General features: G+C 43.1%; 1 protein-coding gene across 1 annotated transcript; it reads right to left on the bottom strand.

Moving 5' to 3' along the window:
• Positions 1-69,854: 69,854 nt before the first annotated feature.
• LOC144828843 (desmocollin-2-like) lies at positions 69,855-214,719 on the bottom strand. Its single transcript, XM_078687380.1, has 16 exons — positions 214,144-214,719; positions 195,304-195,388; positions 168,045-168,247; positions 164,749-164,877; positions 155,903-156,058; positions 152,395-152,539; positions 146,390-146,556; positions 144,466-144,600; positions 144,091-144,276; positions 142,045-142,304; positions 141,783-141,922; positions 139,982-140,209; positions 117,334-117,576; positions 113,210-113,340; positions 79,416-79,709; positions 69,855-71,774 (listed from the first exon to the last, which is right to left on the bottom strand). Exons 1-16 carry the CDS (start codon positions 214,195-214,197, stop codon positions 71,574-71,576), a joined length of 2,757 nt encoding a protein of 918 aa, XP_078543506.1. The 5' UTR covers positions 214,198-214,719; the 3' UTR covers positions 69,855-71,573.
• Positions 214,720-288,358: the final 73,639 nt, after the last annotated feature.

Below are 288,358 nucleotides of genomic sequence, written 5' to 3'. Positions count from 1 at the left end.
CGAGTCCACTGAACTAAAGAGGACCCAATATAGGGACCCGATTTATAAACCAATAGGTGAGTGGGAACAACGTCAAAACCCCTCCCAGTATGTTAATGAATGTAAAAGGAAAACTGGAGTTTAAACACTTTGTTTCCTTTTTAGCAATATGGTTCCAAATGGAATTATGAAAAATATGGCCAATTAAGAAGGTCCACGAATACACCGACGCATATCTGACTATAAGTATTCACAGGTGTGTTCTCCATTTCAATACATATGTATAGTTCTTCCTTTTTTCTAGATCATAAAAAACTAACGAAGTGTTTACCTATAGGTCCAAATTGACTGAAAGTGACCAAAAGAATTGCTTCTGTCAAGAATCACCAAGTATTCCAATTAATTAACGAATACTTTTAAGATCTTCTTAAGGTATGAACTACGATAAATAATGAATAGAAGGAACAGTATGAATGTGTAAAGGAAGGATGTGCCCCCCTTTTTTTCTAAAATTAAATCTTTTAATAAAATGTTTTATATAAACCTGAGAGACAAACAGTGGATGTATGAATGAGATAAACCCCCTGGTGGGATGAGGACCAACACTGATAAGAATTCGATAGTATAACCACAAATAGCAAAAGAAGCAGGGATGTAAAAAATAATCAATAAAAATGAAATAAGCTATGTAAATGTTGAAACAGCATTATCGAATGCTTTCTTACATGGGATTCTTTCATTCACAGATCCTTGATCTATAAATTGTCCTGGAGAAGGTGGGGCCTAGCGCCTTATCCACCGAAATGCGTCGACAACCCTAAGGGGATTATTTAATTGATTTTTAATTGTTTTAAATTGTGTATTAAAATTGCATTAAAATTGTTTACATATGTTTTTAACTTTGAATTACAGCCATAATTTTGCACATATATGACCATTTACTGACGAGCATTAGGCACTGTATTAAATAGAAAAAACACCGATGGTCACCTGGCCCTTGTATGAATTTATGTGTGTTTTTGATGCAATACTTTTAATTTAATAAATATCCTTCTGTTGATTTATGTAGCTTTTGTGGTTCTACTATTACAAGGGGTTAAGAATAAACACAAGATGTGGAGATTGAATGTTGCTACATGAAGCCTGAGTGGTTTGGATGGTGATTATTAATTTTCCCCAATCAATGAACAAAACCCAAGGAACACTTTCCATTTTTTGAATTTACTCTACCCAGTTCCTGTGGGTTCAGAGGGTACTCTCTTTCCTTTGTTGTTGTCAGCTTTGTAACATATGCCAGTTGTTTTCTGAGCTTTTCCGTCTTTCTTAACATAAAAAACTATCTACAGTATTATATAAATAATTGACGAGGTTTGAATTATTTTCAACATGGCAGTCATAAACTGCAATATAAGGAATGCACATTCGTAATTTCAAGTTCATCTAACCACAAACATTTACTTTCCACATAAGTTGACAACCCAATGCTATATTCGTTTCTCTAAGATGTTTTCTCAAAGTCTGTGTTAAAATGAGGATCATTGCCATTCATCTCGTGAAGACAACAGGAGCAGAGATAAGCATTCATTGCTCTCAGTAGATGACTCTTGAAAACTGTATTCAAATATACGTTGAAGTCTCTAAACACAGGTGTGGTCTGGTATACCTCTCTGTATCAAGTTTCGTCTTTCATTGCCTTTACAAAGATACTGATAGTCTACAAAATGTTCATACTATAATGACAAGGTACCAGATGCATCATCTGTGAATTGTGAATGCCTAGCAATGACGGTGTTGACCATGAGGAACTTATATTCTAGAAGCCCTTTTCACATAGTTAAATCTATATGTATAGAATAACTACAAGCACTTTTACTCTTACACTTTTGAGTAAATTATCGGGATGTGTGAAATTGACGTAATTTTCTTTCCAGTTATTGCACATAATTTCGGTACAATTGTGCAAAATTATGCGTAACTACACAAAATGTACATCCATGATTTTACACTATACTTTAATGCAGAATGCTCCATTGTGTCAAGTTCTGATGTGAGGATGCTCTTCTTGCTAAGAAAAGTGCAAACAACACAGAAGGACTGCAAGCATTCTGTTGTTCCCATGTGCTGGCTGTTAATTTGCACTGCAAACGATGCACTTAAGGTGGATATTTTCTGCAAATGGTGCATAATTATGCAAGATTGTGTCTTTCGGGGAATTTCGATTAATGAGCATAATGTGAAATTCTCACCCAGGGCTAGTAACTTTAATACTTTTGGCTATTCATCATTTATCAGTGAAAAGCTACTCTAAAGTGAGAAGTTTCGTAATGTAGATCAATATAAAACGGTAGCAGCATTAATAATCTAATTTTAAATGTCAAATGTAATTATTTTAAATGAATTAGATTTTATTAAAATAATTTTAAATTCTACATTTTTTTAAATCTCACTAAAGTAAACTAGTTATATTATGTATTAGATATTTTAAAATTAATGTACTAAATCAATTACAAGTCATTTAAATTCATTTAGTAAATAGTATTATTACATACATTTTTAAATAGAAAAAGGTTAATAAAATATTTAAAATGTAATAATTAGTATGTTTTATTTATAGAAAACATTGCAAAATTAAGTAAAATGTATTTATAGTTTTAAATAGTTTAAAAAATTTGAATAATTTCAACAATAGTTTCTATGGGGATTTATTTTAAGTCTCTACCTCCAACTATTTTCTAGCGGATTGTGTTGCAGTAACAGTCCTTGGCAATGTGTGGTGCTGGACTAACTATTTCTGGGCTAGCGTATATTTACAACTGTTTTGGGTACTTATTGGTGGCAGTAATTATGGAAGACAGTTTGTTAAAAGCAATGGGCTTATGGTTTTTTAGGTGGAAGGCTGTCCCTCCTCAGATTCCCTCGCGAACCTACCGTAAACCTCTCCTTATTCCTCCTAATTCCTCCCTAAACCCCACCCCTCTAGTTCGAAATATTCCCCATTTTCCAGTCTCTCCCCTCTGTCCAAACCAGATTTACTACTAAAACATATACACACATGTGTGGAGATCTCTGAAGTCAGTGCAAAGTTCTGCACACAGAAAATAAATGAATCATGGAGGCATGGACCTCTGCATGTAGGTATGTGAAAAGCCTTATGCAGTAACCCAGTAGTACTATTGGAGTATTTCTAAACTTACTACGAAATGTAGTTTGTGAATAGTCCCCTAAGGGCCTGGTTACGAGTTTGGAGGTGCGGCAATGGGACCGCCCTGCTGCCGCACCGCAAAACACGTGTGCGCAACACCCGCCATATTATGACTTTTTTAGCCGCTGGTGAGAGGTTCTTTCCCACATGCCTCTGCATCAGGCCAGCACAAAGAGGTAAGCAGAGCCTCCGATTCATGGTGAGGGCCCTCAGTACAACCCATGAGATCTAAGAAGCCTCGATAGAGACTGCAAAACTATAGCAAGCCTCATGGCCAGGAACCATGAATCTAAATCAGACTCATTCTAAGAGACTGCAAATCCACAGCAAGCTTCATTACCAACAATTGTAAACCCAAGGCAAGTTTAATGAGCATGTGCTGGACCATTCATGAGATTGTGGCCTTAGGACCAGGTCAACAGACCCTATGAAAAGTCCACCAGTCAGTAAGGATTTGCAAGCCCTACTAAAGGGTCTGCAAAAACAAAGCAATAAAAACAAAAAAAATTAAACATGGCCCAGCCAAATACAATGCTTTGTGTCAAAACCCACAGTGCAGTGAGGGTTGAACACCTGCGGTACATTTGACAAAGGGAACTGTTGGATGTGGTACATGGTAAGATAAAGGTTAAAGTGTAGTTACTGTTAGTTTTGACTCCCACCTTTCCTCTCACTAATTGGTTATAGAGTAAACAGTGACAAAAGTTGTAGGAATCATGAGTGCTTCTTGGGTTCCTTGCAACTAGTTCAGTGATGAGGCATGCAGCAATGCATACCACCTGTATATTCAGGGAGAGTGGCTCTTCCTATTTCAGTATAGGTACTTATTTCATGACATGGGTCCCATCTGCACATTCAATGACTTGTGGGAATTGTGCAATGGCATAGAATTGCACCTTTTTGCCTGTAACTCAGCAGGGCTGCTATGGAAGGCGATATGTGTGTGAATCCATCCCACCGTGAAATCCAGGAAGTACCAGAAAACCCATGATAGGGCACTCGGTGAACTGCTACTGTATGTTGGTACTGGTAGCTTCCAGAGGGTAGAAGGACACAAAACCTGCATGCGTATAGAGGTTGCCTACCTGCGTTTGGTGAGCCTGCCCAGAGCAGGCTGCAAGTTTTTCAATTAAGTTTAGGATCACCTGCTTACTTACCCTATATTTTGCTAAAACCTCTTTTTCAGTCTCCTCAGACAGTGTTACCCTATCTCTGAAGATTCTCTCTTCGCTCCTCTTCCTCCTCTGCTTGGCTCCCAGGATGTGCCTTTTCTTTCCTAAAGCACTGAGTGCTTACCACCTGTTTCCACTTGGTAGTCAATTGCATATGTAATTTGCAGTTCTGCAACAATTTTCAATGTGCAAATTTAAAGTACATACTGCAAATGAGAAATTTGTGTTTTCAATTTTAGAATTGCTTTTTGGAGTTTCATTTCAAAGAATCATTAATAAGTAGAAACACAGTGCTGTTTTTAGGAATCATTGTTTTGTGGCCTTTGATTCCTTGCAATTGGCCTATTTTCTGATCTTAAACCATTTGGAACTAGGTTGCCACATGCAAAGGATGTATTAGTACCTCAGCCTCCTAAATCCCTGTTATTTCCAAGTTGCGCCAGATATATTTATTTAAACTGTTGTTGCACTATAATAACTACTTTTAAGCTTTTCATTTTTGCATTTTTGTATTATATTAAATGGCAACTTTTCAATGATGAACGCTTTGTTCTTGTTGCTGTTAGGAAAAATGGCATGGAGGTGTGAAAGTCAGACAACAAGGGATAGATTTATTAAGGTTGTGCATCATCTTGCGCCATGAACAGGGGCGACGCAAAACCTCAGAGGGATTTAACAAGTCACGCAAGGCCACCTTGCGTGGCCCTGCAAGGCTTGATAAATCACAAGTAACATAAGGCAGCGCAAATAGATGCCTTGCATTACTCAGCACCATGAAGGCGTTCCATGGGTGGAGTGTGTGTGTGTTCCCACGCATCCACCCATGGATTTTGGTGTCGTCCCAGATTTTCCATTAGTTGTAGACCTAGGATGCGTCAAAATGCTTCCCAGAAGAGGAGTAACGAGGAAAAATATATTTATTCTGCCTTGATTTTTCATTTTTCTATGTGTGCTGCAGAAAAATGCCTCTGAGGATTGTGTTTCTGTTGGAAAGTGTCCCTTCCTGCCCAAAAACTCTCCTGGCTACAATTTAGGTACCCTTGTATTATGATGCAAGGGTGCCTGCATTGAAGTTATGCAGCCAAAAGTGCGCCAGCAGTAGGAAAGGACAGGAATGCACCAAATAATGTGAAATACGGCACATTCACGCAGCACAGCAAGGTGGCTGGCTGCATGAAAGATTGATAAATCTGCCCCCACAGGGCCGGATTAAGATTTATTTGCATTAAGATATGTTACAGTAAAGCAGGCTGTACAAAATAACTGTTCTTATAGATAAAAATAGAGAAAGTGCAGCAGACCATCGCAAAACACAATGAAGTTAGATAAACAAAAAAGAAACAGAGGGGCATGTTTATGAAACCCTTGCGACGCTGAAGCATCACTATTTGTGGCCACAAACCTTGAAATTACATGCTTTGAATGACCTCATAGATATGGATCAAAGCAGCACAAATCGCTGCGTTGCCTGACTCTGCAGCGTTCCATGGGCGTTGCAGTGGGTTCCCCCTCATGTAGACCATGGATTTTGACTCTACCTCAGATTTACAATACCATGTAAACCTGAGGATGGTCAAAACGTTACGCCTCCTGAGGTGAGGTGTAACAAGGAGAAATAACTTTATTTTCTCTTTGTTTATTCCTCATTCCATGTGTGCTGTAGAGTAAAAAGCCTCACAGGATTGTTTTTGTGCAGAAAGGTGCCCCCCTTCCTGCAGAAGAATACATACTGCTGACAACACAGGCACCTTTGCACCTTGATGCAAAAGTGCCCGTGTTGGCACGAGGCTGACGAAAAGGCGCCAGAAAGGACAGGAATGCATCGTATTGGATAAATACGGTGCATTCCTGCCCTTTCACCTTGATGTAGGGCAGCGAAGCAAGGTGACTTGCTGCGCTGCCCTACACCAAAACCCCATAAAATAGGGCCAAAGGGTAAAACAACTGGTTTATCTTTAGGCTGCATTACATCCTGCACTCAAACATGAGGAATCGAAAGCGAGATTTTTGCTATGAATTAATTAGCTACCCGTCCGTACACTACAAAGTATTCCTGTATTGTAAGCATTTGGCCACTAGATGGAGATGTTTCCCTTTAAATATATTTTTTACTACACATCCATTTCTTTTTTAAGTCTGGCATAAAAGCATATATATTCACAGAGAGAAACCGTGTCAACCCCCTCAACCATTTGATATTTTGAGTCCACTCCCTCGGATACGGAAAGATTCCTGCTTGTTCTAATTTATAATGAGTGATTTCCACTTCATGCCTCTGTTGCACCGAGTGATTTTACATTCCAATGTGCGGCCAACCATATGTGCTATTATATAGATGAAGGTCGTTTACCACTTTCAGAATTTTACTTCTTCTCCTTAGTACTGCATTTTGTCTCCGTAGTGAGCTATTTTGGACCTCGATGTGATACAATGACCCTGCTGACTTTGCATGAAGAGAGATTTTGCACTTAACTTTGTGTACTGTTTTTTTTAACCTAATTCGCCACCTAAATCTCTGCCTCCTTTTGCACTAGCGACAATTCCCAGAGGATTCATAAAAAGTTGAAACTAACAAAGAATTAGGATGATCCTGCACTTGTCATTAGCAAAGAAGACTTCCACATCTAGGAAACTATCTGATTCAATATAAGCACAAGCCCCTTTCAACTACCGGTACACATTTTTCCTGGAGACTTTAAAGACCAGGCAAATAACGACCAATTGGAAAAATCATTTCTCAATTAACTCTATAGAGTGTCTAACTTACCTTGGCTAAGCAACACAATGTTGTGTAGCAAACTAGCTCAGTGGCTACATTTGCAAGGACTATTCACTATCAACTCATCAATCCGGCTCGGCTAGGACATAATATTAGAACAAGAACCCCCAAGTGGAACATGAATATAAATAAGTAGGCTACAGCATTATCCATAAGAGATAGCACTATGTGAAGTAAATTCAATACACTTGTAGTATTCTATTCAATTAATCACTAATAAAATCCATGTAAAAGCAACACGAATGACCTTGTAGAAATGTAAAGGGAATTCTTCTTTCTAACGAATTATAACTGAGCTCATAGACAAATATAAATACATTAAAACAAAAAAGATTCTGGGGCAGATCTACAAGAAAGTGCCGCAGCGTGGCACCTCAAGCCCTTTGGCTGCGCCACGCTGCGGCACTTTCAGAGCACAGGAATGCGACATATTTACAAGAATATGTCGTATTCCTGTGCTCTCCCCTGCGCTGGCGCACAAACAGCTGCCAAGCGCCGGCGCAGGCACCCTTGCATCATGGTGCAAGGATGCCTGCGCCATGGGAAGATTGTTTTTGTGCCGGAAGGTGCACCTTCCTGCACAAAAACATTCACTAAAGACTTTTTCCTCTTTTAATGCATGCTGTAGAATGCAGCACGCATTGAAAGTGGAAAAAACAAGGAGAAATGAAAACATTTCTCCTCGTTGCGCCTCTCTACGCCACTTCTAGGGTGGCGTAGCAGTCAGACACATCCCCAGATTTACGATTCCTCGTAAATCTGGAAATGTGTCAGGTTCCTTTGGTGTAAATAGCGCCTGCGTTCAAGAGAGAGAAAATGGGGACAGGCTTTGCATATAAAATAGCAGAGTATTTAATTACATATGTCCATTGTTGTACAGTTCATATCGCATACTAAGCTTGGGCCATATTATCAAGAACGGCGTTAAAATGATCGCCGCTTTAGCGGCAGGAAACTGCCACTAAAGCGGCAATCATTTTAATGACGTTCTTGATAATATGCCCCCTTGGGGCATATTAGCAAGGGCAGTTACGCCGCTTTAGATGCACCTTCTGCCTCTAAAGCGGCGATATTATAATCGTCAAAGAGCTCTCCAACCCCAGTGCCGGAAACAACTACATCACTCCCTCGCAAGACCTCTGCGACTCACTCGCCTCGTTCTTCCACCGCAAGATCGCCGACATACACAACAGCTTCGACGCACCAACCACGCACCCAACCGCTGAACTAACGCCCCCCACCACCACCCTCTGCAACTGGACCCCGGTCAGCATCGAAGACGCCACCTGCACAATGAACACCATCCACTCCGGATCACCAACCGACCCCTGCCCCCACCACGTCTTCAACAAGGCCGACTCCATCATCGCACCCCGACTCCGGGACATCATCAACACCTCCTTCCACACCGCCACCTTCCCGGAGAGCTGGAAGCACGCCGAGCTCAGCGCCCTCCTGAAGAAACCAACAGCGGACCCCACCGACCTCAAGAACTTCCGCCCCATCTCGCTCCTCCCTTTTCCTGCCAAAGTCATCGAGAAGACCGTCAACAGACAGCTCGCCGCCTTCCTCGAGACGAATGGACCCCTCGACCCCTCACAGTCCGGTTTTCCGAGCCAACCACAGCACCGAGACCGCCCTGATCGCAGCCACTGATGACATCAGATCCCTGCTCGACAACGGGGAAACAACGGCCCTCATCCTCCTGGACCTCTCCGCAGCGTTCAACACTGTCTGCCACCGCACCCTAGTACAGTGCCTCAGCAACATCGGAATCCAAGAGAAGGCACTGGAGTGGATCATCTCATTCCTCGTCGGAAGAACCCAGAGAGTCCGCCTCCCCCCGTCAGATCCGAGGCCACCGAAGTCATTTGCGGCGTACCACAAGTATCATCACTCAGCCCAACCCTCTTCAACGTCTACATGAGCCCCCTCGCAGCCATCGCACGCCAACACAACCTCAACATCATCTCCTACGCCGACGATACCCAGCTGATCCTCTCCCTCACCAACGACCCCGCCACCGCCAGAACCAGCCTACACGAAGGGATGAAAGACGTCGCCGAGTGGATGAAGAACAGCCGCCTGAAACTGAACAAGACGGAAGTCCTCATCCTGGGATCATCACCCTCCGCCTGGGACAACTCCTGGTGGCCCCCTGCCCTGGGCACCACTCCCAAGCCAACGGACCACGCACGCAACCTGGGCTTCATCCTGGACTCCTCCCTCTCGATGACAAGACAAGTCAACGCCATCTCCTCATCATGCTTCAACACCCTGCGCATGCTCCGTAAGATCTTCCGTTGGATCCCCACCGAGACCAGGAATACTGTCACCCAGGCTCTCGTCACCAGCCGACTGGACTACGGGAACACCCTCTACGCCGGAACCACAGCCAGACTTCAGAAAAGACTCCAACGCATCCAGAACGCCTCCGCACGACTCGTCCTGGACATCCCCCGACACAGCCACATCTCCGGCCACCTGAGAGACCTGCACTGGCTCCCCGTCAGCAAGAGGATCACGTTCAGGCTCCTCACCCACGCACACAAGGCTCTCCACGACCTGGGCCCAAAGTACCTCAACGACCGCCTGACCTTCTACACGCCCACCCGCCAGCTACGATCGACCAGCCTCGCCCTCGCCGCCGTACCACGCATCTGCAGAGCCACCGCCGGAGGAAGATCCTTCTCCTACCTGGCAGCCAAGACTTGGAACTCCATCCACCTTCGGCTGACCCAGGACCATCTTTCCTTCAGGAAGCAACTCAAGGCCTGGCTGTTCGAGCAGTAACGGACCCCTCTCCCCCAGCGCCTTGAGACCCTTCCGGGTGAGTAGCGCGCTATACAAATGTTATGATTGATTGATTGATTGATTGATTGACCCAAAGAACAAGCTGTCGCTGTTAGCGACAGCTTTCCGGTGACAGCAACCGTTTCCCTTGCCACTTTGCATGTCAGCGATATGTATCGCTAATGACATGCAAAGTAGGCATTCCCCATGAAAACAACCGGAATCCACTTGCAAACATCACTAACTCCTATCAGCAATGCGACTCTGGGACACAGTTAGCAATGATGAAAGTCACGCTAACCACAGTTATCACAGGTTTTTTACACCTGCTCAAAACCTGACTTGTCCATTCAACTCAATCGGGGGTGGATTGTGTGGCAGAGACCACCATGGCCTATCAGCAACCACCCCCTTAACGCTGGGTCATTATCACTGTAATTCATGCGATAATCCCGCTTTTTGCCTCTATCGCTGGGTTTTCCATCGCCGTGGAGATAGCTGTTGCTAATAACGTGCTATCTCGGCGATGGAACCAGCGATAGCCGGCGATGTAAAAATACTCGCTAAGCACACTTTGCGATATTTATCGCAAAGCGTTGCTAATATGCCCCCATGTTTTTATTAGGTTCGACTTTGTACCTGTATACTCAATTGTGTTTTGACCCAGACAGTGATTGGGTGGGGATCATCAGGACGAAGGAAGTGATTGTTGAGTACAGAGGTATCTAAGAAGCTGAAGAATGCAAAAAAGTCCCTTTAATCCTAATCATATAGGTCATGGTCAAAAAAGGAAAGGAACAATGTTATAGATAAATTTGAACCGGATCCAGGAAAATTGCTAATCTGAAAGAAGGAGTTAGCTCAGTTTTAAAAAAAGAACATTGAAAAAACTAAAACTATTGTAAAAAGTGGAGCACATTTAAAGTGTCAATTATGTGGCAATGAATTTAATTCAGGTAAGGGTAATGGTGCCCAAATGTTTAGAGTCAATGAATGGGCATCTGGAGCAGAGGAAGAAATAAAAATTAAATGCATCAAGAATAAAACAAATCATAGATAATATAGGAATGATTAAAAGATGGCGGCAGGTGGCATTTAACTAAGAATGGCCCGATACCTCCAAGGTGAATGAATTTACTTTACATGGTAATACCTCCTGTGAACATTGTTGTAGTATACATTGTTCTTGGACTTGGCCCTTCTGGCAGGTTCACCCCTGAACTTTTTGCATTGAATTCTGAGATAAGTATAGTGATTTCTGGTCTTTGCGCACTTTAGCACTGTGGCGCAATGTAAAGTACGTGCACTCTCTGATTGGGTGTGTGAGATTAGCCTGCCCTCCCATAGGAATGCATGGGGAATGTGTGTGTCCATGGTAATTCCTGATGCGAGGGGAGTGCAAGGTCGAGTTTGGTGTGTGCTTTCTCATGAGATTGAATGCTGCGCGATGATGTGTGCGGCGTTCATGTGTCTATTGTGGAAGTGCCACTTCTAGAAGTTGGCCTGTCTGTGCAGTGACTGTCTGGCTTGTGATTGGCTGGAGCTGGCTGGTGTGCCTGGCTCCAGGAGTCAGGATGGGTCTACCCCGGTGGTGAATGGGGAGATCTGCATGTTGATGGCAGGGAGGGGCTGCACCTGGGACCTGAATAGGGCTAGGCTTTGCCTCCACAATGCTGGCTCCGCCCCCTGTGGTGCGACTGATGTCCCTAGCCTGTCCTGTGAATGGGAAGAGGGGCTGAGCAAAACAAAGTGCTCCAGAACCAGCTGCGTCTGGTTTTCCCCCACCCTGCACCCTAGAGACAAAAGGATTTTGTGTATAAAATGAGGCTGTGACCTCATGTTCAATGTTCTTGTTTCCTGACTTGAATCTACCAGGGGCGTGATGCTTCTGGGGCCCAGGGGAAGGCTTGCCTCCCTGGGCCCTGCCCAGCCCCTGGATTGCTGATGGACTTGGATGCTGGAGGACTTTCCTTTTTCTTGGGAGCTGCTTGCTCCATCTTTTGGTGTCCAGTACTTTGTGGGACCCTCCTGTCCTCTTCACCTATGGGGGCTGTGTTCCTGGGACCCTCCTAGTTGTAGGGGTCATTTTCTGGGGCCTTTGGTGCTTTCTACGCCCCCCCCCGGCGCCTGGGAGCGCTGTGCTCCTTTTCCTGGTGGCCCCTTCATCGCAGGTGCCCACCCTGCATTATGCCCGCATATGATATTGCTAATTATGGGAGCCTACCCCGTTTATGCCGATGTAATTATTTTTACTGCGGGTGCCCACCCCGCTTAGTAGTGTCCTTAACGGGTGCCCACCCCGTGTCTACTTTTATTTGATATCTCTAGGGTGCCCACCCCTCGTTATGCCCCCCCCCCCCCGGGAAAAGGTGCCGCTGCCGCCGCGGCGAAGCAGGAAGTCAGGCAACCGGTGCCTGAAGCGGGGCAGGACTTCCGCTTGCCGACAGGAAGTCCCACTCACCGCCCTGGAGTTGCCCCGGAGCCTCGCCGGCTCCATGGAGAAGGGCCCGGGTGAGGAGGTGAGGCTGATAAAAAGTCCCAGGTCCCGAGAGCAGGCCCGGGTGAAGCAAAGCTGAGGCCGCCATCGGAGGTGCGAGGCTCCCTGGAGTCGAGGGAAGCCCCGCGCCACAAGCGAAGTATGGCCGCCGGTCCAGGAGCCGAGGAGGCCGGTGAGTAGGACTGAGCAGGGGGGGGGCAATGGTAACCTTCCCGCTCCCCCAAGGGAGCAAATGGTGGTGGTGGTGCCAGTGCAGGCACCGAGTCAGAGCGGCCCCATTTGCCCAGTGGGCCGCTCCAACGTGCAGGGGCATTTCTTTGCAAGTGAGAGCCCCGTGGCTCCAACGTCGGGCCATACCTGTCTACTTGGGCCCAGAGGGGCCAATGCTTGTTATTTAGGGAGCCCGAGTGCTCCAGGGGGCCATGTGTGTTATTAGTGATGTGCTGAGCCCCGTGGCTCCAACAAAGCCCCCCCCCCATTATTTGCAGAGCCTAGATGGCTCCTGGGGACACCGTATTTCTAGAGCCAGATGGCTCAGTGTGGCACAGTTTGTCCTATGGGGCCCATGTTTCCCCCGCAGTTCTTCCCAGGGGCAGAGCTGATTCCCAGAGCCCATGTGAGGCTCCAACGCGGGGCACCTTTGTTTATTTCCAGAGCCTACAAGGCTCCCACGTGTGCACTCTTGTCCCAGGGCCAGTTAGAGCCCATGCCTCAGTTTGTCCTCAGCTGCCCAGCAAGTAGTCGGCAGCTGCTACGTTTAGGTTCTTCTTTCTAGGGACATGTACTTTGGACTGAGGAGTGAGTCGCACTCCTTCATCCCTACTTTGGCCTTCCCCAGCTGCGTAGCACTCAGTGCCAGATGCAGCGTTTAGGCCCTGTTCTGTTCCTCAGCTGCCCAGCAAGTAGTGGGCAGCTGCTACGTTTAGGTTTTGGTGCAGTGGCGCAACCTGGACTATGATGTGAGTTATGTGCTAAATGTGATTTCTGCGCTAAATGTGATATATGTGCTTCTTAGGGTGCTAGGAAATGTACTGTGTGTAAAATGTTTTGCGCACCTGGTTCTGATACCTCTAGACAGATGTTTATGCTTAGGAGGTTGTTTTATCTAGTATGGGTTATACTAGTGTGTTCATTGTTCCCTGCGTGATATATGCCTAAGGTGGTTAGGATTGCGTAGGAGGTACTTACCTGTTACCAGTGGTCACTGGTTGTGTGCTACTTTTGCTATTTTTTACTACAATTGTTCTATGTTCTAAGTGCTAGTTCTAAAAGTGCTTATTCCTGACAGTGGCCCACGTGGCCTTGTCCCATGTACATAATCCCCTATAAATTCTTCCCGTGCCTATGGCACATTGTAAATTGTGAGTTTATTATCTAATGTGTTTGGTATAATACAAAGGCTATTCTTATATATAACCTTGTGTGGAGTTCCTTTTGTGGGGGGCCTGGGATGTTGTTGCTGGTAGGTGCGTGCGCAAATACTTAACTTACATTGCCTCCGGGGTAGGCCTTACTGCTTGTGTCACGCTACTAAGGGGGTGAGCAGGGGTTATCTTGGCGTGTAACTCCCTTGCCCAGACTAGAGTGGTGGTTTCTGCCTGGTTTTGGCGCCAGCCTTAGCCAACCAGAAATCCCATTTCTAACAATTGTCATCCTACTATATCAGTTGCTATTAATATACTTGACCATAAGATGCTTCTTCATAATTTGGATCAGTGTATGGGCAACAGTGTCTCGTGCTCTGCTGGTTCTTATCATGTGAATGTGCACTATGAAGACATGCACATCACTTCTGTGTTTTGGTCCTTTGAGATCCTGTTGTATATTTGATCATTTAAAGGCATATATATGATAGCTAAAGGAATGGCTGTGACCGATCATTACTAGAAGGCTACGTGGGTTGAAAAAGGAATAAACCTTGAGAATCACCACTGGCCATATGCGTAATTTTAGATAAGAAAGGATTGAGTAGTATCTGATTGATGTAGTGTATGAGGAAGGTTGTGAACCATGGGAGAATACCAACTCCCTGACCAAATGTTATCTTCTTTCTGGAAAAGAAAATGCTGTTGTCAACAGTTTGAAAATCAGACAATAGGCCTAGGACAATTAAAATGCGTTTTTGACCGCTATCTCTTGAGATAGAAGTTCTTCCATAAAAGTTATTAAGACAATGCCTTTATGGTTCATAAGAAATACAAAAAAATTGATGGAGCTCAGCCACTGGTAATTACGGGGAACATCCTTTACAAGGCAGCTTTTACCACGCAGTGCCTTTACGACGCAACTATTACAACGCATGTCATTACAACGCATTGCGCTGGGGGGCGCTCTAAGCTAGGGAATGGATTTAATTTACTATCCAACACCTTCCCTACTATCCACGGGGACTGGAGTTGGAATAGTAAATTAAACTATTCACTATCCAGCACCCCTTAACGCTATGCGTTGTAACGGCATGCTTTGTAAAAACTGCGATGTAAAGGCATGCGTGGTAAAAGCATGCATTGTAATGTCATACATCCGGTAATTACTCAAGCCACATCTCAGTCTATCATGTTTTTGCCCACCATGCCACCTTACAGAGAAAGCGGCCATTTGCAAATCAGCCTTGGTCAAGCATTCCATTATCACTTTGTTGCTTACTTCAGTGTGACGTCCTTTAAGACCCCTGGACGTGGGTCCCATGCTCCATCTACACCTTCCTTAAAAGGCTCATGTAGGGTGAAATCAGCCTGGAAGTTGCTTGAATTCCCGTTCAGAGAGGATCTTGTGTGGCTCAACATCAGACTGAAGTTTGTCAGTGCATTGGGTTATCTGTATGTTTCTCAAGAAATAATGTGTTGATATTAGTGATGTTTGAAATATGTGTAATGTTCTTTTGCCTTATTATGTAACATTACTGCAAAATTACACATAATTACGGGTAGGCATGCAAAATGTGAATCGGTCATTTACCATATATTTTAGTGCAACATGAATCCTCGTCAATTTTTGAAACAAGAATGCATTTTGTGCTAAATAATAGTGCAAATTCTTAGAGAGAAATAATGCTGGACATACAAAAATTAATAATATCTCCGTATTTAGAGTAACAAATCAACTTTAGTTAAAGATTTGTTTGGTATTATTTATTTATACCCTTTTAGTTCATTTGTTTTTTAGGTAGAAATTAGTTTTAGACAAAAAGACATACCTTATACATACAATTATTCAAAACAGCAACATTTACATGACACATAATTTCACAATATTCAGAACAACATTTACATAAGACAGAAATTCACCACATCTCAAATATACATTTGCACAATTATTTGTGTACCAACACAAATATTCATTAACAGTTGATTACCAATCAAAAACAGTTAATTTCCAATCAAAAGAATCAAGAAAAATCAAGAAGAAATCAGATGGAGAAAAGATAAATCAATATCATGCACAGTATAAATAAGACTGAAATGCTTAATCAAACTTTCAATCATTAAAGGGGCAATTTATTCCCAGATCTTTAAACGGTGCTTGTCTCCATTTGGCCGACGCGTTTCGAACTCGCTATGTAAATTTGCGTGTTCTCATCAGGGCTTTTTAATTGTCCTGCATGTTTTTGTGCAAAAAATAAAATAAATAAAAAATGAAAAGACAAGAGTTTGTGTCAATTCCTCTAAATTAGTAAATAGCCTCTTTTTATCGCTCAGATATATGCGTTGAGAGCAAGGAAATTACCTTACTGAGGTGGTCGCAGTTTGTTGGAGTTCAATTATTTTATAATGTTCCTGCTGGGGTGTCTGGAAGAGGAAAAACCTCATTAATATAATGTTTCCAAAAGAAAGCGGATTGTCTGGTGCCATCATGATAAGCACCCCTACCTTGAGTCTTGTCTGTGTGTTCCCTTTTTACAACCCCAAAATCGGTAGACATTCGATGTAATTTAGGTTTCCCCCCCCCCGCCTCCTTCCAACATGGCGCTTTGATGTCACAGCCAAGTACGTGATCTGTTTTAGACCCCATGCTGATAATAAATCATGTTTGGGTTTCTCAATCATTACATCAGCACGAACAATTTGTTAGCCTATGCTTCTGTTTTTTTTAAAAGCAAAAATAGGTTTTGGAAATGGGCATTCAAGTTCTTCTAACAGATGCCAATTTTTAAGAATAGTTTGTCGTATCTGATGGGCATGGGGGCCAAATGTTGTGACACAAACCATTTTTTCTAGTTCCTGTTTGTTTTTCCGTTCAAGAAGACACTCACGTGGAGTGTGGCGTGCCCTCTTACAAGCATGTTTTAACAATTTTTTGGGGTATCCTCTGGTGATCATTTCTTCACAAAATTTCTTTGAGTGCACATCATAGTCTTTCATATCTGAGCAATTTCTCCTGATTAGGAGTAGCGAATCGGTAGACATTCGATGTAATTTAGGTTTTCCCCCCCGCCTCCTTCCAACATGGCGCTTTGATGCCAGGTCGCCAGGAGTGTGAGTCACAGCCAAGTACTGAAGACAACGGGTAAGTGATTACTGCCCGGTCGCGCTGAAATTTGAACTCTGTCTCAGATGGCAAGCCGCTAGTAATTGAGCGCTTGTCTTTGTTGCAGATCACGGACCGCTCTAACTTGTATTGAGCCGTCGCTGCTTGACGTCGCCTGCAGCAGGGAGAACATTTCCGCTGAGCCCCGGAGCACAGGTACACATGATTGCCAGTTAAGGATGCTAGCAGCACCTTACCATGCAACGAGGACGAGTTACAGCTCTCCTTTACCAATTCTTTTAGGCTCACAAACGGGACCCTTGGGTGTTTGGGAAAACCTAAATTACATCGAATGTCTACCGATTTTGGAGTTGTAAAAAGGGAACACACAGACAAGACTCAAGGTAGGGGTGCTTATCATGATGGCACCAGACAATCCGCTTTCTTTTGGAAACATTATATTGATGAGGTTTTTCCTCTTCCAGACACCCCGGCAGGAGCATTATAAAATAATTGAACTCCAACAAACTGCGACCACCTCAGTAAGGTAATTTCCTTGCTCTCAACGCATATATCTGAGCGATAAAAAGAGGCTATTTACTCATTTAGAGGAATTGACACAAACTCTTGTTTTTTCATTTTTTATTTATTTAATTTTTTGCACAAAAACATGCAGGAAAATTAAAAAGCCCTGATGAGAACACGCAAATTAACATAGCGAGTTCGAAACGCGTCGGCCAAATGGAGACAAGCACCGTTTAAAGATCTGGGAATAAATTGCCCCTTTAATGATTGAAAGTTTAATTAAGCATTTCAGTCTTATTTATACTGTGCATGATATTGATTTATCTTTTCTCCATCTGATTTCTTCTTGATTTTTCTTGATTCTTTTGATTGGAAATTAACTGTTTTTGATTGGTAATCAACTGTTAATGAATATTTGTGTTGGTACACAAATAATTGTGCAAATGTATATTTGAGATGTGGTGAATTTCTGTCTTATGTAAATGTTGTTCTGAATATTGTGAAATTATGTGTCATTTAATTGTTGCTGTTTTGAATAATTGTATGTATAAGGTATGTCTTTTTGTCTAAAACTAATTTCTACCTAAAAAACAAATGAACTAAAAGGGTATAAATAAATAATACCAAACAAATCTTTTACTAAAGTTGATTTGTTACTCTAAATACGGAGATATTATTAATTTTTGTATGGCCAGCATTATTTCTCTCTAAGAATTTACATAGGGTCCAGCTGTCCTTACCCCCTAGGACCTATCTCCTTGTATACAAAAATAATAGTGCAAAAGCACCATGAACAGCTGCTCACATTCTGTTGTTCTCGTGCATTTGTCATAACGTTTTACCCCAATTTACAGTAAATTCACAAATGGTGCCAAATTACCTGGCATGGCATAATGGTGTCATTTTGGGAATCTTGTGTAATAAGTATGCTGGGGCAAAGTGTTCATAATTTTAATGATTTTGCGTTACTCATGTGTCATGAAATTACCAAAAATTATGCGATTACTCCAGTCTGTGTAATGTAGAGTAGGTTGGGGCTAAAAGGCCTACCATGACAGAAGAAGATCAGAGGGCGAGTGGTTGTAGCCTGCTGCTGTTCTGTGCTTCTGTTGCATTTATCACTACTTTCTTACCTCAAACTGCTTCCTCGGGTCCATATTGGATGCAAGAGTGCATTTTGCACTAAGAAATGACCACTAAATGCAGGGTTATGAACCTCACATAACTCTGTGTAATCTAATGTAATTTTGCTTTAATTTCACTGAATAATAATGCAGCAAACTACGCAAATTACACCCAGCCCTAGTTATTACCGCTACATGAAATCCCCCAAATCATTCAAATTACTCCTGCGTAAATACAATTTTGCCCCGGCTTAGTTGAAACCCTGTTGGAATGTGATGGGTATGATTTGTGCCAGCAAGGAAGCATTGACCAATATGGTGATGATCAGAATTAAGACAGATTGTCAACGTTTAATGGGTTTTATGTTGTCGGGATCTAAAAGACACGAAAGCTTGAGTTTCTTGATCATTTGGATACTGTTTTCAGTTATGAAAGTTAATAAATCTTAATAGGCACTTGGATCTGTGAAGATATTAGAGTTTTCCAGTGATGAACAGGAGGAGTTTTTTTTGGATCTGAGTTTCATAGTTTTGTTGTTCAAGAAAGACTTAAGGTCCTCGCAGCGACATCTGTGGCCACATGCATCAATGTTGCCGTTTGCGAATCCTTAATTGCGAAAATTAAGGAATCGCAATTAAGGATTCGCAAACGGCAATGCATGATTAATTGGCATTTTTTTTTGCGATTCGGTAATTTTCCTTAATTGCGATTCACATTTTGCGAATCGCAATTAAGGAAAACCTTCCCATTGATTCCTATGGGCCAAAAGGCCCATAGGAATCAATGGGAAGGCATTAACATTTTGCCAATTTCATTTTGAGAATCGCAATTTGTTAATGCATTTCAAGGGTGCTGAGGGGGGTCCAAAGGACCCCCCCCTGCACCCTTGAAATGTTTTTGTAAATGCAAGTTTCACACGCACATGTCCAAAGGACATGTGTGTGTTTAACATGACACTTTCAGAAATGCATTTTTGAGCATTTTTGAAAGATTTCGCAAATTAACACGAGGTTCAACCTCGTGTTAATTTGCTCCCCCTATTTGCGAATTCGCAATTTTTAAAACATTCATGCATTGCATTTAAGGAATCGCAAAAATGCGATTCCTTAAATGCAACCGCATTTTTTTTTGCGATTTTCACACAATTGTTTCATGCATCCCAAAAAGTGATTTTGGAATCGCAAACGGCCGAATTTTGCGATTCGCACCGTTTGCGACTCCAAAATCGCTTGATGCATGTGGCCGGTAGAGTGGTGGGCTTGAGGGCTTTGCTTCAGGATTGTGATCTTTTGCTGATAAACCTAATAGAGTTTTTTGAGAACTTATTCACTTCCGAAATACAGGAATGAAATTAGACTTTTTGCTTTCAGAAGAGGTGATTTGTGATCTCTCTTTTAGGTTTGACTCATATTAACAGAAGGGAGGAGAGACGTTTTACTGCCTTTCTGTAGATCTACTTTTTTGTTTTAAGAGTCGGGCTCTTCAGAGAATTGGTTATTGTGTTTTGGTCTGGGATTTGAACTTCATGTTGGTGCTGGGGTCCACCTTGTCCTGTGCAGCCATTGTGATTTGGATTAGGTGATTAAGGATGGCAGTAGGGTCTTCTACAGTGAGCTCATGACATGGAGGAAGTCATGGATGAATAGCTGAAAAGGAATTTAGGTAGTACGTGTTTGAGGACTCATAGTGCTGTTTTTTCTGTTAATGACAGATAATGTTGAAGTGGATGAGGGTCACTTCTCCACCATGGCCAGTTTCTCAGTGCTTGCCAAATATATTCTATGAAAATAAAGTACAGCTTCTGGATCTGGGCATCTAGGTTTCACTAAGAGAGAGGATATGGGGGGAAGGTTGGTGAAAGTGTCAGGAATGTGGTTGACAACTTTGATGGAGATTAAGCATGCAGAAGAATGTAGAGTACAGTACGTTAAATGAGAAGATTATGAATGAGGTGATGTTGAGAATGATACGGGAGAGTAGCGTAGCAGATGGAACAAGAGCTGAATAGGGTAAAGGCAGTTAGGAACACTGGGCAGGGACAGGGTCTTTATAAAATAAGAGGGGTGGGTAGTTAATGGTTAGAGGGGCGCTGTGGTTTTAGGAGTTGTCAACCAGGTTTCTGAGTTGGGCTAGAGTTAGGTTGGTAACATGATGTAAGAGGGTTAGCATGGCTACTTATGATAGTCAAATCTGGTAAAATCGGGTGAGTTTGATTAACTTGAACTATCACCAAGACAGCACTGAACAGGCTGAGGGTAATGAAAGGGGCAAGGGGCAAGAGCTGAAAAGCTGAGGTGGTGGACTCCTGGTGTCCCCAAAGCACACAGAAGAAGATAATGGGATAACCTGTGGATCTTGGGACATATGTTCAAACCCCTGTCACCACCACAATGTCACTTTTTCCAACAGTGTGGTGGCGATAGGGGCTTAGCCTTCTTTACAAGGTAGCATTAAGCCACTTAACATGGCTTAACGCTGCCTTATAAATAAGGCTCCCCTGCACGCTATGGTTAGCGTGAAAGGGGTGGGCAGTGGGTGTTGCGGTGGACATTCCACTGCAACACCTATTGATTTTGACTCTGCCCCTATGTACAAGGGCAGCGTACATAGGAGGCAGTGCCAAATTTAAGACCAGGGAAAACCTTGTCTTATCTTGGAGAAACGAGGAGAAATGCATTATTTCTCCTCGTTATTGATTTTTTCCATGTGTGCTGATAACCAGGCATAATTTCATCCTCTGTTTGCTCTAATAATAATTTTGAAACGATTAAGACAGCCCTCTAATATTTTACTGCTTTTCCCAATATTTTAACCAGCCTGGACTTAAAAATACAGTCCAATCTGGTAAAAAAGCACCCAGGTGGCAACCTAAAGGAAGCAATAGCCCGGTTAGCTGGTCAGGCCATTGACGCAGAGAGGGGCTATTTTATGGTTATTTTTCTTTTCTTGGCTTCTCATATTTATGACAGAACCAGTCTCCAAATGATTACATTTAAATGCAGTCCACCAAGATGGTTCGTTTAAATGACTATTAGCTGTAAGGGTTGGGGCTAAAAGTAGCACGAAACCTATCCCTTTTCTGCTTATTCTGCTGTGAGACACACAGAGCGGTGTGCTCGACTCTCTGGTGAAAAGGTATATGGCTAAATAAGAGGAATGTTTGACGTTCCCCCCAGGATGAGTGGCGAGGAGATTGCTTCCTTGTCTTACACAGATAGCCATTGTATTCATAGATACGATTCCAATATGTCTACAGTGGGGTTTGAACGTCCTGTAGTGTTATGACAGAAGAAACAATCGAAACGCCAACGTGGGAAATACCAACGCTACTTAATTTGAGCTGATCCTGCCAATGATTGCCAGAATTTGGATTCGAGTAAGTTAGGGGTATTTCTATGCCTAGATCTAGATCAAAGCTTGCACCAGGGGCTGCTGCTTGATGCCAAGAAGCACAGCGTTGTAGCTTTGTCCAAGAGGCTTTCTAGATTGAATTACAACTCGGACGGTTATTCCACTCGGGCCATAGAAAGGTAGATTTGACATCAATGTTGCTTGTTTTTATGTGTGGTGCAGCTGTTTGACATTTGCGTTGCGACCATGAATTGGACACGTTCAATGGTTTGGATGCGCGTGGAGGGTGTGCGTGGGTCATTGCCTTTCGAAGCAGGTATAGTTTAGTTATCCCCGAGGTATTTCCTAGGGTTTAGCAAACAAAACAAAACAATGATTTTGAGCGCTGGAGGCTTGGTGAGTTTAATCTCTTTCGAGAGTTTCTGTGCATTTGGGATCTATTCAATAGTCAAAGCTCTGTTTAATGCACAAAATGCATTGATTGTTGCACCAGATATGCCGACTGACTTCTCTGCTGAGTGATCGCATGTTACTTAAGAATGCCTTCTGCCTAAAAATTGCTCATATTCAATCTTTTCTCTACATATGATAAGCCCCCAAAATGAGACATATTGACATACAAAGATTCCCCCAGGGATGGATAAAAATCAACACCTAATAGGCCTCAATGAACCATATAATGTGTGTTGTGTACTAAATAGATGTCCATAATTAGTGCAAGTATTAATTTATTTCTACGACGCATTAAATATAGGACAGATTTACAGGTGCCTTGCGCCACTTTTGTGTAATTTTAACGTAGAAAAAGTGACGCAAAAGTGGCGCACGGGCCTTGTAAATCTGCCCCAGAGTGTCATTTGTCTTCCCTAACCTGAGCACAGAGTGTAGCATCTTGTTCAGCAATTATGTATTCTTTTACTGATCAATTCACATTTTATTTCAAGGTGATCTTAACCCATACTATATAAAGAGTTAGAACAAATTAAACACACACACACGAACTCTCTCTCTCACACACAGAGCCCTAAACAAAAGCTTCAGTAATACACTTTTGACAGACATTAGCAGAAACACATACTTCAACTGAATAACACAGTACTATATGAGGTACTTGGTGTTATTGCAACACGAGGTCTTGGATGAAATGACGGCCCTCAACTTAGAAGAAAGCATTTGCTCATGCAGAATTACAGAGAGCTTTTGGCTAGTTGCCTTTCCTTCTTCGACCCAATCCGGGTGTTTTTCCCATAATTTGGGCTGATCCTATCTTAATCAAAGCTAACTCAAGTTTTGTCAACAAAGCCAACTGTGTCCTAAACTTCTATTAACCTCTTCCATGCTCATGACGGCTCCCGGCCGTCATGAGTCGCGGTGGGCGTGTGCTAATGACGGCCGGGAGCCGTCATGACCACGCCCGCGATCGGAATGGTTAGCACTGCGGCGGTATTCGCGCTGCAGTGATGAGGTTAAAAGTTCGATGGAGGAATCAAGAAAGCACTCAAACAAAAGTACATGGCTCGCATAACCAGGTGTTTCACCCATTTAGTGCGCCCTGTGTTTTTTTGCTTTTTTGATCACCTAATTTGGACTTTTTACTGTGGGTGAGAATAAGAAATTGGGTTACTGGTTGGGAAGGGTGAAACACCTCTGAAGCAGTGACCACAATTCTTCTCAGGGTGAAGTCAAAAGGAAATCCTAAATTAACCTGGCCTCAACCCTCGGGTAGCTTGGCACTGAGCAGTCATTATTAACTTACAGGCGATGTGTAAAGTATTTGTGCAACACTTCAAACAGTAACACAGTGAAAACACACCACAAAATCATCCCACAATAGATTTAGAAAAAATAGAGGATTTTTTTTATAAATAGAACAGGACCAAAACAACCAAAATTCAATCAGTAGAACCAGAGACTCGCAGGTTGAAAGATTTTTGTAAAAATAGCACCAAAAGGCACAAAGTACCAACTGTGGATATCTTGTTGTGCTGCACCGAGACAAAGTCACAAGTTCAGACCGATCACAATGGAGTGCAGCTCGGCTACAGGGGACCAGTTAGGTCAGCTGAGCAAAGTACCATAAATCCTGGTTTGCGGAGCATTGTGAGGATCCATGCCAAAGATGCATTGTGCAGATGAAGCGGTTGGTCGGTTATGAGATGCACAGAGGCTGTGATGCGAGGCCCTGCATCATGGTCAAGGATCTCGTCGACAAAGGCTTGTGATGCAAAGTCCGGTGTCGATGATGCATCGGTCAGTTGTGCGATGCTTCGGTTCTAATTAGGTGATGGGCTGCAACATGATGTGGGTCTTTACAGTGATACCGATTCACGCAGCAGCAGCGATACATCGGTTCTGCTCTGGAATATGCAGCGCAGAAGAGAAGATGCATCGGTTCCACTGGGTCAAAAGAAGCTGGCAGGAAACCTTCGAACCATCTCCAAGGGTCTTAAACTGGGGTGGCGCCACTTGGCAGAGTAAACTTACAGATGGCAGAGTCCTGGTGCAGATGCAAGGTTGTTGGTAGCCTATTATGTGCTTGAGGCTTCAGATCAAGAGGCCAGCCAACTAGCCCTTGGAGTCATTCTGGGATCTGGCTTTAAGAGCTTTAGGTCCAGTCCTTCTCACCCAGGCAAGAGGGCAGCATGCAGCAGGTTAGAACTGCAGGGCAGCAGTTCCTTTGCAGCAGCTGTCCAGCAAAGTGTCAGTCCTTTCAACAGCAAAACCGTCCCTGGCAAGGTATTCACAGGCCTAGAAGTGTACTGAAGAGTTGGTTTCTGATGTCCAAAATGTATACTTAGTTGTGCCTTTGAAGTGGGGAGAGGGTTCTAGACATTTTCCTTTTGAAGTACCCAGGTATCCTCCTTCACTGCCCTGGCTCCAACCTAACTACAGGGGGTATGCAGTACTCAGTGTGGAGGCGGGAAACAGCCTATTCAAGTGTAAATAGGGCTAGGTCTAGCTCCACCCTCCCATCCTGCAGTGTTGGTCCATCCAGGTACTCCTAAGCTTTCTATTGTGTGCGGCTGTCTAGAAAGAAAACACAAATCCCAATGTCAGCTACGCCCAGTCATGTGACCCAGGGACAGGCTACAGGCACTAAATGACTAAGCCAGGAAAATACCAACTTTCTCAAAGTGCCATTTTCAAAATTGTAATTTAAAATCTCATGTTACCACAAGTTAGGATTTTTCACTACAATTTCAAAGATATCAAACATGAACTGGTTTTCTGCTCTCATCTAGAAATCACAGCCTACTAAATGTAATGCAGTAACTCGAAAGTTAGTCTGTGGGGGATGTAGGCCTTGCAGAAGTGAAAAACAAATGTAAGAGTTTGTACACTACCAGGACTTGTAAAACCTAAAATTACATGTCTCACGTTTTAAATACTATGCACCCTGCCCTGTGGGCTGTCCAGTGCTTATCTTAGGGGTGACTTATATATATTAAAAACGAAGGTTTGGGCCTGGCAAAAAGGTTTACTTTGCCAGGTTGAAATGGCAGCTTAAAAACTACACACACAGGGTGTGATAGCAGGCCTGAGGCATGTTTAAAGGGGCCACTCAAAGTGGTGGCACAAGCACTGCTCATGGCCCACTAGTTGCAATTAAGTTACAGGCCCTGGGTACAGAGGGCACAATTTATTAGGAACTTATAAGTAAATGAAATATGCCAATTGGGGATAAGCCAATGTTACCATGTTTTGAGAAGTCAGAACATGCACTTTAGCACTGGGCAGCAGTGGTAAAGTACGCAGAGTCCCAAGGCCAGCAAAAGCAAAGTCAGCAAAAATGAGGAGGGAGGAGAAAGGCAAATGTTTGGAGAAAGACCACCCTAAGGCTGACAAGTCTAACAGTGAGTCTCACTACCATCACATTTTAAATGGACTGCACATGTTTATCACCAGTGAAAGTCTCTGAAGATAAGGCAGCAGTGATGCAGCTAGTGTAAGGGACACTTGGCTGGTTACATGTGAACATGTTTGCACAAAACGGTGCACACATACAGGCTGCACATAGAAGACTACCAAAGTGCATAGCTTGTTAGCAGCTCACTGGTAGCCTGGCGCAGAGGGAACACTGCAAGTTTAGATCTTGACCTGAGAAAGGCTTTATAATATATGTGGGAATTCATAGGTAAAGTCACTAGGATTTACTGTTTTGCCTGCAGTGACATTGTATTATGCTTATAGGGGGAATCTACCTTAAAGCTGGGGTGGGTGGTAAACTCTGCTCCGCCGGCAACCTCAGCCTACAACCTATTCAAGGAGTTTTGCCAGAGACAAACATTCTGTGACCCACGGGGCAGAGTTTTTCTCTCACACTGCTTGCCAAATTTAGATTGGCGAGTGAGAAAAATTGAGTGCTAAGACGAGACCCGGAGTGATTTCTTAATGTGGGCGGTGGCAGCAAGTTGCAACAGTTTGCGTTTAGAAAGCTGCCACTCGAGTAGAAAATCTACTCGAGCGGCAGCCAGAAGCAGCACCCTCTGGCACAGCATGTGGTGCTGTTCACACATTTTACAGCACAGAACAAGCTCCTGGTGTAAAAATGCATGAGTAGTGTGACGTGCTGAAATTCCGCAGCTCGCAGAAAACCACGGAATCTCACTGATATTTTATGTAACTCCGCCTACCTCTGTGGAGTAAAACTCAGAATTTTTCACATACCCCTACCATAGAGTACAGTTTTGCCATTTTCCTCAGCCCTATAACATCCTGTGGGGTATGAAAATTGGGTGAAACATGTGCATCCCGCTTGCCTACGCTTGTCCCTAGATCATACATGTGCACCTTATGTTTCATTCAGAATTTTTATATTTCTATGGCTCAGCTCAGGATCAGAGACCATGATTTTTGACACACTGCAGGGTCAAGTTAATTACTTTGCTCCCAATCCGTTGGAACAAAGGTCTTCCCACACAAAAGGAGTAATTAACAGTGCTTCCCTCAGCTCATGAGGAGGAAGGCGTGGGGAGCAAAATCTGCATCTGTTAATTAGATGTACCAGTGTTGAGACAGCACAAGCTCACTGAACAAAGGAGGAATGCCAAATAACTAGAGTCAACACAGGAGGAGGCTCCCCTTTAAAGTTTTGGTGGGAAATATCCTGGCAGTGATGTCCGCTAGGGGCAGAGATGAAGCTCCCAAAGGAGATGTGAACATTGACTTCTTGACGGCGCAAACTTGAATTGTCCCAGCATGCTTAGAAATAAGGTTCATGACTGGGGTGGCCAGGTGATGTGGCATCCTAGGTTTGGCTAAGTGTGCCTGGCTTCTAGAACTTTCCAATCAATGTATATATTGGAAGTATACAACCTATGTATATGTGCACTGCTAACTTGAGCCAGTGCAGAAAATTCTAAACGTCCATATGTGTACATCATTAAAGTCAGTGTACATAATATAGGTATAAAATCAATACATGTACAGAAGATCACAACAGTTCTCAAAATACGAGCAATTACAGAAGCAGCCATAGATGCTTATCTTGCTGATGCAACTGGGCCGAATTTTTCCATGGTATTAAGCCCCTTGATAATGTTATTGCATTTGAAGTTCCACCTGTATTCTGTTCTACTCCGCAAGGTATATTCTTCACCGCCTCATGTTGATTTTTTCACTGTCTCCACCACTTGCCAATGAATATATTTTTTCTGTGTGACCCAGTTCCACAAAAGGACTTACACGTGGAGCTGTGAGATTCTTACATCAGATACGGCTCCAGTGTTGTCATAGTCTGACCGTGACTGTTTGATTGGTCTGCCCTATATAGAGAAAATTACTGGGACACAAGGTTGCATAGATGACATTGTTCATATTGCAATTAGAATATTCCCTTAATGTCTGTGTGATGTTAATAATGAAGATACACATAATACAACTTCCACACCAAATATGAATGTCCTGTCGATCTGATACCAAATAGGGGCCTATGTCCATGCGGTTCTGTTCAGATTCAACAATGGCATGAACTAAAGTTCCCTTAAGTTCCTATTCTTGCAAAAGGAAAACACTGGTATCTGGTCAGTGAGGCCTAAGGAGGTGAATAAAGATCATGGGCCTGATTCACAAAGGACCTCTATACTCGTAGTGGAGGCCCGCAGTCGTGGGGGAGACTCCGCACTCAGGGCATAATCTACACAATGAGAATTCTTATTGCGGAGATTCTACCCGAGTGTGGAAAGTTTTGCACTGCTGATGCGTCACTTTTTGTGACGCATCGGCATGCTCGTCATGAGCATGCAAGAGGTTAATAGGTGCGCCCGGCGCAAACAATGAAAAAGCATGATTAGGCCTCTGGTGTGCATGTAATATGGAACTAAAGGTACACCTTGCTATCATTGTGGACTTATATGGCACTCCCCTGCAATTAAAGAGCCATAGCAGTACTGATGATGAATACTATCTAGGGTGTAGTCTGCTGCTTTGAATTGTTATACATTTCATGTACAATTAATAAATACATTTGGTTGACTTCGCTGTCAACTGATGCTGAGTAGGCAATCCTGGGTGCTGCTTGATTCATCCTGAAGGATTAGTCAGTCACCACATTCGCAGGGAAGCATTGTAATTCCAGATGTCTCATGGGTTACACCCAGATTTCCTAAGCTCATGTCCAGAGGCATTGGGTGAGTCCTTTCTTTATCTGAAACACCATTAACGCCATAATTTCCAGTGGGAGAGCGAAAACAGACATATCACAGTAGCAGAATGGTACTGGAAATGATCACATCCTCCCCCTTCCTTATGATAACTTCTAAATAAAAAAATAATTAACAGTGGAATCAAGGTGACAATGTTGACATTGGCATAAATAAATACTGATAATTATTTACACAAATAACTCTCCTCCCAATGATGCATGATCAAACATGGATACAGGACGTAGGCATGCCAGAGCTCATTGTTTGATAGGAGCAAACCTCCTTCTATGTGACACTGTCCCTGATACTGTGTGGCCACCCATTGACTGATAAAAACATGAATGCATTTTTGTATGGAGGTCCACATGACAGGTTACTGGCTTTGCATTTGGTGCCATAGTCATAATTCTCCTAAGACAAAGTCTCCGAGCATGGCCTAAACTGAGGAATTTGTTTGGACTATATGTGATGCAGTGGTCTCCCACATGCTCTGTGAACCAATAGATTCAAAGATCAGATGGAACGGGCTCTATGGCCCATATAAATAGTTCACTGGTTACAAATAGAGCCAGTGCAACAAATTGCAAGTGATGCACAGCCCCAAGGGCAGCCTCGAACTCCAACTCCCCCGAGCAGATCAAATTCAAATTCAAATTCAAAAAGCTTTATTCGATACATTTTCCATGACCATAAAAGCATACTATAAAAACATAGTATCCAAAGTATAATTAACAATCATTATCAGTATACAAATACAGTCCACATTAATTAATACCAAAACATAATTCAATAAATATTATTAAAAGCTCATTAATACACAATTTGTATGAAGTATCTAAGGATCATTAGTTTTCATAATTTTCATACATTAAAATCTCTAAATACGAATAGGTCTTTCTTTTCTTAATTGCCATTTGGACAAATTTGAAAGGGCATTCATAATTCTCTCATTCTCCAAGCTACAAATGATATTAAAATCTTGCCTATAATGATAATATACATTTGTTTTAAAAAGAGGTTTCAGAATAAGCTTACGAATATCCCTATAAAAAGCACAAAATAAAATAAACTGCAACGTTGATTGTGGGGATTTACCGTCGAATGGGCAGTTCGGTAGTAAATGGTACATTTTGCTTTTAGCAGGGAATGCAACTAGATAATGTAAACTGCCTAGTCTCAATCTAGTAAGATAGAACCTTAGCTGGACATTTCTTATAGTAACCAGGTAGGGTTGTATACACATGAAGAAGGGGCGTTCATAGTAAGATATAACACTTACAGCCTGATTCATGTACAATCCGTTTTGCGTGGCCCTAATAGCGAATCATAGCGACTCGCTATTGAGGACACGCAAAACGGCATTCATGTAGGAATTGTTAATGAAATAGCGATTCCTACATGTTCTTTATTTGCGAGTAGCAATTTGCTACTCGCAAAAACTCCCCATTCATTCCTATGGGCCAAGAGGCCCATAGGAATGAATGGGGAGTATCCCTTATTTGCGAGTAGCAATTTGCTACTCGCAAATAAGATAGCGATTTTAAGGGTGCCAGGGGTGTCCAAAGGACACCCTGTTGCACCCCTAAAAAGCACATTTGAACAGGTGTTGCGCACACACATGTCCAAAGGACATGTGTGTGTGCAACATGCAACTTAGAAAAATGCTTTTAAAAGCATTTCTCTGAGTTTTTGCTATTTACCGAGAGGTCTGACCTCTCGGTAAATAGCGGCCCCAAAAGTGCTAAATCGCAATTTCTGGATGTGTCATGAATAGCATTTGAGGAATCTCTAATAGAGATTCCTTAAATGCTATTCCTCGCATATTTGCGACTTCTTAAATAGCGATTTTTGCATTTGGTATCATGAATACCAAATGCAAAAATCGCACTCGCAAAGGGCCAGATTCTCAGAATCTGGCCCTTTTGCGCCCGCAATTGGCTACATGAATCAGGCTGTATGTTTTTTGGTTTCATCTCCCTCCCTCGCTAAATCCATAGCAGCAGTAAGTCTTCTTTTCAGTTCTTTCTTACTGTGTTCTGTGATTAGCATTGGTTCTTTACAATCTACCTTGATATTACAACTTTCTAAGAGTGATTGTATATATTCCAGCCATGCTATATCCCCCCCCCCCCCGAGCAGATCATTAGTAAATTACTGAGCGACTATGTAACCAGCCACTGTCTTTCTCTGTGCAGGCGGCACACGCCTGCCGTGTAAAAGGGGACAGATATAGCCCTGCAGGCATGCTCGGTGAGTGATTGCACCCACCTGCAAGGAGATACCACGGGACCGCCCACCCCCTCTTGCAGGGGTCCCACTCAGGGAGTGCACGGACTCTGAACAAACTTTCTGTAATGCACAGTAATGGTGCCTCCTGACGTCTCCTTTGCCTCTGCACCTGCATCCATAATAGGGCGCAGGAGCAAAGTTTGTCATAAGCATTGGTCCACACCTCCATGCCAATGAGTAACGGCCCATGAAGGCAGTGCTGGCACTCTATGTGCACTAGTGCTATCTGGAGTACAGAAGAGGGTGCCCAGAAGTCTGCACCTTCTTCTATGTTACTACAGTGCCCCGGGGCACAGAAAACAGGTGCACTGTCGGTAGTCTTTTTTGAGAAAGTTTCACACAAACCACACCAAAACAGAGAATCAGGATAAAAAGCCACCCATGTCCATCCTCCTTACTACTAGGCCTGGGCAAAAAGGTAAATACCCCAGAGTAATCAGAGTAATTTGAGTAAATTCATGTCACCACCTTATCATGCATAATTACCAAAAATGAAATGATTACGCCTGTTTGCGTGAACATGAGTAATTTGGCACAGAAACCCTATTGAAGAAGTAGAGGTACAACAAACTTATCAAGCTCGAGCCGCAGCTGGCTGCTGCTGTTTGTGTTCTGTTGCATGTAGCACTATATTCTTAGCACAAAGTGCATCCTCAGGCACATTTTTCACCACAAAAATGGCAGTAAATGCTGGATTACCTTCCTCGTGGAATTCCACACACTCGTTCGTAATTTTACTGTAGTTTTGCCCAAATGTGCAATAGCAAATCACTCGAGTTATGCCCACTCCTAATTAGGAGTCTCCTACTAGTGTTCCACATGTTAAAGACATTCATTCAACGCACTCCAGAAAAATCAAGGCAGCACATCAGACAACAGGTGACTGAGAAAAGGAGTGACTCCTCACTATCAAGGCCTAGGCCGGATATATAGGCCATTCACGAAACAGGTTTACTGAAGTCAATGACATCGAGGTCATATAATACATGGTCCGTCATCACTCCATTGAAACCTCGCCTGCACTGTTCTTCGTCATAAAGCAATCATGTACAGCGACCTTTACCACACCTGATCCTTTAATTTTAACCTGCCACTATGTGTGCTTAGTTCCTATTCCGGGAGATACCCTACCACGAAAATGTGTCATTCCTTGCCCAACAAATCTTCCTGCTTCCTGATTCTGTGCCACCCGCTCTCAGTTTCACAATCATTTCCAGAAATATCACTCCATGCAATTATTCTGCCAGTCTGCGCCCCTTACTTCCGTCTGACCTCTGGCCCTGCACTGTTTATTGTCACGTACTGCAAACTGGTCCTTCAATACAGATGGACCAGCACCATTCCATACAGCCCAGTACTTCACCTTTCCTCCTTTTACGCTGCTGTTTGCTGCAGAGATTGCACCTCTCCCTACCCAGCATCGGTGCCAGCGCTTTTACATGCACCTACCTCTCCTTGGCACCCCAGTCATGTGACACTCCTCTTTCAACAGCAGCACCCCTTACTAGACGGCACCCCTTACTAGACGCTAGCTATGGTCACACTTAGCTCCTATCCAGTCGGACCTGGTAAATTCCCCATCCCATTAAGACCAAAATTTAAAAAAAACAATAAGTAGAACTAGGTATATGAATTTTTAAATTTGAAATCCAAAAACACTGCTTTAGAGTCAATAGTGCTTAGAGGTTACTTGGAGATGCGCTAGACCGAGGTAAAGCCAAAGGTCAGGCTGACTGCGATGTAGGGCAGGCCGGCTACAGGACCTGTTGTAAAAGTACCTTAGATGGAGCAAGTTTCGGCGTTGCATACTCAATGCATTGGTTCCAGTTCACTCAGTCAGGTCGATGCGTCAAAATCATGCCTCGCAGTCGGGTCACATGTCATTGTTGAACCCTTTATGATGCAGGCGCTGCATAGCCACCAAGCCTTGCAGCGGTGACTTCGGATAGGCGCTGCATCGTCATCAAACCTTGCAGTCGGGACCTCAGATCAGTGCTGCGTCGTCGTTGAAACTCCTAGTCAGGTCCCGCGTCATCGTCGAGCCGCTTAGGGGTGTCTTTGGATCGGCTGTGTCACCTTGAAGGGCACAGAGGTGATGATGCATCAATTTTGGAGAAAAACAGCTGCAGAACCCACTTCTGGGACCCAGGACTTGAGGGGCACCTCAAGCAAGGGAGGACTCACAGATGGCAGTGTCCAGCAGCTGAAGCAGAGTTGAAGGACGTTTTTGATGTCCCAGAGACTTCAAGACCACGGTGCAAGCCTCCAAACCCTTGGAAAAACTTGGGTTCAAGGATGCAGAGAGTAGGGCCAGTCCTTCTCACTCATAGGCAGGAAGCAGCAGGCAGCAGGCCAACAAAGCAAAGTAGTTAGCAAAGTAGCAGTCCCTACTGCAGCACAGCAGCAGCTCTTCTTCCGAGGAGAATGTCCTTGGTTCAAACAAAATTTTGATTTGCTGGTGTCATGGTCCAGTACTAATGCACAGGTGTGCCTTTGAAGTTGGGGAGACTTCAAAGAGGCATTTGAAGATTACAGTGTCACTGCCTTTCCTGCCCTGGCTCCAGACTTACTACAGGGCAGTATGTAGCACTTTGTGTGCAAACAGGCACAGCCCTATTCAGGTGCAAGTGTTCGATCCTCCCTCCCTTACAGCCCAGGATGACCCATCAAGAAGTTAATGGCCCATCCGGATGTGAATGCCTCATCAGGCACAGCTAAGCTCCCTTCAATAACTGGAAAACTGGATGAGCCCTGTAAATGTTGGAGATTAGCCAACATTATTTTCAGATGTTCACCTAAGGTAAAAACAATTGTCGGACATTGTACTCAGTTTGAAGGTTCCAAGTCAACAATTTGTCAGAGATATGTTGTCGCTGTGTTTGACTATTCTAGGTATTACAGGCCTACCTCTCACACATTTCTTCAGAACAAGTCCACTCTTCACTGGAGGTTTTGAGTGTTTTTATAAGGCAGGCAGTTCTCCCACGTTTCTGGAGTCACAGCTGCAGAATGAGTCAGCTTTGGTGCCGTTTTTCGACAAGGAATGCAGACAGGCCAGCAGGGTTGATACCAGGCCAGCTCCTGCTCATCTCTTCTTGGCTTTTGTGGCTCTTTGGTGTCCTCTCTCTTCTTAGGTTGTCAGAATCTGCTTCTCTGGTGCCAAGGACTCCCCTAAATACTGAATTTAGGAGAGTGTAAGGTAGTAGCCAATGGTCTACTGACCTTTGGGGTCACTGCGTCCCCTATATGACCACTTTCTGTGGGAAGTGGGCATAACTGTGTCCCATAATTCCTAAGTATGCCATCACAAAGGTGGCTACTTCTGAAAAATCATGTCCACCTCACAGTAACCCTCCTTAGGAGTGGCACTAGCCTAGAGGTGACACTCCTACCTGATTAGCAAATTGTCCCACCTGTCCAGGGGCCAAGGGGGCTTTGGATAGGGGAGGTGGCTTCCTCTCCTTTGAGGGGAGCCAGATTCACAATCCAAAGGTGGCAGTTTCTTTGAAGCTCGCCAGTCCAAGGAGGCTAATCAGCAGGTCATCCTGTGGGAGGGGGTGTTACACCCTCTTCCCGGACAGGCTTAGGTTCTCGGTCCCCAGAGAGTGAAGGCTCTCACCCTAGGAGCTCAGAATAGCATCTCGGGTGGCAAGCTGGCAGAAACCAATCAGCAAGCCCACCGGAGGCTGATGGATTTTCAGGGGGCACCTCTAAAGGGCCCTCTGGGATCATGTATTGGTAAATCCAACACTTGCATCAGTGTAGGTTTCCCAATACGAGATGTTTGATACGAAGCATCCCTATTTTCAGTGAAACCATCATTTAGATGGGGACCTCGTTTTCACCAGTGTTAATGTAAAAATGTAAATTTATACTTGTATAGCACACTACTCACCTGCAAAGGTCTCAAGGTGCTTGTACGAATACCGCTGTGGAACCCACACTGGCTTTCCCTGTGAGGTGTCCACTCCTGGGCACCCCCAAGGTGGAGGCCAGGCATCCTTAGTGTTGTGGGGGCCGTTGTGGAGATTAAGCAAGCTATTGCCCAGAGTTGCAGAGTGGGACTCCATGATTGGAATAGGCAACGAGGCAAGAATTATCAGGTCCGTGGAATTTTTGAGCCCAAGACCCGCCGAGGTGGGGAATTGAACCCTGGTCCCGGGCTAGACCTCTGCATCAGGGTCTGCCGCTCTAACCATTGAGCCACACTTCTCCACAGTGTTTAGCACTGGTCCCTTGCACTGACAGTTTTTGGGCTGACCAGCACAGGGGTATATCTGCTCATGCAGGTGTGCTCACATGTAATACTCAGCACCTTGCCTTAGGGCTGTTAGGCCTGCTGTAGGGGTGAATTACAAATATTAATACAGTGGTTGGGGACATGGCACACAGGGATGTGTGACATGTCGTGTTTTCACTTTTGTCTGCACCAAGACACACAGCCTGCAATGGCAGTCTTGCATGTGCTTGGTGAGGGGTCCCTTAGGATGGCATAATTCATGCTGCAGCCCTTAGGGGCCTCTTTAATACCTCAGACCATAGGTACCAGGGTACCATTTACTAGGGACTTACAGAGGGTGCTAAAGGTTTTGCCAATTGGGGATAACAATTGTACAGTTTTTAGGGAAAGAACACTGGTACTAGGGACCTGGTTTGCCGGAACCCACTACACTTCAGTCAAAGGTGCATCAAAATACCAGGCAAAAAAGTGGGGAGGTACTGCCACAAGTACTCAGCTTCCTACACAAGCACCCCCTCCAGCCAACAGACCAGGGAACTCAGCCACAATCTGGGAGAATACACCTAGTTTGTCAGCTAGTAAGAGTGAGGAATCATGTTGGATTGCTGCAGGACTTGCCCTGCCCTATAACCTCCTGTCATTCCCTTTGGGGAGCTGACCTACCTCAACAGTGTGAGGGCCCAATTCGAAATGTGCGTTGTCTGCCTCTGTAGATTCCTTGCCCATTCTTTTTGGCTTGGGATCAGAGATGTCTACCTCTGCTAACTCTAACTTAGCCAGGGTAACCCCCAGCTTACCTGAAGAGGTTACGCACAACTTGAGTAACCCCACCATGACCAACAGGGTCAGGTGGCCTAACTTACTATTTGACATGGGGTCACACCACCATGCCAAGAAAAGTGCAGCCATAAAGACCAGCTCCCTGCAGAGGCCACTGACAGCTGTCAGTCCCCAGAATCACACCTTTAGCTCTTCATTGACAGGTGAAGGTGCTAACTTATAGGTTTCTTTGGGTTTGGGTAGCCGGTCTGCTGCATTAGAGGGGGTGCTACTACTTCCTATAGCAAACACCCCTCTTCCACTCTTGTTTCTGTTAGCTGAGGAGCCACCACCTCAATCTTAACAGCTGTCTGACTAGTCAGAACTACTTGAGGGTCAGAAGGGGCTGCACCAGTGCCAACTTTGGAGTTCTCCCCTACTGCTGAAGAATCTTCTTGGCTCACTGGAACTTTGGCTAAACCTTGCCCGCCTTTCCTACACTTTCTCTTGTTTCTCTTCTTCTGAGACTTACCTGCACTAGCTGCAGGTTCACCCCCCCCCCCCAGAATCCTTGGGTGAGGACTGGCACTGGACCAGTACCTCTCTTTGGCTCAGACCAACCTCTAGTTGGTCATTTCCAAGGAGACAGTCAAGATGGAGGTCTTTACTAACTACCACTCTACTCCAGCTAAGGGACCCAGGCATTTCTAGAGGTACTAAAGTCGCAGGCCTAACAGGAACCTCCCCTGGGATAGCCCTTGCTCTTCCCGTCTCACCAGGGATATACTGGTTTGAGAGAGCCAGCCTGTCATTCACAACAGTGTGACTGGCACAGGTATCTCTCATGGCAGTATATGGGATTTCATTCACCAATGGGTGGTGGAAGTGTTTTCTCCCTTTTGGAATCTCTAACTCACCTTTTGGGCCCAGGGTCCTGTTAGCTAGTATTCTTTGCTAGGAGGACCTCCTCATCTGAGGAATCCCCCTCAGCGGCTAAACTGGCACTCCCTGGAGGTAGACTAGTAGGTTTGTTTTTAGGACAGGAAGGGTCCTTGGCTAGGTGACCTGTTTGTTTACAGTTAAGGCACCAAGGCTTCTTGGGGTCCCAGGTCTTACTCTGGTACCCACTTTTGTTTTGTGCGGTGTCTCAGGGCCCTCCCTCCTGGGCAGCTTTTTGGGGGCCTACAGAGGACGTATTACTCTTATCTTTGTCTTTAGAGTGGTCCACCTTCTTCTCTTGGGGGGGGGGGGGGTGCTTTTTGGTCTTACCATGTCTAGATTTGGACACTCAAAGATCAGCCTTCTTCTGCAACCCTTGGGGAGAGAATGCCCCAGGTCCACCAGGCAATGTTTTATTGAACAACATTACTTAACAGGATTGAATCTGGGTTTTCTGAAACCCCTGAACCTGATCATGTATTCCTCTGTGGTGAGCCCAAAGCCCTCCCTCAGGGCATCCTTCATGAGGTCATATGACTCAGCATCTGTCTCATTCAGTGTCCAGAGCCTATCTCTACACTTAGCTGAGAACAGCTCCCAAAAAAGACAGACCCAATATTACTTGCTTAGCTGTCTCAGTTTACAGACCCTGGATATAAACCATTTGGTGATATCATCACCCTCTGAGTATTTTTGGACAATCACTGTGGGGACTTTAGGTCAAAATCTTCTTCCCTAGTTATAATTTTGCTGCCACCAGAGATAGGTCCTATAGACAGGAGTGTAGCCTCAAATGCTATCTTCTTGGATAGTTTCTGAAGATCTGCATCTTCGGAATCTATTTCTTCTGAGACACTGCCAGCAGTGCTATCAGTGGTATTGTCTTTAGTATGATTGCTGCTGCAATCATCATCTATTTTATCCTCTTCATAATCTACCTCCCCTTCTCCAAGGGGGACGTCTTCCTCAGCCTTGGCCCTAAGATTATCTGTAAGCAACTTTTGCAGAAGTGCTTTTGTAGGTCTAGACACCATAGTATGGTTCCATGCTTTGCAAAGTGCCCTACGTCTATCCAACATAAGGCTTTAGAAGGGCCCCAGGTTGTGCTCCTGGAAACAACCTGCTGCATCAGTCATGGTTTTAATTTAGTTGAGACAAATTTAGAAAAGTGTACAAAATGCTAATTACTCTCTAAAAGGCCTACCTTACTCAAAGACTTACATTCTAAACAGTTTTACTGGGGGGCTTGACTAAGGCACTAACAGTTATTTTTAAACAATTTGTAAAAATCAAAAATCAGCAAATATGCATTCACCTAAAGACAATTTTGGATTCCATAGTGAAAACCCTTATCCACCAAGTAGTGCAGCAAATGTTGAGTCTTCTTTCCCACCTCTTGCCCCACCAATGTAGCAAGCTTGCTCTTTATCTGACATATCAAAAAGTTGATATATCGTGCAAAGAGTCCAGGGGCTCTCTTATGAGTGGACAGCGGCCTACTATGCAATACCAAATTGCTCTAATAGGGAATGGTGTGCTTGAGCAGCTTTCTTTGTGCTTAACACAGAGGATTCCAATATATTTGTAAATACACACAATAATTAATAAATGACACACACACGACTCGATGGGGATCGGTCCCTGTAAAAAGAGGCTGCAGGCTCTGGCTAAGAAGGCAATCGGGCTAAACCAGCAGGTGGGCTCAGACCTTGAGATGCTCGGGAAGAGGGGAATGCCTTGGGTCCTCTCCTCCAAGACCCAAGGGAGACGGATGCAGGGGTGTCCTTAGGCATCATGGTTTTCCTTACCAGAGCAGTCTCAATTGAGGAGGCCTTCGTGCAGAGGCTGCAGGTGACATCGGTGAGTCCAGGAGGGGTGAAACCACAATGAACTCAAACTCTGGAGGGCTGGAAAAACCTTGATGGCATCGGTGTCCCACTTCTACTCGGGTCAGAGGCGATGGGTGCAATGGTGGCTGCAGGTGTCGGGTTTTGACTGTCCGGAGGCCTCAGAGTCTTCTCCTTTGGAATTTCTTCAGAACAGGTCAGCTGATCACAGGAGGTCTTGAGTTTTTTTTCTCAAGGTATGCAGTCCTCCCAAGTTTCTGGAGAAGCAGCTGCAGGACGAGGGATGCAGACAGGCCAGCAGGGTTGGTACCACATCAGCTGCTTCTTCTCTCTTCTCGACTTTTGTGGCTCTTCAGAGTCCTCTCTCTTCTTAGGGCATCAGGATCTGCTTCTCTGATGGAGGTGATGCATTGGTTCAGATCTGCGGAGCCAGAGATGGGTTGTCGGCGAACACTTTATGATGAAGGCGATGCATCGTTGTTGAGTCGTGCAGCTGGCCATGAAATGTCCTTGTTATTATTATTATTATTATTAATACATTTCTAAGGCGTGCAGCTACCCGGAGGTTTCCCGGCGCCAGCAGGACCCACGCAAGAAGAAGGAGCTACCCTATTGGTTGAATAACCATGTTTTTAGGTCTTTGCGAAATTTGTGATAAGAAGTTTCATGCCGAAGTTGTGAGGGGAGAGTATTCCAAAATGTTGATGCTAAGCAGGCAAAAGAACGACCGCCCATGCGTGCTTGTTTAATCCTGGGTACTTGAAACTTCGCCTGAGTAGAAAATCTAAGAAGGCTCAAGGGGAGATAAGGGTGTACCAAAGTACTAAGATACTGTGGTGCTGTGCCTAATTTAATCCTATGCATATAGCATAGGGCTGTACATTTTGTGCGGTTCTGCATCCTAAGCTAATGAAGTTCACAGAGAAAACCTGAAACGGGGGGTTTACTAGGAATCTGGCAAAGTATTCTGGCTGCAGAATTCTGGACTCCTTGCAGCTTGCGAACCACCTCCTTGTTGGCTCCAAGATACAGGACATTGCCATAGTCCCGTCTGGACATGATTAGGGCCTCGATGACTGTCCTTTGAGTAGACTTAGGCAGCATCCAAAGTATTTTTTTGAGCCATCTGAGGATGGTAAAACAGGTTGAGGCGACCTTAAACGCTTGCTGCTTCATAGAGAGTTGATCATCTATGATTATGCCGAGATTGCGGACTGACTGAGATGTTTGGGGGAGATCGCCTATTTGAGGCTGCCAATGTTGTCCTCAATGGCAGCTGCTATGCGTCAGCATTGAGGAGAGATGCATTGGTTTCAACCAGTGCAGCACTGGTCATGCATGGATTATGCAGGAAATCAGACAGAAAGCCCATTTCCAAGGGCCCAGGACTGGGTTGGCACCACTTGACAGGGAAGCACTCACAATTGGCAGAGTCCATGAGGCTGCAGAAGGGTTGTTGGAAGTCTTTCAAGTCCCTGAGACTTCAGAACAGGAGGCAAGTCAGCACACCCTTGTAATCACTTTGGTTCTGGGGATATGGAGATGCGAGTCCAGTCCTTCTCACTCCCAGGCAAGGAAGGCAGCAGGCAGCAAGGCAGGCACAGCTAAGCAGGAGTCCAGAAAGGCCCAGTAGAGTGACAGTCCTTTCAGCAGCACAGCAGTCCTTCATTCTGGCAGAATGTCCTCAGGTCTATAAGTATACTGAGTTGGTGGAGTCTGAGGTCAAGTGCTTATACCCAGTTGTGCCTTTGAAGTTGGGGCAAATTAAAAGAGAAGACTTTGAAGTGCACATATTCCCTGCTCTTCCTGCCCTGGCTCCAGACACACTACAGGGGGATATGGATCCCTTTGTGTGTGAACAGGACACAGTCTATCCAGTGTAAGTGAGGCAGGGTTCAGTTCCACCCCTATCAAGCCAGTTAATGGCACATTAGGGCTCATCAAGTCACACCTAAGCTCCCATTGTATGTGACTGTCTAGAGGGAATGCACAAAGCCCAGGTTTCACTCACCCCAGGCCTGTATTTAGATACAGGTAGCAGGTACCAACTGGCTACAGTAAGAAAATGGCAACTTTCTGATAGTCACCTACAACAGGGGTGGGCCCTTTCTTTCAACAAGGCTAGGCACTGAAAATTCAAAACAATGCCAATACAGACTATTCTTCTACACACACTTTCTTTCATGATCACTATATTCAATAGCAGCGATCACCATTGTTTTTAAATTTCATTAGTCATGTAACTTATTTTAGAAATTTGTCATACACAGAAGCACAAATTCAATACATTAAACCCACCGAGATACATTATACAAACATATTAAATACAAACACCATTTCATGAAAATTAGACTAACAAAAAAACAAAGAAATTAATAAACAAATGAATGAAACAACAAATATATGTTCTGAATTTTGATTTCACAAACAGGAACTGTGAATTACCTTCACACAACACTAGAATTTGCTTATTCACTCCTTTAACAATAGGCAATACAACCAAGCAATACTGGGCTACTGTAACCAGGAAAGATATTGTCTCATTGTTCAATCCCTTCTGCTCTGAATTGAAGTGTCACTTCTTGATGCTTGTTGGTTGGGCAGGTCACGCATTTCGAACCCGTAACTTTATTTTTGGGTTCTCCTCAGAACTACAACCAACTAGGAGAAAAAAACACTGAATGTGTATCACTACATTGTAACTCATCTGAATGGTCTAAAAATTATTTGTCTACACTTGCGGCCACAAATGAATTGACTTCATATTCACTTGGCTTGTGTATACAAGTACTGGAAAGGAACACTGTTCTCACTCTTCTAGCTATGTTCTACTGGTAAATCTGTCTTAACCTCAACGGTATATCTTTAAATATTCATGCACGGGTCGATGGGAGCACAATACAATATAAGATAAGCTTCTTTTTGTTTCAATTTCATTTCAACATCTCCTCCCGGAGGATCGGGTCTTATAGCTGATAACACTGTCCAGTGCATGTCAGCTTCACTATGTTGTTTTACCATCCAATGGTTAACTAATAGAGCCATCAACACCTTGTGTCTTATTCTGGATTTATGCTGAATAATCCTTTGCCTTTTCAGTACTTGGATGACTAATAATATACAAAAATAAGTGGCGATCGCTGCTATGGAATATAGTAATCATGAAAGAAACTGTGTGTAGAAGAATAGTCAATAGGGGGCATTGTTTTGTTGGTTTGAACTTTCTAAAAGTGGCATTTTCAACTGACTTCACCATAAGTTTTGATTTAAAATTCTGAGTCCAGAGACACCAAACTTAAAAAGTCCATCGCTTCACAATTGGGAATTACACTTGTAAAATGTAATGAAGTAATCTCAATGTTATCCTATGGGAGAGAAAGGTCTTGCAGTAGTGTAAAACGTAGTTAACAGTTTTTCACTACCAGGGCATGTAACACTTTAAGGAGGTTGTCCTACTTTTTAAATACACTGCAACCTTTCCTTGGACTGCCAGGGGCTACCTTAGTGGTGACTTGTATGTATTACAAAGGAAGGTTTAGGCCTGGTGTAATATTCCTTCATAGTTCTCTATGACACTTTTCTAGTTAGTACTCTATGGTACTGTATCTTGTCAATTCTAGAGCTTCATTATGTCATATTGGACTGTGGCATTTGTCAGTTGCTAGTTGCTATGAACATGGTTGGGTGAGGTCCATTACTTCAATAAACTTACTCTGAAGATCATCATATTATGCCTTAGAACCTTCTTGAATTTCACACTGGCGTAGTTGGCATTTTTCTGCAGAGGACCTCAACACCTTGTGGTTTGTTTACTCTACTTGCGGTGAGGAAGATTTGTTATCGTTCTTCTTGATCAATGTTTACAGACTATATTCTATGTGATGTGAGTTAAAGCTACATCGGCGCATGCTCATCAGTGTAATTAGACTTAAGCCATATATCTTTATTTTGCCTATTTTGAACTTCATTTACATAATTGGGAGCTTCGATGCGCAGGCTTTGTGAATCTCACTTTGGGATATAAAAAGAAACCGGCTCACAACTTTATGTTTTAATTGCTAACTCATCGCAAGCACTTCGAGACATTTTTCCATGTTCTACATGTTAAAGTTAAGCTGAGCGCGCTTTGAACTGTATTCAACCATTTATTCAGCGTTGCTTTACTTGAAAGTTAACATTCTGCGCACCGCATTGTGCTAGAATCTCGTCTTTCCAGGAACAGGAGCACGTATCTTCTGTGAAGCGCACTCGTGACGTGCCCATTCATTACGAGTCACATGACTCCATGCTCCACATCGGAATAAGCAGTGACATCAGAGCGTCATTACGGACCGGCCATCTTGACTTCTTCACTACGTGCTACTTCAATTCAATTCAATTCAGTTAATTTATATAGCGCGCTACATACCCAGAGGGTCTCAAGGCGCTTGGAGAAGGGTGGGGAATTACTTGTCGAATATCCAGGTTTTAAGTTGCTTTCTGAATGTTAGGTGGTTCTGAGTGAGGCGAAGGTGAATGGGAAGTGAGTTCCAGGTTTTTGCCGCCAGGTAGGAGAAGGATCTTCCTCCCATGGTGGTTTTGTTGATGCGAGGTACAGCAGCAAGGGCTTGGTGGGAGGAGCGTAGCTGGCGGGAGGGGGTGTAGAAGGAAAGTCGTGTGTTGAGGCATTCGGGTCCAAGTTCGTAAAGTGCTTTGTGTGCGTGCGTTAGAAGGCGGAATGTTATCCTCTTATTGACGGGGAGCCAGTGGAGGTTTTTCAGGTGACCAGAAATGTGGTCTTTACGCGGGATGTCTAGTATGAGTCTGGCTGATGCGTTCTGGATGCGTTGGAGTTTTTTCTGAAGTTTTGCGGTGGTACCGCCATATAGGGTGTTTCCGTAGTCCAGGCGGCTTGTCACCAGTGCGTGGGTGACCGTTTTTCTAGTTTCGGTGGGGATCCAGCTAAATGTTTTTTTGAGCATGCGCAGAATGTTGAAGCAGGATGATGAAACGGTGTTGACTTGTCTGGTCATCGAGAGTGAGGAGTCCAGAATGACGGCCAGGTTCCGTGCGTGGTCTGTCGGGATGGGTGCTTTTCCAAGGGACTCTGGCCACCACGAGTCGTCCCAGGCGAGATGGGGCGGTAGTTTTTGAGTTCGGTGGGGTCAGCTGTGGTTTTTTTTAGAAGGGCGCTGAGTTCGGCGTGTTTCCAGCTGTCCGGGAAGGTGGCGGAGTTGAGGGAGCAGTTGATGACATCTCGGAGGTGTGGTGCAATGATGGAGTCTGCTTTGTTGAAGATGTGGTGAGGGCATGCGTCTGTGGGGGATCCTGAGTGGATGGAGTTCATCAGGCGGATGGTGTCCTCAGTGGAGATTGTGTTCCAGTCATTAAGGATGCTCAGGGGGGGTGACGGTACGGCAGAAGGTTGGGTGGGTTGGTCTCCGGGTTGGTTGTTGAAGCTGTTGTGGATGTCTGCGATTTTGTTGTGGAAGAACGAAGCTAGGGAGTCACAAAGGGCTTGAGAGGGGGTGATGTCGTTGGAGTTGGCATTGGGGTTGGTAAACTCTTTGACGATGTTGAATAATTCTTTGCTGTTGTGGGCGTTGGTGTCAAGTCGGTCTTTGAAAGCGGCTTTCTTGGCAGTCCGGATCAGTTGGTGGTGAATGCGGATGGCGTTTTTGAAGGCGTCCTTGGTGCTGGTGTTTGGGTCTTTTTTCCAGGCCTTCTCAAGGGAGCGACAGAGTTTCTTGGATTTCTTAAGATCATCGTTGAACCAGGGGGCGTTTTTGCTGCCTATTTTGATTTGACGTTTTTTCAGGGGAGCTAGGTTGTCGGCGCTGTTGGTTAGCCATTGAGTGAGGTTAATGGCTGCTTGGTTGGGGTTCGAAGAATGGGCAGGGGGGTTTTGAAGAAGCGATGAGGAGATCTGGTCGAAGGTGATTTTGTTCCAATTTCTTCGCAGAATAGGTTGAGGATGGTTGTGGGTTGTGGTCTTTTGTAGATAAAGTGAATGCAACTGTGGTCCGTCCAATGGAGAGCTGTGGTGTGACTGAAGGAGATATGTTTGCTGGAGGTGAAGATAGGGTCGAGTGTGTGGCCTGCGTGGTGAGTGGGGGAGTTGACAAGTTGTTTGAGGCCGAGGTTGGCGAGATTGTCCAGAAGGGCGGTGGTGTTGCTGTCGTTGCTTTTTTTCAGGTGAAAATTGAGGTCTCCCAATAGAATGTAGTCCTCGGAAGGGAGGGCGTGTGGGGTGATAAAGTCAGTGATGTCTTCACTGAATTGTGCACGGGGTCCTGGTGGCCTGTAGAGGAGGGTGCCTCTGAGTGTGGTCTTGGGGTCGGTGTGGATCTGGAAGTGAAGGTGCTCGGCGCTAGCGAGGTTGACGTCTGAGCTGGTTGAGATGCGGATGGAGTTCTTATGGACGATGGCGATGCCTCCTCCTGTTTGCTTGGCGCGGTCTTTCTGGATGATCTTGTAGCCTTCCGGGATGGCAATGGTGATGTCTGGGGCTGAGGAGGCGTTCATCCATGTTTCTGTTAGGAAGGCGACGTCCGGAGAGATGGTGTCTAGTAGGTTCCAGAGGTCGATGGCGTGTCTGTGGACTGAGCGGGTGTTGAGCAGGATGCATTTAAGGTGGTTGGTGTCAGGTCTCTGTTTGGTGTTAGTGGATGGGGAGTTGGTCTTGGTGCCGTCATACTTGCAGGAGTTGCATGTGAAGGGTCCATGGGTGTGTCCAGGAGCGGCTTGGGCGCAGTTGGGGAGTCGGCCGGGGTTAAGGGCTAAGAGGGTGGAGGCGGTGTAGGTAATGCGGGTGGGGTGGGTAGTACGGGGTCCAGGGGGTCTGGCGCTGGGCGCGGTCTTGGCGCGGACGGGCATAGACGGGCTTACCTTTGGCGCACCTTCGACGCACCTTCGGCGTGGCCGCAGCGCGTGGACGCTGCACGTTGGGACATCTGACTTGGAGCGTGGGAGGGTCAGGTGGGAGGCAGTCGCGGGGAGGCGGGCCAGGGGAAAGCACAACAACAAAATGGTGGGAGGGATTGAAAACGAAACTTAGCACAAAGCCCAAAATGAATAAATGCACCAAACAGTGAGAGCGCTATTCAGTCAACACTGCTGCAATTCCACAGTATAATTCCCAATGCAATGCTATTTAATGAAAGCGCTACCCAATCTCAATGCTGCACAAAGCGCTATGAATTTTACAGCAATAACACGCACGAGTTTTAGCAGCAGCAGAGCAGCAGAGCTACGATACCAATGACGAGTGCTCCAATGAAGTGAATTCAGCTGTGAGCGCTGTAGCAGTGATAGCGAGCTGGAGCCAGGGAGCGTGGGGGAGCGACCGTTCGGGACGAGGTCCAGGCGGTCACAGATTAGCCAGGGAGGTGTAGAGCCCTGTGCCTGTGTTCGTGGGTGGGAGGGTCAGGTGGGAGGCGGTCGCGGGGAGGCTGGCCAGGGGAAAGCACAACAACAAAATGGTGGGAGGGATTGAAAACGAAACTTAGCACAAAGCCCAAAATGAATAAATGCACCAAACAGTGAGAGCGCTATTCAGTCAACACTGCTGCAATTCCACAGTATAATTCCCCAATGCAATGCTATTTAATGAAAGCGCTACCCAATCTCAATGCTGCACAAAGCGCTATGAATTTTACAGCAATAACACGCACGAGTTTTAGCAGCAGCAGAGCAGCAGAGCTACGATACCAATCACGAGTGCTCCAATGAAGTGAATTCAGCTGTGAGCGCTGTAGCAGTGATAGCGAGCTGGAGCCAGGGAGCGTGGGGGAGCGACCGTTCGGGACGAGGTCCAGGCGGTCACAGATTAGCCAGGGAGGTGTAGAGCCCTGTGCCTGTGTTCGTGGGTGGGAGGGTCAGGTGGGAGGCGGTCGCGGGGAGGCGGGCCAGGGGAAAGCACAACAACAAAATGGTGGGAGGGATTGAAAACGAAACTTAGCACAAAGCCCAAAATTAATAAATGCACCAAACAGTGAGAGCGCTATTCAGTCAACACTGCTGCAATTCCACAGTATAATTCCCAATGCAATGCTATTTAATGAAAGCGCTACCCAATCTCAATGCTGCACAAAGCGCTATGAATTTTACAGCAATAACACGCACGAGTTTTAGCAGCAGCAGAGCAGCAGAGCTACGATACCAATCACGAGTGCTCCAATGAAGTGAATTCAGCTGTGAGCGCTGTAGCGGTGATAGCGAGCTGGAGCCAGGGAGCGTGGGGGAGCGACCGTTCGGGACGAGGTCCAGGCGGTGTTACGACGTGAATACGTGTGATGTCAGTGCGTCACTGCGGATCCGGCATCTTCGATCTGAAGTTTTCAAGTGTTTGAAGACTTTCGGCATAGACACGATAGCGCACTGAACTTTGACGTACCTTCTCTTCAACGTTTTGAAGAATTCTATATATTTACAGCGATTCGCACGCTAGCCATATTCTTTGCGAGTCAAGTTTGTAGGTCATTGCAAGTTGACTTTTGTTGAATTTCTGCGACTCGCACGCTGCTTCTTGAACATTTTAAGGATTGGTGTTATTTATTCACAGCAACTTGCACGCTATTTTATGAAGGCTTTTGGTACAGGAGTTTTATTTTCACAGCGATTCACATGTGATTTTAAATTAATTTAAATTAATGGCGAGTCTTACATCTTGCTACTACTTCTTGCATGTTACTTATTAAGCCCTTTTAATCTTTTATTTGTTCTATGCAATTCAAAAGACTGGATTTCTTTTAAATATGTTTTGAAGAATTTGTTTTTCAGGTTGGTGTGATTAACTCACTCACTGGTTCCACACATTGGACATCTCTCCATTTCATATGGCTTAGTTGTGATATTTTTTTTTTGTGTGTGTGTGTGAGTATATATGTTTGAATAAGCTTACGAATATTAGATTGCTTGCATAAACTTTAGAGATATTTTGTAACACTTGGTTTTATTTTCCTTTTGAACATTACTTATGCTCAGTTAAATCATTGTCATTGAATTTCTAGTGAGTAAGGGTGTGACATAATGCAGAATGTGACTTCAGCACCGTTCTTCTTAGAAAATCTAGGGGATCCACCCAGTAAGTGGAAAAAAGCGTATTTGAACGTTATGCCAAAGTATGTGGTACATCTTTGAACGCAGAAATGAAAACTGCTTTGTTGTTACATTGTCTTGGCTCCAAGGGGCAAGATGTGTTTGATCATCTTCCAGACTTACCCTCCTCTGAGTAAAATGGCTTAAATGAATATAAAGTTAGTATACGCAAATTAGATTTGCATTATCTTCCCAAGATAAGTACCATTTTAGAAAGGTAAATTTGGAAAAAGGGTTCAGAAAGATGAGGAATCCATAGAAACGTATTTAACTGATTTGAGAAAACTAGCCTCTTCATGCAAGTTTCATGGTTTAACTGACGAGCATATTCATGACCAGTTCATGTTAGGGTGTAACATGGATAAGGTAAGGGAAGAACTCTGGTTACGTGATGAGCCTGATCTTGATGAAGTGATATCTGTTGCAAAAAGAATTGAACATTCGTTGAAATGTGTTATTAAGAAAAATATTGGAAAGTAGAATTGTGTTCAAAAAGTCAAGGTGAAAGAGCAAACTAGCAGTATGGGAAAGTTTCACGATGTTAAAAGGAAAGTTTATCTTGGTGATGCTACAAAAAAAGATAAGCGTAATAATGAGAATGTGGTTTTGAAATGTTTCAGGTGTGACAAGGCTGGGCATTTAGTTAATGATAAAAAATGCCCTGCTCTTGGCAACACCTGTAGCAAATGCAAAAAGAAAGGGCACTTCTCATCTGTTTGTAGAACCAAATTGAACCCGAGGGTTAAAATAATGATGATGATAGTTATTCGAGTCATGATGAGTATGAATGCAAACTAATAGTTTCTGTGGTAAGCACTGCAGTTTCAAGAAAATCCTGTCCTGTGGATGAAATTAAGGTTGATGGTTTTAACACGCAGGTTTTGTTTGATTCTGGTGCGAAGATAACCATCATTTCAAATGATTTTTATGTCAACAAATTGAAAGGCGAGATAAAAATGTTCAAACCTAATATCCTTCCGTTGGCTTGTGGTGGTGAGCCCATCAAACTACATGGCTATTTTCTAGGTTTGATAAATTATAAAGATAGGATGATTTCTGGTAAAGTTTATGTTTCTAAAAAGGGTGACAGCATTTTAAGCTGGATCCATCAAGGAGAGATGGGGGTATATTTAAATCCGAATTCTGATCCCCATATTTTGTTAAGAGATGTTGATCATAGAGTAGATAGGGTCATGAATGTTGAATTAGCCAATTCTCTTAAGAATGAATTTCCTAGGGTTTTTAGAGAGGGTCTAGGATGTCTTAAAGGATACCAACACAAAATTAGACTTAAGGATAATTCCATTCCAGTAACTTGCAAAGTGAGAGGTGTACCAATTGCAGTGAGGGAGGACATGGAAAAGTAAATTATTAAATTGAAAGATAATGGGATCATTGAGGAGGTAGAAGGCATGGAATGCCTTGCTCCGGTGGTTGCTGCACGCAAACCTAATGGCGATCTTTGTTTATGTATAGATTTGCGCCAGTTAAATAAATGTGTGGTTGTGGATAGGTATCCCTCACCCAACATTAATGAATTGCTGACTTTAATGGGTGGTGCTAGAGTATTTAGCACCATAGATTTGACTTCGGCTTATCACCAGGTCGAATTAGACGCATCATGTAGGGATTTTACAGCGTTTATCACTCCATTTGGGACTTATAGATTTAAAAGAATGCCCTTTGGGTTGATATCCGTGTCATCTGTTTACCAGCGTGTTATGGAAGGGGTTTTGAAGGGTTTGGAAGGTGTTTGCATGTATCAAGACGATGTGCTCTTATATGGAAACGATGACATTCAACATAGTGATAGCCTTAGATCGGTGCTAGAAAGATTGAGCGATAGCAATTTGACTATTAAGATGGAAAAATGCAAGTTTGGAACTGATTGACTCAATTATTTGGGGCATAAAATTACAGGCAATGGTATTAGGCCAAAGGAAGATTTGATAGAGGCAATTAAGAATATGTCTTCTCCCACATGTAAAGAAGAACTTATGAGTTTTTTGGGCATGGTCGAATATTATGCCAAATTTGTAAAAGGTTTTGCAGACATGTCCTCTAATATGAGATTATTATTGAAGAAAGGGAAAAGCTTTGTGTGGTCCAAAGAGTGTCAAGAGGAATTTTTAGTGATTAAGGAGATACTTAGTTGTGCACATTGTTTGAAAAGTTTTGATCCTACTTGGAAATCTATCGTGACTACGGATGCGAGTGAAAGAGGTTTGGGTGCTGTGCTACAACAAGTGGGTCCAGATGGAGAAAGAACTATTATGTTTCTGTCAAGAAGTTTGAAAGATACTGAAAGTCGGTATTCAGTTGTGGAGCGTGAGTCTTTAGCTGTTTATTGGGCTGTTAAAAAACTCAGAAAATAATCCCTGTGGGGTTTTGATTTTGAAATCAGGACAGATTATAAACCTTTAGTTGAGATTTTTGAAAAAAAAGTTTTAGATTTAATCTCTAGTCAAATCACCAAATGGATTATTAGTCTGCATGAATTTTCATTTAAATTCAAATACATTCCTGGGGTGAACAATAAGATTGCTGACACCTTGTCTCGATTAATTACTCAAGATTGTGAGGTTATAGATGAGAGTGAGGAGGAATATGAGTGAGTCTGTGCTATTGATTTTGATCATATATCCAAGCAGAAGTGGATAGAGGAAGTTGAGTCAGATCTTATTATTAAAGAAGTGATGGATTTGGTAAGAGAAAAATGGGAACATTTTAAGAAAGGCTCTGAAGACACCAAACCTTTTTGGTGTGTGAGAGATGAATTGAGTGTTGATGATAACATTTTATTTAGGGGTACCAAACTTGTGCCTCCTTTTAATATCAGAATGGATATCATTCGTTTAGCTCAGAAGAGTCATCCTGTTATTTGTAAAACTAAGGAGAGAGTACGTTCTGCGTATTGGTGGCCAGGAATGGATAAAATGGTGGAGAGAGTTATGAGAGAATGTGATTAGCGCAATATGTCTGACAAAGCTAGAATTACGAGAGTACAATCAATGGTAATAAGACATAGACCAAAACACCCCTGGGAGGATGTTGCACTTGATATTGTGGGTCCTTTACATTTCAAAGAATCTCAAACATTTATTTTATTTGTTATTGATATGTTTTCGCGTTGGCCAGAGGTTTTCTTTTTGTCTGTCATAGAATCTAAAAACATTATTAAATGTCTTAGATCACTATTTGCAAGAGAAGGAATTCCTAAGACAATTTTATCTGATAATGGTGTACAATTATTTTCAAAGGAGATGGAGGATTTCTTTAGTTCATGTGGTATAATTCATAAGAAAAGCTCCCTCTATCATCCCGAGGGAAATGGAATGGTTGAGAGATTCAACAGAGTAATTAAAGAATCCATAAGTCTAGCTAAATCTCATGCTTTGGATTGAAAGAGTGAAGTGATCAAAAAAATTTAAGAATATAGGTTAACTCCACATTCTACAACTGGGTCAACTCCTTTTCTGTTGTATAGGGGTAGAGTACCAAATACTCTTTTGGAGCCTTTTTGGGTACATGAATACTCTTTTGCAAGAGGCAAGGAAGAAAAATATGATTACGAGGAAGTTATGGCAAAGGAGAAAGTAAAAGCAATGCAGAGAAAACATTATTTTGACAAAAGAAATGCTGTTAAACCTACTTTGGTAAGTGTCGGGGATCTTGTTGCTATTAGGCGTCCTGGTATCATCACTGGTGGTACATCTAAATACTTGGATCCCATGACTGTGAAAAAAGTTTTTTCGAATGCAATCAAAACTCATGACCATCGAGTTTGGAATCTTAAAAGAGTTGTGTTAGTAAAGAAAAGAAATGACATGAACATTTTCTAAGATCTGAATGTCTCTATTGAGCGAAGTAAAAAGTCTTGTGTGTCGGATGGGGGTTTAGAAGAACCGAGAAGATCCTTTAGATCAGAGGTCTTCAAACTTTTTTGCTCTGAGCCCCCTAAAAAAAATGTTTTAAAGTCTGGCCCCCCCTTCAAAACTTTACGGCAATGATTGGGTGAGCGGGAGGGAGTAGGCTGAGTGCAGGGTTGCATGGCATATGATCATGACCACACTAAGAGCCCGATTGTGACTTTTGGCGGTGCGGCACCGGTTCCGTCCCGCCAAAGTCATAGTCAGGCCGCCCGGCAGATTACAAGTGTAACTCGTACCTGGTGAGCTTTTATTTTGATGTTCCAACGAGGTGCCCTGATAATGGGCACCTCAATAGGAACGCCAAAAACAGTTCCTGCATGGCATGGAATGAAAAGTTCATGCTGTGCTGGAACCAGGATGCATGCATACGGGGGCACATGTTATGACCCCCTGCATGCACTCCGGGGTGCAGAGGCACAAGGGGGGCCCTGTAGAGCCCTCTTTGTTACCTCTCCACCAGGGTTTTCATGGAGGAGGAACTGCCATTAAAACCATGGCTGAGCGGAAACTCTTGATATGTTCGGCGGGACTGTGGCGGTACCGCCAAGTATATTGATGCCTCCTAACCACTGCACCACTGCCAGGGAATGGCAGTTCCCTGGCAGTTGTCGCGGGGCAATGGCAGTCTGACTGCTCTAATCGTAATAGGGCGGTCGGGAGACCACTACCGCATTGCCACCAAGAGTCCCGCCAGATGCTTAATTGGCCCCTAAATTGCTTATTTTGGGTGCTAAACTGGTACTAATGTAGTATAATACTTCCCCTGACAGTGTTACCATGAGTAAAAATGAAAAAAAAATGTAGTTTAGCTAACCACAAAATGTGCTGGAATTCGCTGCATAATTTACCTTTTCTTGCATAATTGAGTTAACAGAGTTGCATAATTTGGTCCTCTCTTGTCACATAATTCCAGTGGCCCTGCTTAATGCTTCATTGTGCAAAGATTTTTTTTTTTTAGAGTGAATATAGGGGTGTTGTCAGCTGAGTTCTGGACTAATGGAGATACTTATAAAAAAATTGCACTAGGTGCAGTGTGATTACTTTAGTAAAAACTATATTTTGTAGGAACGTGTTTTTACCTCGAACCCTGCATAATTTTGCAGTATCCTACGCTACACTGTGTGTAATGCAAGGTTAAAATAATAACATATCCACAGTGCTTTCTGTCACAGGCTGAGACCTCGCAGCACTATCAGTACAAAAGTAACTGTTCCTTAAAGTGTCAGCTAGGGTTCAATAATGTGTTGCTCAGGTTTCAGACTCACAGACATCTGCAGAGGTATTTGCTAACTACAAAATACTTAGACTATTTTCTAATTAGTCAACTTCTTGACACTTGGTGACCTCTCTTCAGGGAACTACGAATCTTTTTATAGTCCCAGTTTGAAGGGCTGCGTGTAAATAAAGATAGCCTGGAAATGCTGCAAATGAACAAGGCCGCAGTTCCAGGCCATCTTCATTTGCATGTAATTGCAGAGGCATTCGCGCCCCCCTTGGAAACCATTCACGGACCCCCAGGGGGGCGCGCCCCACAGTTTGAAGACCTCTCCTTTAGATCAACCAGATGTCCAGGTCATTTGAAGGAATTTGTTTGATAAATGATACTTTAATATTGTGTTTCTGCGTAGTATTGTATTAAGTAAGACATTTTTTATTTTTGTTGTTGTTTTTTTTTTCTTTTTATAAGGAAGGGAGATGTGTAATATTCCTCCATAGTTCTCTATGACACTTTTCTAGTTAGTACTCTATGGTACTGTATCTTGTCAATTCTAGAGCTTCATTATGTCATATTGGACTGTGGCATTTGTCAGTTGCCAGTTGCTGTGAACATGGTTGGATGAGGTCCATTACTTCAATAAACTTACTCTGAAGATCATCATATTATGCCTGAGAACCTTCTTGAATTTCACAACTGGTCAGAGATTTAACTTGACAGGTCGACCTGGCAGTGTAAACTGCACACACAGGCTCTGTAGTGGCAGGCCTGAAACATGGGTAAGGGGCTATTTAAGTGGGTGGCACAATCAAAGCTGCAGGCCCACTAGTAGCATTTAATTAACAGGCCCGGGCACATGTAGTGCACTTTACTAGGGACTTATGAGTAAATTAAATATGCCAATTGGGTATAGGCCAATGTTACCATGTTTAGAGGAGAGCTCATGCACTTTAGCACTGATTAGGAGTGGTAAAGTGCTCAGAGTTCTAAGGCCATCACAAACAATGTCAGACAAAGTGGAGGAGGAAGGCAAATGGGTTTGGGCTAACCCTCCGAGAGGGCAATTTCCAACATCTCCCAAAATGTTGGGAAGCAACTCACATCATGAAAGGAGAGAGACAATGTGCATACCTATAAAGCACCCCCAATTTGAGGGTTACAAACCCAGATATATATGATGATGGAAATTCCAACCTCAAATATGGTCTGTGGGCAGCAGAATAGGGCACATAAGTTTGTGCCTCTGGCTTAGACCCCACAAAAAGCATGACTTGGCAAGCCCCAACTTTATTATTGGTAGCCCTTGCCAGCAATCTATATGAACTATGTCAGCCACAGATAATTGGAGCAATGCCTACAATGTCACCCGCCACAAGAATGCAAACTTGTGAACCAATTTCAACATGTTACTGCAACACTCACCAAAGCAGTGGGAAACTTTTACCTTGTTAAGCTTCTTCTATTTTGACATATGTCTTCTTGCATTTGTGGTTTGGTAGGAGTTGAGACCCCCTGTCAATTGCAATGCCTGAGCTTGTACCTTGCTCGACTTCCTCCATTTTTACATGTGTCCTCTTGGATTTGTGGTTTGGGAGGAGTTGAGATCCCTCACTTGCAATGTCTGAAGCTGCAGTTAGAGACTCCAAATCTTCTGTGGGTAGCATTTGAGCAGTCATGACAGTGAGGCCATGTCGTTAGAACTCAGATGACCAATGGTCCTCAGTAACAAGAAGCCATTATGTGTCAGAGATGGGAGCACTGGAGCTTGAGGAACCATTTAGGTTCTCCTGTGCCTTTGCTGGTGAAACCCAGGTCCACAAAGGTCAAGCTGGGCTTCTTGCCATGCATGTCCAACTATATCATGGCAATCACTAAAGGGCTTGGCCAGTCAGTATACACAATGGAAAAAGATGGTGGTTTCCATTTCTTTTGGTCAGCCCAGGCATAGATGCTACCTACAAATGTGCCATGGTTGGTGTGGTAAAGGACTCCAGCTGCATCTTACTTATAGATAACCATAGATGGAAATTCCATGGGGTTGTTGTGTTCCAATTCAGAAAGAATGTGGCTGGCATTTCTAGCTGGAGTGTTCCTATTGAGACAGGATCAAAGACAACCTTTTCCAGACTAAAATAGACAAAATAATGATGGATGAAATGCTTGATTTAATCTCAGTCACTGGTAATCACTCAAGCCACATCCCAGTCCATCATTATTTTGCACACCATATCACCTCAGTTTGGACCCAGCCATATGCAAATCAACACTGACTCATTCCAAAGGGAACAATCCAGCACAAACTGCCAGGTCAGTTACCACTGAACCGGAACACAAGCAGTAACAGTTTCAGCCTAGTTATGTCTCATAAGCCAGATTTGGCTTGGTTCCAGTGACACAGTGCCCACATTTGGGCATACCCGTCGCACTTAGGGTGAAGACATCTAAATGGGCTTCGATTGGAATTCTATAGAGCATATTATCAAGCCCATTATCGCCGCTTTATCGGCAGTTTCCTGCCGATAAAAGCAGCGATAATGTAACGCCCTTTCTTGATAATATGCCCCCAAATTTTGACTCTGAAACATGTTACCAATTACAATTTTGTTTTGTGCGTAACAAAAGGCCTCTTTTGTGTGGTCACAAACAGCAGGATGCAGCAAATCGGGATCCCTTGCAGCCAAATAAAAAGCTAAGTATATCCGGCCCACATTTTTGTAGTCAATCAAAATGAGTGCCTATCCATGTACATATGCATAGACACTCTAGCTCATCATGGGTCAGATTTACAAAGTGATCATGCAATGCAGGACAGCAAGTAAAGTTGCTGCACTGCATTCTGTGGATGGGAGACAGCAGAACTGCTCTTTCTTTAACTACTCTATCTACTGTGGTGCTGTTCTGCTGTCTCCCAGTGCTGGTGCACTTTTTGCAGCCATGCTCCAACACAGGCACCCTTGCACCATAGTGTAAGGGTGTTGGCATAGTAGTCTGCATAGTTTCTGTGCAGGAAGGGGTCCCTTCCTGTACAAATACATTGCTTTAAGGCATTTTTGTGTGCGTGTGTGCGTGTGTGTGTGCTCTGTGGGAAGCATCACGCATGCAAAGAGTGAGAAACAAGAAAAAATGGAAGCATTTCTCCTCGTTATGCCAGCCTCAGGGAGGTGCAAGGTTTCGATGCAAATTGCTCACTGCAATTTTCTGTTGCTAGGTATTTGCATCAAAACCTATGAGCTGTTGCATGGGAATGCCCATGCACCACCTATGGTATGCTCCCTTGACACAAAGTAATGCAAGGCAGGTCCCTGGGCTGTGTTGTGTTACACTGGATTGATTTGCAAATACCAACCAAATACTTTGCACCAGATCTGCGTTAACAAAGTAATGCAACTTTGATGAAAAATTGTTGTAAATCTGTCTCCAAATTTTTACTAGTGTCAGCAGGTCGGGTCTTCTTTGTTAAGGAACTGTACTTGTGATGAATAAAAGTCCCCGTGGAGGGAAGTAATACTGACACGGAGTTCCCGCCACGCTGCTAAGCTACGGCTGGTATAACTGCCTCAACCTGCTTTTAAAATCGTCGCTTTCTGTGTGATTTGAATACTACTTTGCACAGTTCATTGTTTTAATATCGCCATTTTTTGTGTAAATGATTACTATTTTGCACAGTTCATTCGTTTTAAATTGAAACTTATGTTTGGAGGCACAAGCTAGGAAAACTCACTTTTGGGGGACTTACTGCCTCTTAGACACCTCCTCTCTCCCCGGTCCACCGCAGCCTGTGCTGTTTGTTGTTTAGGGAGCCTGGTAGCGTGGCAGCAGAGTGAAACACACTCACTTCCGGGGGCCATCTTGGAGGAGGTGACGGTCCGTGCCGCGGCCGGGCCAAGGGCCTTACATGCTGCACATTTACCCCCGAATCAACCCCTGACCAGGGAAGACATACTTTCCTTGAATAGAGGATTAACTCCTTGCCATGAGACTCTGAAGCCTGATAAATGGGAAGGCTCAGTGAGATGCAGGCATTGTAAAGTAACTCTCACCTCTGAGCCTGCCATTATTAGGAATACGGGGCCCAATGTTATCCGAGGAGGACTCATGAATGTAAGGTCATTGTGTAAGAATGCATTACACATTTTTGACCTCATTACAGAGGCCGACCTGGATTGGCTCCTGCTCACAGAGACCTGGCTAAAAGCCTGGTGTAACCCCGATATAGCAATAGCTCTCCCGAGAGGCTACTTAATTCAAAGATTAGACAGGCAGGAGCAACGCGGGGGAAGGCTTGCAATTATTTGTCGGGACACCATGAAGTGTGCCATTCAGGCAATACTAGACATAAAAGGGGCAGAAAGTATAGCCTTTTGTTTGCAGATTCCCGACTCTTTTACCTTTTCAGGAGCCTTGATATATCGCCCACCTGGGCAGACTAAAGAGTTTTTTTAGAACATCGGGGAAGCAATTAGCGATCTTACTCTTAGATTTTCCAACTTCACCCTGCTAGGCGATCTTAACCTCCATTTAGACTCTCCTAGTGACCCAGAGGTGACTCGCTTTATGGATATAATTAATGTTCTTGGATTAACTTTGTTGACTCAGGACCCTACACATATAGCGGGTCATATGCTTGATTGCATCTGCTCCAACCTTGATACTCTTAAGGTCAAAGCCACTTGGTTTCAAACTTGGTCAGACCATAAATTCATCCCATTTGACTTTGCAGTCAAATGCGATGCTTTAAGAAAAGGTGCGGGCAAAGTAGTCGGCCGGGTCAAGCCAGGATGGAAAAAGATACTTGCCAATCCTGATCTCTTAGAGAAAGTAAAACAGAGTAAGCCCATCTTGACTGGCTACACCTCAACAGATAATAACCGCTTCTGAGACTGGATCACCACACTTAGGGGCCGATTATGATAGAGGATTTTCCGCCTCCTCCGGGGCGGCGGAAGCCACCTCCGGCCCGGAGGAGGCGGAAAATCCTCTGCGGAGTCACCAAAGACCCACCGCCGCATTACGATGGCTGGTGGGTCTTGGATTCTGTCCGCTGCTTTTCCGCCGCGGTCGGATTACAACCGCGGCGGAAAAGCTCTCCTTTGGCTGGCAGTGTCTATCAGACACCGTCAGCCAAATTAGGAAGCATTAGTAAACATGCTTTTCCGCGGCGGTTTTTCCGCCGTGGAAAAGCATGTGTACTTTTGCTTTTGGGGGCCCGTTGCGGGCCCCCAGGGCATAGGCGGGTGGGGGGTGCACATGGGGGGTACCTATGGTACCCCCCAGCATTTACATGCAGAAAGCGGCAGGCACCGCACGGTGCCTGCCGCTTTGTGCATGTAAATGTTACACATGCACTTTTAACATTGCGGCGGGTGCTGCTTGAAGCAGCAACCGCCGCAATGTTAAATATCCAGGATGTGACCGCCAGGGTGGCGGTCACATCCTGATTTGCATGGAGGGACCTCCGCAGTCCATGCGGACGGTCCCTCCACCTCTGGGATGGCGGACGGACGCAAGTCCGTCCGCCATCCTAATCGGACCCTTAGTGGGAAAATGGACCCTATAAGCCCAGCGAACTTACATGATACCAAAAAGAAAAGAACATCTACCCCATGGTTCTCACTCGCCTTAAAAGAGGAACTAGGCGGGTTTAGAACGTTGGAACGGAGGTGGCGCCGAAATTCTGACAGTACTGACCTAAACATCTATAAAACAGCTCGGAGGTGGTATCATGCCTCCATTAAACTTGCCAAAAAACACTATTATTCGGAGGCTATATCCTCCGCCAATAATAGGCAGAAGGAGATCTTCAGGATTGTAAATAGTTTTAGTAATCCCAGATCGCTTTTGCAGGAAATTCCGCCCTCCCTGACCCTTTGTGATTGTATAGCTAACTACTTTGAGCAAAAAATTCTACACATTACCAAAGATTTTCCCCAACCGGGGCCTCTCCTCATGGATGAGTTGTCTGGGGAGAACTCCGAGACTGCCTATTTTAAAACGTTTTGTCCCATCAGCTTAGAAGAGTCCCGTCTTGCTATTTTATCAAGCCGGTCTGGATCTCCTTTTGATCCCTGCCCCCCGTTGGTTCTACGAGCCTTGGTGGACGAGGTAAATCCCATTATCAATGGGATTATTAATCCGTCACTGTCCTCCGCTGTAATCCCTATGGAGTGGAAACTGGCAGCCATTAAGCCCCTACAGAAAAAAACACTAGCTGACCCGACAACCCTCTCGAACCTACGTCCCATCTCATTACTTCCAGTACTGTCTAAAATGACAGAAGGGTTCGTAAATAAACAGCTCACCAAGTTCTTAGAAGACAATGATATCATGCATACCAACCAGACTGGCTTCAGGGCTAAGCACTCGACAGAATCTGCCCTCCTGTTTACGGCTTAGACCCTGCGGGCCGCTATCGATCAGGGGAAGAAAGCGTCCTGATTTTACTAGATTTATCGGCGGCTTTTGATTCGGTTTCGCACCCTATATTAATCGACCGCCTGGTAAAATCTGGTTTAGGGGGAGCAGTGTTGGCGTGGCTTAAGAATTTTCTTAGTCAAAGGCGCCAAGTCACCGTACTGGGAGAGTTTCGCTCTGAGGAGAAGGTTATTACGACAGGGGTGCCGCAGGGCTGTAGCTTGAGCCCGGTACTTTTTAACTTATACATGGTCCCTCTGATCGAACTAATCTCATCTTTTCAGATCAGCACAATATCATATGCTGATGATACTCAGCTCATCCTAGTACTGGACAGAGAGTCATCTGGAGCGGAGGAAAATCTTAAAAACTGTCTGGCCGCCACATTTGATTGGATGAGGAGTAACCATCTCAAATGCAATTCGGGTAAAACCAAAATTTTGCCTTTTGGTCATCAAAATCTGTTCTCTCCAAAGCAATGGTGGCCGGAAGACCCTGAAGCCCCCCCTAACACCATCTCCAGCGCCCGTAATCTGGGCATCAAGTTTGATGACTCCCTGTCATTTAAACAACAGGCGGTGACTGTGGCTGGTACCTGTTTTAACATCATCAGAGGCCTCAGAAAATTCTTCGACCTTCTCCCCCTGGCATCAAGTAAAACGGTGGCGGTTGCACTTATAACATCAAGATAGGATTACTGCAACAGCCTGTATGCGGGAGCAAATAAATCTGTACTCCACAAGTTGCAGATGGTCCAACATGGAGCCGCCCGCCTTGTCCTTGGTTGGCCGAGGAAGTCATCCGCCTCGGCAGCACTCAATGCCCTCCACTGGCTGCCAATACATAAGCGTATTTTGTTTAAAATACTGGTCATCACGTTCAGGGCTTTCCATCTACAAGGACCTAAGTATCTGTCAAACGGCTTTAGGCGCTATTTACCAGTTCGGAGCCTTAGGTCATCAAATCAGAACTTATTGCGGATCCCAAGCTTTAGGCTTACCACCAAGGGAGGAAAATCCCTTGTTGTACTGGGTTCCAGGGCATGGAATCAGCTCCCTCTGCAGCTTCGTCAAATCCCCTCAGAGAGTCAGTTTAGGAAAGCCTTGAAAACTTGGATTTTCAGACTTACTGATACCGCCAGTAAAGCCTTGGTGTAAATGTACAGGATCTCCCAAATACCCAACAGTCAGCCGGCCTCCTTCCAACTGGCAACGGTACCAGTGCCAAGATGCTCCCTGGAGTGATAGTCGCGCTTTAAAAATGTTCCATTACATTACATTACAAGTACAGAGGGAGTCTTCTGTAGTCATACAGACATCAAGACAGCATCCAGCCCAAATACATATTCAGTATATTGTCTCCGAATCTTAACATGGTTTCCTTACTTTGGAAAGTTAAGTGGCATCTTTTCTGAATCTGATTTTTTATTTATAGGATCTTTGTATTTGTTTGTGAAATGTTGTGGAATTAAATACATGCTATCTGCACTTGAGCTTTGGGATGGTTTTGGTAAACTTTCTTTTGAACAGTCTGCGTACTATAGTAAGGTCCTTGAAATATTAATTGCTATAAGATTACAATATATCTTGGGAAACATTCTTCAAAGATTTTGTCCGTGGCAGACTCACTGGTATTATTTTGCACTCACCAGACCAAAGTAGGCTACATACTGTATATGTTGCTCGTATAGGTATGTGATACACATTTTCTGTTTCATTTTCATCTTCTCCGGCGTGTGACTGTTGGAATACCCTGTCTTTTCTTTTGCCAACCAGATGGGTTGCTTTGTCTACTCAATAGCACATTGTGGTTGATTGGTGGTCATTGCTCTATACATATGGGCAATACTTAATGTGTGTGTGCCTTTGTTAGCAGGTGGTGGGAACCATCACTCATGCTTGAAGTGGGGACTTATCTGTCTTCATGCCTTAGCAAAGAAAAGGTAGAAAGGGGAGAAAGAAAGAGACAAACACATTTAGAATAACAATGACTAACTAAGAAAACATAGATGAAAAATAACTCTCAAAAGTGAGATGAAGAGACCGAAATGATATGGTGAAGGCAGAAAGTGGCATGCATTTTAACAAGACTAAACAGCCTTGGTATCCTTCAACTGTGGATTCTGCAATGCTGGCAGTGAACTCTCAAAAATATTTTGGCATCTGCACTTCTTTTCTTCACTCTTTTTAAACAATTTAAGCACTGCTTAATGGGCAAACAGAATGCAGGAGTCCGTTGTTGAGCATGATGAAGTGAAAATCGTATAGATACAAGGGAAAGGCAACTGAAACGCACTAGAAAGCCCAACTGTCTTAGATAGTTCACAAATTATGTCATCCATGATGTTTCTAAGCATTAGCTTCATAAACATCACTGTAAAATACTGCTGTGAAGCTTGGAGTACCAGGAATCATGTGCCTGCAAAAAGGATGTGCTGCAATGAAAAAGAGTAACCATTAATTCAATGAAGAAGCAGTCAAAATCTCTGAGGGATCAAGGGACAGCTATTTCTGGGATGTAGAGAGGGAAGCTTCAGACTCTGAGGAGTACCACTGACACAATTACTTTTGATTGAAAGATAGTACATTGAGCTTTGTAAAACTATAAGACATCTTTATTGCAGCCACAATTCGATAGTGCCCTATCATACGAAGTGACGAAAGTGACGAAAGCTTGTTATAAGTATTCGAGGCTAACTATGCACTCCCTTCGGGGCACCTCTTCACATTCTGAATTCATATTGCTGAAATGTGTTGAAATGTATGACTTAATTAAATACATAATCCTTGAATGTTCCTTTTTTTGGAAAAAGAACATACTTATGGGTAAGGAGTCTAACTAAAGGGCTTTCATTCCTTTAACACCACGCGTGCGGCGCATTTTCCCGCTGTGCGCTGACTTTTGCGAAAACCGGCGGTTCATGACGAGCTCAGCTCGTCATGAGCGTACGAGAGGCGTAACTTATGACGAGCTGAGCTCGTCATGAGCGTCGAAGGGGTTAAGCAACTAAAAGCAAGATCTTTTGGTTTTCTTTGGCCTGATGTTTGTTTAGATACAAATGTAAGTCGTTTGGTCATATAACTGTGCCAGACACTATACAAGGCTTAGTAACTGTCAAGTCAAGTCAAGTCAAAATGTATTTATTGCACAGTTACTTAAAACCATTTGCAATGTATCACACTTTAAGAACACGAGAATTATTAAATGACAGTTATAACTCTTTTCTTGCTGTAGCAAAACTTAAAACAGTATAAAAATTAGGTGATTAATGAATTTAAAAACAGTATCGCTGAGTTGTCACTTCTTATGTACATATCAAATGTGTTTTTGTGCAATTGTCTGATTCATTAGCTTTGTCCAGTCTGGAGCGAACTTCCTGCATGTATCTCCCAATTCTAGCCAGATCAGTTGTTAATGTGCAATCGAATATAGCTGTAACTGCCTCTATTGTACTTCGAACACCTTTGCGTAGCCATGTGGGTTTTAATAGCTTTATCCGGGATTGTAAGAGCCCCGTACAACCACACATTAGATGTAGCAGAGATTCTGTTTTGAAGTCGCATATTCTGCATCGGTTTTCTTTCCCCAAGGTTTTCCAACTCGGGTTTAGTTCTTTTATAGGGAGAGGTACAAGCCTAGCCCACTGGATGTTTTTTAGGGCCTTTCTTCCAATTGCTTGATCAAGATAAGGCTGGAGTTTGTATTCCTTGTAGGTTGCTATCACCCCAGATTGGCCTCTTCCTTCTTCAAGATTTCTTAAGTCGATTTCTCTTGACAATCGATAGCAATGTTTGTTTATTGCGTTTTTGATAATCAGATCGGTTATGCCTCTCTGGCTCCAGTTTTGAGTTGCCAAGCCTAAAACTCCTACTGCTTCCTGCAGATAAGCTTGCCATGGGCTGGTTGGGCCATCATAGATGGGTTTTAGCCTGCTCTTCAAACTCCTGTCTGGCGCATTAAGTACAGAGTAATAATATTTTGCATGCACGCCTAGGCATTCTTTGCTCTGCTTCACCAGGCCAGATTCTAGGTGAATCCCGCTGTTGCGTGTGTATTTTGGTAATTTGAAAATACGTTTGTACGCACTACACTGTGCTTTGTCCATCATTGTGCTAATTTTGCCTGGGAAAGCCTGCTTGGCGTATCCCGAAACTGCCCTTATTTTTGCTTGTACTACCTTTCTAATTGGAATGGTGGTGGGGCTCTGCAATTTTTCCTGTAGTTTGCACAAAGCGTGTATTGTTGCTTCAACCTTAGATTCCATTTTGTGTATGTGCATATTAGCTTTTCCTGAGTCGCTCAACCAGCACCCAAGGAAGTTGTAGCACTTTGATACGGTTATTGTCTCCTTTCCCAGGTGCCATTTTAGGAATGTTTTTCTTTTACACTTACCGAAGATAAGAACTTTGTTTTTTCTGGATTTATCTTTAATTCATGGCTCAAATTGTAGGCATTTAGGGCACTGAGGGCCTTTTGTAAGCCTATTTTCATATGATCCGACACTACAAGGTCATCAGCATATTGTAAAATTTGAATTTTGCTGACACCTATTTTCGGGTCTGCTAGGTTTGCACTTTGTATCATCTTACCCAGGTCCGCAGTATATAAATTAAAAAGTGTTGCGGCGAGTACACAGCCCTGTTTTAAGCCCCAATTTGTGAAAGAATTTTTTGTTGTGATGTTATTTGCCAGTTTGACGCTGCTCCAAGTACTACTGTATAGTGAAATAATTGCATTAAGAAGGCCAGAAGGAATTTGCCAATTGTGCAATTTGGACCAAAGCTTTTCACGTGGCACCCCATCAAACGCTGCAGAATAATCAATGAAGCAAGCATAGACTGGTTCGTTTTCCCTGCAATTGGCTTGCTGACCTAAATAGGATATTGCAGTGATATTGTCAATAGTCGAACAACCTTTGCGGAACCCTGTTTGATAGAATGGGAGAATTTCATAGTCTTCAACCCATCTGGTTAATTCTGTCAGCAAGGTGTTTGCGTAGGCTTTACCTTCAATATCCAGCAGGGCTATTAATCTGTAGTTTTTTCGTTCTGTGTTTTTGCCCTTCTTAAATATGGGCTGTAGGATTGACCCGCGCCACGAGTCTGGCACTTTGCCCTGTGATCGGCATTCGGTGAATAGGCCAGATAGGATTATCCACCAGTATTTCGGATCTTCCTTAAACATCGCAGCCAGGAGACTGTTGGGTCCTGGTGCCCCATCTTTCCTTATCTTTTTAATCACTTTTTTGACGGCTATCACGTCCTAGTCTTTAAGCATGGCTGTGTTTGTGGGATTTGTGGGTTCCGCATCGTTGTGTATGTTCTCTGTCTACACCATGGCGCTTGCAATTTTAGTGCTTTTTTCCTTGTCTGCATTTGTTGTGTCCACGTGTCTCGCCCATGCATCGGCGTGGACGGCGTTACTCCGTGCTGCTCTATTATTGTCTAGCTTAGCTTTGTATTGCCAGAGTTGGCGTTGTTTGTGAGGTTTCGTTAATTCGTGGATTTTGATCCACTCTTCTTCGAGCCTATTTTGCTTGATTGTCCAGAGCAGGTGTATCTGTTCTTTGTGTAATTCTTTATACTTGTCCCGCGTATTTTTCGAGCTCACAATTTTATAAGCTCTTTTTGCCCTTCTTAAATTTCGAGTTATATCAGACAACTTTTCGTTTGTGGCCGTGGATTGTGAAATGGTCTTCTCCTTAGGGTTGGGCTCAGCTTTCTTCAGGCCTGTTTTCAGGTCATTAGTCCACCTGTCCCTGACCAATTTTCCCTGTTTGGTACTACGCCTGAATTGTACACTATGTGCTCTTGTTTTTCTTTCCAATGTTTTAACGCCGTCACCTGATTGGTGTTCCATTTTATTCTTCTCGCCAGGCCATGTTCTTCAGCTCCTGTAGATTGAGAGACCGTTGTAATTTTTCCTCGATCTTTGATAGTAACCTTGAGCTCTATCTGGAGTAATGCATGATCACTTGTGTCGTCTGTCTTCATTTCAAATTCCTCCATTTTGGGGACTAGCTGGTCACATAGAAAGATATAATCAATTGTGGAGCTGTTCTTAAATGTAGTTCTCATTTGAGTTTTTAGTTCTGACCTTTTGTGTAAGTGCTCAGCTGAAGTAAGTTCGTAATCTAATAAAAAGTTATTAAAAATTATTTTGTCGTTAGTTATAAAGTTCCTTTCCGACTGGTTTGTTCCTAAATGATGCAAGTTGAAGTTCCCCGCAAGCAGTTTCGCCGGAGACTGATGTGTGCATAGAATTTCCTGCATTATTGTAATCATTAGTTGTGTAGCCGTTAGTTTCCATTGGGATGATGTATTTAAATATACATTGATTATAAGCAAAGAGACAAGGTTTTCCTTGTCGCTTTTTCCTTCAATAAAAGCGCTTGTAACATATTAGATTTGGTGTTTATATTCCTGACAGTTAGTTGTTTAGCTTGTTTGACATAAATCGAGATCCCACCTGATGGTCTTCCATGGCGCTTATGTTTGGTGGCCAGTTGATGGAAACCTGCATACCCTTCCAAGTGTACCTGTTCAATGGCCCAGGTTTCTTGTAGGCATAAGATGTCCCCCTCTAGCAATTTGTTTTTTGCTGTCACTTGTTTAAGGGTATTCTGTAGACCAGCCACATTCCAGGAGACAAGTTTGAGACTTTGGTGTGTTTTTTGACCTTGTTTGCTAATGTTACCCTCTGTAGACAGGTTTATTCTGGACTTAGCTTTAAAATCCTCCGAAGCGTCCACCTTGTACTCTTTGGGGTCAGGTATAGTGAGTGGCACTCTGAGTGTCACTGGGATTCCCGTTGTGATTCTCCCTCCATTGGGTTGTTTGGGGTGCCTGTTCTTTTATTGTTCTATGTGCAATTGCTTCCCCCTGGGTACTTACAATAATGCTTAAATTACTATAATTCTGTTCTAGTTGTTTTGTTCGAGGTGCCTATCAATATACTGCGCTGGTGTGGCTTTGCTTTCTTTATATCATTGGACATATTTGATAATTCGAGTAAGATTTGCAGGTATTTTTCTCGCTCTGGTATCTTGACTGATATACCCCAATTTTTGAAGGTTTCTATTTCCAAGAGGACGGTTTCAGCGATGTGATGATTTACCCACGTCACTACCGTATTTTCCTGGTTGGGATTTTCACACCTTGATTCGAAGTGAACACTCTCCATATCAGTACTTGTTATGTTTGACAGCAAGGGAATATGTTGTAGGAGCCTTAGTAGGTTGCTCCTTTTAATGATGTTGTGTCTGCCCTTTGATTTATAAGATGGCTGGAAGACGCTTTGTCGTGCGTCTCTTCTGTCCACCGGGTGTGATTTATTGAAAGTTGTGTTATACAGGGATTTAGTTACATTGAGCTTAGTCTCAAGTGAAGGCTTAGATATAGCCACTTGCAGTTGGGTATTTCCTTCCCCCATTCTATTTTTGGGATATTCTTTTAGTGTTTTATCCCGGCTGATTGTTATTGTTCTTGAGATCCCTTTTTGTTGCCTCTTCTTGCTCGGATTTCTTCTGAGTTTCCCTAATGGCCAGATGTTCTACTTTCTTCTGATTTTCTCTAGTGGCTGATTCAGTTGAACTATTCACCATCACCTGTTCATTATCTGATTGTTTATTTGTTTTTATCTGTTTGGAGAAAATTGGGTATAGTTTTTTATTTTGTTGCTGGTCCTGTTTCTGATTGAATGTTGTTACTGGTTCGTTTGAGCCATGTGTAATCTGTCCCCAGCTTCTCTTTAGTTTGGTTGTCTTCTCCGTTTTTTTTTGTTTCTTTAGTTTTTTTTCATACGTCTGGTCATGTTTGATTGTGGTAGTTGAGCTAGTGCTCCTTCTTTTTCCTCCATATTTAAATTTTCAATGGTAACTGTCGATTTATTGGCCTGGACTGAATCAGAAATTATGCTTACTTTGTTTGCTTCATCTTCTCTATCTGTTTTCTGAGGCCATACTAAAATGTTGTCGGGCTTATTATCTTTGATTGCCCTGGTTTTTAGGTCCTCGATGAGGGTAGTCAGAACTTCCAGAATTGTTGCCAGTTTGTCAATTGTTGGGCAACAGGCACATTCCACGTTTAATGTGGTCGCGTAGGCCTGCGCTCGCTTGATTAAAGAGTTGAGATCAGCCAGTTTTTGGTCAATTCCTGAGATTGCGTTGGCCATGATGTTTAGCAGATTCACTTGCACAGCCATCTTATTTGAATGGTAGTTTAGTGCCTCCAAGGAGAGTTGTGATGTTTTGAAGAAGATATCCCATATTGTCCCCGAGTTGGTGGATGAGGCAATTTTTGCTGTTGATGCTGGCTCGTGGATGTCAAAGATATGGTTGATATTTGCTCCCTCAGACGTTCTTATAAATGGAGGTGATTTTACATATTGTGAGGTTTCTTCTAGTGCTTTGATGTTCTGATCTGCTTCCTCCTGGTATGCTTGCTAAGGTGTTTGGTTAAGAATTTTTACCTGAACCTCTATTGGTTGTTGAGCCTGGGTGCTGGTACCATGTTCTTGTCCTTTTTGCCCAAAAACTTTATTGTGCTGATCTGCTTCCTCATTGTGTACTTGCTTTGCTGTATGATTACAAGTTTGGTTAAAGGTTTTTGCCTGTTCCTCTATTGGTTGTTGAGCCTTGGTGCTGGTGCAATGTACTTGCGCTTTAAGCCGGGGTGAACTGTTAGGCACCTCATGTGGGCATTCTGACGCATGCGGCGATTGGTCTCTAGATGTAATTAGCTCCAGGTCTGTTATGGACCCCCATGAATTATCATGGTGTTCCATTGGTTCCTGATGTGAGATATGCTTAGTTGGGCCCATAGCAGTACTTGTGTCTTTTACGTTGTCCAGGGCCTTTATAACATATAAGCTGTTTGTAACTTTTGGTTGTGTGTCCCTAGCCTTATTGTTTGTTGGTGTGATCGGTGGGGGTAATTGGTTATCTCCCTCTTGGATGGGGAGCAATGTACCTGCTGGATCTTTTAAGAATTCAATCTTACTTGGTCCATTGTTTGATCTTATAACGGGGTGAAAGATTGGCAGGATTAGTGTTTGTGCCTCCCATTCAGTTTTAGCTTTGTTGTTGCGCGCCGATATTCCTTCCGCCTTTCTTTTCCTTTTTGTTGCCATGCATGGCGCTCTATGTCTTCCAGACCTCATATTTTTATTGTATTGTGTTGTGTTAGGTTGTGTTATAAACACACGGCACCCCAAACTGGGGCTGAGAGCCTTGTAGACAAAGAGCTGCAGTCCTCGCCCCTGACTCTCAGCTGTATCTCCCTCGCCTGGTCTGGTCTGGGCCAGGCTGGCCGGGCGGGGCTGGTATGGGTGCTGTGATCCAAAAAACAAAAGCTAAGAACCGGTGGGGCGCAAACAGTGATTCAAGCAGCACTTCAAACTGCCCAGTCAGCTGCAGTAAAGCCTCCTTGCTCCACTCCGTTCAAATACTCTGCATAGTCTACCGTAGTGCTAGAGCAGTGACCAAACATAGGATACCCAAGATCACCTGTCTGTCCAATAAATGAGACCCCCAAACACCGTGGGTGTTCCCCTCCTAGAATGCCAGATACAGAGCTGAAATGTTTAAGCCGTTTGTGTTTTTTAATTATTGGGCCATGCCAGACACGGAGCTAGCTATGGTTATCCCTTTTCAAGTGACAACAGGCAGGAGTGTGCGGCTTCACAGTTTTATGATCCCTTCTGTGTCAGCCCGGTACCTTCAGTGCCTTCAATGTCAGTGTCAGTCTACGCCCAGTTTCTGCCCAGTTTCAGCTCATCCAAGGTAAGAACTGCTCTCCCCGTTCTCACCTCCAGCCGTCTAATCCGGGCTTGCTGAGCAGCGCACTCCCTCTCTTTTGGTGCTCCACTCCGCTCCGTGGCTTTCCTCGCAATGGAGGGGGTGAAGGCTCTCCTGCTTTGGCTCCCCCTTGCACTGCTCTCGCTGACCCGCACTCTGGCGATGTTCGGCTACGTCCTGCTGTTCCTGGCGCTCTGTCTTCCCAAACAGGCTGGATAGCGCAGGGGGAAAGTTCCGAAACGTCGTCCCAACCCCCGAGCCTAAAATGGCGGCCTGCGGAGTATGGCTGACAGATGGGCCCCCACTGACCCCCGCTGTTTGCCAACATGTGCTATCCGGGGCTCCTCTGGTTCCTCTGGCACCTGGGGGGTCCTGGGGCCGATGGGTAGAACGGGAGGTAGGAGGCGTCCTCGCTGTGATGCTGCATCCTCGCTCCGAGCACCTCCGTGCACCTCGCCCTCCTCTCAGTTTCACTCTCTGCTTCGGCAGTCGGCAACCGTGAAAACCAGCGCTGGACTGCGAAAGATGACGCCGCCCATAGACTCACTCACCTCTTAGTAACTGTGAAAATGTGGGCTTCTGATTCTCCAACTGGAAAATTAGCTACTAGATAATATCTCCTCCCGCACCTTGAACAATTGTCATTTACTTATTAGAAAAATCAATGGCTCCTGGACCCTGGCTAAACTTAGCATTACACAGTGGCTAATAAAGGAGTTAGAACATTTCCCGAAGGCCACATCATTGAAGATATGAAGAGAAACTACCGGAGACTGTAAAAATGGTGAATAATAAGTCAATGAGGCAAGAAAGTAATGGTATTGATCATTTTAATTGTTCTTAGAAATCGTAATTTACAAAATAAGTCTTTTGGAGCACTTGAAAGTAGAGCTTACATGTAAACCAGAGCTTTGCAAATTAAATTAAACATTATTTAACATGTTAGCTGTTAGCTTTCTAAATGCATTGACTCGCATTCATTTATTGTAAACTTTTCTGTCATTACTGTACACGGACTGGACGTTATGGAACTCTCTCTATAGGTCATATGTTTCTGTGTAAAAGGCTAAGCTTGGAGAAGAGTGCAATTGTTTAAAAAAGTAACTTTACCTAAATAAACTGTTCATAAAAATATATACATACCGCATTGAAAAGCCTAAGGGTAATGCTGTACAAAAATATGCCAAATATTGCAATCACTGTACAATTTGAAAAATATGGCATAATATATTAAGGCAAACCTGAATCGAAGTTTAGTTTTCACCAAGTGACAGCACTAAAAGGTAGAAGACGTGTTCTTAACATATAATGTATGACAACATTCAATTTGAAACTACACTCAAAACAATTTGAACTATTATAGGCCCACATTCTGAATTGAGTTCAGTTCCACTTTGGCCCATTTTCCAGTACTGAATACAAGTTGCGCATTTAATGAGGCACATACCACCAACACCTGGAACTTGGACATCTATATTTACAGAGTAAGCAAAGTTTGTACCTCTCTTATCTGAAGCAAATAGATGGTTAGAAAATGATTTTCTGCCATCCATTAATTATTTGCAACATACCATAAGTTTTTTTGTACTTTATTTTACTCTACTGAATGTGTATGGCAATCTCACATCCAACACCAATTTGTGAGATATGAGATTAATGTGGAAAATGACAATGAAATCAACAGAAATCAAACACCATTATGTTTTATTACAAAATTAAAGAAGAAAAGCTTTGGAAGTTTTAGGTTGAGCATGGAAGCTAGCAAAGGCAGCAGGTAACTTGATGAATAGCACAAACATTTTTAAATATATTTAAAAAATAAAACCACAGTCGTAATGTCATCCATTTAAAAACCTTTGTACACTACTCTTGCTCCTTCAATTAAAAATGTGGTGCTAAATGTCAACGTTCGAAAGAACCTAAATGCAGAGGTACAAAGAATTAAAGCCCAAGTGTGAACTACTGTGCAGAATATCGTTGTTTTTAAAAGAGATCAGAAAAAAATAAACTTTTCTAATGCAGTTACAAATATGAGCATAACATTATACAACCCTTTTCAGTGCATGAGTTTCAACCATTCATTTATAGATTGTCTCAAAAGTAGAAAAATATTATGCTATACAACTCCAATTTATACAATAAGCTGGCTTGGCTGATGTGGCTTCTAATACTATAAGTTGCTAGTACATTCTGTAACGTGCTACTCTGGAAGAATTTTGTAGAGGCGCCTTAATAGCTTTTCCCACAGTCCCTGCTCCTGGCATTATAATTTTTAGAATCGTATGCCTCCGATTTCTACTCAATTGATCAAGTCTAAACTTGACGATGTAAACCTGTTATCCTTTCCCCAAGGTAACTTTTGTTAACAGTTTACATTATAGTGTCAATGCAGGGAACAGCACATCAGATGTGCACCAAAGAGTCGCAAAATGATGTCCTGGATATCATAATGTCATCAGATGACCACCTAATACCGTTTTAAACATCTGGTGGCAGAGGAAAAAGTCATTTTCAATGATCCAGCAGGTGCCTTTATTTCTTTGTGCAAATATCTGCTAATGTCCTGAATTTTGGTTCCAGTGTTTTTGAAAACTCAATCCTCTCATCTTCTCCTTGGATGTCGCTGCAGCAGCCTACTGAGCCGGCAGCAGATCCTCTTCCTTCATAATTGTAAGGCAGAATATAATCATCAGTACGTTGAAGTTCTTCATCCTGGCCACAATGGTACACCTTCTGTTCAGATAAACAACAAACAGATACGTCACTTAACAATTTTACAAACATGTATCATTGACAAAGGCAATGTTTGTTACTGCAACTCTTACACTGTTTATTTCCAAAAACGAAAGCACAGTTTGATGAAGAAAGTTTACCAAAAATTGCTTTTCAGGGTTAAATCACGGTGACTGTATTTCTAGTTATGTTGGCAATACAGTATTTCCAGGGAAAGCATAGTCTTGCTTCAAAAAAACTTTACAAAGCATGTAGATAATCCTCTAAATAACACTTTATTACTGAAATAGGTTTAAAGTATGTCACCTCCTTGGGGATAAATCCAGTTATGAATGGATTCTTATGTTGGAAAAATTTGGACCAAAAAATGTAAACAAAAAAATACACATCACAGTCTTTATTGTGAGTGTCTTTGATTTCTACAGTAACGTTGGTGGAAAAGTGTTGACAGGACAATCATCAGATTTTAACTTTAAGATATCTCCTTTTCTAGAAAATACATCAGGTGAAAATAAATTTCAGTTGGAGGTGCCTTTAAATTCTCCCAATTTCTGAACACAGAATACAGTGTGAAATTGTGATTGAGATTTACAATTGTTTATTAAATGAATAAATCAAAATTGTAAGTCCTCATTTGAGTGCACGATTTCTTCTATTTTGAGTCTTTTTAAAGGACTTAATACATTAAGTGATTTACATAGTTTCAAAAACAGACCTGAACCAAATGAGCATGTTTCGTCACTGTTTGTGTTAAAGTGGTGGAGCATTTCAACAAAATTGCTACTTTTATGTACAGAAAGCAGAATGTTCTGATGACGATAATAGTTACAAACTTATTCAGGAAGCTGCATCCCAATGAAATGCATTTTAAAATAAAGATTCGTATTAAACCGGGTTTCAAGTACCTCAACCACCCAAGATATATCAGAAATGATGTCAAGTTTGTTGTAGTTTGTGGTCAGAACGACCCACATGTCTATCTGATGTGAAACATCAAAGCATCAATTTACGTAAAATACAATTCTGGCATGGTAAATGGTACGTATCCTATTAAGGGAGTGATCAATGGTTCCTCTAAAAACATGTATTATAACTTGTGTTTTGGTGGGGACCTATCTATTTCCTGAAGATTAGTATAAACTTAGGGGCAGATTTATGAAGGCCTTGCGCCGCCGGTGCGTCACTTTTTCCCATGTTAAAAATGACGCACCGGCGGCGCAAGGCCTTCATAAATCTGCCCCTTAGGGTTTCTCTTCCCCTGTCCCCTCTCCTCTCCGTGGTCTGATCTTGATTTCTTAGCTGTGTTGGAACGCATCCTAGCGCGGAGACGCACTGTTTTTAGTGTATTCGGGCGCTTAATAAATGTTTTTATTATTATTATTGAGGAACACCTGTGCAGTTGAAATTCCTGTGGATGAATTTGTAACCTTTGAATCTCTTCTAGGGCTTGTGATTGCTATTTCAGTTACAGCAAAAGCTGCTAAGAGGTAGCTCTGTCAAGAGGTAGCTATGTCAGAAATAGTGTGACCTTGAAAAAAAAGAATACTTGTAACACTCGTACAGGTTATTAATAGGTGTATGCATGTGACCTACATTAAAAAGTGTTTTCATAACCCAATAACTTAGTGGTGGATCTGAAAAAAGCTTCAGAATATCTCCCCAGTGGGTTGGCTCCTAAAGAGCAAGCTAGCAATCCGACCCTTTGTGAGGTGTACTAGAACTCCACTCTGTTCTGTGATTCATTGCTATTGTCAGATGGGTTACAAGTATTTAATATGAGCATCCTTTGTATTCTTCTAATTTTTTTTTTACAACATTTCTTTTTGCAGCAAAATAATACAAATTAAGAAAATAACATATGAAGGGTGATGGATAGCCCACATGGAAAGGGGACACCACTTTCCTGAGTAACGTGAATGACTCCTAAGCACCAATTAGGAAGGACAATTGTAGCATTTGTTACATGAGCTGGCAAGGTATGAAAGAAAGGACAGGGGTACCCCCGACTAGAGTTCCTAATTTCGGGATATGTGGCCGTGTGTCAATACAATAATTAGGAACAGGGTAAAAGGGTGGATATTTACTGACAAGAAAATAGGAACACTAAATCATCAGAAGAGTGCACGGTACAAATAGGGTTTGTGTATTTTTATTGAACAATAATATATCAAAAGGGGGGGAAAAAACAATATCTTTTATACATTTATTATATTTTGGTCTCCGTTATATTTATACATTCTACAACAGCATGAAATTGTGCATATTTGTTTCTCTATGCAGATTATTTGCGATTTACATTTGTGATACTGTCTAGATGATTATATTAAAAAACATGGCTAAAGATTTGATTACTACTACATGAGCTGGCAAGGCCTAGAGCTTGGAGACACGGCGCAGAAGTGATGACAATGAGAAACATGTTCTGCAGGGTTAAGACCATCTGAGCACAACCATCAGGAGTCTCTAATGGAGCACATACTACAGATTTTAGAACCAAATTAAGGCCTAAATGAGGCATCTTGAAGGGGGCATGAAGGAAGTCATTCAAGAAACCGTATCAACCTGCCACTTCTTCATCGGGAGACATACTTGGACTTCAGGTCCAAAAAATAGATTTGGTGGAAGGCCGGATGAGCAACCTCATGACATCCACCAGCTAAGACAGCAGAACAAAGCCCCTCAGTTGATCCCAATTAATGTCCAGATGTTGGCAGTTTTGGTGCAGCACCCTCTCTTTTGCTGCTGGGACAGAATGTCCAACTGAAGAGGAAGACAAAGCTGATGGTAGATGCCAGACCAGCAGTTCAGAGTAGCAAAGCCTCCTGGCATATTTGGGGCTAGGAGAATCAGCTGTGCCCAGCCCTGCTTGACTTTCTTCTCAACCAGCTGGATCTGTGGCAGAAGCAGGAACACCTATAGCAGACCTATAGCAGAGGTGAGATCCACAGAAGGGGTAAAGCATACCCTGTAGACCCCTGAGGAAACCTCATAGCACACAAGGCTGAAAATTAAGTATTTTCAGATGTAGCAAATCTATTTACAAAGGGCACACCTCTCTGGGCAAAGACACCCCTGCCACTTCTGGGTGCAGACACCACTCATGACATGCATGATGACTCCTGTTGAGTCATCAGCCAATGATGTTGAGGAAGCCCACTAGTTGATTAGCCAATGGGTAACTCCAGTCAGCCAGCCATCAACAAAGCCTCCTTTCCTATAGACAATGTTCATCAACCCCCACTCTGCCCTTTTGTTGCAGTACCAGATAGTGGTCATGTTGTCCTTGAACACTTGTATCGAACTGCCTCTGATGGAAGGCTAAAAGGCCTTAAAGGTAAACCAGATGGGTCGCTGTCCCAGAAGATTTATGTGGTGGCAAAGCTCCATCCGACCCCAGAGGTTTCTGATCACCATGTAGTTCAAGTGACTTCCCAGCCAGTAATGATGCACCCATCCCTACTGTGAGCTATACAGGCTGCAAGAAAAATGGCTTGCCAGACAACATTGTAGTATCTGTCATCTACCATCAAAGGTGCTGAACTTCAACGTAAAAAATGAATATTCTGTACAAAGGATGTCTCCAGTGCTTAGCCCAGTGCAGACACAGATTTCACTGAGGGGCCCACACAGGCCGACACAGGAAAACAGGCATGAAACATCAGCAAGAGGCCCAATTCCACAAGCTAAAACAGCCTCACAATCATTGAGGCAGAACAGGAGTCCTCACCTGAAACACTGAGATCATAGCCTGAATGTCCCAAAATCATTGTATAAAGGATTTCAAGTCCATTTCCAGAAACACCCCGGTAAAGGGAATCCTCAGCTCTGTCTGTTGATGAGATCTGGAACTGCTGATGGAGAACCACAGGGTGGGCAGCAACAACAACATTGTCTGCAGATGAACCAAACTCCACAGCAGTGAGCCAATCTTTAGTAGTCATTCGTTCAGTTACAGGAAAACATGTATTCCTGACCAGTGAAGATTAGTCAACCACCAACATGATCTTTGTGAAGGCTCAAGAGGTTGATGCAAGTCTGAAGGGCAGTACGATCAACTGGAAATTGAATGACACTGTTGCAATGCAGAGGTACTTCTTATGTGACTACGAGACTGGTACTTGAAATGCAAGCTGCATGTCCAAAGTCACCATTCAGTCCTTGGGTACCAAGGCCTACAGAACATGAGTGACGAGATTTTGAACGTTTCTTTCTTGAGGCAGGAGTACATGAGTCTGAAGTTTAGAATCAGTCACGGACCCTATCCATTTTCGGGATCAGAGTATTGTGAGTAGCACTCCATTCCTCTCTCTGTCTCTGGTTTCAATTTAAACACTCCTTTGGTTAGCAAAACCATGATTTATTTTGATGGGGTCAAACATGATCTGCAGGGGTGTGACAGTAAACTGTGGAACTGTGGGGAGGTGCATCCAGAAATGGAAGGGCATAACCAACTTGGATAATTTGAAGGACCTAATGGTCTAAAGCGATGGGGCACCAGTAAAGCAGGCAGTGTTGGATACTGTCATCCACCAGTCTCAACATTACACTGGGGACAAGCCAAAGAGGCTTGGCAATGGTGCCAGGTGAAGAGAAGGATGAAGAATGTTGCTGCTGTTAATGAACGTATAATTTAGATGCGCCCATCTCTACCACCATGAAAGAAAGTTGTTACATTTGCTGAGAGAGTTGTTGATGAGTTATAAGCGAGACCCCTTGAGTATCGTCGGAAGTTCCTGTGCTGTGGCTAGCAGGAGAAAGTGCCCTAGTGAGCAGGCCATATGTCTCCTGCCTTTGAATTACTCCAAGGCCATATTAGCCTTTTCAGCAAACAGTCTGCAGCTATTAAAGGGCACTTCCGTTAGAAAAGCCTGCACATTCACTAAGAAGCCAAAGGAATGTATTCAAACAAGGCACAGAAGTATGATGCTGGTGCTCAAAGAACAGGAAGTAAGATTTCTTAGTGTCTCACCCAGAACGTAAAACATACTTTGCAGCATCTTAACCATCCTTTACTCTCTGAGTCAAAGTGCTATGCATGTTCTCTGCCAAGGATGGCAAGAGCTTGCATGCATAAATTCCACAATGAATGAGTATAATAGCTTAGGAGACAAATTGCATTCAGGGAGCGTAATCCCAAACTGGCAGAAGAAAATACTTCCTGTACCTGAGCACAAATTTTTTTTATTCTCTCTCCAATAATAGTTGTGGGTTCCTTTGCTCATGGAGGCCTGTACTACAAGGCTATCTAGGGATTTCTACTTCATAATCAAAAATCTGGATCACGTTGCACTGACCTGTAACACTTCACAATGGCACAACTGGGGCAAAAAATGGTTAGAACATGCAGCCTGGGCTGAGAGAGTCAGGGCATTACTGAAAGGCAAAAAGGCAACAGGTTGTACATTTTCCATGGGGAGGTTACCACCAGCTCTCATCAGTGAGACCCAGCAATTCCAGAACTTCCACAGCCCTTCAAACCACAACCAAAAAGGATGTACTTTTCTCCATAGGAAGCCTCTAAAGGGAAATCCAAGATAGATTCTGAAGAGGTATCTAAGCCACTGGCTTTATGCAAATCAAGACATGGACAACTTCTCCATTATAGTTTGGAAGCATATTATTTGCCTTTTCCTCATCATTCTCATGATATGGAACATGTTGCTGGCTACGAACGGTGTATGAATCTGACCTAAAAGTGTCTTCTATTCATTCAAAGTAATGTTGCCAACGCAAAGGAACTGGAGCAGAGCCCTCATGCCTCCTGCATCTGTTTTCGTAATTGGGTACCACAACAGTGAGTGGCCTCTAGCTAAAGACGGTTCCAGATCCAGGAGCCGGTGACAGATCCAGATCTGGTACTGTAGGAATTATAGCTGACACCAACAGAAGATCTGAAGGAGAGGTGCAATACAGAACTGAAGACATGGTCTAGAATTATTTGTGGGGCAGGCTGACTTAAACCAGAATCAGTCAGAGGAAGGGAAAGCAACCAGGCAGAATTCTGTCTGGAGTTGCAGACAGATCCTGCTACGGAATTGAGGAACTGGGGATCTTTGGAGCACTGTCTCTAGAGTTGGTACTGTATTGAAGTAAGAGACTAAATTTAGAATCAGGTGATGCAACTGCTTACTACACACTCAATCTCTGGATCGGAAGCACCTGCCCATATGAGAGCTTTGGTCACACTCTTAGTGTGTCATCCTCAACTCTCCTTCTCAAATGTGATTTTGGACTCAGATCAACCTCTCTTTTTGTTTTCCGTAACACAGAGTTTGGCCTCTCTTATCCTGATGGTATTCAGGTCCATCAAGAAGCACTTGTCACACAAATTGGATTTATGTTTGGCGGAGATGCACGCAAAGCAAATTGACATCACCAACATCTACTCCTAACATGGGCAGCACATCTTGAAACCCTTTGTCTTCTTGGTGACATCCCTGCACACGGCCAAAGTGTGTTTTTGTTGAATTTAAAAATGTGGTGATAAACTAAGTCAGACTAAGCAATGCTCCTAATCTGCAAGCTGGGTGTGGAAAAAAGAAACTGACATTAGTACGCAAGGGGATGCCTCTATGTGGCTCCTTGTCATCATGTCCGAAGGTGAGATGGATCTGCAATGGAAGTTGATGGCATCACCTGTCGGCTTTACAGGAGCTATTGAAAGAGGTTCTGAGGCCACTCTGGGACCTGGGAAGAGTTACAACGCCAGTTGTCTGCTGGTAGAATGATCCATAGGAACATAAGTGACTAGAATAGATTAAATAAATATCTGAATTAAATTTAGTACCATTAGAAAAACAGACAAATGATTTGAGAGAAGAAAAAAGAGAAATGCGTGTAGGATATCTGCATGGGTGACTTTATCAGCAAAACAGTGCTGAGTTAATGTAATTTAAGACCTTTTAACTGTGTTTTTCCTGGTAGCAATCTGCTAGTAGAAATTTAATTCCAACTCTGAATCTTGTGGGGCATAGTGTACTTTATGTTCAAATACAATTAATGTGCAACTTCATGTTGTTAAAACCCAAATGATCTTGTCTCTGCCAATCGAATGAATATCAAACGTCTTCTGTATTCGGTAATTCCTGGAATGGTTTATTTCCTCAGCACATAAAAACAAAGTTAGAAGGGCTGTAGATCTCTTCTCTTCCTTTGGCAGAGTGCAACTGTGTTGACCTAGCTGCATGTAATGATGCATGCCCATTTCCTTCATTTTAAGTCTGGCTTGCAAAACTATGTGAAGTTTGAATATGACTATATCATGTCATTCTCCATCAGGCCAACTCACACAGAAAGTCCGAAGCTTTGTTATGAGGGGTTTGCCAAACTGGAAGTATTAAGAGACTTACAAGTCCAACACATTTACATTTTTTTTTTTACAGAATGGTGTTTACTCATATAGTCAACATATATGTCCCGATAAACATTTTTGGGCATTTAAACTGAATTTGATTGTGTTTGTCACCTTTAGTTGGGGATGGATGGTTGCAATGTAAACCAAGTGGAACAAGAGTGATTTCCATTACGCATGTGATTTGTTCTGGGGCAGGTCTGCAACTAAACGTTAATAGAAAGCCCTACTACAGTTTCATTCACATAACTACATGCAGTAAAATAAAACCGACATTGAAAACTGCTTACCTCTCCCAGATGAGCCTGCATGAAATTCTGCCATTCTGCATATGAATATTTCCCTGGGTCCAACAAGTAGTGCCCTCCTCGAGTTGAGCCCGTTGACTGGTGTCCACTTCGAAGCATTTCCATTGTTTGATGCCCTGTTCGAATGGTTTCCATATTTTGCTGCCCATTCATAAGTAATCCTGTTGTTTGTTGTCCTCCTGTTTTTACTCCATGTCCAAACGTACCAGAACCAGATGGTGCCTGCCCACTTACATTAGCATTTGTGATATGGATGGGAACTTTAAAATTTGCATCCTACAAAATAAAATGGAATCTTAGTTATTTATTTAAAGATAGTTAAGAAGCAAGGTGCTATTGTGAGCAATATGCAAACAACTTACAAACTTAACGTCTGATTAGCAAAGAAATGTGAAGATTTACACTTGGAGTTTTACGGCTACATTTGGGTAACCATTTATGAATTTCAAAGGTTACCAGGAGTGGAAACATGCGATAGTTGCAGGTTCCATTGAGTACTACTGGAAACATTTTTGTAATTCTAGTTTGGAGCAATGCAATAGCATTTCACCTGTGTAATTGTACATAGTATTCAATGATGGCTGCCAAAATGTCTCTCATGAGTGTATTGAACTTTGTAACTTTATATTCTTGATGTGAAGAAATTCTTTCCCTATTGCAAATTGGAATTCAGGAGTATTCCCTTGCATGTCTTGCCTAATATACAGACTTGCGCTTCTTCTTGACAGGAGAAAATATTCCACTATTTGTAGGCAGAGAATGGGTAAAGAAAAATTTGGTAAGCACCCAAAAAACTCAAGATTTTGGAATGTGTATACATTCAGGACTTGGAATGGCCGACCAATACCCACAAAGGCACATTCACTACTGTGCTATAATACGTAATATTGGACCAATTTGAAAAAAAGGTTGGTAAAACGATTTGGGGCAGAGACCTCTGGTCAACCAAGGAAGAAGTGTCTTTTGGAACACAACATACCTGTTGGATCACCCCACTGGCTTGTACGTTTGTCCTGGACTATAGAGCTCACTGCAATAGTTTAGTTGAGAAGACTGATTTGGAGAAGCACACAGCTGACCCCCTAATGTTAGAGACACCCAACTGCTGCATGCTGAATGGACTTTGTTGTGAAGAGAATGCTATCCCCTATCTGGAATGATGGATGGAGACCTCAGACCAAGCCTCTACAAGGATTAGAGAAGATTTCAGGCACATGAAGTCTAAGCTAGGTGGAACCTTTGGGCTTGTCCCCTACACTGCACCATTCAGACTACTCTGGGAGTATAATTTAGGAGGGAAGGGAGTGTAAAACTATGCTACGTGAATACAAAACATAAATTTGCACTTGTATATCATGTTTTTACACAATTCATTTGAACGTAGATGTTCAAATGGTTTTGTAAACTGATGTCAAAGTTAGTATAATGGATGTATTTTAATGCTGACAAAACAGCCATGAATGACTTCAATGATAATATATCAATGGCAAAAATAATTATTTATGAAAGCAAGGTCAGTAAAGTCCAAACCACATCTCTAGATAAAGCAAGGAAGAGTTCTACCTCTAGTATTCAAAACGAGTAGAAACACTGCTAAAGTGTGAAGGAAATTAATAAGAAATACAAGAGCTAACAGCAGAAAAGGCTATGCTCTGACATTGACATTAACATTATTTAATCGAGTTTCAAGATACACCAGAGTGGAAATCATGGAAAGGAAAGTCACTAGAGGCAGAGGAATAAGTTCAGTTCTAACTACAAAAACTGAAGGTGGGTTTACCTTCGTGATAATCCCAGTGGTGCACAGACATAATATCGACTCCAAAATATCGACTGGAAAGAATATCGAGTTTTAAATATCGTTTGGAGAAAATATCGACTAGACAGAATATCGACAGTCAAAATATCGTTTTTAAGGTAAGTGAAGTAATATCGACTGTAAATAATATAGACAGTGAAAATATCCAAGTATATAATCTAGATAGTAAAAAATATAATTTTTTAAATAATATTTAACTATTTATAGTGTTTTTATGTTATAATATATGTGAAAAGTGTCATTTTTTTAATAATTATTTTTAATTAATAATTTTGTTTAATTATTGTGTAATTTTATTCTGTAGCGGGTTGTGGGTTTATAGGGGAATAGGGTGGGAAGTAATTTAATTATAATAAATTAAATATGTAAATTTATTAATTGGTAGTAATAATTAATTAATTGGTAATTAAATAATATATGTTAATTATTTACAATTTAATTGGTAATTAATTTAATTTAATTGATTAATTGCTAATTATGTAAATTAAAATAATGTATTTTCTGTAGCGGGTTGTGGGTTTATAGGGGAATAGGGTGGGAAGTAATTTAATTATAATTAATTAAATATGTAAATTTAATAATTGGTAGTAATATTTAAATAATTGTTAATTAAAAAATATTTTTTAATTAATTAAAATGTAATTGGTAATTACTTTAATTTAATTGATTAATTGCTAATTATGTTAAATTAAAGGGGTATTTTTAGGGTTCAGGGTCAGTTTTCAGTTTTTGGGCAAAGGGGTATTTTTAGGGTTCAGGGTCAGTTTTCAGTTTTTGGGTAAAGGGGTATTTTTAGGGTTCAGGGTCAGTTTTCAGATTGTGGGTAAAGGGGTATTTTTAGGGTTCAGGGTCAGTTTTCAGTTTTTGGGCAAAGGGGTATTTTTAGGGTTCAGGGTCAGTTTTCAGTTTTTGGGCAAAGGGGTATTTTTAGGGTTCAGGGTCAGTTTTCAGTTTTTGGGCAAAGGGGTATTTTTAGGGTTCAGGGTCAGTTTTCAGTTTTTGGGCAAAGGGGTATTTTTAGGGTTCAGGGTCAGTTTTCAGTTTTTGGGCAAAGGGGTATTTTTAGGGTTCAGGGTCAGTTTTCAGTTTTTGGGTAAAGGGGTATTTTTAGGGTTCAGGGTCAGTTTTCAGTTTTTGGGTAAAGGGGTATTTTTAGGGTTCAGGGTCAGTTTTGGGTTTTTGGGGTACATATACAATATTGCCTATTATTTAATTAAATTTTGTTACTATATATATATGTTTTAAGAAATATGATGAAAAAAAATAATTTTTTTACTTTCATTAATTATTTAATTATTAAAAGTTATTTTAAGTATTGTTAATTATATTTTAGTAATTAATGTTTTATATTAATGTAATTAAACATTGTTTTTAGTAAAGTCGATATTTTTTACAACGATATTTTTGGAAACGATATTTTGTACTCGATATTTTTGTACTTACCTGTTTGTAGATAGAAACTCGATATTTTGACTGTCGATATTTTCTCAACGATATTTTGGGTAGTCGATATTCTTTCAGTAGATATTCTTTCAGTGATCCAATCCCAGTGAATGGTGGACTCGTTGTACTATTTTATATGATTTCCTGTAAGTTGATTCCAAGGCATTTTGCTCCAACAATGAAATGAAAAGCTTTCAATTGCACTCACAAAATAAAACATGACCACACCTTTCCTAAACCCACATATCTATGTGATTAAGCCCTGATGTAACAATTCCAAATCTGTACAGCCCAAATTCAAAGTTCGGCAGCCTAATCTCAATATAGGATAATCCATTTATTTAGGACTTCTCAATGTGTATATAAGTAATTCAGCAAGTAATGGAGAGGCAATAGGGACGTGCATGTGTGTCTGTGTGTGTGCGCTTAACATATTTATATCCGACTTTGCAGTTGGGTCTAAATCAATAGCTTTATATGTAAACTAGCAGCCCGGCCCGACGTTGTCGGGGTATGAATTGCTGCCGGCCAGTAGTATATTGTTTTGAAGGATTTCGTTTTGATAGCATTTCTTATCTGTGACAGCCCTGTCAAACGCTCCGATTCACAGTGCACTGCTGATGCACTTAAGAGTGCGCGTTCAGTAGTGTGTGCACACGAGTTTCCCTACTTCATTTTTCCTTGCAATATTATATAGCGCGAACTCGACAACATGGCATGAGCAAAATTTACATTCCAGAAGAACACATTCATTTGTGGTAGGCACGGGGAGATAAAGCTATTTGCCTGGTATCACAGGACGTTGAGCTGATGCCGAGATTCGAACATAGCTCCCCAGCTCGAAAGTTCGCAATTCTAGAACTTGTGGCGGGAGGTGTGTCTAAAAGTGTATGTTGGTACCGGACATCAATGAGAGAGACCTGTGCATTTTTCAAATCGGTGGTGAAAAAATAGTATGTTGCTGGAGATGTGGGCCGCCGTGCCACCAATGTACTTACCGGGGGAGGGTAGACACCCATTATTCCGCAACTTTCTTTCCGCATACCATCACTCCGCATACTTTCATTACGGAAGTACCATGACTCCGCAATGGCATTATAACGCATGGCATTACAATTTATATGCTTTTACCACGCATACATTTACAACGAAATTCGTTGTAAATGCATGAATGGTAAAAGCATGCTTTTTTTTAAGGTTTGGATAAGGTAAGTATGGGTATAGGGGTATATGTTTTGGGGTACTGAGGTATATGTTTTGGGGTGTTTGGGTATTTTAAGGGATCAGATATAGTTTTGGGTTAAGGGGTACAGGGGTAGTTTTAGGGTTTAGGGATAGGTATGGGTTTTGGGGTACAGAAGTATTTTTAGGGTTCAGAGCTAGGTTTGGGTTTTGGGGTATTTTTAGGGTTCAGGGGTAGGTTTGGGTTTTGGGGTACAGGGGTATTTTAAGGGTTCAGGGCTAGGTTTGGGTTTTGGGGTACAGGAGTATTTTTAGGGTTCAGGGCTAGGTTTGGGGGTACAGGGGTATTTTAGGGTTCAGGGGTAGGTTTGGGTTTTGGGGTACAGGGTTATTTTTATGGTTCAGGGCTAGGTTTGGGTTTTGGGGTACAGGGGTATTTTTAGGGTTCAGGGGTAGGTTTGGGTTTTGGAGTACAGGTGTATTTTAAGGGTTCAGGGCTAGGTTTGGGTTTTGGGGTACAGGGCTATTTTAGGGTTCAAGGGTAGGTTTGGGTTTTGGGGTACAGGGGTATTTTTAGGGTTCAGGGCTAGGTTTGGGTTTTGGGGTACAGGGGTATTTTTAGGGTTCAGGGGTAGGTTTGGGTTTTGAGGTACAGGGGTATTTATAGGGTTCACGGCTAGGTTTTGGGGTACAGGGGTATTTTTAGGGTTTAGGGATAGGTTTGGGTTTTGGGTTACAGGGTATATTTATAGGATTAAGATTGGTTAGTGTTTAAGGGTGTTGGGGTATTTTAAGGAGTAAGGGTGGGTTATGATTATGGGGTGCAGGGGTATTTAAAGGGAGCAGGGTGGACACCCGGAGCTGGAATGTACAGAACCTGGGAAGAAAAAACTATGAAATATTGGGCACAACGACGCTTTTTTCCCCCGTAATCCCGCACCCCGCACACGCCCACGCCCCCAGCACACGCCCACAGCACACGATATGAGACATGGCATGAAGGGCGGAACGTACCACACGCCCCCAGTGTTTGTCACGCCCCCAGCACACGCCCACAGCACAACGCAGACACGCCCACAAGACTTTGCTGGCACAGTTCTTTTACCTTTTAAATGTATACGGTGGGCGTCTGCATAGTCTATGTCCTTCTGCTGCAACTGCCCTTTCAAACGCTGTGTTGGGTGTTGTGATTGGTGCTGTCGTTCCTGAGATTACCCGCCTCAAAGGTTTGGGCTCTCTCTTTATTATATTAGTATAGATATAGATATATATGTGCATACATACAAAGTTAAATATAAACATTGTAAGCAAACAATACTGCTTTGCAGTGTTAGGTATTTGAACAAGTTAATGTGTGTAGGAAGGTGTAGTGTGTTTCTTTTTCTGTACTGCCTCCTGGAACCATCTGTCCAGCCCTGCTCCCCGAGAGATGTTCCTGAAGTTTACAGTTTAGTGGTTGAATTGTAAGCCTCAAAACGGGACATAAAATACCTCCATTCAGACATCGAGAGGTGCTTAGAGACGGTAGACCAACAGGACTGCATTCTACAAACAATGACGAATAACACTCACATGCTCGGAGTTAAAAAATATCCATGTGGAAGCATATTTCACATTACTGTGTTCTCGAGCTGGAAAATGGTGTTCCACATTGTGAGAAAATTGTTCCCTTTGATCATCTCTGTGTCATTTAAATCATCTGAATGAACATTTAAATAATTAAATACCCTGCCTTCAAATTTCACCATCTCATGGACCGGAAAATCAGCTTATATTTTTCCCCACAAAAAGTTCTTCTTTGCCCTCTATGAGAGGACAAGAATGGCAGATTCTTTTTAGGTCTCGCCTAGACAGAGCATACGCGGTCTCTTTGAGGCATGCTGTATCTACTCTGTGGGCTTCAAGCACGTCCATCAATTTTTCGCTCAATCATTTGTGTGCTATTCTGAAATGCTGGCTTTTCAGTGGTGCATTGGATGTATTTGTCCCTCCGTTTGGTGCCTGGTTCCCTCCCATGGCGACTGGCCCTATTACATGTACTAGTTCCCACCCGTCTATTTATGCTAGTTTTTAGGCACTATTTATTTTTTCTTCTCTGCTTGTGTTTTCGGCATGTGGTGTTTCTGTGCTATTCAAGTGAAACATACCCAGCTGGCGGCATTTGCATTTAGCTCATGAGGCTTTTGTTCGATCTTCCGGAAGGCTTTTGTGTGATCAGCATGTTACTTTGACTGCCTTGTTTTTTCCCCTATGTTACTGCTTTTCCCTCCCTTGCCTGCCACCCACCATTTCTCCATGTGCTGTCGCCTTCGCCCCACCCCCATACCTGTCCTTGCTTGTTTTAAGAGCCACTGGCACTTGTTATTATTAGCTAGTTTGTGCTTGTCAATCAAATGTGTATCCTGGCAATGGGTCCCCGTGCACGCTTGAAGTCTGCCCCTGGCTTCGAAGGGTTAGTCTCCTTCAAGTGATGTTGGCACGCTGCCCCCTCTCAATTACCCCTGATGCTCTCCCTCAGTCCTGTATTAGCAGTTTTGAAAATGGACGCCCCGCCAAACAGAGAAAGCGACTGAGTGGAGGACTAAAAGCCCACTTTGCATACTGAGGAGAACTTTTATTAAATTAAAAATGCTAACTGTGATTGGGTGGCAATGGAAGCATTAGATAATGAAGGGGACGTGTGTTGGGGGTCTGGGTTGTTTTACCACCCCCCAGCAGCGCATTTCAGTGGCTGGGGTATTTCCTCAGTGCTACACCCACCCACCAGAGTGGCAGCTGGGAGAAGTGACGTGACCTGCAGCAGCCTGCACTTGCTGTATTGTTGTGCGAGGGGGTGGGGCAGGTACTGCGCTACACTGTCCAGTTTTCGTTAGGGAAAGCAACAGCTGTAACCATGGGCCAAGGACTGCTTTCCAGGAGAAGCTAGAGCCAGGCACTTTGTAGTGCTTTTATTTAGGACAAACAGCTAAGACCAGGCATGCTATACTAGAGGCTGTACTCTATCTGGTCTTTAAATAGGCAAAGCAACCCACATATAAACGAAGACTATTAGTAAAAGTGTTAGGTAGGCCCAGAGATAGTAACCCATGAGTAATTAATTATGCTTGGTTACTTTTTTATATTCTGGACTGCATACCATGTTATCAATACATACATGAATACTCCTCCTGGAACCAGTAGCTCGGCCTTAAGGTGTCACTTGAGAGGCAGTGGCAAGGTTACCTTAGCCAGAGATTACTGGGAAAATGATATATCTTTCCAAATGACAAGCACTTTAAAGCTATACAAGTAGATTAATGAGTCTAGGTATGGACTAAGTTTCAACCAGAGCCTAGAACCGGAGACTGTCTGTGCAACAAACTGCTCGGTAAACTATGGTCAGAACTGAGCCCTGACTATTGCTCTAGTCTCTCACATATCCTGATTGTATGCCTGCTACCGTAGGCATAGCAACCAGTAAAAATTTGAAAACAACACTTTTGACTGAATTCTATCTCCTACCATTTAGTTGTTTTGTTGCATCCGCTAGCATGTGCCGTTAACTGGACAGCCTTGAATGTTTCCTTAAATATAGCATTAGCTAACACCTCTGAGCTTTGTCTCACATTTTTTACTCCCACTTTAGAATTTCTCAAAACTTCCAGTGTTAATACTCCTATTTCATTCCCACAAACCTCTCAAGTTTTCACCTCTCCCTCCCATATAGTTCATTGCTTAAGCATTGTCCTAGTTGTTCTCGTGGATTGTACGACTTATTATGCACCCCTAGAATATCGTGGTACAAGAATATCGAGGACAGACGATTTAGGGACAAAATATCAAAAAGCAAGTGTCTGTAGAGAAGTATAGATTACCTATTTCTACCTACACATCTACGTACCTTAAAGGTTTATGTGGTGCATAGGTATATAAGTGTAGAGTGAGGTATAGACAATCAAGACTTATTTACCTCTCAATATTTTTGGGGGATATTTTGGACTCGATTTTGTGTCCCATCTATTTTCTGTGAAAGATGTGCAGGGTGCACACCATTCTCATGGAGAAACATTGGCCCTTAGTAGTGTTCTTATCAATGCATGAACAGCATTGAGGTATTGAACCTAATTTTCAGCAATGACCAGCTTTTAGCCTTCATAACTGAAACAGGAATCAGGTTCCAGTACTTCACTGGCCATCCATCTCTCCAGGTTATTATATGAAGCAGATGTATCACTTTTAGGGCTTGTGGTAGACTTGTAGTCATTTGTAAATCTACTACAACTATATCCATCCTTTTTTAGATCACATCAAGGATTCAGAAATGTTAAGTTAACTGTTAGATAAAGACCGCCTGGTCTCGTCAACAGTTCTCTTACTTGCCTGCTTGCGTCGATTTCTGCTATTTGATGGGAAATCAACAATATAATTGTTCTTGGAGATTTTAACTTACATGTCAATCATGAAACAGATATGGCTTCCGAACAGCTAATTAGTTCTTGTGCTGCTCTTAAACACCCTAAATAAGTGTCTGGACCCACGTATTTGGCAGGATACACTATTGGTCCTATTCTGGCTCCACAATCTTTAATTTAGTCTATGAACTCTTTGGACAATGAGGTCTGATCATAAGGGTATCTACTTTACTATTAGCAGACCTATCTCTCGTACATAGTGCCCCCTTATCCAGTCAAGGCTGTTCTACCATTCTTGTTCCAAATTAGACATTCTGCACTTTGCTTCTATTTTATAATCTACTATGATGACCTTTTCTTCTGCTGTCAAAATAAATTCTGCTCTATTCAATAGTTGGGTGAATATGGCACTGGCTAGATGCCACCATCCACCTAATACCAAGAAAGTTCCATCGGATAATGCTGTCTGCTCCTTGGTTTACCGAAGAACTCCTGCTTAGAGATGGTGGAAAAAAAATTGAAAGAATATAAAGATGCTCCTATAACATGTCAATAAAGATACTTATAAAAATTAGCTGCACACAAACAAAAAGCTTTTACAGAAGACTACATCCAAGTACGACCATGAGTGTATTTCACCTGCAAACATTTACACAGGGAGATTTTTACTACATTTAATACTCTTGCTTGCCATGAGGCAGTCGCTACCTCTGTGGCACAATCTCAGGAGTTTTGACTGCAACTTTGCGATTTGTTTTTTAGAAGAAGATTTTTTAGTTAAGTTCCTTTATCACTTGTGCCTAACAGCTAAATGTATATGTGGACTGCTTTCATGCCAGTTAGTCAAACTGACACTATCTGTAAGCTCAAGATCATCTCGTCAAGCTTACTTGTTCATACTTGCCCGGCCAAAGTAGCCAAGGTAGTAGTTCTGTCTCTAGCATAATTTCCTACAATGCTCTGCAATTCTTTTCCGAGTTTTGGCATTGTGTCTGACTGTTGGAAAAAGGATCTTTTGTTCCCTTTGCTTAAAACACCATTCGTAGACCTGTCAGACATGTCCAACTATTGCCCCATTTTGCTTCTGCCTCTGGTTGCAAAGTCCCTCTGATAGCTTTGTTAATCAATAACTGTCCACGTGTATTAAAGATCATAATCTACTGAATGACTGTAAATCAGGGTTTCGTTCCAACATAAGGACTGAGTCTGAATTAGTCTCTCTTAGAAATGATATTAGAATAACAGATGCAGGAGAATCAACTGCTCTCATTTTATTAAACATTTCAGCAGCCTTTGACAAAGTACTCCAAAACATTCTGTTAGATTGGCTTAAAGATACTGGTATCAAGCACACAATCAACAACTGGTTCTCTACTTTGTTTACAGATCGCTTCCATGCAGTACCTTTTTGCCCCTTTCACTCAACATTCATGACTAACAAATGCAGGGTTCTTTAAGGTTCCTGCTGGAACCAAAAACTTATCGACATCTACGTTACCCCATTGGCGGCTATCATCAGATTTTTTACCTCCAATTTTATGCCTAGGTGGATGATACCTAGATTGTTCTCAAACTTGGTGGATATTGGGCTTATTTTGTAGGACCAAATCAAAAGAGGTCTATGCTTAGTGGCTAATTGGATGAATTCCAATTCTTTTTAACCCAATACCAACAAAACAGGGATGTTTGTTGTTGGAAACCTCCTTCTCTTTGTTTCTTGAATTGGTAGTCTAATCCTATGTGTCCTCCTCCTACTCTTGCCCCCAGGACATGTAATCTCAGTATCATCTTAGACTATACATTTATATTTGAGGGATAAATTGGTAAGTTTTTTTCAATTTATTTTTTTATGATCAACTTTATAAGGAAAATCATTCCTTTATTGCCCAGTTTTGCCCGGAAACCACTAGTTAAATCACGTATCACTTCTTTGTTAGTTTATTGAAATTTGCTCTATGTTTGAGCCTGGTTATCTTTTCAACAGATTCCAACTGGTTCAAAATGTGGCTGCCTGTCTCAATATTAGTTTAAGTAGAATTACCACTATTTCATCTCACCTCCTCCATCCACTTTGACTTCCAATGCACAGCGGCTGTCTCTTCAAAGCCCTATGTTTTTTCACAACCCGTTCTACAGTCTTCATTCCAGGCATCGTATGACTACTCTTTTTTCCTTGTTTATCGCAATCAGGGGTCCTTCGATTCAGCTTCCTTTATTACATTATTGTCCATAAATTTAGGAAGGCACGTATGTGATGCCATGCTTTTTCTGTGGTCACTGCTAAAGCAAGAAATGTTCTCCCTCTAAATCTGAGCCGAAAAATGTCTCATCAATTTTCATAAATTATACATAATTTTTCTGTTTTTCTTTAGATGTACTTTGTTTCATATTGCACCACTTTTCTGGGTAATCGCACGTTCAATGCATCCAAAATCAAATCAATTAAATGTATGCATAATGTTGGAATATTTGAACTGGATGTACAACTCTTGGTAAATAAATAAAAAAAGGAAAACTGTAAAGGAGCTAGTAAGCTTCCCTGTTTATACACTGTAGCAGAGATATTTTATTTGGCAGTGGATTCTATGGGAACTCTAGCCCCTGTATTGGTATGGAAAAATACTCTAAGCAACTCAATCAAAATTGCCAGGTTAGGGCATTCCACTGTAAGGTTGCTCTGTGAGCATCATAGCCAGCTAGGAAATCTATGCATGTGGCGTAATAAACTGGTTTTCCCTTTCTTCTATTCTTCGAAGTTTAATAGAAGTGAAGGGACACTATCCAAACTAAAATGATTCTGGCGAAAACCTATTTGGTGCATGTGTAATTTTGCCTTATTCTCCTCTCAAATTTGTGAGTACTGTAGAGCTGACACTGCAAACAACTTGTGGATTATGCAGATGATAGAGTGCTAGTGAGTGAGCTGAACAGGGACAAGCACAAGATTCTTATGACTGTCTCAACAGATAATGTGAAGACTCTGTATGCCAGTCTTTAACAAGCTAAGAAATGAGTTTTGTAGCAGCAACTGTTCCTTTATCTGTGACATTTGTGTAGCGAGAAGTGCTGAATTGGACACCATTAACATTCACCTAAATACTTTATTGAAGAGACAGGTTTCTGTAGTGGGCAGATTCTGTAACCAACACCTACATCTGGGCAAATGTATATATTGCCCTGCCTCAATATTGTACACATACCCACGCTCATTGAAGCTACCATATTCTCGTTCATGAACTATGCAAACTTGCTGTAGTTGGGGCTCCAGCGTATTTATATGCATTGTAAAGTGAGTTCAAATCTGTAGGGTTAGATCTGTGTTCTGCATTAAGGCATTACATGCATGCTTCACCAGTGACTATTTACTTTAAGATTGTTACCATCATTTAAAAGTAGGCCAGCGTATTCACAAAGCACTTTCCCAGATACCAGCCAATTCCTGCGTTCACATCCCACTAGAACCAATGGTTAATGCCCCCTGGGTCAAGAGAAAGAAATCAGGAGGTATATACACATAAGTGAAAGTATAAGTTTGTTAAACAGAAGCTGCAATTGTGTGACCAGAACTTTCTCAACCTAACGTAGAAGATATCATATTACAAGAATAAACTGCATTTTAGACTCTTCGATGCAAAAGTAAGCACAGCAAGAAAAATGCAAACCATATATCGATAAGAAGCATAGGATCCTAGGAGGAAATATATTGTTCACGTGACAATATTCTGGATGAGTCTGGTTCATAAATGGTAAAACTTAAAACACAATGATTTATTCAGAGAAAGAAAAATGTACTGTCTGATTAATGGGCTTTCACCTAACACTGTGAGGATAATCAACCTCAAAGAATTTTTTTAATGACTGTCATTAACTGCATAGTCAATATTGAGACTCTTAAATAATTAGGCTTTGCTTGGATTATATTGGGCCCTCTTCAAAGATATCTCATGCGTATAACCAGCCGAGAGAGTTATCAGTTTGTGATAACAAAGCGTTAAAAAAATAGGTCTTCTTCCAGATGCCAAAAGTACTCTGTTGCATAAAGGTCCAAAGTGGTGAATGTGCAAGGGAACGGCACATCAACATATTTCAAGGGGGTACCTTAGAAGGGGATACTCCAGCAAAACAAATATAACAAATGTTCTATTGCACATTTTCAACAGGTGTGGTCCTGCACCTAGGTCACTCCATGGACAACCATCAAGAATAAGCATAGTTAAACAGGAGTATTCATAAAGTCTGAGACTTGTATATATTTCCATATCTACTATAGAGGATTTTGTGGACACCTTAAAGTGGGAAAATTGTGCAAACTGTGCGTGTAAATCTGAGAAGAACAAATTTCTCACATATCAAACTTCTGTAAAGCAGTTTCAAAATCTTTAAATGAAAAGAAGTCGGAACTAGGATCTAATTGATGTTTTGTATACTGTAGACTTGTTTGTAACACTTTAGTCATGCTGTCTGCTGTGTTATGCAATCATCATCAACGTGCAATTTACTTGGTTGGGAGGTTGACATATAAAGTGCTGCAATTGGCCCGACCACTATTCACAATGATGCCAACTGTTTGCCAACGATCATAAGTAGTATACCTTTAAGGCTCCTGTTGCAATTAGCCCATTTTGCAGGGTCATCCCTACATTTTGTGCCTTTCTCCTAGCCTTTTTTCTGACAAGGTGTTGGTGGTTTTAGGATTCTGGGCACTTTAGCACTGCTTTCTAGTGTAAAGTGTGTGCGCTCTCTGTGTTACTTATGGTAAGATTGGTCTAAACCTATTTGGCATATTTAACTTACCTGTCAGTCCCTTGTAAAGTGGTATCTCATATACCCAATGCTGGTAACTTAAATGCTACTGGTAGGCTTGCAGCGCTGATTGCGCCGCCCACCAAAGTAGCCTCTCAAAACTATCTCAGACCTCTGCCATTGCAGGGCCTATGCGTGCAGTGTTACTGCCGCTGTGACGTGGCACCTAAAGTGTGTGCCATGTCTGTGACCCCCCTTTTACTGCAAATCAGTCACCTCTAAGGTAGTCACTAGCTAGCCCTATGGGCACGGTGCATAGTAGGTAAAATATAGGACATGTATCTTAAGTGTGTGACATGTCCTGGTAGTGACAAACAGCCATTTTGGTTTCTCACTACTGTGAGGCTGCCCTCCCATAGGAATGCATTGGGGATTCCCTGATAAGTGTTTCAGTGGACATTCCTGTTATGAGAGGAGCAGCGTTGTCAAGTTCAGTATATTTGGAATGGTAATAATAAATGCAGCGCAATGGTGTGCGCAGATTTATTATACCTATTTTAAAAATGCCACTTTTGGAAGTTGTCATTTTGTGTGCTATGTGTCTACCTGCTTGATGTGAATTGCATATCTTGCTTTTGAGAGACAGGTGCTGGTGAGGTGTGTGTGGCTCCAGGTGGGCAGGATGAGTCCGCACTAGGCTGAATGGGACATCTACATTTGGAGTAGTGAGAGGAGAAGTCCCTGGTCCCGGAATAGGTCTGTGCCTCGCCTGTACCATGCTGGCTCCGCCCCCCTGTGGTGTGTCTGATGGCGAGCCCCCACCTGACAAAGGGGCAGAGGAGCCTGGTAAACAAAGTGCTCCAATTCCCCCTGAACCAGTTTTTGCTGGTTCCCTAAGCCCTGTGCCAGGGCAGACAAAGCCTAGAGGTAATATAAATATAGGGGCTGGACCCCATGAAAGGTGGTGTCCCTGTAATTTCTGGGGCTTGCTGCTGCTGGGGCCCAGGAAGAACCGCCACAAGGGCTTTCCTCCCTGCTGGAGGACCCTATGTGCTGGCCGCCCTAGGCCCAGCTGTCCCCCTTGGATCTTTGGATATCCAGCGCCTCGTGAGTGCTCTAAACTTTACTTGCCAGCAGAAGAAAGGAGCTGGTGTCTGCAATGCGAGGCTGCGAGGGAATCCCGGCTTGCTGCTGCAGAAATGGGTGCCCACCCCGCATTGCCGTGGATTCCATTATCGGGAGCCTACCCCATTTTATGCATATTTCTCACAGGTGCCCACCCCGCATTGCCGTGGATTCGATTAGTGGGAGCCTACTTCGCTTTATGCATATTTCTCGTGGGTGCCCATCCCGCATTTGAGTGTTTACTGGCGGGTGCACACAGAGCAATTCTCTTTAATTGAAGCGGGAGCCCACCCTGCAATTCACCGCCGCGACGCGAAAAGGCAGTATGGCCAACCCGGAAGCCAGGCGGCCGTGCCTGGTTGGGGGCGGAGCCAAAGAGGAGCGTGACGCAAGGCCCGCACGCCCAAGAGGGATGTTCGGAGTCTCGCGAGCTCCACGCTTAAATCCCATGCCCCAGGAGAGGGGCTCGGTAAAGAAGAGAGGTTCCATGATCGGGGCCTGCCTGGGGTGTGTGCCGACCCGCCTTCTGCCAGCAAGAGGAGCGGAGTCCAGCAGAGAGAGAGTCCAGGGAGCAGGGACTCGACGAGGCACATTGTCGGTGCCGGTCCCAGATCAGCAGGATTACGGTGAGAGCCCGGTGAGTGGGGATTCCTGTTGGCACATTGTCAGTACCTATTTTCTGAGCAGACAAGCAGGAGAGCGGGCCGCTCCAACGTTGGGGGCAATTTTGTTTAGAGACCCCCAGAGAGGGGCTCACCCTGAGCATTTATTAATGCTCCTGAGGCACATTTAGTGCCGGTGCCTAGTTTACTTCACAGCTGCACCTCAGTTAGCGGCAGCTGCAACATGTGGGCACATTTGTTTTTGCAAAGTCCCAGTGGGGACTCCAGAGGGCACTGAAGTGACAGTGCCTACAGTTCCTCACAGCTGCACCGCAGTTAGTGTCAGATGCAAGGTTTAGGCCATTAGTGAAGAGTCCCAGTGGGTACCCAGGAGGCACAGTTGTGCCAGCGCAATTGCACACTTTTGATGTTGCTGCATTGGCAGCCCAGCCCTGACAATTCGGACATAGGGCATTTGGGACCCATAGGAAGGCCAGTTGGCCAGGGGGTTGGTTTCATGATTGGTGGGGTGCAAAGCCCTAATGTAATTTATGCTTCTGGTGTTCATGCTAATGTGATGCAGATGCCTAATGTGATTTATGTTCAGGGTGTTATGCACCATAATTATTACCTAATGTGTTTATGCCGGTGATGCTTATTGCAAACTGTATTTTATGTTGCAGGATATAATGCGGAGTACAGTGTTTTGCCAGTAGTACTGGTTGTGTTCTACATTTACTATTTGTGCTTTGTGATGGTTCTGACAATGGCCCAATTGTCCCTGTCAGGTGTATAGAATCCCCTGTAAATACTGTCTGGTGCCAGTAGAGAGGTGGTTTTTGCCTGGGTAGGCGCAAGCCCTAGCCAACCAGAAATCCCATTTCCAACAGCTACACATTTGCAAGTTGCTATACTTTAACACATTATTACATTGAGTGGCAAGTGAAAGGTAAATATTGACAATGACCCTCTACTTCTGGGCTGATTTATTGAGGGTGAACGAGTTGCTAAGATGTAATAAAATGTATAGGTGGAATATGGCACTGGGAATTTGAGCCCAACATCAGTAATTGGGTGACCAACTACTTTGAGGACACGCCTCATCATGTAAGTATGAATTAAAGCTCATTAAAGCTTTAATAGTTAAGTTGGTGTTTTGTGGAGTAACATGTCCTATATGTAGCCTATGTTTTCAAAAAGGGCGTGTAAGCAAAGAGCACAAGCACAGTGGGCAATCTTGGAATAGTCTGATGGGCAAATGCCTAGCAGCAGTGAAATACTGGCCCAATGTAACATTTAAAATTGTGGCTATTAGGAAAGATCCAGACACCTTATGTGGTCAAGATGTTCACAAGTTCGGATCTCATCAAGGTTAACTCAGTCTCTCATCTTTCTAATGTCTTAAAATGAGTATCATTAAATATGGTAAAGGTAACACCTGTTATAACACTGACTAGTAGCAGTAAGTACTATATTATTATGTGCAACATAAGAAAAATCGTGGAATATTATTTTTATGTATTCATTTTTGTTTTTGCTGTTATTTTTGTTTTTTTTCTTTGCAGAGCATTTTTCATTTACTTTTGCCAGAAATAATTGTTTTTAAATCTTTTTCTTATCTTTGGCACTATAATGTGTAAAGATTCTGGTAACCTAAATAACAATTTATTCATTCATCATCCTTTCATGGCATGCCTTCCCGAAATAGGTTTTAGGTCTTGCCTAAGCAGTAAGCCTGGGCAGAGCTCACGGAGTTTCACTCTGCAGAATTCGTGGGGTTACCAAAAAACTCTGACAAATTCCACGGAGTTCTGCGAGCAGGCAGAGTTACCGGATCTGAATTAAAAGGTAACCTAAACACAGTGTCCTGCATCAAACACTCTTGAAACAACAGCTCATCAGAAGGCAAATTCATATCTCCTGAGCGGTTTATACTAGGTGAGACAACTCAGATAGCTGTGAGCGAATGGTGCCGTTGCTCCAGGCTCTACACCAATGCCATGACTTAGTATTGCTTTAACAATCATGTGAATGTCCCCTTCATGCAGCAACAACCCACGCTGAAGCTATCCCTCTGCAGTGTGTGTGGTGCTATACAAAAGGCCCATTAAATAAAAGGAGAAAGTGAGCTGTCGTTTCAGACTGGTTTTACCGCTGCTGGTAGTAGCGTCGGACCGAACCTTTTCTATGAATGTAAGAGAGACAGACTGCTAGAGACAGCTACTACAAACAGATTATACCCTATAGATATTCTCTTGCATCGAGACCAAGAGACAGAAAGACACATGGTCAATACTAAACATAGGTGACAGAGTACAGACAGAGAGTTGTCCTGCACCTGCTAGGAGACAGTGAGAAACTGACAGCACAGGCAGTCAGGAGGACACACAATTCATATTTAACAGAAGCAAGTCTACTCAACTGTAGCAGAAACATAATACAAGCAAGGAAGTCATTACACTTTAACAGAGTTACGGGACATGCAAGTATTGCAATTTGCATTTGTGGCCTAGGAAGCACATGTGGATTGCTGATAGTAGAGAACGTTAGCCTTTCACATGGCTTTCCTGAATGAAGCATCGAGTGATCACTAGCGAAGACCACAGTGGTGAACATTCTGTGCATTAACCATTAATGTGTTGTGCTGATTTCTAAAGATGTATCTCCCTATGCACAAAAATGTATTTTGACTGAAAACCTGAGGAACACAGAAAGTTGAATTTACCACCCACAGCACACATAACACAATAATACAGCACTCCAAATAGTAGTTCCCCCATAACCTTTCGTAGCCACCACTTACTAGTTCATGCCCTTTTGAGACCAGGATGGTCCGCAGCACATCCTGCAGCCAAAGTGCCATGCTGATGTTACAGCCAGAGCTGTTTGCTGATGAAATCTTTTATGGCTAGAGCTGCTTGTGCCCGAGCTACCTCAGCCTTGAGATTGAGACTGAGAACTTTCATTGCAATGTGCCATGGCTATGTGAATTAGGGGTTTCAGCCGGGCTGGTCGTTTTGCTTGGGTTGCTTGGAACGGAGTAATATGCGGCCGCTGGCCAACTCCAACACATGCTGCCTCGGATGAGAAAAGGAGGGAAGCATGTTGCAGGCATTTCCAAAACACAGTCTAACATGCTGCTCGCTGTCGCCTCCCGATTGGCTGAAGGTTTCGTCGTTGTGACACCACCGTCTACCACTAGAGTGTGTCAAGTGTATGATTGTACTGTAGCTATATTCGGAGTAGAAACCAATGCAGGAGAGTCGGGACTGGATTCAGGTACCGCTAAACTCCGCTATGTGGTCATTGTGGAGTTTGTAATGAACTCCACGTTCCTAGCATAACACAGAGTGGTAAAAACTCTGCCGGCGGAGTTGAGTTTGCCACCCAACCCCACTACACAGTACATGCCCTATCTCTTTGAGACATGCTGTATCTGGAATATGGGCTTTAAGCACAGTCGATCTTTTTAATTTGCTCCTTTGACTGTTCTTTGGTAAATGCCTGTTTTTGTTGGTTACTTGTCTTAGTAGTCCCTCCTTTTCTACTGTTGTAACCTCCCATGAGGACTGCCCGGTTACATGTGCCCTTACTCTTCATGTTTTATTACACTTTATGAAGAACTCTTTTTTGCTTGCATTGGCTGGTGCTCAGCTGATGGCTGTGTTTCCCTTCGTCAGCGCACGCCACGCCCACTCATTCCTTTTAATCTCTCCTGTTGGGGTGCCCTCTGTTCTACCACCACCACCTCTCACCTGTTGCTTGCCTCGACTCTGAGTGGTTACAGCAAAAGAGGAGAGAAGAAAGGTGGCCCCACCTCTCGTTGGCTGCTTTTTTATTGAATGTTGTTGTGTTTGCAGCCCAGAGCTTAGGGGAACTACCTTGATACTTCAGATTGTCAAGCAAAGGCTCTCGCCAGAACAGCATCAGGATTTGTGTGTGTCAGAAAATCTCTCATTGTATAGATGGAGCGAGATTTAGAAATAAATGTATTTCAACTCGCAAAGTTAATACTCCCATAACAGATAATAATACTAATAAAGTATACAGTGAAATATTAACCAACTTAGTTTAAAATTACAGAACACTACACGCGGGATACTAATATATGTGCTCATATATGTGCTTATGTTGCAAATGCATGTATGTGTGTAATAAATAAACTAATTTTGTTTATCGTCTTTGTCAGTATTAAATGCGGCTGATTTATAATTACATGTGCTTATTTCTATGTGCTCATGTTTTGTTTTTCTGTCTTTAAATGTTGCACGAATCTGTTTGTTGCTTCATTTGCTTTTGCTAGGTAACATAGATTAATGGGTAATTATTAGCAAAAGTGGGTGGGTAACAGAACAAACTTTATTTCTCACATTAATTAATGTTTTGTGTTTGTTTATGCATTAGTTTTACGAATGGGCCTAAAGAAGATGGCTGCCAGTACTGCAGTCTTCGAGACTTGACCAGAGCAGTTCTTTTCACTCATGCGCGGTACATTTCTGCTGAGCTGATAATTTCTATGCAGAAGAAAATTCTGGTCGTGTCAAATATGTTCCTTGGTGGCTTTGTCAAGGACAGGACGGATGTGGTTCTGCCAAGTTTAGGAAGCAAAAGTTTCCTCCGTCAAAAGTATCATTCTGAGGAAGCAAAAAGGATGGCGAGACTAAGAACAATAAGGGCAAAGATGAAGCCTCGGACTTGGTCATGAGCGTGTGACCTCATTGTGGACTGTCGTAGCTTAACCAATGAAATATCTGAACTGAAAAAAAGAATTATACGCTGCTGTTTCTTTAGTTAGTTAGAAAGGTATAAAAACTGACCCTTTGGGAGGGAGAGCGCGCTTGCTGCTCATCTTCTCCTGTGACGGTGACATGCTGATGGACTTCCTTGGAACCCGTAAGCATCATTAGGGCTAAAAGACTTTATTTTACTCCTTTAGGTGAAGAGAGTTTTAGACAGGGATGTTAGAGTTTAGAAAATAAAAACTGTTTATTCAATTTTGAAATATGCTAACTGATTTTGGTTGTGACTGTCAGTACTTTTGCTAATCCTCTAAAATAATAAACTTGAATAAAAAGATTTTAATAAAATGCACTTTCTTGAATAATAGTTAATAAATGAGATTTTTAAAATACAAGCTGGCCTTGTTATTTTATGAGTTTTAGGTTACCATTAGCAGATTCATTCTGGCTTAATCAAGTGCAAAGTATATAGAACCATGGTGAGAAAATTATACTGCAGTTGTATATAGAATATGTATATGAATTATAAATAGGTTTTTATTAATTAGGCCACATGATTCAGGTGCTCAGAATATGTCATGTTAGTCTATGGGCCTTGTAAATGATTTATGATTATTGGTGAGTATTGTGGAGTTGGGTAGCGTTGCTTATGGCATATTTTCTATAGGGGCGCTGGATCAATTTCCTGGTAGCAGAGATACGGTTGCTATGGTAACCAACATGCTACATGGTAGTTACATAGGATCGATGTTTAACATATGTTGAGTTTTGTTCAGTTGTTATATGTAGTCGAAAGGTTTTTCCCTGCAGTGTGGAAATTCCTAGTTGAGCCGGCATATGAGTGGTGTGACAAAGTGTAGTTGCACAGTGCATTTGTTCTGTTCCAAATTAGTGATATTGTTATCACTAGTGTTGTAGACGTACAACACACGTTTAGGGATTCTAAGTGTGCTAAGTAAAATGAGTAGTGAGGATTGTCTATGAAATCGTAGCTTTTGAGTATAGGCACTTAGAGCCTGTTTTAAAACTCGCTGTGAAAAGAGTAGTAGAATAAATCTAAACTTGAGTGAAGGGTAAGTTAGCGCCGTCTATTCTTACTGGCGAATGTGGATTTCTATGGTTGGTTAAAGTCCTACCAAGATTTCATGTATGTATGATTAGGGAAACTTTCTGTTTGAAAGTGCATAAATGATTTTGTAAATTCGTTCGAGTTAAACTTTGAATTGTTACTTTATGTACGTTCAGAGGGGAATGAGTTTGTTACTACCTGTTAGAAGGGTAGAGTAGTCTTACTTTATCAACGAATGTATATTCTGTGTGAATAGTGTCGTCTATTCCACGCAAAAGAATACTTGAATGATTGTATAAACTGTCACTTTATTTAGCGAAACGGACAGATGGTTTGTTTAATTGTTGTTATTAACTGAAATTCATAGAGAAAATATTCTTTAAAATGGCGCTGTGAAAAGATTTTGTGAAGGAGGGGTGAGCGCTGGGAGTGAGAGGTGAGGAGCTGCAGCGGCTGTGTACGTCACAGAGTTCGCGTTGTGATTGGCTAACATACATCACAGCTAGCGTACTGATTGGTTCACGTGACTCTGACGAGCTGTTAGCTGATTGGTTCTTTGGGAAAGTAATAATTTTATTGGTTGAGCAAGGTGATGACGTGGCTTAACCTAATTGGCTTGTTGGTGTGTTTCGCGCACGGATTGGCTGGTTTAGCGGAACATCCAGAAAACATTTACGATTTTTTTCAATTGAACAGATTTAATTAAAACATGAGTTATTATTATAAAATAGAAGAGAAAAAGCTTACATTGCTTCAAAGGTTTAACATTTTTATTTCACCTGATAAGAAAATTGAAACGCGAGGTGGAAAGTTACTTCATAAGTACAAAACACCCGCAGCCTATATGGAAGGTGAATATGGTTATCAAACTTGTCTTTGGTTTGATGCTTGGATGCAATACACAAAAAATGATGGTGTTCTAGCTTGGCCAGAAGATGGTTCATTTAATATAAGGATTTTGAAAAATTTAAGAGAGAAAATAACAGCTCATGTGCCAAAGCCTAGACCAACACAATTTGAAGCTTTAGTTGAATGGGAGGATGAGATGTTTCAACTTCAGCGGGAAGCAAGTGGTATAATAAGACCCCCGAAGTCATCAAATTTTAAACATGAGACCCATGAGGATAGAATGCGTAGATGGAGACAGGCAGACATGTGTGATGGTCTTAATACAGTGATGGAAATGATTACAGAATTACCAGGTCAAAAGAAAAATCAAAAGGAAAATAATACAGTTGTAGACAGTGAATCAGAAGATCAAGTTTTAGAAGAAATGCATATGGCTAATAAAAAACAGACTCCTTTAAAACCAGCTTGTTCATGGTCTACCCCGATGGTTTCTAAAGGAACTACACCAAGTGCACCTCCACTAAATGAGAGTTCACCCAGATTGTACCCGAATGATTCTGAATCTTTTGAAACTCCTGAAAGGTCAGAAACTAGAACAAATTCTAGTGTTTATGATGAAAATAAACATTTTCCTGGAACATCCATGAGAAGAGAAGTTCCTAGAAATTCAATAGGAGCTGATAGAAATGAAGAGGTTGCAAATTCTTCAGAATATTTACAATCAAAAGAAGAATTAGTTCGACAGTTAACTAAAAGCATAGAAGCAGTGACAGTTCCAGTAACAATTGTTCCTGTTCAGCCAGTTTTTGATCAAGGAGAAATTAGACAACCAGGTTTAACAATTCCGTTAAATGCAGAAATTCAAAAAGTGGCTGAAACTTTTTACTCAGGAATTAACTGAAATACATAGAGAAAAAACAATGATTCCTGATTTAACTTTCAATCCAGGTTCATTATGCAGAACACCAATGGGTGCTGAGTCAGATACTGAATCTCCACAAAAGAGTCTTGAGAAAACAGATCCAATTTCAAAACTTGATGTTGCAAAACTAAAAGCAGCTTTAGAGGAATTAATAATTGGTACAATTGGTCCTGACAGTTTGAAGCATTATCAGGATGATGAACTGCTGTTTATTTGCAGAAGCATTCAATGGAAAACAAAGAATAAATATCATCAATTGGAAGAATTGGCTGCAGAATTAGAGATTGATTTAAGCAAACAGAAACATTTTACCAAGCACTACAGATTAGATTTTACAGAAAAAGATATTGGGAATTTCAATACTATGGGGAGAATTATGCATATAAAATATTTGATTCTGTACATCAAAAAATTGGGAGACTTAAGTAAATGGAGGGTGAAGTGGACTAAAAAGAAGGAAGAAGAAAGGAGAGAAACATTGGCTAATCAGTACCCAATGAGAGAAATTGCAGGTGGTGGTTATGTGCATCTTTCCTGGTCTAGACAAGACATTCTGTTATTCACAAATTATTTCCCTCGGCTGAGAGAGAAACCTGTGGGATGGTATCGACAGGTTGACAGATTCATAAAGGTGTGGAAAGTTCTGTGGATTGATCTTGATGGATTCTTTGACATTGTTGTCCCGTCAGATCTCTGGACAGAATGTAAAATTGCTGTATTTTGGCCTAAAGTTGAACCAGCTCGAGATAAAGAAATAGGTGCTCCATCGTCAATTGTCATGGAACTGTATGACAAAGTGATTTACTGGTTAAAAGGAAAAATTGCCCCAAAAGAAGTAGATTGGGTAAAAATAGAGAGAACAAATCAGGAGCCAAAAGAGTCAGTTCATTCATTTTATGAAAGATTACTGTTGGTCTTCAAACAGTACAGTGGCTATGAGAAACTAAGTGAAAAGGACATGAGCCACTTCATTTACAGATTTGTTTATGGTCTGAAACCTGAAATTGGAGATATGATCAGAAATGGTATTGTTGGATGGCAAGCACTCTCAGTTGATGACATACTCAGGAAGGCAAAATATTGCAGTGATGAGATAGATGCCAAACAGAAGAGATTAAAAGAGAAAGCAATGTGGGCACAGGTGAAAGTAGCGGAACAACAGATCGCAAATTTAGAGAATAAAAATGTAAATTACAACCAGAATCAGGGTCAAGGAAAATTTAAGGGAATTTACAATAAACCAAAATTTAATGTTAATATTGAGGAATTGAAGAAAAAATTGCCCTGTTTTAATTGTGGGGAAATTGGACACTGGAAGCGCGAGTGTAAAAATCCGCCCAGAAATTTTAAAAATGCATCATTAAATCCACACATGCAGAATGATTTGAATCTGCAGCAACAGCTACAGCGACAACTAAATGAGTTGAATCTGCAGCAACAGCTACAGCGACAGTTAGTAAATCAGCAGAGTCAAATTCCATAGCCTCCTCTCCCTAACTGCGGAGGTGGTCAAAGGTTTCATTCGGATACAGGATTCAGCGGAGGTGATCAGGTAATCAGACCAAAAAGAGTGAATATGTCTAATGTTTCTGGACAATTTTTGATGACAGAAAATCAAGGAAGTGATTCTGAGGACTACTTATGACGGTGCCCGAGAGAGGGGGAAGAGTGTGTGATTGGAGCCACTCTGGAGGTTGACCAGTCTGGTCCATGTATTAATGGCAAAGTGAATGATGTAGATATCACTTTTCTTGTGGACACTGGTGCTACCCGTTCTACTGTTAGATCAGTGGAAATAGAAAACCTCCCTCTCTCTGGGGATTCCGTCCAAGTAGTTGATGTAGCAAATCAACAGATTAAAACAAGTTTAACTGAGCCTGTTAATATTGAAATTGGCAAATTCAAAGATAAACATAGATTTGTAGTTTGTGACAGCAGTCCTGTGAATTTGTTAGGAAGGGACATCCCCTGCAAAATGAATTGCAAAATGTATTGCTCACCGGAAGGAATTGAGTTGCAGACATTTGAAGAGGATGGGCTTTATAAATTAACAATGTTAATGGTTGAAGCAGAGAAAACAAAATTATTTCCTGTTTTTGATAAAGAAAATTTGCCAGAAGAATTAAAAAAGACAGTCAAAACTGAAATTTGGGATTTATCGGGAAGTGAAATGGGTCTGATGAAAAATGTTGATCCAGTTAAAATTACAGTGAAACAAGGAATAGATTTTCCAAATATTCCTCAGTACAAGATGAAGGCAGAAACAATTGAAGGTGTCATTCCTGTGACTGAGAAATTCATAAAGCAAGGTGTTTTAAAAGAGATTGGGAGCAGCCCTTGTAATTCAACGATCATGGGGATCAAAAAGCCAAATGGAACGTACAGGATTGTTAAAGACTTGAGAAAGGTTAACCAGATAGTTGTTCCATGTTGCCCAGTTGTTCCAAATCCAGCAGTGATTCTTTACTTTACTGTTCCATTGCATCCAGAAAGCCAGGAAATCTTTGCGTTCAGATTCCAAAGTCGTACACTAGCATGGTGTCGTATCCCTCAAGGGTAAACAGAGAGTCCTTCTATCTTTAATGAATTGTTAAAGAAATCATTGGAGAATCTAAATTTACCAGGAAGATCAACATTGGTCCAATACATTGACGACTTTCTTGTTGCAGCAAAAACACGAGATAACTGTGTCACAGATACAATTACTCTTTTGAATCATTTGGCAGATGAAGGACATAAAGTGTCACCAGCAAAATTATAGTTTTGCAAACAAGAAGTTAAATATCTTGGTCACAGATTTGCAAAGGGAATTAGACAAGTGACAATTGAGAGAATCAAAATGATTCAGGGAATGCAACCTCCAAAAACACAGAGACAAGTTAGAATGTTTTTAGGAATGGTTGGCTATTGTCGTCAATGGATTAGTGGATTTTCGATAATTGCGAAACCACTGCAGAGACTGACAAAGTCAGATATAAAAGACCCAATTGTCCTTACAGATTCTGAGATGGAAGCTTTTGAAAAATTGAAAAAGAGTCTGTGTGAAGCTCCAGCCTTGGGCATGCCAGACTACGAAAAAGATTTTGAGCTGTATTGCAGTGAGAGAGAAGGATGTGCATTGTCTGTGTTAATACAGAGACATGGAAAATTGAGAAAACCAATTGCATACTTCTCAGCAGTACTTGATCCAGTTGCAAAAGCACTACCAGGCTGTTTAAAAGCAGTAGCTGCAACCAGTGTGAGTCTTGAGCAAAGTGAGGGAATTATAATGGGGTTTCCTGTTAAAGTCTATGTTCCTCATTCTGTTGAAATTCTTCTCACTAGAAGTAAAACGCAACATTTGACAAATAACAGACTCACAAAATACGAGAAAATTATTCTGGGATCAGATAATGTCTCGATAGCAAGATGTGTGAATTTAAATCCTTCCACATTTTTGCCTGATGGTGCTGTTACAGAAATCAGAAATGAGAATGATGTTGATCATGAATGCTTGGATGTTTTGAAATATTGCACCAAGCCAAGGCAGGACATTAAAGATGTTCCTCTGCCTGAATCAGACTATGTTTACTTTGTCGATGGTTCTTGTTTAAGAACAGAGGAAGGCTTTTTGAGAGCAACATATTCTGTCTGCACAGTTGCTGATGTTGTGGAAGCTTCATGTCTTGAAGGAATTCGTTCAGCTCAAGTAGCGGAATTGGTTGCTTTAATTCGTGCATGTGAAAGAGCAATAAATTTGAGAATTACCATAATACCTGATAGTTAGTAGGGGTACAGAGTTGTGCATGATTATGGACAACTCTGGTCTCAAAGAGGCTATTTAACATCTGCAGGTTCTCCTATCAGAAATGCGAAATTAATTAAAAGATTAATTGATGGCATTCAATTACCAGAAAAGATTGCTGTCGTGAAATGTGCAGCACATAAAAAGGGAGATGATTCCATTACCAAAGGAAATGCCTTTGCAGACGAGATTGCTAAGTATTGCGCAAGGAACAATTTTGCAATTAATAGAGAAAGGAATGATGAACATGCTTTGAGTTCACTAATGCTAACATCAGTAGTTGAAACATGGCAGGAAGTCAAAGATTTGCAAGATGAAGCTGATGATGAAGAGAAAAACACATGGTTGAGAGCAGAATGTAGACAGCGAGATGAGGATGGAATTTGGACATACAAAGATGGCAGAGTAGTTTTACCAAACTGCATGATTGCTGACATGGCCAGAATGTATCATGGTCTGGACACACTGGAAGAGATTCTATGATTAGGCTTTTTAGAGAGACTTGGTTTAATTCAAAGTTCATAACAATTGCAGAGTCTCTTTGTCAAAGGTGTCTGACTTGCCAGCAAATGAACCCAGTCAGGAAAACTGTTGTGGGAATGGGAACCATAGGACGGGAGGGGGGTCCATTCACCAGATTACAGATGGATTTCATTGAAATGCCACAACATAATAAATTGCGTTACATTTTGGTGTTTGTCTGTTTGTTTTCAAGATGGGTTGAAGCGTTTCCCACACGTCACAATGATGCAATTACTGTTGCAAAATTACTTTTGAGGGAAATTATACCTAGATATGGTTTCCCGGTGACTGTGGAGAGTGATCGTGGCAGACATTTTGAAAACAGACTGTTACAATTGATTTGTGAGGCTTTACACATTGAGCAGAAGTTGCATTGTGCATACAGACAAGAGGCAACTGGAGTTGTTGAGCAAATAAATGGAACAATTAAAAACAGGATTGCAAAAATGTGTCTAGATACAGGCATAAAGTGGACAGATGCTCCTCCACTTATTTTGATGACTCTAAGAAGTACACCTGATAAAAAGACAGGTTTAAACCCACATGATATTCTTATGGGCAGAGTCATGAGACAGGCTTTCATACCAGTGGGAAAATTGATAGCTATTAATGATAGCGTCATTTTAGAGTACTGTAGGAAACTATCTGATGTCGTGACTTCTGTGTCCAATCAGGTGGGAACTGAAGTACAGTCAAGAGAAAAAGAACAAGCACATGATTTGTTACCTGGTGACGGGTGAGAACAAAAATTCATCGAAGAAGAGATTGTCTGGTACCAAGGTGGCAAAAATCAAGACAAGTCATTCTTGTTACAACAAATGCGATAAAGTGCAGGGGTCTAAAGAGGTGTATCCATCCAAGTCATACTATTTGTGTACCTTCACCTGATAATTCTGATGAAGAAAGCGATACCACAGCTGATTCAGATTCAGAAGAGGAACCTGAAAGAAATCCAGATCCTGAAGATCGACAGGCAGGTCGACATCTGGAAAAGTCAACTGTGAATAGAAACTTAAGTGAAAAAGATTTGGATATCATAGTCGTTGACTCTGAGAATGATGGAGATCTGCTAGAAAAAGAAGCAGAAGCAAAGGGAGAGTCTGATCAAGTTGGGAATCAAGACCAGGAGAGTATTGAAAAGCAGAAAAGAAGCTCTGAATGCAGGAACAAGAAATCTGAAACTGGGAAGTTGAAGGTAATTGAAGAAGAAGAAGACGAATTGCCAAGTACCAGTTACAAAGATTATGTTCCTAACGGAGTGAGGCTGCCGAGTAGAGAAGAACCTGAGTCCAGAATCAAAATATCTGACAGTGAAACTGATGAGAGTGATGAAGATTCTCAAATAAGAAAATTCAGAAAAAGAGCTTGGAGAACAGAGTGTAATGTGACTGAACCAAAGAAGAAATCTCCAAGAAAAGGTGATAATTGGCCGGAAGAAAATGAAGGCCTGAAATTCAAATTGGTACACAGATCAAAGGAACAGATCAACGAGATAACAAGTCAGAAAGATCCTGAAAAGAAAAGTGAGGCAGGAAAGAAAATAGAAGTTATTAGTAGAAAAACAAAAAGAGTTCTTAAGCCAAATCAAATCCACTAAATGAGAGTTCACCCAGATTGTACCCGAATAATTCTGAATCTTTTAAAACTCCTGAAAGGTCAGAAACTAGAACAAATTCTAGTGTTTATGATGAAAATAAAAATGTTGCTGTAAGATGTCTCTGATTTGTGTGTTCTTAATAATTCTGCTCTGGTTAGTTTTAGCTGTCATTTTTCCTTTCGGGATCGATAAGGAAATATACAAGGTCAATATGACAAGCAAAGCTTCAGTTAAACAAGACAAACATAGTGCAAATGGCAAATCTAACAAAGTTATTGATCATAGACCAGAGATTCATCAAGATAGGTCTATTGGTGATTTTTCTAGCAATACTTTTTCGAGACTCTTGGCTGAGTATGTAAAAGTCATGGAGGTCAAAGATTGCTACATCTGTGTGAAATTGCCTGCTTTTGTTTCAGAGGGAGTGACATATAATATGCTTCCTCTTACTTACGGCATAACATGTAGTGTAATAGCTAGTTTATTTTATCAGACTGGTCGTTTGGAGTACTATTACTCTAATTATGACGAAATCTTTGCAAACCTGAAAATTGAGAAAAGCTTAAATAAACATAAGCAAGCTAAACAGATGAGGGAATTCTTTATTGTCACTAACAAACTCACCTATGAGTATGCTTTTAGAAATAATTTGACATGCAAGTTGAGAACTGAAGAAAAGTCTTTCCTGAATCTTGTTGAGGAAAGAAGGGCAATTTATAAAAGAAATGAGATGTTCAAACAGATTAAATCAAATTTTTGGCAGAAAGAAGATGAGCAATGTAATGGCAAATCTTTTGATAATGTAGCAATTCACATAGACAAACCAATTAGTGGCAAGTTTCGCATCAGGAGAGATAATACATTGTTCGACAACTATTTTGTTGGAGCTAGTAATTGTGAGGACACTTACCAGATCATGGGGGGTTGGGGATTTAAAGGTGGCAAAGATCCGATTTTTCCAGGAATTTATTTTGTTTGTGGAAACAAAGCCTACTATAACCTCCCAAATCATTGCTATGGGACGTGTTTTGTCGGTCTTGTTTTTCCAAAAATATTTTATGTTGACAGAAATGCAGAAGGCTCATTTGAAATCAGCAATCATGTGAATAGGTTTAAAAGAGTTTCTCAGAAATTATGGGAGACATTTTTGAAGCAGTAATACCTAGTGGGTATAACCCTAAATGCAGGAAGAATTAGAAAATTATCCACAATAGTTGACAGATTGTCAACTGACACAGCCAGTGGTTTCCAATTAGTGGATACTGAGGTTATTGCGATACGATTTATGGTAATGCAGAACCGTCTTGCGTTAGACATTCTCCTAGCAAAAGAGGGAGGAGTTTGTGGTATTTTACATGTCCAACACTGTTGCACCTACATTCCGGATGAGAGTAGGGACATTGAGATGTACATTAATAACATTACTGTGCTTCATTCGGAAATTGCCCCTTTAGAAGAGGATGATTTTTCAAAACGTTTGTCCAAAAGATTTCAAGCCATCAAAACCTAGTTTCAAGAGATTGGTGGTTCAATTCTTGGCAAAATTCTGACACCTTTATTTGTAATCATTTTTGTGACACTTTTGTTGAAGATTAGTTGCATGTTACACAAGACAAAAGAAATACCTGAGGGAAAAGAAGATAATTTATAAAATCAGAAAGGAACAGGAAAAGGAGATTGAACTGGAAGAATTTCGTAAAGCTCAATATGAAAGTTGCAGACAGACAGCTGAGACAAGTCTTTAGAATACTAACACAGTGAAACTAAATCATGTTCATCTTTAAGATAAAATTTGCTAAATTTTGGGATATGGTGTGGTGATTTTGAAATCACCAGATGAGGGAGTTGATGGAGCGAGATTTAGAAATAAATTTATTTCAACTCACAAAGTTAATACTCCCATAACAGATAATAATACTAATAAAGTGTACAGTGAAATATTAACCAACTTAGTTTAAAATTACAGAACACTACACGCGGGATACTAATATATGTGCTCATATATGTGCTTATGTTGCAAATGCATGTATGTGTGTAATAAATAAACTAATTTTGTTTATCGTCTTTGTCAGTATTAAATGCGGCTGATTTATAATTACATGTGCTTATTTCTATGTGCTCATGTTTTGTTTTTCTGTCTTTAAATGTTGCACAAATCTGTTTGTTGCTTCATTTGCTTTTGCTAGGTAACATAGATTAATGGGTAATTATTAGCAAAAGTGGGTGGGTAACAGAACAAACTTTATTTCTCACATTAATTAATGTTTTGTGTTTGTTTATGCATTAGTTTTACGAATGGGCCTAAAGAAGATGGCTGCCAGTATTGCAGTCTTCGAGACTTGACCAGAGCAGTTCTTTTCACTCATGCGCGGTACATTTCTGCTGAGCTGATAATTTCTATGCAGAAGAAAATTCTGGTCGTGTCAAATATGTTCCTTGGTGGCTTTGTCAAGGACAGGACGGATGTGGTTCTGCCAAGTTTAGGAAGCAAAAGTTTCCTCCGTCAAAAGTATCATTTTGAGGACGCAAAAAGGATGGCGAGACTAAGAACAATAAGGGCACAGATGAAGCCTCGGACTTGGTTATGAGCGTGTGACCTCATTGTGGACTGTCGTAGCTTAACCAATGAAATATCTGAACTAAAAAAAAAATTATACGCTACTGTTACTTTAGTTAGTTAGAAAGGTATAAAAACTGACCCTTTGGGAGGGAGAGCGCGCTTGCTGCTCATCTTTTCCTGTGACGGTGACGTGCTGATGGACTTCCTTGGAACCCTTAAGCATCATTAGGGCTAAAAGACTTTATTGTATTCCTTTAGGTGAAGAGAGTTTTTGACAGGGATGTTAGAGTTTAGAAAATAAAAACTGTTTATTCAATTTTGAAATATGCTAACTGATTTTGCTTGTGACTGTCAGTACTTTTGCTAATCCTCTAAAATAATAAACTTGAATAAAATTGTTTTAATAAAATGCACTTTCTTGAATAATAGTTAATAAATGAGATTTTTAAAATACAAGCTGACCTTGTTATTTTATGAGTTTTAGGTTACCATTAGCAGATTCATTCGCCTAAGTGGCTTAATCAAGTGCAAAGTTTATATAACCATAGTGAGAAAATTATACTGTAGTTGTATATAGAAAATGTATATAAATTATAAATATGTTTTTAATAATTAGGCCACATGATTCAGGTGCTCAGAATATGTCATGTTATTCTATGGGCCTTGTAAATGATTTATGATTATTGGTGAGTATTGTGGAGTTGGGTAGCGTTGCTTATGGCATATTTTCTATAGGGGCGCTGGATCAGTATGTTGCTCACATAAGGCTTGGGCCAGGATGCCCCGGCAGGTAAACAAATGCCCCCCCTTCTCTGAGTGGGAAGCCTGCGCTTCACTGTAAAACATAAGCTCGGGACATAAGGAAGGTGATTTGTTTTGTGAGCATTAGAATCCAGTTTGCATTGGGAGGGTTAGTCCCAATTAAAGGGTCTCCCTCTTTTTTTCCTCTCTTGGTTTCAAGCCACCAAGAGAGCTTTATATCTTGGTGCATATGATATATAGCACCCAGCGGCTGGGTCCCTCATTTGTGCCTTACGTGCAGTCCTCGGTGGACTCCGGCGGACAGCACAGCTGCCCGGGCATTGAGCGCATTCAAAGTGAGGTGACCTGGCATGTCCGAGAATCCACACATGGGTGTTTACTACTAGACGTCGTTGGGCATGCATGACCTGTTTTGCACGCCTGCTACTGGGATGACCCCCAGCCCCACTGTGGCTACGCAGCTGCGGACAATCGTGGGCCACTTCAAAAAAAGCCTGCTCTCCTATTCAAGAAAGCACTTCATAGTGGGTGTGATTGATAGGGGCCTGGCAGCTTTGGAACCAGGAGGACTGCTTTTAATCCGTGGTTCCCCATAACAAAACTGTGTGACCACAGCCAAATCATTCTATCCACCAGTAACCCAGTCCCTTACATACAGGCATTCACGAATGATGTGACCACCAACATGGTGTGCTTTCTGAAAAAGCAACAACAAGGGATGCTACTACCGACAGAGTCTTCTGCGCACCACTTTCAGTAAGGAATATTGACAAAGTGTTGTTTTTTTCTGGGTTTGTTGGACATCTGCCAACAATGCTGAAATGTGAAAGGACTGGTTACACCTTTTCCTCACAGGGCAGGCCAGCTGCCCCGGCAGTGCCACTGTCTGAATGACAAAGGGCCATTCTGAAAAAAATCCTAAAACAGTAGATGTTGCAGCACCCAGGATAATGTGCTGTGTGGCTAAATACTTATAAGGTCCCAAGGGCGAGACCGATTGCATTGCAAATACCTGTTCACATCAAATGCAAGTGGCTGTCCTATTTTAAGCAACTGGTCTGACTTTTAGAAAATGCCTGTCTTTGCTGATCGTGCAAATATGTGGGACTATTGACTGTGCAGTCTTTGGTTTGGTAGACTAGGATACATAAACTTTTCGATTTTGGAAATAACACTTACAAACACAATATGTCTTCAAATCATGCCCACAGAATAAACAAATTCGGAATTCGTGGAATTTTTTTGATACCATAGAAAACTGACAAGTATGACAAATTTTACCCCCTTATAAGTTGCTGTTGGAGCATATGTGTTCCCAGTTGACGGAGTAAAGTGTGGGCATTGGCAATGCTTGAAAAATATACCTTAGTATGTGCTTAAACGTTTTCTCAATGCCTTTTTTTTAATAATAAAGCAACCTAACCATAGCCACATATTTATGTTAGGCAAATGTGCAAACCTGGACAAATTAGTACATTTAAAAAAAATCTAGTTTCAGGATTTGTGGAGGAAACGACTTTTCCACATGAAAATATTTTTGCAAAAGACAATAAAAACTTCAGGCACATTTACACCTTAAGAATTAGGTGAATCCGTGCAAATCTATAATTGGTTGTTTATTTATTTGTGAATCACACATTTCTGGTACACATTTTTAGAATACTCACCATTACTTCTTCCCCTGGAGCTTCAGTGTTAGAAACAATTAAATTTTGTTGTGCCAAATCATCAGGAAAGCCCTTATTTGAGTGTTTCCCTCCTGCAGCATCACCACCACAGAAGCATGAGAGCAGCAAACCTACAATAAAGTAACGTACACAATCAGAAGCGTTGAGCTTTCCCTTTGTGACTTAGAACTACAGTAGTCAGTGAAAAGGTGTAATCATAACAAATCCTTCATAAAAAAATAATATAACATTGTGCTCAGTAAACCCTACTCGATTAGCTTGGTGAATGTGGAGTCCTTTCTTTACCTAGACAGGCATAAAGCATAGAAGTAAAGACAGTACCACACTCCGCAAATTCATTCCCACTAAAATGATTCCACAAGCATTAAATTACTGTTTTCACAACAGAAACAGAAGTAGATTTGACTTCCGTTTCATAATTTTAACATATCAGCTCGAATGTGTTCAAACTGTGACTATACCAGGCATATATTCATTTTAAAAGTCGTGCATTCTGTTAAGAAAATAAAAATGGCCATCTGCAGTTTAGTACCCAAAATTAAAGCGGCTCATTCTACTCATCTCATCTCATAAATAATCTAAACAGAAGAAAAAAACAGAGGGCCTTTTTGAGAGAAAAGACCCACGTCTGTATTGATGAGATGTGTTTACAAGGTGAGCAAGTGATTAGACGTCAATCAGTTTCTCTCAGAAACAGAGTGCTCAGAAGATAATACAAATCTGAAGTCTAAACAGAGAATGATTGAGAGAGAAAAAAATGTGTGGTGTATTTCCAAGTTGGGCTTCCCTTCAGAATAACACTTATCCTGAAATCTTAGTCAGTCATGCTCGTCGCTTCATACTTGACAGATAGGGTGGACTATCTTGCTCGGATAAACAGACACAAAGCTTCCATAACGCTGCCGTATGTGTCATATTAGGATCTATGGGTCTCATATATGACGGAGCAGAGATGAACATGAAACCCAATATTTTTCTCTGCTTAACAGATACACTAATTAGTACCAGAACAAAATACCTGTTTGATAGGATTTGCAGAAATCATGATCTGTGTAAACTAAAGGAATAGGATTCCCTTTGTGAATCTAACAGAATTTCTTTGAATGTAGAGATTGACAGCTGTACGAGACAACAGAACTCCATTACTGCATTTGCAAGATACCAACTATGCAGCCTCTAAACTGAGCATGCAGTAGTCATTGAATGCTGTGTGGTGTGGCTCACTGGTTAGAGGCGGCAGACCTGGAAGCAGAGGACGGCCCGGGACCAGGGTTCAATACCCGGCAGGGACGTGGACCAGGGTCAGCGGACTCGATAATTCTCGCTTCGGTGCCTACTCTAACCAGGGATCACACTCGGCAACTCTGGGCATTAGCTTGCCTCATCTCCACAACGGCCCCCCACATACACTGGGGATGCCTGGTTTCACCTTGGAGATACCCAGCAGGGATCATCTCACAGGGAAAGCCAGGACGGGTTCCCCAGTGGTCTACAGCGCTGGGACGCCCCATTGCTGGGGTAGCCATGCGCTTTACAAGACAAGACAAGACAATGCTGTGTTTGTCATCCTGTGCCGCAGACCTCAGTCTACATTTGCATAGTGGAAGTTGAGCCTCAAAACAACGTACACTTTATATATGGGATAAAGTCTCCCCTGCCATATATTATAAGGATATTGAAAGTCAAAAAGGACTTCTGTGACCATATAGAGGAATGGAGGCAGAGTTCCTTTAGAAGGTCATGAAACTCTGGGTTTTGGCATCTGACCATTGATTTGCAACCATGGTAAAGGTCACAAAAATTGATATACACCCTTGTGAGATGTTAGGAAGTTGGCACACCCCTTTCATGCCCCTTTTTCTTTACGAGTTACAAGGAATAGCAATGTGGACATACCAAGTTGCAGATCCATTATGCCATTTTAGTACATTGTGAATTTGGTTTCTGCTTTCACAAAGCCCTACAATTCTGAGCAACACAAACTTTTCAAGCACAAAAATATTTTATACATCTTGCCATAGTTTTAACTTGGAGTGTATTAACATCAAGTATCACCAAAGACAAGTGTTTAGCAATACATATGCTTGCCATGCAATGATTATTTTCATCATTGATTCCTGTATATTGAGTTAGTTGCTAATATGACGAGTTTCTGTGCTTTAATACTGGGGGATAATTCACTCCCCCTACTTTTTCATGGGCCTTTTTGAGAGCATTTCCATTCTCTAAAAGGAAAGTGCCACACCTCAAATCCCTCTGCTTCACATATTGATTGCAGCCTTGATTTGCCTTTGCTCCAACTGTCATGTTCTACCTTTGCTCTTCCTTTATCTTCTCTGCAACATTCTTGCACTCTGCTCATGCTTGCCCTGGAACCTACTCTTGCCTCCTACCCAGGGGTGTTTTTTCCATTAGGGCTCTGGGGCTACGCCTCTTGGAAATTCCTACTCATTTAGTACACAAAATATTAAACAGATTGATTTATTTAGAGATACAATCATATCTCCAAACAGTTCAATGTATTTAAGGTTGGGCTGTCTGTCCCAGGCTGCTCGCTCTGCCTCACTCTGTGGCAGGAGGCGAAAACAGGCAATAAATCAACTATCTGCACTGTGGAGCACAATGCAGGGCTTACCATTCTAAAGCCCTTCATTGGTATTTTAGTCGATGGTGCTATCCACTGTAGGCCAGTGATGCAGTCAGTGTCACGGTTTTGGGCATCGGAGTCTGCGTCCCTGCGGGAGGCCAGCCGTCTGTTATTCACAGATCTAGATCTCTCCCTTTCCTATTCGTCACACGGTAAGACTGGATACAAGCACATTTGACTTGGTGCCTGGTCCTCGGTAATGGTGTAAGTGTTATAATGCTTATCTTTTTATGCATATTGTGCTGAGACCCCTGGTCACGTTAACCTCCCCCACTTTGACACCCCAGACCCTGGCTGCAGGTCGCTGACCCCATTAGAAGCAAAGCTCCTGTATTTGTTCCTCCTTGAAATTGATCCAAAACACGAACTGGGTTTTTGTTCCCTTGCAAAGTCGATTCAAATATCCAAGTCAAGGGCAAATGGAGAAATATGTGCTTGTAGTGAGGATAGCTGTCTGCTGTATGGAGTTAAAACTCGCCCCACTTCATGCCCTTAACATTAATGCCAAAACATGGATTGATTTGCGAACAATGAATGTTAAAAAAGTTAAGGTAACGCATGTTAGTGGTTTAGTTCCTCTCTTATTTCACATGTTTAACTTCATTGTCACGTGGTCACATTAGGCCAGAGTAGGTACACCACCATTTAACATGCTCGCATTTTAAAGTTACCATCTTTTCTTAAACGCTGACATGAGACACACATTAGTTTGCATGCATAAGCAGGATAATATTCTATGAAATGACTTTGCTTACATTTACACTTCTTCATAGACATATTGATTGGCTTGAACATTCTGTACAAGTGCTATGTTCTCTGCACAAAACGCTGTTGTTTGTTATTGTCCGCTCGGCGACAGCTTTCATGAAAGAATCAGCAATAGCGGCCTGACTGAGCTTCCGCATGATTACAAAAGTGAAGATTATTATTTAAGCACCAGCAATCCTTTGTTAAACAGAGGAGCACTTTGCTTACACTGTTGAGGTTGCCCCATGCTGGAATTCAAGCCCAGTTGATCCCTGTTTACCTCCTGTGAGGGATGATGCCCAGCTCTCCTCCAGGACGGGCTCCCTGATGATACTTAAACACAGTTAATGGGGGAGTTATATCACCCTACAGAGATTCTGGCAGATTTACCCACCCGAGCACAAAATATAACCATACTCATATGCGAGCATATATATTGTATTGCCTGACTTTCGTCTCATGCTTCAGAGTGAGACAGGGCGGGCAGCCTGCGGCGGACAGTCCAACCTTAAATACAACTATTTGTTTAGATACGATCGTATCTTTAAATAGATCGATTTATTTAATATTCTGTGAACTAAATGTGTACAGATTTCAGAGGGAGCAGACCCAGAGCCCTAATGGAGAAACAGCCCCTGCACATACTACGATTTTGTTTACACTACAATAATCAATGCAATACCACAGTCAAATGAAACAAGATACTTACATAGCAACAAGCCCAAAAGTAATGCCGGCAATATCAGTGTCAGTATACCCAAGGGGCCAAGAAAAGCATCGCCTGCAGCTCTGCGTCCAATGGAGCCTGGACAGTTGATACCATCTGGGCAGTCGCAGATATCAACTGGCACCTTGTGGGTTTGTCCCTTGCCCTGCTGGTCAACTATGTTGATAGGGACCTCGTATGCTCCAACTGGCTGGTTAGCAATATCTTCAAGTGTCATGGAAGTGCCTGAAAAACAAAAGCAAAATGTTTTGATAACATTACTGATAAGCTTCGAAACATGCTAGTTCATCACTGGACATACAGACAGAACGATCTATGGAATTATTCTAGATATTCTGTTTTAACTGAATATCTTCACAAGTACAATTGCATTTCCATTTCTTTACATTACAACCTCTGTCTAACATTTGTGCATACACTGTTGATGTTGCAGGACTACAAAGTACATTTTCCAACATTAAAAGCAATAGATAGTGGCACACATGCCACATTATAAAATATATGGGGACAGAGTAAGAAAATAAAAATAAAAGGATATCCTGAACATCACGGTGTTGCTGTCTTCAGAAGTATTTCTCGATGGACCATATATTTTACTTTACACTGATGTAAGGGCTTCCAAGAAAAAGAAAGATAGTAATCCTCCTTAGAAGGCAAATTAATCGCAGGGAGTTGGGAAGTTGGCCACACCAGTGATCTAAGAGCACGTGTCAGCCATGATAAAAATGCATATGAAAGTGTATATCCGGCAGTATCAAGTAGTAATAATGTACTGCTGATGGAAGCAACTATTCTTATCCAATTTCCCATGCTGCGTTCCCTCTTCCGGGAGCAGTGCTGTATAGCTCTACACTGTGGCTTTTTTTCAAAGTGAAGAATGGGGAAACATTCTGTTTCCATTTCAGAGATTCCCTGAACTAACATCTTACAAAAAGAGTTTTCAACACCTAAATATTACTCAGGTGTGCACAAGAAGTCACTTACATGTCTTACTTACACATATTGATTACAGAAGAAGGATACACATATTTATATGTTAGCCTACTGTATAGTGCAGCAACAATGATGGAGTATCTGCTGGTATGAGAAATTTCACATTACCATTTGTTTAGGTTCAGGGGAGGGAAAAAGTAGTTGGTGAGCCAGGTGACAGCAGAATATAGAAAAAACATTTAAAAAATCATTGATTTAAGAATTTTCACAAATATTTGAGGTATCTATATTGAGCCCAGAAACATTTTTTTAAGTGTATCTCAAAAACTGGTAGGCTACCTCCTTTCCAGGATGGGAATGAAGCCCCCCACCCACATTTTCTCGAACAATAAAGGGTGTCTCAATAATAAACATTGCCCCTGTGGAGAAAATAAAAACGACACAACTTTGTATTCGCAAATGCACATTTCTGCGGTACCTACTCACATGTACTGTTCACATCATGGACTAATTTTGTGATTAAGCAAAGGGTGATAAGTATTCGAGGAAATACACAGACATCACAGACTTCAAACAGAAATGCCTGAAATTGTTTTAGAAGCTCAAAAACTAGATATACACTCTATATGTAGGAGGACATATGTGGAAGTAGGTTTCTGATTTTTAATGCTTTCTGAATCAGGACTGTTAGACAGGGCATTATGGGTCCTACTAAGTCAGCGGCCAACATACTAGGGCTGACACAAGTGTCACTATAAACAGCGCCCCTCTTCTAATTTGGCCTATAATACTATTCGACTGACTTTTTATTAAAGCTAATCCTGACCCATCACTTAATGACTGTCGAGCAACCTACTTCAGCTGCTCAAGTTCCATCCGGCTGTGGTACCTGGAGACCCATTCTCTCTACTGCCTACTAGCCCCTCCCCTACCCAACCATGTTGAGTCCTGACCTATCCGTGTCTGGGGAAAACTCCCATACTATTGTCTACCCCCCAAAGCTCTCCAAAACCGCCACTAAATCATTCAAGCACGCTGCCCTAAAAAGACATCCTGAGACGCTTATATCCGACATGTGCTACAGCTCGGACATCGGCACAGTCATTAATGACCTCATCTTCTATTCCAGAAGAACCGCCTCCTGGCGAAAAACCCTTGCGCACCTTCTTAATATTCGTTCAACCAGGAACATTCCACATGGCACTAAGCTCACAATAGCACCCTCCTCAACCTTGCGAGCTGAAAACACCATCACCATCTACAAAAACAGCATCGTTCTAATCCAAGCCTCAACTTACAACCTCAACAAATTCTTAGACCTCTTCCCCCTTCTCAGAAACCACGTGCTCAACTCCGACTGGATAACCAACACCCGTAACAATGACCCACCACCACACCATCCTAACAGATCCAGGCATCCATTTACTAGTCCTCCAAGGGTCTCCACTTTAGCTCACCCTATCATTTCTCCTGTCCCTGGCAACAGATTTCCCCTACCCCTGCCATCTCCTCCCACCCAGTGCCCCCCTCTGTCGAGGAGACTGATACGCTCCCAATGTCCCCTGCCCCTGAGAGAGCCAGACCTCTAATGACCCCTCCACTAGTCACCCTGACCAAGGCACCCATAACAGAACCACCCCTAGACCTCAGAGCTCCTCCCCGCCAGTCATCCACCTAAATCGCGAGCTAGATACGCCTCCTCCAAAGACCCCTGAGCCTGCTCCAGCCAATCCCCTGCCACTGTCACATGCCCCTTCGACTGATCTGGAAACGTCAAACCCTCATTCCTTCGTACCCCTTGTTTATACTAATCTTGAAACTTTGCACTCCATAGCGACCAAACTCACCCCGAGCATTCATAGCTCCATTCTGGACCTTATGAACCTCCTTCACCTTGCCGAGATCTCACTGGCTAACCTGAAATCACCGCATACTCCCCCCACTGAACACCGAGCCTCTCAAGCAACCTCTCCCGCTACCTCTGAGACATCTTCGCCCATGCAAACAACCCTGCCTCCTCTCTGAGGAGGAATCCCTGGCTCTCGCACTCACATACAACGCTCCCACCGCCTCCTCTAATCCTCTAGACCTCACGGGAAACGAAATCCTAGCCATCCTCCAAGATCAAAACTCTACCCCAGTCATCCCCCGTCCACTAAATACGAGTGCCGAACACCCCATCAGCACGGTCACCATCAACCCAAACAGGCCAGCTACCCTACACAACAGAAGTGTGGTAAAAAGCAATCTGGCGCCTGTAGTTCTATCTGGCCAGACTCCTGACTCTCCTTCCGACACCCCCTTATCTGGTCTTTTAATTAACTGCCGTTCAGCAGTCAAACATGCCGCTGACATTGCTGACCTCGTCCTGGTCAAAAACCTGAACCTAGCCATACTAACCGAATCCTGGCTAAAGGAATACTCTTCCCCTTGCCTGGATATATTAGTCCCGCCCAACTACAACATCGCCAGACTGGATAGACAATCCAATAAGAAAGGAGGAGGCATAGCCTGCATCTACCGATTCTCCTTGCTTGTCACAGAACTCATAACGGACACCTCAGACTCCTGCAAATACCTCGCACTCTCCGTCTGCAGCAACTCATGACAACAAAGATTTCCTCCAATGCCACAGAGGTCTTCCTGGGTGATTTTAACCTGCATTGGAATGACGCTAAAGATCCCTACATCAATGCCATTAAAGACCGTCTAACTGACCAAGCCCTGACCCAAGCCTGTTCTATGCCAACCCACTCAAAAGGAGCCATCCTTGACTGGATCATTTCAGAGGAGTGCACTGTCAAGCTTATCTCCATAGACCCCTATGACTGGTCTGACCATCACTCCATATCCTTCATTTTACCCGGGACCCGCAAGACAAAGTCGTCTCAACCGGTGATTCCCAAATGCTGGACCAGAGACACTAAGAACCTAGACTTTATGAAACTGGAGGCTCGCTGCAGATCTGACCTACCCCCCCCTTGCACATAACCAAGGTTAGCAATCTCAATGAGCACTACTCATCATCCATTTCAAACATTCTGGACGAGCTTGCCCCTCTAAACTAAAAAGAACACAATGCAAAGACAGAAATCCTTGGTTCACTGGCTTCCTTAACATGGAGAGGAGATCCCTAAGTCAATCTGAAAGAAATTAGAGACAACACCCCTCCGCAGCGCATCGAAAACTTCTGCGCCTGGCGAGAAATGCCTACAACAAGCACATCATCAATTGCAAAAAAGAATACTTCAGATCGGAACTGGGGAACACCAAGAATAGACCCCAAAAGCTCTTTGAACTGGTCAAATTTCAATCTAATAAACTGGCTAAAACACACAAATTATCCCCCAAATCGCTAATATCGTCAGATGAATTCTCCTCCTTCTTCGCTGATAAAATCACGGCATTAGGAATTGAACTCAGTACCACCACCTGCTCCCAACCCCGCCTGCTCTGCCACACTCTTCAGCTCCTTCCATCCTGGCCTCTCCTAAAAACAAAGCCCACTGGACTGACTTCAAATACTATGATGAAAACTCCATCTCAAAAATCCTCTCTACCTTAAAACCAAACAACCACTTCAATGACCCGCTACCTTCCAACTGCCTCGCCGTTGCCTCCCAAACCATCGTTGCTTGCTGGACTACAATTATCAACGCCTCTCTCCAGCAGGGCTTGATCCCGGACCCTTTGAAAGCCGGCCAAGTCCTCCCCATTTTGAAAAAACCTTCACTGGATCCAGCCTCCCCTGACAATTTCAGACCTATCTCCAATATCCCGCTACTAGCCAAAGTATTGGAGAAGTGTGTTCAACAGCACCTTAGCCAGCACATCAACAACTTCAATCTACTAGATGACTTCCAATCTGGATTCAGACCAGGGCACAGCACCGAAACTGCTATGCTCCACATCATGGACGATGCCCTCCAAGCCCTAGACCAAGGCAAAACCTGCCTTCTAATCCTCCTTGCACTATCCTCCGCCTTCGATACGGTCAGCCATGAAAAACTACTTGAACGCCTCAGACTCAGGATGGGTCTGGATAGCATGGTACTAGAATGGTTCAGGTCCTTCCTCCACAACCGCTCTCAGAGATTCCTCATCAACGGCAAACTATCAGTTCCCACCCCGGTCACAGTCGGAGTCCCCCAAGTTTCAACCCTCTCTCCCACCCTCTTTAACCTTTACCTAGAGCCACTCACCGAAGTTCTCCGTTCCGCCAGCATCTCCTACCATATGTATGCGGACGACACCCAAATATACATCAACATCTCCTCGCTCATTGCGATCCTCTCCCTGAACGAGACCCTGAAATGAACTGTCCAATGGCTAGCCAATAACCAACTCAAACTGAAAGCAAAGAAAACTAAATTTCTCCTTATCTCCCCCATCAAAAACCAACACGGAGACTCAGACCTGGATTAAGGCCATCACAGCCCTGAACTGCCCACCGACCATTGTGGACTCTGCCCAATCCCTGGGCATAATCCTCGACAGTAACCTCAATATGAGAGACCACATTAACTCGATGGCCAAAGCAGCCAGATTCCACTTGAGCTACCTCTGGAAGCTGAAACCTTTCATCGATGCACCGGACTTAAAAATGGCAGTTCAAACACTTGTCATCTTCAGACTGGAATACGGCTGTTCCACCCTCACAGGATTACCTAAGACCTCCTTAGCGCCTCTAAAAGCCTGCCTCAAAGCGGCTGCCAGACTACTCACAGGTACTAGGAAGTTTGACCACATCTCTCCACACATGAAGGCGCTGAACTGGCTCCCCCTGGAGGCCAGAATCCAGCTGAAATTGGCTTGCACTATACACAAGGCCCTATACACAAACTCCCCTGCTTATCTGGCACAGAAACTAGTGATAGCCGGGGGAAGAAGGAACTCCAGGTCCGCCAGAAACATCCTGCTCCAACCTGCCTCCTTTTTTTTGGGGGGGCGCTAGAGGGCGCACTGCGGAATGGCTGGCTCCTAAGGCAGCTCCGCCGGACGGGTGCTCAATGTGACCACTATTGCCGCTAAATGCATGTGTGCAGCCCCAGCATACACTGATTCTGCCGTCGGAAAGATGCGTGAACAAGATGTGAAGATCAGCGCAGATTAACAACGCGGAATTGACCACGAAAACGAACTTAGGACACTTGTCGCCGGTAAGCAACCAAAATGGAGGCTCCTAGACGCGACGGCTCTGTGCGGCTTCGGGGCGGAATATCGGTCCTGGAGCAGCGATGAGAAGGATAACGGCGCTATTGGCATTGCGCGATGCTGGGGAGCACTGCGGGATGTGTGTCCGTGAATTTTACGTCCTCCACATGCACTTTGACTACTATGCGCCTTTAATTGCTCCCGGAGGACTGACGGACAAGATGGCGACCGACATTGCTGCTAATGAACCCTGCGAACTCCGGCGATGAAGGAGACGTAGGGATCGTGTATGTTGTCCTCCCCTATATGCTCTTCCATTTTGTTTGTGGATATTGCAGGTCCTAGATAGCACGTTGAAAGCCCGATACTGCCTGCTGACATGCCTCATCGCTTCACTGGGCTTTGGGATACACGATTTGAATTGCACGCCAAAATGGCGGACGGCATCACCCGCTACGTAGCAGGTACGTCCATCGATGCAAAGTGGAGCTGAGCAGCCTGCATGTAAAGATCCTCAGCGAGCGCCTGTGTGGGAGCGCTGTGATTGTGCACGAGTGAAAGAGGTACGGTGGAGTGCGAGCTGGAACCTTGACCTGCGCCCTGGCAGGGGCTCGCGCCTGCTGCGGAGGCGTACTTACAGAGACACAATACAGCTGTATCTACTGGTGACCCCCCCTATCACACAAACGCGACACCAACGCCGGATTACAGATGACCTATCCTGTGTCATAAGAAGTGCTCAAGAACGCCGGGGGTGAAGGGGTGAGCCCAGACGCTACTTACAAAGTGTCACCTCTTGCGACTTCATACAGGCGCCGGTACTTTCTCGCTATTGCAGTTTGCACGCCACATTAAGAAAATGGGAAAGCCAGAAAAGCAACAAACAAAGCTGCACTTTTCATCAACAAGGCAAAACAAAAATGTGGCGGCGCATTCCGACACTGAACTGGACAATACACAAGCAGAGGGGGGTGGTATGGAAACGGTTCTGCGAGCCATACAGCACAGCCTTCAAGAGATGAACGGTAAGCTAGATCATCTCACACAAAGAGTGGACAGCATGGCCGCCAAACTCAACAAGCATGGAGAACGCCTGGTGGAGGCGGAAACCAGGATATCAGCAGTCGAGGATGAATCTAAATCGACCACGCAGACTTGCGCAAAAATGGGGAAGGTACTGGAAGAACTTCATGCCAAGGCGGAAGATTTGGAAGCCAGGTCCCGCCGCAACAATGTATGGATCGCGGGCGTACCAGAATCCACAAATGTGGGCAAGATGGAGACGTATGTGGAGGACCTGTTAACGACCCTGTTTGGCATGGAGGCGTTATCGGCGGTTTTCTTGGTGGAACGCGCTCATCGCTCTCTTGCCCCACGTCCAAAACTGGGCAGACCCCCCAGGATATTGCGGCATAGATTTGCAAATTTAGCGGCACAAAAATTGAAATTTAGCGGCACAAAAGTGGAAATTTAGCGGCATTATTGCGGCACCTTATTTTACTCGTACTCATTCGTTTTCAGCCTTAAATCAATGTAAACTGATTTAACAGGGTATTCCACTGTGAAACTGGCATGGTTAAAGTGTCTGCGGCTCTACGGAAGCACAGCTTCAATCTGTACCTCTTGAGAGGGGGCCGTATTTCTCCCTGGGATGTTCTAGCACCCATGTATGCACCCCTGCCGGGCACCGCTGCCTCCTGGATCCGTCCATTATTAAAAACAGTAATTTCTATCACCCTTTTTAACATTGAATGTATATTGATAATATCAACTATGACCCATAGAGGAAGTCCTGCTTTCCTGCTAGAGCGCTTTACTAGAAAATAATGCAGCGAATCAAGCGTAGCAATTTAAGTGACACTTTGTGAGTGGACAAAGACAAGGAAATTCATTTAAAAAACTATCCTCTTTTCTGAAACCCAATGGTCTAAAAGGGGCCTTAAAATATCCCCAGCAGTTATGAAGTGCTGCTGCAGTGTACATAACTACCAGGGTTTCAGAATGCTTATGTGTGCCATTTTCATAAATTCACTGTAAATATGAGTGACATTCAATGACTATGAGTGACACTTTCTCCTGAACAAAATCAAGCAATGAACGGATAACTATCATAAATTGCCCCAATTTGAGCGATTAGAAACTCTAGGAATATCTTGAAACTGCAGCAAAGTACCAGAAATAGACGGATACTAGCCTAGTGCCTTTGAAACACTACAGAGCATTTGGCAAAGCGTGATGTTTACCTATCAGGGTCCTCTGAAAGAAAAATGAATAACTGACCCAGCACTGGTAAATCTGGAAAAACATAACTGAAGGTATTATATTTATGTAGTATAACTGACAACTATAGTCAGTGGCAGGTGTAGCGTCCTAGGTTGAAGTGGAAACAATTATATTCTTGAAATGTAGTTTTAACGATGTTGTATTTTGATCCAGGACAAAGAGAATGCAGACGTTTTTGCTTCTCTCGCCAACCTCTGAACCGCCTGTGGTTTCACAATCCATGAAAGTAAACCCAGTGATATGATGAGCTGGGAAGATTATTTTAAGTGTTAAAAATATAACTTATTGTATCAGCAGAAGAGAGACACTGCCGCGCGCCGTCTCTTACCACAGCAGATAAAACTTCCAAGTACATGTTTTAGTACTCCCGCGTTTTGCCTTTAAAAGTGAGAGATTTACTGCCCGGAGCCACGGCTGGAAACTTAACCCTATAAAAACGTCATTCATTCCGGGGACCATGTGTCTTGCATTCTTCCGGGACCACGTGTAAGAAAGTGCTCCCCCAAAAGCAGGTGAGATGATGGATTTGACCTCACTGCGGCCGCTGAACATTTACAGTCTCCCCCGACAGGTCATTCTACAGACCCCCACCTACGAATGAGAAATGGAAGCTCTGAGAAGTGCTGGGCCTTTATCGGTGATTAATGACCCTGCGCTTCCACAGAGCACCTGGGAGGCCCGAGAAGGCCTGTTCAATGGCCGAAGAGACACGTGGCCCCAAGGATGGACCCAGCTGGCCGAGGCGCTCATGCCTTCTGCGTGCGTGTCAAAGCCAGCCGTGCGGATGTTTCCGGTATTTGATTAATGAAGCCTGGGCGAGCTCTAATATGGAAATACAGGCCCGCCTGCAGAGGATCACAGTAGTTGGATACATGCGCTGGAAATCAAGTGAAGAGAGGACGTGATAGCATCGAAGCGGTGGGCTTTGCCAAAGCGGGGTTGGTGAAAACGTTTCTTAGAAACCTCAACATGCTGGAGAAATGGGTCAGGAGGAAGCAGGTATTGAACGGCTGGACGGCGGCACGTAGTGACGTGGGCGCGCACAGCCAATAAACAGGCATTGTTTGTTTAGCAGACACTTTTTGGAAAAAAATCGCGGCGATAATAGTAAATATCGCGGCCATCGCGCTAGTGGGCCGATTTCGCGATTTTTTCGTGAATCGCGAAATCGCGAAATTCTGGAGGGTCTGACTGGGTGCGCCGCCACGTCCGATAGTAGCCCGCCTGCTCAATTACAGGGACAGAGACACCGTTTTAAGGCAGGCACGCGAAAAAGGTGAAATACAACATCAAGGTAGCAGGCTGGAATTCTACCCGGACCATACTATGGCGGTGCAACTAGCAAGAAAATAATATACAATCCAGCAAAGAAGAAACTACGAGACCTCGGCATTGAATATGCCATGCTTTACCCTGCAAAACTCAAGGTACTCCACGAAGGCCGCTCCACGATACTCCTCACACCGCAAGCTGCACACGAGTATATTAAAAATGTCACTTGCAGGCGCAGAGAGAGTAGCGGGGTAGAACAGCGTCGGGATTCGGACTGAGGAGCCTTTATCGCCTGCGAGTGAATTGTACTGTTGCCCTGCTGTCCTGGTAAGATGTAACATGCCACTCGCTTTCCGTCATGACTTTCTCTATATTAAAGCTACGTGCGGTATGGCATACATATGCGTATGCAGGTGGTAAGGGCGGGGAGTTAAGTCATAAGTAATGACTACTCCTGCTATCTTGGTGCATTTTGGGCTCATCATCTGAACTGCATTTGCTAAAACTAGTTCTGAACGGGTGGGTGGTGATGTCTTAATGCCTTGTGTTGGATGCATTGCTGTCACTGCACGATGTGCTGCAACTCGAAATATAACGGTTACCAGTGACTGATGCATACGTGAGAGACATGGACTTGGGCCTATGACACGTCAGGTAGTGTGTATTGATCGTACATGTTAACATTTACTGTACTCCCTTACTGTGCAGCGTGCTTTGCCTACATATCTATCATGCTGAACCTGGCCGAGAGATGTGTGATCTGCACTATGTTACAGTAGCTACCAATGTGCAATGCCATGCTGCCTGGACAGGCGCGCCGTCGCGCAGAGCAGTTGTCCTGCAATGCTACATGCTACTGGTATCATTTCTTTATATTGCATAACTGATTTGAGCATTTGTCCACATCCACTATGTGGATGCAAACGTGTATACCGGGTGGACCCCCCATGCGGGTGCTCCTCGACAACTGTTTACACCAATGTTTGATACGTTACTGGGGATGGCTTTGGCAAGGTTGGGATGCTGAAGTGTGTGGGGGGAGGCGGGGGGATTTTTGGGGTTTTGTATTACGACTTGTGCACTTGAGAAACATTGCGGACTCCTGGCTCACTAACTGCCAAATAGACATGGAACAACCTAGGAACGATTCAATTCAATTCAATTCAATTAATTTATATAGCGCGCTACATACCCAGAGGGTCTCAAGGCGCTTGAAGAGGGTGGGGAATTACTTGTCGAATATCCAGGTTTTAAGTTGCTTTCTGAATGCTAGGTGGTTCTGAGTGAGGCGAAGGTGAATGGGAAGTGAGTTCCAGGTTTTAGCCGCCAGGTAGGAGAAGGATCTTCCTCCCATGGCGGTTTTGTTGATGCGAGGGACAGCAGCAAGGGCTTGGTTGGAAGAGCGTAGCTGGCGGGAGGGGGTGTAGAAGGAAAGTCGTGTGTTGAGGCATTCGGGTCCAAGTTCGTAAAGTGCTTTGTGTGCGTGGGTGAGGAGGCGGAATGTTATCCTCTTATTGACGGGGAGCCAGTGGAGGTTTATCAGGTGACCAGAGATGTGGTCTTTACGCGGATGTCTAGTATGAGTCTGGCTGATGCGTTTTGGATGCGTTGGAGTTTTTTCTGAAGTTTTGCAGTGGTACCGGCGTATAGGGTGTTTCCGTAGTCCAGGCGGCTTGTAACCAGTGCGTGGGTGACCGTTTTTCTAGTTTCGGTGGGGATCCAGCTAAATGTTTTTTTGAGCATGCGAAGAATGTTGAAGCAAGATGATGAAACGGCGTTGACTTGTTTGGTCATCGAAAGTGAGGAGTCCAGGATGACGCCCAGGTTCCGTGCGTGGTCCGTCGAGATGGGTGCTTTTCCAAGGGCCTCTGGCCACCAAGAGTCGTCCCAGGCGGAGCGGGAGGTACCTAAGATAAGGACTTCTGTTTTGTCTGAATTCAGTTTTAGACGGCTGTGCTTCATCCACTCGGCTACTTCTTTCATTCCTTCATGTAAGTTGGTTTTGGCGGTGTTAGGGTCTTTGGTGAGTGAGAGGATCAGTTGAGTGTCATCAGCGTAGGAGATGATGTTGAGGTTGTGTTGGCGTGCGATGGCCGCGAGGGGGCTCATGTATACGTTGAAGAGGGTGGGGCTGAGTGAAGATCCTTGTGGCACGCCGCAAATGACTTCAGCGGCCTCTGACTTGAATGGTGGGAGGCGGACTCTCTGAGTTCTTCCGGCAAGGTGATCCATTCCAGTGCATTTCCTTGGATTCCGATGTTTCTGAGGCGTTGTAGCAGGGTGCTATGACAGACTGTGTCGAATGCTGCGGAGAGGTCGAGGAGGATGAGGGCGACTGTGTCTCCATTGTCCAGTAGAGTTCGAATGTCGTCTGTTGCTGCGATGAGTGCAGTCTCAGTGCTGTGTTTGGCCCGGAAGCCGGACTGTGAGGAGTTGAGGGATTTGTTGGTTTCGAGGAAGGCGGCGAGCTGGTTGTTGACAGCTTTCTCGATTACTTTGGCCGGGAATGGAAGGAGCGAGATGGGGCGGTAGTTTTTGAGTTTGGTGGGGTCAGCTGTGGGTTTTTTCAGAAGGGCGCTGAGTTCGGCGTGTTTCCAGCTTTCCGGGAAGGTGGCGGAGTTGAGGGAGCAGTTGATGACGTCTCGGAGGTGTGGTGCTATGATGGAGTCTGCTTTGTTGAAGATGTGGTGAGGGCATGGGTCTGTGGGGGATCCTGAGTGGATGGAGTTCATCAGGCGGATGGTGTCCACAGTGGAAATTGTGTTCCAGTCATTAAGGGTGTTCAAGGGGGGTGAGGGTACGGCAGAAGGTTGGGTGGGTTGGTCTCCGGGTTGGTTGTCGAAGCTGTTGTGGATGTCTGCGATTTTGTCGTGGAAGAACGAAGCTAGGGAGTCGCAAAGGGATTGAGAGGGAGTGATGTCATTGGAGTTGGCAGTGGGGTTGGTAAACTCTTTGACGATGTTGAATAATTCCTTGCTGTTGTGGGCGTTGTTGTCTAGTCGGTCTTTGAATGCGGCTTTCTTGGCAGTCCGGATCAGTTGGTGGTGTATGCGGGTGGCGTTTTTGAAGGCGTCCCTGGTGCTGGTGTTTGGGTCTTTTTTTCAGGCCTTCTCAAGGGAGCGACAGAGTTTCTTGGATTTCTTAAGATCGTCGTTGAACCAGGGGGCGTTTTTGCTGCCTAGTTTGATTTGACGTTTTTTCAAAGGTGCTAGGTTGTCGGCGCTGTTGGATAGCCATTGAGTGAGGTTAATGGCTGCTTGGTTGGGGTTCGATGAGTGGACAGGGGGGTTTTGAAGAAGCGATGAGGAGATCTGGTCGATGGTGATTTTGTTCCAGTTTCTTCGCAGAGTAGGTTGAGGATGGTTGTGGGTTGTGGTCTTTTTGTAGACAAAGTGAACGCAGCTGTGGTCCGTCCAATGGAGAGCTGTGGTGTGACTGAAGGAGATATGTTTGCTGGAGGTGAAGATAGGGTCGAGTGTGTGACCTGCGTAGTGTGTGGGGGTATTAACAAGTTGTTTGAGTCCGAGGTTGGCGAGATTGTCCAGAAGGGTGGTGGTGTTGCTGTCGTTGCTCTTTTCCAGGTGAAAATTGAGGTCGCCCAATAGAATGTAGTCCTCGGAGGGGAGGGTGTGTGGGGTGATAACGTCAGTGATGTCTTCACTGAATTGTGCACGGGGTCCTGGTGGCCTGTAGAGGAGGGTGCCTCTGAGTGTGGTTTTGGGGTCGGTGTGGATCTGGAAGTGAAGGTGTTCGGCGCTAGCGAGGTTGACGTCTGAGCTGGTTGAGATGCGGATGGAATTCTTATGGACGATAGCGATGCCTCCTCCTGTTTGGTAGGTGCGGTCTTTTCGGATGATCTTGTAGCCTTCCGGGATGGCAATGGTGATGTCTGGGGCTGAGGAGGCGTTCATCCAAGTTTCTGTTAGGAAGGCGACGTCCGGAGAGATGGTGTCTAGTAGATTCCAAAGGTCGATGGCGTGTCTGTGGACCGAGCGGGTGTTGATCAGGATGCATTTTAGGTGGTTGGTGTCAGATCTCTGATTGGTGTTAGTGGATGAGGAGTTGGTCTTGGTGCCGTCATAATTGCAGGAGTTGCATGTGAATGGTCCATGGGTGTGTCCAGGTGCGGCTTGGGCGCAGTTGGGGAGTCGGCCGCGGTTTAGGGCTAAGAGGGTGGAGGCGTCGTATGTAATGCGGGTGGGGTAGGTGGTACGGAGGCCAGGGGGTCTGGCGCTGGGCGCGGTCTTGGCACGGACGGGCGTAGACGGGGCTTACCTTTGGCGCACCTTCGGCGCGACCGCAGCGCGTGAACGCTGCACGTTGGTTCATCTGACTAAAGTGGAAAGTGGAGGGGGCGGAGCGTGGGAGGGGCAGCTGGGAGGCGGGAGCGAGGTGAGGGGAAGGTGTGTGTGGACGGCCAAACAAACGAGATCAAAATGGCAGCAACAGAACAAATGCTGCAGGGTAGGACGGGGTAATGCCGCTTGTGGGGTGTGAATAATGCAGCAGAGGTTTGCGAAAATAAAGCGCAATGGAGGGCTCACGAGCGCTAGGATGATTGGCACTATTTTCAAAGCAAAGTTCCCTTAAGCGATCGGATTGTGCAGCCACGCAGTCGGGTCAAGAAGGGTTACAAAGATGGGTCAAGAAGCGCTACAAATACAGTTAAATACAATACAGTAAATGGCACACAAGCAGTGAAAACTCAGGAAGCGCTACAAAGTCGGGTCAAGAAGCGCTACAAATGCAGGAGATTCGCAGGTACGATACCAAGTCAGGGAGGAGGTGGTGGGAGCGACCGCTTCTGTCCAGGACAGGACGGTCACAGCTCTCACGAGGGCTCGGACGCCCTGTAGTTTCTGTGGGTGGGAGGGGCTGCTGGGAGGCGGGAGCGAGGTGGGGGGAAGGTGTGTGTGGACGGCCAAACAAACGAGATCAAAATGGCAGCAACAGAACAAATGCTGCAGGGTAGGACGGGGTAATGCCGCTTGTGGGGTGGGAATAATGCAGCAGAGGTTTGCGAAAATAAAGCGCAATGGGGGGCTCACGAGCGCTAGGATGATTGGCACTATTTTCAAAGCAAAGTTCCCTTAAGCGATCGGATTGTGCAGCCACGCAGTCGGGTGAAGAAGCGCTACAAAGATGGGTCAAGAAGCGCTACAAATACAGTTAAATACAATACAGTAAATGGCACACAAGCAGTGAGAACTCAGGAAGCGCTACAAAGTTGGGTCAAGAAGCGCTACAAATGCAGGAGATTCGCAGGTACGATACCAAGTCAGGGAGGAGGTGGTGGGAGCGACCGCTTCTGTCCAGGACAGGACGGTCACAGCTCTCACGAGGGCTCGGACGTCCTGTAGTTTCTGTGGGTGGGAGGGGCAGCTGGGAGGCGGGAGCGAGGTGGGGGGAAGGTGTGTGTGGACGGCCAAACAAACGAGATCAAAATGGCAGCAACAGAACAAATGCTGCAGGGTAGGACGGGGTAATGCCGCTTGTGGGGTGGGAATAATGCAGCAGAGGTTTGCGAAAATAAAGCGCAATGGAGGGCTCACGAGCGCTAGGATGATTGGCACTATTTTCAAAGCAACGTTCCCTTAAGCGATCGGATTGTGCAGCCACGCAGTCGGGTCAAGAAGCGCTACAAAGATGGGTCAAGAAGCGCTACAAATACAGTTAAATACAATACAGTAAATGGCACACAAGCAGTGAGAACTCAGGAAGCGCTACAAAGTCGGGTCAAGAAGCGCTACAAATGCAGGAGATTCGCAGGTACGATACCAAGTCAGGGAGGAGGTGGTGGGAGCGACCGCTTCTGTCCAGGACAGGACGGTCACCATGCTTTGAGGATACTTGAGGATACTTGAGGATGCTTGCAACGATACTCCATGCTTTGGTGTGATGTGGTTATATGTCATGCCTACCTATTGTAACATAATTCGCTGACAAACTACAGCCTACACATTTACATTTTTTAACCTGGAACATTAGGGGGCTGAAAGACCCTAAAAAAAATTGTCATTTTTTCGCCTTCTTAGATAGACAGCACATTGACATAGCGTTGTTCCAGGAAACTCACACAGCAGCTGCTACGCCTACTACGATTGGCCGGCGGTGGGCTGAGGCGGCGCATGCCTCGAACTATTCTACGTACTCCAGAGGAGTCCTTATTCTAGTGGAAAAAGGTGTTCACTTTCATATAGACCAAATCCTCAAAGATGATGAGGGTCGCTATGTAATAGTGGTGGGAACGTTGCGTAATCAGCGTTTGGCAGTGGTGAACACATATGGCCCTAATGTCGATGACCCTGTTTTTTATACTAAACTATGGCGACTCCTCTCAGATCTACGGGATACCCACCTGCTGTGGGGGAGTGACTTTAATATTACCTTGCGAGATTAGCTGGATAGATCAAGCCACACGGTAGAACCACACAAACATGCTCTGGCTGTGCTGCGCAACGCCATCTCGGATCTCCAAGTTACTGATCTGTGGAGGGCTAAGTACCCTAATAGAACTGAGGCTACCCATATCACTGCTGCGCACAACAGTTGGTCGCGCATAGACTACTGGCTGGGGACGGGAGATATTTCACTCTGGACCACTGCAATTAAACATCTGCCCCGCACCCTGTCTGATCATAACCCAGTGCTACTGACATTATGCATACCGCATTACTCCCCACCTCCTTTCACTTGGCGATTTAACGCCTCAGCGCTGTTGGACTCAAGTTTACACTGACACCCTACACACGGCCATTACGGATTATTATGCACTCAATTCTCCAACAACTGATGACCCAGGGCTCCTCTGGGAGGCATTCAAGGCCACGATAAGGGGTACGTGCATTAGTACCACTGCTAGTATCCTTAAAGACATCAGACGACAACTCAGTACTCGGGAAACACAACTAGGTGTTCGAGAACAACGGTATATTGTCACACGAGACTCCAAAATACTGGGTGATATAGAAACGATTCTGCTAGAACACCAATCATATGCCAAGGACGAGCTTAAATACATCTCAAAAAGATACACAGCAAGGGCCTATGGGGAGGGTGGGCTCCCGGGGAAAACTCTTGCACATAGAATATGTAATGATCGAGCAGCACCATTCATTCGGACAATCAGGGACTCTGATGACACTCCTAAACATGATATGGAAGGTATACTGCGCGAATTCATGCATACATATGGCCAGCTGTACACGTCGCGTCCCACGGCCAATGTAGAGGACATTATGGACTACCTAGCTGATGTGGAGATCGCGTGGCTCTCTGATACTCATAGAGCCTATCTATCCTAACCTGTCATGGTGGAAGTAGTACCAGATGTCATAAAAGCACTACCAAATGGTAAAGCAACGGGCCCGGACGGGTTTACGGGGGAATTTTATAAAGCCTTTGTGGACCTCCTGGCTCCGCACTTGGTGCGGATGTACGGGGAAGCTCACGAAAAACAAATCCTCCCGCCCACGCTGTGAGAAGCTATGCTAATTGCGCTACTTAAACCTGATAAAAACCCAGAATACTGCGATTCTTACAGGCCCCTATCCCTTATAAACGTGGACACTAAGATCATTGCTAGTTTGCTTGCTGCGCGCCTCAAACCACTAATGCCGCTTCTGATCAGACCTGATCAGGCAGGTTTTATACCGGACAGATCCAGGATGCATAACAGTAGAGCTTTATTTGCATTATCACACTATCTGGTCCCCGATACCAAAGCTGCGGCGGTCCTCCTGGACGCGGCCAAAGCTTTCGACACGATTGAATGGCCATACCTGCATGCTGTTCTGGGCCGGATGGGCTTTCCCACCATTTTCATAAAATGGATATCAATGCTATACACTGCCTTAACTGACCGTATAAACATTAACAAATATATTTCGGAACCTAACACGATTGCCGGAGGCACAAGGCAGGGTTGTCCCCTATCCCCATTACACATCACACTGGTGCTTGAGCCCTTGGCCTGTAAGATTCGACAACATCATCATTCCTCGTCGCTCCAATTCCCGAAACGCCCATTACAAATTTCGCTATATGCGGATGACATGGTGGTATATGTGCGAGATCCTGCCCAAAACCTCAACCCACTAATCCGTGAGTACATTAAATTTGGCCAACATTCGGGACTAAAAATTAACTGGTCCAAATCTCAAATTATCCCACTTACTGTCAGCACTACTCCCTTTACTATGGATTACCCACTTGAGTGGCAAGTGGAACCGGCACGGTATTTGGGCGTCTGGTTCCATAGAGACCCAGAAGTTGTCATACGTACGAATTATGGCAAGGTCATTAGTGCATTAGAAAACAAAATCAAACGGCGGAACAATCTGGCGCTGGCGCTGGCAGACAGGATTGCGATAGTGAAGATGGTGCTTCTTCCCAAATTTCTTTATCTATTTAATAACGTCCCCATCAGACCCCCAATGGAAGTCTTTCGAAACATTAAAAAAATGACACTGAATCTAATTTGGGCAGGTTAACAGGCCAGACTCAATTTACAAACGTTAACTCTGCTGTTTGAACAAGGTGGGTTCAAAGTGCCGGACTTCTTCCTTTACTACTTGTGTGCACAGGCACAATTCGCACACTACTGGTATCACGAAGTACCATTCATGACACATGTCGCGATAGAAGAGGGCGATGCACTTCCTACACCACTGTCAGCCATTTTGCCCCATAAGAGACCTTTATTGCATGCCCGTGACATCAACACGATAGATACTACCAACGAGGCTTGGTCCCTGCCAGGTAAGATGGCGAATAAACTACCGCTCTATGCAGCTGCCCTTCCTCTGCAACATCATCCAGCGTTGTCAGTCACTCAAGAACAAGTGGGCATGGATCTACTCAAGCAAGCTGGTATAGACAAAATGGGTGACCTGTACCAAGAGGGACAGTTTAGGACACTAGACACTCTCGCTTACATAAGCAATCCTACACTACTTTTTAAGTTCACGTATTACCGCCTCCAGAGGGCGATTAGGGAATTGTACCCCTCATATCCTGACGAACCACAGCAATTGTCCTCCTTGCAATTTCTGATCACGGAACCCACAGCGCGTAACATAGTTTCTAAACTTTATGCTAAAATGCAAGGAGACATAGCGCGTACCACCGACAAAGCAATGGCGAGGTGGAATGCAGAAATGTCCGATCCACTAACGCCAGAGGAATGGGCTAATACCTGCTCCTTAACTAGTCTCTTAACGCCCAATGGTAATCTTAGAATAATCCATTATAAATATCTGCACCAAATGTATTACACGCCTCGACGCCTCTGTAGATATGGGTAAAGCGAAGACGCCCGGTGCAAACGCTGTAAGGCGGATGATGCTGGCTTTCTCCATCTAGCATGGTACTGCTCACCAGTAGCCAAGTAATGGACTGAAGTGACCCGGATGCTGAGTGTTGTGCTGGATACTCCCATTGAATGTACCATACGCACATGTTTGCTTGGCTTGGTGCCTACTTTGAGAGCACAGAAACGTAAATTTTGTGTCATAGCGCTTTTACTTGCTAAGCGCAGGGTTTCCATGGGTTGGAATGGATCTGGTCCCCCGAACACAAGACACTGGATTACGGACCTTATCTATTGCAAAGACACGCTACTAACCTACGAAGAGGAGTTACCGGCTAGATCGAGGCCAAAGGACTATTGGCTGTATCTTGTTGAATACTTACAAACGAACCAGCTAGATAAACAGGCATGTATTGGATTTTTAATCTGTATCACATACGGGTTGTTTTACTCCAAGCGTACACTGAAGGGAAGATAAATGTTGTTGTGCACTTGTCCTTGTTTATTTACTTACTGGTTGCAGAATGCAAATGAAAAATGTGATGACATTGTTTTTTCACCAGTTGATGCTAAACCTTGTATGATATGCTACTATCACGTAAGAGTCAAATGCTGAAAACGTGCTCTGCCGCCCGGCCCCCGGGATGTGTGAATTATCTGTGATCGGTCTCCCTGACCTTTGACTCCTTATGCAATATGTTGTACGTTGCTAATTGCTTTCATCACAATAAAAAAAAAAAAACCTGCCTCCTTTAAAAAAACAAAGAACAAAGAACCTACAACAGGGTGTTCACCGGTGTAGCACCAAGAATTTGAAACTCTCTCCCACCTTCCATCAAGAAAATCCCTCTTCTAGCACGCTTCAAAAATGAGACCAAAACCTTCCTCATGGGTAAATTCCTTGCCTAAGGCCTGCCCGCAACCACCCCATTGAGCGGGCTACTCTATGACTACCGCCTTCCCATATCACCAACTGCCCAGGACGAGAACATTTGGAACCTTGTTTTTGCTTCTGACTCTGATGATGATTGTAACCATACATGTTGATCTTGTTTGTCCCTGCACCTTAATCATTTTGTTTGTTCAACAATGTATACCATGTAAAGCGCTCTGATACCCTCACGGGTCATGTTCGCGCTCTATAAAGCACAAAATAAAAAATAAATAAATAAACACTTGACACCCTTGAGTGGTAGTCTCCCAAACGTCTTGCCTTCACCCCTTCTGTTTTCTGTACCTGTTTGTGTTGACTTTTACAATTTTGTGCACTTTACCACTGCTAGCTAGTGCTAAAGTACTTGTGCTCTCTCTTTTAAATATGGTAAGATTGGCTAACACCCATGGCCATATTTAATTTACTTTTACGTCCCTAGTAAGGTGGTGCTACATGTATCCAGGGCCTGTAAATTATATGCTACTAATGGGTCTGCAGCACTCATTGTGTCACCCACATAAGAAACCTTTTAAAACATGTATCAGGCCTGCGCCTTTGCAGCTTGTGTGTGCAATTGTAATCTGCCATTTCGACCTGGCAAAAATAAACTTTTTGCCCGTCCTAAACGGTGGTAAACCCCCACAAACCTCACCCATAGGATAACATTGGGTTACCTTATTAAACTTACTAAGTGACAACTTTTGATTTGGAACAGGTAGAAATGGCATTGTGTACACTCTAATTAATTGTAATTTAAAGTCATCTTTAATGGTATAGTCTGATTTTAAGTCACAATCCCGAAAATGACACTTTTAGAAAGTTGGAATTTTCTTGCCTTAATCATTTTGTACCTGTATCCTGGGTCTCATGACTAGGGTAGTTAGCAGTTGGCCTTTGTATATTCCTCCCACACAGTATCACAATGGAGAGTCTGGGTGTCCATTCAGACTTGATGAGGGAGACGGAGCTGGCACTTCAAACACTCCCACAGCTCACACACAAATAACTTCACACTGGCCTATTGCGGCTGCAGACAGACTAGGAGGGAGGAAATTTCAAACACCTCTGTGGGGGGAAAACTCCAGAAGCTTCTCCCATTTCGAAACTAGCACTTGGTATGAAAGTAGGACCCTCAAATCCACTCTTCTGATCACTTCTGGACCTGTAGAAGACTCAGAAGGTCTGCTCTGCTGCCCTGCTGCCCTGCTGCTGAAAATACTGCCCTACTGCCCTCCTGCAAGAAGGATTATCCTGCTGCCTGAGTCAGGAAGACTGGACCTGTTTCTTGAACCCAGAACCACCAGAGTGACTCCAAGAGCTAACTGACTGGCCTCCTGTTCTGAGCTACATGGACATAACAAGCTCCAGAGACCTGCCCTTCATTTGCCCAACGTTCCAGATTCAACTTGACCTGCCTGTGCCCTGCTGTTGACCTCTTCTGAAGTTATTCCTGATCCATAAGAGGTTTCCCCCCAGTCCTAGACACGTGGTTGGTATCAGGGTGCACTCCTCCGGGCCCAACTGTGGGTTTCATCAGAACCAACTAAGCAAGACAACGCACTGTAGGCCCTCACATCAAAACACACGCAGCTCCTCATTGAAACTGATGCAGCGAGACACATTGCTCTGCATCAAGGAGATAAGTTACTATTCTTAGTAGAACTAATCTGGTACCTGTATCAGGCCTGTACTCCATCATGGTCAGCAAGAACTGGTGACTTTGTCCGTGTCAAACTCAACCAGATAACCACAGTTGGCACTTTGAGCTTTTAGGCACTATATTTGCCTTAAAACTTTAAAACTGTATATCTCCAGTTCTACTGACTAGATTTTTGTTGTTTTGATTTCAAATAATTTATTAAATTTCCCTTTATCTTTCTTCTATGTCCAAAGGTAATTTCCAACCGGACCCAATCGACTTTTTGCATCTGACCTTCGCTACATAGTGGTTGTCTATATTTTTCGATTTTGGCCTGGTCTAGATGTTTGTTGTTGGCACTTTGATTTTTTTTGGCACTAGGTTTTACCTTAAACTTTAAAAATATATAACTCTAGTTCTACTCATTTGATTTTTGTGTAAATAATGTATTCAAAAGTCCTCTATTTTTCTAAATTGGTGTGGGATTTTCCTGTGTTGTTTTTTCAACTTATTGCTGTTTGAGTGCTACCTAAATGCTTTACACATTGGCTCTAAGTTAAGCCTGACTGTTTTTGTGCCAAGCTACCAGAGGCTTACACACAGGTTAATTTTGTGACTTTTGGTGGTTCACCCTAACAACGATTGTGACTTTTGCTTGAGAAGGTCTCACACACCCTTCAACCATCAACCCAGTTTCTCACAGGATCCTTTTGGGGACGCTTGAATGGATCACACTCCATGTTTCATCCCAGGTTCAAACAGAACAATAGTCCATCACTACTAAGAAACTTGTGAAGGTTGATACGACTAGCATATGTAGATTGCAAAAAGTGATACTCCAGTGCAATGAATACATTTCTGTTTCCAACTGCTAACAAAATTCCCATGTTACAATTTGCATTTAAAAAAAGAAAAAAATAGGTTTTGAGTTGGTATAAATACACCAGCAACTCTAATCTTTGATATCAATCAGTTACACATATGACTCAAATGTGTGGATAATTTCACCCAATACCTACACCAACTTGATGCATTTGTAGGAGAGTTACAATATGACATGGTTTCCATAGTAAGAGTGGTAAATTGACATTGTTATTTTACCTACCATCGAGTTGTGTTATCCTCCATTTTCTTTGAAGATCAGGACTACTACTGTCATCCAAACTGAATTTCAAGGGTGCAGAGTTAGGAACATCATCAAGGTCGTTTGCCTCAATTGTAATTGATCGTTTACCTATTAGGCACATATGTGGTTCCGTGTTTGTGATGTTTGGAACATTATCATTTACGTCGTCCACTGTAATTACCAGAGTTCCTGTTCCAGTCTTGCCACCTACAAGAGAACAATAATTCTGAGTGCATCATTTCTCACGTGTTACTGGTTTCAATTTTAGCTTCTTTACCCTGCATCAATGTTTAGTAACCGTAGGAGCTCTCTGCTAAGGACAAGACTTTTCAACCATGTCCAGAGCAACTGAGTTCCTATAAATCAGATTACGGGCCTGATTTTCTGTTGGATGGACATTACTCTACTTTTCAGGGTGGCAGAGGTCATATCTCCACCATCCTGACAGACTACTATCCACAAGTGCACAATGTATCGGATAGATTGGTGCATAAAATAATGGTACCTATGTTATTCAGAAAAAGAATCAGAGCCACAATTTTCTTTGCATGAAATGACAAAAGGTTCCTACAAAGACAGAAGGTCTTCAGACTACTTGAGAATCAGAACCACAGCAGTTCGAAATAGTTTCCAAATATGCATGAACTTGCGATGTAGCATAAGACATCAAAGTTTATGAACAAATGCATACACAGAAGGCATATTATGGCACCACAAAATCATGGCCTAGATATTATCGCAAAATATATTGTGTCCTAAATATCATTTACATCAAGATTGCCCCACTGGAGTTAAAGAACAGAAAATCTACAACCAATAGAACGATGTTTTTTCTAAATGAACAGTAAAATGGAGATCTACAAATTAGCCAGCTTGATATGGTGAACTAAAGTTCTTATAATTGCTTGTGTTTAGTACTTTCCAGCAGAAATGTATTCACTAGACGGAAAAAAAAGCATCGCTTGGAAGTTGCAGTGGACTTGTTTACTCTAAAAAGCCAGGCGATTAAATAAAACATTTAACACTCAATTATTAAGAGATCTTTCTGTGTCAGCGCGGCGGGCGCAAAGGTCATCAAAAGTCTCCCACCTAGATTTCTCTACCCATCTGTAATGAGTTCTGTTGAATTTTATTGTCACATTTATATAGTGCTTACTATGTGGTGTTGGATTGGAATCTGAAGGCCGGGTCGCATGGAGAGAGGGAGAAGAGAACAGCTATGAGTTAGCCTTTGGCAAGCTTTATATCTCAATGTTTGGTTTGAAACAGGGAATTCTTTTCAGCCACATATTAATATTACGCCACATTTCACATAATATTTTGGGGTATATTCATACCGATTTAATATTGCACATGATTGGACACATAGGCACAGATCAAAGTGTACAGGGGAATCCAGGCTGTGGTCCTTGACTATACACTAGCAGCTCTGTCTTTCTGCGCAATATGCTACACTTGTTTTTATTGGAACCCCTAAGATTATTAGCAGGATTGGTATGACAATAGTAAAAATAAAATTGATTCCCATGTGCAATGTACTACTGCAAATGTGATACTGAGGTAACTTAAAAACAGTCCCTTTGGATAGGTCAACAACGTATTAGAGAAATTGATCAAACCCACAGAAAGGACCATATTATTTGTGGCCAATCACAACTACTGTACACAATACAATAAATTAAAGCAATATTCATATTCTTCAGCCCCATAATATCAGCTAATAATACACTAAGCTCACATTTACTAAGACTGAAATCGTCACAGAAACTCTATCACTTACTTTGGTCAGTAGCGAGCACCGTCACATTGTACGTGCCTTTGGTTACTTCCGACGACTCTCTGTCCAGAATTTTAGAAGTTGTTATTTGACAAGTCGAAGAAATGGTGACCCAAGAGGAAGGATCAGTTACCTTCTTGTAGCTGTTTTGGGATACAAAATTGAACTTTAAATTCCACACTTAAAATTGTACAGATCTTCATTAAAATGTGCACACTGTGCATCCTGCATAACTAGCGGAAAGGAATGCAGTTCTAGTGTGTACCTTATGCCGTCACTCGTTTTCGTTTCTGGGTCTTTGGCTGAGCATGTATAAATGAGTGTTCCCACTGGTAGTCCTTCTTTAATGCGTGCATACCAAATGACAGGCATGAACTCTGGGCCTTCGTCCACATCCCTTACGAGAACCGTAACCGGAACAGTGTTCTTCACATTTGTTTTTGTGCCCGATTTAGAAATTAGAGGCACTTCGTTAGTTACTCCGACTTGCAGCTGGTAACGATTTTTTTCTTCATAGTTAAGAGGCTGAAAGGAAAAGTGTTTTTAAATATTACATATTAATTGACATCCCTACCGATTTAGGTGGTAGGCTATCACTTTTTAGGCACTCTGACACCTACTAATACAGCCTCTGTCCCAACAGCAATCAGTAGACCTGAACAGACATCTGCAATTAACTACACCACCTACAGTGAAACAAATACAAATAATGACCAGGGAAGCCAGCCAGGTGTTACCTAGAGAATCTTCCCTGGAAAATAAAACTAGAGGTATATTCATAATTGAGAGGAAAGAAGGGCAGTGAGGCAAGGGGCAATGAAGAGGTGAATGGAGAGGCAGACCCTTTTTCTTCATATCTGTGTATCAATCACATTAAAAAATTTGAGCGAAAGGCAATGTCAGAAATTGATTCCATGTCTGAGTAACAAGCTGTGCTGATTTTTGACCCCATGACGTGATGCACAGCAACGCATTAAGCCGCTACCTGTCTACCCTCCACTTTAAGGGGCCTTGGGTATTTGTGACAACAGTTTACAACTAGATTTGAGACCTGTTGGCTCACGGATACAGGTAAGTCTGGAAGATAGAGTTCAGTGCATTTTTAACTCATCCATTATACTTTTTACTCAATTGTGTGTGTCTATACGATGTCTTTAGGTCCCAGTAATTTAGATGCAGTAATACATTCTCATTACACCAATAAGAATTATGTGTTCCTGCGGCATGGTTCAGAATTAAAAATGGTCTCTGTACCTGTTCACAGGCCCTCTGCCTGCTCGGATGCAGCCTACGGTTCAATTAAAATTGAATGATTATTGATTATTTTCTATTGTTAATTGCAAGAATACGGCACCAATGTTTACGTGGTGCCATGTGTTATTATGTGTGTGTTTTTTTTTAAATCTTTGTGGTATTTAATTGGATTTAAATTAAAGAATATATGTAACTCTTGCAGAACTTTGCACCCGTTTTGTCAAGAGCAGACCTCTTGCCTTTGGCACAGCTTGTTAGCATTCGAGAGTGCCTAGAACAACTGTCCTATGGATCATGTGTTGGACCAGGACAGGTAGCTCTCTATTCTTTCCTAATTTGTGCTGATGTCATCACTGGAAAAAACAGTTAAGTGATATAATTTCTGTGCCACCATTATGCTAAGTTAACAATTTCATAACCTGAATCCTCCTACCTAAATAGGGTCACATAATACTGGGGGTTATGCTGCATCGTATTTTCTATAGAATGTATATGCTGCTCGTGCTGGCACGGTTTTTTGGTAAAGCTCAGAGTTAAAAAAAAAAGTGATTTTATGAAGTACCCCTCATATTTATCCATTGTATCCTAAATCAAAAACAACTTTGCACTCCTTTCCAAGCACTGACATCTGATGCAGTGATGAGTGCATCTGAATTAGGAACTTGCCCATGGTTCAGTTGCTGCAAGTCACCAGTGGTCTTTACTTTCGTCAGGTGCTCAAAATTTGTTCACCAGAAAATAATCTCTAAGGCTGGAAAAGTGCAGTTTGGAAGAACTGTATCCACTGATCACACACTGTAGTAAACCTAATAGCAAAAGATTCTGTAGTGTGCAGAGGGGGAAATGTGCCAAAGTATTCATGACGTAGCTGACAGATATTACAACAATCGGGTAGACCTTGCAAAGAATATACACCAAGTATTCCCCAAAATAATATCCAAGTTAAAGAGGGCAGAAGGAGGTGCATTGTTTAGAAATGTTCTCGAGGTGCACTTACACAACTAAATCACCATAGCAATGAACGGACCATACTATCAACACACGTCAATGTTCTTACCTTTACAACACGTAAGCATCCCTCATTCGTTTCTGGATTGGTCACTATTTGAAATTTTCCATCCTCATTTCCCTGAACAATCGAGAAATTTGCCCGCCAGTTTGGTGTGTTGACTTGATCGTCGTCTTTTATTGGGATACACAAGACTTCCACGTCAATTTCATTTTCATTCACTTCTCCTTGGTACTGTATTAAAAAACACATTTAAGAGTGAAACAATCCCCATCCGCTAATCACCCATGAATTTCAAGAATGTGAATATTGATGCATATTCAAGTGACACAAATAACTCCAGAAGACCAGCAGCATGTAATTTGAAGCGAGAGGTAAAAAGAACCATATAGTAGAAATAATCAAGATATAACGTGTACTTACTGAGGTAGCAGTGAACGTAGGTGCACAATCATTGATATCCTCAATTGTAATGGTCATTGTGCCTGTGCATGACAATGAATAAGGTTGTCCACCCATGTCTTGTGCTTTAATTAATAGCACATATTCATTGGTCAACTAAAAAAAATGTAAATAGCAAATCAGATTACAGCAAATATTTTTAAATGTACACAAATTACAACAGCACATGCCTAACACAATGCTTTAAATTCTTTCACTAGCCATTGAATTTGAATTGGAAAACTACATTTTGGCCCCAGTACAAGGTTCTGGGTTTAGGTGGTATACCGGAAGGCCAGTATTTCTGATTCACGTCAGTATCCTTGCGCCTTAATTTCAGGATGAAGAATAACGTGGACTGGGATAATGCCCATTTTTTTCTTTTGGGGAACAAAATGGTCCCAAAGTCACACCTTTACTACCTTATTGGGGCAGGTGTTAAACTTGAGGAGCTTTTTGCAGGCTCGTGTTGTGGGTGCCATAGGGCAGGGGAGGCTAGATTAGGTGAGGGAAAGTATTTGCTGTTTGCCTCACGCTGTCTTTACAGCGCTGGATCTGCCCTCAGGCTTCGCACCTCTACTCTAAAGTTGGGTTGTGTGTTTCCAGGCCCATAATTTTCGTGTCTGGATTTTGTGATCCTGAAGAATGGTCCAGACTGGTGTCCTTGTCATAATCTAATTTTATATAAACCCTGCTGCACTAAAATGAGATAATTGTTTTAAATGTGGGTGACTGCATGAAGACAATGCAACAATAATATTTGATTACGAAATTGAACAGATGGTAATTATAGTAAATTGTAAAATAGATCATATCATCTATATAATGGTCTATTGGAAGAAAGGTATTGGAGCAAAGTAATTATAGGCATCCACTGTGCTCCAGCATTTTCTCATTCGTAACTAGTTCCTGGTGTGGATGCACAAATAGGGGAAGCTGTGAAGTACACCTCATAAAGAAACCCAATAAATGAAAGGCTATTCACAGAAAGTATATGGAAACCAAAAAGGCTCTCTCAAAACTAATCGCAAACTTGAATGTGACCCCACTTTAGTGTAGGCTGTTTTTGACTTTAAGGGAGGAGCTGGTGGACTCGTCTCTCTTCCTCGGTACACAAAAAGCTGATCTACATTGAAGGTAACCTTGGCCTCAGGACACACGGTGGGTTGCTGTCACCTGCTCACTCACTCCACTTTCATCCTGGTTTACATGTAAAGTGCATCGGTATATTCAGGGGGAAGGCAGTAGAAAACAATTACTTTCAGACTACATTCAGTGCTCACATAGACCTCCATTTTATCACACTTAGCTCAGAAGCAAATCAGAACGTAGGCTGCAGCCGATGTCCAGTGTCCATTTAGCTTGGCCAGCCAAGAACTGAAACACGTCACTCTTGCAACCGGAGAAATAGGTTATAAACGCTGACTAAATCAAGAGGTTCAAACCACCTGTGGAGCGGTTTAGCTGATATCACAATACCTTCAAACCTACATTGGACATTTAACCAGCAGAGGCAAAATTAAACACAAATGTGCACAATTTCTATTAGCATATGCCCTGAATTAGATCACTGGTTCAATATAATATGATGATTAAAATAAATGAGGCATCCTCTAATTAAAGATGCAGAAAGTCCACATACTACAAATATGTTTTTTTTTTGTTTTTTTTTAAATGAGCCCTTGGGTCTCCAAAGGTTGGCATTTTGTTCCCTTAGTTGCAGCTGTGGGTTTTTTCAATACAATTCCTGCTTCTACTGGGTATGGTAACAGGATTAAGGATAGTTTATTGTGTAGGGCGGAATGATAAAGAGGGGGGGGGGACTTAATTCCTAAATTGAGTTTACTAAACTGTTCTAAATGAAAACTGAGCAAAAGTAGACTACTTGCTTTGACAATAGTATTACCTCTCGGTCAGTGTTTTGTGACGTGACAGTGACAATACCAGTGTCACCATTGATGGCGAAGAGTCGAGGAGAAACCGGAAATTGGGATATTATGGAATATTTTATAAGGGTGTGAATTGTACCCGCCTCATCTCTGTCTGTAGCATTCACTCGTCCAACAATGGTACCTGAAAACAAAAACAAATAATCATTAATAATCTGGCAATCAGTACATTTATTATATATTTTTAATCTAGACGATAAATTTGAGTGGACATACCCAGTGTCCTTATGGACTGTTCCCCCACATTTCACAGACCAATATAACTGACTGAACAGAATATTGTTTTCGTCCATTTAGTTTCCATTTCCAATCTCCTTGGATTGTACTATTCTTGGAACGTGGTATGCGTGGATGTCATTTAGGGGTTGCTAGGGGCTGCTGACTGCTTGAACCGCTGGTACTGCCTTTGTGACCCCTGACCTCAGAAATGGAACATTCAGTGCCAAAGGCACAGAAGAAGCTCACTTTTATGGTTGTTGGATCACCACTATTCCAGTTGTCTACCCATTTTGTTATGATAGTAAGAATGAATGTGTTTATGAAAGGGAGACAGCATCTGCATGTGTGTGCATTTGTGTCTTCATGTGTCAGCATTTGCGTGAGTGAGATATGAGTGTGACTGAGTCACAGTAAGTGAGTCAAACTAAGGAAAGAGTAAGAGTGAAAGCCACTGAATGAGATTGGGTAAGTGGCAATGAATGACTAAGAATGAGTGTGAGGGAGTGTAGGAGGACAGAAGTAGTGCCTCAGGCTGAGTGGCAGTCTGGGGCATTGTTAATGTCGCTAGCTTGGTTGGGGTCAGGGACTGGTGGTGTTCTAGCGCGGGGACACTCCAGTTGGCATAACCAGGCACTTTATAAGCTAAATAAAAATAATAAGAATAATAATAATAGGAGGGCGTGAGCAAGAATGGCGGAGGAAGAATGAGAGTTGTGACAGTGAGTGATTGTACTTGTGAGTGAGAATGAGTGAGAGTAAAAGTGAGTGCTAGTGAGTGTGTGAAGAAGTATGAGTGAGAGCAAGCAAATGTTTGAGTGAGTGAGTGTGAATAAGTGAGATTGAGTATGAAAGAAGTAAGTAAGAGTTCATGTATGCTAGTGAACAAATATAAATGAGAGTAAGAATGAGTGTGAGTAAAAGTGAACGCACGAGAGGGAGAATGAACGCATGCGAGTGAGTGAAAATTAGTGTAAAGCAGTTAATGCAATGGGCTAAAAAGAAGAATTTGGTGTTATGCCTGCGAGTCTGCCATTGGCCCTGACATACTGAAGGTAATTCTTTGCCAATAGAGCTATCCAAAGAAAAATGCTGGTGCTGGCTGACTATAGGCAAGTATTACCAAGACAGACACCTGAAACAAAATCTGAAAATGACCTTTTAGAGGTAATTATTGACATAGGTTCACCAATTGAAAAAAGCTTGTGCTGACATATTGGAGCCAATTCTTGTTTTAACCCCTTCGCCGCGGGGCTAATTACCCCGCGGTGCGGGTGGCTGTGTGCGGCGCCTCAGTGCTCATGGCGCACGGTGGCGCTGTGCTCATGACGAGCTGAGCTCGTCATGACCACGCCTGTTTTCGTAGAATGGTCAGCACAGCAGGGGAATTATCCCTGCGTGGGAACGCCGCGGCGGTTATGACGAGCTCGGCTCGTCATGAGCACAGCGCCACTGTGCATCATGACGAGCTGAGCTTGTCATGAGCACCGAAGGTGTTAAGGATGACAACCTTGGCATATGGAAGTAGGGCAACTATGACAAAATGCTGTGCCTCACCAATAAGAGTGAATGATGGTAACCCATGCATATGTTCAACATTAATGGCAAAAATCTGGCAAGTGCACAATGTATTTACCTTTTAGCTTAAGAGACAAATAGTGCATGAGGGGCAGCCATGACAAAATGCTGGCCCTGTCACAATGGAGGACTTTTCTAAGATACAGAGGTACCCGAAACACATTTTGAAAAACTCCTGGAGACCACCAGGTTTCACTGGCATGGTACGCCATGAAAAGAGATAAATTATTAATGTATCCCTTTTCAGAACTTGAGGCGTTTTAGCAAATTTATGTGAAAACTGTGCATTAAAATGACTTATTTAACTCTATTTTTTTTTTCAAATTGTTCCAGGGCGAGAACCTCACAGAGTTCCCCTGTGAGAGATTCGGCTCACTCGATTTGTTCATTTGTTACAGACAAGAACAATTAATATGCCCCTGACTTATGCCGGCCGTCTTGATTAATTACTGCTGACGCAGCGGATACCAAACAGTACGCACAACAGCCCTTCCAGATTTACCTTTATTATGTCTATTATTTTCCAAGTTTCTCTAGTGACTTCCAAGAAACCTTCTAGGACAGAGCCCCCATCGGTTATCTCGACACTGCAATTTAAACTATATATGTAACCTGGTCCTGATGATGGCCCAACACTTCTGCAGGCTGAAACGCTGTCAACTTCCACAGCGGAACTCTTGGCGCCCCTGTTCATGGATACCCTACTCATCTGAATTTTTGTATTCATGTACCATTAATTGTCTGGGTATCCTAAATATGTAAACCTTTTTTTTTTTAAATCTCACTTGTCTCTTGTTGCGCCCCTAGCCCTCGCTGTATATACCACGTCACGAGTCACTTGCACCGTCACTATACTTCACAAGCACATGTGCACAGTATTTTGTTGGTTACATCTTATTTAATTTAACACAGTGTACCGACCCATGTGCTTGTACATATGAAGTTTAATATGTCCAACATGCTTGTCGATTGAAATATATTTTACATTTACATGAAAATGTTTCCCTGGTTTTCTCCCCCTTTGGATTCAATCCGTCACAATTAATTGTGCCACATATACTTGACCTATGAATAATACCCTTGGGATACTGTTGTTTGTTACAAATTATTGCCCTAGACTCCTTGGGGTTTATGGGCTATCTCCTATAGTCTGTTACTGCTTCAAAATACGCAAAGCAAGAATAGATAGATCAGGTTAACAGGTTCATTTTACAACAGGCAATATATTTCCCATGCCCTCCACAGATATTTAACACCATTTAAATAAACCAATAGAGAATGTGTTTCGTTGTCTAATGTTAAGCCTTTGAAACTCAAAATTAAAAAAACACAAAATTGAACATCAGGGTTCAACCCAAAAGGGTTGTAAGGTCTAATTCGAGGAACAGGAAGTACACAAAATACAACACAGACATAGTATAGACAAACTTCCAGCCACAAGTAATGATTCTCAGTTACAATGCAGGTGTAACCTCAAATAACGAGAAATGGTCTTTTTTAATATGTACAATTAGTCTACAGATAAGATTTTACAGATGACTATGAAATATTGCGAACCGTAGCAGGAAAAGTAGCCTGCGTGCTTGCTGGAGTGTACTGCCCTATTTTGTTGCCTTCCTAAGCAAATTATATCAGTTGTTCATTCAATCTACCCTCTCTAGTGTGCCTAAGAATCATATGACCCGCATGGCAGTGTCATGAGTCAAAGGGACGCCCAAGGTGCAGAGCTGATCACACACAGGCCAGGAAGTCATTGATTAGAGGAGTCCTTTAATCCAGAAATTAAATTCTGTGGGTGCACTGACTGGTCAGCTCTAACTATATGTAGCTATCTCCATGACCACTAAGTTGTTCAAGGATTCTGATCAACCCAGGGTGGAGCTTACACCACTGCGGCAGACAAATTTGTGACCCAGGGATTGAACTTTCATATGAGCTGCCCTCATACATCAAGATGCAACAAATTTACACTCCAAACTCAAGAAGAAGAGCTGTAATGTTGTTCTGTGCCAAGAAGACTATTGTCTGGGGAGAATAAATGCTGTGCTTCACCTTATCCGGGGGCATGCTTGCTCACCAAAGAACCAAACCCCAGTTGAAGCGAGAAAACCTGTGGGAGTCATTATTTGGTTGCGCAATATCTAATGCATGAGGTGTCCCCATCCAGAAGCTCGGGGACATCATCAAACTCCAATTACCTGCATCACCTGAAGGAACAGGAAAAATCTGTTGATAAGTGTGCATAGTCCTTAACCCAGCCGTGGTGCAGTGAAGCCTGTGAGCACCTTTTTGTTCCCTTGAAGGAGGCTTAAGACCACCCTGGCTGCACCCTGTTCTGGAGCGGTCAGACATAACTGGAAGATGGCATCTTGATTCGAAAGCCATGGTCCACGTCTAAACCCATAAAGTGCTTTCAAAGATATACATATCTGAAACCATGGTCCATGTCTGTTGCCGAAAACCAGAGTGTACGTCCCTGTCATTTAAGCAACCCTAGTGCTGAGAAAGTCTTATTGTGATTGGCAGTGTATGGGGCTGTGTAAAATATTTTTTGTCCTGTAAAGAGATTCTAGCATACAGACACTGGAACAAGCTCTAGTTACCCACCTGTAGCTTTGGAGTTGGTGAACTTCCACTGGTTGTACCTAGGCACTGAACTGTGCCTCCCTCATCCCTTTAGTATCGATTAGGGTTGTCAGCCTATAGGTAGACTCTTCTCAACAATTTGGGAGGGTGCACTGATTTTGCCCAAAGAGGTTTTATGGCAGGTGCATCAAGACTTCATAACACTCTTGATACTTTGAATAGTAGCACGAATCTCAACCATGCAAAAGGAATACATTTTGTCTGACTTGTAGCAATCTGACTGGTAGCCACTTAATTGTATTTAATGAGATGCTGAGGTAAGGCTTGGCGTTTAGAACAGCCAGGGATGTGCTTGCGAGCACACTGTGTGAACTGTCGCTACTGAAGTCAACAACATGCATGCCAGAATTCTGTGCTAATGAAATGAGCCTTTGTTCCAGGATCACAAAGGCAGGAAGTAATAACAAAACTCTACTAACTAACACTGGCCACTGACTTCAATGTTAAAAAGAAAATATATTACACAGCGCTCAGTTGTTATAACAACAACATGTGGGTTCAGAACTCTAGCTAGGAAGGTGCTACAGAGTCCTTGTTTCTTTGTGTATCCTTATTTCATGTGTTCAGCTTAGTCCTATGTATATTAAAGCACTTGTTTAATACAGTGTTGGCTAAAAGTTCTGATATATAGTGATATTATCATGTTTACCATGTTTGGAGTGCCAAATCCTCATTGTCCCTAAGTCTGGGTGGTGAACTCCGCTCCGCTTGCGGAGTTTGCAGAGTTTTCTGCACTCCACATTTCACAGAGTTCCAAAAAGCTCCTCTACATGAGCGAAGTTTTTTCCCCCTCGCTCGTGTTCATCAACGTCAAGTTGGTGAGAGCAAGCGAGGAATATCTACCTCCCGGCGACATTTTTCCTCGCCAACTTGGTGTTGACGATTGCGAGCATGGAATATCAACCTCCTGGCAAGATTTCTCAACGCGAGTGGTCAGATTTCTAACAGCAAGTGGTCGCGTATGCTCACGACCACTGGTGTTGAGAAACCGTCCATTCGTGTTGAGAAAGCTGCTGCTCGAGTAAAAATGTACTCTAGAGAGAGAAAGGAAGCAGTGCCCGCTTGCGCTAGGAATGGTGCCGTTTCTTGATGATTGCACAGTGTGGACAAACACCTGGCACTGAAAATTACTGCGAATGACATTAATCTAAAGAAACTCTGCCACTTGCAGAGCTCCGCGTAGCGCAGCAGAGTTTATTTTGAACTTTGCGATGTTCCGCGGTACTGCGCGAACTCCACCCAGGCTTAATCATCTCCTTGTGTATGCATAGACTGTTCTGCCTCATTACTACCGTGAGTCAAGTGCCCAAAAGGAGTACTCGGTAATTCAGTTTGGGGTCCAATAATAATCTGGCCCATGACACCAGTGGTAAACAACTCCAATATTCAGAATTTGAGTGAACCCTCAGGATTACAGGAACCTGGTCTTCCAAGTACATTACGTCTACAACTTTCCTAACATCAAAATATATATAAAGGTTGTGATTTGTGTGCCATTATATGTAAGAAGAAATTTCCTTACCAGCTTTAGAATGCTCGTAGAGTGAAGCACAAAAAGATTCTTCGGTAAACTTGGGTGCATTGTCGTTATCATCCTCAATTTTAATGACAAAGGTAAGCGGTGATTCTGGTGAATAACCATCAGCTGTCTTGGCATAGCCAATCATCTAGGGAAAAAGGTAAAGATATTGATACACACTGGATAACGTTCACATTGAGTTTTCACGTGTTTATACCTACATAAAACAATACTCATAGGAACTCATTACAAATGTCCAGGTCTTTGGGCAGGTAATATCTTCCATTTAAATTCCAAGGTTTCCTTGACAAAATGTGAATGTGGAAGAATTAAGTAAGTGCAGCAATCTGTGCACTACTATCAATCCCAATTAGGATTCAAACACCCATGTGTGCTTGCACCGGAATTACAGGGGAAGTCGGAATGAGGCCTTGCAAAATGTTGGCAAAGGGTTTGGTAGCTACAGCATTCCTCCAAAAATCCTACATTACTCTTCATAAGAGAACTATGCTTTGGGTAGGAAAGACTGGAATTATGAAAAACTTGCTTAACTCTTGCCTTCAACATGGCTAACAGGCGTGAAGAATGAAGGCTAAGCAGCAAGCAAATTATTTTTAAGAAATGCTGACTGTGTGGCTATTTTCTATGCAGGACAAACAGTGTTCTATTTTTTATACTAATGGTGTGAGGCATCCCTAACTCCTTATGCAGAGTCGTTAAAGATTAGAGAACAGGAACTGTTGCACCTGAATAGTTCTTCATGAACCAAATCCTAACATTGGTACCCTTGTTCATAGGGTCATGAAGGCAGCTACAGGAACAGGGAAATCACAGCACTGGGCCATGTTCACGGTCTGCAGTTTCCACTCTGTGATCTTCCTTTAGCCACTAAACCTCAAACACATCTCTGTTGAGGGGTTAAGTGTGGGACAACGGCTGAACACTATGGTGACATCAGTAGTCAAATGGGGTGTCATGTCAATTCTGCAACCCTTGCCATTTTAATGAACTGACATCCATGAATAAAGGGTCGCTATTTTTACATACTCTGCCCCTTCCTCTGGAGTTCAACATTACATTTCCTGTACATGCTAACTATTTTTAAACGTAAGCCTTCTTCCCTATATACAATGGTCTTCATGTGAAACCCGATTTTCAGATGCTCTCATTGTTTGTGTTTCTTTTTCAATTCTTTATAATGTTTGTATCTCTAGAAAGTAAGGTCTGTTGTGGCTTTTAAGGCTATTTGCAGACATCTACTTTCACTGGTGGCCATTCAGCAATACCACTGACGGTCCTGGGAAACACATTTACCAGCAGAGCTGAGGACACTGAATCATGGAGGACTCCTCTTATCAGAGTAAATTGCATCCTTCACCACCTATATTATTTCTCATGTACTGCATAAATACAATCTCAACAATTTGTTACACAAACTTTGTAAGGTGCCAACATGTGACAGATCTTCTTTTACGGCAACTAAGAATATGTTGTATTCCTAGCAGCAATCAAAGTTAGCCCATGCATGTTCAGTGGTGTACAACCGCCCCAGCCTGTCATCGCTGCAGGCCTCCAGTAGAGAGTGATAGTAGACTGTACATTATGTACTAGTGTGCGTCAGCGGGATTCTAGACGGTAGCCACCATGAGAATGTTCAGTTCAATGTCTTCCAACATGTTTCCAGGGAAGCTGGATCAAGGCCAGGTTTTCAGGTTATATATTTAAGATAACATAACATCACATACAATACATTTGAAGGGGACTAATTTACACAGTAGACGGCTCACCTGAAAATCTGGAAAGGATCTGTCTAACACACCTGCCTTAGTAAGCACCTCGGTTGACTTGAGCTGGCATCTTGGGAAGGCAAGTAGCCTGATGCCAGAGAATATTAATACCTGATGAAAGAACTTCTATATAGAGGGGGTGGACCTTTCATGAACTCAGAGCAAAAAACAACCCTGCCATGTAGGCTCTTTAAATGGTACGCACTACTGAGCTATATGTGATCATGCACCTGCTGGCAGAACTGTATTCAGGCTAATTTATTACAGTGAGCTCAAATGAATGGATTATCATCCAATTGCACTGGTAGTTCAGTCAATAAAGCATTCATGTTTCAGAGGAAAATAATTGTTCCCATATAGTTTAGATATCCGGGACATATTCACCATTGTATTAATGATAGTGTGAGCTGTTGGCTGCTCTCATGAAAGTTTTATATATAGATGGGTAGTTATCAGAACAAGCTGTTTTCCAATGAAACTTTCAAAGTGAAAATATTGCTAAATTGTGCTACGCTACCATTGTCTATTGCACCTGTTGAAACCCAGAGGCGGAATATACCCTTTGTTGACACCTATATACGTGAAACTTCACATTGTAGGTGCATGCCCCCTATGGGCCCCTCAGACTGATCCTATCACACTAGCTGTGCATGAGAAGAGGGGTTATGGGAATCCTATAAAACATATGCCTCATTCACAAATATTTGGTCTTTCCCAGTCCACCTCATGCCCCCATTCCTAATCATATTTAAATAAGATACCAGTCATCAAGCTGCCTTTCTTTACCTCAATGCTCTGTTCCCTTTCAATATATTTATAAGTATCTGGGCTCCAGCTCTCTTCTTACCTGATGCTTTAGAGAAGTGTTTTATTAAAGATTTGGGAACAGACTTCTGATGTACTGCCAAACTGAGATACTCAGATGAGCATAACAACAGAACGGATTTCTCCCTTGGGAGTCTAAAGACCTGAGAGAAAGGAGTCAGAATTGGATGTCACTTCCCCTGCCATTCAACTACTTCCTGGGGGTCCCAAGAGGCTTGGATTAGGCTGGGGAAGAGACAGTGAATTGCCTCTGTACCATTTACATACAATGTAAAGTCACAGTAGTGAAAAACAGGTTTCTTTATTTACTGCTAAGACAACACATTGAGGAAAATTCAAGGTCACATTTCCTGCTCACTCCATCGATGTGTCGTGCAGCCAGCCACACCAAACAAATGCTGCACAGACTGCATAAACAGAGGAGTAACATGTATGGTTTTATGTCAGAATACCAACAACAAAATGTCGTCCTACAAGAATATTGTATCTAGAGTATTGACTACTACTGTAATGTGAAGATCAAAATAGATTTTCTGCTCTTTACCTCTATATAACGAAGAAATATTTATGTTGTAAAAATATGTCAGACTTAATATTCTGGTAATACAACAATGGATAGTAAGAAAGATCGTAAACATGTATATTTCGATAGTAACCATCATTATTATCTCAGTTGAAAGAGTTCCCTTATTTTGGGGGCTTTAAAAATAGATTTCTGTAAGCCCTAAATATTTTGAGAAAGAAAAAGACATAGCCAGGAGATGCCGTGTAATTCGCTGTGAGGAAAACAGAACAACATACTTGTGAGACATTGTGGGATAAGGAAGTGTGCTTCATATCTGTCACTTCTGCACACAAAATTATTAGGTTTTAATGAAAATAAAATCAGAAGAACTTACTTTAAACTCTGGAAACTCCTCACGGTCTACTGCTCTTGTAGCTTTGATCTCTCCAGTTTGTGGCACTATGAAGAAAATGCCAGTAGGATACTGGTCTACACCAGCCCCAGCAATGCTGTATAAAATAGTGAAATTTTGCTGGGTGTCAGACTGAATCTGTAAGAAAGAAAAAAACATAGCTAGGGAGGTCACTGCTGCAAAAGTCTTCAAAGAGAGGTTTATTCAAATGCAATAAAATCTATGATCTTGTGTATACATAAAAATACGCTTAACATCTATAGCAAAAGCCCAATTTACTTGTGGAGTACATTATCTCGAAATACTTGTTCTCTGTACACAGTGTGGGGTTGTTGGGTATTGAACCATGGGGGGCTTGGTAAATATTTGCCTAAAATGTCACAATGTGTGAGAGCCTCATACATATTGGACACACTTGGGCCTGTGCGTGGTTACAGCGCTTCCTTTGTTCTCAGTATATGTACTGTATACCCCAGGGCTACCATACGTGCTTTATTAATGACAGCTATGTCACTTTGTTCAAACACTTTTCTTTGTCACTCTAATGATGCGCTTCCAGACTGGCCATGGAAGAAACCCGGCAAGAACTCAATGACGGGGAAAGACCTCCCCTGAGTCAGTCACTCAAGTTCTGTCTATGCAGGTATGTCAACCAAGGAATACCATGCTCTAAATTACAAATAAATGTTATTCAGAGGAGGTGGCCTCTGAAGACATCTTTGGTGTCAGGAAAGAGCACAAAAGATTGGACCAATCGGGGCACTGGACGCACAACCAGCATCAAGTCAAGGGATGACGAGCAGTGTAGTTTGGAATCTTTCCGTTACCAAGCAGTACGGTAGAAAAGACATGGATGCCTGACAATGCCGCATTTGTCAGGCAGGTATTATCGGAGTCAAAGTGCAACACTTGGAACATCCTTTGCTCTGGAGAGTGAGGCTCTGTTATGGTATAGTTATGCAGGAGAAAGTAATCAGGGGGGTGTATCATTGCGCCAATGCCACTGGTGTACTGGCCTAAGGGTCACATGGTGTGAAGGGCCCAGGCATTTTTTTTTACCACATCAGGGCCCATATTATGCAAACGGTGCAATTTCATTGTTTGCACCGGGTGCACCTTTTAAAAGGTACACCCAGCACAAACAATAATAATTTGGTGCATTATTATGGTGAATGCGCTGCCCCCAAGGCAACCGCAAACTCGTGCTGCCCTGGGGGCAGTACATTTCTGTGGAAAACTGAGCAGCTGTTTTGAAGTTGCTCCGTGTTTTCACATCGCAGGTGGAAACCCGTCTGCACTTTGAAGGGGGAAGAGAGATCCCCTTGCAGGCAGGTGCATGAGTGACTGCACCTGCCTGCAAGATGATGTCTGGGTGGTCCATGGGAGCCCCTTTAATCCCTCCGGAGGGCTGCCATCAAGGGGAGCACTTTCAGTGCGCCTCCTGAGAGCTTTTTTGTCTCTGCGACAGTGTCAGAAATACGGTGCACATGTCCATGCAGATGAGGGAATGCCCTTTGAAGATTGCGCTGGTGATATCTGTGCTCCAGCGCTATCGGTATTACAGAAGGGGACGCACAAGCATCTGCAGCCCTTTCTGCAATACCAAAGTGACCCAGAGGTTGGCATAATGGGTGCAACGGATGGGCACATTTATAATATGGCCCCAGGAGTGACTCCTGATGTGCAGCTTTAATGATAAGGAACATAATGTATTGGTGGCAAAAGAGCATATTACAGGTTCGTGTCTATGTACATTGAAAGGGAACATGACTGACGACCTTGCAATGCTGAAGGGAGAACAGGGCGACCACTAGCACGCATAAAATAAATAAACCCACAAATCCATCCAAGTTAGTCCCATAGGGGCTTATTTACGAGACGTGCGCTACAGGACCTTCACTTTTTTGGATGCTAGGGAGGCGCAAGCCTCTCAATCCAAGCTATGAAGCCACAAAAAGCCATTCTGAATATTTATGCATGGCCTCATAGATATGGAGTAAGACAAAGCAGCACAAGTCGCTGCTTTAACTTATTCTGCGCCAAGGGTTCTTTACATGGGCGTTGCAGTGCGTTTTACCACAGATCAGCTATGCATTTTGATGCTGACCCAGATTTACTTCATCACGCAAACCTGGGGCAGCACCAAAACCTTAGCCCTCCGCAGAGCATGCGTAACAAGGATAAATAATTTTCTTTCTCTTAAACGCCTCTGAGGATTGTTTTTGTGCAGTAAGGTGGTCCTTCCTGTACAAAAACAAACCTGCCTGCAACGGAGGCACCCTTGCTCCATGGTGCAAGGGTGCCTACGTTGGCACTAGGGAGCAAATTGTGCACTAGTGCAGGGAGAAAGGACACGGATGCACAGTATTTCATAACTATTGTGCATTCTGCTCTTTCACACTGGCTTAGGGTAGTGCAGCAAGAAAACCTGTGGTGACGCCCTATGCCAATTGCCCATAAATGAGGCCCATTGTATCCAAACTCAATACAAAATATTTCGTGAGACAATTTATAGACCGCTGCCTCCCTAAAAGTTGTCGAATGAGCAAAATGCCACCAATAGGATTGTCACGTTTGAAAGCTAAATACATGCACCAGAACTAAAGTTGGCGAAAGAGGCTCAAGGCGGAGCGTTGGGAGCACCAACACGTGCCTGGTCTCATTGGATGAGCTCTGTGCTACCTTAGCAATGATCAAGCCTGCGCTTGTCCTGGAACGCAACTTGACCTCAGTTTGATAATAATTAGGGCTTCCGGTTTTCCGTTTTTACTGATTTTTACAGATAAATATAGACAGAAAACAATGTGTTTCCTAGTACATGGATTGCCGAAGCACTCTATTATGAGTAAACAAGATTGTTCAGTGACAATTTACAAGCAATTTCAATAACATCAAAATGACAGAAGTGAAAAGAGTTCCAAAAGATGAGTGAATCTTGGAGTCTTTAATGAAGATTACAGCCAGCCGACACGTGTTTCATCGCCTTCGCGATTCCTCAGGGCTGAAACAAACAAATAAGTAGCATCTAGCATATTCTTTGAGCGAATAAATTGACATACAAGACCATATTGTCTGGTCATTAAACCGTACAGTCAATGCTTCCTCCTACCGTGAGCATACAGTGATTTTTTCAAATTTGTTTCACTAGTGCCACCACAACACATCCAATATTTGTAAATTAAAAATTGATTTGTTCAAATTTGTGAGGAACCTTAAACTTAAAAAGCATTTCTTTGGTTTGGAGAAAAGGGACAGAGGGGTTAGAAATACACCTGTAATAAGCACCACTGATTCTTTATCAATAAATGATGTGCATGCAACTCACCTTCTCCTATCATTGACCGATATGGAAGATTCTCCTCTAGATATGGATAGACTTCTAGAGGAGTTGGACATAGAATCTGATTACAGCATTGTCAGTGGGCTCAAGTCAAAGTCGAAATGGATTCCCACACTACCTGGTGGCAATGCCATAGACAACTTTTATAGACGTGTGTTAGAAGATCTTGGCAACCTGAACCGTCTATGCAAGGACAGAATGTTCAAATACAAGGATAATCTCACCATTGGGGAAAGAGCAGCACTCAACACACTGATGAATGACAACACTATCACCATACGAGAGGCGGACAAGGGAGGGAACGTAGTGATAATGGATCGCATAGATTATCAACTAGAAATCCGTCAACAATTACAAGATGAATTATGCTATGAACGCCTCACTTATAACCCCATTGGTCCCTTAACGATTGAGATTAATTCTCGTTTGTTAAATTGGAAACAATCAGGGTTACTGAACGAGGAAGAACACCTGTATTTAAAAGTATTCAGACCGACATATCCATGGTTATACACTTTGCCCAAGATACACAAAAACCTACCTTTTCCACCAGGGAGACCAATTGTATCTGGCATAGGGGGCCCCACAGAAAGAATAGCGGAATACGTGGATCTCTTCCTAGGCCCGCTAGTTAAAAACTTACCTTCCTACATACAGGACTCTAAGCACATTCTGAGTACCCTAGCAGACATGGAATGGCAAGAAGATTTTCTTCTTGTAACGATGGATGTGGTGTCCCTGTATACCAGTATTGATACAGATTTGGGTATTCAGGCTATTAACAAATTTCTTTGTAACAGACCGGCCACACTTTGGAAACACACTGAGATGCTATCCACGATGATAGAATTGGTTCTTAAAAATAACTATTTTATGTGTGATAAACACTGGTACCGACAAAAGCAAGGTGTAGCCATGGGCTCTAAGATTTCACCCTCGTTTGCAAATCTATTCATGGGCGCACTGGAGGCAGACCTGATTTGGGGCAAGAAGGGTGCTCAATATATCGACTCCATAATCTTTTGGGGTCGATATATTGATGACTGCATCCTCATTTGGTCAGGCTCAGTGGAGCAACTACAGAATTTCTTTGACTACCTCAATAATAATACGTGGAAGATCAGCTTCACGATGAAGTGGAGCAAAACGAATATAGAATTCTTAGACATTGAGTTCTATATCTCATCCAATTGTCTGCACAGTAGACTGTTCAGGAAGTCAACAGCATGCAATGCAATCCTGCATGCCTCAAGCTCTCACCCCTCACACCAGATCAACGCCATACCTTTTGGCGAATTTATTCGGGCAAGAAGAAACTGTAGTGAGGACTGTGAGTTCAGGAGATGTCTTATCAGCATGAAAGAAAGATTCCACACTAGGGGTTATGCAAAGAACACCATTGCAAAAGCTGAGAAAAGAATTCAGAGAGTTAAGAGAATAGACACTCTAACCACTAGACAAAAGTCTAATTCTGAGGATAAGAACTACATAAGAATGGTCACGGATTTCAATTCACTCCATTCTGACTTACGAAGAAGCCTAAACAAGCATTGGAGTCTACTGAAATCCGAAAAAGCATTGACTGAGTACATCACAGATCGACCACAAATCTCTTTTAGAAGAGGGAATACATTACGGAGCAAGTTGAGTCCCACAGTACCCCGGGACATTAGGAGTGCTGATTGGTTGACACAACGTGGTCTGGGTTTCCACAAATGCGGATTCTGCAGTATGTGTAAATGGGCGAAACACGGTACAACAAACTTTGTTGGCCCTGATGGAGTAGATTACACCATCAGGAGTAATATCAATTGCACAACCAAATTTGTCATTTATATTATTGAATGTGAATGTGGCAAACAGTATGTGGGAAGCACGATTAGACCTTTGAAAGAGAGAATGATGGAACATATGAGAGCCATTGTGAATTGTGATCCCAAATATCCTGTGCCCTTACACGTAGCCTTATGCCAAAAAGATCTAAAAAACAAAAAGGTGCAATTTTTTGGAATAGAAACTATACCATTGGCAATAGGAGGTGGGAATCGTGAACTGAGACTGAGACGCACTGAAGCGACTTGGATTTTGCGCTTGAAATCTGTAGAGTTAGGGTTAAATTATGATCAAGAAATGCAATACTTTTTGGGAGATTGAATGTTACATGTGATTGTCACAAAAGTCAAAAATGTTGCAGAATTGTGCTTGTGTAACACGTTGATACCTAGAGTTTTCCTAATGCTGGGATGAGTCTCCTGTACTGATAAATATTGTTATGAGACCCAAATATTAACTTATGATATTGTACATAATGTTTTGTGATATGCAGTCACAGTATGATTGGGCTATTCACTTATAAGGAAACCTTTCTCAACCACGGTGCGCACTTCACTACTGGTAACAATATCAGAATCTATTGTCACGCTGCACGCGTGAATATGAATTCACCTTGAAAAATACCCGAGTTCCCTATGACACACGCCGACCGACAATATGGTACGTATGTACGCTGTATGCATCGATTATAGCACTTCGGATGACTGATACTGCGACCAACTAATCGTATATCGGGAACAATATATATTCGCGTCTGACAGACATATATGAATAATTTCTCAATACACACTGTTTTTTATCTTATACGTTATGTAAACATCACATTACTGACAAACTGAGTCAGTAATTGGCGGAATTGGATGGAATACATTGAGACAATCCAATATGGCCGGTAGCGCTATTCTCTCATGCGCTCTAGTCTACGGAACGCGTCACGTTCTGGCGCGCATATACGTTGATTTGAACACAATCACGTGTCCAAACAGGAACAGGGCTCGGAGGAGGTGCACCCACCGGACACAGTTGGAAGAGCCTAACACGGGTAAGTGAATCATGCGAGCGTACAAGAATAGTGTAACAGGACGGTTATTATGATTCACTTTCTAGAAACGAGCATAGGTCGTAATACCCCTATCGCTCATCTTCTTTGTAGCTTGATACACGCTTGAACGGGAACCGCAACCGGTATCCACGCACAGGAAGCTAAATAGGTAAGACTAAGTCGAGACCTTCCAATGGAGAACGTTGTCCAATAATGACTAACCGTGGCAACATTTGACGGTAATATTATTTTCTCTAACAGCATCTCTTCTTAGAAAACGGAAGTCTCAAAATTTCATACAATATATCGGGTGGTCTCCGAGCCCCACTTATACTTTTGTGATCTATAGACTCATGTAAGTAGAATATAAGTACCTTCAAGATTAATGCTTGACATGCAGCGTACGTTTATAATTTCGGTACTAGTAATGATTTCTAAGTAATAATAAGAGGGGGAATGTGAACGCAGATCATTTTGAATACCATGACTCTAATGAGATAATCTCTGTGGAATTAAATGACATAGGGAAAGAAAAAACGTAGATCCCCGGGATGACGTTTCGAACACTATGTATCTAAGGTGACATATTCTACTTTTACTTTGTCACAGAAATAAAGAGATTTACCGCTGCTGGTCGCACTCGAACTAGTGCAACTGGTCAAGGGCCCGGCTGGGTCGGAATTATCACCAGCTGAGCGGTGAGTCTGCTTTGAGTTACTGGCGGACAGTTTCATTGTGGTGATATCTTGCCTGAATATCACTTAAGCACGGTTAGTGATGAGATTTTTGTCTTTTCTTTTCAACAAATATTCAGACCTTCTGACGTGGACACGGCCATCTAGGTATGCTTTCACAATGACACATGTTTTCACTTTATCACAAAGATTGAGCATGAAAGGATGTAAGAGCCGTACACGGATAGGACACCTCCGCTGCGACGTAGAGCACGTGTCATTGTTTGTGGGTTTAGAAACCCAATGATTTTTTCGTACCCTGCACATATCCATCACAATCATTTTCACATATATCCACGTCCTTATAGAACATCGGTTGTAGACACCCTATTTCGACACGGATGTGTTGTGGTGGCACTAGTGAAACAAATTTGAAAAAATCACTGTATGCTCACGGTAGGAGGAAGCATTGACTGTACGGTTTAATGACCAGACAATATGGTCTTGTATGTCAATTTATTCGCTCAAAGAATATGCTAGATGCTACTTATTTGTTTGTTTCAGCCCTGAGGAATCGCGAAGGCGATGAAACACGTGTCGGCTGGCTGTAATCTTCATTAAAGACTCCAAGATTCACTCATCTTTTGGAACTCTTTTCACTTCTGTCATTTTGATGTTATTGAAATTGCTTGTAAATTGTCACTGAACAATCTTGTTTACTCATAATAGAGTGCTTCGGCAATCCATGTACTAGTTAGTAGTAGTTCTCTACTCAAAGGAGTGGTTGGGGTTTGTCCACTCGCCGACTAGCACCTAGGAGACTTATATTATCTATAACTGTATGCGTATGAACTGGCAGTGCACCCACCTATAACTGATACAAAACCCCCCTTTTCCCTAACAATGTGTTTCCTGTCTGTATTTATTTTAAAAAGTGGAAAAATACTGAAAATTGTGCTAATTGTGAGAAACTCCATGCTGTCTTTAATGAATTCTAGGCAACAGCTGAGCAGGCAGAGAGCATGGAGGGTTAAAATACAGGATGAGATTTCCTCAAATACATGTATAAGATAACATATATTTGTAGTATGAGGCTAATATGTACTTGTGTGTATAGTCTTTTGTTATACGTGGCTGCTTAGATTGCTAAAACGTGACTGGCATCCATATTTGAGTGCCAGTCGAAGAGTTATATAAACGCAGAAATATACCATTTTACATCTACATTTATGCTTGAAACACAAAATAAATATGGAAAAATACCTGTAAGATGGCCAAATAATAAATATGGATAAATACAGACGGAAATGTTAAAAATAAAAAACTACAACCTGGAGGGGAGCCCTAATAATAATGTGCAGGAGACAGTCTCTGCCATAACTACATATACCCAGTAGATGGCGATAACGGTCCATGCAATTTAGCGCAGTTCACAAACGTAGAATGAAGGCGTCCACTATTATCAACTTCTTAAATAATTGCTTGCTTTCAGTAAGTACTATGTTGGGAAAGGCTGTGGCTTCACGCCAAGAAAACACAGTACCTGCTGAACGATTTACCTTGAGGCGTGGTGGGAACTTAATAAACTATAGGTAAGCGACAGCCAACCACCATTTTTTAAGCTAAAGCAGCTCTCTTTGGACATGGTGTACTGACACGTGGTTGCACTGTAGTTCACGATAGTGCACGAAACTTTACTGTAGATATTACAAAGCACGTGGACTGAGCACACAAAGGGAAAAATAGAACTCAGGAGAAAACATTCGGAACACAGTTCATGACAAACCCTTAACCAATACAGTTCCCTATACGGATTGCAGGTGTAAAATAATGCAACGACATTTATGGTTATGGGCTAAGATGTGTCCAGGGCTACATTTGCAGGAGAAAAACGGCGTGTAAGGCATGGGAACCACTGCAGCCAGGGCCCGGCACCCACCTGCTGCACCAGCATCGGGAAGGGGCCCAGAGAGTTCTCCATCATGGACACGGGCTGCGGAGCCCACCGCCGCTTGGTGCGCCTGAGGAGCGCCTCTCTCGCGATTCTCGTCTTGTGCGTCTTGTGTTCCTGAAATGTAAACAAATACAAGAGTGATTTGATGCCAATGGATGAACGAAGCGCAGAGCACTTCTTTTTTTAATTTCAATAAATTGTTATTGTTTTTTTTTTTTTGCATAAAAAATATAAACATATAACATACACTTATCATGGGCAGCTCGTTCCAGGGTTTCAGCCCAGGCTCGTTGGATTGTGTAGTCTTACTTTACAGCTATAATCTTGCTAGGTTGGTCCCCTTTTCCAACTGTCCCCTTATAGGGCGGGGAGGAGGTGGAGTGCTTGTCGAAGATGCAAAGTGCAAACTAGTGCATGAAAGAGCGGGTGGCGGCCGGAAAACTTCAGCCGCTTTGCTGATCTAATAATGTAACACATGAAGTGAGGGCACGGAACACTCATCGTTATTACACAACCACGCCTAGTCCCACCCTATTTCTTGAGGTAAAGGATCAAGTAGATGTTGTGGGCTGGAAATGTGTCAAGTTATTCACCTCAATATTCTGCCTGCTGCTGCACACTATGCTGCGCCCCAGGGCCCCATCCTGGTGCCAATCAACTTCAAAGATTAGTTTGAATCACCTGGAACCCTTCTTAAAGGTCTTTGAATATTTTTCAACACGTCTTTGACACTCACATTTATCTTAAATTGGACTCTGCCTGACTCCGTCTCTAAGAACAGGCCAGCGCTTCAAGCCATTCACCAATAGTTGCATGAATCTCAGTTCCTCGAAGACTCCGTTTCTAAATCTCTCACCAAGCTGCCGACTGCAGACCCAGGCAGGCTTGGCTCAAAGCCATCAAGAATATTGACTTTACTCTAAAACGTGCTCACACTGCCAACAAACTTGGATTCTGCCTGGATGAAAACCTTCACTTCAAGGAGCCTGGACAAGACATGGCTAACAGAGCAAGATTTAAAATGCAGGAGCTCAAACCCCTAACGTGCATACTTTACGCGGATGTATGACGTTACAACGCATACATTTACATCGCGGTACATTACATTGCGGTTTTTACAACACAAGTCGTTACAACGACTTGCGTTGGAGGGCGCTGGACTTAGGAGTAGTAAAATTTACTATTCCAACTCCAGTCTACATACAGTAGGGAAGGTGTTGGATAGTAAATTATACTATTCCTTGTCCTGGAACGCCATCCAGAGCAAGTCGTTGTAACGACTTGTGTTGTAAAAATTGCGATGTAATGACATCGCAATGTAATACCCGCGTTGTAAACGATGTTTCCCACTTTACGCAAGACTTAGCAGTATCACTAGAAATTCTGCTCATTTCCTGCATTGATTATGGTTCAGGCCTGAAATCTGACTCCACTGATAGAGCTGTCTGACATGATCCTGCGAGATTTCTGACCAACACATAAAACAACTAAACTTAGCACTTCAGCTCCTCCTTTCCTTGAATGACCAGCTATTGATCATAGTTGCTGCATGGAAGAGCTTGCTTCACTAGGAGAGCCTAACACTTCAACAGTTACCTTTCTTAGAAGTTACCCATGTCAGAGGGGCTACCAAACATGCAACCCAAAAACAGAAGCACCATATCTTTCGAAAAGAAGTGCATCTTGGAGAGGTCCTTCTCCGATAACATAAACAGAGACCGAAACTCCATCTTTTGCTCTGCCTTCAAATGCGTCCTAACATTCGCTCATTAAGAAACATCTTCTCATGACTGCATATCACCCTTCTTTCTGCTCTCTGTAATAGCCCATGTGAAGCTCTTCTTCTCACCATGTCTTACCCAAGCTCGCTGTTTTAATGCGATGCTCAGCTTCATGATATGCCACTAATTTATCTTTACCCTACCCCGATCATAGCGCACCACCTGACCACGGGCCTGGAGAACCGAAGGAGCTTACACGCACTCAAATCAGATATAAACATTTAAGTGAACCTATATATGTATATGACCTTTGCAGGTGGCCACCAGCTCTTTTATCTGCATTTCACTGAGTGCCCCTCCTTACGATTCACTTCTAGAGATGCCACTGCCTCCAAGAATGTAAGCACTCTGAAACATTAACAATGACTTGATTTTTCAAACAGCACTCATAATGCACTGCACTAACAGGTGTTACTCTGGAGAGCTGGAGAGAGACCCGTCTCATCACCTGCTTTTTAGATCTGCCTGTGCTTTTGCCACATACATTGTAATATAAAAGTGCTCGGGTGTCGTGCCACGTTACTGAAAATGCAAAGTGGAAGAAACGACGTAGGAAATGTAAAACCACAGGGTGACAAATATGGCATCACATGAGAAGGGCATCTCTCCGCTGGATGTAGCTGAGGGAAGACAGCACAGAGATCCTTGCGCCGCCAGAAGATCACACATTCAAAGTGAATCCTGTCAGGGGTGGCCTTGTCGTGCACGCGGGCCAGGTCGCCTACATGACTACCAGAGATGGGCAAATGCAATGCCCTTATTTACATTATTACAACACAACACACATCTCGCCCTTATTAGAATGTACAGAAGGCACAATGTCGAAAGCATGTTTTGTATCATTGCGGCGCACTGCGCCTTTTAACCTGTGTAGCGTTCATGTCGACATCACTCATTTAAAATCATGATTCCGTGGCATTTTAGTCGTATGTTCCCTCTACTAGGTCACATATTCCTTCTAGTTGGGGCATCTGTTGCAGCCTGGGTGCTATACAATCGAAGTTTTCAGACTTTAGGACTTAGCTATTAGAGGGACCCGTTCCCTGTGCCAAGGTCCCATTTCCAGCAAATTGCTACAAAGTTACTGCGAGTAGCAAGAATTCCTCTAAAAATAACTCTCGTCTGTAACATGATAGCAATCGGGGCAAGTCACAGACCGAGACTGATTAATACCCCCATGACTGCTGGTGGGTCAGTAAAATACAGCAATCGGAGTTCAAGGGGCGCCTCAGGGACCTGGCCTCCGGCGCTGCTGCACCACAGGTATCTACGCACCTGACCACATATAGCCAGTGTTTTAAATGAGCCAGTACTGTCCGGTACGGAGTGCCGGCACTTTTTTATTTTGAGAGTGAGAGTACCGGCACTTCTCAGAAACATGCAGATACTCTGGTACAGAGTAACTGCACTTCTATTTTTCCATTTGAAGCACTGCATATAGCGTACTATAACTGTGTCCTCTACACAAAGCACAACATTGAAATGCAGGAGTTACTTTACCTTATTTTTGTGTTTCAGTTTCACAGTTAGCTGTTTTTCGACTCCCGTGATCGCATCCTCCAGGCTGAGCGTCAGAGTCCGCTTCCCCGAGGACATTGAAATGCTGTGCCTGGCGAAGAGCGAGCCATCGTTTCCGACTATGAAGTCTGGGTCATTCGACCGAACAATGAGATGGTCGGAGTTCAGACAATCGGCCACGTTGACTGAAAAATAATTGGTGCATCAACAACGTTAGATGAAGGCACTTAGAAGCTGGAATTGAAATACTAAAAAGTGTGTGGCTCTTCTGCGCATGCATTGTTCCACAGGGAATTGTTGACATTCCATGAAAGACATTTTGAAACTAAGGGGAATTTTTAAATTGAATTCAAATGAATTACTATGAGAACATGAAAGTAAAAAAAAAACAGCTTTACTTCAATCAAACAGAGTTCAAAGAAATTAAAATGAAATAAAATAATCCGCCCTCGCTCATCTAATGCGACATAGGAGACACATCAAAAGGAAACAAATAGAAATCGTGTATTTCGACTAGATCTGCTGTAATGCATGGACATGAGATTCAGGCTAAGGCTATCAGTAACTTAAGCCACACTGGTGGTCTACACAATGTCCCAGTACGTTAAAACAAGTGCCACAATTCACAGTGACAAACCCCTGTTTTTCTGGTATCATAAATATTACCTTTGACACCTAAACTCTGCAACACATGGTGCAACACTGTACCCTATTTTGATGATTAAACACTGCTAGAGTCACATTGCTTTAATAACCACTCAGGTGTTCAGGTACTTTTTGAAGGAACACATTACCAAAGCGGATCCAGGATACCCCATTTTATATTTCCAATGACCAGGGCATTTGAAAATGGGTCTATGCGCCACCAGGTCTGATGAATAGGATCAGTGTTTCCCAGTTCCATGTGTGAGTTTCATGTTTACCATGCGCCCATGAGTCACAGTTCCATGTGTAAGTAACTGATGCAATTCAGACGTTTCTTTGCATTGGGAATCTGTAGTCCTGCTTCTCTCCTTATCTAATCAGGACTGCAAGTCTCAGAATACAGATGGACAAACCTGGACTGGATCATATTCTCAGAAATGGGAAAGCGGAGCGCTTCTTAGGGCTAATAAGTAGTCTGATGTACCCTTATGCATCTGTAGTTGGTTGGACATGTCACAAGACTTGGCAGGAAGACAAGAGGTGGTGGACCAAGAGAGTGCTAGTTCATGAAAGATTTAGCATTAACTACCTCAGTTTTTGGTTCCCCAGCAGCTGGACAACTGTTCCAATAGCGTGCAGTAATAATACTTCAGAAAGTATTGCTAGGAGCAGTTTTAATGAGAGGGTAAATAATATAACAGTTTTAGAAATTGTATATCACCTAATGTCTGTAAATCCACAATTTAAATCGGTAGAATACAATAATATATAAAAAGAGAAGTGAATATTTTGAAAAAGCAGACTTTTGAACAGTAGGGCTTGTTCAAAAAGGATCTCCACATCCTTTTTTAAACAAGAACAAGGTAGTATCTCTCTGAAATAGTTGCAATATGTAAAGCTATTGATAAACCCGAAAACTCAGGAAAAAAACCATTCATGTACTAAGAGTAAGGCCATGAGACAAGACAGGAAGTACATTTTTCAGAAATAATACATTTAATAAATATGTTCATTAAAGATGTTGTACTGTTAAAGGAAACTAATGTTGTATACCATTAACGTCGTAACAGTATATAATGTTTAACATTAATAACTGTACATTTGAATGAGGATCAACACAATTATTTTGAATGGAGTCAAATTATCAGACTATATATTCTTGCATCCCAGAATACATTACCAACTGTTCTTTACCATAAGGCACTCTATGTGCAGAATATCTTTAAAACCTTCAAGGTCTTGTCCTGCCATCTCCCACAATCAGCCACAGAGACCACCATATTCTACCACGACTACCAGCCACTCAGCTACACTTTAATGTCCATTTTCATCACAACAGCTTTCCGAACAATGTCTTTTTCTATGACTTTATACTCCCATGCAAGTAATCAACAACGGTGATGAGGCATGTCTTCCTTGATCTGCTGGACACTTGCCACTTTACCTACCCATACAAAAGTAAAGCCGCTAGACCTCATCTTTACCACCATGGCAATCATCAGATGCCACCCATAACAGACCAGACTGATCATTCTATAATCACTTTTGATCTATTTCTTTTTGTCTCTAACCCAAGAAGGTCAACCAAAGGTAGGAACAAGGATAAGCAGACTCCACGAACGCGTCCTACTTTAACTTAACATACAAGGTAGATGCACCCAAACCCAGCACACATGTAGAGATCCAGCTGAAACACTACTGCCCTGCCTTTCTAATAATAGCAAAAACACCCCAGTTCTTATCCAAATCCATGAATACCCACCAATGGCCAGTGTTGTTAGGAGTATGTGGAAAGCAAATGCGCTCGGAGACAACAAGAGAAATAGTGGAAGAGTCTGCAGATCTGATGACTCGAATATGTTGGTGCTCCAGCAGGAGGCAGTCAAAACAGAGTTCAAGTCCCCACCTGATTCATTTAATGTATTTATTTAAATTATTTGTATAGTATAGGTGTATGGACGGAAACCACTTTGTAACACTAGCATGCTCGTAGAAGTTCAGTCCACCTAGCCAGACTCTTCCAGAAAAGTTGATATCTGTAGCTGCACTTGCTGAGCATCATCCAAATCTTAAAACCGTACTTCTGTGGTGGTTGCAACGAATGTAAGGGGGCTATGAATTGTAGGAGAATGGGATGGTCTGGGTGTCTTTTAAAGGCTATAAAATGTGGTTGGTTCATCATGTCTAATTGTGGCAAGTATCAGAGTTGTGCACATATCACCAAAATCATATTGATTCTCAGTTTTCTGGTTCAGTCTTAGCTGTGTGGTGATGAAGTCTGCTATGATGTTTGGAGGTTTTGGTTGAGTGCGCAATACAGTCAACTTATCTGTAAGCAGTGTGGGCCACATCCAGGGGCAGCTCCTCCGTAATAGAGGAGGAGCGGTGCCCCACCTGTCAGTCAGTCAGCAGTCAAGAGAAAAATAAAATGACCGCTAACTGACTGAGCCGATGACAGAAGTGTAGGGAGGGAAGGGGACATGCATAGCAGGGAGGAGTGGAAGGCGCCCTGTAAGTGCGCATGTCTGTTTGACCAGCTGTCTTAGGCTGGCCAAACAGACATGAAAACATAGGTTTCTCCACCCCAGCTGGGTTGTACAGCCGAGTTGGAGAAACATCACAGGTTCCAAGGTACTGTCTGAGTGGCAAACCACGCCACACAGGCCAATCCTAGTGTTGCTCTCATGGTATTGAGAGCAGCACCGGGATTTGGTGGGGAGCCTTTGCCCCAGTGCATTCTGGGAGGTGAACTGGAGAAGAGGACCAAGGCGGCCCGTCATCAGGTAAGTTAAAAAATATATATTATTCCCCCTAATCTCCCGTCCCGCCCAATCCCCACTTAAGTATTGCCGCAGCTGCCACCTGCCACATCCCATACACATGTTGAAGATACCAAGTACAGAACTATCTTTCTTGTCAAATGGTTGCTAATGAAGATCATTGGTAATTTTAATGTTGTGCCTTAGCAGAAAAAGAAAAGGTATGAGCCATTTTCACATCATAAACGGGAGATTCATGTATTTACAACATACGAAATTGCAGGTGAAGATCGGAAATCTGCACAGAATCGACCCTGACATTTTATTTCTGCTTGAACTGGGGATGGAGCTGTGCCTAATTGCTTAGGCTATTTCAAAGTCAAGCTGCCAGTTGGAGAGCCTCTGTTTATGAGAATGTCAAGTGTCTCATCATTTAATATTATATAATGCTCCTTACACAGAAGTGTATAAGTTTTAAGCATGCAGTGATGATGTTTTGCTGATTGAAGTTTCTGTTTACTCAGATCTCCAGCTGAATATCATCTGCAAACATATCAAAATTAATCTGGAAGTAACAAATACCATGTGACAAAGGACTCGTGTAAATGTTAAAATGTAAATATGTGTTTTACTGAGGAAGTGACTGTGCCCATTTAATTTTTGGCGCTAATTTAAAAGAGAGTGGCAAAACCTGAAGAGCTGTGTCAGTGACTTCAGCTAATTTTCAGATGTTTCTGCAGTATTTGGTGCGCCGCTGTGTCATAAATTGCATTTACATTGACTTGGATTAGATGTGCCAGTGACCTGTGTCAAGAGATGACAAAGGTCTTCTCTGAAATTGGTTAGTTTGGTTTCTGTCGCCATCCCTGGTCTCAAACGAGACTGCTATTGTGTATGATATTAGTTGGTAAATTCTTGAAGCCGATGAGTGACTCCATGACTTTATTTAGCAACTTTAGATTCATGATAAGGCAGTTATTTCCAGCTCCAATAGGTGTGCAAAAGGTTTCGTTAGCAGGTGAACGGTGAACCTTGTTCTAGAACCTATAGTACTTTGCATTAGAGAGAGAAGTATGGTGTGTGTACCATAATGTTCAAATTAAAGCAAGTGTCCAGTTAATGTGGCAGTTAAACAAGGTTTGGCATTCTGGTATCCTAGCACAGCTCTTCAAGTCGCATTGTGGTAGAGGCAGAATGGGAAGAGCAGAAAGAAGGGGGTTTGATTGAGCAAAGGTAGATCGTTCTGATTTCTCAAAGACATCAGTCAAACACTTCAGATTCTTGCCCTCATGGAAATGAATCAAGCTTTATCAGAATTGGTCAGATATGATTGGGGAATTCCTTAAGTCTTCCTAGTCTGTTGTTTCCCTGAAGATTTAAAGACATGGGAGCTGGTATTTCCTTTAAAAGATCTGTCGAGTGGCTCTTTCTTGAATTTTAAGAGTTGCTTAAAAGACATAGCGCAATGGATGAACAACAACAAACTCAAGCTGAATGCCGAAAAAATGAGGTGCTGTTCTCCGGTAACAGCCAACCTCCCACCGCAGACTTTGGTTGCTGGTGGAAATGGGTTGTCCCCCCGCCCCCGCAGACTGCGCAAAAAACCTGGGTGTAAAATTGCAGGCGGATCTATCATTCTCGGCCCAAATTCAACAGGCGACAGGCGCTTGCTTTGGTAGTTTGAAGAACCTGCCCAAAGTCTTACACCTTTTCCCAGAAAACTGCAGTCGCTCAGTGGTTCATGCTACAGTAACCTCCCGCCTGGACTACTCGAATGGCCTATATTTAGGCCTTCCAGCGTACCAGATAAAGAAACTGCAGTTGGTCCAGAATGCGGCAGCAAGATTGCTTAAACATGTCCCATTCAAGCAACATATCTCTCCACACCTCAAAGAATTGCACTGGCTGCCAGTCACTAACAGAATAAAGTTTAAGGCCCTAACCTTAGCATTTCGGGCATTCCATGGATCCTCCCCCAATTATCTGAAGCAGAGGCTTGGTGCATACAAACAGCCTCGCTTACTTAGATCTAGCTCCAAGAACATGCTATGCACCCCCCGAGTTAGGAAAGCTCGACTGGGGAGCAGATCCTTTACGGTTAGGGCTGCCATGCTCTGGAATACTCTGCCTAATGCCATGCGACAAATCAATAAGCATGGGCGGCAAATCCGTTACGTCCGCGGATTTTTCGGATTTTTGGTGAATACGCAATCCGTGTATTTTACGTATTTTCCAAAAAATCAGAAAAAATCCGCGGATGTAACGGGTTCAAAAATTGAACCCCCACCCACTCATGTAATGGCGCCAGCAAGCTGCCAGCGCCGTTGTAAAATAGTTACAAAGTTAGCTTGCACAGGAACCACTAGATAAAACGAAGCAGGTGCTGCTTTATTTTATCTAAGTGCTTCCTGTGCAAGCTAACTTTGTAACTATTTTACAACGGCGCTGGCAGCTTGCTGGCGCCATTGTAAACACACACATGGTCGCTGGAACTAGTTGAAGCTCAAATGCAGTGACTCATTCATCAGCCCAGAAACAATCGAGAGCGTCGTCGAGGCTGGGCAATGTGCCTTCTTTATTACCAAATCTACAGTCGAAAGTCAGCTGTGAGGCTGGATAGAGGCCTTTGCATCCTTGACTTTCACAAGCACAATCCCTGTGCTGTTCCTGTGACCAGGAGTCTCTGTATCTTCATCTGCGGCTCTGATCGGCCTCTGACCTTTTATACACACAAGAGGCATGTGCAGCACAATGCCTGTGCTGTTCCTGTGACCAGGAGTCTCTGTATCTTCATCTGCTGCTCTGATCGGCCTCTGACCTTTTATACACACAAGAGGCATGTGCACTCGCATGGAACCCCCTGGCCATGAGTAGGCACATTGTGTTCGCACGGGTTTCTGCACGTTCGCGAGCGTTTTGTTCAATAAAACCCTCGCGAACTTGCAGAAACCCGTGCGAACACGCAAAAAAAAAATACGCTAGGATCCGCGGATTTTGCGTATTGTCGCAATCCGCAAATACGCAAATCCGCAGATCCGCGAATTGCCAATACGCAAAATCCGCCCATGCTTACAAATCAACTCTGAAACCATTTTTAAGAAATAAATTAAAACTTGGCTTTTTAATCTGGAGTAACCTGCTGGACTCTCTGCTGTACGCAGGTCATCCTGCAAATCACCTGTTGCTATAGCGCCGGGAAACCTCCTAGGAGGTAGCTGTTCGCGCTCTATAAATCACAGTATTATTTTGAACTTTTCATTTATCTGAGGTGCATAATGTATGTATGTATGTATTGTGCACTTATATAGCGCGGGCTGCCAACCATAGGGTATCCTGGCGCTTTGACATTACTGAACCAGCTACATAGACACGTTATTATGTTGTTCTAGGGAAAAGATAGGTTTTTAGATTTTTCTTGAAGGATGGCAGGTCTTTCAAGCTCCTCAAAGACAGGGGGAGGGAGTTCCACAGCTTAGCAGCCGCGTGTCCGAAGGACCGACCCCCCATCCGTAGCCTATGAATCCTCGGGACCACCACAAGATATGCTGAGGAGGAACGCAAAGGTCTCACTGCGTGGTACCAAGAGAAGAGGTTATGAAGCATGACTGGGCCTTGGTCATGTAGAGCTTTAAAGACCAGGCAGGATGATTTAAAAAGGATACGCTGCTGGACTGGCAGCCAATGGAGGTCTTTAAGAGCAAAGGAGGAGGAAGCAGCGCGCGGCCTGGAGAGAGCTAGCTTCGCAGCCATATTTTGAATGCGCTGCAGCTTGTAGATCAGAGTGCCAGGTGCCCCTAAAAGCAGTGCATTGCAATAATCTATCCTACTAAGGATAATGCCACGCACCACCTCTGGCCTAGCCTGGATCGGGAGCAGGGGGAGGATTTTCCGCAAAGTACGGAGTAGCAGCATACATGTGGAGATAGTTTTTTTACGAAGCCGTCCGACTGAAGGTTAGAGTCAAACATGACTCCGAGGTTACGGACAGAATCCACCGCCACCACATTGCCCAAGGAGGAAGAAGGCCAAAGGGCAGTCAGTAAAGGACGCGGAACGCGGTCCGAGGAACAGTAGAGTACCTCGGTCTTGGAGCTGTTAAACTGGAGGGAGTTGTGTTTCAACCAGTCGGCAGTGGCAGTCATACAGCGATGAAATGCATAATGGCATAATGATTTTATTTGCTCTCTGGACTACCTTCTGGTAGCCCCTCATGGGCTTTTTGTCACAAGTCTGTGCCTGATTTGGTTAACCCCATGGTTTCTTCCAGATTTTCTTTTTTCTTTTAGGATGGCTAAATGTGAATGAACCAACTTGTTAGAGGGCTTGGAAGGTGGCTGGGAATTTCTGGATCATAGCATTTCTACTGTGTCAAGGGAAATAGTGATTTTGAAATTAACTAATTAGAGATTTCCGTTCTGCATCAAACACTGCTGGGCAGTGTAGTCTGAAGCCTAGAAACAAATTATGGATACCTGCTTAAAGTTACTTTTAGCTATAATCACAAGTAAAGTGACCAACTTGTGAACAAGTGTAACAGCAAACAAATGAATGACAGAATGCTTGCAATACAAACATTCTAACCCAGTCAAAGATCTGGGTTAAATCCATCGTTCTTTTGCCCACTACGCCACCCCAGATAGGACATAGCCATATGCAAATGAATCTTGACGCTGTGCCTCATGGGAACAGTCCAGACCGAACTGCCATGCCAGGTCCTCCCTGGACCTGAAACAAGCAACCTGGGACCGGTTTCAGGGTATGTCACCCTTCTTCAGCCAGGCTAGCTTGAATCCAGAGGCACAGTGAGCAAGGGACCCACGTCTGGGCATACCCATCCCACTTAAGACGAAAGTGGTACAGCAAACAAATGATGGACGGAATGATGACAATGCAATCATTTTCCACCAGTCAAAAGATCTGGGTTAAATCCATCATTCTTTTGCCCACTACGCCACCCCAGTTTGGACCCAGCCATACGCAAATCAGTCTTGACCCTGTGCCTCATGGGAACAGTCCAGACCGAACTGCCAGGCCAGGTTCTCCCTGGACCGGACACCAGCATCCTGGGACCGGTTTCAGGGTATGTCACCCTTCTTCTGCCAGGCTAGCTTGCATCCACTGTAAAAAGATCTGGGTTAAATCCATCGTTCTTTTGCCCACTACGCCACCCCAGTTTGGACCCAGCCATACGCAAATCAGACTTGACCCTGTACCTCATAGGAATAGTCCAGACCGAACTGCCAGGCACAGTGGGCAAAAGAAAAATGGATTTAACCCATATCTTTTGACCGGGGGAGAATGTTTGCATTGTCAACATTCCGTCCATCATTTGTTTGATGTAACACTTTTCGCCCTAAGTGGGATGGGTATGCCCATACATGGGCCCCTTGATCACTGTGCCACTGGATTCAAGCTAGCCTGGCTAAAGAAGGGTGACATACCCTGAAACCGGTCCCAGGATGCTTGTTTCCGGTCCAGGGAGGACCTGGCCTGGCAGTTTGTTCTTGACTGTTCCTATGGGGCACAGGATCAAGACTGATTTGCATATAGCTGTGTCTAAACTGGGGTGGCATAGTGGGCAAAAGAACAATGGATTTAACCCAGAACTTTTGACTAGGGCAGAATGTTTGCATTGTCAGCATTCCGTCCATCATTTATTTGCTGTAACACTTTTCGCCCTAAGTGGGATGCCCAGACGTGGGCCCCTTGCTCACTGTGCCACTGGATTCAAGCTAGCCTGGCCAAAGAATAATAATAATAATAATCCACATTTGTAAAGCGCACAATCACCTGTAAGGGTCTCTAGGCACTGGGGGCTGGCGGGAAGATTAAGCAAGCTATTGCCCAGAGTCATATGGTGCTGGGCTAATCTGCTGCCGGTGATCGAACCGTGATCCCCAGATTCCGGAGTCAGTCGCCCTAACCGCGGCGCCACACCTCCTCCTGGGGTTACATACCCTGAAACCGGTCCCAGGATGCTTGTTTCCGGTCCAGGGATGATCTGGCCTGGCAGTTAGGTCTGGACTGTGCACGTGGGGTGCAGGGTCAAGACTGATTTGCATATGGCTGGGTCCAAACTGGGGTGACATAGTGGGCAAAAGAGCAAATCATTTAACCCAGATCTTTTGACTGGGGGAATATGTTTGCATTGTCAACATTCCGTCCATCATTTGTTTGCTGTAAAACTTTTCGCCCTAAGTGGGATGGGTATGCCCAGACGTGGGTCCCTTGCTCACTGTGCCACCGTATTCAAGCTAGCCTGGCTGAAGAAGGGTGACATACTGTGAAACCAGTCCCAGGTTGCTTGTTTCTGGGCAAAGGAGGACCTGACCTGGCAGTTCGGTCTGGACTGTTCCCATGGGGTCAGGATCAAGACTGATTTGCATATGGCTGGGTCTAAACTGGGGTGGCGTAATGAGCAAAGGAACAATTGATTTAACCAAGATCTTTTGACTGGGGGAGAATGTTTGCATTGTCAGCATTCCGTCAAACATTTGTTTGCTGCAACTTGTGAACAAAGCAGGAGCTGAACGTAGTAACATTATCTAAGCTGTCAAGTCTGTGAATACCAAGTCCAGAATATGCCCTGCCGCCTGAGCTTAAGAGATCAATTGGGAAATTCTAGTTACTGAATTATCAATGATTTCTACGGTCTGTTTATTATGTGGTACAACTAGTATGAGGTTAAAATTTCCTAGTAGCAGGATTTTCTATAACAGGGCAAAACAACCATAGTCACAGCTATAATTCCCTGAAGGAGTGAGGGGTATGTTGGGCTTCTAGGTAAACTACAGCGGTAATGATAGAAAATTTGGACATGTGGTGAGCCATTATGGCAGACTGTCGAAGAAAGAGTTCTGTGTTTTATTTAATAGCTGCTGGGGAGTTAGCCACCAAGGTGGATCAAAGCAACAAATGTATGCCCGTAGAGCATTTGGCATATGGGTATGCATTGATAAGGCCACTTTTAAAGATAAACACAAAGTCTGAGTGACTTACTACAAAACAATCATCAGTAAAGTCTCCAAAAGAAGCAGGACATTCTTCCAGTCAAGTCAAGACGAACAATGTGACGACCAAGACAAGATCTACCACACACCCTCTCTAAGGACATGCACCAGACACAAAGTAATCAATTACTTCTTCAATGATAGAGTGTCAAAGTCTGACAGCATATTGCCAGCTCAGCTGCACCTGATATCACTGCACAGATCCCATTATATCTAGATGGACTACATTCAGGTTAATTTGGCCAGGTGGCTATATAACTTTCAGGCAATGTCATCTCACTATTAACAGTGAAGGAGAACACAGGGAACATCCAGGTCTATTGAACTTCAACATATAACCTCAAATGTAAGGGAAGTCATGTTGCATTTTTTGCAAGAATCACACATAACAGAACTGGAAGCCATGTCCCTTAAGAAGTGTTGGAGAGGCCAAGTCTTTTTCACAAACGTCTTGTTTTTTTCATGAGGCATACTAATTTGCATCAATGTGGGCATCCTGGATAAGGATGGTAGATACGGACTGATAAAAAGGCAGACTAGATGGTATCTATGCCCCCAATTTATGTCAAGCCATCTTCCTTAACGCCTATCATACATACTAGCCCTATGGGGTGGCGTCCCATGGCTACTTGGGGAGGCTTTAGTTGTTGGATGTGAATTTTGACAGGTCATTTCTTCCAACTTCACAAGCACCCAATTCACATAATAGTTAGCAAACTGGTTGAATCAATGGCCCCTAATAGATATTTCGTGCAAACACAACCACGGGATAAGGGTCTATTCTTTCTAATCTCCACAACATGACAGCAATGCCGGACTCAACCAGATAGTATGTTCCACAACACTAATCCCTTCTATCATCCAGACAGAGTATCTGGGCAGAGTCCTTTCTGACAAATAACCCACTATGGTTAGGCATTAGCTTAGGAATAATACATTCTCCAATGCTTGGTGCTTGCAACCTAGCCCTCTAGAGAACCAGGTATTCCACAAGTCACTTCACCAAAAGATTGACACATACGTTGAGATCAATCAGGGCACTGCCTTCTTCTGCACAAATGGAATGGAAAGCATTTAAACTTACTATCCGTGGACACTACACTAACGCAGTAGTGGGCACTAGATGAACCCTGGACTGGAAGAGCTAGAAAACTCCATACTATACATAGAAAGGCAAGCTGTGGCTGAGGTACCACGTGCCAGTGCCCTCACTGAACACCGAAGCACACAGCAAACATGCAGAACGTCTCAAATGCCTCCCCTCTTTGTCCTTGCAGATGCTACTAGGGTGTGGCATGACAGTATGGATTGCAATATTACTTTCGTGGACAGTATACACTAGCTATTACTTTATGCCTATTGCTAAAGTATCATGCCTAAAGGTCAAATGGCAAAAATTCCCCTTCTCCCAAGTGTCTCTGAGATTAGCTTGGATATTGGTGGAGGGATGCTGCTTTAGTAAAACAGATTGTTTAACACTTTGGGGATATGAATCTACCACTGCAAACAAGATTGATTTGATGGCAACATCACTAAAGCATTGTCAAGGCTCCATAGCCAAGTGACCATTTCTGAGACAATGCCACTTTTTGTAAAGGGTTGCACCGTCTTTACCAAAATAGTCATGCTTCTCAGACTATCACATTATTTCACAGACCTGTAACTATATCTACCAGCACAGTTTTTTCATACCCTGGATACCTTGCTGGGAGAGCTTATCTGAGGAAGCAGGTGCAGCAGGGAGGAAGCAGGTGCAGCAGGGAGGCACTGGCAAAGATGAGACTCCCTACAGACAAAGGAGGCCTTGGAGCCTTTAATTTAGAACCCTACTATCTTGAAGCCCAGCTGCAATGGGTATGCCGCTGGATGACCAACAGCTACCTAGATGACACTGCCTCAGATGAGGCTCCATGGTGACTTGTGTAAATACTACAACATTTTAGTCCATCATGGCGAACATTTCCCCACATCCTCAATTGCTGCACAAAGCGCACCATTGCTTTAAAAAAGCTTGCAAATAATGGCTCAAATTATCCCATATGTTCCAGCTGTTCCTCGGCTGGGTCTATCGAGGAACAAGAATTTCCAGATGTCCCTGGACTTGACTTTTCGAAACATCACTGGGGTCCAGAGTTTGGGCGACTTTGTCCATGAAGAACTACTATTGTCCTTTGATGATTTAAAATAGCAATGTGATATTCACAAGTGCCACTTTATAGTGTTTAAAGTACCAACACACTCCCTACACACCTACTGAAACATAGTGTCTGATTCTGAAGAACAACAAACTCATACTGTCATACAAAATCTCCACATCATGGTAATCAGACGTTGACTCATTTGCTGGTTGACCAATCACTGGGTGAACACACATATAAATCATCCTTAATAATCCTCTGCGATAGATGGGACACAGAAAGGGACACTGTGTTCCATGACAATCAGTGGGCAAGAATATTGGCTTTACCCTCAGAAGTGTCTAGAAATGCTAGGTTTACATTTATGCAATTTAACATTCTCCACAGGGTCTACTTCTCCCCAGCCAACTTCAAAACATTTTTTCTGGGAGCCAACACATGTTGCTCACATTGTGGTTCTGGAGAAGGTGACATGATGCACATGCTGTTGTCCTGCCTGTCCCTATACCATTACTGGCCTTCAATCGCATCTCAACTCACACAGACCACAGCGTATACTACCATAAATACTTTGGAGGTATGCGCACTGGGTACATTTCAATGCACAGATAAAAACAAACTAACAGCTAGATTTCTAGACTTTTTTTAACTGCTCACAAAACAAGTGGTTACCCAGTGTTGGAAAGCCAACTCCCCCCCCACGTATATCTGATGGAGACAGTCTTTGATCAGAAGGGGCAAAGTGGACAGCAAGGTGCTCAGAAGAGAAGAAGCCTGAGGAACTTGCAAACATATTTTATCTCAGGGGTGGGGTGCACTTCTGATTAATTTCCAGGCCGCAAATCACACTGAGACCCTCCCGCCTTAGTCACACAACCGACATTAAGTCAAATAACGATACACTCTTCAGATAACATTAAACAAATAGGCAGTCATTATCTATATGGTCTTGGTGGCCTTTGTGCCAACCGTCAAACAGAATTTGCATAGCTTTCACCAACAACAGCTGCCCTTCCTCCTCAAGCTGACAAGAATTAAGTCTACTGCACACCTCGCGTCATGGCAATATAATGTTTGCTGTAGCGTTAATTTTGTGATAATGTCAACCATAATCAGCTGTAGTGTGCAAACGCCTCTAACCCACCAAGTTCACTGTTAACTGTTAATAATTTGTTCTCATAAGTACAAAGATGTCCTAATTGCAAGGAAGGCTACACAAGCATTTTGAAATGGTGACAGATATTGTGAGATTATAGGCTATCTAGATGGAGACGGCCCACAACTTTTAATATGACATCTTAATAACTATGTAACTACTGGTCATTCACAAACTTTCCAATTCTAGGAAAGGAAAGATCACTGAGATGGGCAGTGCAAAACAGCATCACAAGAATGAGTAAATAAAGTTGACTAACGTCCTGCAAGACCACCAGTCCAAACTGTGATCAAAGTGCAGAATGAAGACATGCACCAAACAATTGGAGGATAGTGGTCTTGTCCTGTTCGACCTCTTGGCACTCTTCAAAGCCATTGCTAACTAAGCCCTGCCTGACACCTTTACAAACCCAATTGGATTTTTCAGACTGGAAATAAGAATATTCAAGACGGAGAAGATAGGATTCCAAGCCTTTTCTTTTTATATTGCAAAGGTATGGATCTCTATCCTAGTTCGGATCGTAAAGGCAAGGCACCTTTCTTTCTCCAATTATGGAAAGAAATGAAGACATTCGTCTTCATGCAAAACCTCATTACAACATAACCACACTACTGCTGGAGCCACTAAATGGTAACACTTCTTCCGAGCCCTGACATTTGCCACCCTCCTTCGCCTCTCCTCCCAGACCCCTCATTCTATTGTAACTTTCAAACTTACTTCCCCTTCCTATTCTGCACCTTAAATCCCTGTCTCCAACTGCAACACCCACCACCCATGTTCCTGTTGCTGTCCTCTCTCCTGTACCGTCTTCATCATTATATGGCAACCCTGCCTTCCTTGTCTTTCCTAAGTGATGCCAGTATTAACTTTTCCCCCTCTTCCCCACATGATTGTAAACCCTCCTTCTGGACAGCACCCCTTTGCTTTATTAGGTAGCCTTGAGCTGTTCAAATCACATACACACATTCCCAAGGTGCTAAAGTAGAGTTGTCAAGGCCAGGCTCCTGCACAGAATGTTGTCAAGATGAAAATGGCTTCATTGGGAAAGCAAATATTTGGTGGAGAATTATGAATGAACATTTCTTAAATTTCCTAAATGGATAACAGTTAATTTGGAGCACTAAATGTTTGGCAGCACAACCAATCAAAATGAACCAAAGGCTACCTAAGTGATGAAGAAACTTGAATCATCAAGTATAAACGGGAGAAGCAAGATGATAATGAACATTGTTCCATAATCCCCGCCTGTATGTGAGATATTTTTAAGCCAAATAATGCACGTTCATAAACTAGTCTCATGTAGTGCCTTGTCTTGTGTGCCTGATATTTTGGCTGGAGGTTGATCATACACAAACTCAGAGAAGATTCATCATCATACTGATCATCATCTATTTGATAGGATCTGATGACCTGAAAAGGTGTTGGAATAACAATCACGCAACACTACAGTGTGAGCTCCGCCAGATAAAATTATTTTATCTCTATAATGATGAAACATGAACCTTACAACGTATTTCAATATTGCTAATCCTACGAAACAAGCTATTATATAATCATAGCAATACAGATCAATCTTTGGTATTATTTAGTGTATTTTAGTATCGCGCACAGCTACCCCAACGGGGTGTCCCGGCGCTCCTGAGTGATTACATGCTGACTAAGATGTTTATTAGAGAGACAGAAGATCAGCAGAACAGGTAAGTTTTTAGGGCTCTCCGGAAGGGTTGTTCATCCTTGATCAGCCGGATGGCATTTGGTAGCTTATTCCAGAGGGCCGAGGTCAACACTGGGAAAGTTTTCCCGCCTGAGTGAGTTTTCCTGAATCTGGGAACAGTAAGAAGATTTTTTGAGGAGGAGCGTAGAGTCCTGGTGTTTTTATAGGGGATCAAGCAGGTGGAGAGATAGGCAGAGCCCTTGCCTCGCAACGCCCGGTGAGCCAATACCAGAGCTTTGAATTCTGCCCTTTTGTGTAACGGTAGCCAGTGAAGGTCACGACGGTGAGGAGCGATGTGCTCACGTAAGGGAATACCACCAACCAGTCGCACCGCAGCGTTCTGGACTGTCTGGAGGCGATGACAAAGACCCACAGACAGACCAGTGTAAAGGCCGTTGGCGTAGTCGAGGTGCAAAGTAATTAACGCCTGTACTACAATCTTCCTGGTGTTACTGGGCAGAAAATGGATGAACTTTTTTATCATTCTGATCTTGGCGAGGCATGCTGCGGAGACTGTATGAACTTGATGGTGGAATGTGAGGTTGGAGTTCCATCTAACTCCTAAATTTTTCACAGAGTCTTTAGGTAAAGGGGGGCACTCAAATCGAGACGACACCAGATGTTAGGGTCAAGTGGAGTTGGCTGGTGGAAAAAGAGAACCTCCGTTTTTCCTGCATTCAGCCTTAGGAAATTATTGTCCATCCACTGGGCAATTGTGCGGAGGCAGTTTTTTAGGGGGTCAAAGGTTGTGGGGGTGATACTGCTAAATGAAAACAAAAGCTGGATATCATCAGCGTAAGAGGTGACCTTTATACCAGTTTGGGCGATGATATCAAAAAGGGGTGAAAAATAAACATTAAATAGAAGAGGGCTGAGCGAGGAGCCCTGAGAGACTCCCCACCGAAGAGGGCGACTTTCTGAAGTGAATGGGGGAGTGAACACTGCCTGGGTCCGGTTGGACAAGAAAGACGAAATCCACTTTAAGACCGTGCCCTGGATACCCTTCATTGGAGGCGTTCAAGGAGGAGGGGGTGGGAGACGGTGTCGAATGCTGCTGACAAGTCCAGCAGCACCAACACCGCTCTTGATCCCTCGTCCATCCTCCATCGTACTGTGTCTGACATCTCGATTAGTGCCGACTCAGTACTGTATCCTGGCCTAAAGCCATGCTGAGAATCATGGAAAGCACCTGATGTTTCTAGAAAACCCGCTAATTGTTGTTGAGCGAGTCTTTCGAGTACTTTAGCAGGGGCTGGTAGCAAGGAAATTGGCCTATAGTTGGAAGGCTCATTTGGGTCGGCACTAGCTTTCTTAATTATAGGAACAAGTCGTGCTCGTTTCCAGGAGTCTGGGAATGCTCCCAACTGTAAGGAATCATTCCAGATCCCATTCAGAGTGGGGTTAAGAATGGGGGCTAAGGACTTATATTGTTTAGCAGGCCATGGGTCTAGAGGAGAGCCGGATTTGCTTTTTAGAAGTTCCATAAGAGATTGTTCCAAAGTAATCTCTGCAAAGTCGGAGAACGTAGACTCTGGGCCTAGGGCAGGGGGGCTGATGGAGCTTTTATTTACATGGGTATTGCTAGGGAAGGAATCATAGATGGTGGCTATTTTGTTCTCGAAAAAACCAGAAAGGTTGTCACAAAGAATCTGTGACACCACTGGAGGTCGTTTTAAAGCTAGGGGATCCGTAAAAGATCTGACTGTCTCAAATATTTCCCTAGATGAACCTTGGGAGCGATTAATTTTTTCTTCCAGAAAAATTCTTTTATGTTCGATGATCTTCTTCCTGTAGTTTTTTAAAACAGATTTATAAAGAGTTTTGCGGTCAGGTGAGAAGGTGATTCTCCAACGTCTCTCAAGGCGTTTACATTCCGATTTAAGCTTTCGAAGATCATTAGAGTACCATGGGGCCGATGGGGCAGAGCGATAGGTTTTTACGGGCCTGACTGGAGCAATAAGGTCGATTACCGAGGTGATCCGATCATTAAAGTTAGTCAGGCGAGTATCGAGATCTGACTTGTGTCTGAAAGATCAATAGATTGAAGATGAGAAACTAGGCTGTCAGGAGAGATCTTGCTCCAATTTCTGCCCTGTTGTCTGACCGGGCAGATATGCCGATTTATACAGTGGCAAGAAAATGAGAAAGGGACAAGCAAGTGATCCGACCAGATTACTGGAACAGGATCAAGAGCGGCTAAGCCGTCCAGGTTGGTACAAATTCAATCGAGGGTGTGGCCCGCTTTATGAGTAGGGCGACTAATAAGTTGGTTCAGTCCGCCATCTGCTAAAGTGGACAGAAAATTAAGGGAGGTAATGTCCAAGGTATTATCAACATGGAGAATAAAATCCCCAAGGAGAGTGAAATTGGCATATCGCAGTGAGGCTTGTAAAACGTAATCTAGAAATGCAGGGAGATGGGATAATTTAGAGTTGGGGGGTCGATAAGCCAAGAGACCAGAAAAGGTAAAATTAGGCGAAATTTTAATACAAAAAGGGAGCGCTTCAATGCATTCCAGTTGGTTATAGGGAAAAGAAGAAATGGTCCAATGGGCTCTGTGTATAATGGCCACTCCGCCCCCAGGATATGGGCTCTGTCTATTAGCACATAATATGCTGTAACCCGAAGGAATAGCTAAGTGTAACGCAGGGTTAGTATCACCTCCTAACCACGTCTCGGTGAGAAACAACAGATCCCATTTGTCCTCTTCCAGGGTGTGGAATACATCAAGAGAATGTTTTTACTAAGGACCGACAATTTAGCAGGCCAGCTTTTAATCGTGCCTGAAACAGGGTTTTCTGCAGGAAAAGGCAGTTATGCTTTACGTCGCCGAGTTGATCTGAGGAGCATTTTATGAGGGGAAAAAGGGGGTTGACAGCTATACGTGTAATTGGTGGTAAAATACAATGTCGAGGCCGGAGGGATTTAAGCGTGGCACTGTCGTAGGTCAAAAGGGAGGGAATGCTATGCATAGCAGTACCTGCGTCTGTGGTCGCTGTCTGGTCGCGGACGGGCGCAGACGGGCAGGACTCTGGCGCGACTCCGGCGCAGGTCCGGCGCGTCCGCTGATCACGTCCGCTGCGTGGAGGCATAGTCTTCCGATTTTATAGTGGCCAATCGGGTGCCTTCAAAGGCTACCCCACTCCAAGATGGCCGCGGGAGTAAATCCGATCACCCAAGACAGCGCTAACTCAGCGTTAAGATCGGCTGAGGTGAGTGAGAGTCTTGGTGACGGTGGAAACAATGTTCTAACCAGCGAGCAGCAAGGGGGGCGAGGGGAAAATGACACCACCGCTTTCTAGTCAAGCGGAGGGAATAACATGTAAATACAACTAAGCTTCGTATTCAAGCTGAAACAAGTGAATTTAAAAAGCTGCAAGAACAGCTAGTAAAAGCGTGCAAATTAAAGATAACAAACACAAAATACAGCGACCTCCCGGCTCACGCCTCAAGAGGGAATGTCAGTCACAACAGGTGGTAGACTTAGCTACTATATTTTTTTAACTATAACAAGTATCAGTAGATTTATCAATAAGTGGCGTTTAGGATTTCTACTTTGAATGTCCCAAAAAGAAAGTCAAATTGAATATCAGTCAAATAATGATTGCATTTGACAGTTTAAAATCACTGGCAACTACATTTTTCAGTATTTTCTTTTGCACACGTTTTCACCAAGGCAGACTCTTGATTCTGCGTGATTAAAGCTGGTGTTTAGCTTCACAACACTGTTAATAGTTTAAAACTGTTCCAGGGTCAGAATTTAGAATTAATGACTACTGTTGTTATTCATTTTGGTACTGGCTAAGGTGAAAGCAAAGGCAAAAGAGAGCTTCAGATTTTTTGAGTTTTGACTGTAAGCCTACAAAATGCTGCTGGGAGTACCTTGTCTAGCAACCTAAACAGTCAAAAAAATTAACTTTATTTGGTTTATCACAACCTTAAAGTATACATATATAAAATGACTAAAAACAAGATAAAATTTGTGTTCTTAAAATTTACAATTCCTAAAAGAAGATTACCCGAGTTTAATCTGTTTCGCTTTTCGAGAGTAAAGTCTCTACCAGAGTCATGAATTTTACTCCACGGCATATAAGGATGTTCGATGATGCACCCAACCAGCTAGTGACCGCCTGCCTGAAGGTGCGAATTCTTAAAACATTTAGAACTGATTTCAACAAATATCTTCTTTCATTTTTTACTGTCTCGCACGTGCACATTAAATGGTACAAACTTTCTGTGTGGTACCCACAAAGGCGGCATGTCTTTTCTTGCTGCTTACTTTTCCAAGTTGGAATTAGGTCTTTTGAGCAATGATCACCCAGTCTATATGCCATGAATTTTATTTTTTGCGATAGCCGAATGTGAGCTTCAAGGTAAAATTGTGGTTTTAATCGTTTGTATGAATTGATTACGGACCAAGCATGACAGCGTTTGGCCAAAATCCTTTTGTCTTCTACCAAGGATAGTGACTTTGCATATAGTTTAAAAACTTTATTGAAAGATGTTCGTTCCAACTGGCTGTTCCAAACCTCCTCAATGTTTAGTGACTCCAGGGCGGTTCCCAAATAAGTGCCCCAAGTGTTTGGTTCTTTTTCATCATATTGTTTCTTGATTTCCAGCCAACATAGGTTGTTTAGTGATCCTATTTCTGATGCTCTAAGTTTCCAGCACCATTTTGCAAAGATAGCTTTCCTCTGGTAGACTTGATTTGTAAACCAAATTCCAGGCGTATTTGTGCTGGGGACGATCCTTTAAAAAGATTAAACACAGATTTATATACTCTGATCTGTAATTTATTTAGGATGTCGGTTTCTTTCCCGTGCCATATTTCCAACCCATACGACAAGGTAGGTAACAGTTGAGCTGCCATGACCTTTAGAAGATGGCCGTATGAGGGGCATTGAAGTTTCTTTTGGAGCAGTTTAAAGGCGAAGGTCAGCGATTGTGCTTTGGCTGTGATATCCCATTTTTGTTCCACCATGGACATGTTTCTGCACAGTTTAATACCCAAATATTTATATGTGGTTGTCTCCTCAATTTGGATATTCTTTGCATACCATCTAAAAGTTCCTTTGCTCGGGCCCGCCAGTCTCACGACCTTTGTTTTTTTATTGTTAAGTTCCAAACCTACTAGGTCGAAATACTCTGTTAATTTGTTTATGACCCTTTGTAGCCCTATCGGTGTGTGGCTTAAAACAACAATATCATCTGCGTATTGCAGTAACTGAATTGATTCGTTTGCCAGTTTCGGGGGGTGACCGTTGCCTGTAGCAGGTAACTGTTTAGGTCTGCTAGATACACATTAAATAGACTTGGAGAGAGCACACAGCCCTGTTTAAGGCCAATTCTTATGTTTGTTTGTTGTGATATCCTTCTCCCATCTCCAAGTTTTACTTTGGCCCATGTTTCGCTGTATAAGGCGATTATTATGTCTATTAGTTTCTGTGGGAGGCCCCAAGATTCTAGCTTTTTCCACAACCGGTCTCTTGGCACTCTGTCGAACGCAGATTTTAGATCGATGTAGCATGCCAGTAGTCCTGCCTTCTTTTTTTCTGCTCTTTCTATTAACAACGACAGAATGGAGAGATTTGTGGTGCATCCCATGCCTTCTCTAAAACCCGTTCTAGCAACCTAAACAGGAGAAAGACAGATGTCATTTAAAGGTACCCCTATTTTTTTATGATGAATGCCAGCCCACTGTTTAAATATTAGGGGGTCAGAGGGCTCCATTATCAATTCAGGAATGTGTCCTAAATTACCCAATGATGGGGAAATTTAGAATTCTAATTTTTTGATAAAAATAAATATATACCCTGCAAATGTGCTGATTTCTCGTTCTTCTGTTAGTGGTTTTTTACTCAGTCACACAACAATCAGCAAATATATTTGTTCACTGCACATGTTGACTCTAACGATGTCATTTATAAATACAACTGTGATGTACATCATGGAAGCATCTCATTTTAAATTTGATGAATGTGCTTTTTTTCTGCCTCTGGGGTTCAGCTAAAAATGTGAACGGTCGTGTTTATTACAAGGTATTTCTAAAATTGTAGGCTACTCCCACGCAGCAGCTGGAAGCATGAATCGTGTAAATGTTCTCAGGCACTGGAGACTATTTAAAAATGCACAAAGATTAAATAATTCAGTAGGGAGGTTAAATGTAAAGGCAATCTACCGGTTACTGCTCTCTTGACCAGCTAAACTCTGTGTGACTTAACATACACAGGTGCAGAAAAAAGTGGATTGCGGCTAGTGCCCACAGACCTAATGCAATTGAAGTTGAGGCCAAGAAACATTAATCATGCTCTCATGCCTCACTGACAACACTCATCACGTGTATGCCCCAAGCAATTTATGAGGTCTGGTGCAAAAATATTAGATACCTCAGAAGTGTTAATCCATATGTCTGTTGGCTCCCTCTGCATCCTTTAAATCTAGTATGCTGTGGTATTGTTTTCTAATTAAAGAATGTTTTTGTTGTTGTGTTTTTACAATTGACTTCAACCAATATTAGTTAAGCAGGAAAAAAGGAAGTTGTCATTGACATCCTACAAAAGTGTTTTAAAAAAGATATGGTACGAATTATTCTAACACACGGAACCAACAGTCTTTTTTACGGATCAAACAATCCTATCTAAAAACCTTGTAAAAGTGGTATAGCTGTGAGATGGACCATCTTGCCAAATAAATATTTACTCCCAGTTGTTTTCGGTACAACATTCATGACATAAGTCGCGGCCATTATGGTGGGATAGTTGACTATGATCTCTGACACCTTCACTACTCTCTCTGAAGTTAACAGTCACATGCCATATTAAACTGCTGCAGACAGGACGGGAAATGGGCTTGTCAATTATCAAACACAACAGCCAGGGCGACTGGAATGATGTGATAGTGCGGTTGCGGCATTTTTCACATAATTGTGGATCTGCGGCTATTGGCACGTAATCCATCATCTGACGGACACCTCTCGATTACTTATTACTATGTTTGGACGTTAAATCAAGGTGCAACCTATGCCCAGACAGTGTTAACATGTGTACAAATTACAAAATAATTAAGTAATACTATCAGAAAGTGTGCTGCATTATGCCGCATAATTTGACTTTTCTTGCTGCATAATTTAGTTGATCCTGATGCATATTTTGGCCCTCTCCTGCCACTTAATTCCAGTGGCCCTGACAATAACTAACACTTTAAAATAGGTCATTGGCGGTATCAGGACATGCAATTTCATGCATGTTGGCAATTAAAAATGGCCCCTTTCGGTTATGTCATCAGGATATGGTTCCATGTACACGTGCTCATATGAGTTAATTATTCTTTGACAGGAGTCACAAAACACGATTTTATATTCAATTAATACACTGATTCTATCAGTGCAGCATCATGGAACGTTCAAATTCTCTACACATGATTATCTTTCACATGTAGAGTCTCATGACAATTATCTGAAAAACGTGTTGAAAATTCAGATAGCTCAAACAGTTCTCAAACTAAAAGTAAATAATTTAGCGTATCTAGGCAAATAGTTGATAATACAAAACGAACGACATTCCTAACATCTGGAAAAGCATAAGGCAAGGCACTTATCTCGAGGATTACCTCGTGAACGAGGAAAATTAAGCAACATACAATTTCGTGATTGTAGTGAACGCTTGAGAAGGGAAGCACATCCAATTTAAAATATAAGAGCTGCAACTCTTGGAGAATAGTGTATGGTTATAATGGTTTGCATTGTGTATCCGTTAGGTATGATCAACAAAACAAAAACAAAAAAACAGTGCACGATAACGGCAAGGAAAGTTTAAGCCGTGATTCCTAACTCAAGTTATTCTTAAAATATTTGAGCATCCATGTACCGGTGCACAGTGTGATAACTGACTCTTTCACTGGAAAAAAATAAAACATAATCTAAATCTTTATAGGAGTAGTTTTATGGCCCTGCTTCAGTTACCTATTCAGTATACAACATTCAAGCTGGGATCGATCATGAAAATATGATCTTTGCCTCACATCATGTATTGGAGCCCTACAAAAAGAACATTGCACGTGCATTGTGCAACCGACAGTTCACACTAACATGAGAAGGGGAGAAATCAGGCAAACACTATTGTGAGCCCTTTTTAGGTCTCGCCTGAGCCAACGCATGCGCGGCATGGCAAGACATTTAGTAAACAGGGACAGGGCTTTTAAAAGTGCGACTGTGCGCTTTTTGCAGAGGCACCATATGACTTTCCTCTCGGTCGGCCAAGCGTGCGCACCTCACTTTAATGTCCCTCCCCCTCCCCCACCACAGACCGTGTCTCACTGCCTGTTTTAAAAAAAAAAATTACTTTGAGTGTGAGGCGTGCGTGGGGCCAATGCTTGTTGTTTTTGTGACCCCCATGGGACTGCTCACTGGATGCTATACTTCATGTCTCTTTATCCTATTTTTCAGGTTCTTTTCCCGTCCCTTTTTGTCCCATTGTCACCTTTTGCATGTCTTTCTCTTTCTCTGGGTGGAAGTTTAATGATCAAAAATGAAGTACGGAGCTCCAAAAATGAGTGCTCGTCTCCATCATCTTCAAAAATCAACCAGTGTGTGAGGTTGAACCAACTTCTGCAGTTCCTTTGAGTACAAGCTTCAGGAGCCATGTTTCCCTGTTAACATACTGTGTGATCTTGGTACGTCCTTTTTACTTCTTCCCTCTGCACCGAGTGGCACCCACAGATGCATGCTGGGGTTCTCTTTTTCACATACGCCGCTGCCAAAGCTTCATAAATCTATCCCAAATCCACATTGTTCCCGATCCTGTTTCCACCCTTTCATGCCTTCCGTCTTTCAATATGAGTGCAGGTGATTTTATCAGCTGCGTGTCCACATTGGTGGAACACGCAGCCTTCTGTGCAGATGTTTGGTCTCAGATCTCGCGAGTGTTGACATTAAGTAATTCCAGACACGTCATATACCGCCGGAGTCTACATACCGAGCTGGCCTGTTCATAAATCACCACTCTCTTTCAATGGGCTCCGCTGCCTGCCAAAAGTTGGCTGTGTTCAAAAATCTGAATTAAGCTTTATTTAGTGTGCAAATTACCTAAGCATTTCTCACATTTTTAATTTAAAACTTACATAAGTTATCCACGGGCTGTCCAAACGACTTTCACTTATTCACCTAGTTATGCAGCACAATATCCTTAGTGCAACAACATTAGCTGTTGCATGGCTAAACCTTGTACCTTATAAGTGTTTAGCCATGCAACAGTTGATGTTTTTGGACCAAACATATTGTGCTGCATAACTAAATACTTCTAAGACCCCAAAAGCGAGACCTATTGGCTATGCCAATACTTGTTAAACATCTCTTAAAGACAGGGCCCATCGCTGTCACTAAAATCCTCAGTTAACCAGATTCAATGTACCTAAAAATTTACCTGGCACATCAGAGTACCACATTAGATTATCACCGGGGCTACGCCTAATAATATTCTGCTGCAGTTACTCAACTGTTGACCATCACAACACTTTTTCATTTTTTTTAGTTCAAAATGCTTTATTAAGAAACAAACATTGCGTAAAACAGCTAAATAATGAAAGGTATACAATGATGAGACATAAAATGGTAATAATACAGTTATTTTTCAATTAGAAAAACCAAATTGGTCAAAAGGAATTACCAGACCAATACTAAATAGAACATATCTCAGAAACCTATAGAAAATACATGATTGCTATATAGAGCAAGTAGCATTTTATATATTTTGAACATTATTCATAGCGTCTCTTTCACAACATTTCAACCACTGAATAGCTGCACCAATTTCAGAAGAACAGCAAAATACACACTGCACTAATTGTCAAGCACTACCTCAATTGTAAAGTCCCGGAAGACTTTTAGGCAGAAAGTGCTACAATTTTGTCAAAATAATGTTCACAGCATCTTATGATCAGTGTTTTTTGTACATGAAAAGTCTTTTTCTTGGTATTCACTTTTTCTGCTGATTTACACTGTGTCTTTCGTCCTTTGTGCGCTGTGGTAATGCCCTTCATGACAGTGTAACAAACTTTTTTGGACTCGCCTATCAGACATAACAAACTGTTTGCTAAAATACGTATTGTCAGCTTAGAGTGAGATTAAGACTCGCCTATTGCTTGCAATTGGTTGGCTTTACTGTCACTTATTTGTTTACTTTCTATTCATGTGTTTATGTGGGCTTCTTTCCTCTTCTTGTGTTTATCCCTGCACTGGAGCATGTCTTTATTACTGGTGTCCTTCCACTGCTTGCTCTGCATTACTGGTGTCCTCCCACTGCTTATTTTTCGAGCACTACTTTTTTCTTTTTGGTTAAGCACTTCATGAGGCTAGATGTGTTTAACAGCTGTCTCCCTCTTTACTGCTCTTCTCACTTCCGCTATGCTCAGTGTTGCTCTCCCTCGCTTGTGTGCCATCCTCCTTTATGATGCACGCACCCTCATGTGCATATCTTCTCCATTGATTCCTTACCCATGCATTTCTGTCCCTCAGCTCCATGTTGCCCTCTCTCACCTGTTTGCTTCTCTTTGCCCCATTCTTCATGTTACTCTTTCTACGTGTGGCGTACTTCTTTCCGCACCTACCATGTTGCTTCCCCCTGCCCATGACCTCAGTGTTGCTTTCCCCCACCATTTGTGTTGCATCTGCTCACCAGGCTCTCGGAGTTACTTCTCTGCCATGTGCTGTACTTTGCTCCAATCCGTTTAAAATTACAGTGGCACTTGTGTGACAAATGATTGACTTTACACCTAAGGCACTTGTCTGGTACGAGACTGACTTTTCCCAAACCCACCACATTTTTCAGGGACAGTCTCACGTCACTGACACTGATCCATGTATACTGGCATTAAGTAGCTGACCTGGCACTCAACTTCAGAGACATAGCATTAATGTATGACTCATTTCTTAATCCTCCTATCAGTTCAAGGAGCCTAGAATGAAATGTGACTTATTGTGTCACATCATATTTGCTTTCCATTCTAGCAGTACTAACCTGACATGTAACTGGCACATCCCATCCCGATGGCTTTTTAAAAAAACTCCTACTTATTGGGCACGTTGATCATGTTAGACAGCACTAGAATAATGTTTATGTGTCATTGCTCTTAACAGTGTTGTATGCAGTCCTTGCTAGCAAGCGGCCCTGCAAATCTAGCACAAACTGTGTGAAATGCCAATATATAACGTTATAGAAATGTATTAAAATATTCTACAAATCTTCTTGGAATGGGTTCTCCTTCCTGATATTCCAGATATCTTCTATTGATGCGTTATACTAGAAATGCGGCGCAGAGCCATGCACAATTATGCGAGCACCATTTTTTATTTCATTAACTAATCGGTCAATAAACAAATAGTTTTTTAGAAAGCGCTACTTTCTCTTTTTTTTCTATTTACTAATCCAACTTGGATCAGCAATTTAAAAATAAGCGCCAATGTCATTTTGAAGGTGTGCATGCCTACAAAATTATGTGGTTGTGTGCATAATAGTGCAGTTTTTGTTAGTTTTCTTTAGCTATGATGCACAGCATAAAGGCCAGATCTCTTGGCTTTGCCAATGCTTGTTGCATCTGTGTCCATCAGTAGCTGGAGGTAAATAGAATGGAAGTTTCCATCCCTGCCACAGATTTTAATGTAACACAATAGAACATTCCGTTTTACAAAGTGCTGGAAGCCCCTATGTCAGTGTCAAAGAAAAGAATGTTGGCCAGAAACCAAGGCCATGCTTTCAAATTGCAGCTTGGCAGGGTTTTAAATAATAACAAGTAGTTAATTCGCTCAAAAGGGTGGAACATCTTACCTTTTGCGATCAGCACTCCTGGGTCTAATGTAGACTGAACTTTTAGTTTCACTTTCTTGCATGCTTGAGAAAGCGAACACAATACCTAAAGAGAGAGAAAAGACAGACCGGTGTCAAGTAACATTTACTTTTCATACCTCATTGACTTAATAAATCACAACAGCAAGGGATCTGAGAAACAACATGGTGCTTAGATGGAAGGCGAACATGTTGGCACCACTGAGGGTTCTACTCCTCAGAGAGTGCTGCAAACTGGGTGCCTCAAGTGTACATCTGAAAGTAGGCCTTGAGCACCCCTAGCCATTGGCAGCGTGACGCTAATACGCTAAAACGAATTTCGTAGCGCGCACTGCATCGCATTTTGCGATGCAAGGCGCGATACCAAATTCGTTTTATTAATTAAATTGTTTACTTACCTGCAATTATCCATATGCCGGTTTTTAGCACCCTCCACCCCGCCCCTCCCCCTCCCTGCCTCCCTGCCCCACCGTAACTCCCTCCACGGGCCGTGGCTGTCCGCAGCACTCCCTCAGCGAGCCGCCACTGGTGGACAGTCAACGATTGACTAATCATCTTGCAGATCAGAGGGCTATTAGTGAAGTCAATAATATCCTTATCATTCCTGCAGGATAAGGGTGTAATGGCTGATCATCTACTCCTTGAGAGCCAGGCTTCTATAGTAGTTGCAGACACTGGCTCGTTTATTGTAGGTGGGGTGGAGGTGTAGAGTACTAACCTATGTATGGAGCTTCTTGAATTCTATTCCTTTGCTCAACTTTGTTTAGGAATAACTGTTCCAAGTGTCCTGTAATTTCCTCGAAATGGAATATTTTGCTGTTCATGCATCCAGGTTGGGTGAGGTTCCTATAATCGTTGGATAGCTCTGCCACTCCTTGAACCTGAGCATCATAAGCTTTCTTTTACTTTCTAATTTACGCAAGACAAAGTTGAATACTACTGCAGAGCAATTAACTGCCTCCAGATTTCCTATATTTCTCTCTGGCCACCTACGTGTTTGTCACACTTTCCTGATAGAAGTTGTTGGCTATCTATTTCACAGCATTTCTCTTGCTTTCAAGAATGACTGCCAGAACATTACATTTATAACTTGAGGCATTATAAAAGGTATCTAGACAGATTTATGATGGTTCCTTCATTTTTGCCTTATTGCCTCACTATTCCCCTGTTGCTGGATAATAGTCCGGCCCACGTTTGATAACTTTCGTAGCAGGTTCTGCACTTCATGCAGGGTTGAATGTTTTACCCTTCATTAGTACAGCTCTTAATGTGAGAGAGAAAGCAATTTATAGTCGGAACAGATATGGCCGGCCATGTCAGAGAATCCAGTTTATCTGGTATGCTAGAAAGTGAGTAAAGCAACAATATGTTAATGAAATTTAGACGATCCAAGATTGCATTCATTAGTTTTGATCAAAAAGATCATCTCAACATACTCCCCAACCAATCAGGGCCTCACATAAATCAGACACTACTTGGCCCACCCTATGAGTTGCCAATTTTTCAGCAAATGAGCCATCTGACTATTGATTGCCCTTATCATCAAGATATGTTTGGACCCATTTCATCCATTATCATCACCCCCCAGAAGGGCTAGTTTAAAGGAATTGTGGCCAAGAGGAACCCACCTTGTTACTCTCTTGAATCACTTATTCTCATTTTGTCAATCTAACTCCTAAACAATATTAGGTTCCTGTTTGCCGGAGTACTATAATTATTCTCCGCCATGATTTACCACCTTGCAGCAATATGCAAAGTCAGCCTGCATCGTCTTCCCCAAAAATAGCACAGACAGGTATACGGGTAGGTACTGACTATCTCAGCGACTCCTACATATGCCAATTGTACCAATGAATATGATAAGGGAAACAGTGAATTTCTCTTTTCCCAGCACACATTTGCACATTGCAGACTATTTTTAATACCCAGGAAATTGCCCGAAGATTTTCTACCTATGCCAAAGTTGTCAGATAGAAACAAATTGTGTACAAACATGAAGAAGTGATTGCTTTGTCACAGTGGCAGATATTAGCATAGACCAACACCACTACAGTCAGTGACTGATTTGGTATTTAATGTTAACAGCACTTCAGCTGTGCTACAGGCTGGGTTGGAGTAGATGACACCTGAACAGGGAGGCTTCACAGTGAACGCATCAGGTATCTGCATTTGGGTGTCTACACACTGCACAAGAGGCCTTAGATAAGATGAGTGAGGGCACAGACAGCCTGACACTGGACACAGATGTGATGGGGCTTGGTGTGGGGGAGGTGATCAATTGACGTCAGGACTTCCAGGTGGGTAGACATATTTGCCAGGGATGAAATATACACCACATATTTCTATTGCCTTGCTCTATAAACGTTCCAGGAAAATTCATAATAATTACAAAGAAAAGAGTTTAATGTAACTTCTCAATATTTTTGGCATTGATCTACGAAAATATTTCTACAGCTTGTCATATATATTTTGTCTAATGAGAAAAAAACTATCATAGTAGGAGCTGTATCTGGTGTACACAAAGGGAATTCACTGACTAGAATAAACGTGAAGCAATCCTGATTTACAGAACAAAGACCTGGATTGTTTTGTCTGCGCAAAAACGTTTGTGAATTGTAATCTTTGCGCTCACACTTGCATTGTTCCTGATGCCAAATGTTCCCAAATTCCGAGAATCAAGGTGACACACATCCTGCTGATTCGTGACTTTATTGATGCTCCGTCCATCACCACCCCCTTTAGCACCACTTTGTTCGCCATAACTTGGCAGGGTATGCTCAGACGTGAGTCCCTTGCTCACTTTACCACTGGATTCAAGCAAGCCGGGCTGAAGACGGTTGAAATGCCAGAAACTGGTCTTCGAAAGCTTGTTTCCGGTCCAGGGAAGGCATGGCTTTGCAGTTCGGGCTGGACTGTTCCCATGAGACACAGGGTCAGACTGATTTGCATATGGCCATGTCTGAACTGGGGTGGCAGAGTGGGCTAAAGAACGGTGATGGATTAAAACCAGATCTGTTGACTGGGTGTGAGTGTTTGATTGGTTTAGATGCTCCGTCCATCACCACCCCCTTTTGTACCACTTTGTTCGCCATAAGTTGGCAGGGTATGCTCAGACGTGAGTCCCTTGCTCACTTTGCCACTGGAATCAAGCAAGCCGGGCTGAAGATGGCTGAAATGCCAGAAACCGGTCCTCGGAAGCTTGTTTCCGGTCCAGGGAAGGCATCGCTTGGCAGTTTGGGCTGGACTGTTCCCATGAGGCTCAGGGTCAGACTGATTTGCATATGGCCATGTCTAAACTGGGGTGGTAGAGTGGGCTAAAGAACGGTGATGGATTAAACCCAGATCTGTTGACTGGGTGTGAGTGTTTGATTGGTTCAGATGCTCCGTCCATCACCACCCCCTTTTGTACCACTTTATTGATACAAGTAGCACAGAATGAAGGAAGGACTTTAACCACCAATCAGGCAGTAGCTATAGTGGCACAGGGGGCAGGGCCAGGAGGAGCCCACTGAATTAGAATTATGTATGAATTTTTACTACCCAGCTAGCAGTCCGGAGCTCCTACTCTGCACGGCCATCAATACTGACACATACATTTCACATATACGATTAATTAATTTCACATCTCACAGTTATTTGGCAGTGTGCTGGAATATTTTACCTCAGTGTGTTGGGAAGAGAGCATTTCATTACATTCTGTATAAGCCTGTCGAAGCCCATCACACATAATATATTCTTAATTGAATGAACATTTTGAAATAACTTTCCTCAATACCAGAACAAGAAACAATAGCTTTGCTGTATAAAATGAAGGACACTTTGCTCTCAGTTTGCCAGCCCAACAGCAATTTTGGCTCGAAAACATATTTTTTAAAAGAGCAGGGAAAAACAGCAATACTCTCGTGAACATTTAGTAATGATGAACTGGTTAACAATGAAAGTAAATTGATACAAAAAACGTGACCCAGCGTGATTCAATAGCATGAGATCTTGCAGTAGTGTTACCCATAGAGTGGATACCCTAGCCATGAATAGGACACATCTGGGACTGGAATATATGCAATCCTGATGTTGATGATCAAGAATGCCTCTGGTTTAAAGGTCACTGTAGTGATTATTTCAGTGTCTCTGTGGAAGGAGGACAGGTACAAGGGATACTTTACACGACCCTTTGTTCGCAGAGGAAGGGCTGGCGTCCATACATTGTACTCTGCCCCCGCTTTCTGCACCGCCTCTCATGATCCCATGAGGCACAGCGCAGATGACGCGGGTTCAGAGCACTAGACTGCAACCCCACATATCTCCCCCTATAATAACAATGGAACAACAGGCATAGAAAAATTGTTCCAACTACATGAATGTCTTATCGGTGGGTTGTGCATGACCACTTTTTGCGCACAGTCTCTGCGTGGTGGCCCTGCACCGGAGGAGTCCCAGGTATTGGCACTGTCAGCTCAGGGTGAAGATGGTAGTGGCCCCTTGGAGCTCTATGTGGTAAAGTGATTGTATCTTCATGGTCGCACAACTCTTCTACCTGTGCGGGTGTGTGTGTAGGATGCCTGCTCTTCATGTGATTCTCTTTCCTGGCAGTTGTTGTGTGAGGTGGACGTTCCTTGTCTTGTCCTTGGTGTATCCGCGTGATCGGGCGTTTGGGGAGGTGTGTGTTGTGCTGGGGCGGCGTTGTTTCTTTCTCCAGCAGATTCAGTGCTGCTCCCTGTCCCCCTTCCAGGCCGCCAGACTCAGAATTGTTGGTAGCGACGTCATTGTACAGATCCATCGTCATTCCTTGAGGGCGTGTCATGGAGGAGGATCCATTTGCTTGCCACTGTAGGACCTTGTTGCACTTCGCCATTCTGCTGTGCGACCATATTTTGCCATCGCTTAGTATTGCTGAGCTGGAGTATAGTTCTTGGACTTGAAGTGGTGGGCTGAATTTGCTGTCACCTTTCTTGCCGAAGTGGCCCAGTTTCACTCTTACCCAGTCCCCTCGGGCTAAAGAGACCACCCGCACTCCGTGAGTCTTGTCGTAATAGACCTTATATATATTTTGGGCTTTCTGTATGTTGCTTCTCACCACTGCTGGTGACCAGCGGCTTTCAAGTTTCAAGCCCATCCACGCCAGGTTGTCCCTTGTGAACAGCTCCCTGCCCTGCAGGATCCGGAACGGGCTGTACCCATTGAGGGTAGGAGTGATGCGATGGGCCCACACAGTGTTTCTGATTTCCGTCTCCCAGTTCTTACCCGCGCTGATGGCTGCCTGGACTGAGCCCATGAGGACTTGTTTGAACCGTTCTGCTTTGCCGTTGCCGGCAGGATGATATACTGGTGTGTGTTTGTTTCAGATGCCATTTCTCTGGAGGAATGCTGTCCACTTTTCCGAGGTGAACTAGGGGCCATTGTTGCTGGTGAGGACTCTTGGAATACCTTCCCTCAAGAATGTGTTTCTCAAGAAGGTGATGACGGCATCGGTGTCCACTTTTCCGCAGATCTCCACTTCCGGCCACTTGGAGTATCTGTCGACAAGGAAGATCACGTATTTGGGTACTCCCCACGAGTCCAGAATGAGGCCCAGGATATCCACCGACAATTCTTCCCATGTGTTTGTGGGCATGTTGAAATCCCCCATCGGGGGTCTCAGCATGGTGTGTGCTTTGTCGGCGTTAGCGCAGTGTTGGTAAGCTCGCGCAAACCTTTCCACAGAGTAGTCTACTGCCGGGCACCAGTGTCACTCTGAGTTTGGATTTGACGATGTCTAGATGGCCTTCATGCAGTATGGTGAGGATGCAGTCCATCACATCCTTCGGGGGAATAAGTTTGTCACCTCTGAGGAGGAACGCGGCATCATCGCTGAGGGAAAACTCCTTGCGCACCTCCCAGTACTTCCTGAGATCGCCCTTCAAGTGTTTCTTCTCGGGCCAGCCCTGAGTGGCGTAGGTCTTTACTTTGGAAAGATACGGGTCTCGTTCATTGGCCGTCTTCCAATATTGCACCCCTATGGTGGTTTCCTGATCTGCTGTGAGCGCCACTTGGTGTTCATACCAACGGTCATAGTGTGGGGCGTCCTCCATTGCAACTGACCGGCTGAGAAAGTCGGCTACTTTGTTTTTGTGGCCTGGCAGGAATTCCACGTCATAGACGAAATCCAGGAGCCGGAGTGTCAATTGTGGCTTAGCGCGGGTAGGCTTTGATGTTCCCGCTGGATGTGAGGACTTTGATTAGCGGCTTGTGGTCTGTGTGGAGCGTGAATTTGGATCCCCAGAGGTATTGGCGGAATTTCTCCTCAGCCCAGATGGCAGCCAGCATCTCTTTCTATGACGCTAACCTTCTCTTCGTTGGGAGCGAGTGAGCGGGATGCAAAGTCGATGGTGACTTCCGTGCCGTCTGTGGCTCGTTGCGACATGACTGCTCCTAAACCCTTCTCGCTGGTGTCGGTTGTCAGGATGCTGGGGGCAGAGCTGTTGAACCCCTGGAGTGGAATGGTTCACAGATGTCTTTTTTGATAGTCTCGAATTCTGCATTGGATTCCGCCGACCAGTGGAACGTGGATTTGTCCTTCAGCAACTGGCATACGTTGCGGGTCTTGGTTGCGAAGTTGTTGATGAACTTGCTATAGAATTCCGCCAACCCGAGGAATGATCGTGCTTCGTCCTTGAGGCTTGGTTTGGGGGCTAATCTGATGGCTTCGACGTTGGCTTTCTTCAGGGAAATTCCATGTTCACCGATTTCGTGCCCCAGGTATGTGACATTGCGCAGGCCGAATCTGCACTTTTCCAGTTCAGCGGGGAGGCCATTGGTGGAAACAGTGTGCAGGACTGTTCTAAGTGTCTCATTGTGTTCTGGCTTGGTTCTCCCCATTACTAGGATGTCATCCTGGAAGTATAGGATATTGCTGCTTATACATTAATTTTTGAAATACTGTAATACTGTAATACTGATGCTGCGGACGCCAATCCGAAGGGCAGACGCCGGAATCGGTAGCAGCCGAATGGGGTGAGGAACAAGGTCAGCTTTTTAGACGATGGGTGGAGTAAGATCTGATGGTATGCGGCGGTAAGATCTATGGTCAAAACCAGCTTGATTCCGCTCGTTTGAGCAAGCATGTCGTTGATACGTGGCATCGGGAACTTGTCGACTAGTATGTTTTTGTTTAGTTCTTGAAGGTCAATGCACAAACACACTTTTCCGTTTGGTTTGTTTGCCACTACCAAGGGTGCCAGCCACTCGGAGCTTTCGATGGGTTCAATGACTCTGTTGTCCTACAGGTGTTGTAATTCGACTTGCACGGCTTCCCTGCAGTTGAAGAGGATGTTCCACACCTTGTGACCGACAGGGACCGCCCCGTCTTTAAGCTGGATTTTATGAGTGAACTTAGACAATTGTCCAATGATCCCGCGGAAGATGCTGGGGAACTCTTCGCGAAGTTTGTTCACATTGGGGCTGGGACTTTCGCTGGTCATCAGCGTTTTTCTGCCGGGGTTGAGCTGGATGCCAAGCGCTCCTTGGTCGATCCACCCTGGGACCGAGGGTCCTGTTTCTGCTATGTACAACTTGCCAGTGGTCTCTCGCCGCTTGAACTCGAAGTGTAGTCGTCGGAACCTTACCATGGGAATCTTTTCACCTGTGAAGGTGACCGGATGTACATCCGTAGGGTGTAGGTGATGTCCTAGTGTGCCGGCAAAATCCTTGTCCTATGTGTCCCTTTTTATGATTGTGAATGGGGACCCTGAGTCTGCCACCATGGATATCTGGATCCCTCCTATGGACATGAGACAGGACGGTTTACTCCTGGAGGTGCAGTCAACGCCTAACACCTGGTCCTCTATGCACAAGATGCAATCTTCATCTTCTTCGCCTTCTTTCGCGTCGGGCTCCGAGTCGTATAGTACACACTTAACTGCATTGCTGTGGGAACTCCGCATGCGGACTTTACAGAAGTGTCCAGTCATGCAGCAAAAGAAGCACTTGACGTGGAAGGCAGGACATAGTTTGTCGTTGGCCATGGGCGTCTGGCCGCTGCACCTGTAGCAGGAGCTTTTCGAATCAGGGAAGGGCCGGGGGGGCCTGTTGGGGTCTTCATGGGGCGTCGGTTAGACCTGTGTCGTGTGGAGGGGCCTGGTTTGTCTCTGCACGTGTCTTTGTTGCTTATCTTGCACACCATCGGTTTTGTGTCCTCTTTTTTCGCAGCCTGCCTTTTGGAGAGTTCAGCCTTTTTGACGATCGCGATGACTTCATGGAGGGGAGCCTCTCCACTCACCCACAACTTCTCCTGCATGCTGGTGTTGACCGTGTGCATTATTAATTGGTCCCGTATCAGGTGGTAATGCAGGTGCCTGAACTCGCAGTTTATAACTAGTTTCTTGAGTGCTGCGATGTAGTCTTCAACCGTCTCCGTGTCGCTTTGCTAGCGTTGAAAGAAATTGTATCTATCTATGGTTATGCAAATGACTGGTTGGTAGTGACCGTCTAAGTCATCAAGCGCATGCTGGAATACGTCTTCATCTGTGGCTGCTCTTGGCTTCTTGCCCATGTTCTCATATACTCGTAGACCCTCCGGTCCAAGATTGTGAAGGAGTATCTTCTTCCTGCGTTTGCTAGAGAACGCTTTTTCACCTTTGTCTTCTAGGGCCGATAGGTAGTTCAGAAAGTACCCCTTCAAGTCCGCCCACTTCATGGCCGATTCACCTGGCTTAGGGAGGAATGGCACTGGGTTGGTCAATGAGAAGGTCGGGGCGCACATCTTGCTGGACGGAAGTGTATCCTCTTGGGAGGGTGGTCGGTGGAGTGCACGCCTTACGGCGGTGGCTAAGGTGGTGGGACCTACAGATGCACCTGATGTGACTCACTCAGGCATTTCTGGGCAGCTCTGTGGAAGTCCTGGGCGTCCTGGCACCGTTGAGGGCGCCTGGGCTGCATCTCTTCAGAACGCAAATGAGTGAGAGGAAGCTGCTTGGCCCTATGGTTGTGAGCGTGGCACTGTGGAGTTGGTTGCCTTGCATCCTGATTGCAAGATGGGTGAGAGAAAGCTGCTTGACTTGCTTGCAGGGGGTGTGATACAGTGGAGCTGGTTGCTTTACACGTGGAGAGGGCCAGTGGCTGGGAGGCAATACAGGTGCCTTTGATAAGAGGCACTGCAGCAGTAAAAGGCCTGATGCACGCTATTGGGGTGGAGCATTGCTGGAGCACCAGTGCTGTGCGCGGGCCTGCTGAGTGCCGGTCTGTCACTTTGAGGATTTTATATTGCTGTGGCAGAACGGGCGTGTGGAAAACGGCAGACTCCTGACAGCGTGGAGCCTCACTCGCACCGTGCGTGTACCTTGAAGTGATGTAGTGCTGCCTCAGGGTGAATGTGCGTTGAGCGCCGCCCTCCCTCTGCGATACTGGAAGCCACACCGCAGGTTGAGAAGGGTGCGGCGCTAGGCTCACAGGTGACAGTGGGGTCCTCGAAAGCTCGTCGCCAGTCTGTAGTGATTATTTCAAAGTGTCTCGGTGGAAGGACAACACGTACAAGGAGTACTTTACACGTCCCTTTATTCGCAGAGGAAGGGCTGGCGTCCATACATTGTACACTGCCCCCCGCGTTCTGCACCGCCGCTCCCGATCTTATGAGGCACAGCGCAGATGATGCGGATGCAGATCACTAGACTGCAACACCACAGTCACAAGATAAAAACTGTGTGCTGGTTATTTTTGTGAATTAACGGGTTAAAAAAAAACAAAATCCACTGTTGATGTAGAATACCTGGAGGTAAAAATGTGTTGGTGTGCTTGGGAAATTAAGCAGCCTATAGCTCTGTGGAAGCAAACACTTGACAAGCAATAGAAAAAAAACAATGTAAGAAACTCATACACTCACAAATGTTTTGAGAGTACTTATACCAGAGGACAAAGAGATTAAGTGCAATATAGTGCCATTTTAACCTGCTATAAAGAAACCCAAGTCCACACTATCAAATATGAAACCATACAAGCTAATAACAACCTATGAAAATTCCTTGATTGACAAAGACAAGAGGCCTCGTTCACAAAACCTTTTGATTCTCAGAAAGTACAACATGCAATTGTTAATTGTAAATTCTAACTCACAAAATCAGGACTTGTGATTTTTTACTACAGCAAATTCCATTTCTGAATGTGGTGGATTGTCCAGTGTGAGAAATTTAGTAAAAGGGTGGAAACAACAGGATTCTTACATAATGGGCAGGTTTGCTCACTGGGGATGTGTGCTACAACCACAAATTTGTAGCTTGTTGGTTTTTACAAACCTCACCTGTAGTCTTTCTCCTAGGAACACAAAGGATTGGAGCAATAGTGCAAACTGGGTGTGGCAAACACCCAAACACCTACAGTAGGAAGTGTTTGTTTCTCAGTGAAAAGGCTTTGTTTGTGATGAAAAACAATGTTTAATTCTATTTACACCCAGTTATTCTTTATAAAGAGGTGAACTTCCACATGCTTAAAATACCCATGTTTAGGATTAGGTGCACATGTACAAATATACCATTTTCATTGCTTTCTAAACTTCATTATACTTTTCTATTACCTATTCTGAGGATCTGGGTGTATCATATGATAAGGCTGTGAGTCCTTATTGTGGAATACACTTGCAAAACCTTCATTAGGTCCCCGAAGGTTCGTTTGAACAACCTTAATCTCAACACTGGGTAGCTATGGCAAAGGAGCTCAGTGTGAAGCATTTAACAGTATCGAACAAGAAATAAGAAAGCCACAAAACAGGAAAGAAAGATGACACCAATTTATAACAAGCATTTGCAATGCAACAGGTCTCGCGTTTGCGAGAGTTCAAGCTATTGGCATTGTCATTTACAATGCCAACTTTCTGACTTTTATAAGGACCAGTCCACTTGTAGTATCCAACTAAGGCTTCATCGAATCAGGCTAAAATTGAGTTAATGTCCAGGTCTACCACTGCTATAGACTATCATTGGGGCTTTTGGCTGTTTGGCGGAATTTCCACCTAAATCTTTTAAAGTTCATATCTTCTGTTCCCCTTATTGGGTTTTTGTTGTTTTTATCTTATTTTACTCATAAGATTTTTCTCTTTGTTTTAAAATTGGTGTGGGATTTTATTATGTTTTGTGCCACTTTTTTTACTGTGCAGGCAGTCCTTACTTTTCACATTGCCTTTTATTTAAACCTAGCTCCTTTGTATCCCATTACGAGGGTTTGAATACACATTTATTTTATTTAATGTGTGTGCTATTTGGCAGGTAGTGGCCTTATCCTTTGAGGTGGATACTTACTCACCCCATGTTTCTACTTACCTACAGACATGATGCCTCATACAGAGTAAAGTCACTTTTCTTACCATAGACCTCGTCATTTTGGTATCCTTGGAGTAAACTTGATTTTTCTCCTCATATGTAAAAATGGGATCATAGTTTATGTAAGGGGTGGTGTGTCACTTCATTTTTTGGCACAAGTAATACTAATCTGTCACGATGCAGCCTGAAATTCACCAGTTGCTCCATTACACTTTTTTTCCCCGGAGTTTTATATAGTGCGAACTTGACCCGAAGGTATCAGAGCACCTTACATGAGCACCAGTTGTGTTACAGAAGGACATATTCCGGTTTTTTTCCGGCACAGGGAGATTAAGTGATTTGCCCAGAATCACAGGATGTTCAGCGTCGTTGCCGAGACTCTAATCCGGTTCCTCAAATTCGAAGTTGACCGCCCAACTGTTCAACTAAAAATGTCTTTAGGAAATCTCTGTAATGATGAAGTGATACAGAATAAATGACTGCTCAGAGCCAAGCATCTGCCAAGAGAGATCTCTAAATTAAACTAATTTGTAAATCTTGGCCTCCTACCTAAGGAATAAATGGGCTTCCATAGTCACATGATTACAGCTTTCTGGAAACGTAAGACTGAGATTTTTTTGTAAGATGAAGAAGCCAACTTAAAGAAGGGTATTTAGCCATCCAATACCTTGAATTACATTCGACAAGACGCAAAAAATAGAGAAGCAGTTTTTAGTCCTTGCAAAGTGGATAAGATCTATTGGCCTCGCGGATACTGTACTCTACGTTCCACACAAGGGATACGCTGTCAAGACTTCATTTGGATCCATGCTTATATTGCATGAATACATAAAATAAACAAAATCAAATGCCCGCATATATAGATCTATTGCCTATGACATACACCTCAGACTGCATCAAATTTGCATAACTATTTTCTAGCATGTGTGACTGCTTTTAGCAACCACATGTGAAATAACGTCACAACCACTAAATGAAGTTTTATGATCCTATATGAAAAATGATAGATCTGTTTTCATGAAACAAATTCTTGTACCTTCATGCAGTTGTGTAGGGATTATTCCCATGCTACATGATCGACATTGGATGTGTTTTGAATGCATCGAAACCATCATCAATATCAATAAATGGCAATTTATATGTTTGTCAAAGCTGCTTTCTGCTCTAGGCTGGGATGAGCCCTGTAAAGTGGATCACTTTAGAATATTTTCCTTGACTTGCAGAAAGTCTCTGGTTTAAGGAGCCATATTGTAAATTTTCAGACCAGCATCTCTGCAGCTGCCACTTTCAGATAACCATTCAAATAGAAGGGCCTTTACACTGTGCACTGTGCACCTGTTCCTAGCTGATAAAACGGAAGTGAGACAGCAGTGCCAGCAGCGCATAAGGGCTGCCAGGCCAATCTAGCCTGACCAGTTCCTTACTGGAGCAACAGGTTGGCTCTAATTAGTTGCCAGCTCTGTCTTAGAAATGGGTGCAGATTTCTTCATAAAGGGCACCACAAGAAAGCCCTTAGAAAAAAGACTGACTCCCAGGAGTAGTAAAAAATAAACTTTAAAAAACAAATTTATTTGAGAAGTCACTTTCAGTAAGATAACTCATCTCGAGCCGTTTTCAATAAAGCAGGAGTCCAAGAAAAGTGAATCTTACCACACTGATCGTTTTTTATAAATGTCCACTGAATGACTTTGCTTGTTATAAATTGTACACATTTTTTTATCTGTCTTATTCATGTTCTAAATGAGATTTTAAAAATATTTTTATAGAAACATTTTATGTAAAGATGTGGAATTATGTGAAATTGTTGATCTCGTAAGAGATCTAAATCAATAAAATTAAATGTAATTGAATCTTAAAACACCGTCACTACTACTCAAAGCAGGCAACCTAACATGTAGTTCAACGTTGTGGCCAACTTTCCAGTAAAGTGTCCATTAGAATATAAAAATGTCTAATTGCAGCCTTGACTGATATTGCGCAAAAAAAACAACATTTGTTTCTTTGACTTTGTATTTGTAATGGTCAGACGATTTTCTTAATCTAAAATTATTTACTAACCATAATCATATTTGTGGGACTTGTTTTTCGTGAATATTTTGGTACTTTAAGTACTTAAAAACCACACAATCTGCAATGCATAGAACATCATTAATGGTTAATGATGAATACTTAGCATGACTCCACACAGGGATGACACAGATTTGACTGGGCAGTGCCAAATGAACTGCAAATGCCTAATATCATGACAGTGCGGAACCTGATGCCTGGCCTATGACATCATAGTTTCTCTTTAGTCAGCGTTTTGTGCAACTGTGTCAAGCGAGGTCATCAACTCGCCTCCCTATTGGTCTATTCATAGTCTAATTTGCAGAAAGCAATACATATCTACCTTCGTGATTTTTTTTTTAATAAAGTCTTACACAGTATTTAATTCAACCGGTATTAAAACTGAATTATTTCATTCTACAGGGTCAAAAGTAAAGTCATTGTTTTTGATAAGCTCTCAGACTGCAAAAGCCCATTGTCTGACCAGAAAAGGGATGCATGACCACATGAGCAGCATGGACTCTTTCCACCCAATAAACTGATACAGTAGTAAGAATTATTTTTAAGAGAACCAATGTCAAATTCAGCTTTTTAGTCCAATGAACGTATCGTTCTGGAAGAAATAAAGGCCAAATTGTAAAGGATTTTCCTGATTTAAAAAATGTTCACATGAAATGGTGAAATCCTTGTACTTAACTTACTGAATGAAAACCAAGAATGTGTTGGTGTGCGCGCATGTGTTTGAAATGATGTCCTCATATCTTTAGGCCTAAAATATAATCGTAGACACCCACAACCATATGTCAGAAGAGTGGTCAATGGAATAACATGAAAAAGTGACAATCACTCAGATGCAATCTCATAACTATTCCAAATGCATATCTCATGAGTTTATTTATGAACATTTGCATAACACCTGAATAGACCAAAAAAAAAGTTCTCTAAATTCTCCAGTTTTCATAGATTGGTGAGGTCATAGGGCGAGAGAACATGATAAAGTGAAATATATCAAAGTTGAAATAAAAAGTATTTCTAAAGTTAAATACATGTAGATAAAATCAAATAAAAATACTTTACAGTTGAAAAAAACATTTCCTATATTGAATAAAAATGTTTGCCTAATATCTTAATCCTTAACATGCTTATTTCACATAATGCGTTAAGAAAACGCACACAGCGTTAGGAGACCAATGTGCATTTTATTAAATACCACACATTTACATCTGCCGTTTCTAACAGTCGTAGTCGTATGTTAACACATTTGGGGAGGAAAGCTGAAAAAAATACCATGGAAAAATACCATAAAAGGTTTAATCACTGTCAGACAGTTCTTATGACTGCCGTACATTATTGTCTTTTAAATCGACTAGATTTAATAAAGTTATCAATTTGGGGAATTTAAAAAGATCCCTAAGCCTACATAGGGATGTGAACAGGACCTCCGGAATTATGAGATTATACAGCTGCAACGTTTTCGCATAATTGTAGAGTTGCTGCATATTACACATACCACCATCTGCTCCATAATTTGCTAATTTTAACAAAAAACTAGCTGCAGATAAAAAAGAGCAATATGTACTAAAAACTCAGCAGTGTGAGTTGCTGAGTAGTAGTAGGCCCTTTGCAAATATTAACAGGTCACCTTACAGTGGCTTGCTGAATTTACATCTTCCTGAGACTAATGAGGGGAAGCCTTTGACCAGTGTGAACATGTGTACAAATGACAAAATAATGAATTGATGCTGTCCCAAAATGTACAATATAACTACAAACAATTCTGCTTTGCCACATAATGTAGTCAACTGTGCCGCACAAGTGTTCCTTCCCTGCAGCACACATTCAGGGGCTATGGATATATGCATAAAATGTAGCTGACCATGTGGGAAAACAATCACTGCGTAAATTAAACTTGCATTTCCCTACACACTATTCTGAAAGCCATATGCCTGTTTGTAGGCCTTGGTAAATACAATGTAACCTACAAATGTGTAAATGTCACAGTTTTAGAGCCATAAATCAATCCGGTAATAATCTTAGTTAATTAATTGGATCCTCTCACATTTATACAGAACGTTTAACTTATTTTAGTGGCCTATGACCTGTTGCCGTTTTTTGTTTTTAAAATGTTTAAATAAAAAGATTATGTTTCACCAAAAAACACACACTAATCCTAAATAATCACCACTAAACGTGTACTCATCCCTCCCCAAACATGGCTAACACTTCCACGGTGAAGCAATAGACAAATAGGTCATCTGCCAATAAACCTCCTCTTCGCGGCTACGCGAGATCCAACATGTTGTGCCATTTTCCTGCCTCTGCAGGTGCCTAAAGTTTTCTTTCATAACAACCGCAGCACTAATGGAATGAAAAACTGTGCAGAGCTGTTTTCCCTCCAAGAGCTGGGTGTGCCTGCTTTATAAACACATTATGGTTTTGAAATATCAAAGTTCCTCGGGAAGGCAGGAGACAGCTGCTGGTTGCTGCACAGGCCAAATATGAAGTTCATTTGGTTAAAATGCAGACCTGCCCTAGCCTGTTTTAGAATTGAATATGATTCGCATCCACTGGCTCCTCCTATGTTCAGAAATGTACATAAAAAAAGCACCTACACGGATCCTCAGATTCAGAAAAAAGTTCTATTAGACATTCTTCAAATTGCCCGTATGTTTTAATTCTTGTGCAATCACAACTGCAGGGAGCAATTAACACAAAGAAGCATTTCAAAATACCTGTCTGTTCGGTCAATTCTGGCTACGAAACTAACTGAGGGAGCCCTCTAATCAGGGTAAATTGAAGTCTAAAAAAATATACCAGTGCACATAGCATTCACACCCGGTGCAATTTTGCAGACAATGGTATTGTAACTGTGCTTACTATTCCTGAGTAGGCGCTGAAGCACTTTATACAGGGGAAGCATGCTGCTCCGAAACCTAAGGTTAGTGGTGTCTTTTTCAGCAGTTATTGTTGATCAGTTGAATTAAGCTTGTGCTCCTAAGGACACCATTCCATGCATTTACTCTAGTTTCTTCGTGGTACAATAAATTAATAGGAGTTATGTGAATCTGTTGAAATCCTTGGTAGCATTAATCAATGAGCTAAAGAGCTTGGGTACTGTAAGGTCGCAGGGATATAACTCTTTAAGGAGCGGTTGTGATCTTTATAATGAGGTGTGGCCAATTTGCAGAAATACAATAGGAATTAAGGGAAGCATGCAAGTGACTGAGTGTAGATATACACTTGTGAGCAAAAATATGCGAAGTAAAGACCACTAACAGTTGTTCCCCCCATTTTGGGTGATTGCTACATTTTACACAAGTGGTATGGTAAAGGCCTCGGAAAAGTGGGCAAAGGTGCAAACTAATAATTGCCCTTGGAAAAATAAACAGCACTGAGGGTCAAGAAAAAAGCTTAATAGCACGGCCTGTTGCAGGTCTGCAGCTCGAACCTGTTCCAAGGTCGAAACAGTCTGGTATGATTTAGTTCATTTTCCATCATTTAGGGTTCTGGGAATTTGTATTTCAGTTCACAGTATTGAAGACCCAGTTTCTGTGAAGAATGTTCAACTTTTGTGAAACGGCCAACAAGTAAATTAAGTAATTGCGTTGGAAAAGTGTGTTTTATTTTTAAATAGCAGCTCTAGAGTCTGAAAATATCTACTCAAGTTAAAGACAGAGAAGAGGACTGGCTTTCTTTTGGGACCGAACCCGAGTGACGTACAAATTGATAGTTGAATGTGGTACTTAAATAATAAATGAGGGTCAAACAACAATCGCAGCTGTGTCCTTGACACTAAATGAGTCGTATTTTAGGTCACAAAACAACAAAACAATTTCTAAAACCCTGACGGTTTAGTGCACGGCGAGTGTTGTGAACTCAACAGCGGGCTGGACAATAAGACATTTCTTGGACAAAATAAAAATAGTATGCTTCGTTTTGAAACTCCAGCAGCAGGAACACGACATCGAGAACATGTTAACACAAACAGTGATGTGCCTGGGGTATGTAAATGATAACAAAATCCCTGGGAGGATTACTCAAATAACCAAAAATATGCCGGGGGGTTTTGTGCAGATTTCAACGGGAGGATGGAAAACGCGTTCTTTATGACACACCCTAGGTCAGCAGTTTGAAAGGGGTCAAGCAGAGCAACTGAGAAAACCCTGCTAAAGTTCACAGAGAGTGCAGGCCACAAAGGGAGAAAGAGGAGCTCCCACGGACTGGGAGCGGGCACCGTAGCACTCAGCCGAGATCTTTTCTCTAAAGAAAACATGTCTGCGGGATGCATTTCCAGTTTGTCTTTGTCAACATTCCTCGTGTTTGCCCAGGGGACAGAGAGCGATGTCACCCGACTAAGGTACTGCAGGACGACTAAAAGTTATAAATGCTTCAGTGACTTCTTATGTAGTGGGAGACCAAAGTCGCAATGCTCTCTCGTCAAAATGTTGCCAGATCAGCGCTACAATCCTACAAATGTGTGAGTAGACGCAGAGCGGTAGTCTATTCGCAGGGCTCACACACTGCAACAGTCCCAAGGCCCCACCTCAATGTGAATGGAGACCGGCGCCTGGGAAGCACCATTATCACAGATCACAAGATGTCCCGAGGCAGGCCGGCATTTTCACAACGGACAAATCCTTGTCTAGTATTTATATATATATCGTTGATATGAACAAAGTGATCTGGATTCCAATCCCGAGATCTCCAAAATAACGAGTATTTGTGAGCCAACCACTTTTCTCACTGTGTCCCAAAGCATGGATATCAGTAAAACAAATATGAAATTAATGTGTATAGCGCCTGGTTAGTTCTCCACTAATTATGCGTCAGCCTCTCCACATCACACTCTGATTTCATCCAGACCACACGCAAAACACCGTTTTATGGGCAGCACCTCACAATAGAGATGCCCCTGCTGCAATAAAATGGTTCCGTCTAAACGGCGCCGTTGCTTCTCTGCGCTAGATCCGCTATATCAAATACCTGCATAAATCAACTCAAAGCAAACACTTAGGGGCAGATTTACAAGCCCCTTGCGCCACTTTTGCGTCACTTTTCCCATGTTAAAAGTGACGCAAAAGTGGCGCATGGGGGCCTTGTCAATCTGCCCCTTAAACAGGATAAAGCACACACAAGCTGCTAGCGACAACTCGGCCTTCACCTACAAAAGTGAACGTAAGTTTCAAACCGTAATGCATGCGTCACTGTATGTACAGTTCTCAGGGGCAGATTTACAAGCCCCTTGCGCCACTTTTGCGTCACTTTTAACATGGGGAAAGTGACGCAAAAGTGGGGCAAGAGGCTTGTAAATCTGCCCCTCAGAGTCGAAGCCTATGTGCGCCTTCATGGCCGGCCATGGACCAGCGCCGCTAATCCTGTGGTGACGCCGGGTAGGCCAGGGCTCGGGGGCCCGGTGAAGATGCCAGCCTGGGCTTACTGTGCTCCCTGGGCAGCTCACTCTCCCTGCAGGGTCCATAGTCCGCCAGTCACTCACCAGCACCAGCAGCAGGCAGAAGCGTTGCGAGGCCCGGAAACTGCAGGTGGCCATGGCACAATCCAAGGGGTGGCAGAGCTCAGTCCTGACTGTTGGCAGCGCCTGCACCGGGCGAGAAGAGCAGAGCGGGGCGGACGGACCTTCCCAGACGTTCTCCAGAGGCGAGTGCCAGCCGCAGCTTCCGCGGTTTCTGCTGCGCCACCACAATGGCAGCGGGTGGCGGTGGGTGTGTTTTTTTTACATTACGCCGCCGGTGACTACCAGGTGAGTAGCTTGTCTTCGGGGTGGGGCCGCGCTAGGAGCTGGCGAAACACACACCCCGTTAGGTTTCTGCTCGAAGTTTTACGTTTCCTCCCCTGCCGAGTGCGTCGGGCGCGGGGAGTCTCCCGACCTGTTGGTATTACTCAGGGTGAGGGCGTCGCGCGGCTCACACCCATCGGATCTTGGCGGAAGAAGGGGGGGGGATCCTTGATGTGGTACCCTTCTTTACTGACGTGGGAATCTCCGCCCTCTTTCGCAAGCCGCGCCCCTCCTCGCCCGCCTTGGCACTGTCTGTTCCAGCAGACTTTGTGAAGTGTTGCGCCGCGGGGCCAGCAGCACACCTGAGAGACGGCGGGATGACGCCACGTGCGGGTGTCCCCCCCTGTGTAGCCTAGAGTCAGGCGGCGGCAGTGGAGCCCGCGGGCCTGAGTGGCACAGTCAGCACCCCCTGCAGCGCTACTCATCCCAGCCGAGTTGCATCAGCCACGGATACATAGTTTCTGCATTGTTCAGGCGTATGAATCGTAAGGTGACAAACCTTTCTCAATGTCACCCTGTCCATTAGTTTCACGTGTTAGCGACCCCACCCTTAACTTTTTTGTTTGTTCTAATCGTTTGGGCGAAGGATTTAGCACTAGGTGGATCAGCAGGTGCCGTGGTACCGGTGCCCAGTGACCGGAGAGGCAGAATGAAGTATATCTAGAGATGTTTATTTATTTTTTACTTATACAGTTTTATATAGCGCTAGCTATACCCTGGGGTATCAGAATGCTTTACATGCACCAAGGAAAAGAAAGTTGCACTACATCACAGGACTTGAGGATGCATAAAATATATAAGCAAATACATCACACTTAAGTATACATTGAAGGAGTGAAAAACGAAGGTGGTTGAAACAGGCAGATAACCACATCCTTAAAAGCCAGAGTGAGAGAGAAGACCATTAGTCTATTGATGCCTAGGTTGGTTGACTTAGTCAGATAAGTATTGGTTGAGAAGCAGTAGTTTCAGGTCCTTTTTGAAGCAAGGGAAAGAGGGGTTGCATCTGAGGTCAGTAGGGAGTGTGTTCCATACCCTGGGAACATTACCATAGAAGGATCACATTGGGTCGCTTTCCTTTTAAATTTTGGGGGGATGAGAAGAAGTGAGTTGGTGCTTCTCAAAGTTCTTGATGTTCAGAATGCTGCGTTAATTTACCAACCAACAAGGGGTTAGAGGATCAATTTCGTGGCTTGCACTAGGGCAAGTTTGGCACTGCTTTGGGGCTGTACGTTTTTTTTTAAATGACGTTTATGTTGATGTTTTTTCCCATAAAATGATGATCGTAATGGTACCAAGGCTGGCTATCAGTTGTCTAATCCCGAAACCTACTATATTGTCCAACATTTATGCTTTTGCCACGAAATGTGGTGACATGAAAAAAGACACTTTTATAAGATTCTGAAACAAGCCTTGACTATTGCATTAATATCAAGTAAGCCAAAATCAAAAATAACTTTATTTTGGCAGTTAAGGCCATAAAAGTATACACAAGATACCTTAAAATACATAACAAATAGTTAAATCCGAGATTTACGCATTAAAACAAAGCATTTCTGCATGGGTGTAATATAACTAACAATAGCAAGGACAGTGAAAGTCAAATTTCTTATGAGTGTAAAAGAGCCGGACATCACAGACAAAAGCAGCACAGCACAATGGCCCATACAACTCTGGGGATGTATGAAAAGAGGCAAGTGTGGTGGTTGTACACACGTCAGCTCAAGAGATACAGAATAAAAAGAAAATGCTGTTAGATACCAGACAATTAGCAATGCGATCAGCCCTGTCTCTTGTGAAGGAGGAGACCTTCCTTGGTACCAGCCACATTGCGTCCAGGTTTTTGGCAACCCCACAAGCATATAAAGGTTGACAGTCGCATGTAAGAATTCAAAGGGCAGTACAATGCCTGTGTGCGCCTAACTTCTTACAAATAGGTGATAGTCAAAAGGAGCATGGACGGGCATACTCTGGGAATGCAAAAAGAACTTAAGGAACAGTTTCCTAGTGAGAACTGCAAGCTGGGCAAACCAAAGATTCCAATGCCAGCCATGTGGATGTAAAATATTTCAGTTGTAATGCTCCCACTCTAAATTGGAAGCACAACTTCCTGTCCAGTGGCACAGTGATAAAGTCCCAAAAATGCTCAAAAGTACAAGAAGACTTTAAATAAATAGAAATCCAGTGACACAGTGGAACTACCAGCTTTTTGAACGTCATTGGACATTACACCTAACCAGTAGTGTTTTATCGGAGATTCTTTTTTTTGCTTTTTCATTTTTTATTTTATTGTATAAAGGAAAAACAGCAGTGCAATTGCAGCATTAATTACCTGTACATACATTCCAAGAATAAATTATACATTTTCATTTGATCAACAGAAGACAGTCGAGTAATATTCTATACACAGTAACAAAAAAATCATAATTTAGAGCACATGGAAGTATAGAGCATGATTTTTTAGACTTGGCTTAAGAAGGAAGTTTCAGTTTGTGAGAAGGATGCGATCCAAGAGGAATAAGGCCCCAGATCCTTTTCCCTTTGATTCTGCCTTTTCTGCCTCTCCTGTCATACAATGCCTTTTCTAAGTTGTATATGTGTAGGAATCGTCCCTACCACTGCTGGAAGGTTGGAGGTTGAGGATCAAGCCAAGCCGAAGCAACACATAACTTAAGTACTGCCATAGCTATGAAGATTAGTTCTTCACCTACATTGCCTGTGGAGTCATGTACCCCTAATAACATCAGCTGTGGTGTCAAAGGAACATCAACATTAAGAATCTGTTGCAAAAAGCTTGTGATTTCATGGACAATAGATTCTATACAGTTACAAGTAGTAAAGATATGCACTAGATCCAACCCAAATATTGCGCATCTAAAACAAGAGGTCCCCTCAGTGCCACCCCATTGAACAATTTTCGCAGGTGTAATATATAAGTCAAATAACATCTTGAAATGTTGAGCCTGCAGATTGGAAGAACACAGTACAGTGTCCCACAGTTCTAGTGATCTCAAAAAGCAGGAATCCTCGACTCCCAACCTATCCTGCCATTTCAGACTATGTTTATTCAAATCATCTGGCACACCTTCCTGCAAACATCTATATATTTGTGTAATCAAGAGTCTGGTTTTGCTCATTAGTAAATCCATCAAAGGTACCAAGCCTTTCTCTAACTATGTCAAATGATGTTATGTAATCCCCAGCTAATAAATCCCCTATCCTGTGTATAGCACTCTTACCCCACCTAACCAGACATGCATCTTGCAATGCCCTGGGCAGTTGGTCATTCCCAATTATCGGAGAATACCGATTATACATACCGACCCGAGTTTCTTCCTTATACCTACCCAATTTCGGAAGGCAGCAATCAATACCTTGAAGCACGTTTTCTTAAAGTAACTTGCCTCATATTATTTCAGGAGACATCGATTAGCTTGAGTAGTTCATATATCATTGGTGCTTGTTCAGGATCCCCCCCTGTCCATTTCCTTAACTCCAAAGAGAGGCCAGTAATATTGGAATGAAGCCGCTAAATAATATAGCTTAAAAGAAGGTAGTCTCCAACCTCCTCTATCCCTAGGAAGGGAGAGGTATATATTCGGTCTCCTAGTCCTCTTATAGCACCAAATGAACCTAGTGACCTCCTTCTCTATTTGCTAAAACCAAACATTATGAATTTCCAAAGGGATTGCGCGAAAAATATACAGAAGTTTTGGCAGGATCATCATTTTGATGAGATTGCTTGTCCCTACTATTGACTGTTTTAGAATATCCCAGCGTTGAAGATCATTTTTAATGTTCCCTATTATAGGGGTAATGTTTAAGTCCACTATATCATCCACCTTCACCGAGATGGTAATGCCTAGATAAACTGCTTTTTCAACAGTTCTGTTCTCCATGCCTGTAACAAACCTATTTGTCTCGATCTGCGTTTTAGCTTTATTTAATAAAAAGCCCTATTGGGTCCCAAAACCTTCCGCAATACTTTCGACAGCTGTCATTCCACGGTCTGGGTCAGATGAGATAATAGCCACGTAATCAGCGTAGGCCAACAACTTGGTGTCGCCGCCTTGCAGACTAACCGGAATAATTTCTGAAGAGGCCTCCAGACGCCTAAGAAGAGGATCTAAATACAGGGCAAATAATAATAGGGAAGCAGGACAGCCTTGTCTTGTTCCCCTGCCAATTGAAAAAGGGGCAGTCTCCACCCCCATAATTTGTAGTCTTGCTACAGGGTTAGCATATAAGACCTGTATTGCTTTCACCAATGGTTCCCCTAGGCCATAAGTCTTACGGGTCTTCCATAAAAAAATTCCACGACACCCTGTTGAAGGCCTTCTCAGCGTCTAATAAAGCTACCCACATAGGTTTAGCAGCAATCTCGGTAGCATCAAAGAGGGTAATTAACCTCCTAACATGATGTGCAGTCCCTCTACCTTGTATAAAAACATGCAGACATACTGAGACAAGATGGTGCATCACAGTGTTCAGACGTGAGGCAAGAATTTTAGAATAAAGCATAGCATCACTGTTTAGCAGCGTTATAGGCCTATATGAGCCTAAGTTTGTTGGATATTTGCCCTTTTTTTAGAAACATTACAATGTTCGGCCCCTTCCTTGATCTCCTGAAATACCCTAAGCATAGGACGGTGTATCTCGCCAACAAATACTTGGTAAAATTCTATAGGGATGCAGTCAGTTCCCGATGCCTTGCCCATTGGAAGGGCTTGTAAGGCGTTAGAGAACTCTTCCTGTGTAAATTCTGCCCCAAGCCGGGCAACCTCCTCCTGTGGAACACTTCCAGTTGGTTCGAACTTCTGCGCTTCTTGATTTGATAAGTGACCTTCCCCTGATGAAGCTGTATACAGGTCTTCATAAAATTCTCTAAAAGCCTTTCTGACCTCAGCGGGCTTTGTCACGACCGCCCCCTGCATATTTCTAATCCAGGCTATATAGCCTGCAAAAGCCTACTGTCTAGCCCTGATTGCCAATAATTTGCCCACTGTCTCGCTATATATTCATAACAATCCTGCTTCTTTGCTAAATATTTTCCTGCAAGTCTCTCAGTATTAAAATCGTTCAGGCAGGCTTTAGTAATGTTAATAGAACTCAGAATTCTTTACACTTTCCCACCACATGACACGGTACTGATCAATTCTGTTTCTAGTCGGGCAAGCTTTTGATAAAGCTGGTTAATCTGTTCTGCCTCTTTTTTTCGCTCACTCAAACAGTAATGCAAGATCTCCCTCTCGCTGCCGCTTTAAAACCATCCCAGAGCATACCTGGTAGGGCATTACCACTATTATTATAAAAAACTCTCTAATCCAGTCCTTCATATATCCAATACATTTTTGATCTGTAAGCAAAGCCCTCACAAAAGTCCATCTAGAATATTCCTATCTTATGGCTTTTACTGAAACCTCTAAGACTATCGGGTTATGATCAGACATAACTCTGGGGAAGATTTCTATTCGTGCCACTTGTAGTATACATGGCGAGGTTAAAAAGAAGTCCAGTCTGGCAAACTTGACATGTGGAGCTGAATAAAAAGTGTAGCCAGGTTCAGGAGCTATAATTTTAAGTCAAACATCTATCAAGCCAATATCCATTACAATGTTTTTAAATGCCCTCATCGAATGTGGCTTCCGCCCTTTACTAGTGGTCCCGTCTGTTCCTGGATTGTCTCTAGACACATTGAGATTCAGATCCCCACACAACACAACCAGGGCTGGCCAAGATGGCAATTCATTGGCCAGAAAACAGAATAACCCTGGATCATCTAAAACAGGAGCGTAAACTGTACATAATGTAAAAGAACCAGTTATATGCCTGCATTCCAATAATACCCATCTGTCATTCTTATCAACCGCTTTCCTGCCAGGGTTAATAGCGCTGCCTTTGATGAAAACTGCAACTCGCTTTGTCTTCACATCTTGTGTAGTGTATGCTGCTACCTTCAACCCCAGGGAGTTAAGTAAGTTGCTATCGTTCCTGGCAACGTGAGTCTCCTGAAGACAATAGATATCTGTCTTTAATATCTTGAGATCTTCCTGTATCCTCCTCCTCAATGGTTAGAGCGGCAGACCCTGATGCAGAGGTCTAGCCCGGGACCAGGGTTCAATTCCCCGCCTCGGCAGGTCTTGGACTAAAAAATTCAACGGACCTGATAATTCTCGCCTCGGTGCCTATTCCAATCATGGAGTCCCACTCTGCAACTCTGGGCAATAGCTTGCTTAATCTCCACAACGGCCCCCACAACGCTAAGGATGCCTGGCCTCCACCTTGGGGGTGCCCAGGAGTGGACACCTCATAGGGAAAGCAAGGATGGGTTCCACAGCGGTATTAGTACAAGTGCCTTGAGACCATTGCGGGTGAGTAGTGCGCTATACAAGTATCAATTTACAATTTACATTTACATATTGTGCTGTACCTGCAAATCTTCTTGTATAGCTTTCCTTCCAGACTGCTCTCTGATCTTTAGTAACCTTATTGAATAATACCCATAATATGCTACTCGCTTCTGCTGCAATTTACACTTCACGTTGTCACAATACCTCCCTCTTTCCCCTCCCCCCATCACCCCTCCCCTCTCCCCCTTCCCTCCCCTACCCTTAGAGGCAGCCAGACAAGAAAGGTTTGCATGATGGAGACAGGAAAAGAACATCACAGCGCTCCTCCCCACAAAGCACCCTCCGCACTTTATTAAACCCAAAGTGTTGAAGAGAAGAGGAGGAGGAAAGAGAGAGAGAGACAAAGAAAAAAGAGAAGAAACACTTGGTAGGTGAAATGCATATATAACCTTTTACTAATGTCAGAAAGATAAAGAGAAAAACATTTTTATATAAATTAACCGCGCAGATACATGAAAAACTCAGACATTTCTTTTATCTGACCGGATTTGATCTAGATATTATCTAGCCCGAATATCTGAGGTAAAAAACTTGACTGCCCCTCTTATGATTGTCTTCAGTCTAGCAGGGGAGAGTAAATAGGCCTTGAACCCAGCATCCTGAAAGGGCTTAATCATTTGCCGGAGTCACCATATACACTCTACGGCAGAGGTCTTCAAACTTTTGGATGCCGAGACCCCCCTGCCAAAATTTTCAGGTGTAAGGACCCCCTCCTGACAAAAATTTCAGACTTGGTACTCTTCATCATCGACAACCATAAACACCCTCAATTCCCATAGCAAATCATTTTTACTGTGGGGAAATATTATTAAACCGGGTTTAGCAAATCAAAGATTTGTAGGTGACTGTGGTTCGGAGTCGGAGGCTTACTACACACTTCAAAGAAAAACTCTCCAAAAAGAATGACCCCAAAACGCACAACGGTACATAATTTTTCCCAAACACAAAATAATTTGGCACTCCTCATCTCTAACAGTTTCTCGCATTTATCTCCTGGCCTCTCTGGCCCGTCACCTCTTTCACTCCTCAGCACGTCTCATTCACCTTAAATCTCTCTCTTCAAATTTCTATCCATTTGTATCTTACACCTCTCCAGTCAACCAATTCATCTTTCATATCTCCCCTTTGATCTCCCACACCTTCTTGAACCAGCACCCACCACAGTATTCCCTCTCTTCCCCTATCGCTGCTCTCCCTCACCCATGTTGCATCGAATTTTCGTTTTAGCTCATAGATCACCTCTCATCTATATTCTCCCACCCTTCAACAGTAGCCCTTCTCTCTGCCCTCACCGCTCATCTTGCCATTCCACACTACCTTTGTCACTTCACAGTTCTCCTCATCCCTTACCTCTTAAATCGAATTCAGTCCCTCCCTTGCCGCCCTAGTCATTTCTCTCAGCTGTCTCCTCTCACCCGCTCACTCTTTCATGTCTCTCACCCTGCGTCTGCTCACTTCACTCACATCATCCACCCCTTCTCTCCAGTCCCCTCTCATACCCGCATCCTGCCTCTCGCTCTGCACCTCTCTCCTTGCCTTCCAGTTGGCCTTGCATAGACCCATTTCCCATCCGCATTCATAACATATTATCGTACGTGTTGTGCACCAATATTTCTTCAGTATGTATAGGCACAGTATGTTTGTTTTTCTATTTTAGCTGTCTGTTTATTCCTATTTCATCGTTATACATCATCTTCCAAGTATTTGCCCTTATTTTACACTACCTCCTTATGAAAAGTTTGAGGGACACTTCGCAAGTTTGGGGTAAAGTAACCCTTTAATCCAGATTGTCCTCGAGCTTTTTTGTTGTTATGGTTCATAGATACAATATAAGCAGAATCGAAATTACAAAGTCTGGCTTCATATTTGCCTCTGTGTGTCTCCTCGTGCAGCGCTTTGACACTCTTTGGAGCCTTAACTGCGCTCCAAAAAAATATACAAAATAATATGAGAGGACTTGAAATTTAGCAACCAAAACAGGCCCAAGGCTAATATACATATGCCTTATTAAAACAGCCCTTTTTGCCTGGCCTACGTAATATTCTACCTAATCAAAAAACATAAATGAGAGAATCTTCAAGGAGGAAGAAAGTATTGTGGGAAAGAGTTTCAGGCAGGAACATTCTTAGAGATAAGAATGAGTGTGCGTGGATGTTTGTGTGTATGTCTGCGGGGTGAAAAGCCAGGGCATGGTGGATGAGGCAGCTAACTTACAAGTTCTACGAAGCTTGGGTTGCCTTGGCAACATGGAAACCGCTTAGAGAGGTGCAAAGGCCACCACGAGGAAGTATTGTATTGTAATTGCATTTATGTAGTGGTTACTACACCTGACGAGGTGTCAAATCGCTTTTTTGGCGAGTATCACGCTACTACAGGACACATAGAGGATTAGTGTTAAATTAGTATAGTGAAACATACAAGTACATTTTAAGTGGTGGATATGTTAGTCATTTAGTTGGATTTGGAATGATAGCAGAAGGCTAGAGGAGAAAAAAAGGTTTGTATTTATATAGCGAATGTTACCCCTGATGGGGGTGTTGAAGCACGCTACTCCAGAAGCCAATAAAGAATTAATAATAGTACATGATACATCATTTGGGCTGGTTGTCTACTGTCTGAGCTCTTTCAACAGCACTCAAGCCAGAAATACCGAAATTGATATTTAATGAAGATTAAAGTTTGTTTTTTAAACATGTACGTGAGCAACAAAGGAAAAAAATGACGACTCTGCTAGTTTCTGTCTCCATAAGCCAAGTATATCTCCCGACACAGATTTTAGTTCAAATTAGGAAGCCAGGCTAACAATACAATGCTGTGCGCCTAATGAGCCTTACAGTATACCAACATGTTTTTTGGTCTGTAGTTATCTCTACCTTCTTTTGAAGAGAAAGTCGCCATTACCCTTCTAAAAGAGAAGCACAACAATCCACCAGTTTGGGTTGTTGCCAAGAACTAAGTCGCAATGCAGGCTAGCGTTAACCTTCCACCGAAATACACAGAAAATTAAAAAACAATTACTTGAAATAGCCAGGTCACCTAAATCGAAGGCTGCATTTACTTAATTCACATTTAGACTAACTGCCGTCATGTTCCAATTGTTTATAGCAATGAAATGTAGATAAGACTCTGGGGGAAATGTGTGTGACCAGATAGAAAGGGGTTAAGGCACTAGACTCGGGGCAACTTTTTATAAAGACAACGTGATAGAAGAAATATGGGCTTTCTGTTTGTCGGAATACTAAGTAGCACGAAAAGAACACAGCTGAAAAGACACAGCAGCAGCGGCAATTAGGAAGACCAGGAAAGGCAACAGGACGGAGTGCAAGGTAGCGGGTACAAAATAATATCGAAGCACTCCAGAGCATTCCGCAGTTGCATATTTCTGGCCTCAGTTCCCGGCGGCATTTCCTGATGTTCATCCTGAAGTCTCTCTGATTGGTGGACAGTCGTGCATGACGTTGAATTCTTTTACAATGTCCTCCAATCAGAGAGCCTATCAAGATGCACTATTCTGAATCCAAAACGAAGAACAAACATTTTGGATTCGGGATCCAGGCAGTTCAATGCAGGAGTGCGATCGGGAATGCGCGACCCCCTTTGTATGTCTTCACGCCCCCCCTGGGGGTCGCGCCCCACAGATTGAAGACCCCTGCTCTACGGTAACATGACAAAAATCCGGGCGTACAAAAAATGAATATTCTTTATATTGCCGTCTGGCCTCAGGTCAGGCTTTTTAAAAAATAGCCTACATAAGTATATCATTGCCAAAAAAAAACAATATGGCCCTTGATTGATTTGTATCTCTGCCAGAGTTCATATGTCTGGTAAAGGGGAACCTGTGGACCCTCTGGACTTCCCGCTCCCACTCCCACCCAAGCTCAGGAAAGGATTCTTTAAGGAGATTTATGATAAAGGAACGTATGTCCTCCCCTTCCAGGCCTTCTTTTATCCCTAATAAGCGGACGTTATTCCTCCTCATATGGTTCTCCATATCTTCCAGCTTCCACACAGCATCGGTGAGCTGAGCATCGTGGGTTTTAGTATCCTCTTTAAAGTCAGACAGCTCCTTTTCGACTGCAGTTGTTCTCTCTTCCAGAAAGTTAATCCGCTCGCTGATCTCCACACAGGTTTTTCCGACTTTCCGTATTGCCCCCTCCAGTTTTTTAGTGGCCTGTCTTGATTTTTTACCATCAACCCGAGTCTCCGCACGGTGTTCTTTTATAGTATCCAATATCATGCTCAATGCAGAATTCATATCCGTTATCCCCTTTGCCTGAGATACACCAGTGAGAGATACCATCTGATCAATTGTCAATGTCATTGGGCTGGTTATCCTTGTGTGTAAGTAGTCCCACTTCAAGCCAGGGACGCCTGAGCGCCTTCCTTTATTTTTCTGGGTTTTAGTACCCCTTTTACTCCCCTTAGGGTTCATCCGTGATTTCTGTTGCTTCTGTGCTGTTTCTGGTGCTTCCAAAGTACTGGAGCCGGATGAAGACAGGCTATCATCAAGTTCACTGTGGTCTGAATCGTTACGCCTGACAGTGACTCCTCGGTAAGGGAGAAAATCTTATCTGTCCCATCAGAGATGATATCTCCTGCTGCCTGAAACAGATCTTCGGGGCTGATAACGGCACCCATTCCGCCAGCGGCCTCATCAATTGGTGGCCCACAGATTTGAGGGTCAGACATAGTCTCGTATTCATCCTTTCTGTTATCTCCAGGTTCTGTGTCTATTTCTATTTCTGTTTCTTTTCCGGCTTCTCTTTCCTTCCAAACCTCTTTACTGTTCCTAGCGGTCTCATCCTGTGTTTCCGTATTCACAGAGTTTCCACCCATATCATCCGCATCTGTACTCAAATTATGGGCTGCCGTTTCTGAGTCTAAATTGTCCGGGGGTTCTATTATATGTTCCAGAGTTCCATCCCCAGATTTTTTTGAAGAATTCGGTAATAGTCGGTGGAGGTGGTATAGAAATTGTATTTATCTTATCCCCTACAATGACAGCCCTGACTTCTTCTGAAGCTTTTATAATCATCCCCTTCCGCCCCGCGGTACGCTCAGCCTGGATCCTCCTTTTCCCTACTCCTCCACTCTCTGCTTGTTTTTGGCATTGCAAGGCTCATTTAATGCGCCTGCCAGAGCACCAGTGCTTAAGGGGGAGTCCAAACTATTAACTTGGGGCAAATGTATTTGTGGTGAATTTCTAATCACCACTTCTTTGACTTGCTTTGTCGATTTGGGTGGCATCCTCCCAAACACCAAGTTATATTTTGTTATAATGCATGGTTTCCTCAAACACACAATATGTGTCCCACTTTGGCTGCAGTTATAAGGGAAGGAACTCACACATCAACAATAATTTACACAATGGCAAGACTACTGGTGGAATGCTATACACAAATCACTGTAGAAACCAAAAACTATTCCGCGTGTAGATATACTTTTGATACGTGTAGAGTACTGCATATTAGGATGCAACCATATTATCTCAGACACTGGGGAATATTTAGGTCATGTAGCTGTGTTTCCACCCCCCTCCCCCCTTGAAGCAGAAGCGGAGTGGGCTGGTCCAAGGTACACAACGTCAGCGTAAGTCTACAAATAATTAGGCTACGCCTTGGGCGTGGTTCACTTCTGCAAAGAGAAGAGACTCCACCACAGCGAAAATCTTCACCTTGCCATGTGGCTGACGCCATGACCACGTGCCACCTTGATACAGGCCCATTGCGAACTCAGTGCCACAGCACGCAGACTTATGTTTGTATCGACTAATGCCTTCGATCTACACTGCGGACAGCAGGGTTCACAACTTGAATTCAGCTTTGGTCTACACTACGGACAGCATTGAAGTTATGCTTGATTTATGTAAGGCCGAGACAATTCAACTCTATGTCCTCAGACTTTGTTAAAATAAGTGACAAAAATTCTTCGTAAATATCTGTGCTGACTACTGCCTTCAATCTTCAGTGCAGTCAGTAGAGTTTACTACTTGATTCCAGTTGCGGATAAGCACTACAGACAACAATGAATTCAGTCTTGATTTATTTAAGGCAGGGACAATTGTACTATGTAGTCAGATTTTGTTAAAGTATGTGACAAAAAAGAATTCCTCGATATCTGTGTCAACCACTGCCTTCGATCTACACTGCGGACAGCAAGGTTCACAACTTGAATTCAGCTTTCCATGTGCACTACGGACAGCATTGAAGTTAGCCTTCATTTATATAAGGCAGAGACAATTTTGTTATATGATGCAACAAAAAATATTCTTCAATGTCTGTACTGAGCACTGCCTTCAAATGTACACTGCGATTAACAGAGTTCATTACTTGATACCAGAAGCGCATCAGCACTACAGAAAACATTAAATTAATTCTCGATTTATTTAAGGCAGAGACAATTGCACCGTGTTCTCAGATTTTGTTAACTGTGACGAAATAGCATTCATCGATGTTTGTGTCGACTTCTGCCTTCGATCTACACTGCGGACAGCAGGGTTCACAAATTCAATTTAGCTTTGCATCTACACTATGGACAGCATTCAAGTTATCCATGATTTATGTAAGGCAAAGACTATTTTGTTAAAGGATGCCACAAAAACATTCCTCAATGACTGTACTGAGTTCTGTTTACAAATGTACACTGCGTTCAAAAGAGTTTACCACTTGATACCAGTGGCGCATAAGTACTACAGACAACATAAAATTCAGTTTTGATATGTTTAAGGCAGAGACACTAGTACTGTCTCCTCAGATTATGTTAAAGTATGTGACAAAAAAGCATTCCTCGCTGTCTGTGTCAACTACTGCCTTCGATGTACTCTGCGGACCGCAGGGTTCACAACTTGAAGTCAACTTTGCATGTATACTACGGACAGTAAAGAATTCAACCTTGATTAATTTAATGCAGAGACAATTGTACTGTATGTGTTCTGATTTTGTTAAAATAAGTGACAAAAATCATTCGTCGATATCTCTGCTGACTACTCCCTTCGATTTACAGTGCGGACAGCAGGGTTCACATCTTGAATTCAGCTTTGAATCTATACTACGAACAGCATGAAATGTAGCCTTTTTTTTTTAAGGTAGAGTTGATTGTACTTTATGTCCTCAGATTTTGTTAAAATATTCGACAAAAATAATTTCTTGACGTCAGTGATGACTACTGCCTTTGATCTACATTGTGAGGGCTCACCATTCAGGTAGAATGACAATTGTACATGACGCATTCCAGTAGACAAGAGATATTATACTACTGCTTCCCTCCCAAACCACGAATCATCGCAGGCTACGCACATGCTGAGTTCTTTCGGTACCACTAATTCACTGCACCACAAGCATTCCCCCGTAGCCTTATTAAAGCAGAATTCACTAGGCAAAAACATTTCTCCCAGTACAGCCCCCCTGCGTTACGCATTATCGCAGGGTATGTACAAGCTCAGTGCCAAAGTTATTACTAACTCAGTGCACCATAAATCATCGGAAAGAGGAGTGAACAGTATTATGTCACTCCCTCATGCCTGGTATACACCCACACCACACCCTCCACCACAAGCGTCACTACACAGGTGACACTACCAATAAAAAAGACGGGGTGCACGTGCTCTATGCTGTTTTAGAGTTGCTCCCATACCAAACGCTGAGATGGCCCGTACTAGTGGTTTGGACGCCTCATGTAGTCCCAAACCACCGAGTAGGGGGGCCCACCACTACGTGCATGGCCTCTTTGGTCACTGAGTTAGTGGTACCGCAAGGACTGAGTGGGTGAGGAACGTGCAATGATGATGGGAGTTACGAGTATGTCATTTAATCACCCACTCATACAGTCAGTCACGCACCTACTAAATCCTTTATCCGGACACTCATACATACACTCATTCTTCAATATGTTAAACATATTTTAACTTTACAGAAACACACAGACACTGGATGATGTCATCAGTGATGTCATTTGAGATGTCCTCAGTGATGTCATCGGTGATGTCACTGACCATGTCATGAATGATGTAATATGTGACATCATCAGCAGTGGATTGCGGGCGCGCGAGTTATAGTGAGTCCAACTAACTATAACGTGGGAATTTCAATGGTTTTGTATGAGTTAAATGTTCAGCTTACTATAACTGGTGTGAAACCTATGGTTTTTCCTGTGAATTTCAAAGGTTTTTTAAATGCTAATTCCTAACTATAACAATTGTGAAACCTATGTTTTTTTTAGTGAATTTCAAAGGTTTTTTAAATGCTAATTCCTAACTATAACGATTGTGAAACCTATGGTTTTTTCAGTGAATTTCAAAGGATTTTTAAAAGCTAATTCCTTTGTATATCGAGTTTGTAACCTACGATTTTTAAAGTGAATTATTATTTTTTTAGTAGCTGTTTTTTATAACTATTAATTATAATTTTTTTATTTTCAAAAATTCATTTTTTTTATTTTATTTTTTTAAAACCTTTATTGCACTTGTACATTACACAGCGGATCGCCTACAACCCTGCGGGCCGGCCGCTAACACATTTTATGGTGCAGAATGCAGCATCCCTGAGAGTCAATGGAATCAACAGTTGTAATGTAGATCTAAGTAAAGTCGCTGCAAAATAAAAGTGCTTGTCAAACATACTTATCGACGCTGGATGAGGTTTTTGATTGTATTTTTCTGTGTCACCTTTTTTTTTTCTTTTGTAAAACAACAAAAATTAACTTTAACCGTTAGGAATTATCATTACGTTCCTGCATGAATCAACACAATTCGAGTTACATGTACCTGCCGTGAGAGGTCTACACTAGTCTCCCACCCTGTTATGCAAGTGAGTCCCACCCTATGTTACCTTACATCCGTGACCCACCCCCCAGTTGATGAAGTCTAATAGGAGATTCCGCACACCATCCCCGGCCACCCCTCTCCCCGCCAATTTCACTTCGCTTCACCCCTCCTCCTCGTCCTCGTCGGAGCCTTCTAAATCATCTTCCTGCAAAGGGTCACAAATGTCCCCCCTGTACACATTCCACTTTGTCCATATTTTGTTCCACTTTGCTGGGCAGGCCCGGCTAGAATAAACCGCCCTCTCAGTTATCATCACACCATCCATATTTAGACACCATTGTGACTTGGTCGGCACGTCCGCCGCCCCCCAGCGCTGTGCAATGTCTCGTTTTGCCACCATTAATCCGACCGTGACCCAGAGCCGTTCATGTCTGGACAGGTCAGTAGGGTCCCATACGTTTAACAAGCACCTCTTTGGGTCTGGTAACAATGACTGGTTCAATGTTTGTGAGAGTGTGCGAAGTATCTGTTTCCAGTATTCACGAATCTTGGGACATTCCCATATGGTGTGAAAAAATGTTCCTTCCTCCCCGCACCCACGAAGACAGTAAGGATGAGGTATTCTGTGGATGCGGTGTAGCATGGTCCAAGTGTAGTAGACCCTGTGTAGTATTTTGAGTTGTACTAGCCGCATTCGGGCCGAGATGCCCACTTCCTTAGGGGACCCAAGTGCCTCATTCCACTCATGCTCGTCCATGTCACCAGTATCACCCTCCCATTTCGCCTTCAACAGGAGCGTTGGATCAGGGAAGTTATTGAGCAATTTGCGGTATGTGAGTGATGTCGCCCGTTCCACCATAAACTCAGTAAGGAGGCGGTCTTCCAATGGTGAGGACTCAGGCAGTGTGGTGCCGGGGGGAAGGGCTGCGAGCAGTGCATGATGTATCTGGATGTACCTATAAAGTTCCCTGTCGCCAAGGTCATAGAGTTCCTTCAGCCTGGTAAAGGGTATCACCTCGTTCCTCTCCCAGAGATCTCCCACAGTGGAGATCCCTATAGTGTCCCAGTGTTCGAAACCCTTACTGTTTCTCATATTGCCCAACATCCGGGAATCCCACAGCAGGGTCATTCCGGTAATCTTCCCCCTCCAACCCAGCGCCGCCGTCGCAGTATGCCACACCTGTACCGTCAGTCTAGTGGGCCCCAGTAGGGCACGAACTTTGCGTCGATCGTATAGTGGTCCCAGCAGATTTGTCGCGCCCAGTTGTTCCCTGTCCGCCCGGAACGCTGGTTCAGTTTGAGGCGCGTGAATCCACTGATTGATGGGCTTGAGGTGTGCGGCCCAGTAGTACAGTCGTAGGTTAGGGAGGGCAATACCACCGTCGTACCAACCTCTGTGCAACTTGGATTGCGCAATGCGCGCAGGGAGGTTCCCCCAAAGAAGGGTAGAAACCAGCGCTGCCACTTTCTGGAAAAAACTAGGGGCCACGGGATAGGGTGTATTTTCGAGGACATATAAAAACCGTGGCAACGCCATCATTTTATAAAGTGCGGCCCTACCCAGGAGCGTCAACGGAAGGCCCGACCAAAACTGCACATCCCGTTTAAATCTATCCAGGTGGGACTTCAGATTTTTATTCATGAATTCCGCTGGATCCCTAGTGACATGAATGCCCAGGTATTTAAACGACGAGTCTGCTATCACCAGAGGGCACTCCTCGCCGAGGCTCGGAGCCTGCCCCTGTAAAACATATAATTCCGACTTAGTCCAATTCAGCGTATAGCCGGAAACTCTGCCGTGTGTGTCACAAATGTGTAACAAAGCCGGTACACCAGGCTCGGGGTTTGTTAGATAAACCAACATGTCGTCTGCGTACAGCGACAGGCGGTCCTCCCCTCCCCCACGCCATGATATGCCCTTAAGGAGAGGCGAGGTCCGTATGAGGGTCGCCAGGGGTTCCAAGGCGATCGCGAACAGCAGGGGTGATAAGGGACAACCCTGTCGTGTGCCCCTTCCCAGCGGGAACGTGCGCGAGATATGTCCATTAGCTACCACGTGTGCCGTAGGGTCAGCGTACAGCAGTTTGACCCACGCAATAAAGCGGGGCCCGAATCCCAAGCGCTTCAGGGCTTCAAAAAGGTACGCCCATTCTACGAGGTCAAACGCCATCTTAGCGTCAAGTGCCAAAATCACCGCTGATTCTTCGATAGAATCCACTCTGGCCAGCACACCGTGCAGCCTCCGCAGATTCAGCGCTGTGTTCCTGTGGGGCATGAACCCGGATTGGTCCGGGTGAATAATTGACGACAAATGGGGCAGGAGTCTAGTCGCTAGGAGTTTAGCCAAAACCTTAACTTCGGCATTTAGCAAGGATATGGGGCGGTAAGAGGAGCACTCATCAGGTGGTTTGCCCGGTTTAGGGATAGTTACTATGGTCGCCACTCTCTGGTCTGGCGGAAGGGAACCCCCCTCCAGGCATTCTCTAAACATCCCCAGTAGATGGTCACCGAGGGACTCCGGCACCGCCTGGTACCATTCAATGGGTATGCCGTTGGGTCCCATTGCTTTGCCCGGGTTCAGTGCCCGAATCGCCAGCTGAACCTCCTCGGAGGTGATGTCCATTTCTAACTCCTGTGACGCTTCCGGGGACAAAGCCTGGACCTCGATCGGAGCTAGGATGCCGGCGGCCATCTCGGGAGTGATCACACGTTCCGGGGTGTACACCCGTTCAAATGGGTCGCAAGTAACTCCGCGATGCTTCTTGGGTCTGTGTGTATCACCCCATGTTCGTCCTTCAAGCGTTGGATCCCCCTGGAGCTACCCTCCCGTTTATCAAGACGTGCCAGCATTTTCCCCGCTTTTTCGCCCATCTCATAGATCCTATTGCGGGTGTCGGCTATATGCCCCTTCACCTGGGTACGCAGGTGATCGTCATATAGTTGTTGTTGAAGGGTAAGTGCTTGCAGGGTAAGTGGGGAGGGGTGCTGCTCATGGGCCGCTGTCCGATCCTGTAAACCCATTTCCAACTTAACCAATTCCTGCGACAACTGTTTTTTATAACCCGTGATGGAGTTAATGGCCTGACCCCGCAGGACCGTTTTATAGGCTTCCCACAGCGTCTCCGGGGAACGTACTGAGTGTACGTTTTCCCGGAAGAATTGCTGTGTTGTGTTCTTAAGGGCCTTGCGAACCTGGGGAACCCTGAGGTAGGCAGCGTGAATGGGGTAAATGCGTCTGCGTGAACGTGCTTGCGAAGAAAGTGTTAGCGTGAGTGGCGAATGGTCTGAAATCCCACGGGGATGAATCGTCATATCATCTATAAGTTGGAGACCCTCTCCCAGTGTCATGAAGTGGTCAATGCGGGACAGACTGCCGTGCACGGCTGAGAGGTAAGTGTACTGTTGTGTACCAGGGTGTAAATGCCTCCAAATGTCAGTCAGCCCCAAGGCCGTTACGAACCACTGAAGGTAGGGGATCCCACCCGCCCGAACCGGAGTCGGGCATCTATCAAGTTGTGTGTCCAGAACTGCGTTAAAGTCCCCCCCCCAGGATAATCTCACCCTCGGGGAGAGTCAGAAGAAAGTCACCTAGTTTCGGGAGGTGAACCGAGTGCAACGCTGGTGGTATATACACAGACACTAAATTGAGAAGCTTCCCCTCCCACTGCCCCTGCAGGGCCGCAAAGCAGCCTTGGTCATCAGTTTTAGTAAGTAAGGGGATGAAACATGAGTTTTTCTGTAACAGAATGCCGGTCCCCCTGGAACCGGACGTAAACGCGGAGTGAACTAACATTTTATATCCTCGTCTATCCAAGGCCTTGGTAGCCCCCCCTACCAGATGTGTTTCTTGCAGTAGTGCTATGGTGGGTTTCAGTCTTTTGATAGCAGTCAGCACTAACCCTCTTTTGACCCTGTCCCCAAGACCTCTCACATTCCAAGACAGCAACCGTAAGGGAGGGCATTGTGACTCAAGGTTCACCTCCCACCCAGCTGGGACCGAATTAGCAGCCATTAGGTACTATGGGTTCCATGGTGTAGTGGCCAAGGGGTGGAGCGGGTGCACAGCAAAGGGCTGAGGGACATCCCGGAGGTTTATGATCACAGTCAATCCCACCCATCTCGCATTGGCTCATACTGAAAGTTAAGCATTGTCTTCGACTATTTATAGACATTCCTAACTGTAACAAAACGACCCCCCCAACCCCCCTCCCTGCTACCCTGCCTAACGGACTTCCAACTGCCCGCCTCCCCAACTGAGCAGAGTGCTTGACCCATCCCGCAACCAGAGTACTTGCTTGTAGGGGGGAGAGCATCTCCCCAAGCAGGCGGCATCCCTGCGTGCCTTTGGCGTGTCCGTGCCAGAGTCCAGTTGCAGCTATCAAACAGTGTCCAAAAGATCAGCGATTGCCCTGTCCTTGAAGGCTGGAGTATGGGGTTCATTCGTCACCACCAGCCCCCGCGAAACCACGGGACGGAGAGTTCTCTGCTCCACCACGCCCTGACGTCTGTGAGCCAGCTCTGCTGTCGCCTCCGCGATCTTGGGTAGACCTGTGTCTCCTCCGCTGCCGGTTCACCGTATGCCACCCCTCAAGCCAGTCCCGGGCCGTTTCTGGAGAATCGAAGAACCATACTTTTTTGTCCGCCACCACTCGCAGCCGGGCCGGAAAGATCATGGAATATGGCAGTTCCTTTTCCCTCAAAGTTTTCTTGACCTCCAGGAACGTTCTGCGCTTCCTAGAGACCTCTGCTGTGTAGTCCGGGAAGAAGGCGAGTCTCGAGTTCTGTATTTGGATCGGCGGCGCCACCCTTGCGGCCTGTAAAATGGCATCGCGGTCTCTGAAATTGAAAAGTCGCGCCAATATTGGTCTAGGCGGACCGCCTGTTTTCGGTTTGCCCCCCGGCACTCTGTGGGCCCGTTCTACCGAAAAAAAGTTTGAAAGGCCTTTAGGTTGGAGTCTGGTTTTGATTAATTCCTCCACATACAGGTCCAAGGCTCCTTTGTCTTCAGATTCCGGCACTCCCAAAATACAAACGTTATTGCGCCGGGAGCGCCCTTCTTGGTCATCCAGCTTGTCTCTGAGTAGTTTGTTGTCCGCCTGCAGCCGTTCCATCGCCGTTTGCAACTCGGACACATCCTCGACTAGCGATTTAGTGACCACCTCCACCTGTTTTACCCTTTCGTTTATTTTCTGGAGGTCAGCCCGTATCAGGGTGACCTCCGTGGCCGTCGCTCCCACCGTCGCCTGTACCTGAGCCAGCGCCGCCAGAACGTCCTCCAACGTGGCTTTCTTCGCCCCCTCAGACTCCGATGGTTTCCCCACATTCTTGCGCTGTTCCTGGGGGGGAGTATGCTTCTCGTAAGCGAATTTGTCCAGTTTGGCCTGGGTAGCACTTTGTCTGGGGCCTCTGTTGGACATGGTTGCGGTCGTGCGGGCTTCTCAGATCCGTGCAGGTCCGTGATTGAACCAAGAAAGGCCGGTGCTGCGTGTTCGTGTTGTCGACTGTGAGTGGTCACGTTAGGCGACCGGCACCGTAGCAGTCGTCCGGAGGCTCCCCGCCACCGCAGGTCTTTATCGCTCTGCCCTGGCGGGCGGTTCCGCGGGGGTGGCTATCGGAAAAACCCTGGAACGGGCTTGTGTGCTCTGCCCAAGATGGCGGGCCTGGGCGCCCGGTGCTCGACGTTGACGGCGGCACCCCAAAGCGCGGCCACTCAAGAACTCACTGCCACTGGGTGTCCCGGGGCCCCACCTATGCCGTCGGGAGATGTTTGCAAAGTGTCTCGGCAGTGTGTCTCGGATTCCGGCACTTCCGGCCAGTCGCCGCCGCCAAAGGTCTGTTTCCGGCCAGGTCCTTAGTTTACGCAACTCCGCTGTCTCCAGGAGAGCGGTAGGCCCCACCTCTCGCTGATCTCAGCCAAGCGATGTCGCGCCGTTACAGGGTCCTCGCCGTCTCAAAATCGAACCATCGGGTGCTGCACGGCCTCCGGGTCCGATCCACACCTTTAAGCACTTTGAAAATCAGGATTAGTACGACGGATTGTAGTGGGAAGCCGCCTCCTCACGGGAGCTCTCTTAAGCTGCGGCCGCCATCGTTGGCTGCTAGCCACGCCCCCCAAAAATGAATTTTTCAATGTATTTTTCATGTAGGTTTTTTTTATCATTTTGTCTCGGAGCGCTCAGGGTGCGCGCACCGGTAAGCTCACCCAAGAGCGCAGCGAGAGCGCAGCGAGAGCGCAGCGAGAGCGCTATTCCCGCGTGCGAGAAAAAAAAATTGTATTTAAAGTAAAAAATAATGCAAGACATTTAGTGGCATACTTATAAAAGTAATATGTTTGATTTTAAATACCTGTATTTTAACTTTAAATGTATTGCCGAAAAGGTAGCAAAACATCATTTAGGCGCGCCGCGTAAACGCCCCCGGAAGCGCCTATGTTCGTGCCACGTAAGCGCCCCCGGAAGCGCTCCGGTGCGCGCAGCGTAAGCGCGTCAAGTCATGTGACCTTAAAATAACACTTTTCATTGGTTCTTTACAGTTTTTTTAACTAATGAAAACCCCACCCATTTCCTTCACTACCTCTTTCACTTTGGAGAGAGCAAGACCTGTTTCCTGTTTCTCTTCATTAGTTTTGAAAGAATGGCTGCAAGACCACCCAGCAGCAGTGAAGACTCTGATGAGTTTATCCAGGAGGAGCCTCCTCAGCCTAAGGTGAAGGAGCACTTTATATGAAAAATGTTTACAATTCCACCAGGGGAAAAGAAGGTTAATGCTCCTAAGGTGGAGTGCAAGATTTGCCAAACAGTTCTTTGTCAGGGTGACCCTAGAAGGAAATATAGTTTTGGCAACTCATCTATGATCAGGCATGTTCAAAGGAGGCACCGCCAGAACTATGCCCGTGAGAGTGTCAGGGACCTGGCACGTAATCCCCCAAGGGATGGCGCCTCAACATCCACCGGAGGAGCAACAACATCGGGGAGAGGAAGACCAGTGGAGCTGATCCCCAACATTCAGCCTGTTTTCACTGACATCACTATCAATTATAAGCAGTGTGACGAACTGCTTTGCTACGGTGAGCAGAGTATCATGCTCATTGTACGCAAAAGAGAAGACCATCGCTGCCCTCCCCTTCCCTAATTTTTCCCCCTTTTTTTTGCTCCTGTTGAGCAGTTTGGCATTCCCTCTTTTTGTTTTTGTTCAGAAAAAAAACCAATTTTTTTAAATCGTTCGGAAAAAGAAAAAAAAAAGAAAACTAAAAAAGAAGAAAAAAAACAGTTCTTTTTAGAACTACCTCCAATTCTCCAAAAGGAGCTGTATTCTTTACAAATTCAAAAGGACTGAGTGAAGTGGAGTGCAGTGAGAGAGGAAAGGAAAATGAGTGAGGGAGCTAAGAAAGAGACGAGAGGGGAAGGGAAGTGAAGTAGGGGGACTGAAAGAAGGTGAGTGTGGGAGGTGAATGAGGGGAAGGGGAGTGAACATAGGGAATGATTGATTGATAGGCTTTATTTCGATATAACATTATCATAAAAGCTGATACAACAAGTATAAAACACAAAATTTTTGACAATCATTTCCTAGTTACAAAAAATAAAAATAGGGAAAAAGGGTGTTAAAAACAATTAAGACAAGAATTAAATTGATATTGAAAGCCTTTTTACACAAATCAACCATGCCCACTTTAAAAATGTTGACACAGCACAAACAATCAAGGTAGATGTGTCAGACATTAAAATGCGTAGCGCCTCTTTATGCTGGCGGGAACCAAAAAGTCTACATAATGGTTTGAGCCAGCACCTCCTGGGTGCACAATAATCCGGACATTCAAAAAGAATGTGGGCTACCGTCTCTGCTCGAGTGGGACAGCACACACAAAATGTCGAAAACCGATATGAGGATTTCCATCGGGCAACTAAATCACCTAATGGTAGGGTCCCCACTCTAAACTTAAAATACAAAGCATGATCTAAAGGTATTGAAATCATATCTAAGTAGGGTTCGTACGCCACCACATCTTTAATCCTTACAAAGGCTGCAGTGGAATTACAATGACATGGGTCTGATATTAGTTTGGAGGAGACCCAGTTCCAATACAATTTCTTAATCATGGCTTTGGGTGGGGCAGTTCTCAATACCCATGCATCGCCTAATCCTAATTCCGCTAATAGCCCTTTTACATCCCTCAACCATTTAATCGTCGACCAGCCTTCCATAGCCATAACTTCTGATAGTGCTTCTGCATAGGAGGCTAATTCGGGCGTTCGTCACAACCGAGCCCATAGAAGCAAGGGGTTAGTTGCGCTTGGTCCTTGATCGATCTGCAACCTAGATCCAATAACACGGGTACTGTAGGGGTGCTCATCGGGAGAGCCATCAGATCTTTCAAAAATTTGCTCTCCGATTTTGCTAGAACATCCAGGTTGCAAGTACCCCACAACTCCGCCCCGTAGAGGGCAGCACTGACCCCTCTAGTTTTATATATCTCCATAACAGGGGCTATAGGTTTGCTTGTGGAAGAGCGTTGTTCCTTAAGTAATACTCCACCCACTCTTTTATGACTGAGGAGCATTTTTTGGATATGAGAGTTCCAGCTAAATGAATCATTAAGACGGATGCCCAAATAGTCAAATTCAGACACCCTCTCCAATGGAACAGAATTCAGAGCCGGAGGTTGCCCAGGTTTTTTAGGCAGATTCATAATCAAATACTTGGTTTTATCGGTATTGATTACCAATCCTCTCAGTGAGCAAAACTCCTGAAAACTGCTCAGAAGGCTCTGAAGGCCCATAGGGGACTTTGAAATAAGGAGGGTGTCGTCTGCAAAAAGCAGTGTTGGGATCCGTTTGCCCGCCAGGGAAGGGGCATCCGAGGAAATTCTTGACAAATGCTCAACCACTCCGTTCACATAGAGAGAGAACAGAGTGGGAGCTAGCACACATCCCTGACGGACGCCCCTACCCACAGGGATCCTGTCAGTTTTTTCGCCATTCGTGCCCCAACGCACATGCGCAAACTTTCCCGCGTGGAGTCTCACAAGGAGGGATAGAATGTACGGTGGCAGCCCCAGTTCCGCCAGAACCTTCCACAACTCCTCCCTTGGAACCAGGTCAAAGGCAGTTTTAAGGTCTATAAAGGCCAGATACAGGCTGCCTTTGCCCAGCACCACCACCTTCCAGTACAAGAGGGCCAGTCTGAAGGCCTGTTCAATAGTCCCAGTTCCAGTGCGGAATCCAGCTTGGAAATCCAACAGAATATTATTGTCGTCCACTAGGCATGGGCGGATTTCACGGATCCACGATCCGCGGATTTTGCGGATTTGCGTATTGTTGAGCCGCAAAATCCGCGGATCTGCGGATTTGCAGACTTTTGTTTTTGCGGATTGCGCTCGTGAAAGTCAAGGATGCAAAGGCCTCTATCCAGCATCACAGCTGATTTTCGACGGTAGATTTGGGAAGAAAGCACACCTGCCCAGCCTCGACAATGCTCACGATTGTTTTTGGGCTGATTTATGCATCACTGAATTTGAGCTTCAACTGTCCATCATAGTAGGTAAATGGCGGGAAGACGGTTCACACCGCAAGTGTGTGGGCGGGGCCAAACAGACGGGCCTTACATGCGAGCACATATTCCTCTGGTGTGTATAAAAGGTTAGAGACCGATCAGAGCAGCAGATGAAGAGAAAGAAGCTCCTGGTCACAGGAACAGCCAGGGGATTGCGCTCGTGAAAGTCAAGGATGCAAAGGCCTCTATCCAGCATCACAGCTGATTTTCGACGGTAGATTTGGGAAGAAAGCACACCTGCCCAGCCTCGACAATGCTCACGATTGTTTTTGGGCTGATGAATTTGAGCTTCAACTAGGGCACATGCTTTATTGATATCTGTAAGTGCTTCCTGTTGAGGTTTAATTTTTGTGACAGGACCATCGTGCCAGAATGAACCCTGCCCTTCATATTCCTTGAGTGAGCTGTCCATCATCCTGTAACTATTTTAGGATGGCGCCGGCAAGCTGCCAGCGCCATCCTAAAATAGTTACTAAGTTAGCTTCAACAGGAAGCACTAATAGATAAAATAAAGCAGGTGCTCGAGCACCAGCTTTATTTTATCTATTTGTGCTTCCTGTTGAAGCTAACTTAGTAACTATTTTAGGATGGCGCTGGCAGTTTGCCGGCGCCATCCTAAAATAGTTACAACAACTTCAAGCTTGAAGGCTTGAACTTTTGCCCCCCGGATCCGCCGCTCGCGGATTTGCGGATTTTTTGGTAAATTCGCCGGAGTTCGCGGAGCGCGAATTTACCGAAAATCCGCAAAATCCGCGAGCGGAACGGATTTTCTGCCCATGCTTATCGTCCATCCACTGGAGCACCCTTCCCAGAATCACCTTCCCTGCCACTTTTTGGGAAGAGTCGATGAGACTTATTGGCCTGTAGTTGGCTGGGTTGTCCCGGCACCCCTTTTTAAATATCGGGACAACCTCAGCCCCCTTCCAGGATTCAGGAACGGGCGCACCACTATTAATGGCATTGAGCAGTGATGAAACCAGTTTCCCCCACTCTTTAGGGCTTGCTCGTAACAAGTCGCCCGGTATCCCGTCAGGCCCTGCCGCTTTTAGAGGCACCAATGATTTAATTACACCTTCCACCTTTCTAGCAGTGAAGGGAACACCCTCAGTATACCCTGCACTGACAACCCGATAGAAGGAGGTATTGGAAACCGCCTCAATGGGAGTATAGAGGGACGAGAAATGGTTGAACCAGTTCTGGGCAGGAATGTTGCACGTCATCAGAGTGCTATCTGGCCTATCCCTGGATCTTATAAGGTTCCAGACGCTTCTGGCATCCCTACCCATGCTTGCCTCCTTTAAATCCGCCCAGAACCTGTCCTCCCATTCTCTCTTAGCTGCGGTAATAGACTGGGAGTACTCTTTCCTAGCTAGTTTAATTGCAGCCTGGGATTTGCTTTTTACAGCACCTATCAAGGCGTTTTTTTCCCCCTACATTTTTTGGTATACCAACCCGGTGGTTTGGGCAACTTCTTGCTCTTGCCAGTTCGGGAGGTCTTACTTGGGAGGGTGAAAAGATCACTCAAGGCCTTAGTTGTGTCACAGAAAAGTGTTGTGACTTCCCCAGACAAAGGAGTCAGCGAGTCCAGTTTAGACTGGGCTATGTCTAAAAGTACCCCAATAGCCAACACTTTCTCTTCGTCTATGATAAGCTTGCTCCATTTTAAGCGTCTGCCGCAATTGGAAGGATGTACCTCCCGAATAATAGGTGCCACGTGAGACGTATGCACCCCCTGGGACCCATTCCACCGTGGACGGAGAGCAAGAGAGAGGAGGTTGTGATCACTCTCAACTGAAGGCAATACCTCCATATCCTGCAAGAAACTCCAAGGTTTTGTGGCAAGGAGAATATAATCTATCCTGGACGTGTGGTTAGCCCTGTTATAAGTATCGGCTCCCAAAGGGTCTGACATCGTCCTTCCATTAACAGCCCTAAGCCCAAATTCCATATTTAGGGAGTTAATTTGAATCACCACTTGAGACCACCTCCTAATGGGAGGTAAAGTTAAAACTGGTATCCCTCTCTTAATGTCTTCGTCAGCGGTTCCCAAGGTGTCCTCCAGCCCAAGGGGCTCAAATGTGCAATTTAAGTCCCCTGCGACCAGAACGTGAGAGCTGTTGGGACACTGCCTGAGCACAGATTTTAGCCCTGATACTATAGGTGAATGCGAGCCTCCCTTCATGCCCCTAGCGTAGATATTAAAAATGTCCAAGATCAACTCTCTCCGCGGTCTCTTGATTGATATACTCAGTAGATCGGGTGAATTCGACACATGCTGAGTAACTTGACAACCAAGTGAAATAGCAACCCATATAAGGAGGCCGCCAGAGGGGAGGCCTTTCCCCGAAAGAGGGGACACTGCTGGTACAAAAAAAGAGGAGTACCCTACCTTGTGACAGGGCTCCCTACTCCAAGTCTCTTGGAAGATACAGATAGAGTAGCCCTCCACAAGGGTGTTCCAGTCGGGTAGAGCCAGCTTCCTCGAAATACCCGCAACATTCCAGCTGAGAATCCGTAAATATGGATCCGCCACAGCAGGCTCCTTGTGGGGTTTAAGACTGGACACCCCCTCCCTCTCGGGTGATGGCCATGGTGCGCTATCTCCTTGTTGGGTCCCGACAGCCAGATTACGATCCTGGGCTAAGGGGCTACGTACAACTGGTGAAGATGAACCACTGACATTACTTAGGCCTAACACATAAGGCTCTACCACCGGAGTTGGGAGCAAGGGAACCACCCCGGGAGCGATATCGTTTCAGTAAACTGGCATCCTTCCATATTGCCCTGACCATACAACTGGCTGATGTGGCAAGGGGTTAAAGTGATTCTCAAGAGGAGTAAAATTGTGCCTCCATCCCCCACCCCAATTAAAACCAGATCTGTAACCTACAGTTCTCGGGTAGAAGTAGGTCAAATCAACTACCCCAATACCTGCACCACCAGACCCCAAATTCGGGTTACAAATTTTTTGAGCAGCCCTAACATCCTTAAAATTAACCACCACGCAATCTCCCTCGAAATGCTTGTTCCCATAGCCCACCCACCCTACTCTTCTAACACCTAGAATCAGGCCGTCTATATCCATGGGAAGGGGTCTATTTGTCCTTAACCAATGCATGGTTTTATTTTTTAGCATTTGGTAGGATTCTTGTTGGTCTGCCTTCAAGGGAGGAACATTAGTAAGGATGGCAACATATGGCAGGCAATCCGGAGGTAAGTTCACAGGTGGTTTTCTAAGGGCCTCTTTAAAAGGGGGAACATCGGGCTGGGAAGCTGCTGGAGGGTTAGAGCTGATTCTTCTTTGGTGGGCTAGCTCAAGGCCTTTGCTAGTACCAGAGTTTCTTGGGTTGCTAGGGCCATTTCTACCAAGGGCCTCGGAGCACGCACGCTTCTTAACAGGGAGAGTATTGGCCTTTGGCATTGGTAGATGCTCCGCTACACCGGCTGTGGTCAACCCAGGGTTACAAACGCCCCCATTGGAAGTCTCAGCGTGTGCAGCAATAACAACCACCGAGGCCACCCCTTTAGCCGTTCCAGATGCGATGGGTGGACCATGTGGGGATATGGTGGTGGCCCGGACCACAGATTCCCCACCTGAACCATCCTCCCTATTACGAGAGTGTAGCTTAATAAGAGATTTTATGGAGAAAAAATTGTCCAGGGTCGCTTGTTCAAACCTGTCCAACCGCTCTCCCAACCCTTTAACTCTCTCTAAGACCGGGATCAGCAGAGATTTCAGTAGTTTCTCTATTTCGGCAATCGAGGTGGACTCGTGGGGTGGAAGTTCAGCAGGGTCTATCGTCAAATCAACACATGGCTACACTGCTGTAACACCGGAGAGCTTGCCGCCCATGACCCCCTGGGAGCAGCTTACACCCACCCCTACACCCTTATGGATCGTACCCACCCTAGTGCCAAGCCTCCTAATTTTCTTGTAGGGTTTGGGATGGAAACCTTTGCGCGGGCTAGCGGTTCTTTTCCTTTTGGAGTGGGCAGGTCTATTTACTACCAGTGATACCAACTCAGGTGGGGAGGGGGAATCCCCATGACTAGAAGAAGAGTTAGGAGGGGGCTTAGGGACGGTGGTATCACTAGTCCATAAAACCGAAGCATCATTATCAGTAGGTGGAGGTATGTCTGCCATGCTCTCGAGCCTATCCGAGCTGGCCCTTAAAGCAGCAACCCGTGGATGGTCTAAAGGAGGAGAAGCACTCGCCATGGAATCGGCTGCACTTGCTGGTGAAAGAGCCAGCGCCAAGGAGCCCAATGACGACTGCTTCTCTGGGAGCTGTTTGAGAAGTTCGATGGATAACCGACGCTCAGCGCGTCTCTCGGCTAGTGCGATTTCTCTGTCTATCTCTCGGGTAGCCCTGACAAAATATTTATCTAAGGGACCTAATATTGCAACACCTACAGAGGAGGGTAAGGGATTTGTTATGCACTCAGTCATATTTTAACCAGAACTCAATAGTCAATATATGACTTAATCACAATAGGCGACTATGCAAAAAGTCCCAAAAGTCTAAACGTCCTTTAACAATAGCAGGTGATGATATCAGGCAGAAAGCAACTCACGGTGTCAATGACGGTGAATCAAGATAGGGTCCTGGTCCAAATGTAAGAGGGTAAGCCCAGCCCAGCCTCCTGCAGCCCCTGACGGCCACAGACGGCCCGCCCTTTGCCCGGGCTTAGCCCGGCGCCCGCTCGTGCGCGTCCCACGGTGCGGTAGCTATCACGTGCAAAGTACGTAAAGGCAGGGGGGCGTGTCCGGCCGGGAAGAGGCCGCAGCTGTGTCTGTAACCGGGCTGATGGTCCTTGCAGTCCCGGTAAAACTCCTTGCAATGTCCGCCCAAAGCACAACACCAAAGCACAACACCCAACTGCTGGCGAGCAGCTCCCGTGGAGCGGGGGCCGCGAGCAGTGAAGAGCGAGAGGCAGGGGGGCGTGTCCCGCCGGGAAAAGGCCGCAGCTGTGTCTGTAACCGGGCTGCTGGTCCTCGCAGTCCCGGCAAAACTCCTTGCAATGTCCGCCCAAAGCACAACACCAAAGCACAACACCCAACTGCTAGCGAGCGGCACCCGTGGAGCGGGGGCCGTGAGCAGTGAAGAGCGAGAGGCAGGGGGGGGTGTCCAGCCGGGAAGAGGCCGCAGCTGTGTCTGTAACCGGGCTGCTGGTCCTCGCAGTCCCGGTAAAACTCCTTGCAATGTCCGCCCAAAGCACAACACCAAAGCACAACACCCAACTGCTGGCGAGCGGCTCCCGCGGAGCGGGGGCCACGAGCAGTGAAGAGCGAGAGGCAGGGGGCGTGTCCGGCCGGGAAGAGGCCGCAGCTGTGTCTGTAACCGGGCTGCTGGTCCTCGCAGTCCCGGTAAAACTCCTTCCAATGTCCGCCCAAAGCACAACACCAAGGCACAACACCCAACTGCTGGCGAGCGGCTCCCGCCGAGCGGGAGCCGCGAGCAGTGAAGAGAGAGAGGCAGGGGGGCGTGTCCGGCCGGGAAGAGGCAGCAGCTGTGTCTGTCACCGGGCTGCTGGTCCTCGCAGTCCCCGTAAAACTCCTTGCAATGTCCGCCCAAAGCACAACACCCAACTGCTAGCTGAGGAATGAGGATAAGTGAAGAAAGCGGAGTAAGGAAATGGGGGTGAGGAAGGGTAAGAGATGAGCAGTGAGGTTGAGGAAAGAGGGGTGATAGAAAGTGGATAAGGGCAAGTGAGCGTGAGACAAGGGGAGTGAGGGAGTGAGGAGACAGAGGAAGTGAAGGAAAGAGTGAGAAAAGAGGACTGAGTGAGGGAGGAAAGAAAGATATGTGAGGGAGTGTGGCTGAGTTATAGGGAGTGAGTGTAACAGAAGAGGAGTGAGAGACTAAGAGGACGGAGAGAATGCGGGTAACAGAGAGAGAGTGACGGAAGGGGAGTGAGTAAGTAAGAGGAAAGAGGGATTGAGAGAAGGAGTTTTTGAAGTGGAGTAAGGAGAGTGACAGAGGGTAAAAGAGTGAAGGAGTGAAGGAAGGGAAGAGACAGGAAGGGAAGTAAAACAGGAGAGCTAAAAGAAAGTGAGTGTGGGAGTGTGGCTGAGTTTTAGGGAGTGAGCGTGACAGTAGAGGAGTGAGAGACTAAGAGGACACAGAGAATGAGGGTAACAGAGAGAGAATGAGAGAAGGGGAGTGTAGAAGTAAGAGGACAGAGGGAGTAAGAGAAGGAGTTAGTGAAGTATATTAAGGAGAGTAAGGGAAGGGAAAAGAGTGAAGAAGTGAAGGAAGGGAAGAGAGAGGAAGGGAAGTAAAACAGGAGATCTGAAAGAAAGTGAGTGAGGGAGTGTGTCTGAATTTTAGGGAGTGAGCGTGACAGAAGAGGAGTGAGAGACTAAGAGGACGCAGAGAATGAGGGTAACAGAGAGAGAATGAGAGAAGGGGAGTGTAGAAGTAAGAGGACAGAGGGAGTAAGAGAAGGAGTTAGTGAAGTGGAGTAAGGAGAGTAAGGGAAGGGAAAAGAGCGAAGGAGCGAAGGAAAGGAAGAGAAAGGAAGAGAAATGAAGGAAAAGGTCTAAAAGAAGGTGAGTGTGGAAGGGGAGTGAGGAAAAGGGGAGTAAACATGGGGATTGAGAATAAGTGAGGGAAGCGCAGTAAGGGAACGGGGTGTGGGTGGGTGAGAGAAGAGTAGTGAGGTTAAGGAAAAGAATGTTGAGAAACTAAATTTTGTACGTCAAACTTACCTTATAAGTAATGTAAATTTACTTACATATTTTTAGCAAATTTAATATCTGTGGAAGAGAAAAAAAAGTAAGTTATAATATTTATAATATATATTTTACAATACAAGAGAGAAAGCAGGAGATTAAAAGTCATAAAAGGGTCAAAAGGAAAACAAAGGAATGGTGAAGGTCAGAGAGAGTGAAAAAGAAATAGAGGGAGAGCAAATTACAAAGAGGATAATGGCATGGATGCATTCAATGACAGAGAACAAGAGAAGGAGAGAGAAATAAAGTGAAAGTGAGTAAGTTACTGAAGGAATGTGCACTAGGAAAACTAAAGAAAGAGAAGGAAGTAAAGAAAGGAGAGTGAGTGACAGGGAAGCAGGAGTGAGTGATGGTGGATTCATGACATTGAGGGATGGAATGTGAGTGAGGGTGAATGTAGGGTCGTAAGACAGTGAGGGGACAATGGGAATGACGGTAACAAAGAGGGAGTGAGGGAAGACAAGTGAGAATATGAGAGAATAGAGGGAGTGAGAAAAAGAGTGAGTAAAGGGGAGTTAGGTGAGTGAATGAAGGGGAATGACTGAGGGAGCAAAGGAAGGAAAGAAAGAGAAGAGAAGTGAAGTGAAGCAAAGAGATTAGGAAAATGCAAGTGAGCATGAGACAAGGTGAGTGAGGGAGTGAGGAGACAGAGGAAGTGAAGGAAAGAATGAGAAAAGAGGACTGAGTGAGAGAGCAAAGAAAGATGAGTGAGGGAGTGTGGCTGAGTTTCAGGGAGTGAGCGTGACAGAAGAGGAGTGAGAGAGTAAGAGGACGGAGAGAATGAGGCTAACAGAGAGAGAATGAGGGAAGGGAAGTGTAGAAGTAAGAGGACAAAGGAGTAAGAGAATGAGTTAGTGAAGTGGAGTAAGGAGAGTAACATAAGGGAAAAGAGTGAAGCAGCGGAGGAAGGAAAGAGACAGGAAGGGAAGTAAAACAGGAGAGCTGAAAGAAAGTGAGTGTGGGAGTGTGGCTGAGTTATAGGGAGTGAGCGTGACAGAAGAGGAGTGAGAGACTAAGAGGACGGAGAGAATGAGGCTAACAGAGAGAGAATGAGGGAATGGAAGTGTAGAAGTGAGAGGACAGAGGGAGTAAGAGAAGGAGTTAGTGAAGTGGAGTAAGGAGAGTAAGGGAAGGGAAAAGAGTGAAGGAGCGAAGGAAGGGAAGAGAGAGGAAGGGAAGTAAAACAGGAGATCTGAAAGAAAGTGAGTGAGGGAGTGTGTCTGAGTTATAGGGAGTGAGCGTGACAGAAGAGGAGTGAGAGACTAAGAGGACGGAGAGAATGAGGCTAACAGAGAGAGAATGAGGGAAGGGGAGTGTAGAAGTAAGAGGACAAAGGGAGTAAGAGAAGGAGTTAGTGAAGTGGAGTAAGGAGAGTAAGGGAAGGGAAAAGAGTGAAGGAGCGAAGGAAAGGAAGAGAAAGGAAGAGAAATGAAGGAGAAGGTCTGAAAGAAGGTGAGTGTGGGAGGGGAGTGAGGAAAAGGGGCGTAAACATGGGGATTGAGAATAAGTGAGGGAAGCGCAGTAAGGGAACGGGGGTGTGGGTGGGTGAGAGAACAGTAGTAAGGTTAAGGAAAACAGTGTTAAAAAACTACATTTTGTATGTCAAACTTACCTTATAAGTGATGTAATCTGTGGAAGAGAAAAAAAGTAAGTTATACTATTTATAATATATATTTTACAATACAAGAGAGAAAGCAGGAGATTAAAAGTCATAAAAGGGTAGTAAGAGATAAAGTAGGAGTGAAGGACTCAGAAAGGAAAAAAAGGAATGGTGAAAGTTAGAGAGAGTGAAAAAGAAATAGAGGGTAAGCAAATTACTAAGAGGAAAATGTCATGGATACATTCAGTGACAGAGAACAAGAGAAAGAGAGAGAAATGAAGTGAAAGTGAGTAAGATTGTAAAAGAATGTGCATTAGGAAAACTAAAGAAAGAAAAGAGAGTAAAGAAAGGGGAGTGAGTGACAGGGAAGCAGGAGTGATTGATGGTGGATTCATGACATTGAGGGATGGAATGTGAGTGAGGGTGAATGTAGGGTCGTAAGACAGTGAGGGGACAATGGAAATGAGGGTAACAGAGAGGGAGTGAGGGAAGACAAGTGAGAATATGAGAGAATAGAGGGAGTGAGAAAAAGAGTGAATAAAGGGGAGTTAGGTGAGTGAGGGAAGGGGAATGACTGAGGGAGCAAAGGAAGGAAAGAAGGAGAAGAGAAGTAAAGCAAAGGGACTTGCTAAAGATGAGTGCTTGAGGAGAGAAAGAGGAAGGGGAGTTAAGGATGATGAATGAAGACAACCGAAGGAACCGGAGTAAGGGAACAAGGGTGAGGGAGGGTGAGTGAAGAGCAGGAAGGTTGAGGAAAGAGGGAAGATTGAAGGAGGATAAAGGCAAGTGAGAATGAGACAAGGGGAGTGAAGGAGTGAGGACATAGAGGTAGTGAAAGAAAGAAAGACAGAAAGAGACTGAGTGAGAGAGCAACGAAAGGTAAGTGAGAGAGTGTGAGTGAGTTATAGGGAGTGAGTGAGACAAAAGAGAAGTGAGAGACTCAAGGGACGGAGAAAGTAAGGCTAAAAGAGAGGGACTGAGGGAAGGGGACTGAGGAAGTGAGAGGACAGAGAGAGTGACTTAAGGAGTGAGAGAATTTGAGTAAGGTGAGTAAAGAAGAAGAATGAGTGAGGGAGTAAATGAAAGAAAGAGAGGGGAAGGGAAGTGAAGAAGGGAGACTGAAAGAATTTGAGTGTGGGAGGGGAGTTAGGCAAAGGGCAGTAAACATGAGGAATGAAAATAACTGAGGGAAGTGGAGTAAGGGAACGGGGTGATGTAGACTGAAAGAAGGGTAGTGAGGTTGAGGAAAGACGAGTGATAGAGAGTAGATAAAGGCGAGTGATTATAAGACAAGGGGACTGAGAGAGTGAAGGAAAGAGTGAGAGAAAAGAACTGAATAAGGGAGCAAAGAAATGTAAGTGAGGGAGTGTGGGTGAGTTATAGGGAGTGACCGTCATGGAAGAGGAGTGAGGGGACCGAGAGAGTGAGGATAAGAGAGAGGGAGTGAGGTAAGGGGAGTGAGGATGTGAGAGGACAGAGGGAGTGAAAGAACGAGTGAGTGAAGTGGAGTAAGGTTAGTGAGACAACGGGAATTATTCAGGAAGCAAAGAATGAAAAGAAGGGGAGGGGGAGTGAAGTAGAGTGACTGAGAGCTGGAAAGTGGTGGATGGGAGAGAGGGAAAGGGAAGTGAAGAAATGGAGAATGAGGATAAGTGAGGAAAGTGGAATAAGGAAAGGGAGGTCAGGGAGAGTGAGAGAAGGCTAGTGAGGGTGAGTTAAGAGGAGTGATAAAAGAATGGAAAAAGGTTAGTGAGCATAAGACAAGGCGAGCATAATATATATTTGAGAATACAAAATACAAAATAATTTGTACAACATGTTATATGGTTTATTTTTGCTGTTCTCAGAATATATTGAATTTCACTTAAAACAGTGACTTCAATACTACTCATCATATGACAGCGGGCAAAAAAAAAAAACCCATACAACGTTTCAATAAATAATGTAAAATTTAGAAAAAACGTATCTTAAGTCACTTTTGATCCACGTACTTTTCCACGAGGCCAAATAGTATATGGAAAGTCCTTTTCTTTGGAAATTACTCAAGTGTTCTTAATCTCCCATTTACCTGAGTTTCTGAAAGAAAAGCTCCAACATCTTTTACATTATGATACAATAGTTTTATTTCCAACTCCTCGCTTACTTTTCATTAATATTTCCTACAATACTCACATCACACACTACGTGATACACTTATACTACCTCTATGACAACTACATGTTTTTTATTATCTTCAGCACTCTCACTCGGAAAGTAATTTTGAACATCAAACTACATTTTATTAACTGCTCCAATCTTCATAGGCCAGTTACCTTCCCTAAATTTTCGGTTGTAAGAACACTAGGTAAGAATTTTGTAAGTCAAAAGGCAAACGTTGTTTGAAAGTCAATTGAGTATCATCACAGTTACTCCAGCCTTTTTGACATTTTAAATAAGCTGTGAAATGTCCTGATGTTGTAGAAGGACCATCATGGTAAATAATTGCTGCAGTTGCAAAGGTTCTTCCTGAAATTGACAATTGAGAAGCCACAACATTTTAAATTAAAGTTGTCAATTTAGTTCCATCAGGTCTACATCGTTGGAACATTAAAATTACATACTGTCTATAACTTTGTATAAATAATGTTGATAGCATTGCAGATTTACATCGAGTACAGACCATGTTTTGATTTGCTTCTCTAACTAGATTATTAAAAGACACTGATTTGCAGTCTGGTAAAGTCAAATATATAAATATTTCAGTGTCTATTGTAGTACTACTTGAAAAGGAGCAATTTTCGCAGTCATTTTGCCATTTATAAGAAAGGCCAAAAAGATTTTCTACATCTACACCTTCATCTTGCATATACATTAGAAATTCCTGACAATCTTGCTGAATATTCTGTGAAAAATTGATTCAGACCAGAACATATGTCTAAAACATTTCGAATTTCAGAAACACTTTGTATTTTTGTTCTATCACTGCTACATTTCTCAAACACAGAATTCAACAAACAACAAAATCTTTGATCTCGATTTTCAGCAATCTGCTCTTGTACAGTTTGGAGAAAAACAACAACATTAACCACTACATTAGCATAGCAGTTGACACCAGAACTGTTTTCAAACTGAAATCCAACAACATCTTTAACTGAATCCTTTTCCTTTCTGCTTTCAATTACTGGTTTATCTACTTTTTTTCTTTTTGCTACAACTTCACTACAATTTTTTTCATTTCTTCTTTTTCGGCCTACTACACGCTTTTCAAATAGAGGATATTGAGGTAAATTTGGAGCATACTCTCTTCTTAACCTATTATATTCTTTTACACAATTTAGATCTGCACTAATCTTTGTGTCATCAAAATCAATCAAGTACAATCCAGATAAAGTTCTAACTCGAGATAAAGCAACATATGCCATACCCTCCTTGAACACAGAACTTCCAATATTCATCAAAGCACTATCTACACTTAAACCTTGAGATTTATGAATAGTCACTGCATATGCCAAAGAAACAGGAAACTGTTTTCTGCGGACATATAAATCTTTCACAAGCAAAAATCGGGCAGAACAACGACTGATTTGTTGTACTTCTTCAATACCATCAAATTACATTTTTATAAATTCAATTCCATCTCTATTTCGGTAATCACAAAATCCACAACATGACCCATTGCTCCATTTACTAAACCTCTTTCCACATGTAAATTACGTCGTAAAATTATACGACAATTTAAAGATGCATACAGAGTCTTTTCCATACCAGCAGTTTAAGATATTGTCTTCTGTAAAGATCCAATTTTGATTTCAACTTTTCTGACAAAATAATAGTTGCATCTTCATGTTCGATTTTATCAATAGCTTCCAGTTTCACAATCTCTTGATTTTCCAACTTTAACATTTTGTTGTTGAAGATTGAACATTCTTGTAGAGTTGGCATCAAGCATATGACAAATTTGTTTTCAGGAATTTTCATAAAAATATTCTCTGGGAGAATATTTTCATTTGGAAACAAATTTGAAATTAATCGTCCATGTAAAGCTTCTTTGCCATGCTCAGTTAGTTTTCCAATTCTTACATCTTGTAGAATATTTTTATAATCTTCATCCTTTGCCTGTCGCATATTTTGAAGCAGTTCTGTATATTTGAAATTTAACCATATGTTAACATTTCCAATGTTTCATTAGCACTTCCTGGTATCTTCATGCGTAAGCATTTTAAACACTGGCTGTCCTTTCACATGACTTTAAAAATACATGTACTTCCATATTTTTAAAGACATCAACTAAGCATATTATTCACCCAGATCCATTTCAAATCAAGCTTGACTCACAGTGTGATCTTAGGCACATGACCAGGATGTTACATGTAATCTACCATGTCTGTCTCTGCATGCAATATGTGTGTGTCTGCTCATACTATTTCACTGTCTCTACTGGCAAAAAACAGACCACATATATATAAGCAAGACATAACATTCTTCGTTCATTTCAAAGGTACACCCTGGATCTTGATTGCACAGCTTAGAGCCTATTTCTGAAGTAAGAGGCCTAACACAGACACTGCCTAAGATTCCCTACTAGAACATATACTAAAGCACAACTGACTTAAAAAAAATGATGTACTTCCATATTTTTAAAGACATCAACTAAGCGTATTATTCACCCAGATCCATTTAAAATCAAGCTTGACTCACAGTGTGATCTTAGGCACATGACCAGGATGTTACATGTAATCTACCATGTCTGTCTCTGCATGCAATATGTGTGTGTCTGCTCATACTATTTCACTGTCTCTACTGGCAAAAAACAGACCACATATATATAAGTAAGACATAACATTCCTCGTTCATTTCAAAGGCACACCCTGCATCTTGATTGCACAGCTTAGAGCCTATTTCTGAAGTAAGAGGCCTAACACAGACGCTGCCTAAGATTCCCTACTAGAACATATACTAAAGCCCAACTGACTTTAAAAAAACATGTACTTCCATATTTTTTAAGACATCAACTAAGCTTATTATTCACCCAGATCCATTTAAAATCAAGCTTGACTCACAGTGTGATCTTAGGCACATGACCAGGATGTTACATGTAATTTACCATGTCTGTCTCTGCATGCAATATGTGTGTGTATGCTCATACTATTTCACTGTCTCTACTGATAAAAAACAGACCACATATATAAGCAACACATAACATTCCTTGTTCATTTCAAAGGCACACCCTGGATCTTGATTGCACAGCTTAGAGCCTATTTCTGAATTAAGAGGCCTAACACAGACGCTGCCTAAGATTCCCTACTAGAACATATACTAAAGCCCAACTGACTTTAAAAAAACATGTACTTCCATATTTTTAAAGACATCAACTAAGCATATTATTCACCCAGATCCATTTCAAATCAAGCTTGACTTACAGTGTGATCTTAGGCACATGACCAGGATGTTACATGTAATCTATCATGTCTGTCTCTGCATGCAATATGTGTGTGTCTGCTCATACTATTTCACTGTCTCTACTGGCAAAAAACAGACCACATATATATAAGCAAGACATAACATTCTTCGTTCATTTCAAAGGTACACCCTGGATCTTGATTGCACAGCTTAGAGCCTATTTCTGAAGTAAGAGGCCTAACACAGACACTGCCTAAGATTCCCTACTAGAACATATACTAAAGCACAACTGACTTAAAAAAATGATGTACTTCCATATTTTTAAAGACATCAACTAAGCGTATTATTCACCCAGATCCATTTAAAATCAAGCTTGACTCACAGTGTGATCTTAGGCACATGACCAGGATGTTACATGTAATCTACCATGTCTGTCTCTGCATGCAATATGTGTGTGTCTGCTCATACTATTTCACTGTCTCTACTGGCAAAAAACAGACCACATATATATAAGCAAGACATAACATTCCTCGTTCATTTCAAAGGCACACCCTGCATCTTGATTGCACAGCTTAGAGCCTATTTCTGATGTAAGAGGCCTAACACAGACGCTGCCTAAGATTCCCTACTAGAACATATACTAAAGCCCAACTGACTCTTTTCAGAGCTACTCTACCTCTAAGCACTCTAAATTCTTTTTTTACTCCAATTTTTTACACTGTTTTTCCCCGTGGTGCGCTCAGGGTGCGCGCACCGGTGAGCGTACATGGGAACGCACCCAGCGCTCACCCCGCGTAAATTTTAAAAAAACAAAAAACTTTTATTGCCCTTCAGGGTCCTTTTAGGCCTCCCTCTAAAAACCTAGGGGGTCAGGGGGTGTCTACCCTGCCCCCTTTTAATCATTTCCCCCTTTTTATTTTCACCTCTTGTGTCTCGATTCTACCGAGACACAAGATGGCGGACTCTCCAGACTGTTTAGAATGTTGACAGACGTCCGATAGCCAATCAGCTTTCCGCTCACGCACTCCCGTGGCGCGCCGGGTGCGCTCCCCGGTACGCCTACCGGTGAGCGCTCGGAGCGCGGCTATAGATATATATGTGTTTTTGAAGTTCATTTTAAAAAAAAACACTGTAGCAATTTTCACCAAATATAGCAAAGGCACATCTGTGTACCAGTCCCTACAATTTTGCAAAGTTTGGCGTAATTCCGTTCAGCGGTTCGGGCTGTAGCCGTGTCAGAACGTCCTATGGAAATTAACATGGGGAAAACACGTTTTGGGACCCCCCTTTTTTCTCAGCCCCCATTTCACGTATCCCCCCCGAAACTTTCAGGGAAGGAACGCAGCAGAGCTGGCCAAAAGTTTGTAAAGTTACACGCAAATTCCACCACCGGCGCCAAAGTTATTCCCAATAGAATGTTGCGGATTTCCTATGGTAGCTAGGTCCTAACTATAACTACCTACTGGCGACCGCCAGTAGGTAATATAGATATATATATATATATATATATACCATACCGTGACTTCACGGAGGGTGGATTGCATTGCCATATCTACCCCGGCCCGGTGGAAACTGCTTGCTGAGGGGCTGGAACGTTTGGGGACCGGAGGAAGCTCTTTTGGATCAAAATCACAGGATATAGACTGTTGAGTACTTCGCTAACTGCCTGCATTCCGCCCAACCACTTGGAAATGTCCTGTGCATTACTTACCAGAGAAGAGGATTCTGGGACTCGTAGTCTACATCAGCAGCGAGTGGTGAGCAAACAACTCATGAAGGGGGCAGGGCGGACTCTGACCAATAGGAGCCAGCAGGACATTTAAATAGCGAGTGGTCTAGTCGCCTGAAACATTGCTAGACATCTCCAGAAGGCCGCCAGGTCGAAATGCATTATGCCGCATATCAAATAAAGGGGCTTCCACTGTCTCTCCTGTGTTGCCTCTGGTTCTTTGTTGCTGGAGGAGGTTAGGAGTGATATTGTGCGCGGTTGCCAGAAACGCGCTACTGGGGCCCCGTTCTTCAAGTTGGCCCGGGTCATACTGGTGCATGCTTCAGCATCATTCTTCTTTTGTCCACGGTATTGGGAAGACCTGGTGCCCCCCGCACAGCACAGATGACACAAGGGCAGCTGCAGCGCTGTCCGTGACTTCACAGAGGGTGGATTGCATTGCCATATCTTCCCCGGCTGGGTGGATACTGCTTGCTGAGGGGTTGGAACATTTGGGGACTGGAGGAAGCTCTTTTGGATCAAAATCACAAGATATAGACTGTTGAGTACTTCGCTAACTGCCTGCATTCCGCCCAACCATTTGGAAATGTCCCGTGCATTACTTACCAGAGAATAGGATTCTGGGACTCGAAGTCTTCATCAGCAGCGAGTGGTGAGCAAACAAGGGGGCAGGGCGGACTCGGACCAATAGGAGCCAGCCAGACATTTAAATAGCAAGTGGTCAAGTCGCCTGAAACATTGCTAGGCATCTGAGGAAGGCCGCCGAGACGAAATGTATTATGCTGCATATCAAATAAAAGGGCTTCCACTGTCTCCCCTGTGTGGCCTCTGCTTCTTCGTTGCAGGAGAAGGTTTGGAGTGATTACCTACTGGCGGTCGCCAGTAGGTATATATAGTTAGGATTTTTTCTCTATGGGATTTTTGAAAATTCTATGTCTAATAACTTTGGCGTTTGTGGACGGAATTGGCTGAAATTTTCAGGAAAATGGCACATTTTGTTTCTGAGCAGCCCTTGAAAATTTGGGGGGGGGGTTCGTCAAGGGGGGGCCGAGAAAAAAGGGGGGTCCCAAAACGTGTTTTTAACATTGAGTTTTCCATAGGGCGGTTGGCCTCACTTTTAGCCCGAACGGCTGAATGGATTTGCACGAAACTTGGCAAAATTGTAGGGACTGGTAGCCCGATGTGCCTTTTGTAGGTCTCAATATATGTGCTACAGTGGATTTTGAGAAATTAACGTTTAAAAAAAGATATATATCTGTAACAGCGGACCGGGCAGCGCTCCAGGACGCGTACTTTTCGCGCAACGGAGCTTTGTGAAGCGAAGCTGATTGGTTCTCCGGCGTCTGTCAACATTCCAAACAGTCCGTAGCGGCCGCCATCTTGTCTCTCGGTAGGATCGAGAGACAAGAGGAGGCGAAAGCGAAGGGGCAAATGACCATAAGGGGGAATAGTAGATCCTCGCTGACCCCCTAGGTTTGATGTGGAGGTTTTAAAAGGGCCCCGCGGGGCAAAAAAAAAAATAATAATAATAATCGAACGGCTGAATGGATTTGCACGAAACTTGGTAAAATATTAGGGACTGGTAGCCCGATGTGCCTTTGCTAGGTCTCAATATATGTGCTCCAGTGGATTTTGAGAAATTAACGTTCAAAAAAAGATATATATCTGTAACAGCGCTCCGCTTCGCGTAACGGAGGTTTGCGAAGCTGATTGGTCATTCTGTCACTGGGCTATAGTTGGGCTACATCTGGCTGATATTTGGGCTACATTTGTTTTTTTTCGTCTCTGGCGGCCATCTTTGGGCTACATTGGGCTACATTGGGCTTCATTGGGCTTCATTGGGCTACATTGGGCTACATTTGGGCTCCAACATATATATAGGCCAATGTAGCCCAATATATATTTTTCAAAGTTAATTTTCGTAAAAACCACTGGAGCATATATCTTGAGACATAGCAAAGGCACATCGGGCTACCAGTCCCTACAATTTTGCCAAGTTTCGTGGAAATCCATTCAGCCGTTCGAGCTAAAAGTGAGTCCAACCGCCCTATGGAAATGAAGGAAATGAATGGGTAATTTGTAATTAGCAAATAGCTCATCGCAAACTAGGAATGGTAAAGAATCGCTATTTATTCCTTAAAGTTCGCTATTTAGGAAATGCAAAAAACTTTGATGATACATATGGCGGTTCATCTCTAACAAGATAAGAAGCATAGGGATAGATTTATGATGACTGGCGCATCACCAGGGATGTGTTAGTCATTCTGTGCCGCTGTTCCGTCACCTATGGTGTGCTGCATTTACAATGCGGCGCATCATGGGGCAAAAACAGCACAGATGCGTGATGTATCTGTGCCGTAAAGGTGGCGCATTGCTGGAGTTGTATCGCAAGTGTGATGAAGCTCCAGCAAGGGTCGGGGGTGCCCCTGTCGCAGGGTTTCTGTTCTCACACAGAACTGTGGACAGAGGATTGGAACCTCGGCGAATTAGGGTGTCCCAAAACTCACCTTAGTAATCAAAAACCCCTTAGCAAGCTAGGTACAGTGTCACATTGGATATAACAAACTCTCAATGTTTAGACAATCCAGAATATGAACTTATAGTACCTCAGGATACGTGGAACTCATGAACAGTCGGTCGTTATATATTTCTTAGAAACCAGAACATGGAGTTAAGAAGAACACATGTGTATTTGAAATGTTTATTTACTAATGCCGTCTTCTCAGGCGTAGTATCTTAGATAATACAAGTACACATATTATCAGTAGCAAAATTACCAGCATAGTTACTAGTACATAAAAAGCGAATGGTGACAGTATGTTAACATGCTGTAAATGAATAAGAGTTAGCAACACTTATAAGCAGCCGCGGGCCGTGGAGGGAGTTACGGTGGGGCAGGGAGGCGGGGAGGGGGAGGGGCAGGGTGGAGAGGGCTCCACCCTGCTTCTCCCCCTCCCCGCCTCCCTGCCTCACCGTAACTCCCTCCACGGCCCGCGGCTGCTTATATCTCACCCTCCCTAATACACATATTATATTATTTGCTAAGAAGGTCTCTTTGTGTTGGTTTAGGGCGTGCCCATACTTTAGTGTCTTAGATTTGAAGGAATCACATCAGCATACACCAGCTCTCTCTTCATGTGAACCGCATCAAGTGTTGTGTATGTGTGTTCGGCAAAGCAATATAAAACCCGCCTCATGCCCAGAATTGGCAGAAGTTGCACTTATGTTATGAGTATGAAGTCGTGGAGATCAGACCTCATAACAATTCTGTATCGTGTTGTTCTTGAAACTTTAGCACTCGCTGTACAGATATAGTTTAACAAGCAAAGCAGATAGTAGAGCAATAACATATTATTCTCATGTAAAACACGATGAACTACTAGGTTGAAAGCTAAAGCAACAACTAAGTGTCGTGTGCAGAAGTTGCAAAAAAGGAAAAATGGCGTTTAAACCGGTAATGAGCCCATGCTAACTTAACACGGTGTAAAGATATCCAGGACCTAGATGACACCTCCCCATGATCCGGAAACGAACTGAATAAGATAATAGAAGTGCCATCTCATGAGAGCAGATTGCAAGTTTATATGTGGACGGTCCGCAAGGTAAAGCATTAAAAACTAGGAAAATTTAATGCTAAAGAAAAATAAAACAGCCAAGTACTTTATCGAGTCTTAAGCCAATAGGCAAGGTAAATAATAAAAACTTGACAAATAAGTCAATGAATTGTCAATGAAATGCTAGTACTCAGCATATCAAACATGAAAAAGGTCTATGACATAACTGTGTATGCAAAATAAGCTGCAACAGCCTCCAATAGGAAGTCACCGTCTTCATCCGAAAACAGTTCAGCCATCCAATTTAAAAGCGGAAAAGAACATACGTGCTCTCCCAGCACCGGATCCTCTATCACCATCAGAGGACAGCTCGGTGGGTTTTCAAGAAAGCTCTGTTCCAAGAAAGACTGTGTTGCCGCCAGTAAATTCCAGGGACCAATTAGTCCATGCATCAATGCCACAGCCATAATCCTTTCGCCAGGACAAACCAACTCGTGAGTAATGATAGGAGTCATCAGCTGATTAAAGTCGACGTCAGGAGAAACCGGTCCGCAGAGACACAAATCAATGGCCCAATCGAAATCACAGGTCAGGCAGTGAAATACAGGCTGGACACAGGTGAAGTAGGAGAATCGAAAAGATAATCCATATGCCGTGCTTAATATCGCCAACGGCATTGTGCCATAATATTCTAGCATGCGATTGCGGAACAGTGTCAGCAGCTGCAGGGCGGGAGGTTGCATAGGAGGGACATCCATATTTAAAAATGTAAAAAAGCACAAGAGCGTCCGCTGGTAATGCAAGTAAAAATGGCAATCCACGAAGCAGAGTGGAGAAAATAGAATGAAAGAAAGCAGGGATGAATCCAAAGATTTTCTCAAATGAAGTCACGAGACCACTGGTAACAACTTTAAAAAAGTGCGCCAGGGCCTTTGTGGAGGATGCGTTAAAGATAGTCCGAACCATTTTGCTGAAATGGAAAGGCAAATCTGAATTGAAAAGGGTCTGCACCTCTGTACGGGTGTTCGCTATGTGAAGCACGAAAGTTTCACGGGCCGAACTCAAGGCCACCTCTCTCTGAGACAAAAGAGCTCTTATTCTTGCCATGCCGTTGAAATCTGCTCCCAAGGTTGGTATTTGTGGCGAGATTGAAAACTCCCTATGTTCATGTGTGGGAGGAAATAGAACATTTCTGCAGCAAATAACCCGTTCACTTACTGTTACGATAAAAGGAATACTTTTAATTAACCCAGAACAATCTTCATTATTGAGCATCAAATAACTACCATTTTCCAACAACTTGAACGTGGGGATGATAGCAGGAACTGGCGTGCCTTGCAACACGCAAGCCATATTTGGTCGGTGTTTGTTGCATGAACCGTGTAACTGTATGTGCCTACACATTAGTGAATGATCTGGCGTCTCAGTGCATTCCTCTCCATTCAGATAAACTTCTTGATCATCTTTGAAACATCTGTATGTGTATGGAAGCGACCAGACCTCATGAAGAAAAGCACTACCTAAAGGTTCATAACGACCTATTGGTATATATTTCATACAATTTGAAAACTTATATAAAGCAAAAGGCAGCGTTATTAAACCGTGGATAAGGCACGTTGCCAAAAAACCCGCAATCCTCTGCTGATGATGTCACTGAGCATGTCATGAATGATGTAATATGTGACATCATCAGCAGTGGATTACGGGTAATAGTATCTCTAGTTTACTCCCCTATAGCTGTCTTTCTTTTAACATAAGTGTCTGTTTCCTTCCCTTATACTTACTGTTTCTGGTTCGCTTCCGGGTTCGCGTACCGGCGAGCGAACTGGGAAGCGAACTAAGAGAAATAGAGGTTGGCACAGTTCCAAATATTGTACCAATTTTTTAATAACGGGGAGGTAGTTCTGAAAAGAACTTTTTTTTAATTGTTTTTGTTGTTTTATATTTTTTTTATTATTTTTCGGAACATTTTTTTACTTTTTTTGAATTTTTCTGAACAGTTTAATATTTTTTGGGGTTTTTCTTGGAGGGGGCAATGAAAACGATTCATTGTAAAGGGCTCAACAGGAGCAACAAAACAAAAAAAAAGTATTTATTATTTTGGGCGTTTCGTACAAACTTGCATATGATAGTCAATAGCTCTGTTGATCAGAGTGATGCTTCTTTCTCCGTAGCAAATGAATCCATCGCAAAATACGCAGATGTGTTTTACTTCACCAAATCTCATTTGTATATTTGGCACCATCTCCCTGCCCTCTGGTCCCGTTACTTCCGGTACAACAGATCTTCTGGCCATAATAGGGAGATTATCTAGGTCGTTCCGAAACTGTGCAGCACTGTAGTTGTTAGGATGCCACCTAGTCATATGGCGATGCATTGTGTAGTTTCCGAAACTGTATTTTTTCTCGGTTCCTCTGGACAGTCTATCTTGACATATAAGGCAAGTTACGTATCTTGCATTTACTTTTTTCTGACCTTTGGGAATTTAAAAAAATTGCCAAATGAAGTTTTCTTTCCGGTGAGACGTCCTGGGCTCCTCAGGCAAAAACTGCCTCTCTTCGTGCTCGTCGTTCTGTTCCTCTTCTTCCTCTTCTTGTTGAATTATAACTTGAGCAGGTGGTCCACTCTTCCTTGGATGTGGTGGAGGTGGTGGGGAAGCACCAGCTGAAGCTACTAAAGAAGCCATTGCTCAGTGATCACAAAGGGTCTTTCTCTCACAATGATGAAAGTCAGAGTGAGGAAAGAAGGAGGGATTTTCATCATTTGGGAAAAACAAGAGTTCTCAACCAATGAAAAGTGTTCATTTTAGATTATATGACCTAGTCTTACATCATTAGGAAACCAAAAGTGAAATGAACCAATGAAAAGTGTTATTACCAAGTCACATGACCTGCTGTGTTTACGTTAAGCGCTTTGCAGGGCCTCCCGGTTTGCTTCCAGAAACCTGCGCTTTGCGACTCGCTTCGCGTACCAGTTCGCTAACGTAGCACGTCATATGACGTATCACGCGACAACGCGAAACGTCATGCGGACGGGAGGCGTCACGATGTTGTTTTCTAACGCGGCAGTTGCGGTAAAGAAACGTTTACCGGCTCGCGGTCTATTTCGCGGTATCAAGGTCAGCTAACAGGAAGCTTCCCGATTCGCGAAGCGGGAACGAAGAAAAAAAAATATTTAAAAAAAAATTTATTCATAAACATATAAAATATATTTTTGGATTTAAAGAAGAATACATTTTACAGCTACAGATATTAGCTGTTAAAAAACCAATGAAATTCACTGAAAAAACCATAGGTTATAGACCATATATAGTTAGGAATTAGCATTTACAAAACCTTGAAAATTCACTGAAAAAACCATAGGTTATAGACCATATATAGTTAGGAATTAGCATTTACAAAACCTTATTTTACTCACACAAAACCATTGAAATTCCATATATAGTTAGTTGCACTAACTATATATCGCGCACCCGCAATCCACTGCTGATGATGTCACATATTACATCATTCATGACATGGTCAGTGACATCACTGATGACATCACTGATGACATCTCAAATGACATCACTGATGACATCACTGATGACATCTCAAATGACATCACTGATGACATCATGACACACCAATACCAGTTACTACATACGCACTCACTGATTCCTACGTCTACACACACATTCACTCATTCACCCATACAATCACTCATACATACAGTCACTCATTATTACAACACTATCATATGCACTCATACACCTATGCAGACACTCACACACTGCCACTCATCCATGGAGTTACTCACACACCTAGTCAGTCCTGTAAAGAATCAATCACACTTCCATTTCCTCATCTATACAGTTAAACACAGAACACCATACTTCAGTGACATCACTGATGACATCACTGATGACACCTCAAATGACATCACTGATGACATCTCAAATGACATCACTGATGACATCATGACACACCAATACCAGTTACTACATACGCACTCACTGATTCCTACGTCTACACACGCATTCACTCATTCACCCATACAATCACTCATACATACAGTCACTCATTATTACAACACTATCATATGCACTCATACACCTAGTCAGTCCTGTGAAGAATCAATCACACTTCGATTTCCTCATCTATACAGTTAAACACAGAACACCATACTTTTTCACACATATACTAACACATACTTACTCTCTTATACAATCACTGATACAAGTACACATTGATATGCACAGAGTCACACACCTCCCAGCCAGCCACACACACACTCAGTCTTCCATACATCCACTCATTCTTCAATATGTAAAACATATTTAAACTTTACAAAAACACACAGACACTAGATGATGTCATTTGAGATGTCATCAGTGATGTCATCAGTGATGTCATTTGAGATGTCATCAGTGATGTCATCAGTGATGTCACTGACCATGTCATGAATGATGTAATATGTGACATCATCAGCAGTGGATTGCGGGTGCGCGATATATAGTTAGTGCAACTAACTATATATGGAATTTCAATGGTTTTGTGTGAGTAAAATAAGGTTTTGTAAATGCTAATTCCTAACTATATATGGTCTATAACCTATGGTTTTTTCAGTGAATATATATATATATGTATATTACCTACTGGCGGTCACCAGTAGGTAGTTATAGTTAGGATTGTTTTCCATAGGGAATCCGCAACATTCTATTGGGAATAACTTTGGCGCAGATTGAGGGATCTGCCTGTAATTTTCCTCAAATTTGCCTCGCGGTGAAAGTTTGCTCCTTCCCTGAAAGTTTGGGGGGGATTCATCAAGCGGGGGTCGAGATAAAAGGGGGGTCCCAAAACATGTTTTTCCCATGTTAATTTCCATAGGGCGGTTGGACTCACTTTTAGCCCGAACGGCTGAATGGATTCCCACGAAACTTGGCAAAATTGTAGGGACTGGTAGCCCGATGTGCCTTTGCTATGTCTCAAGATATGTGATCCAGTGGATTTTGAGTAATTTAGGTTAAAAAAATATATATATCTATAGGCGCGCCCCGGTGCACGCACCGGGGAGCGCTCCCGGCGCGCACCGCGAGTTCGCGCGCGGAAAGCTTATTGGCTCTCGGGTGTCTGTCAACATTCGAAACAGTCCGGAGCGGCCGCCATCTTGTGTCTCGGTAGGATCGAGACACAAGAGGTGGCAAAAACAAAGGGGGAAATAGCCAAAAGGGGGCAGGGTAGACCCCCCTGACCCCCTAGGTTTGATGTGGGGGCCATAAAAGGGTCCTGCAGGACAAAAAAAAAATTCAATTTCTGCAGGGGGAGCGCCCGGTACGCGCACTGGGGAGCGTACCGGGGAGCGTACCATGGGGAAAAATAGTGAAGAACATTAGTGTAAAATAATCATTTTGAGTGATCAGAGGTAGGGTAGCTCTGAAAAGAGATTTTGGGTTCTGTGGCTGATTTAGGTACCTACAAGTATATCCCACACACACCCACACGCACACACCCCACACACACACCCACACACACCCACACACACACTCCTCACACACACACACCCACACATCTCACACACACGCACACACCCCACACACATAACCCTACACCCCCACACCCACACACTCCCCACACACACCTCACACACCCACACCTCCACCCACACCCAAACACCCCACACACCCACACCGACACCTTACACATCCACACCCACACCCACACCCACACACCCCACACACCCACACTCACACACACACCTCACCCCCCACACACACACACCTCACAGACACACCCCACACATCCCACACACACACCTCCCCCCACACACACACACCTCACAGACACACCCACACATCCCACACACACACACACATCCCACACACATACCCCCCACACCCACACACCCCCCACACACCTCACACACCCACACCTACACCCAAACAACTTACACACCCACACACACACCTTACACACCCACACCCCCACACACACCTACACCCACACACACACCTCACCCCCCCACACACACACACACACCTCACAGACACACCCTACACATCCCCCACACACACCGCACCCCCCACACATGGGGAAAACCCAGTGAAACAGTAAAATAATAATTTAAAGTGCTTAGAGGTAGGGTAGCTCTGTATAGAGTTGTTGTGTTGTGTGGGTGATATAAGTACCAGCATGTAGGTACCAATGCAGAGTTTTAAATTCAATGTAGACTGTCTCCTCTGTAGATAATTTGCATGTTGTTCAAGAAGTTATTGTGGTATTTGGAATCTATACTATAGTCTGCCAGGAAAGCAGAAACAACATGGAGGCAGGAGATGAAAAAGAGATGTCAAATACACATTGGAGATAATAAAGTGGGAGAAAGGAAGTAACTATGAGCAAAATTACTATGTAACACAAAAAAGTTGCACAGTATACTATAAGTCTCACTTTATATTATAATCATTTTGGTACTACTTCATGAATTACATATAAAAATGAATAATGTCTTGAACAATTTTTGATTATTAAATATAAATTTATTTTTCTGATTCTTTTTCAAAATTTAATAAAACTTCTAACAATATATTGTCTGGAATGTCCTCATTTTCATTCTGTGATTCTATTGCTTCCACACACTCAAGTAATTCATGGTCCAGAGACTCATCCATAAAGTCAAAGTCATCATTCTCAGCAATATTTTCTTCAGGGTTGTTTTCCATAACAATTTCGAAAGAAATATTCATTTTATTCTGTTCTCCTTCCATTTTCTTGCTGTAAATTGCATAAAAAATAAATATATCAGTAGAGATAGCTCATTGTTGGATTTAAGTTCAGACAGGTAGTTTTGATTTTTTAACAGTGAAGTTATCTTTGGGCAGTGTATGGTATCAGGCTGGAAGTAGAAATATAAAAAAGTGTATGTGATAAAGCCTAAGTAAATTCATAATTATACAAGAGAAGTCTAACTCAATCCATAACTATAACAGAGAAGCCTATCTCAATCTATAACTATTACAGAGGGATAGTATATAACAATCAGAAAATGTTTTCCCAAATTAACTTAAAGTGCACAACATACTTCACTTTCCAAAATAACAACTTACCTTTCTGAAAGCAGTTGAAGTTCTAAGTGAAAATCTTTTTCAAATGTACTTCAGGAAGTAGTAGTCAAAATGGCGGTGTTTCCCTCTCTATTTTTATATATATTCATGTAAATAACCAATCAAATGTCAGGAAATAATAGTGGAAAATGAAAGTAACATTTTAATTGGTTGTAAAATCTAACACTTCAGATGTGTTTTTGTCATGTAATTTACCTCAGGATATTTAGACAGGGCTACAGGCCAAATGGCTCAATGGAATTCCACCAGATTTGGGAAAATGGTAGGGACTGGTATGTAGTATTGCCTATTCTATATTTGGTGAACTTCTCTACAGAGGTTTTTATGTAAATTAACTTTAAAAAAAATTTGGGAGCGCTCACCGGTGCGCGCTCCGGTACGCGCACCGGCAGCGCAACGGGAGTCCTCCATCCTGTGTTTCGGAAGAATTGAGGCACAAGATGGAGGACAAACAACGTTGGGAATGGGTAAAAGGGGACACGGTAGACACCCCCTGACCCCCTAGGTTTTCTGAGGGGGGCTTAGGAGGCCCATATAGGCCACAAAAACCAATTATGGATTCAGTCATGAGAAGAAAGAGTGCTCATGTACATCATTTAAGCCTGTCCAACTGTACGTGAGTGAAGAAGCGAGAACTGGAAAAAGTTTTCTGATTAAAGCAATTGCAACTTATCTGCAGAAAAGGACTGAATCACCGCTGTCTTGTGTTGTTACCGCTCCAACTGGGCTGGCAGCACATAATATTAAAGGGATTACTTTACATCGTTTACTGATGCAGCCAGTGGAGCATGATAACAAATTGCAATACCACAAGCTATCTGGAGATGCGTGTTCCGAAGTTTCCAGAGTCCTGAAGAAAATGAAACTTCTTATCATTGATGAAGTAAGCATGGTCTCAAATCTAATGCTTGCTTTTGTGCATTTGAGAATGCAAGAAATTCTTAGAACAGAGTATGATGTGTGATTTGGAGGAAAACACATTATTGTTTTTGGAGATTTACTGCAGTTGACTCCAGTGAAAGGACAACCAGTGTTTAAAATGGTCACGCATGAAGATACCAGGAAGTGCCGAGGAAGCATTAGAAACGTTAATATATGGCTACATTTCAAATATGCAGAACTACTCCAAAATATGCGGCAGGCAATGGATGAAGATTATAAAAATATTCTACAAGATGTAAGAATCAGAAAAGTAAGTCAGCATGGGAAAGAAGCTTTACATGGACGATTAATTTCAAATTTGTACCCAAATGAAAACATTCTTCCAGAGAATATTTTTAAGAAAATTAACGAGAAGAAATCTGGCATATGTTTGATGCCTACTCTGAAAGAATGTTCCATGTTCAACAACAAAATGTTAACGTTAGAAAATGAAGAGATAGTGAAACTGGAAGCTATAGATAAAATAGAGCATATGGGAGCAACAATTATTTTGTCAGAAAATTTGAAATCAAAATTGGATTCATTAGAGAAGACTAGATCTAAAACTGCTGGTTTTGAAAAGACTGAATGTGTGTTTAAATTGTCGTATCATTTTGAGAAGGTTTTGTGAATTACAAAAATAGAGATGGAATTGAAATTTTAAAAATTAAATTTGATGGCATTGACGAAATAGAACAAATTTGTCGTTGTTCAGCTAGATTTTTGCTTGTGAAAGACTTATATGTTCGCCGAAAATAGTTTCCTGTTTGTTTGGCATATGCAGTGACAATTCATAAATCTCAAGGTTTAAGTGTAGATAGTGCTTTGGTGAACATTGGAAGTTCTGTGTTTAAAGAGGGTATGGCATATGTGGCATTATCACGAGTCAGAACTTTATCAGGATTGTACTTGATTGAGTGTGATGAAACAAAGATTTGTGCTGATCTAGATTGTGTTAAAGAATACAATAGGTTAAGAAGAGAGTATGCTCCACATTTGCCTCAATATCCTCTGTTTGAAAAACATGTGGTAGGCCGAAAAAGAAGAAATGAGAATAATTGCAGTGAGGTACTAGCAAAAAGACAAAAAGTAGATGAAACTGTAATTGTAAGCAGAAAGAAAAAGGATTCTGTTGAAGATGTTGTTGGATTTCAGTTTGAAAACTGTTCTGGTGTCAACTGCTATGCTAATGTAGTGGTTAATGTTGTTTTTTTTCTTCAAAATTTACAAGAACAGATTGTTGAAAATCGGGATCAAGCATTTTGCTGTTTATTGAATTCTGTGTTTGAGAAATGTAGCAGTAATAGAGCAAAAATAGAAAGTGTTTCAGAAATTAGAAATCTTCTAGACATATGTTCTGGTCAAAATCAATTTTCACAGATTATTCAGCAGATTGTCAGAAATTTTTAATGTATATGTTTGATGTATTGGAAGATGAAGGAGTAGATATAAAAAATCTTTTTAGCCTTTCTTATCAATGGCAGCATGACTGTGACAACTGTACTTTATCAAGTAGTACTAGAATAGACACTGAAAGATTTATATATTTGAGTTTACCAGACTGCAAATCAGTGCCTTGTAATAATCTAGTTAAAGCAGTTGATCACAATATGGTGTGTACCCAATGTAAGTCTGCAATGCTGTCCACATTATTTTTTCAAACTTATGGTAAATATGTGATTTTAATGTTCCAACGATGTAGACCTGATGGAAGTAAATTGTCAACTTCTATTAAAAATGTTGTGGCTTCTCAGTTATCAATTTCAGGATGAACCTTTGCAACTGTAGCTATTATTTATCATGACGGTGCTTCAACAACATCAGGGCATTACACATGCTATTTAAAAAGTTGTAAAGGTTGAACCCTTTGTAATGACACTCATTTGACTTTCAAACAACGTTTGCCTTTTGACTTCAAAAATATTCATATCTAGTGTTTTTAGAACCAAAATTTAAGTAAAGGTAATTGGCCTATGAAGACGGGAGCAGTTAATAAAGGTTAGTTTGCTGTTTAAAATTATATTCTGAGTAAAAGGGATCAAGATAATATAAAAAATTGAGTTGTCATATAGGTACTGCAAGTGGATCTCATAGTAAGTGATATCAGTATTATAGGAAATGATGAACATGAGTGAGTCAGAGATGGAATTACAAAAATGTAAATATTGTGAACATGTTGTTTGAGCCTTTCTTTCAGAACGTCGGAAAAACGGTAATTTTAGAGTTTGTTTTAATTAATTTGAAAATATACTGATACATCTGACACTATTTGGCCTTAAGGAATGGTGAAGGAATGAGCAAAGAGTTATGACTGAACAGAAGGAGTATATGAAAATATTGAAAATATTTCAGATGTTCTTCGAGGTTTTCTTCTAGAAAGTCGATGAAATGGAATTTTTAGAGAACAGCAAAGTACTTTGCAACGAAAAGGACCTTCATGATATACTATTTGGCCTAAAGGAAAAGTAAGTGAATCAAAGATTAGTGTACATTTGTTATTATTAAGTTTAGATGTTTTTTTTTAAAACACAATCTTTTTGATTGTTTTTTTTCCCCGCTGTCATATGATGAGTAGTTTGAACTCACTTTTTTAAGTGAAATTCAATATATTCTGAGAACAGCAAAAATAAACTATGTAACATGTTGTACAAGTTAATCTATAGTTTGTATTCTGTAATTTAAATTATATTCCCATTGTCTCACACTCACTTTCCTTTTTCCACCCTCTTTCAGCTCTTTTTACTCACTTATAATGTCTTTCTTTCACTCTCTTTCAACCCCGTTCTTTTACTCCACTTCTTTCACAACCCCTCATTCTCATTTCAACTGTCTGCATCCCCTCTCTCCCTTGCATAACTATTCAGCTTTCAGTCTGTCTGCTTTACTTTCTTTTTCCGTGTTTTCCTCCTTTGCTCTTTAAGTAATTCCTCTTTACTCACTCACCAGTATTGTCGCACTCTAGCACTATAAATCATCCACTCTCCCTCGCTTATCTTTGTTTCCTCCTTTCTTTTGACCCCTTCTCTCTATTTTCTGTTCACTACCTCTATGTCCTCAGTCCCTCACTCTCCTTGTGTTATGTTCACTTGTGTTTATCTACCTTCTATCATTTCTCTTACAACAACTTCACTGCTCCTCTCTCATCGTTCTTCAACCTATTTCTTTTAGTCCGGTTCCATTACTACCCCTCATTTCCTATCTTTCAGTGTCCTTCTCTTTACTTTCATCACCGAATCACTTTCTCTCAGTACCACTGCTTTAGTCCTCTTCTCCTCTCTTTCCTTCTTTTGCTCCCTTACTCATTTTTCTTTCCTCACGCATTGTACTCCACTTCACTCAGTCTTTCCCTTAGTTTCTCTGTCTACTAACTTCCTCACTCCTTTTCCCTCAATCCTTCTATATTATCCTCTCTCCCTTCATCCCTTCACTCTATGACTCTCCTTCACTTACTCTCAGTTATCTTCCATTCCTCATTCTTCTAAATGCATCCTTTATTAGACTCCTTTCCCTCTCAGTCAGAATCTTTTTACTTACTCCTGTTTCTTGATTTAGTTTTGCTAACTCATATTCTTTTAGTATCTTTCTTACCTTCAGTTCATTTTTCTCTTCTTCTCTTCCTTTCTGTCAGTGAATCTATATGCCTTACTCTTAGTAATTTGCTCTCCTTCTATTTCTTTTTCCCTCTTTTTGTCCTTCTACCTTACTTTATTTCTAAATACACTGTTATGATTTTTAACCTCTTCATTTGTATCTTTAATTTTAAATACATATTTGACTAATTATAACTTATTTTTTCTTCTCTCTTTACAGATACAAAATGTAGTAAAATTATGTAATTAAAGTTACATTTATTATATGGTAAGTGTGACTAAAAATGTAGTTTGTCATCACCCTTTGCTTTAACCTCACTACTATTTTCTCAACCTACCTCACTCCTGTTTCTTTACTCTGCTTTCCTCACTTATTCATATTCTCCATGTTTAATACCCTTTCCCTATTTCCCCTCCCACATTCAACTTCTTTCAGTCCCCATTCTTTACTTCCCATACCCTCTATTCCCTTCCTTTGCTCCCTCACTCATTTTCTTTACCTTAATCATTTACTTCACTCCTACACACACACCTTCCCCCCCAACACACACACACACCTCTGACATACACCACACACACACACCACACACACACCTCACACACACACACACAGCCACACATAAACTCTTCACACACACACACCTACACACCCCACACTCACACACACACTCCACACACATACCCCCCACACTCACACACCCCCCACACACATCTTACACACCCACACCTCCACCCATACCCAAACACCCCACACACTCACACCCAGACACACACACGTTACACACCCACAACCCCACCTACACCCACTGACTCCCTATAAGTCACCCACACTGCCTTACTTACCTTTCTTTCCTGTTTTACTCAGACCCTTTCAGTCACTGCTTCCTTTACTCTCTCTTTTCTGTCTGTCACTCCCCATGTCTTACCCTAATTCAGTTTTTTCACCCTCTTTCACCCCTCTTTACTTACACTCACTGCTCTTTTCTCACCCTCCCTCACCGTTGTTCATTTATCCCAGTTCCATCACTACCCTTCTTTCCCCATTCTTTACTGTCCTTCCTTTTTCTTTCAACAATGTGTATAGGGAGTTACCCTTTCTGGCAGGAAAAGGATTGGGTCAACGATCTAACAAAAAGAGGGTTCCTTCTCCTGGGAGTAAATAATGCTTAAGATCCCAACTGGGGGATGATTTGCAATAAAGGAATGGGTTGCAGTGTTACGCTGATTACCAAATTTACAACTCAATATGTATGGACCATAAAGATATCATTAAAACCATGAGGCATACTTGTTAGTTAAAACCTTTTCATACATTTATTAGAATAAGTAATCTTAGGTAGTAGTATGTACAAATCATATACACAATTTTATTCACACATTTAAAAAAGGTTATTCAAGGAATAATTAAAAAACATTTAAAACTACACTAATTTGGTACTTAAACATAAACATTACATAATCATATTCATAAAACAAAACATTGTTACAAGAACGAAATTGTCGACGCGGCGTTTCGGTGCTTTTTTTCTATTCTGCACCTTCTTCAAGGACTCGTTCACAGCTTAATATTTTCTAGAAAACATATCATAATACATATCGTTAGGTCCAGATTTTTTCACAGTTGCACTTAGATTTATATCGCATGTTTAAACTGTTTTCCCTCTATTTGGTAACCCCGAACACTTAGCAACCCCAGATCGTACGTTACTATATTCTCATATCTTTAGCGAGAGTATAGTGGATTATTGTCATCACTAGTCTAGTGTCCATGTCTTGGTTTTATTTTCTTGACATGAATAGGCAAACGATTAGCTTTTCATGCCACAAAGATTTTTTTATGTATTATTGTTATTATTCTAGGCCATTATATTCAGTATTATTCTTTACAGCCCATCGTTGTCTTTAACTTACCCAGGTTTAGTCTTTCCTGGTTTTGTTGTTATAGGTATTTCTGAGCACGAATCCCTCTGCTCATGTTGCTTTCATTCTTTACTACTATAGGAAAGATATGTCTAGTTTTAAATTAGCTCTATTTATTCAGGGAGTGTTGTATTTACGAGGAGCAGTCATGTGTAACTCTACCTTGTTTCTGTGATGTGTTGAAAAACTTTCCTCGGGTTTTGAAGAAAATGGAGCAACTTCAATCCTATTGCAAGGATACATTTATATTATAAAGGTGGTCTCTTTGTTAGTAAATTACACACATTCCTATTTGTCAGATTTATTATTTTTATTTATCTAACATTCTCTCCATCTCTAATCGGTTTTGCTACTTCAAATTAGCCAGGTTAAAAATCATCACAGTTAAGTTATAATTTCTCTAAGGTGAAGATTCACTTTTGTGTTGCATGTGATTGTCCCTCACCCGCATCTCTGGTTTTTCAAAGAGTTGTTTAAAAAATATTTAAAAATATTTAAAAAGATATCTTATTCTCAAGCTTACCGATCCTATTTCCTTGATCGTTGTAGTAGTAGGGGGGACGCCTCTGGGAGCTACCTTATGCTATTCCGTCCACCACTTTCACTGCAGGGCAAATGATATTGCTGGTTGGTTTTTAATTTATAAATGATTTATTTTTACTAGCCTCACTCTAAGGGCTGATATTAAGTCATGGTTTCCTTACCTCTGTGTAGACAGGAATCTTTTAAGCGGTTAACTCTTGCATGTATTCATCATGGAATCAAGGGTCACTTTCTTTAAGCTTTTTTCAAATTAGCTGTTCACTCTAGAGAAAATAATAGAGTATAGAATTCACTACTTATTCTATATTAGAGCTAGTTTCTATCTGTAGTTGCTGCTAAAGTTTTTGGTGGAGACACCCTTCTCTTACTTACTTATAGCTGGTAGCTGATCTGCGTGGCGTCCTCCTCCTCCCAAGGTTGGTTTCGAATGACTAGCTCTTAATCTGTGTTTGGTATTTATACTCTCCTTAATTGGTAGATTTTTAACACCTGTTTGGTGTTGTTGATGATTAGAGTGTGCTTAGGGATGGATAGAGCAAACCCGTCGCCATCTTGTAGTGTGTTTTTATTCATGTACTTCACACCCTCAAGTTGTTTGTTGCAGACTTATGGGTTCCTGTACTGTTTTTTGTCTATTTCTTAGTGATCCTGTAGAAATGTGTTTTCTAAAGACCTGCTCTTATTATCCGTGTTCGTTATGCCGTAAGAATAACTAAAATTAATTAGGAAGCCTGCTATCATTTCTCATTATCTGTATTTGGACAATTTTTTGTTTATTTTATTAAGCGCCTCTGTTTTAGTAAGCCAGGTTTAGCATCAGTTAATTCTTTACCTGAACACGATGTATTTCGGACGATTCTAAAAGCGGCCGCCATCTTGAAACGGGGAATAAGTAACGAAAAACATTTATTGTATTCTCATCCCTACTCTACAGTGGCTGTTTCTTAGCTACCATTCCCAATGTTTGTATGGCCCATATAGACCTATTCAAATTGTATTTGTATTTGTATTTTAGACTTGTAGAGCGCCTTATCACCCCGGGGTCTCTAAGCGCTTGACAGGCGAGTGAATACTGGCAGGAGGAGAACAGACTAGATATTACCCCATGCCTCTTGGAAAAGCACGGTTTTTAGCTTTTTCCTAAATGGCAGGAGTCTGGTTTCTTTGCGCAGATTTTCAGGCAGTTGGTTCCAGGCTTTAGGCATTGTGTGGGAAAATGTCCGACCACCGATAGTGGATCGTTTGATCCTAGGACAGATCAATAGAGCGGCGTTGGCTGAGCGTAAGTTCCTGTTGGGGGCATATGGGACAAGGCGTTTTTTGATGTACTTCGGGGCTTGCCCATATAAGGCTTTCTGCGTAATGCATAGGCCTTTGAACTTGGCTCGTTGGTTTACTGGCAACCAGTGTAGCTCCCGAAGAAGAGGGGTGGCTGGTGTCCTTCTTGGTTTATTGTAAATAAGTCTGGCCGCGTCATTCATGACGATCTGAAGTCTCTTGGTGTGTTTTTTCGGGATGGCGAAATACATGGCATTGCCATAATCCAATCGGGCCAGAACTAAGGCTGACACTGCTCTTCTGAGGGTGTCTGCCTTTAAGATGGGAGCTAGCTTGCGCAGTTGTCTCAGGAGGCCTACACAGGTGCCTACCACCGCCGAGACCTGGGCTGACATAGTGAGATTTGTGTCGATGATTATGCCCAGGCTTTTTACTGCTGTTGCCGGTATTGGGGGTTTACCTAATTCTGAGGGCCACAGGAGGTCGCACCAGGGGCTAGATGAAGTTGTGATAGGAAGAACCTCCGTCTTATCCGGGTTGATTTTTAAAAAGTTTGCCGTCATCCAATTGACGGTAAATTTTAGAATATTCTTCAGTTTTTGATCAGCCATAGGGGAATTGCCTATCTGAATGATGATCTGGGTGTCGTCAGCATAATTATATATATTACAGTCCATCTGATTCAGCGATGAAATGAGGGGCTGCAGATACGTGTTGAACATCAAGGGGGACAAGGCAGAGCCCTGCGGGACGCCTCATGTAATTTTAGCAGCCTCTGACACCAGGTCATTCAGTTGTACTTTCTGGACCCGTCCACCAAGGAACGAGGTCAGCCAGGCGTGGGCCGTGCCCTTGATGCCAAACTCCCCCAACCGCGACAGAAGGAGGTCATGATTGACCGTATCAAATGCCGCGGAGAGGTCGAGTAGCACCAGGGCACAGGGATCTTTATTATCTGTTTTAAGGCGTAGGTCATCTAGCACTGATAGCATGACTAGTTCCGTGCTGTTATGGGCTCTAAACCCAGCTTGGTTGGGTTAGAGTAGTGCATTACTCTCGAGGTGGTGCGAGAGGGTAGACAGCACGTGATGTTCCAGTATTTTAGCTAAAAAAGGCAGTTGAGATATGGGCCTGTAATTCTTTAGAATCTTGGTGTCGCCACCGGCCTTTTTTAGTAGGGGGATCAGTCTCGCCTCTTTAAGAATAGAGGGGACTAGTCCCGAGGTAAGGGAACTATTTAGGAGTGATAAAATATCCTCCTCCAGCCCTGGCCATGCTTGTTTAAATATCTGCGGGGGGCAAGGGTCCGCCGGAGAACCTGATTTAACTTGGTTCATCACTTTTGTTAGAGAGTCCTTGGTGAATAGGGGTAGGGAGGTTAAAGGCTCAGTGATTGTGGGCAGGACAGGTATCGGAGTTACCGGGCAGTCAAATCTGGGGGTGCTTTCGATTTCTATCAGAAGGTCGGATATCTTTGAGTTAAAGAAGGATTGAAATTTCTGGCAATCTTCTTGCGTAAAAGAGGGCGGTTGTTCCTTCTTTTTCCTCAGTTCAGTGAGAACTGGGTTATTTTGTATACACATGTTTTAGTTATATATAGTTAAATGTGTAAACAATCGCCGTCTATTTTCGGCTGCCATTTTGAAGTGGGAACGAAGGACGAGGGTCAGTCCTTATGTTATCCTACATCCTTAGTGGGGCTTTTTAATATTTATATTACTATTCAGAACCCCACAAGATGATCGAGTTGTATTCTGAAATTTTTATTAAACCCCGATTATGCCTTCAAGTATGTGTCATATTATTGAAATTTATACTCAAAATTTTGTTTTATATATATCTTTACCCCAAATGTCCGATATCTTTAGTTAGTATAAGAAGGGGGTAATACTAAGCGTAGAACCTTAATCTTATTCAAAGCCTATTTAATTATGCCTTCCATGCCCTCAATTTAGAGTGGAGAAGGCTAGTTATCGAGTAAAACTAATTTTAATCTACTATTCCGTTTAGCCACCCCCCTGGTTGGTTCAATGAGAATGAGAATATTCATGGATATCTTCTATTGTGACCTTAACAGAGTTGACGGGCACTCATACATATTATATATTACTGCTCATAAACCTTTTTCTACACCTATTTCCAGTATTTGCTAAATGACTCGTAATCTCACTTCTTATTCAGTGTTTATTATTAAAGGATTCTCTCCCACTCTTCTCTATTATTCAGTCCCGTTTTGTAAGTGTGAAATTTGGACATATAGTACTGTTCCCTCAATTTGCGTTTCCTAGTTAGATCTCCTCCTCTTTTGTTAATATTGATAACTTCTAAAACACACCATCTCAGATCTTCGATTTTGTGGCTCTTTTCCAACCAGTGTGTTACCAATGGTGCTGTTGTCCTCCTGGTACGGATCGCTGACTTGTGTTCGTTAATTCTGACTCTCACCTCTCTTTGTGTCTCACCTATATATGCCTTCTCACATGGGCATTTGATCATGTATATGACATTTTGAGTTCTGCAGTTAAAGAGAGCTTTGTGACTGTGTGTTATATTGTCATAAATTATATTAGGCCCTGGTGATATTAAAGCACAGTTTGAGCAATTACCGCAGGCAAAATTGCCCGTGGGTGTTGATCCATCTATAGTTCTAATCAAGTTCCTGTTGTTTTTACTTGGATAGGTTTGGACCAAACTATTTCTTACTGTTCTATTCCTTCTGAAGGCAAAAATAGGTTTTGACATGGGTATTTCTCCTGGCTCATTCAACAGTTTCCAATTACTGTTGATGCAATTTTTCAGTTTGTTTGTTATGCACGAGAAGTTGGTCACAAACACAATGGGTTTTACCTCATTTTCCTGTCTGATTTTAAGTTCAAAGAGACTGTCTCTGTTATAATATTTCGCCCGTTTGTAGGCCTTTTTAACCATGGTTTTTGGATACCCTCTCTCTAGAAATTCTTTGAACAGGCTGTCTGCATGTTTGTCATACTCTTTCTTTGAGGTACAGTTCCTACATACTCTTAAGAATTGGCCAAAAGGTATATTATTTTTTTGGGCCGCTGGGTGGTGGCTATTGAAATGGAGCATGGTGTTACGATCAGAAGGTTTGGTGTATAAGTCCACTGCCAAAACACCCTCTACGTTTTTGATTTTAATGTCCAGAAAGTCACATTCCTCATTGCTGTACGAGGAAGTAAATTTCAAATTTTCATCCCCTAGGTTAAGCCAAGTGATGAATTCAATTAGATCTTCTTCATTGCCTTGCCAGATGAAAAAAATATCATCTATAAATCGGGACCATTTTGATATATTCTCATAGAAAGGTGCTAGTGTGTTGAATATATGCTTCTGTTCAAAATCTGCCACGTATAAGCATGCCAGGCTTGGGGCACAGGTGGCTCCCATGCTGGTCCCTTTTGTTTGTCTGTACATGGTTTCTTTGAAAAGAAAGATATTGTTTTTAAGGATCAGTTCCAGGCAATCTATCATAAATGTGGAGTGTTCCGTCAGGTCTTCCCCTTCCTTTGTTAACATCTTTTTAATCACTTTGATTGTGTCATTTTGAGGGATGTTTGTATATAGCGCTTCGATGTCAAGCGTGACCAACCACTGTGTTAGGGGATTAAACTCAGTGCCCTCCACTTTACTTATCATGTCGGTGGTGTCTTTTATATAGGCCGGTTGTTCAGTGACTAGTGGTTGGATGAACTTAACCACATATTTGCTAAGGGGTTCAGTCAATGAGGTAAGGCTAGAAACTATTGGTCGCATAGGTGGATCATTGATATCTTTATGAACCTTTGGCAAACCGTAAATTGCTGGGATGGTGGGTGTTTCGTTATTTAGAAAGTCAAATTCTTCTCGGTTGATTACTCCATCCTCCTTGGCGAGGAGGAGTAGGTTTTTAATGAGTTTCCCTAGATCTTGCCATTCTTGCATGTTTGATTTTATATAATGGTTGGGGTTTTCAAGAAGAAGGTTCATTCTCCTCTCATAGTCAGATGTTTCTAATACGACTATACTCCCACCTTTATCTCCTTGCTTGATGGTGATTGTATCATCATCTTCCAGATTTTTAAGGGCCTTTTTTTCTCCCACTGTCAAATTGTTCTTTACCCAAATTTTTTGATCTAATATCTCCTCTAAACCCCTTGTAATTACTCTTTCAAAGATCTCTACATTATTGTTCACCATTGAGCTCAAGGGTGTCCAAACAGATTTGGGGCGTAGACCTGATTTGTTATCTGATGGCATTTTATCTTTGCCCTCAAAATATTTGTGGAGTCTGACTTTTCGGATGAAATTTTGTAGGTCCCTCTCTACTGCGAATCTATCCGGAGGTCCTGCTATCGCAAAACCCAACCCTTTTTCTAACAGACTGATTTCTTCCTTTTCCATGGTCCTATTTGATAAGTTAATTATTGGCGCTTTAGTGTCCGTATTTAGTCCAAGGTTTTCTGACTCCTGGTCTTCATGTAAGGACGTTGTTGGCCTTGATTGGTCTGATAAAATCCTCTCCCTCTGCCTCGTCCCCGTGGGTTCGAGTTTGGATTTTGGCTTTGGTTCCCCTTGCGCCTGTCTAAAAAATTCAGGGTGTCTCTATTTTGTTTTTGTTGGACCTCTCTGTCCTTTTCTGTGTGGTTTGTTTATGTAGACTAGTTCTCTGACTCACTACTGGTGTATGAAGTGTCAGAAAAAGTTACTCCTTTTCTGGCGTTTTGATATTTATTGGGTTGCCTGTTGTTCTTAGCTGACCAATCTTCCCTTGGTCTGTCAAAATAATCTTTTTGCAAGTAAGGGTAGACTACCTCTTGTTTATAATAATTAAGGTCTTTCCTGAATTTGTTGCTTTTTTTATTTATTAGGTAATCCTTATATCCATCAAGGTCTCTTTGGATTTCCTCCAGTTTTTGTTTGGCATCCTCTACTGAGGTATTGTCCCTAAGTTTCTTTTCCATATTGTCCAGTTCAGCTTTCTCTATAATGAGAGTGGCTTGTGCTGTCTCTATGATTATTAGGAGCCAATCTCTACTGCACCTATTTGCTATGAAGGTCCAGGTCTCTATGAACTTTTCGTTTTTTACAAACAAGCTAGGCTCGTTTCTGACCTGTAATCCTTTGGGTATCATTCCCTTTTTGCAGTATTGTATTAGGAAATCAGAGCGTAATTCCGTCCTGATTATCTTTTTTTTGGAATTCCAAAGTTCTTTCCACTGTTCTATATCGGAATTTGTTGTGGATATTGTACTTACATTCTTATCCGGAGAGTTCACTAATTTATTGAATTGGTCTTCAGAAAAACTAAAGACTTTGAAGTTGTCCATTGTTAATTTGGATCGACCTCGTGATTAATCGCGCCTCACCTTTTTGGTGAAGAAAAGAGAACAATACTCCCCAGTTTAAAAACTGTGCTATAGATTCAACAATGTGTATAGGGAGTTACCCTTTCTGTCAGGAAAAGGATTGGGTCAACAATCTAACAAAAAGAGGGTTCCTTCTCCTGGGAGTAAATAATGCTTAAGATCCCAACTGGGGGATGATTTGCAATAAAGGAATGGGTTGCAGTGTTACGCTGATTACCAAATTTACAACTCAATATGTATGGACCATAAAGATATCATTAAAACCATGAGGCATACTTGTTAGTTAAAACATTTTCATACATTTATTTGTTCTCTTTTCTTCACCAAAAAGGTGAGGCGCGATTAATCACGCGGTTGATCCAAATTAACAATGGACAACTTCAAAGTCTTTAGTTTTTCTGAAGACCAATTCAATAAATTAGTGAACTGTCCGGATAAGAATGTAAGTACAATATCCACAACAAATTCCGATATAGAACAGTGGAAAGAACTTTGGAATTCCAAAAAAAAGATAATCAGGACGGAATTACACTGTGATTTCCTAATACAATACTGCAAAAAGGGAATGATACCCAAAGGATTACAGGTCAGAAACGAGCCTAGCTTGTTTGTAAAAAACGAAAAGTTCATAGAGACCTGGACCTTCATAGCAAATAGGTGCAGTAGAGATTGGCTCCTACTAATCATAGAGACAGCACAAGCCACTCTCATTACTGAGAAAGCTGAACTGGACAATATGGAAAAGAAACTTAGGGACAATACCTCAGTAGAGGATGCCAAACAAAAACTGGAGGATATCCAAAGAGACCTTGATGGATATAGGGATTACCTAATAAATAAAAAAAGCAACAAATTCAGGAAAGACCTTAATTATTATAAACAAGAGGTAGTCTACCCTTACTTGCAAAAAGATTATTTTGTCAGACCAAGGGAAGATTGGTCAGCTAAGAACAACAGGCAACCCAATAAATATCAAAACGCCAGAAAAGGAGTAACTTTTTCTGACACTTCATACACCAGTAGTTAGTCAGAGAACGAGTCTACATCAACAAACCACACAGAAAAGGACAGAGAGGTCCAACAAAAACAAAATAGAGACACCCTGAATTTTTTAGACAGGCGCAAGGGGAACCAAAGCCAAAATCCAAACTCGAACCCACGGGGACGAGGCAGAGGGAAAGGATTTTATCAGACCAATCAAGGCCAACAACGTCCTTACATGAAGACCAGGAGTCAGAAAACCTGGGACTAAATACGGATACTAAAGCGCCAATAATTAACTTATCAAATAGGACCATGGAAAAGGAAGAAATCAGTCTGTTAGAAAAAGGGTTGGGTTTTGCGATAGCAGGACCTCCGGATAGATTCGCAGTAGAGAGGGACCAACAAAATTTCATCCGAAAAGTCAGACTCCACAAATATTTTGAGGGCAAAGATAAAATGCCATCAGATAACAAATCAGGTCTACGCCCCAAATCTGTTTGGACACCCTTGAGCTCAATGGTGAACAAAAATGTAGAGATCTTTGAAAGAGTAATTACAAGGGGTTTAGAGGAGATATTAGATCAACAAATTTGGGTAAAGAACAATTTGACAGTGGGAGAAAAAAAGGCCCTTAAAAATCTGGAAGATGATGATACAATCACCATCAAGCAAGGAGATAAAGGTGGGAGTATAGTCGTATTAGAAACATCTGACTACGAGAGGAGAATGAACCTTCTTCTTGATAACCCCAACCATTATGTAAAATCAAACATGCAAGAATTTCAAGATCTAGGGAAACTCATTAAAAACCTACTCCTCCTCGCCAAGGAGGATGGAGTAATCAACCGAGAAGAATTTGACTTTCTAAATAACGAAACACCCACCATCCCAGCAATTTACGGTTTGCCAAAGGTTCATAAAGATATCAATGATCCACCTATGCGACCGATAGTTTCTAGCCTTAACTCATTGACTGAACCCCTTTGCAAATATGTGGTTAAGTTCATCCAACCACTAGTCACTGAACAAACCGGCCTATATAAAAGACACCACCGACATGATAAGTAAAGTGGAGGGCACTGAGTTTAATCCCCTAACACAGTGGTTGGTCACGCTTGACATCGAAGCGCTATATACAAACATCCCTCAAAATGACACAATCAAAGTGATTAAAAAGATGTTAACAAAGGAAGGGGAAGACCTGACGGAACACTCCACATTTATGATAGATTGCCTGGAACTGATCCTTAAAAACAATATCTTTCTTTTCAAAGAAACCATGTACAGACAAACAAAAGGGACCAGCATGGGAGCCACCTGTGCCCCAAGCCTGGCATGCTTGTACGTGGCAGATTTTGAACAGAAGCATATATTCCACACACTAGCACCTTTCTATGAGAATATATCAAAATGGTCCCGATTTATATATGATATTTTTTTCATCTGGCAAGGCAATGAAGAAGATCTAATTGAATTCATCACTTGGCTTAACCTAGGGGATGAAAATTTGAAATTTACTTCCTCGTACAGCAATGAGGAATGTGACTTCCTGGACATTAAAATCAAAAACGTAGAGGGTGTTTTGGCAGTGGAGTTATACACCAAACCTTCTGATCGTAACACCATGCTCCATTTCAATAGCCACCACCCAGCGGCCCAAAAAAATAATATACCTTTTGGCCAATTCTTAAGAGCACGTAGGAACTGTACCTCAAAAAAAGAGTATGACAAACATGCAGACAACCTGTTCAAAAAATTTCTAGAGAGAGGGTATCTAAAAACCATGGTTAAAAAGGCCTACAAACGGGCGAAATATTATAACAGAGACAGTCTCTTTGAACCTAAAATCAGACAGGAAAATGAGGTAAAACCAATTGTGTTTGTGACCAACTTCTCATGCATAACAAACAAACTGAAAAATTGCATCAACAGTAATTGGAAACTGTTGAATGAGCCAGGAGAAATACCCATGTCCAAACCTATTTTTGCCTTCAGAAGGAATAGAACAGTAAGAAATAGTTTGGTCCAAACCTATCCAAGTATAAACAACAGGAACTTGATTAGAACTATAGATGGATCAACACCCACGGGCAATTTTGCCTGCGGTAATTGCTCAAACTGTGCTTTAATATCACCAGGGCCTAATATCATTCATGACAATATAACACACAGTCACAAAGCTCTCTTTAACTGCAGAACTCAAAATGTCATATACATGATCAAATGCCCATGTGAGAAGGCATATATAGGTGAGACACAAAGAGAGGTGAGAGTCAGAATTAACGAACACAAGTCAGAGATCCGTACCAGGAGGACAACAGCACCATTGGTAACACACTGGTTGGAAAAGAGCCACAAAATCGAAGATCTGAGATGGTGTGTTTTAGAAGTTATCAATATTAACAAAAGAGGAGGAGATCTAACTAGGAAACGCAAATTGAGGGAACAGTACTATATGTCCAAATCTCACACTTACAAAACGGGACTGAATAATAGAGAAGAGTGGGAGAGAATCCTTTAATAATAAACACTGAATAAGAAGTGAGATTACGAGTCATTTAGCAAATACTGGAAATAGATGTAGAAAAAGGTTTATGAGCAGTAATATATAATATGTATGAGTGCCCGTCAACTCTGCTAAGGTCACAATAGAAGATATCCATGAATATTCTCATTCTCATTGAACCAACCAGGGGGGGGTGGCTAAACAGAATAGTAGATTAAAATTAGTTTTACTCGATAACTAGCCTTCTCCACTCTAAAGTGAGGGCATGGAAGGCATAATTAAATAGGCTTTGAATAAGATTAAGGTTCCACGCTTAGGGGTCCATTAGGATGTCGGGCGGATTGCCCCCGCCAGGGTGGCGGTAGCCACCGCCACCCTGGCGGGGGCAATCCGCCCGACATCCGCATTCTAATTCCCCCCCGCCATATTAGGATGGCGGGGGGACCGCGGCGGACGAAAACACCGTCCGCCGCTTTTCCGCCCCGGTCGCATTGCGGCCGGGGCGGTAATGGAACCATATGGTGGCGGTGTCTATCAGACACCGCCATCCATATTAGGGTGCCTGTCTGCAGCTGCTTTTCCGCGGCGGCAATGCCGCCACGGAAAGGCAGGTGGGGATTGCTGCGGGGGCCCCCTGCAGGGCCCCCAGGTTCACACCACTGTCAGGGGGCACATGGGGGGTACCTATGGTACCCCCCCACATTTGCATATGCAAAACGGCAGGCACCGCGCGGTGCCTGCCGCTTTGCATATGCAAATGCAAAAAAGCAAAGTGCACCGCCCGCCACAATGCTAAAACTACAGGATGTGCCCGCCACTGTGGTGGGCACATCCTAATGCCCCCCACGGGACCCCCGCCCTTATGGCGGGCGGTCCCGTTTCCCACTATGGTGACGGGCGGACAAAGTGCGCCCGTCATCATAATGACCCCCTTAGTATTACCCCCTTCTTATACTAACTAAAGATATCGGACATTTGGGGTAAAGATATATAAAAAACAAAATTTTGAGTATAAATTTCAATAATATGACACGTACTTGAAGGCATAATCGGGGTTTAATAAAAATTTCAGAATACAACTCGATCATCTTGTGGGGTTCTATATAGTAATAGAAATATTAAAAACCCCCACTAAGGATGTAGGATAACATAAGGACTGACCCTCGTCCTTCGTTCCCACTTCAAAATGGCGGCCGAAAATAGACGGCGATTGTTTACACATTTAACTATATATTACTAAAACATGTGTATACAAAATAACCCAATTCGAATAGGTCTATATGGGCCATACAAACATTGGGAATGGTAGCTAAGAAACAGCCACTGTAGAGTAGGGATGAGAATACGATAAATGTTTTTCGTTACTTATTCCCCGTTTCAAGATGGCGGCCGCTTTTAGAATCGGCCGAAATACATCGTGTTCAGGTAAAGAATTAACTGATGCTAAACCTGGCTTACTAAAACAGAGGCGCTTAATAAAAGAAACAAAAAATTGTCCAAATACAGATAATGAGAAATGATAGCAGGCTTCCTAATTAATTTTAGTTATTTTTACGGCATAACGAACACGGATAATAAGAGCAGGTCTTTAGAAAACACATTTCTACAGGATCACTAAGAAATAGACAAAAAACAGTACAGGAACCCATAAGTCTGCAACAAACGACTTGAGGGTGTGAAGTACATGAATAAAAACACACTACAAGATGGCGGCGGGTTTGCTCTATCATCCCTAAGCACACTCTAATCATCAACAACACCAAACAGGTGTTAAAAATCTACCAATTATGGAGAGTATAAATAACAAACACAGATTAAGAGCTAGTCATTCGAAACCAACCTTGGGAGGAGGAGGACGCCACGCAGATCAGCTACCAGCTATAAGTAAGTAAGAGAAGGGTGTCTCCACCAAAAACTTTAGCAGCAACTACAGATAGAAACTAGCTCTAATATAGAATAAGTAGTGAATTCTATACTCTATTATTTTCTCTAGAGTGAACAGCTAATTTGAAAAAAGCTTAAAGAAAGTGACCCTTGATTCCATGATGAATACATGCAAGAGTTAACCGCTTAAAAGATTCCTGTCTACACAGAGGTAAGGAAACCATGACTTAATATCAGCCCTTAGAGTGAGGCTAGTAAAAATAAATCATATATAAATTAAAAACCAACCAGCAATATCATTTGCCCTGCAGTGAAAGTGGTGGACGGAATAGCATAAGGTAGCTCCCAGAGGCGTCCCCCCTACTACTACAACGATCAAGGAAATAGGATCGGTAAGCTTGAGAATAAGATATCTTTTTAAATATTTTTTAATAATTTTTAAATTACTCTTTGAAAAACCAGAGATGCGGGTGAGGGACAATCACATGCAACACAAAAGTGAATCTTCACCTTAGAGAAATTATAACTTAACTGTGATGATTTTTAACTTGGCTAATTTGAAGTAGCAAAACCGATTAGAGATGGAGAGAATGTTAGATAAATAAAAATAATAAATCTCACAAATCGGAATTTTTTAAATTTACTAACAAAGGGACCACCTTTATAATATAAATGTATCCTTGCAATAGGATTGAAGTTGGTCCATTTTCTTCAAAACCCGAGGAAAGTTTTTCAACACATCACAGAAACAAGGTAGAGTTACACATGACTGCTCCTCGTAAATACAACACTCCCTGAATAAATAGAGCTAATTTAAAACTAGACATATCTTTCCTATAGTAGTAAAGAATGAAAGCAACATGAGCAGAGGGATTCGTGCTCAGATATACCTATAACAACAAAACCAGGAAAGACTAAACCTGGGTAAGTTAAAGACAACGATGGGCTGTAAAGAATAATACAGAATATAATGGCCTAGAATAATAACAATAATATATAAAAAAAATCTTTGTGGCACGAAAAGCTAATCGTTTGCCTATTCATGTCAAGAAAATAAAACCAAGACATGGACACTAGACTAGTGATGACAATAATCCACTATACTCTCGCTAAAGATATGAGAATATAGTAACGTACGACCTGGGGTTGCTAAGTGTTCGGGGTTACCAAATAGAGGGAAAACAGTTTAAACATGCGATATAAATCTAAGTGCAACTGTGAAAAAATCTGGACCTAACGATATGTATTATGATATGTTTTCTAGAAAATATTAAGCTGTGAACGAGTCCTTGAAGAAGGTGCAGAATAGAAAAAAACACCGAAACGCCGCGTCGACAATTTCGTTCTTGTAACAATTTTTTGTTTTATGAATATGATTATGTAATGTTTATTTTTAAGTACCAAATTAGTGTAGTTTTAAATGTTTTTTAATTATTCCTTGAATAACCTTTTTTAAATGTGTGAATAAAATTGTGTATATGATTTGTACATACTACTACCTAAGATTACTTATTCTAATAAATGTATGAAAATGCTTTAACTAACAAGTATGCCTCATGGTTTTAATGATATCTTTATGGTCCATACATATTGAGTTGTAAATTTGGTAATCAGCGTAACACTGCAACCCATTCCTTTATTGCAAATCATCCCCCAGTTGGGATCTTAAGCATTATTTACTCCCAGGAGAAGGAACCCTCTTCCTTTTTCTTTCAACACCCACTCACATTCTCCCAGTACCTCTATTTTACTCTTCTTCGTGTCTCTTCCCTAATTTCGCTCCCTTATTCATTTTCCTTTTCTCAATAACATCCTATTGTTACTTTGAACAGTGCATTCTGCACAGACAGGAAACCTTTTGTCATGCAGCTACAAGATTCATTGGCCACCGCCCGTCTTCCCTTTCCTTGGAATTGTGTGAGCATGAGTATTGACACCCTGATGCCTGCAAAGGCCTATCCAATAAGGCACACATAATGACATTGTAAACAGCTGTACTTTCAACACAGACCAAAAATAATTCTAATTCCATTTCAAGCGTTGACTCATTCCTTCTCTCTCTCTTAATTTTCTTGCTTTTCTGTTATTTTTCTCAATCCTTGTCGTTCCTCTTCCTTTACTCTGTTTTCATTGCCCCATCCCATCCCTTTCTCTTCTCTTTATTTCCTTCCTCCCCTTTCTCTTTTCTCGTTTTCAGTTTTGTTCTTGCTTTCATCACTTCTCATCCCTATAATTCCCACTCCAGTGCTTCTTATCCTTATCATTCTCTTTCAAATCCTCTTTCCCCCTTACTCGCTCTGTTCTCATCTACATAGTTTTTTCTCTCTTTTTCACTCCAATTGTCTGCCTCAGTTCATTTCAGTGCAAGCTCTTCCTTTCATGCCTTTCCCTCCTGATTTCAGTTTGTCCTTCCTGCCTCTCTCGCACATTCACTTCCCGCACTTCTCCTTTGTCTTCCCATCTCTTCTATCTTTGTCTCTCGTTTATATTCCATCTCCCCACCTCTCCTCCTCTTCCCTCCTCTTTGCCTCCCTCCCCCACTTCAGCTCTCAAGCTCTCACCACCCCCTCTATTTGTGCTCGGGGAAACTTTTACTCATTCTCCTCGCATCTCTATTCTCCTGTCCCACCGCTCTCTACATCTTGTACTCTTTCTCCCTTCTTCTCCCATCTCTTCTGCTCCTCTCTTCCCCATCTCATCCTCGTTCTGCCCCCCTCAAGGCCTCTCCCTTCCCTCCCCTCTTTAGCCTTGGCCTCCTTTCGCACACCTAATTCTTCTATCTCATCTCTCCTTTGCCATCTCTATCTCACCCCCTCACCAACTCACACTCACACCTTAAATTTCTTTTCAACCTTCCCCTTTCTAGCTCCTTCACTCTTCCTTCACATCTCACACTTCTCTCCCCTTCTTGTCTCTTCACCTTTCCCCCTCCTCCAATCTCTCTTCCCCTCCCTCTACATCATCCAGCCCTCCCCCGTTCGTGCCCCTTCACTCTTTCTCCCGCTGTGCCTCTTCCTCTTCCAATTCCAATCCTTATGTTCACGTCTCATTCGCAGCTCCCCCTCTCCACGCCGCTCATCAGTTTATTCTTCATTTAAATGCCTGCAGCTTATTCTTCAGTTAAATGCCTGCAGCTTATTCTTCAGTTAAATGCCCGCAGCTTATTCTTCAGTAAAATGCCAGAAGTTTATTCTTTATTTAAATGCCCGAAGTTGTCACTGTTCACATCGGCCCCCCCTCCCCCCCACACCTCCTTCGCCTGCTCCCCCACAGGATGCTCAGAGATTCACCATGGGTGGGAGGGGGGCGGGGGTTACTTCTAGGAGTGAAGCCGCCCCCTGCTCCCCACGAGGGCAATTTGCAGGAATACACACGTGGGGCCGTCATTCCTGCAGGTCCGGCGAGATCTGCTGAAAAGAGACCTCCCCCAGCTCCTGAAACATTACACATTGTTGAAACGTTTATCTGCTGATGCGTGCAAAGGCCTAACAAATTGACAACACATATTGACATTGCAGACAGCTGTCCTGTTAGTACAGACACCTAAAAGGGGCCTCCTTCCGAAAAAAAAGCAACCGTCCAAATTTCGCGGGCAGTTTTGTAAAAATCGCGGCATTTTTACAAAACTGCCGATTTCGCGATTTTTTTGCAAATCGCGAAATCGCGAAATCCTGGAGGGTCTGTCTAGCTCTCTTCCTCTTAACATTACTCTCTCTGTGTTCTTCCCTCATGCTCACTCCTTCATTTTTTTTTTTTTCTTTTTTTTGGGTGCGCGCCCCGGTGCGCGTACCCTAAGGAAAAAAGAATGACAGAGATTCTTTAAAAATATAGGTTTATTTTTATAAATTAAAGGTAGTTCTAAAAAGAACTGTTTTTTTAATTCTTTTTGTTGTTTTATATTTTTTTTATTGTTTTTTTGAACATTTTTTACTTTTTTTAGCTTTTCTGAACACTTAAAAATTTTTTTTTATTTTTTATGGGGGGAAACAAAAAACAGGGAATTGTAAACGGCTCAACTGGAGCAAAAAAAAAATCAGGAAAAAATGTGGGTTTTTTGGGGCAATTGTGGTTGTCACCAGCAAGAACGATGAGCTTTACGCTCT

The sequence above is a fragment of the Lissotriton helveticus genome, chromosome 4_1, assembly GCF_964261635.1.
Source record: "Lissotriton helveticus chromosome 4_1, aLisHel1.1, whole genome shotgun sequence".
Taxonomy (NCBI): domain Eukaryota; kingdom Metazoa; phylum Chordata; class Amphibia; order Caudata; family Salamandridae; genus Lissotriton; species Lissotriton helveticus.
Note: the sequence above shows the minus strand (reverse complement) of the source record. Positions and strands in the feature narration are given on the sequence as shown.

Bases quoted from the DNA above. Each gene is read 5' to 3' on its own strand.
- LOC144828843 (XM_078687380.1), bottom strand. From the start codon at position 214,197: ATGGCCACCTGCAGTTTCCGGGCCTCGCAACGCTTCTGCCTGCTGCTG. The intron at 140,210-141,782 runs GTAAGTGATAGA...GTTCTCTTGTAG, and splicing joins GGTGCTCGCTACTGACCAAA to GTGGCAAGACTGGAACAGGA. The intron at 113,341-117,333 runs GTAAGTATCTTG...ACTTTATTGTAG, and splicing joins ACTTTTGGGCTTGTTGCTAT to GTTTGCTGCTCTCATGCTTC.